The sequence below is a fragment of the Chiroxiphia lanceolata genome, chromosome 3 (genome assembly GCF_009829145.1).
Source record: "Chiroxiphia lanceolata isolate bChiLan1 chromosome 3, bChiLan1.pri, whole genome shotgun sequence".
Taxonomy (NCBI): domain Eukaryota; kingdom Metazoa; phylum Chordata; class Aves; order Passeriformes; family Pipridae; genus Chiroxiphia; species Chiroxiphia lanceolata.
The window spans coordinates 84,899,672-85,188,029 of record NC_045639.1 but is presented as its reverse complement, the minus strand read 5'-3'; the positions used below and the strand labels follow the sequence as shown (position 1 = coordinate 85,188,029).

General features: G+C 39.3%; 4 protein-coding genes and 1 long non-coding RNA gene across 11 annotated transcripts; 1 reads left to right on the top strand and 4 right to left on the bottom strand.

Moving 5' to 3' along the window:
• Positions 1–34,716: 34,716 nt before the first annotated feature.
• COL12A1 (collagen type XII alpha 1 chain) lies at positions 34,717–135,468 on the bottom strand. The gene is given in 68 exon segments (XM_032681271.1): positions 34,717–34,898; positions 37,293–37,463; positions 38,493–38,561; positions 39,625–39,813; positions 41,399–41,465; positions 41,576–41,611; positions 47,218–47,289; positions 48,390–48,443; positions 49,645–49,698; positions 50,477–50,530; positions 52,440–52,535; positions 53,045–53,098; positions 53,965–54,051; positions 54,689–54,766; positions 56,648–56,797; positions 62,689–62,798; positions 63,170–63,312; positions 65,437–65,575; positions 65,669–65,707; positions 67,602–67,766; positions 69,638–69,781; positions 69,972–70,102; positions 71,265–71,412; positions 71,966–72,040; positions 72,510–72,656; positions 73,101–73,217; positions 74,001–74,147; positions 74,763–74,882; positions 75,072–75,201; positions 76,687–76,829; positions 77,748–77,877; positions 78,814–78,956; positions 79,650–79,779; positions 80,872–81,011; positions 81,803–81,932; positions 84,351–84,493; positions 84,803–84,829; positions 84,930–85,062; positions 85,345–85,484; positions 87,681–87,810; positions 88,545–88,684; positions 89,466–89,595; positions 89,861–90,006; positions 90,902–91,031; positions 92,231–92,370; positions 92,983–93,129; positions 93,320–93,484; positions 94,028–94,147; positions 94,234–94,383; positions 96,954–97,075; positions 99,583–99,775; positions 101,612–101,765; positions 101,767–101,816; positions 101,819–101,878; positions 103,731–104,000; positions 114,942–115,214; positions 116,136–116,408; positions 118,640–118,912; positions 120,288–120,890; positions 121,114–121,404; positions 122,211–122,384; positions 122,834–122,998; positions 123,112–123,375; positions 124,063–124,119; positions 125,034–125,177; positions 125,826–125,942; positions 132,367–132,474; positions 135,050–135,468. Coding segments are annotated over 67 exon segments (9,381 nt in total). The 5' UTR covers positions 132,440–132,474; positions 135,050–135,468.
• On the top strand, positions 131,382–140,781 carry LOC116783618. Its single transcript, XR_004355769.1, has 4 exons — positions 131,382–131,729; positions 132,610–132,742; positions 139,070–139,179; positions 140,348–140,781. It is a non-coding gene; the product is annotated as an uncharacterized LOC116783618 (long non-coding RNA).
• Positions 140,782–150,248: 9,467 nt separating this feature from the next.
• LOC116783615 (cytochrome c oxidase subunit 7A2, mitochondrial) lies at positions 150,249–153,925 on the bottom strand. The gene is made up of 4 exons (XM_032681270.1): positions 153,796–153,925; positions 152,540–152,629; positions 151,057–151,141; positions 150,249–150,468 (listed from the first exon to the last, which is right to left on the bottom strand). The coding sequence occupies exons 1-4, from the start codon at positions 153,811–153,813 to the stop codon at positions 150,410–150,412; spliced, it is 252 nt and encodes an 83-aa protein (XP_032537161.1). The 5' UTR covers positions 153,814–153,925; the 3' UTR covers positions 150,249–150,409.
• Positions 153,926–158,946: 5,021 nt separating this feature from the next.
• TMEM30A (transmembrane protein 30A) lies at positions 158,947–171,194 on the bottom strand. Its single transcript, XM_032681269.1, is given in 13 exon segments — positions 158,947–160,328; positions 160,331–160,411; positions 160,414–160,465; positions 160,467–160,471; positions 161,379–161,582; positions 163,135–163,278; positions 163,738–163,825; positions 164,867–164,934; positions 164,937–164,973; positions 165,599–165,642; positions 165,645–165,714; positions 170,903–171,094; positions 171,096–171,194. Coding segments are annotated over 13 exon segments (1,119 nt in total). The 5' UTR covers positions 171,180–171,194; the 3' UTR covers positions 158,947–160,278.
• A 4,688-nt stretch (positions 171,195–175,882) lies between these two features.
• On the bottom strand, positions 175,883–279,582 carry FILIP1 (filamin A interacting protein 1). Of its 7 annotated transcripts, none has more exons than XM_032681260.1 (8): positions 279,197–279,582; positions 252,697–252,837; positions 239,118–239,396; positions 220,467–220,640; positions 218,244–218,422; positions 191,302–194,104; positions 184,222–184,445; positions 175,883–182,898 (listed from the first exon to the last, which is right to left on the bottom strand). In XM_032681260.1, the coding sequence occupies exons 3-7, from the start codon at positions 239,388–239,390 to the stop codon at positions 184,239–184,241; spliced, it is 3,636 nt and encodes a 1,211-aa protein (XP_032537151.1). In that variant the 5' UTR covers positions 239,391–239,396; positions 252,697–252,837; positions 279,197–279,582; the 3' UTR covers positions 175,883–182,898; positions 184,222–184,238. The 7 variants fall into 7 exon arrangements, with proteins under 7 accessions (XP_032537151.1, XP_032537150.1, XP_032537153.1 ...); XM_032681259.1 differs by having other exon boundaries at positions 175,883–176,657; XM_032681262.1 differs by having other exon boundaries at positions 175,883–176,657; positions 184,388–184,445; positions 279,197–279,580.
• Positions 279,583–288,358: the final 8,776 nt, after the last annotated feature.

The following is a 288,358-nucleotide window of genomic DNA, read 5'->3' as shown; positions in this document are numbered from 1 at the left end:
ATCATCTCTTGACGTATATCGAAGTTTTTATCTTTATTATTTCTGATAACCAGCTGTTGTTTTCCTTACAATTATCTATTTCAGTTTACTCTACATTTGTTATACGCTGTATCTGGTCATAAATCTAAAGACAGTATGGGCTTACAAAATTGACCTGTTCATACTTAAGGATTCAGTAGATTATTTATTTAAAATGTCATGACCAATTCAAAACACTAAAATAAACTTGGATACAGAACTGGACATCTCTTCAGTCTTATTTTCACCATCCCTCTCCAAATTCTGCAGCATACTGCAGTTATTGTTGGTCAGTACTATCTTTCTCCATTCTGTTCTGTTTCTTAAGGTGGAACTCACTTCTATGCTTAATTTTCCTTTTATAGTTATTAAATGTAAGTAGAAAGTTTTCTGTCTTATTTCCATTCAACTGACCCCTATAATCAAATGTAAATATTATTCCTTATATAAATTTATTCTAATTTATATTTCTTCCATACTTTAAATAATATATTATTACATAACATTAAGATTCTATATTAAAATATACAAATTTTATTCTTTTTGTTATATGTTAAAAAAAACCCCAAACAATCAGATCTCACTTTCTTTTAGACTGCCTTCCTGGTCAATGTGAAGTCTTTTTCTATCACCTGGCTATACAGCAAGTTCCAACAAGTCTAGACCCATGTAGAGTTTGATTCAATGGCTCACAAATCAGTGTCAAGTGACTTTTGAATGACCAGTACACATGACATCCAAAGGGGATAGGTAGATGTGTCACAAGTCCTGTGGAAGACTGCTCCCTCAGTAGCATCCAGAGGACAGGAAAGATTGCCTAAGACACCTCAAAATGTATTGCCTAAAAACCTCCCAGATTGCCTACATGTAGATGTTATAATCATAAACTGAATTCCACACCTTCGTTTCTGTTCAGTTGTTCAAGTTTTACTGAATACTGCTATTTCTGGCATTGTCTGGCCTTTGACTGTCACATCCAAAGAATGCCTTACCTAGCATATTTGCTTTATTTACTTATGTTGCAAAGTAGGTGCCCAGTGTTGTTTGCATAACTGTAGGGTATTTAAGACTTCTTCACAAGGCTAAATGTATAGCACAGCCCCCATGGGATGCTTCATTACCAAAATTTCATCATCTTCACAATCCTTTCACCCACACAGGATTTTTTTTAATCTTTACAGCTTAAAAAAATTTTCCAGTGGAAGCACCAGCAGAACAAAGTAAGCTAGTGTAAAAGCTAGAAAGTTTTCTTCTAATTCTCTACTAGAGATCACAGAATTCATTCTCAAAAAAATGAAGAGAAAGAATCTTTTCACAGTTGGATTAATGAACTCCCTCATTTGTGGTGATTCAGCTGATTTCTCTTTTATCAACTTAACACTGCTCTATTCTGTGTTCCCTGTTCCCACTGAAAGTGACCCAACACCAAATTAAAACAAATTCATAATTTTTTTTAGTAACACGAGATGTCATTGCTTCAAGATTACCACAGAGAGTAGATTTCCTCTTCTCAGACATCAGCAACAGTTTTTCCCACTGATTAGCTAATCCTTGCAAAGAATTAACAGAAAATACATACAACAGTACCCAACCTTTGGGTGAAATAAATACTTATCAGATATGTCTCTATATATTTATTGCTAATTTCCATAATTAGTCATAATGAGGGTGTTAGCGAGTAACAGTTTCACACACTCTTTCCACCTCTCCCCTGGAGAGTGTGCCTATCTACTTTTTTTGCTATGCAGTTCTTCCTGTCCTATTCCTGTCTTCTTTGACACAGGCATGAACCTTCCCTTGACCTGATTTAAGAAGCCAGGTTAGCAGTCATGTGACAAGAGTAATGTAGTATACAAGTCTTGCTGTAGTTGAAATGAAAACCTGTGCCTTCACTCACACTGATGCTTCTTGGCTGCCTATCTGTCACTGTTTCAGAGAGTTGTCTGGTGGGTTACATACAATCAAATAACATTTCAGTGTCTCTGAGGTGTCCTTCTCAGGAGACATCTTTCCTCTTCTGTGTCTCAGCTCTGTGCTCAGGAGCTATGTGGGCCATGGCACTATGCACTAACAAGTTCTCAAAAGTTTTTTATAATTCACTGCAAAGCTTGCACTGATGCACAGTTTATCACGACAACAAAACTGTATCTAGACCTGACCGATTACACACTCTATTCTGAATCCTTTTAGTCCCCGGGAGTGATGATCATCCCTGATACTAAAAGTTGTATGACTAATATGTCAATGGAAGTTAAGCACTCTTCAATTCATACTGTGATAGTCTGATTCATCTTTAATGTCTTGGGGGTCACTAATCATTTGCATAGAACTCATATTTCATCTCTATGAGACCTTGAGCATCTATGTTCTGTTGTTGAAGAAAATAAAACAATCCCACTCAGATGGAGAACAGGAACCTCAACTGCAAAGGAGACAAAGAAAAAATCCTTTTTGTATGGTTCAGATGACAGGAGTTTAGCTGGAGTATTTTGTTCAGCTTAAGGTGCTGCAATGTGATAAAACTATGGATCAATTAGGGACAGTCCAGATGAGAACAATGAGGAAGTCTAGAAAAGGATAACCTATGTGAATAAAGTTGAAAAATGCTGGTAAAATTATTACAGTGCAGAAGAGAAATAAGGCCTTTATTTGGGATAAATTCTGTTCATCTGCTCTGTCTTATCTATAAAATCCTAAGGTCACTCATTGCAGACCGCCTAGTGTTTCCACAATGGACTGAATTCCTAAATACCTCAGAACAAACTGAATATGAGTCAGCAGTGCCCTGGCAGCCAGGAGGGCCAACTGTGTCTGGGGGGGCATTGGGCAAAGTGTCACCAGCCGGGCGAGGTAGGCAATTGTCCCTCTCTGCCCTGCACTGGTGCGGCCTCACATTGATTATTGTGTGCAGTTTTGGGCACTGCAATATAAGAAAGATATTAAGCTACTAGAGAGTGTCCAAAGGAGGGCAAAGATGGTGAAGGGCCTTGAGGGGAAGCCATACGAGGAGCAGGTGAGGTCACTTGGTGTGTTCAGCCTGGAGGAGGCTGAGGGAAAACCTCATTGCAGTCTACAACTTCCTTGTGCGGGAAAGAGGAGGGGCAGGCACTGATCTCTCCTCTGAGGTGACCAGTGACAGGACTCAAGGGAATAGCCTGAAGTTGTGTCGCAGAAGTTTAGGTTGGGTATTAGAAAGAGGTTCTTCACCCAGAGAGCGATTGGGCACTGGAACAGGCTTCCCAGGGAAATGGTCAAGCACCAAACCTGCCAAAGTTGAAGAAGCATTTGGATGATACTCTCAGGCACATGGTGTGACTCTTGGGGACGGTCCTGTGCACTGCACAACATATTCTGTGATTCTGTGACAGGGTGTAGGAATCTAGCTTACTTCCTTACTTTATGTTATCCCTAGTAAGGGATCTAGTACTAGCTAGTAATACCTAATAACAGCTGACTTCAAAAAGGACACTATTCTTCAGCTTCTGCTCTGGATTAAAGGATGATGACTTCAACAAATAATCTTCCACTGCTGTTCTGTTTCTTTGTAAATAAAAAAATCTGCCTAGTGCTATATTTGCACTCCTTGACAAGTGACGATGTCACTCTTCAAATATATTGTTGAGTACTGCTTGGTTTTTTATGGCTTTATCTCTAGCCAGTTATTATGGGAGATTTTTCCAATTATGCTGTTTGCATCCAACCAGTAAGAAATAGCCATGCTGCCAGAATGCTGAGCTTATGGAAACATCAATAATGTAATTTTAACCCATGGAATCTTATTTATGGAGGATTTCTGGATACTTTTCAGTAGATCTGGGTCAATGAATGTCATTGATATCCAAAGGGAAGACAGAGTAATTTCTAAATGTGTTTTCCAAAAATGCCTTAGAGCTAGTAGGTGATCCAAGATTTCCAGACTCTAACAAACATGGAAGCTTTTAGAATAGTCTTTGAATACATTCTGTCATCATGACCCCACACAATGTATGGGCACTAAATAGATTTCAAATCAGGTGATTAATTTGGTCACAGGCATTTCTAAGATAGATAGACTTTTCACATGACTGAGACTGTGTACACTGTTTCACATCGAGTTCTCTCTGGAGCAGGCACCGTGTAGAACAGGCCCCACCTTACTGAGTCTTTGAGAGGTTATTATCCTGATTAATGCCATACATTAACTACCTCTCATATACTCACCTCCAGTACTGTTCGCATGTTCATAGAATCAACTGGGTTGGAAAAGACCTCCAAGATCATCAAGTCCAAACCTTGATCCAACATCACCGTGGTTACCGGACCATGGCACTCAGTGCCACATCCAGTCTCATCTTAAAAACCTCCAGGAATGGTGAATCCACCACTTCCCTAGGCAGCCCATTCCAATGTCTGATCACTCTCTCTGTAAAAAATTTTTTCCTAATATTCAACCTAAACCTGCCCTGGCACAGCTTAAGATTGTGCCCTCTTGTCCTACTGCTGGCTGCCTGGGAGAAGAGACCAACCCCCACCTGGCTACAACCTCCTTTCAGGGAGTTGTAGAGAGTGATGAGGTCTCCCCTGAGCCTCCTCTTCTCCAGACTAAACAACCCCAGCTCCCTCAGCTGCTCCTCATAGGACTTGTGCTCCAGTCCCTTCACCAGCCTTGTTACTCTTTTCTGGACCTGCTCCAGCACCTCAATATCCTTCCTGAACTGAGGGGCCCAGAACTGGACACAGCACTCCAGGTGTGGCCTCACCAGCACTGAGTAGGGAAGAATCACTTCCCTAGACCTGTTGGCTACACTGTTCCTGACACAGGCCAGGATGCCATTGGCCTTCTTGGCCACCTGGCCACACTGCTGGCTCATGTTCAGCTTCCCATCAATCCAAACTCCCAAGCCCCTTTCTGCCTGGCTGCTCTCCAGCCACTCTGTGCCCAGCCTGTAGGGCTGCAGGGGGCCATTGTGGCCAAAGTGGAGGACCCGGTACTTGGCCTTGTTGAACCTCATCCCGTTGGAATCAGCCCATCTCTCCAGCTTGTCCAGGTCCCTCTGCAGAGCCCTCCTGCCTTCCAGCAGATCAGCATTCCCCCCCAGCTTGATGTCATCTGCAAATTTGCTAATGGTACACTCTATCCCCTCATTCAGATCATCAGTAAAGATATTAAATACAACTGGGCCCAACACTGATCCCTGGGGGACACCACCAGTGACCGGCCGCCAACTGGATGCAGCACCGTTCACCACCACTCTCTGAGCCCGGCCCTCCAGCAAGATCTTAACCCAGCAGAGAGTTCCCCTGTCCAAGCCATGGGATGCAGCTTTTTCAGGAGTATACTGCGGGAGATGGTGTCAAAGGCTTTGCTGAAGTCCAGACAGACCACATCCACAGCCTTCCCTTCATCCACCAGGCCGGTCACCTGATCATAAAAGGAGATCAGGTTGGTCAGACAGGATCTGCCCTTCCTAAACCCATGCTGGCTGGGTCTGATCCCCTGTCCATCCTGTAGGTGCTGTGTGATGGCACTTAATGTGCTCCATAACCTTGCCAGGCACTGAGGTCAGGCTGACAGACCTGTAGTTTCCCGGGTCCTCTTTGCAGCCCTTTTTGTGTTTGGCATGCCATTTGCCAACTTCCAATCATCTGGGACCTCCCCAGTGAGCCCAGACTGTTGGTAAATTATGGAGAGTGGCTTGGGGAGCTCTTCCATCAGCTCCCTCATTACCCTGGGATGGATCCCATCTAGTCCCATAGACTTGTGAGGATCCGAGTGGCTCAGCAGGTCACTAACTGTTTCCTCCTGGAAACAGGGGGGCTATTCGGCTTCCTGTCTCTGTCTACCAGCTCTGGAAGTCAGTTTTCCTGAGGACAACCTGTTTTACTGTCGAACACTGAGGCAAAAAAGGTGTTAAGTACCTCAGCCTTTTCCGCATCTTTGGTGACTATGTTCCCCCCCACGTCCAACAAAGAATGGAGGTTTTCCTTGCCCCTCCTTTTGCTATTAATGTATTCGTAGAAGCACTTCTTGTTATCCCTAACAGAAATGGCTAGACTGAGTTCAAAGTGTGCCTTTGTCTCTCTAATTATCTTTCTACATGACCTAACTATATTCCTAGACTCTTCATGAGTAGCCAGCCCTTTTTTCCAGAGTTGGTAAGCTCTCTTTTTTCCCCTAATTTCCTTCAAAATCTCCCTGTTTGGCCCAAGCTGGATGTCTTCCCCGCCAGCTTGCCTTTCGGCACACTGGGACAGCCTGCTCCTGTGCATTCAAGACTTCCTTCTTGAAGTGTGTCCAGCCCTCTTGGACTCCTTTGTTTTCAAGGGCTGTTTCTCAAGGCACCCTCTGAACCAGTTTTCTGAGTAGGCCGAAATCTGCCCTGCGGAAGCCCAGGGTAGAAGTTTTATTGATGGCCTTCTTTGCATCCCTGAGTATTGAAAAATCTATTATTTCATGGTCACTGTGCCCCAGACAGCCTATGACTACCACATCTCCTACCAGGCCCTCTCTGTTTGTGAACAGCAGGTGTAGCAAGGCCCCACCCCTGGCAGGCTCATTTACCAACTGGAGCAGGAAATTATCCTTTATACGCTCTAGGAATCTCCTAGACTGCCTCTTCTCTGCTGTGTTGAGTTTCCAGCAGACATCCGGCAGGTTAAAGTCACCCACAAGGACAAGGGCTGGTGATTTTGAGACATCCACCAGCTGCTTGTAGAATAATTCATCACCCTCACCATCCTGGTTGGGTGGTCTATAGCAGACTCCTACCAGGATGTCAGCCTTGTTGGCCTTCCCCCTGATTCTGATCCTCAGGCATTCAACCTTATTGTTACTCACTTCAAGTTCTACAGCGTCAAGAGACTCTCTAACATATAGAGCCACTCCTCCACCTCTCCTACCTTGCCTGTCCCTTCTGAAGAGCTCGTAGCCATCCAGGGCAGCACTCCAGTCATGGGAGTCATCCCACCACATTTCTGTGATGGTGACTACATCACAGCTTTCCTGCTGCACGATGGCTTCCAGCTCCTCTTGTTTGTTACCCATACTGTGTGCATTGGTGTACATGCACTTCAGCTAGGCTAATGATTTCACTTCTACCTCTGGCTTTCCACCCTTAGGCTCATCTCTGGAGAGCCTGGTTTCAGCCTCTTCCCCCTTCAAACCTAGTTTAAAGCCCTCCTGATCAGCCCTGACAACTTATGGGCTAGAGTCCTTTTGCCCTTGCTGGATAGATGAAGCCCATCTGACTCTAGCAGGCTGGGTACCGTAGAATTTGCCCCATGGCCGAAAAAAAACAAAACAAACGTTGACCCATCCTACAGTCTCTTTCTCCCATTTCTTAAGTTTTAATGCTCCCTGTGTAAGAGTTATAAATATCATCTACATAAAGGGTTTCTATTAGGGCCTGAAGAATTAGGAAGAAAAATCTTTCCTCGAGAGCAGTGACTACTCAGAACATAGAGCAAATTTGAATATAAGCCTAAAGGTGTGTTAATGCTAGTTATTTGACTGAAATGTGTATAAAAATTTAGGGAGTTATTAAAAGAATGGAAATATCACAAGCTAACCACAATTAAAAAGAAAAAAACCACGACATATCTTCCTTCTAAGATATTTCCATTTCTCTTGTCAGCTAAACCAATAACAAAGTGTCTAAAGAGTGTGTCTTTTAACAATTCAGTTCCTAGAAAAAGCACAGTAACTTACATGTCCATAATGCAAAAAATTCAGAGTAGGGTTTACCCTAACCAAAGTGTTAATGTAGCTCTGGCTTTGTAGAATGTTTGTTTATATGTAGGAAGTAATACTGTAGTGGAGAGTAGTAGTTTTGGCAGTGTAAATGGCCACTAGGGAAATGATAAAAATTATTCCAAAAGCTAAACATTTTTAAATATGCTTCAGTTGCCATGTTGTTTTGATTACCTTTTTTTCCCCTTGAAATTTTTATTCAGCTCTTCCAGTCTCTGCCAAATCACTCAGCAATCTTTTTTGTTTTACACTCAGACAAGGATACTCCAAAATATCTCATGCTAAGACTATGTCTCTGAAAAAAAAAAAAAAAACAAACACAAAAGACACACAAAACCCCACAAACAAACAAAAAAACCCAAACCACCAAAAACCCCAAGAAAACCCAAACAAACAAACCCAAAACAAAACACCTTTTGTTTATCATCTTCCCTTGTGTTCGAGTACAGAAGTACATGCAATGGGCTGTGAAAAGAAAGACCAGATATGTATTATTACCTTGAATGGCACTGAACAGGGTCAAGAACTTAATTCAGGTTGCCACACATAACCATCTATGCCCTTTCAGGTGCTCTAGAGTACTCTATACAGCCTCTAGCAGCAGGTCTCAAAAGTCATGGTTCATATCTGTATCATATCTTCTGGCCCACTGAGGATGCCTCAGATTCATGAGCATAAATATCTAGGATCATTTTAGATAGCCAAAAGTAACTGAAACACTGCCAACAGCATGTTTACATTAGGGTGAAGTTGTTCTCTCTACTCAGAGCAATGATGAGACTCAGTTAGTTGGGTACACCTGAGACATCCTGAAAAAGGTAAGAGAAAAATAAATAGCATATGCAATAAAGAAAAAAGTTAGGATGTTATATTGAGCAACAGATCAAAAGCACAGCCTGAAAGTGATGGCTACCTAAAAAATAGGGCAGAGGAAGCACTGGGCAGGCACTGAGTGGTTGTCCTGATACAGCAGCATATCAGAGGCCTCCTGAAGGCCTTTAAAAAGCTCCAAACTAAAATTATTACTGTCAGAAAGCAGCAGGAGCAGAGCTGTTCCATGAGAGGATAAGCCAGGGGCCAAGTGTAAGCTCAGTACAAGCAGTGACCTCACACTTGGGCTCTGTATCCCAGTGCTTCAGTAACGCCAGGTGGGTGACTAAAAGGAGTGGCTTACATCACCCAGTGATCCCCAGGTAGGGTAGTCAGGTGCTGAGTCACATCCAGAGTCAATCCGGGGTCAAACCGGGATGCTCTGCAGAGAGAAACAGGAGATAAGAGTAGGAGTTTACCTACAGCATAGGTCCAATCATGAGACAGGTCTAGAGATAAGGCTATGCCAGCAACACAACAAAAACTCAGCCAGTAAGTCAGGGCAGTGAGGATAAAAGGCCAAGAACAAGATTACCTACAGTATAGCTCAGGGCCAGGCTGAAATGGAGCCCCTGGGCTCTCAGTTACAGGTGTGGATGTGGCCCCAGGTGAAGCTGCTCAGGGCAATTAAGGCTTATTGCTGCCCTCAGGCCCTGAAAATTACAGAAATTAGGTCACCACAGAACTGGAGTAAAAGTCCTATTCCGTAGGGATTGGGTTTTAGGCAGGATGCTGGATGAAGCATCCTGGGAAATGAAGTCCTGAAGTAATCTATCACATGGGCAGTGAGATACCATGGTGATTGGTTGATAAGGTCACATGGTGTGACATGTCACTATTGAATCCATATATAAGCTGTTGTCTCATTTGAATAAAGAGAATTTGGCAGTGAATCCCTGAGCTAACTGTGTCTGTATGATTTATTTACTTATTATATTAATAAGCTATACTATTCTGTAATTAAAATTGGTTAGAAGAGAGGAAGCATCATTTCAGTAGTGGTGTGCCTTGGCAGGTGCTCTTGGGACTAGTTTTAATTGACATCTTTATCTGTGATCTGCTGAGAGGAACATGATTATACCACAACATGGTGAAATCTCCAAGTCTGGCAATGACACTAAAACCTTTCAGCTAATAAAATGCTGAGTGAATGGGCAAAAAGAGACCAAGTGAGTTTCACTAGTACAAAAACAAAAGAGGACACATAGAAGTACAGGGCCACAAAGATGATTTGGGGGCTGTAGCACCTCATTTATGAGAAAAGGCTGAGGTAGCTGGGCCAGTTTAGCCTGGAGAAAACTGAGAGGGGGTCTTATCAATGCATATAACTGTCTGAAGGGAGGGTGTTCAAGAGGATGAAGCCAGGCTCTTCTCGATGGTATCAATCAACAGACAAGAGGCAATGGGCAAACACAGGAAGTTCCACCCAAATGTTAAGAAGAATTTCCTTACTGTGCAGGTGACTGAGCTCTGAAACAGGTTGCCCAGAGAGGTTATGGAGTCTCCTTCTCTGGAGATATTCAAAAGCCATCTGGACAGAATTCTGAGTAATGTTCTCTAGGGGATGTTACTTGAGCAGGGATGTTGCACTACGCTGACCTCCAGTTGCTTCCAACCTTATCCATTCTGTGATTCTGTAATTCTGTGAAGTAGAAATTATGTATATCATGTGTAAAGTTGCAGTTGTCAGGTCTACGTTCGGCAGCTCAATGTGCACTCAAACATTTGGAGTAATCTCAGCTCTCTGAAATTGGCTTAGTGTGCAGCAGCAACCTAAAGAGAAGCAGTGGAGTGCTCTATGTCCCCAGGAAGCATATGGAGAACAACATCATTGGAATTATTTTACCAGTGCTGAAGACTTTGTTGCACCTGCATTTGGCATACTGTGTGTAGTCCTAGTCTTCACATCTACAGGGTGCAGGAAATAAATAAAGTGCAGAGGAAGGCTCTTAAAATGATCAGGAGGATGGAGCAGCTACCATAAAATAAAAAATAAAAACTCTGGGACATTTAAATTTGGAAAGAAGGAGGTTGAATGGAATATTCATGAGGTTTGCAAAGTGGTTAAAAAGAACATGAAACTATTTTTCATCATAATCCACAAGACTGTAAATGCAGACACTCGCTGAATTTGCAGGAGACTAGTATGGAACAGCTAAAATTAAGAACCTTGTTTACACAAAGGTTGGTGAGCTTCTGGAACTTGTTGTCACAGGAGTTTGTGGAGGCAGGCAATATCAGCAGACTTAAAAGGGGATTCTGGCTTTTGTGAAGGAATTACACAGACTTCAAAGGGACCCCTGAGGCCCTGTGTGACATCTCTCTCTCTGACACAGGAATTCGAACTTTTTTCCCACTCACATCGTGCTCTCAATTCCACTATTCTTCTACAGATGTTTTTCAATACCCCCAGAATGATCTTCTCCATAACTTTACAAGGCACTGAGCTGAGACTGACAGACCTGTAGTTTCTGGGGTTCTCCTTCTTGGACTTCTTGAAAATTTGAATAACATTCACCAGCTTCCAGTCACCTGGGACCTCTCTAGACTCCCAAGACAGCTCAAAAAGCAATGACCTTGCATGGTTGCCATCTAGGCTTTCCCTTGCTCCTGTTGTAAAAGGATATCAGCCTAGACAGGCCCTTGGTCTGACACAGCATGGCTGTTGCTAATTTGACCAGTGCTCCTGACATATATTGACTACATCAACAGAACATGCTAATATTAACTTTGTAATGAAATTTGTTGAAGCCAGACAATGGCTGGTTTAATTCTTTTGCACCAGTCAACTCAACCATTTGTGGATGTGAAGAGTTTAACATTTGGAAGCAACATGTGGAAGAGGATGTTCATGTACAAACCTCATTGACAGTACATCATCAGATAAAATTTGGTCACTTTTTGGAAGTAATGTGAGATAATTTTAAACATTCCATGGTTATTCTGTCCCTTACTATTTTGATCCTCGAAGGATTACATTCCATGACTTGCTAATACATTGTTAATTTTAATATATTTTAAATTGACCATTTTTCATCTGAATGTCTTCGTGCTTATATAACATACTGAATATAACGTTTTGTAGCTGATTAAAATACATTCAAGTAAAATTTTCTTTTAAATCACACAGTTATATATCTTGCAGACATCTCTGTAATTCTGTGAGTTCACTTCAATCTTACATAAAGGCCCGTTACTTCAGGCACCAGATCTTGACAAAGTTTAAGACAGGAGAAGTGCTAAGTCAACATACAGTTGGAAAACCAAAGCCTGGAGATGCTACAAGACTTCTGTGAAGTAAGTCAGGGAGTAGCAGAGGAGCTAAATTAGTGTTACATCTCTTGGGTCCTGAACCACGACCACAACATTTCTTTCCCTCTTCTCACCACTTCTATTTAAGTCACAGTTTCCTATATTGATCTTCTGCAACTGCATTCCTAGGGAAACCCAAGGAAATCTAACTTTTTGGGCCTTCCTTCTGTGAGTAAGTATGCTGCAGATGGGTGGACGAATTGCAGATGCCAAACCTCTGACTGGGTGAAGCTGTGTGGTAGCCAGAGAGCAAGGCTGCCAAGCCACTCTCTACAGACAGGAATCAGAGCCTGCACATAGCCAGGAGTGTCCAGATGAGGGTGTTAACGGAGAAACGTCTGTAGCAAGAGGCATGCATTTTGGCTCCTCCTCTGCCTTAAGACACCATGATGACCCGTCATGGTGAACCAAACTTGGAACAAGGAAGAAACACTGGACGCGTATAAAAATGCAGTTTTATCCAAAAGACTGTTTTCCAGACTTCCTCTGAGGTCAATGCGATGTTCTCTTATTCTGAGTGATATTGCTCCCAATAATACAGATGTTTGAAAAATGCAGATGCAGACTGAACAATTGCTCTTAACAATGCAAGCCCTTAAACTCTTCAGATGGAGAGGCTAGCAGAGTTAATGAAACTGGAAAACTCTGCCATCTCAGGCTATTTGCTTAGAAGTGAAATGAGGTGCCAAAAGAAACATTCCCAAGAGCTAAATTTCATACATAGCCCCAGAACCCTTCTGTACAGAAGAGAAGGGGCTGAAAGCAATAACCTGAGATGCAACTAATAGTTTGCTGGAGGAGAATGACTCCCTTTCTTGCTTATAGAGGTGGCCATTTGGAGAAAGTAGCTTCCTATGCGTAACACAGGCCTTTGTACATAATCCCACGGATTCTGGCTTTTGTGAAGGATTTACACAGACTTCAGAGGGACCTCTGAGGCCCTGTGTGACATCTCTCTCTCTGACACAGGGATTTGAACTTTTTCCCCACTCACATGGTGCTCTCAATTCCACTATTCTTCTACATCAGGGCACTTTACACAGGATACATTAGATATTAAACTAACATTAGATATTAATTAACCGTACGTCACATATTTTTCTCGGTGCCCAATCTCTAGATTACAGGGTGATTGCAAATCCAGATATTATGTCATTAGGAACAAAACCAATACTCATAGCAACTGTTTTGCCAAGAAACATGGAAAACCTGAACCAGGATAGAAAGAACCATTCACCCCTTCTTGTCTTGTGACTATCTATTCTGCTCATGGATCTTCACTGGGTGATTCTCAGAACTAGATCATACATTTCCAAAGGGTACATAGCTTTTACTTAATAATTTAAATTATTTCAAATTACAGATCCTTAGTTACAGCATTTTAATGGTTACCTTCATAGTCAATAGTGTCACCTGGTTTTACTTGGGTTTGATTTCCAACTGCTAGACCTTTTGTTTTCTATTTTAAGATGCTTTATTTTTTAAACAAATGAAATTGATTTGTCCATGGAGAAGTCTAGGGAAGTATTTTAACAAATGATGGGACATGAACTTATGTTAGTTACCAGGTGATGTCCTTTAGCTTCTAGGATCTGAGCAGTAATACTGTGAGTTGCTCCTAGATTTCAAGCCACATAATTATACAAAACAGCAGTGCTAGGCAGTGATAATGTGACAGTTTATGCAGTTTTGTGTTGCTTTTGAGGTAAATGTTAGATCAGAAAATCAGGGAGACAAGATTTCTTTTTAAAAATAGAATGTAAAGTACCATGCAGGCAGTAAGCCATTACTCAGAATAGTCAAACCTTATCCCCGACTCCCTTGCAAAAACCACATCCTGTCACAGTTTTGTGTTTGAACAATAACAATGCTTTTATAAATATTCCTTAGCTCAGTAACTCAAAGTTTGAGTTGATTGTTGTTAGTCATAAAATAGAATTTACACATATCAGTGAGTATGTAGATTTGTATAAAAAATATGGTGTGCACGTCTCTACATGTTTACTTCTGTGTGGAGAGAAAGAGAACATGATTTTTGTAAGATGAATTTTGTCTTTTGTAAGACAGAGGAATGGAGATTTAATTTAAAAGATGACTATCCAATTCTATAAACTCCTCAGACATCTCAGGGGACCTGTTTGATATCCGTTTGCATTAAATAGAAATGCATTTCATCTGCTGGATTTGCACATCACTTCTATCTCTCCTTTTCTAAAGAACTTGTGCCCTATGCACCACAGCCTGATTAAATCCATGTTAAAAGTAGAGGTTGGATGCATCTCCCTTTTCTTCAGAAATGATAATTTTTCCTTTGTCTCCTGCACAGGGCCCAGGATGGATTACACACTTCATCCTCTGGCACTGGAGGACTGTCATGTCAATATTATACTACTGATCTTTACCGATTGTTTGCTTTTCAGTGATGCCTGTTTGTGTCAGCCATGATCCAGAACCCTTATGCACTGCACAGAAAATTTGTATAGAAGAGACAGTAGTTAGATCTACATAAATGGACAGTACTTAGTCTGATAGGCAATTGTCTCAACAAATCACCAACTGTTCTGAGTCTCTCACGTACTATAAAAAGGGCATATGCTAAAACATCCATGGTTATTGAATTAATACATATGAAGAGGTTCCTCTCTTATCAGAAGAGCAACTTGGGAAAATGCACAAAGATGCTTTCCATAAATATGTGATAGGAGGATGGTAATGACTTGTACTGTATTGTTTAGACCCGACAATTGGCAATAAATAGATGATATAACTGCTTCTTAATGCAGTTGGAGATGACAAGGAAAATAATACTTGCAGAAGCATTCAAAATTAGGAGCCAGAATATCTGGCATGCCAATTTTAGGTCAGGTGCTAAAATACTGTACTATGATAATGTGAAGACAAACTAAAATCACAAAGGAGGAAATCTAACCCTTTTATTTATCCCACCAGATATCCTGAATAATTGCTCTATATGGCTTAAATTCTATTAAGAAAAAGATTTAGTCAACGGATCCTTTATTCCAGCTTACACAACTTCCCAGCTACACATTCACCCCTCAGGAGCTGACAGACTCTGCTGGTGGGCAGATTAAAGACAAGGGGCAGCAGGAACTGAAAAGGGGGTGTCTGCTATGTGTTTCTACTTCCAAGGACACCACTACATCACTTAGTTGTACCTGAGGCAGCAATTCCTCAAAAACATTTCCCCAGCTGGAGAATTGGACGACTTCTGCAGCAGACTGGACTGACAAAGATTGCAGTGGAGAAAACAAAGTGAGCAGAGCTCAAGATGAGGGCTGAGCCCTGACTCATCTCCCTGCAGAGGCAGCCTTTTTGCAAGCTAAGAAGGAACATCTGATGAGATCCTACAAACCAGTGCAACAAGCTTCAAAGTAGAAATTATATCCTGCAGCTGTCAACAGAATTAACCATTATTTAAAAAGCACTAATGTACTAACCAAAGCAGAGTTTTGAATACATAAAACTAAGACTCAGAGTCGTTGCCTAGTGGCTCTGATTTCAGGCTTGTATTAAAAATGGGGAGTAAAAAACCCAGAACCCATCACAATGCTTTGTCTTCAGTCTTACAAGCTAAACGTAACTGTGAGGTTGTGTTTGATATGACCCAGGTTTGCCAAGAATAGCAGACCTATTTAATCTTTTGGGTTTAGGTAGCAAAGAAGTGCAGGAAACTATCAAATAGCAAGCACCTGCTCAGCATGCATTAGTGTTCACATGCACCAAAAAAAACCCCACAATGCAAAACCAGAGACATGCTAACCTTAGTATAGCTGAGTTTGGTACACGCATCCTAAGGCTCTTTATTACTGTGTGGTCCTGCCTATTCTTCTAGTTGCGGGTGGGAGAACAGGGCAGTGGAAATTTTCAAATTGCCTACATGACAGATTAAATAGTCTGGTCTCACAGTAGCACTAAGAAACTTGCTTACAGACCTTGAGATCACAAGCCTAAGTGGAAAAACAGGACTTTGCTTGCATCATATCATCATTAATATCTACAGTGTTATAGACAAAAGCCAGACATCCAAAGATTGCCTACATTTCCTTCAGGCAATCCACTTCAGATGCTGTCAAGTGACTTCTAGTGGTGCCCCGCTCGAAAAGAGGGATTAGGTGGACGATCCCTGCAAGGGCACTAAGTCACTCCAACATAAAAAATGTCACAAAGACAATATACAGTGATTATTTCCATTTCTAACATCTTAAACTACATGGTTTCAGACATTGAGAAATGTAGCTGGGAAAATGCAGCTAATGTGATTTATCAGAACACTAATATATTTTACAGCAGGAAGGAATTACTGAAAATGCTGCCATGCATACAAATCTTTGCATCTACTGACTAATAGCCTTTTTCTTGTTAGTATATCTCCAGAGAGCTTCCAAAAATAAATTCATTCAGCTTTAAAAAAATATACATTTTGGTTTATACTTCTGTAACTAAAAGATTGTGGAAGTGATATGTCTAGAACAGGCAATTCAAAATCTCTCTATTAAACAGGACAGTTTTTTCAAGGAACTTATAATCCAAATTGACTTAGATATAGATTTATGAACCAAATAGCACAATTTCAAAGTATCATTGTGCTTTTTGGCAATTCCAATTATAAAAAGATGTACAATTGCATACCTGGTCATAGTGAGAGAAAAACTCCCACAAGATTTGGAAGTGGTTGAAGATAATGTTTCAGATCTCCTTGTCTTCCTTCTGTTTTGATTTTCCCAGAGTTAGTGAGAAATTAGTGGCCTCAGGGTCATGGATATTTCAAAGGCAGGATAATGCTGCATATAATAAGGAAAAATATAATTGTTTTGCCCCAAATGGACATTTATTTGTCTGCTGTTCCTGTTCATGAGGAAGTGAAAATGCAGGTTATATGGCAAGAGGAGGTGCTGATACTTGGAGGTACCTCCAAAGAGGAGGAGGCAACCACTGGAAGGAATTAATCAGTATGTCTTTTCTCTGTCCCACTATCAGCTACATTGTTCTCCTCTACTTTGTCACAACATTCAACTCTGACTATACCAAACTCTTCTTTCACAACAGCTACTCAACAGGAGTGCTGGGATCACATAAATTAGAAACTTCCTCATGTCCCTAAAGCTGTGGACAAATTCAGATTTGATCCATAGAGAAAAAGGAAATTTGGGGAGGAGGGAAGAGGGAAGGGGGGAGGGAAGAGCAGAGAGGGTGGTGGGCGAGGTGGGGACAGAAAAGAGGAGAAATAGCCCAAAGAAAACCTGTGGTGGGGAATAGAATCAAGTCAGGAGGTGTCCCAAGAGATGTTCAAGAAAGGTAAAACAATACAGTCTTATCATGGGGCAGACATTTTCTATAGATCCAGTGGCAGGACACGCAGAGCACAGGATGGGAAAAGCAAGGAAAGCCAACATTTACCAGGCCTACCTGTACCATCTGCTCAACCAAGGTCACAAATACAAGGCTACATCCTGAGCATCCATGTCACAAGGCTACTCTGTTTCTAAAGGTTTGACAGGTACCTTCAGCTGTACCAAAGGAGGCAGCACCACCCAGAAATCACGATACTGCCCAAGCCATGTTACACCTGGAAGCAAAGCCCACATACTTGCCATGCTGCTCCCCCACCACCTTCTGCACACTGAGAGGCTTCCTGTCTGGCCACCACATCACAAGGTCTCAGTAATTATCAAGAAAGGAACATATAATAAACACACATTAAACTGTACTTTTTTAGTTGGTTGTATAGTTGATAGAGATGTGGAGGAGCAACACCACCAACAACCTCCTGATCTACATAGCAAAAAAGTTTCGTGAGAGCTGTACTGAAGAATATAGGATATTATAATCTGATGATTCTATATCTAGGCAGTCACCCTCCAGCAGGAAAAAAAGCTCTTAGTAAAAATGTAAAAGGCCTTGCCAAGGGACTGTAGCAGGCACCTGAGGAAGACCATGTTGGACTACAGAATGAAAAATGCCACCTAGCTGAACTCTGCATAGCTGCTTTGGCCACCTTGACTCCCAGGAAAATCTCTAAGGTTGCACATAGAGTTCAAATCAGTCAGTGTCCAGTGACACTCTTCTAACTCTGTATAACACATGGAAAGAAAATTCTCTCCCCAGGGGACTGCCTTGGCTGGAAGTCAAGGTTCAAAGCTAAGAACACAAGATTGGATTTGACTCCACATCATTGAAAACTATGCCACTCAGGCAACAATACTCAAAAGTACTCCCATTTTTCCAGACATTGTGTTCTACAGAGTCCATTTGCCTGGATTGTGCAATTGTGCCTACTGGGCTGGAGTATATGGGCACAACCTGACCGTGGGTGACAGCCTTTCTGATTAGGGAGAGGCAGCTGTTACTCTGCTTCCATTCTCTGAAGACTTATATTGTCCTAAACAAACTCTGAAAAGGGCACAGGCTCCTGGTTTCTGCTCTTTTTACACACTAAAAAGTACTCCCACAGCTCACCCCAGTGTGACTGGGCTTGTTTTGAACTATGGCTTTATGACTCCTTTAGATTCATGTGGTTAGGGTTTATGTGTGGGAAAAAAGCTGTTCCTCACCCCCACATTCATTCTATGTTCATATATACTCAAAACCATCCATAAAAGCTCTGATACATAGTCATTACACTGGTCAAATATGAAAGGCAGTCTTGCAAAATTTTACTCATTCATGTTGCCTGTATGAGTCATCTTTCATTTTAACCAGTAAGTTGTTGTCTGTTGTTACCACTGAAGAAAGCAGGGAGGAATAGATCTTCTGTGACTGTAAGGCATATCCTCCTTCAGTGCTTCTTTCCTCATGGCATTTTCGCAAGTCTGAAGTCAAAATGTTTCATTCTGATCCTATTTTATTGGGATTTCTCAATATCTGTGTGCTTCCAAGACATGAAGACCACCCAGTGTAAATACAAAACCTCATATTTTTAGTTTATCTGCAGTTTAGCTTTTCAGGATTTAATCAAATTATAATGATAGCCAGCTACACTTCTGGAGAATTCTCCATTACTTCTCTGAACAATGAATAATTGTCAAATCAGATGTTGCTCTCTGTTGTGTGTGTTCAATTACTGATGTCTGTCCCTCCTCTCAGCAGCAATGGACACACTGGTAATGACCCAAGCTTAAATATTTTTTGTCATATTTGGAAAGGTGAAGCAAAGGTGGAGATTGTTTCTATAGTCCTGAAACTACCAGGTCAGATTATAGGACTCCCTTGAAGAAAGTAGTCATTAACCTTTTTTGAGTCACTTGTAAGCAAGGAGCACAGCTTTCCAATCTTCTCATGATGTTCATTATATGCACTAGACCTCTTGGGAATATCTGAAGCATTGCCAGAAGTGGTTTTTATTTTCTTAGCTGACATGAGTAAAAGCTTACAGATGCTGGATACAGTTTACATTCTACTTAACTGTGCTATTATGCTCACTGGAGTTACAAACGAGTCCTCTTCAGGACTACTCACGGGGAACTAGTTTCAAGTACAACAAACTGCTGTCTTTTGGACCACCATTTCTCAAGAAAATATCAACAAATTCTTAATTCTTTTAGTTATTGTTTATGCAATTATTTCTGCAGTCTGTCCCATCTGTGCATGTAAAAGTTCCCTGCAAATAATTTACCAGTAGTCTAGTTTGTTTCAGTGAACAGAATTCTTCAGGTCATTAGTTTTTGGTATTTTTTTAATGGTAAGATGGGAAATTCAAGTTCAAAGCACTCATAGTCTCTTAAATATTGTACTTAAAATCAGTGTGAGACATAACTCTTAAATTGAGACCCATGACAGTGCTTCAGTACAGTATGACATTATGTTGCATTTGAATTGATTATTTAGGTAGCTGATGCACTTTCACAACTCACTCAGTACCTACATACTTTTGCAATCTTCAGTGTATTTATCATAGTATTTATATTCAGTGAGCCTAGTCCCCACAACGGCAGACACTGTACCATATAATTCCTTCCTAAAATACTCTCTGGTTACCAACTTTGCCAGGATCAGATTGTGCCCATAAAATTCCCCTCCCTGTACTTGCCAATCTTAATTTCGAAACTCAGTGCATTTGTGGCTTTACTTACATCAGAGGTCTGGTTCGGAAAGTCACTGTAGTCCTAATTTACAACCCAACTACACTTATGACCACTTTCAGAATCATTCTCCCTCTTTGCTGAGACCTGCTAGTTCCTGCCCCATATGTGTATAGCTAGCAAAGTTTTTATTTTTTTAATAGCTGACGACTTGGATCACAGGAAACTCAGCACTTGGACTGGAACAGGTTGGATAATGGCACTTTTTATCTGTGTGACTGGAACAGGTTGGATAATGGCACTTTTTATCTGTGTGACTTGGATTTGAAAAAGCTGAAGCTTTGAACTCTGCCCCGTTCCTTGCATTTCCTGGCAAATATAACAGACGTGGACCATTTGTGAACAGCTCAGATCTTTGGGCACCACTTATATACACAAGACTTGATCCAAGACCCAGTAGAGTTAATGGAAAGACTTTTGGTTGACTTCCATTCTCCCTGGACGAGGAATATTTCATAGGTCTAGAACATACATGTGTCTTTTGCTGCTTTTTCTCCACGTAGTAGCACATACATATTGCCTCTGCAAATATTTTCCAATTAATGGTCCAAAATAAAGCCCCAAGTGCTTTAGCACAAAGTTCCCTTCTTCACAGCAAATTTCCAAAGAGGCATAAACAGCAACTGTGAGTCACCACACCTAAAATGACAAACCAGTAAGTAGTAAATATTCAGTAAATATAATATACCACCTATAATGTGCAGAAAAACAAACAGAAAAGCTTCGAAATAAGATTCCCACTACAAAGATGTGAGTTTGTACAAATGCTGATCCACTTATGAAAAACTGCAGCAATCAGAATTGCTGGAGAAAATAGAAGAATTATGTGAGACTTTACCCCAGAAGTCACAGGAACAGTATTTTTGTTTGTATATAAAAAATAAATTATTTCTGCCAATTTGTAGCGGAAGTCACTGATTGTTTTCACTGACAAAAACTATTGTTAGATTGCCAAAATTGTAAAAGAATCATGAGATGTTTCATTAAATGTAACAGTTGAACTGAGCTCCTGTAAGAATGGGAAAACTTGCAGATTGCAAACTTTGCACAGCCTATGAACAAAAGGAAATTTTCCCTGCAAGCTGTTAAGAAAGGATCTCAATGTGTTTGAGATAGAAGAGAACAGGAGCTTCTGTGGGTGGGGCAGCTGGACTAGCAACTTTTGGAGAGTGGCAGTCCTGGAGCCTCCGGCCACAGATGGGCTAATTGCATTGGTACAGTTAGTTCTGTGAAGAGCAGCAGAGGCCCTTCTGAGCTTACATGCCATGGAATCATAGCAGTCTTGGTGAGATGGCATGAGTATCATTATGTACATCTATAGCCACCTCACAGCACAAGGAAAAATTAGGTTTTTAATAGTAATAGAACAACTTGCCCAGATGCAATCTCCAATAAGCGCCTCAGGGCACCAGGACCAGAGCAAGTGAGCCTCCTGTCCTGCAAGCCTAGCCATGTGGACACTTGGTAATCCTGGGAGCAGGCATCTGACATGCAGCCATTTGTACCACCTTGCCCCATTTACTGATCCCCACTGAGGAAGACTCGTCTCTCAGTGCCATGAGACAAAAATCAGGTTTTTTAATCACCCAAATTTGATTCGATGGTTGAAGTAATTGTTCATCATAAATCGGAACACATCAGACACCAAAGTTTCTGAGCTCTTTAAGTATGCAAAAATCAGAACAGGATAGGAAAATATAAGGATCAACCTGGTTTTCCATTTGCAGTCAAACACTGAAAAATCCAGAGCAGTGACTGTGCTGAGACCCAATGAGATGAGATGGGAATGGATTGGATTGGGACGGGAACCCGGGTCTGCAGTGGGTGCAGACGAGGTGACTTCATCTCTCGCCTACCCCAGAACAGACCCCAGTTAAGGGACACCAGTGTTTTTAAAAAGCCAAATGGATCTTTTGTTCCTCTTACAGGCTCCTCATGGAAGTGGTCACAGCACCAAGCCTGACAGTTCAAGGAGCATTTGGACAATGCTCTCAGGCACATGGTGTGATTCTTGGGGATTTTCCTACGCAGGGATAAGAGTTGAACTCGATGATCCTGATGGGTCCCTTCCAACTCAGAATATTTTGTGATTCTGTAATACTGGAATAGTTCCAAAGAGGATTAGGATAACACATCAGAAAAGTTAAGATGATAAATAAAAGATGGAAAGAGGATATGCCTATAGATATAAAAGATAATGTTTGTTTTTCTTTCCAAAAGCATGTCTTGAAAACCCAACATGCTGCAAGAACAGACTGTACTGGCATGGGCAGACAAAAAGTAATGGCAAAACCCAGTAAGTCGCCTTTCAACCACATAAACAAACTTGTCTCTAGGCATGACATCACAGCCCATAAAAGCCTTCAGTGCTAGGGTTTCATTCTGCTTTAAGAGTGTCATGAACATTAATTTTAGACTTGACTTGTTAAATAAACCCAGAGGGAAAACAAGTAATCAAGACTTTCCTCTATTCATCAAAGATCTGAAGGCAATGTTTCCCACCAGTTGCCACAGCGTATTTCAGCCTTTTTCCTGAAGAGCAGCATAGCTAGAAAGAGCTATGGGGCATGGATAGTCCTCCTGGCAGGGATGTGAACTGCTGGTTTATCTTCTGAAAGATTAGAACGGTTTTTTTTATTGACAGAACACTAACTGTAGCAAAACGAAGAGGGTCCTCTTAGACAAATATAGACATATAATCCATACCTTCCTGAAGATGTTTATGTTTGTGATAATGCCTGGCAATAAACCAAACTCCCACTGAAAGGCCTGAATCTACTTCTCCAGAAAGAACAATTTAGAAATAATATCAAAATAGTGTGTTATATCCAAACAATAATGTGACACAGAGTGACAAAACACTGAAAGACAGCTGTCAGTGATCTTCCCCAGATCACCACAGCAAGAGAATACTCCCCTAACAAACAACTCTTTTATTGGATAAGAAGGTTCTCTCTTGGATCAGTCACTGGTGTTCCAGTCAGTGCTGGGGTCCATGCCCCAGCACTTTCACTGAGTGGCAGCTAATGATTAATTTAAAAGCAGAGAATTCGAGTGAGGGTGAAGGTATGTCCTCCATTGCTTTCCCCTTCATTGCTTTTAGACCCTTATGAGGAAAGAGAACAAAATGGCACAAAAAGAGCTGAACTCATGATTGCCTCATGCATTTAGTCTAAAAGAAAGGTCTTGTAAAAATCTCACTTCTTGTGCTGACTACAATTATTTATTTTGCCAGGTGCTGGGGAAAGATTAAGAGCAGGAATTTGATGAGCACAGTCAGAAATCAGCTATTTTATGACCTTCATCAGTCTTTGGATGGCTCTTTTCCTAAAAGCTTTTCCATAGAATTAATTACTTTAATTTTCAATTCTGCACATGAACCAAAGCAGCAGAACCATGGTAGGAGTTGGTCTCTGAGACAAAGCACGTAGTTCTACTGCATGTGGCATCAGTGTTATGACACGCTGGATGACCTGGGGTGGGAAACTACGCAGTCACTGGAACACAACTAGGTCACGGAGCACCCAGCAGAGATGCTCATAAGCCATCTCTACACATATTGGGATCCCTTCCTCTACCAAAACTGCAGCCATTATTTAGTGATTTGTCATTTGTTTACATAAAAATGTTGTCCTCTCTAAGGGTTCACTTCTGAAAATAAGCCTCTGTTTTAAATGCCTTGATAGTGACTGCATAAATTTACATGACTCATTTCACAATCCCTGGAAAATTGCTTTGCTTATCATGGATACTCAACATTTCTTTGAGATAAGTTTGCAGTGGGAGCTGCGGGGGAAGGCTAGACTGGCAAGACCTCAAAATCTGAGGAAATCATAGAATGCTGCTAATAACATCTTTGTGCTTTACCTCAACAACTATTTTTACAACACAAGAAATTGTGCCAGAAATTCAAATTACATTCATTTTATTACAGTTCTCCAAGTTTTTTGAATGCAGGTATAATCCAGTTTGCATTGTGGGAGGAGCCAATCACAGAATGAGAGAACTGTGGAGCCTGGAAGGGACCTCTGGAGGTCATCTTGTCCGATCTACCTAAAGACAGTGGCCCAAGACTATGTCCAGAGAGAGCTTTTGAATGTCTGTCCAAGCATAGAGACTCCACAGCATCTCTGGACAACCTGTGCCAGTGCTCTGTCACTCTCAGAATGAAAAAGGTTTTCCTGATGCTCAGATGGAGCCTCCTGTGTTTCAGTTTGTGCCATTGCCTCTGGTCCTGTCACTGGACACCACTGGAAAGAGCGTGGCTCTGTCTTCTTTACTCCCTCCATCAGGTATTTATACACATGGACAAGATCCACCCTGAGCCTTCTCTTACCCACAATGAACAGGTTCTTCCATCCTTTGCTATTACATTTTCTTGAGTATAAATGTTCAGCTGGTAAATCTGACCTGTTGCTCATTTACCCTTGCCTAGTGCTCTTTGAAAAGTGTTTAGGTGATTTCCTGTTTAAGGCACATCACAACATGGGGCTCTCCTACATCGACTTTTACCCAAGTTAAGAATAGCAGCCAACCAGCCTCCTTTAAAAAGCTGGTTCACATCTGAACCAAGACTAGAACTAGTCCCTGTGCCAAACAGAAGCTGAACTTTTGGGGAGAAAAAAAACTAATTTAACTCAGGGTACTGGCCATAATTCATGAAATTCCATACTGATCCATTTCCAAAGATTTTATTAAAGGCAAAACCCAATTGGTTTGGAAAGAACTAGTTCTTCCTCCAGTGGAATTTCCACCACACTGAATGTGGCTTTTCCCATAGTGCAATGCACAATGCTACTAATGTTATAGGATAACCATAGGCCAGTGTGATGTGCCAAAAGACGGCATACTAAGAACATGAGAAATGTTCGTTGTAAACTTTGGCTTCCAAGGCTGAATTGACTCATGCAGCTTTAGAAACACTTGCAGCATTTTGTATAGGTGATGAATCTGGAGAAAGACTAGAAAAATTACAATCAGATATAGCATATAAAGCTAGGTGAACTTTAAACTGTAACAAAGTGTCATACAATATTGGTATCAAAGTAAGATATTCCCAGCTGTTGCAGCTGGAGCCATTCTTAAAACTGCAAAAGTCAAATCCATCCATACCTTGATCTGAAATGAAACTGTTCTTGCACATACCCATCCATGTTTTTTTCTCTCTAGTATCTCTAACTTCAGTTTGAACACAAACACAATTTAGAAGTACTTAGAACTATTTTTAGAAATGGATGGATAATATGGGTTTCTTTGAGACATCATGAACTCTTCAATTAGTGTAATATGCAAGATGGATCTATGCAGAAAATAAGAAAAACTGCTGTGATACCTAGTCATATATGGCTGTAATATTACCCATGCACTTTTGAATAAGAGGCATAAAATGACTCAGAAATGTGAAAAAAGATTTTTTTTATTGTTTAAGACAGGAATTTTAAATTATAAGTTACACATCTGAGTAATGCAGTTTGAAGTTGAGACATATCACAGATGGACTGAATCAGTCACAACACTGAATGAATTCTCCAATAGAGGATTGTTGAAGAAACCTTTATTTTAGGAAATCTATATTACTTCTTACATAGACAGTGCTTGAGTGAAAGGTTATTATCCCTGTCTCATTTTAATGTCTTTCCATCTAGAGCTAAATTTCAAAGAGAATTGCCTAAAATATCTAGCAATAAATAATTATATGTAGCTCTCATCCATTCTGCATTTCTAGTTAATATTTCTATATAAAGGTACATAAAGCAGGATACAGCAATCATTATTCACATCTCTGAACATAATTCCTTTTGAAAAAAATATCAATCACATCCTACTTCAAATTACTGTATTTTTAGAATATGCAGAAATTGTATCAATGTATCTTCTGCCAGAGAGGGATGGAGAGTACATTTATTTTAAAATGTAGGCCTCTTACTTTCTGGATTTATATTTCTGTAGATTGCTACAATCTTCATCTTTTTTTCCCAGTAAATCTCAATAAATCATAGCAAATAGAATTGCCTTAAATACAAACATGAAGATTTGTGAGCAAAACTGTGGGTTTTCCTAAATTTTACATCTATCTCAGTGTCTGTAGTCCAAGTATTACATGTGTAATATCTCAGTTTTTAATTTATTCCACTTCTCTGTTTTCAGAAGAGGCCTCGTTGTCATCTTCATTCAGTGACAACACTCACTCTCTTCCATCCCTTCAGCAAGACAGTGCTGCACTGAGTCATGTTCCAGTGTCAACAGCCGTTGTCCCTCGTAGCACACCTCTAGTCTCAGGAGGAATAGCCCTACATTTCACATAAGGGACATGTCCTGCACAATTTTACCATCTAGCCTGGTAAAGTAGTTCCAGTGATGACCATTTAAGGATTTCCCAAACTAAATATTGTAAAATACTGTATGAGCAGAAAATAGTATTTTCAGAGCCCAAAGGGCAGTGCCAAGCCTGATTGTCCCTTCCAAACATGCACAGGGACCTCCTCACCCTCCTAGGCACAGGAAGCCATTTCAGCCCAGACTGGGGGTCACCAGCCTCTGCCCCAGTGTTGCCACAGCAGGGCCAGTCTCCAGCTATTGAGGCAATTAGTTAGGCCACGATGTCTTTCTGGACAAAACAGAGTTCTTGCCCTTTTCGTCCTGATGGGCAACATGAGACAAGTTTGATTACTCTAATAAGCTGATTTTTCCACTCCTAGACATCACATCTGTATGCAGATCTCCAAGTTTAAGTTCTCTGATTGCACCAACTGGATGCACTGCTAGAGGTTTCCTAGGAGGGAACACAGAGCTTTCTATGATTTTACAGGAAACTGATACTTCTTTTAGAGTGACTAAAAAACTAAGATTTAATTTCATAGGCTAAAAGGTGAAGTGATAAATAAAATGGGCTGAGTCTCATTGAGATTTTCTGTCTGTTACTGTATCAACTAAAGGGATGAGCAACAGCACAACTTGTGCTCTATATGTGGAACAAAAGGAGCAGTCAGAAAACAGCCTCTCATAAAACATTCTTTTGGTCAAGAGTAAGGATTGTCCTTATGAAAATGGTGAAAGTAGCTTGATTTCTGGGATTACTACAAGTAGATGGAGTTTAAATGAGAACAGTTACCACCTACTGTGCAAGAGCTCCTTACATCATTCTCTATCCCACCTCAGCTGAAGAAAGAGCTTGTGTTTTAAAGGAATTCATTAAAGGCAACATACAGGTAAGAAGAATATGGCCTTTAGGGAGTCTCTTTTTCTTGAAATTTCTTATTGTCATGGCTCATTTATAAAGCACTCAGTGAACTGATGACAACTCAGTGTTTAGGCCAATACTCATTAATCTACTGCATCGAGAACTCATTAGTGCTGCTTTCACTTCTGGTCTTTCTAATCACCTCTCCCAGATGCTGGAAGAAATCTGAACAACCTGTAACCCTGTGATAATACACAGATCTTGTGCAAGATGGTCTCTCCACCTGGTTTCCTTGACCTACAGGTGGGAACTTATACTGTACCAGCACTGTTTTCAATCATGAAAACACTTTAATTTCATGCCACTCTTTAAAGTAAAGCTTCTAATCTTTACTATATATTTAAACATCTCTCCCTTCAAATTTCTGAAAGCTGCACCTATTTCACTAGCAAATTTCTTGCCTCATTTTTGGGGAAGCAAGGGCTGTAGAAGAAAAACACATTTTTCAGGCATGTATTTGAGAAATGGGACAGATATATGAAATGTTTGGTGCTGTTTTGACTTCTGTTGCTACTGAAAAGAGATCTGCTAGGGAGATTGAGAAATATAACTGCAGGATACTGCCTCAGAGGATGCACTGGCTTGGATTTTCAGGCTACAGACATTTTCTGTCAGATATACTGTACACAAGGGCATTGGCAAATAACAACAGAGTATTCACGGTATTCTGAGGAACTGCCAAAGAAAACAAGTCTGCAGATTATGCTTTATTTGATGTTAGGTTGACATTTCTCACATCAACAGAATTTCTGGAACTTGAAATTTAAGGATTAACATTAAGAATGGATTCTGAGACAGGATTCCAGATTTCTAGTCAAACCTCCTTTATGGTTTTATATCTTTGGTTGTTTACCCACAATGCAACATAACGTTAAAATTCAAAGCCGCTATAGTTAAAAGAGCATTGTTTTCACTGTCTTCCAGTGTACAAAAAAGTACTTTTGTTCCTTGGAATTACATAGAAGAAATAGATTTGGCTTAAAATCATCTCACTTCATAGTTGACAACAGTAACTACATATAAGAAGAAAATAATAAAATCCACCCAGAAGACTTCCTGCTTGTTAATCTATTGCAACAGTAGTATAAAAGCAGGAAGAGGACTAACAGTTCAAAAAGATACAGGGAGACTTGAAAAGGGCAATACTGCTACAAGTATTGACCATAAGGAACCCTAAAACTCTGTGCCCAAAACTCTATTTTACAGTTTTGGATGCAAAAGAGGTAATAGCTAAATGCAAGTTACAGGGACTGCATGATCCAGGAATCCTGGAAACTTTCTTAGTCTTTCATCCGTATACTTCCAGAAAAATAAAAACAAAACAAGTGCTTGAAATAGCAGGAAGTCAAAGAGAGTAGAAGATAGAGGACGGATCCCTGCTTGTCAGACTTTTCTTTGCCAGGTTAAACAAGCCCAACTCTTACAATCACCAGGTGCTCCAGCCCCTGGACCACCTTGGTGTTCCTCAGCTGAACTTGCTCCAACATGTCCTTGTCTTTCTTATTTCCTGGGAGCCCAGAGCTACACAAGCAGGAGGGCTGAATAGGGGGGAACAGCATATAAGCTTCAGGAAGAAAAGAGGGCATGGCAGAAGGGAAGAAACACTGTGCCAGGCATGACATGTTGACATAATTGATAAAGAGAAAACTGCTCCTGCACGGTGTACAGTAATTTTAGTCACTTTTTCTGTTCATTGTCATGAACAGAACCCAAGGTGCAAACACTAAATAAAGTGTTGCAATTTTCCAGTGGTGGTTGCTATGAGGCATAAACATCAGGGCACTAAAACAGATAAACGTCTCACATTTGTTTCAGTTTGGCAGCTGCAAAACCACTATTACTCCAGGTATTTATCAGTTTTATATACTTCTGCTTATCCCAGACAGGAACACTTTTTTTTTTTTTTTTGTTAACAATATTGGAGTTCTGAAACTTATAAATTACTTTATTTTGCTCAGAGACCAATAATTCTGGTGAAGTTCATGACAGTAATCCCTGGATAGATTCCCTCTCTAATGGAAAAAGATACAGCTTTTGTTTTCTTCTTTCTGGTATTTCCTGTGCATCTGAAGCCTTTCTACTTTCATTACAGCTGAAGAAAGAAAATACATTTCCTTCAGTATTTTTAACTCAAGAACTTTACAGGAATATCTTGCACTAAAAATGAGAGACAAAGTATTTTATTTCTTCTTTGTCTCATTTTCATTGATTTGTTCAATATTTAAAATTATACAAATAATCTTGGTAGTGACTTGAAAGATAATTCAAGGCTGGTTAAAAAGGTCGAGTTATTAGAGCCATATTGCATTCTGACACTAAGAGATCAATGGGTCTCTCAAAGCAACCACCCAGAAATGTCATGTTCTCAAAACTTTAGGAAACTTGAAAATCCAGTGAGTAGCTTGCATCACTGCAGGAAGTAACAAATATGAACTGCACAAAGAAAAGGTACAGTGGTAATGAATGAAACCTTCAAGACATCCCTGTCTGTAGAGGAATGAAAGACAGTGGGAGTCAAACCGGGCACAAAACTATTCTGTAAGAATAGTTCAGAAACAAACAGTGGTTTTCAAGGATGAAGAAATTCAGAGCCACAAAGCTGACACAGAAATTAAACTCAGGGCAGCGTTTGTGTGACAACACCAAACGGTCTTGCTGCATTTCCTCATCAAAAAGGGAAATATATGATTACTAAGGGCTTTCTAAGTCTCCAAGCTTACAGAACATTTTTGTGGAATCAAAGCAGGACTTTAAATTCAACATCACTAAATTTAGTGGAAAAACATAGCTGGTCATACAAGGCAATTTCAGAATCACTCTTGAGGGGTAATTTGTCCCAATTAGCTCATAAACAACACAAAAGAGTAAAAACAATGAGATGGAAACATATTAAGCGTAACTCAATGAAAATGAATTGAGCCTTTTTTTCCAGATGCCAATAGTGTATCAGCACTAAAATCAGTGTTAGACTCTGTTATTTTCAGCTGAATGTCACCTAAGAAATGTTCAGATGTGGAGAAGCATTCAAGAGAATTTTCTTTAATTCCCACCTCCTTTTCCAGAGCATGAAAGTTATGGCTATGCATCTTTTATCTAGCTGATTGAGACAAAACCTGGTGGTCTTCTGCAGGACACTGAAGGAAGTAAAGCCTTTATTAGAAGCTGTGTTTTCTTGACAGCTAAAAGCTGGTCTGATCTTTTTGACTTTGAAGACCAGAAGTACAACAACCTTCATAACAGTGTGTTCAACGGGACACCTAAAATAAAATTATACAAAAGGTATTAATTGTTATTTAAAAATCTGACATGAAAACAATTCTTGTTCTCACAGTGCAACATCTTCCCAGAATGTTTTCCCATTGATAGCTTTGGTCTGAGCTGCAGTCAAAAAATGCCAACACATTATTTCGCTTCATAACAACAGTGGACAACTTCAAGACCTATGTGACTCCTTTAATATGCTTTCCACAGAAGAATTTGTTTTGGAAACTTGCTAATAAGAATTATTTCCTTTAAGATCTGTAGAGATTGATCAAGTTATCACTAATATACTCTTTTTATTTTTTTTTAGTACAATGAGGGGCCTTCATGGGAACAAAGATCAACTGCTTATGTCGTTTTTCGAAACTCTTCACGTCTGGCCATATCAGTCACTGTCCCTTTATCTTCTTCTTTAATAAGCCTCTCTGTGCAGTCAGCTCTACGGCATTCAAGAGACTACTGCAAAACCACAATAAAAATAAAAATTAAGGCCAGCACTCTTACATGTCTTCTTTCACTGTATTTTTGCCTACTATTGCACAAAGATCTCAGCAGTGATGCATTACTACAATATTTAGTCTCTATAAATGAGTAACAGCATCTGGGTATTTTTGCAGTTTTGCTATCCATGCTATCAGAAATGCAAATAACTTGCTCTTTGATTGAACAGTTGTGGGACAAAGGCTCTCTTCATTAAGTTCCCCTCTGCAAACACAGAATCACAGAATGCACAAGTTTGGAAGGGACCACAATGGGTCATGTGGTCCAAATTCCCTGCTCAGGCAGGGCTATCCTACAGCACATTGCACAGGATTGTGTCCAGACAGTTCTTGAATATCTCCAGTAAAGGAGACTCCACATCCTCTCTCGGTAATCTGCTCCAGTGCATGGTCACCCGCACAATAAAGAAGTTCTTCCGAATATTCAGGTGGAATTTCCTGTTGCCTCTTGTCCTATTGCTGGGCACCACCAAAAAGAGCCTGGCTCCATCCTCTTTACATCCTCCCTTCAGATACTTATAGACATTGATGAGGTCCCCTCTCAGTTGTCTCTTCTCGAGGCTGAACAGGCCCAACTCTCTCGGCCTACCAAATGCTCCATACTAATTTCAAAGAAGCAGCAGCCCTTTCCCATCTGCTTGTTTCTACCCACAGTTTTTGCCAAAATGAGAAGAATTGTGTAGACAATTAAAATTTAGCTTTCAAAAAATTCCCTTCTTTAAAATTTCCAGACTACGTAAATGGCTCGGTTGTGTATGAGATATTCAGGAATTGAAACTTGTATGTGCATTGAATCTGTATTACTCTAGGATTCCTTTGGCTCAGCTTTGCAACAACTTTCCCAGAAGTGCCATCAGTAGCCCCACCACCCCCTGAGAGTCATTCCCCTGAGAATTCCTGGAAATAAGTTGTTCTTCCTTGTTGGCCTCAATTGGTAAACATTCATTTATAAGCTGTCCAAACATCTCCAGTATTTTCTCCATATTTTGGATGAACCAGTGAAAGTCTTTTTTACTTCAAAATGCACTGTCAGAAGTCTGACTCTGTCAAACTTGGTGGCACAGGTAAAAGAAGTGTTAAGAGGTTTGGGGATTGAGAGGATTTCTAAATTAAATATAAATGCTTACCAGCACTTGTTTCAAGTTCAGAAATGGTCATGACTTGTACTTTGTAATTCTGTGCCTGTAGGAAGCACACAAGCTAGAACTTGTGTCCATCCTGCAGATACATGAGCAAAATTTGTCATTAAAAATGTATTAACCATCAATAAGCTAAGGTTTTGTTAAATGTGTAAATATTTCAGGCCACCAGATAATAAAATAGTGGCATCTCTATTAAGATTGATATTAATACAGAACACAAAAAATACAAGACATCCTTGGTAGGCATTTGGTGTATTTTGTGAAGAAATACAAAATAATTTAAAATATATGCTTTAAATTACGTAAAAATTTCTGTTTGGAAGATACAAAGGAATCTTTTAGATGAAGAGATAGGCATTTAGTTAATCTTATCCTAGAGACACACTTCATGCCAGAAAAAAACAGATGGGAGATAATGTAAGATGTCATTATTTTCAAATATAAGAGAAACTTTTTAAACACTTCTCCAGATTTCTACCAGTATCTTTTTTTTTTTTCTTTTTGCAAGACTCATGCCTTTATTTATTGCACATGGAGCTGCAGGACATGTTTTTGATACTTAACTCCCCACAATTAGAAGAAAACACAAAGACTTAATAGCTTTGATTCTCCTTTAAACGTTCCTCAGTTCAAACCGGAATTATTCTCTTACAGTCTAAAAGGCATATGGCTATAATCAGGATCACTCTTTGAAATACCATTTGTTTGTATTTCCTTTCACTTATAATCAGTCAGGCAGTCTACGGAGGTATATAATTTCCATTAGTGGACACTAAAATTTGCCATACAGCTTCCAATGCAGACTAACATTCAGTGGTCAGGAAGCCAGCCTGCATGTTTAGCTTCACTTCTGTGACAGATGTCTTGCCCAATCTTAAGAAACAGAATTCCAGCTTTCCCAATTAAGTCAAAAGGGTTTGCTCCAGGTCCTATGGCAAAAGCCATTTCTGTTTCTAAGGCAAACCTTTATTAAGATACCATGGATAGGAAGGATCACCACCAGTCCATTCTCCTCCTCAGTTACCAAGCAATTCTTCTGGCCCACTGTTGTTCTTTTCCAAATTGTTCTTGTCACCCTCTCTACGTAAAGCTGTGATCAAAGTTGTGCCAACACAGATGAGCTCCCATGCAGGGAAGAGCCAGCACATGTACAGTCCAAGCAGAACAGAGCTCGGCAAACACCAGACACCCACTTCCTCAAGCAAGCTATTTGCTAATACTGGACTCAGTGCTGCCACAATGCTCACAGCTCATGAGGAATTAAAGGTTGTGTAGCTTTAGGTACTCTCTGCAGTTCAAATAGCTCCTCAGGTGGAAAGTCTCTCTCTGCAGCAGCCATCCACTAGAAATCCCAAAAAAGGCAGATCTGAGCGTCAGTTGCTACCTCATTTTCTTCACCAAATGCCTTGCAGATTGAATTTGTTTAAAGTCTTATTCATACCTCAGACAGAGGAAGCCTCTTCTGCTTTCATCCACCCACCTCTAGATACCACAGCCCAAATACCTATTTTAAGACTATTCCCATTCTAACTGATTTTTGGTACCCAGCATTTCCAAAAGATTGAGTAAATAACTCTAATACAATACACACATATCAGTGCCACAATGCCTTTCAAAAAATGAATAAACACATAAATTTTCAGTAGTTTTATTGAAAAATGCCTCTTTCATTTCAGAAATAAATAATATAAGGCAGTGAAATTCACAATGTGCAGTTAAAATATAAAAGCAGCAATTCTATATCCATAGTCTTGCAAACGATTTCCAACTGCTTTTGATAACTAAGAAACACTGTATTCTGAAAAAAAAATCCATACTAAATATACAGCATAAACATGCAATTCCATCTCTGCAGGATTGACTGCAATTTGGCATAAATGTAACTGTGTCTACAAACAAGGAGATTTCAGGCATTATTAAACTGTATCCAGTTGATACAATGATTTCAGCTACGTAATGTTTGTGGTGTTTAGAGGAGATGTATAAGAGCAGTATATGCTCTGCAGATTGCAATTCAGAATAGAAGAAAATGACAATGATATTGGAAGGAGAGGGAAATTATTGTTTCTTTTTTAACTAAATAATGCAAACCTGTGATCTGACTGAACTGAAAACATGCATTTGAAAAAGAAGAAAAATGCAGAGCTAAAGCAGACAGTCCTTAGAAAATTTGCAGCAGCTCTGTGGTTATTTTTGGTTTGGTTTTTTGGTTTTCATTTTTTTTTTATTTATTTGTTTTTACATTATTTTTATGAAAAGGCAGAACTGGTATAACTGAATGCACACATTAACCTGTATGCAGCCACTACAAGCAACAGTATTTTACAAGCATTTCCAGAGCAACATGAAGTCTCTAGGTACACACATTGCTATCACCACATAAGCAAGATACAAAACAGGGTTGCATCTGATATGAAAAGACCAGAAAGATATATTGCAAAAGGAATGACACACTCTCCCTGCATGTATCTGCAAATGCAAGTACAGCAAAAAAAAAACCCAAAAAACCACCAACCAAAAAAAGCCAAAACAAGACACAGATCTTTTATGGTTTTGTTTTTGCTTTTCCTGACAGTGATCTTTTCCAGCGCATGTGCTCAGGGTATTCTGGTGAATGCATTTCAACTCCATAGTCCTCATACTCGTCCTCTCTCCTTTCTGACTCCATAGGCACTATAAAGGGTTCACCTTCAGGTTGATAGGGTCCACTTTCAGGCACGTATGGTTCTGGTTGAAAATAGTTGTCCGATTGAACATAATAGTTATCGCATGTCTTTGAATCCACATATGCAATGAAAGTTAGTTTTTATACATAATGTTAGTTCAATCTTATTTTCATATAATAAATACATAAATTAGTAGTTCACTGGGGGTATTTTTCAGTTTTGCTGATGAATGCTTTTTGATAGTAAAATAATAAAAGGTTTAAAATTCAACTTGAAAGGCTTCATATTTATAATACATAAAACATTGCAGAAAGAGTCTTAAATTACGTAAGGGACAAATTATGGTAAAATTATTAAAAACAAAACAAAACAAAAGCAAATAAAATAAAATTATTATTTTACAGCTACTTTAGTAAATCCAAGCACTGGACTTCATTTTAAACTGCGTAATTAGTAGAAGACATGGAGCAGGTAAAATGAAGAGATGGGTTTGGCATATACTAATTTTCTCTGAGAATGGGAAAGTAATCGTAGACATAGCTATCACCAGCGGCAATATACAGTACATGTCATTTTCTCGTGCTGTTCCTCGTAACATACCGAGTTACAGCTGGTGCTTCAGGAACACCAAAAACTACAGCAAAACAGAAGAAAAATAATTATAAAACTTTGATATTTATAACTGCAGTTACAGATCCAACAAGATTACACATGAGAAAAGGCACATGCCCCGATTCAGACATGTTGGTAACAAGCAACAGACAGGTAGGTTTCATAAGTTGTCAAAGATGTTATTCCGGCCTATAGCAAGCAGCAGCAGGCTTTTATGCAAAAGTATCATGTAGAGTTGTTAACAGATTTTAGTGGATACAGTCCCATACAAATCATTTACAAGCCACAATTAGTTTACTATTTACATAAGTTATTTCTCATTTTCCAGGTTAAATCCGTTTCTCTACTAATGGCATTACCTTTACTTGTTAGTAGTTTTACAAGCCTCCTTCGCCACTGAGGCTTTTGATGGTCTAGGTCTTTTTTAAAAAAGAAAGACTGTCTGTTTTATCGTTGAAATGCAATAGGCTTAATGAATTGACATCACTGTCCTTTATCTCATTCACAAGTTGTGTTAGTAAAAGTATCTCCCCGTTCTATGAGGTCAACATGGTTCAAAAACCATATCCATGGTGAAATATCCATACAGACTCATTTTCTAATAAGCACGTGCGCAAACATCTCAGAAACAGGATTTTCATGTATTCAAACTGTAAGCAGCACTGGCGACTTAGAAAATGTGTTAGCCGAAACCTGAAACAGGTCAAAGATGATGTTAGTCTTTTAAAAAGTCCATCTGATGTGCAAAAAAATACTTTCATCCAACTAAATACATAACAGTTAAGTCATAAGCATATATTTATATATGTATACATAGCTGCTTACTAGAAAGGAAAACACTGCTGAATCACAGGCAGAATTTTCTTTATTTTTCATTTAAATAAGAATTTTGTGTGAGATCTGCAGAACCACTTGGTTCTTTAACCAGCAACACTGAGTCTGCAAGTGTGTACATATATATATATATCTTTTCTTTTTTTTTTTTATTTTTCATGGGTACATGCACAATATGCTAACAGCAAACCATATCAAATAGCAGTATCACATACATTAATTTTGAGATCTGGCAAGGCATACATATTAATTTGTTAACAATACTGTGGTCCTGCAGGATCCCTATGTTAAACTATATTAGAATCTTTCCACTCAGAAATTGTTGGCCGCTGTGACCCTTCATTTTGATTCCAGAAGCAGCCTACTGTTTTGAGCTACATCACAGAGTGGAAGGCTTATATGACCCAGGGCTAATCAGAGACTCCATGGTGTTTAATTTGGTAGATATTGTAGGACAGTGGTGCTTTTCAGTTGTCTGCATTGTTATCACCAAATGGATTTCCTTTGCGGAAAATTTTTATTTCAGGAATCAATTTTGTATAAATAATCCTGACATTGCTCAAAAAGAAACACATGGAAATTGCCAAACACCGCATTCCTTTTATTTTTCAAGAGAAACATGGAGAATTCAACCTTGTTCTGAAGACGATTGGGAGGGGTGGTGATAGAGGGAGGGAAAAAAGAAGAGAAGAAAATCACTTAAAATCAGTTAAATCCTATGAGCAACATTATTAACTATTTTTTTTAAAAAAGACTAAAATATTTGCTCACCACTTCCTTTTTAAAGGAAACCATACATAAATAACATCAAGTAAACCTGTATCAAAGTCTAAATGGCTGTTCATATGCCTGACATTGCAACAAGGCAGGCCTGCTACTGCAACCATCTCCTCCTGATTCAGTATGTTCAGGCTAGCAGGACAGCCTCATGTAAAGCAGCTCAATATGAACAGCCATGTCTTTGAAGGCTATCTAAGGCAAGGTTAAGGATAAGTTGTTCATAACTTACCTGGGAATCCTTGGCCATTGTAAGGAATGCTAGCACACTGGGATGAATCACAATATCCTGGTGGCCCTGGGGGACCTCGAATACCCGCATTTCCTGGACGACCTGGCGGCCCTGGTGGTCCTCGTGATCCTGTGGAGCCTGGTGGACCAGTTCTAGATTCTCCTTGTGGACCTAATTTTAGAACGGAGAGGTTGGGAGGTTGTTTTCTCTAAGAGTCAGCTGCATAAAACAGCTAACATTACTGGTGTCTAGACTACACAGCCTAGGCTATGTCTTTAGTGAGAAACATTTGCACTTTGTTGCTGTATGGTAGTCAACTGAAAGAAAAACAAAAGAACACTAGAAATGTGACTCATCATTAGTTGCTTCCTCGTGTGTGGCTTATTTAAGGATTTATTCATAGAATCTGATTTAGCAAGTTTGAGCCAAGTAAGAAACTTCAATGAATTCTCTGGTTTATTTCCTCTTTGTGTAAGATATGATGATCTCAAGGGAAACTACTAGATTAGACAAGCACACTGGATTTCAATTAAAATACAGGAGTATATTAATTCCACTACCCCGTAGCCCCAGGATAGATGAGGTAATGTTTTTTTTGGAACCAGTCTTATTATGGTTAGCAGAAAAGTAAAGTGTCAAGTAACTGTGGCTACAATTTACTGCAAGCATCTTATGGGTCCTGTAATGAAAAGTCATTTTAGCCTAGTAAACTACAAGCAGGAACAAATGATGCAGCTGATTTAAGGCAAGGCATCAATGAACAAAATTTCGTGATAAAAGACCAAAACCAATAGTCCAATCATCTGCCTCTATCATCTGGTAACTCTGCATGTAGGAGTATTTTGTAGTTCAGCAACCAACAACTAAAAAATGGAATTAGACACTGCAAAAGTATTATTTGATAACACTTATGAAAAATATCTGTCAAATATTTGGAAATGTGTTTTCATGAAAAATATTTTCACACAAGCAAGCATGCCAAATGAGGAAATTGCAAGACAAATATCTCTTAGTCACATCCAAAAATCTTCCTAAATTCCCAATTTTTTAGGCATTTCCAGTAAACTCTAATACTTGTCAAACACATGAAGTGGACAGAGTATAGCATGTTTATTTACCATATGTAGTCTGGCTCCCTATGAAGAAATGTTGCCCTTTTCTCCTAATTTTCTGTAATCTGATTAAACAAAAAATATTTACCAGGTGGTCCCGGCAAACCTCTTGGTCCTTGAGATCCAGTCCCTCTTTCACCTTTCTCTCCAGGCATTCCTACAGAATAATAAAAAGGCAGTAAAAACCAAAGAAAGGAAACCACATCAACAAATATTTCTTCATGCTCTCTTGTTGACATTAATATTTAGTTCCTATTATTTAATGTAACAAGACCGGTCAAACTCTATGTTCTGCAGATGTCCACATGTGTATCTGGGGAAAAAAAATTGGATATAAATACATTAACCTAAAAATAAAGTAAGATGAAGAGGTAATTTAGTATGAATAAACTTTTTTAAACATAGAAAAGAATATGATACTAAAAACACCACAGGACCTTATTATTTTAATCTACAAACAGGAAGGCACTTCAAGCTTGCATACTTCTGCTATAAAATATGCTAACGCTTTCTTAGGAACAGTTGTAATGAAATAAGTTTAAGAAATTCAGAAATTCATTCTTCCTTGATTTATTCCTAGTCTTTATTTTAAAATATACTAAAATATATGCTAGAAAACACAGCTCTGAGTCTATGCTACAGTAGAGTAGCTGGCATAAGCAAAGGCCACAACATAGTACAGTACAGATACTCCATATGATTGCAGTGATCCAGGACAGCCATAAAATAGGTTTACCCACATGCTCAAATTCAGTTCAGAGTTGCTTCCCTCCCTCAGATTACTGCAAAGAACCAAGGATGTAGAGCTAATTCTTTCAACTCTGACATTTTATTCTTCATAATGACTCATTCTCTCTCTTAATCAGTTATATTTTGCAGAGTTGTGTTACTCCAAACAGCCTTTCAAGATACAGCTGTTTAGTGCCAGAAGAGTTCTGAGAACTTTCATTTTCCTGGGATATTATATGGAAGCATCAGACAGCAGCCAAAATGTTAGACTAATTTGTGTTTCCTGAAATCGAAGCAAGAGAGACAGAGGAAAAGCACTGATGTAATTAACCTTGCCCTCTAGAACACCAGTGTCCCTCAGGCAATCCAACTGGCCTAACAGGCTGCTGCTTGGTATGGGCTTCCTCGTCTGTCGTGGTAAAGGAAGCAGACAGCTCTCCTGGCAGTCTCTGCGCTACGTCCACTGTACAGCTGCCTTGGAATTTACTCACCTCTTTCGCCGGGTGGACCTTGGACCCCAGGAGGTCCTGGGAATCCTGGTCTTCCTCCAGGTCCAGGCTCTCCTCTTGTCCCAGCAGCTCCTGGGGGACCAGGTGGACCTGGTGGCCCTGGCTGGTTACGGTTTGAATAATAATCGTTCGGAATTTGATTCAGCATTTGATTGAACCGGCTCATTTGACCTTCAAAAGAAAAAAAAAATGCGAAATGAGTGAAAATCTTTTATCAGAGTGGGAAGTAATAAAAAATCATCTCTCTTCGTTAAGTCCTATTCTTGCTCCCATTCAATAAATTAGTGATGAATTAGTTCAGATGAATTAGAAAGACTTAAGATGAATGTCTGATGAGAAGGCTGAACATAAACAGAGGAGGGATTGAGGGAGGAAAGGTAAGGGAGATTCTGGAAGCCAATAACATTAACAGAAATTTAACATGAAACTATTAAAAACACAAAATAAGCATTTTTTACAATACTCTTGTTCTCAGAGCTCTATTTAGAGTTGCTTTCACTCTGAAGAACAGAAAGGACTTGTTCCACTTCTAAAACTGGAGTATCACATTTCTACGTACTTTCAGAGCTCTAAAGCTACCACAAACAGTATAAATTATGCCTGTGTAGAGCTAGAAGCACACAGTCTGCAAAGTTGCTTTCTTAAGCCTGTAGGATGCAAAGGCTTGTACCTATATACCTTTTGCACATAGGCAAAAAAAAGGTGTGTGAATAAAAGCAACAGCATTGTGAAACTATGCAGGAAGGAACCCTTTAATGGGGGGACACATCTAGTCCTACCTGATTAGTGTAATGTGCCAATCCTAGCATAACCCTGAAGAGATGAGCTGAACATGAAAAAAATAAGGCAGGGATGCTCAAAGAAGGGATGTTAAAAGATCTCAGATAAGATACCCATATTCATAAGTCTAACACATTCATGAATGTAATTTCCTTCTTCTGTGATGGCTAACTAACAGACATGTTTTAAACAGCAGCCATCACAGACATTTTAAAGGACGTACTGTCCTCCTCCCTGTACACAAAGGTAATGATCCCAAAGGTATATCTATTTACTTCAGTCAGCACTTACCCTTATAATAGATATGATATTAAGAACAATTCACCGGTACATTTGCCTCTGCCCTCCTCAGCAAGCCTACTGATAGCAAAAGCACCGCTTCAGAGACAGAGAGAAAGCCTTTGTAGAGAACAATTTCCTGGGCTGCAGAGCTGCACTGTGTGGCAGTAGAGGACTGAAATTCAATTTGAAGTCCTTCTCCAAATAAATATTACTTTTACACTGCTGATTCTGTGCACAGTAGTTACCCAACGCTCATCTGTCTTTCCCTGCTAGTAAAATACCTGCAACCAAAATACCTGCAACAAACATTGTTTTTCTCACTGATTCCCTCCTCTTGAAGATGACATGCTTAAAGAGAAAATGTATACTGATTTTACTGCAAAGATGAAGTAAGTTTGGACCAGAATGACAAAAGTCAAGTCACACTCCTTGTACAGAGCGTTAGACCTGCGTGTGTGTTTCCAAAGGTCACAGACTAGTTCATGATCAAGCCAGCCTCTGGATCTGGCAAAAATTTGCTGCTATGTTTTTTTCTGCCTAATAATTGGCGTGTGACAGCTATAAGATCAGTCAAACTCTTGCTGTGCTCTCTAGCCAGTATCTGTCACCTCAAATTTAAACCATTGTTTTCTCTTTTTAAAACACAAAGTGGTAAATTACTAGTATGAGAAACAAAGCAAGCAACACAGTTTACCATTTATCAGTTGTTCACAGACTTGTCTTGCAACTGCTCGCATCATGTTCTGAGAAGCAATGTCACCCTAAATAATCAAATGCAAAACAAGTGTTTTGTTAGCAAGTGTCTGTGCTTTTAAAGACATAGCGTTTAATTTTAAAATTATAAGAAAAACTGACTTTCATTCAGACTTACTCTGTCACCTTTTTCTCCCTTCATTCCAGGTGCACCCTAAAATAAATAAGGAAAAATTAAGCAACTGAACGATTATGTTACTCCACCCCAACTACTGGTTTGAGACATGCAATTCTAGAAAAAAAATTGACTCTTTCAAGAAGACAGACCCAATCCTTCTTGAATTTTACATTTCAGAGATGCTAAAACAGGTGCCAGAAAAGACTGGAGAAACAATGATCTTTCGTCTGGGATCAAACACACTGACAGATGCTTAAGAAAAAGACCAGAGGGAAAAAATTCAAACTAGGGCCAAAAAACCTGATGTATTCTGACACTGGGACCTCACTCTCAATTTGGAAGTGGAATTTCTGGCATCACATTTCTGTAAATGGTCAATGGTCTTGTGTGAGTTATACAAGACTGTTTAATTTTAAGTCTTAAGACAACTCATCATTAAAGAAGGTAATCTAGGAAAAATAACACAAGTCTAGGAAGGGTAGCTGTCTCCTTGAACACATATGAAAAGGATTCTCTGTTAAGACAAAAATATTTATGCAGAGATGACACATAAGATGGAGAGAGATGCCAGTAAGCACTTATTCTATTTAAAATGACAGCTTCCCTCTTAATTCTCAACCATTTCTATGTCTTACAAAAGTCTCATAGAAGTCTTAGCTTGAGCTGCTTTATAATTATTCACATTTGCCAACTTTTTTCTAACAGCACTTTCCATTAGCCTTTGAATAGTTTAGTGGTTGTGGTTTTTTTGGTTTTCAAGAATACTACGTAAGAAGCAAACCAGAAGGCCTGATTCTAATTTTTATATATGTATGTGTATATGAAAAACATCAGGAATAATGATGGGTCTAGCATGAGTTCACATAGATTTTCACTTGTAGCCTAAATTACTATTTGAACATAAGGCATATTTCAAAGGTGAGATATCAGTTTGGTTATCTGATGCTCTACATGGCTCTCCACGTACTTAAACACACATCCTAAGTATTACTGCTTTGTACATTGTAGTATTTCTTTAAGGAGCCTGTTTATCACCATTAACAAAGCAAAGGCTAAGTGTGGGCTGCAGCTGTTTCTCATAACATTCCTACAGTACCCGCAATTAATTTCAGCAACATGAGACACCAAATCATTCCACTGAGGTCACAGCAGACACCACTCGAATGCAGTGGTACTGTTTCACAGACTTCCATCAAGGTTTTGGGCAAATAAATGCCTATGGGGTATGTTGGAGTATGAACTTAGTATGTTCTCTCAGCTTCTCTGCAGCAGAGTTGCACACATCTACCCCATGAGATGCCACAGAAAATATGAGACAGTTCATCCATCATTGAGTTAAGTAGTTGTCATATGGTACATTTGCATCATGAATGACAGATTGTTCAGGCAAAATTGATTGTACAGACTCAAATGACTGATTTAAAATGGCGACACCATAAATGTGCCACTGGAATAAATTATGCCACCAATAATTTATTTAGACAGTTACTAATAAGTACAAAATATACCCATCAAGCTGATGAATATTCTTTCCCTTCTATCCTTTACTCTTTCATCTGTATCTTTCTTACTCTGTGAAGTCCACAGGGAAACATCTGTCTTTCAGTTTTAGCTTATTACAGCCACATGCTGAAACAGCCTATGGACTTGTAAATGCCATAACAACATAAATAAATGGTAACAACTAAAATCATCAGGAAAATATGACCTTTCTGTCTGTCATTCTCTAATAATTAACATTGTGGTAAATGACAATGTACTGAAGCTCTAAAAGAGATGTAATTTGACTCCCAAATCAACAGACATCAACATCTCATTCATAAACTATTACATGTAGCTGAAATATCCATTGAACAGAATGGCAGGTTTTTACTTGCACTAGTCTATAAGATGAAAATCTAGGAGGGGGGGAATGTTAACAAACTATTTCATGCTTCTCTTTCTGTTTGAAACTTGCCAATTTTTTCTATTTTATGAAAGCATATTCCTTTGAAATTATATGCTGCATAAATATTTGTAATACTTGCTCATTGTATTCTCATTCTTTCTAAGGCTTTCATAGTACAACCTTGTGTTGTTTTGACCAGAAGCAAATCATACAGTACATAGTTGGTTTATTCACTAGGCAAGTGCAAGCATTAGAAATCAGATTTCTGATCTACTATCCTGACAATATTCTAATAATTGCTTAAAATTCCATGTTCCAAGTAATTCACTTGCTAGAATATTCACACACTAGAACTATACAAAGAGAAAAAAATTATACAAACTTAAAATGTTCAAATCCTATACACTGTTTCTGGAACTATTTTGGCTGATTGGTCAAGAAAAGTTCTTCAGGCTGTCTTCAACCACAAGCCATGTTGGTAAGACAGGAAGGTGCTCTGTTAACAAAAGCACAACATTGCTCCAAAGTATTGCCAACAAAGGTCCCCCAGCTAGGAAAATGATTATGTTATTCCTTAATTCTAGGTGATACATAGTCAATTTTGCAATTCATTGAAATAAAATGAGCCTCATTCTTCAATTTGTGACCTTGCAAACAAACACTGATTCAGCCTTATGATTGAAAGTCTATAGGCTATTTGGAACCAATTTTAAAATTTGAAGATTACAGGCTGATGGCTATGTTAACAATAAAGTACATTTTTCACCTGGATATTTTAGAAACATATTTTCCAAAAAAATAATTACAACTGCAATTACTGAGTTGCTATTTGCATCTTCCTCCCACTTGGTTATATGCCTCCTGAATTTCAGTTTATTTTCTTTTAATAGACAAAAAAGTGAAGTTTAGCCAACTGCTTGACAGCATTTTGAGAAGCAGCAGCTGTTGCTGGCATTCTGTTTTGTTGATATTCTGCAGTGAGGGAGTCACTTGGGGTCAGTGCAAGGAAAAGCTGGTTTATACTGCATGGGGGATTTTTTCTGAGCTGTGGGATGAAGGCTGGGCCTGTAGCATAGTTCTATGGCTGAAGGAGGACAAAACAAAGAAAGTTTTGCTATTTTTACTTTAAAAGATAATGTGCTCATTTGTTTTCCCCAGAAGAATGTTTGCTCAGCTCAAAAACCATCAGATTGTTCCTCCCAAAGCAGTGTCTTTTTGAAACTTCATCTAGGACATCTGCATAGATGCATGCAAGATCAGTGAACACATGGCAGCAGGAAATGCAAAATTCTCAAAGCCTGCATATAACTCACAACAAACTTGGGACTACCCTCAAAACATTTTCACAGTTTATTTGGTCCTGGAGGCATCAGTTTAATAGCACCTTATATATAAAACATAAAAGCCTTGCACTGTTTCCTGGGGACCTTCCTGATCAACCAAGTCAGACCTGTTGTCACAGAATCTGTAGCTCTACCCTAACACAACTGACTCTGCCTCCCCATCCATTACTGTTTTTACTCACACACCTATAAAACAACAAGTACTGGAACTTTTCCTCTCTTACAGTCTAATATCTTCTATTTCCCATTACATTTATTCACAGAAAACATATCAATTTATTCTTGAACCATTATCCTCTTCCAGTTTAACGAGTCCTTCTTACCCTTGGTGGTTGTTACCTTATTATACCTGTACAAACTCTTACCTTATGATATGTGTACAAACTCTTACCAAATTCTCACTCTCTGACCAGACAGATGGAGGACAGATACTTTAGCCTCATCTAGGATAGCTTGTGCACAATTCTCAATAGATTACCAATTCATTTGTGTACTTATTGTTCCTTTTTTACTCATTTTGTTACTACACTGGAAAAAAACACTTAAGTTTCTTTTGGAGGTACTTATAAGCGGATTAAAAAGTCAAATTTCCTATTTCCATAAAAGGTCAGTTAGCATAAGTACACAATGAGGTAGAGAAATGTTTTACAGTGCGCTCTGTCTCATCTTAGCACATTAGTAGTATTGAATACACCAGGAAGGAGCTCCAGTTGACTACATTCACTGGGAATTTCCTCATAACACCAAGGCTGCTCATAATTTGCAAGTAAATGTGTATCTTTTACCTGGAATGCAATGTTCCTTGGTTTATAGGGGGTCTTTTTCCTTACTTGCATTGCATAGTACCAGCAATACAGACAGTTCCGGTAGAAGAAAAAAAAAAATGACAGGATCTGGTCAAAAATTATTTGCTCCTTGCATTTACCAGAGGCAGTGTGAAGCCTCATTATCTTTCCCTTCAGGCGGAACTATGATTCATGACACTGCAAGTTGCATTTGGCTGTCAGACTGCAGCTTTGGCAATTGTAATGCTGCACACAAAGGAAGGCCTTGAAATTCTGTCCACCAGGAATCTGATAAAACATCTATGCAAGGTGCAAGCCAGAATTCCTGCTGGGATCTGTTCTAGAAACATTATAAATTGTAAATATGATGCACAGTGTCCCACTACAAGAAAGTGCAATAACTGGGGGGAAAAATACATTTCTAACTGAAAGGACCTCATAAGATTAGAGTGTAGGAGAACTTAGACATGGTTCTTGGACAGGACTTGACTGCTTTGCTTGCAAAAGCCCTGAAACTGGGTTAGTAGCCAGATTTCCTTCTAAGTACATTATTTACCTGCAGAAGGTTTTTGCTGCTGCACTGGCTCAGCTATCCAGTGTCCCAGGAGAAGGAGAAATCAGACACACCTGGCAATTTGAAGCTCCCTTGTGAACAAAGCACAGCATTTTGTGCTCTATCAAGCATCTGACCCAGCAGGAATATGAAATTAGCAATGTATATCTAAAGGCAGGAAAGCTTCAGTACTTTCCCAAGATACTCAGTGTCCTCTACTACAAGGGGAAATGGAATTTATAGTCCGGCAAACACAGACTGAATTCAATGTGTGTATGAAAAAATGACCCAGCTTCCAGGTGCACTTGGGAACTTCCAGTCCATGACCATCAAGCTTCCCAACCTACTATATATTCTTCCAAATTAGTCAGCTTTCATATACACAATTACACTGAAGCGGGATGGAAAATTCTAGATGACTGCCATACATTAAGCACAAGTAATGAATGACTTCTCATTTCACTTGCTGTCTCCACTCTTGATTCAAGCATAACTTTTCAGAGATCCTATAAATTAATCAAATCAAATTTTGCCTGAAACTGTAGGTGGGAGCCAGCACCTCCAGCTCCTTCTCCCTGTTCAGGAAGTGCATTGAAAGCCAGACTAGAAGCCACAGAAACCACCCCCAAATAATTTTGAAATAACATTGTAAAAAGCACAAAACATTTACAAAACAGTACTGATTATATAATATTATCAAAGATTGTCCACCTTCAGGAGTTTATCACATTTTTGCTACACACACACAAATGTAAAGACTTTCCAGTCATTTTGCTGACCTAGTTCTTCATGCTTATGCAGTGTAGGAATATATATCTTGGCACATAATATCTTACAATTTTTTTAGTGGAAACAAGAGACCACAATTTCCAGCCCCAACTATTAAACTCAGCAAAATGGCATACTGTAAAAATAAATTTATTTTTTAAAAAAAGACTTGTGGATTTAGGTCAGCCCCACCATACTAACCACCATCATAAGCGCAAGACAACTATTTAAAGCAAGCAGAATCCTCATATTCATCAACAGACTGTAAATTTAAATTTGATACTCTGAGTGTATCATTATCTTACTGGTGCTCCACGATCTCCTGGTTTCCCCGGTTTTCCACTTGGGCCAGCAACTCCTGGAACTCCTGGGGCACCCTGCAGCATAAGAGATGAAAAGTGAATTGTGGAAAACCACAACAACCTAAGTGCTAAAAAATGTGTTATTGTGTTGAGTCCAAAGCACTACTGAAAATGGTTCCTATCGGGGGTTTTTCTGTTAAGTACATATTAGGTTTGAAAACTGTCTTACAGAATAGTTTGTTTCTTCATGGAAATGTGTCCTTTTATATAACAGCACAGTTTAACAGGCATTTCTGAACCTAAAAATGCAGAGTGTGTCTATATGTTTTTGGTTTCAATCTTAATGACAGACTGCTAAAGAAGTACAAAACAGTTTGGCCTTCTAAGTTCATCTAGCAGGTCCGTGATCCCTGTAAAAGTCCAGATCAAGAAGACCATAAAGTCATTCTAGTGATACTAGATAAATATGAAAAAACAAAAGACCAGTATTAGATTATGTGATAAAAGCTCATCTGAACACTCACAAAGGGGCACAAGAAAAATAATCATGGGGGAGCAGGAGCTGCCCAAGTAATACCCTGCCCAGAGACTCCTGTCCCTATGTGTTGTAAATGTGTGATCTGTGTGTGTATACCTAATGGAAATACATCTTCTAACTTGCTTCTCGTTGGAATTGGTAACATTCAGCTCCAGCAACTTGCCTATCTCAGGCTGTCTGATCCAGCATGTTTTTCTCTAACAGCCAGTCTCCTTTCTAGCATGGTCCCACAAAGCACAATGAAGCAGCTTTTTAAGAAAAAACTAATCCTCAAATACTCTTGTCAAAAAACCCCCCTGTATTAAAAGCATTCGTTTCCACCAGTTTACAAGTAATAAGCTGATTGCTTTCAGAAGATCTAGCTATGCATTTAAAGATCATGACTAAAGAACCAGGTAAACTAATTCTTTCCTTATTTACACCGGCAGAAATTGGTTTCGAAACCACTGTTACAAACATTTGTGAATACATGCTTTACGTAGCTGTGCTCACCTTTTACTGAGAGTTTCCCAGACCCATTTAGGATATTAAACAAAGGATCACTGTCATATTTGACAGAAATTGAAAATGTCAATGTAGCTCTCTGTTGGCTCATGTCTCTTAATTCAGAGTATTTCAAAGACAAAATTATATTTACCGCTGGTCCTGGTGGGCCTCTTGGACCTGTGGGACCATCTTTTCCTGTGAAACCCTATTAAAAAAAAAAGCATAATTAGAGATTAATTTAAGATTGTAGCCTGATGAAAATGGCCTTTAAGATTGTATAATTACAATACTCCTGATTACTACTGCCATATATTTTAAAACCAATCCACAACGTAAGTTATAAAATAGTTATCACAACTAATGCTGGAGAAGGCTATGGAACAATGAGCTGTAGACAATTTAGAAGATGTTCAGCTGCTGTTGATTAACTGAGAATTAAATCAATCTTTCTCAACATTTCTAAGAAAAGGAATCATCGTTCTATCCCAGAAGAGCAAGATCTTCCTTTTCACTGTTCTCTCACTCATGGATTAGCTGGAAAATCAGAGGTTTCTGCTTAAATGAAGAGCCATCTCCCTCTCAGATATTTCCCCTGTAAGAAGAGATGCTGAGAAGTCCCATTTCAGTGATCTAACATAGCATTCATAAATTAATGTTGATGGTCCTTGACCCACCAATCCAACATTTGGCAACTGGCTATGACATGGTTGTCTATTTTCACTTCTGGCTATCAACTCCCACTAAAGGATAACTATATATGCATATATCAGCTATTAATTTTGACTGTAAAGGCTTGTAAGAGCCTTTGGCTAATTTTGAGCTAATCTGCACTATAAAGATGGTAAATTGCTTCAGTCATCTCAGAGATGATATTCCACTGTGACAACAAAAGAGATTTACTTAGTTGACTCCAATTAGAAGGAAGGAATTGCAACAACTCCACAACAAGCATGCACTTCACTATGAAGACATTTCAGAATCCTCCATCCAAAGAAAACTTCTTAGCTCCAAATAGTCAAAGGTTTAGGAGCAAACCTGACCTTCACAGTAAGATTGGCACAGACAGATTCTTTACCAATATGACATCTCCCAGGCATTGAGATAAGCAGAGATTCAAGGCAACAGCAACAGAGTGGGGAAGACAGCAGAGCCGAGTTCCTCAGCAGAGCCCCACTAAGCTGCTCTATGGGTGCAGGCATCTGAGAACCCAGTCAGGAAAGGGAGCAGTGCAATTTTTACAGAACCTACTGGCTACCTGTCTTGGGAGGCTACCTTGGGAGGATAAAAGAACTCCTTTTGAAAAAGCATTTGGAAATAGAAAGATATACAAAGAAGCAGGGGAAGGAAAGGGAGGACCACAGAAAACACATTACTTGGTCTTTTAACATAAACTGATGAAACCTTACCCTTTCTCCTGGAGGTCCCACTGGGCCAGGTGGACCAGGTAAACCTGGGGTTCCCTAGAGGGAAAAGGAATGAGAAATTGTATTACTCAGGGTTATAAGGACTAATAAAACAGGTAAGGAATACAAGGCCCTTGGCCCATGAATGACATTATCTGATATATAAATTTAAATCCACAACAACATTTAAAAATCCCCCATCTAGTCTATATATCTCCAGTAAAATTAAGGACAATACAGTAACCAAAGAATATTCATTATGTCACCACATGTGCAGTAAAATGACCTTAGATTACCTAAATTTTGCTGATTATCTAAAAATACCCTAAATTCTTCTCCTCAAAACCTAATCCTAGTTTACAATATAGAAACCTGAAAGTAACTGAAATTTAATATTGCTTTCTTCTTTCAGAACACAGACAGTTAATGTCCCAAGACCACTTGAATTCCAAAAGAAGGAAGTAATTAGGCAACATTGCTGAAGAGGGGTTCCGCAAAGGTTCTGCAACCTTTATTTCAGGAAGACGCTTAACTGCAAGTGGTCAGCAGTTGAGAGACCTTCTTGGGATGCTACCAGTGTACTCTTCACAACTGTCCAAATGGACATTTGGCTTGACTCAGTACAGCTGTTCTTTCACTCTTGCTGTTTTGAATGGTTTACTATTTCCTATATTTCAAATTCCTAAGTATAAGATAATTATGTTTCCAAAACTATTACTTAGGAAGGTATGAGAAGAGCCCATGACTCCTAGTGATGTCAAAGACAGCTGTCCAGCAGCAAACCTGTATCAGGAATAGCGTAAAATGACATTACCTTGTCTAAGCATCAACTTACCGATCGCCCTGGTAGTCCAGGTTGGCCAGCATCACCTTTTATTCCTTGACGACCCTATAATTTTCATAAATGATTGCAAGATATTCTGAATCACAGAATTAATTTGTGTAAAGGGACAGAAAATATTTCCCACAAGACATCTAAATTAAGGAATCCATAACCCAACTACATATTATGGAATAAATCAAGATACATATACCTATTAAATGAAGCAATACTGATCTTCTAACAAACATTTGCAAATGCAGGATGACTGGGTGATATTATATTAAAAACAAGGCAAGTAGACATTTGAAGGGGGCTTCAATTGATAAGAAAGTGAATGGACTTTTGAGTCCATGGCTTATATCACAGCTGATATCAGCTGATATCACATCAGGAAAGCTGTGAGGGGTTACATGTTTTCTTCCAATCTCCTTTATCTTTCTCAGCTGGGGAATGGAGCTGTCTAAACTCACGAAAGGTGAAATCTCGGTCTTTTTAAAGTATCACTAGTTTTCTCTAACCCATAGTCTAAAAGATATTACACACTTCCAGGACACAAGGTGTAGGAGCATGTAAAGAAGCAATGTATTGCCTTTCACAGCTAGCTTGCCTTTCATATACACTACAGCACTGTAGTATAAATGCACAGTCTAAACCCACATGAGCTAAACTTGACAATACAATAGTTATTTTTTACAGCGGCTTCATGGTAATCCAGCATTAAGAACTGTTAGTAACCAAACAATTTGTAAACATAGCCTGCCAATGTGAATCGCAATTGGTATGAAAACTAGGACTCAAAAGTGGTGCTCTAACTTCTTGTGAGCTATTGAGAAAGTCCATGAATGTTGGCATTTTCATTCTTCAGACTTTATCAACTGAATGTGACAAATAAATATATTATTTGTATTCCATGTGCAAAAGGAATGTGTTTGCCCTTTCTTGCTCTTTGGCACCTCTAGAACACCTTGATGAAGTTTTTCCTCCTGGTATACAAAAAAAAGCCTGAAAAGTACCTACACAGGTTAAGAAAATCTTTCTACTTTGTCCTTACAAAGCAGACATGTTGCTAATGTCTATCTTCAAGCACATTTTATTTTCCATTTCCCAAATTACATTACATTACAGACAGAGCAGGTAACCTATTATCAAATGTAAAATAAGACGGGATGCAATCACACACCAATTCTATTTTGTTTTCCATAAACTTTATATTTTGATAAAAGGCTTCACACAAAAAGCTCCCGAATGTATTAAAATTCAAGCTCATCCTAAATAGGAAACATCAGAATTATATTCCTACTTTTTGGGTGATTGCTTATTAAAATGTGGTAAAAGCAGTCTTAATACACACAATGTAAGCAAAGGGTTATGTATGCTATTACTATAAAAAAACAGAATATGGTGAAATTTCATCAGTGCTTTGAAGGCATGTGCATGAAATCGGAAGCAGTATCTTGCTAAAATATGCATGCTATTGCCAAGAAAACCTCCTAGGAATGAAGGGTTGTTCTGTATGACTGGATATAGGTACCCATTTCCTCTCTGAATCTTCAGCGACTGATTTAGGCCAAACAATAGATGTTAGACATGTAGGTCTATGAGAAAGTCTTCAAGTTAATATTTCATGCTTAATTTTCCTGCACCACAGTTTGATGGTTTTGAGTCCTAAAGCTGGAATGCCTAGCAACTCTACAGAAAAGCCATTAAGACTGAAAACAGAGTAGCACAACATACATTACAGTGCTTAGGATCTGTCTCTTCATTGGCATCCCATAAGCACATCTAACATTCAGGACACAAAATGCCGTTGTATTAAGAGACTTGTTTCAGAAATAGACTTGTTTCATAATACTACTGCCCTGCAGGGACCAATGAACATTCAGGCAAAACTGTCACCCTCTTCGCAGGACCATCATCCGCATGGACAGCTCTGGCTCCCCACACGTTCCCACCTGCACCCAAAATGGCCACTCACCGGTTCACCTGGGATTGACAGCCCATTGGGTCCCTGCGGACCTGGCGGACCTTGAGGGCCAGGAGGACCTGTCTCACCACGAGGACCAGGAGGGCCCTTAAAGCAGAAAATTAAAACAAAATTGTGAATGTCAATGCCTTCTGAGATCTGTAACTGCAAAATCCTTTGGGTTAGACACTTAAGGTAAGTCAGAAGCTTGGAGACACCTTTAATACATCAGAACAACTTTAGAAACAGTTATTCAAGTGGCATACTCTTTCATAAGCTATTCTCTGACTCATGTTGGCCAATACATTCCCTCTGGCAGCATGAATTAGAAGCATAGCCATCTCCTCTGTCCAGAGGAGAGAACAATAATGCTGCAGAGTGTGTATCAACACCCTGATGCATGTAATCCCAGTATCCTTATGTGCAGTCAATGCCTTTGACAGACTGTGTATATATAGTCTCAAATAGGTTGGCTGCACATAAATAACATAAAGGCATACTTTCAAGTAAATTTTTCATTTCCATTCTTATCTCAGCATAAAACTAAGCATATAAATTTTCATACAGGTAAACATGTAGTAACATTATTATAGATGCATTAGAGGAAAGATACTTACAGATGAGCCAGTCAAACCCCTTTCACCTCTGGGACCTTTAGCACCTGGACCACCCTAAATTGAATATTCAGAAAGAAAATTCATTTTATACACAGAAAGAAAAGGTACGTAAAACTGGTGTGCATTATGAATTCTCTTTAACAAACTCTTATATGAAATTCCAAAGTTTTGAAGTGTACAGATCACTGCTAAAAAGAGTGCTAGAATAAAAGATGCATGAGGAACTCAGATAAACCACATCAGCTTCAGACTTGCCAATTCAGCTGACAAAAATTATTGTGATTTTTGTCTCTGCAGATATAAACTTCTTCAATTTATATTCATCAAAATCTCTGGATATCTCTCTAGTAGACTACCAGACAATTTAACTGGGCTTCAGATTCCTCATGCAGCAGTTTGACAGCTTCAAAGTAGAAGGACTACTGGGCTGAGCATAACTCCCTTATATTCAAAGCAATTGATAGGAGCATATCCATTCTATAGACTACTATCTCTCCATACAAAAAATTTATTTCCCTTACAGAGTAAAGAATCTTTCCTTGGAGTGAAATCCTGATTTTTTATTTAGGAAAAATATTTGCACAGTCCATTAAAAGTATCTTGTACACGATGTGCAAGACAGCTGAGACTGGGCCAGAGTCTTTCAACCTATCAAACAATGAGGAGCTATTCACAGTGATGATCACATTGGAAATACAGCAAAAGATTATATAAATGTATAGAAGTGGTAGGAGCTGCCTAACTGTGTTTGGAATTAAGATGAAATGGGGACAGACTACTGTGATGTTATGGACATGTTGATAGAAACTATGTCTCTGACTGATCTTTTTTCACAAAACCACAGATCAACACAAAACTATTTCCATAAATCTAAAAATCAGAAACCTCTCTGTTGCAAATAGTTAGAGCTGGTAACTTACAGCTGGTCCAGGAGGTCCTGGAGGTCCCACACTGTCTTGAGTACAGGTACAAGCATTTGGAAGAGCTGGGCACTTTGCTTCATCTCTCTGAAAATTCAATCACAAAAATTACTGTCATTTTAAAGAAAAGTACTCACCGGCAGCATGCTTTTCTAAAACAATAGGAGGAAGATTCTCTATTATCCTGTTTTCAAGTAAAAATAAAACTTACATCTCAACAGTGGTTTCCAAATGTTTCTACAGCACCTTTTATATTTTTTTAGCAAATTTTCTTTGCAAGCTATGCAAGGCACTAATAACACAGGCACAAGTAAAATCAAATTCATACGTAATTTCTGTTGCTCTAATATTTATATGCATTGGACAATCAACTTGAACTGACAAAGAATATACTAGTTATTTTTTGAATGTTAACTCAAGAAGAAATTAAATAGAAAAAAATATATATAGCCATTCCATTCATAATACCTACAATCTGCAATATCACAGAAATTATATCATAATGGACATTTTTTGCACCACTCCTAAGGGGCTCAATTCTAGCATTACAACCTTTTACCCTCAAACACAAAACCTTGAAATGCAGTATTGTTCAGTGGCTGCTCTGACAACTGTGATTTAGGGGTGTTGTCAGTACAAGGTATAAGACCAGCCTAATCTTGGTATTGCTAAATTTCCTATTAATAACATTTTTCTGAATAGCCTCTCTTTCGCTTATACTTACCATTGAGGGAAGATCACAGCATCTGTCTCTGCTAGTCCATACTGGACTGCATACAATGTCAAAATTCTGGATTTCTAACTGTAAAAGAATGGAATACTCTTGAAAGATGAGAGATGTTAATTATGAAATCTATTGACATTATCGTTAAAAATTACTCCTCTATTTCTAAGGCATATAGTGCCTTTGGAAAACTCCACAAAAGAGTATGGCGTAATAAACACTTGAAGAAAAGCACCAAGATCGGTGTTTACAAAGCCATAGTGTTGTCTACTCTCCTATATGGTTCCAAATCATGGGTCATCTACCGGCACCACCTGCGTCTCCTAGAACGCTTCCATCAACGCTGTCTCCGTACAATCCTTAACATCCGCTGGTCTGATTATGTGACTAATACATCTGTACTAGAGCAAGCAGCTGTCACTAGTATTGAGGCCATGCTACTGAGAACGCAGCTGCGATGGGCAGGGCACGTCTCAAGAATGAAGGACCACCGCCTCCCTAAGATCTTGCTCTATGGTGAACTAGCCACTGGCTGCTGCATGAGAGGAGCCCCGAAGAAAAGATACAAGGACTCCCTGAAACAACATCTCAGCCTTGGCCATATTGATCACCATAACTGGTCTACTCTGGCCTCAAATCGGGAGGCCTGGAGACACACCATCTATAATGCAGCTGTCTCCTTCGAGAACACATGCAGGATCACTCTCGAGGAAAAAAGGCAACGCAGAAAGAACCGTATCTTGCAAAATACACCATCTAAGGAGTCTTTCTGCTGCGCCTTTTGCAATCGGACATGTCTGTCACGTATTGGCCTCATAAGCCACCAGCGTGCCTGTAGCAAAAGTGGATAGTGCCTTCCCAAATCTTCGTTCGCGAAGCCTAGCCATGAGATGAATGATGACTCCTCTATTTCTAACGAGGTTAACATCATTCATACTTTCACTTCTTCTTTTGACACTGACATAAAAAGGATTTAAAAATAATAAAAAATTTAAAACCAAACCTACATAAGGCTACAAGAACTTCAAATACTGATGCTTGCTCTTGTTCTGGGACAAAAGATAACCAAATAATGTGACTCAAGAAATATTTTGCAATGCTTAATGAATAATACCAATGAATTTCTACATCAGCTGAGTGCCTGTAGAGTTCAGCATGAAATCTGGCTGAAAAACTTCTGGACCAGCTCTGAAGACTGCAGTCCTTGGGTCATATATTAATTCAGATTCACGAACAGAACTTTTCACTCACATTAGCAGTAAAAGGTTTTTCAGAAAGGCTGAAATGGGGATCTTAGGTAGACTGTAAGATCCTCAGCTGGTAGGGTTTGCACACATGGGTCAGACTGCAGACTTAAGTCTTCTAAGCCCAGGTAATAGTATCAATTACATATTATTACACATTAAGTATATATTAGGATAACTGATGCAACCTTCATAGCAGCAGCCACTTTTTCATTACAGGCTTATAGATCATAAAGTCATTGGGGATTTCTCTGATCACACAGTAGAACACTCACCACAGGACATGTCAGAATTTAAACCTGTTCATTAGAGAATGTCTTTTAGGAATAAAAATTCTTCTATAAAAAATGTTCAGTGATAGAGAATCCACAGTAAATGCACTTCCTGATTAACTGCTCTCTCTATTGACAGACAAACATTCCTGCTCTTGTTTGAATTTACCTGACTGCTTTATACTTGACTGGTTGTTTGAATTTATCTGACTGCTTTTATACCTGAAATACTTTCAGCTATTTGATTTTTGTTCTTGCAATTCTGCTGGAACGAGAAGTTATCAAGACCAAACTTCTCAGTTAAGTATATTAGGTCTTACAGTACAGACACTTAGAAGCTTTGGGTGTAACACTCGTTTCTTAGCGATCCTTAATCTATAATCTCTTTCCTCAGAAAATTTCAAGGGTTCACATTAATGAATGGATTCATATTGATCGCTTACTGTTGCTGATCTTCGGTCGCCTTTTAGAAGTTTCCCAAGTATTTCATAGCCATCAGTTGTGATGTTCCCAGCCTCCTTAATTGGTTTTTCCAGTATTTCACTGCAGTCAATGTAAATCTTAACATTTGATGAAGTTACAACAACATGGACCTGAAAAAAGTTAAGCATAATAGTTAAAAAAGGGACATAAGCATAAGAGTATTTCACTGATTAGGTAGTAGTTTGAAAGTTTCTTCCTAGTAAACCTGCTTTAATTTCAACTGGTGGAAAAATTCAAACTCAAGGAAAGTCTATGGTATAAATACCTTCTTTAGAATGTGTTGAAGGTCAATAAGATGAATACACAAGCACAGTAAAGAAATAGTGTTTAATGTAATAGTTGAACTATAATTAGCTATTTAAAAAGCTTGCCTGAAAATTGCTTTAAGATGGCATAGAAGTAAAAAATAAAAGAATTTTTGAGAAGAATTGAATATAAGCATTTCTTGTCCTCCTCTGATGTCTGGGACCACACAAGAGGTTTATGAGTCTGTGATTGCCCACGGGCTAATAGACTCTGCCTGTAGCTCAGAGAGTAGATTGTTTCAGATCCAAAGATCCAGGGTTCAATTTCCACAGATGACTCAACCAGAGGCATTAGCTGCATTGAGATACAGGAAGTGACCAGAGAAGCCTGCCCAGAACAAGACAAAATAATGGAAGATGCAAGAGAGAAATTTCCATGAGAGAAATATGGCTACAAAAACATATGCTAAAATAAGGAGAAACAAGGAAGAAGAGGAAGAGATTAATTATAGGAAATAGGGGAAATTTAGGAGGGAGAAAAGAATGACTGCAATACAGAGAGTACGTTTACCAGGAGAAGAGAATGAAATGCTTATGGGAAACACAGCAAACCTTACAGAGAGGAGCAAACAAAATCTAAGCAAATATTATCTTTCCAAAAACGTATAGTATGTATGGCAAACATTAACATATGTGAATTTTCTACATTTCTGTGAAAACAGAAAACATTCAGGAGACTCAAGGAAACAAAAAAGGGTCTGGCATTTTAGCACATGCAGTTGATGGAAGGTCATCTTAAGGCAACAAAGTTTTCAGGGGCTTTATATACCTTAAATACTGCATATATTTTACATACATCATTATAACATCTACGTAATTGTTAAAATATCAATACATTAAGATCAGCAGTAAAGAATCCCTGACATAGGCATTTATGTTTTAATGCTTCTGTCATCTCAGTACATAATCCTTCAGAAACATACTGTTATTTGATTACTGCTTTAAAAATTGGCATAAAAGTGAAAGAGAGATTTCCTTAAATGTCCTGAGTCAACAAGTGCCTGAACATTCCCCTGAGAATTTGTTCTTCTTTTTCCCTATTAAATATTTTTCCATGCAGAGTTGCCTCCAAGGCATCAGCATAGCTTACCTAAAACTCTTTTAAAATTATGTGCTTATGTTTTATATACAAGTGAATTTTTTTTATTAGTATTCTCAACAATGTTCCTTGAGCAAATAATTAAAAAATAATGGAAAGATAACTGAGTATGTCCAAAGTATAATCTGGTATTACATGCCAAAATTTCCATAAAATAAAATAAGTGCTACGCCAAAAATTTAAATTCATTATAATTTATACATCATATACTCAGTCATGTGATTGTATGACTAAATTTTACAGGTTAATTAATGCATCATCCAGCTTAAACTCATCACAGATGTAATTTACTAGTTCTGAAAGGTACCTAACAGGCAAGGCCTTCTACTGGAGTGTTAAGCATTTGTCACAATTTCAATAAAGTAAAAGACATTGCATAGCAAAAGGATATTACTGTATTTTTATCTGCACGCAAAACTTAGAAGAGGTGAATCTATATCAGAATGCTGAATGAGACCATCAACTTGAAAATGTTCAAACAGGAATAACTGCTGAGCATTGCCCATCCATCCAAATAAGAACAGATACCAGCAATCAAAAATAAGCAGAGCTCTCCCAAGTCATTGACTCAGTCGGCTAACCACTGATTTAATGTCAGATTTGAATTCCAGCCTAAATCTCATGGCCCAGGCATAAATGTAATACAATGAGGCATCCCGTCATTACAGCAAATAAAACATCTCTATATTCAAGCCTGCTACATTTTGTCTTCAACATTTTCTAACACACCAACATACAGAATCAGTTCTGACCATTTCATTCATGAGATTTTAGGAAAGAAAACATACTTTAATCTTTCTCTCTGGACACCTTGTAAGCTAAAGTTTGATGGTGTTCTGATCTACTGCTAAGGGAATCATATCAGTAAGCTAAGCAAACTAATTTCCATATGTATATCAGCAGAAAGACATACACTCATTATCAAATTTTGTGTGACTACTGCAAAATGGTAAGTTAAAAGGAAGTCTAGCATGGTAAGAATAAGAAAGAAGAAGTTGTATGTCTGTCCAAAACATCAGTTATAAACTTAATGACTGTCTCAGGCAGTCAGATTTTTTCCTATGGGACTTGCCAGATTCAACAGCTTTCACCATAGCTGTGCTACAGAGAGTGTTCAAGTATGCCAAAGTAAATTTCCCTACAGTTAGGTTTAGTTAACTGCATTTCACCGAATAAGCCACTAAGTCATCAAAAGAAAACCACAAAAATGTTTGATATTTTGGAAAACAAACTTCTTGCATTGTAAAGGTTTGCTATTTCTTTGAAACTGGATGGTAGGAGAAATTGCAGAAGTACCTTCAGGAATGTGTTAGTCTTACTTTCCTTCCTTCATCCAGCTGAAACTACTGTGATCCGTTATTAGGAGCTAATCAACATGGCAGATACATAAGTCTTTCCCAGCACGTGAGCTGGGGAAGCCCATGATGCCATCATTTACAACCTGACTCAGATAGCAATGTCAGTAATCATCCTGGAGAGAATCCAGAGAAATAAGCTTAGCTACATGATGAAAACATCCCAAATACCAGTCCATTAGCAAATTTGCAGATGACACCAAGTTGGGGTTAGGGGAGTGTTGATCTGCTGGAAGGCAGGAAGGCTCTTCAGAGGGACCTGGACAAGCTGGAGAGATGGGCTGATTCCAATGGGATGAGGTTCAACAAGGCCAAGTGCCCGGTCCTCCACTTTGGCCACAATGGCCCCCTGCAGCCCTACAGGCTGGGCACAGAGTGGCTGGAGAGCAGCCAGGCAGAAAGGGACCTGGGAGTTTGGATTGACGGGAAGCTGAACACGAGCCAGCAGTGTGGCCAGGTGGCCAAGAAGGCCAATGGCATCCTGGCCTGTGTCAGGAACAGTGTAGCCAGCAGGTCTAGGGAAGTGATTCTTCCCCTGTACTCAGTGCTGGTGAGGCCACACCTGGAGTACTGTGCCCAGTTCTGGGCCCCTCAGTTTGGGAAGGATATTGAGGTGCTGGAGCAGGTCCAGAAAAGGGCAACAAGGCTGGTAAAGGGACTCGAGCACAAGCCCTATGAGGAGAGGCTGAGGGAGCTGCGGTTGTTTAGTCTGGAGAAGAGGAGGCTCAGGGGAGACCTCATCACTCTCTACAACTCCCTGAAAGGAGGTTGTAGCCAGGTGGGGGTTGGTCTCTTCTCCCAGGCAACCAGCAGTAGGACAAGAGGGCACAATCTTAAGTTGTGCCAGGGCAGGTTTAGGTTGAATATTAGGAAAAATTTTTTACAGAGAGAGTAATCAGACATTGGAATGGGCTGCCCAGGGAGATGGTGCACCATCCCTGGAGGTTTTTAAGATGAGACTGGATGTGGCACTGAGTGCCACGGTCCAGTAACCACGGTGATGTTGGATCAAGGGTTGGACTTGATGATCTTGGAGGTCTTTTCCAACCCGGTTGATTCTACGATTCTATCATTCTTTAAATCAAAGCTCCTCCAGCTACTTTAAATACTATCAAAATCTGAACTTTTAATTCCTTTCTGGGGAAAAAAGAAGGGGAATGGCTCACTAAATAAGTGAGACATTTTTGCTGAAGAAATAGTCCCATAAGCTAGAATTCATAGTTCCAGAGCTTTAAGATAATTTGCAAATGGATGTTATTCTCGTACATCGTTTGGCATCTTAAGCTAACTTTCTGTTCATATGTATTAGTGTATTTAATTACTAAAATAATAAAAAATTGTTCGCACACAGATCCGTTATTCTGGATTTTTACTTTCCCTGTAATTGTTTTTCATTAGCAAGTGTAACAAACAATTTTACATTACTGCTAGTATTTCTAGCATCTAACAGGGGTTACAGGTTATACCCTATTTGCTCTGATAAATGAGCAGAGCTTCACTGTAAGTGCTGCCAGACAATTCTGCTCAACTCTAGCACATTTAGAGAAACTACAAGGGAAAATGTGATTCTAAACATCAATAAAATTAGCAGCAGACACTTAAAACAGACTGCTGGCAGTATAGCACATAGAGAGCTCCACACCACTGACCTGAAGAAGGGGAGTATCAACTCTCACACTGATATGTAAAATGAGGCATGCTACATATTGCTCTGTGTCTAAACAGTACTTCTTGTTGATGACTCAAAAAACAATATATATCCTAGCCTATACTGACAGCTTTTCTCACGTCGATAGATTTATACATTTCCTTAAAATTCAGTTGTCCTACTAAAAAAAAAAAAAAAAAAAGACAAAATGCCAAATGTCAAGGACAAATTAAAGGCTGCTTAATGTAGTTGTGATCCAAAGCTAATTGTAACTATCAGTTACAAAATCAGTGACTTAAATAATTCTTCATATATGCAAAAATAATTAGGCATTAAATAAATTCTAAAGAATAGTTGGATATAACATAGAACCAGTCTGGGAAATTATCCTCTGTCAAATTCTGAGGAAATCACTAGCTTTTATAGTACTGTGTGATTTCCGTAATGCTCTGTGTTTTAAACAGATGAAGTCACAAAACATCATAATGCTGGCACCAGCTATCTTTCCCTGCTATCAGCCAAAGAGAGCTCAGTTGAAAATGTGGCCTCCAGTATCTGGAAGTTGACAGAGGCAACCCCTTATCAGTATCCTCAAAGGAATGCTGCAAGTCACTAGTCATAAAGAAAACAAATGCTATACTCCATCCATAATTAGTCATCCGATGAAAACTAAACTAAACAGAAGGGAGATAAATGAAAACATGAGAACGTGCATTTCAGCTGACCAAAAGTGTTGCAATTGCAACTCACTTTCTTGCCCTAAACATATATACTTAACAAGCAAGAAAATATTTTTAAATTATTTTTAGATATATGTGTAGCCTGACACCCAAACACTTGGGTTAGTAGAGGTAGGGAAGCAGGATCAAATTTTCATAATTCCATGCACAAGTTTAGAAAAGCAAGCACAAAACTATCACAATTGAAGGCAGATGCAGTAACATCCAAGGATTTCACTAGCCATTCTGACAATTCAAAAAAAACATAAGTTCCATTCTAATTCATAAACAGATCTCTTATGGGCTCTCTTTCATTATCATTGCTTCCTCAGTTAACATGACAACAGAATAGTTTAGGCCCAATGAATTTAAGCCAAAAACATATGAATTCACATTCATACATACAAAATACATGTATTATATTTGATAAACATAAGAATCTTCTTCAATATGTTATTCGCCTCCCAACATTGGTTCCTACTCACTTTCTTTGGCTACATCTTCCTCTTCTCTGAATGATTTCAAATCACAACACACACCCCCCAATCTTTTGTCACCAGAACTTCCTTTCCTTTTTTTGTTCAAGTTTATCTTTTATTCTCCCTCTTTCATGTGGCAGGAACCAGGATACGATTCCTTGTTCAGATGTATCCCTTCACTTACAAATTGAACAAATTCTTGACAAATTCTTGACAAATATCTTACATTGGTTCAAAGGAAAGCTATAACTTCAGAGATCTTGTTTTACATGTCCCTATGTCAACTTAAAGTACTATCCAAGGAATAGATATAACTGGCAGTAACTTCTGCTTAGTTGTCTTTTATTTCAAAGAACAGCACTTCAGAAAGAAACATTTGTAATTTCAATCCTTTACCTTATGGAAGCTTCCGTAAAAGATTTTCTTTACTTCTTCATTATCAAAAGTTACAGTTTGAACCTCTCCCCGTGTATCCTTGTTAAAGAATGACAGCACTTTGTTGCCAGCTGCAATAAATGAAAATAACATATTTCATTTCACATGTACTACTGAAACTACCCTCCTAAGATACACTTATAGATATCTAGTTTATCCCTCAGTTGGGTAAACACAGATCATAGGTGGTCTTAATGACCTGTAAGTACATAGATATACTTTCCTTTGATTTTACAGTTCATACCAAAATTGAAATGTAGCTTAGATTAATTATTCTTAGTTGAATAATAGATGCACAAAGTTTAAAAAAAACTCTTAAACCAAAAAATATATAATCCTTTTATCACATAGAAATGCTTTGGGGTTGGAAATATTTGGGAAGAATGCATACAAAGTAACATAACATATAACTTCTCTATGCAATAAATAGAATCATCCTTACGATCAAGTACAACTCCAACTTGAGGTTTGTAATCTCTGTCTGTAATCTGCCAAATTGAAAAAGGCTCATTGGGGGATTCAGGCAGGAGACGGAATAACAGAATGATAGTGTATGCCTGCGGCAATCCCTCTGGGTGAATCTCTCTGTTAAAAAAATATGAAGATATTTTTTCACTTGGAAGCACGTAAGGAAAATAAGATCTTCATAATCTGCTCTTTTTTCAAAGAAAAGACACAAGAGTAACAGGGAAACCACAGCGTTCAATGGAACAGAATATTTTAACTACACTTTCAAACAGAAAATACTGTTGTGATAGAAAAACATTATGTGATTTACTAAGATGAACTCACAGCCTGTCTTCTGTTGGTCCCGGCACCAATATAGAGGAAGCCGAAATATGACCAAGAACTCTTGATTCTTGTGGCAAGATTCTGTATAAACTGCACATGTTTTAAATTCCTCGATGATAAGTACAGAAAAAAAGACCACACTTTTTACATCTGGTCTGTTTCAGTCAGGCAACAGCACTTAACTACTGCTGCCTTTCAGGCATAGATACAGTAAAGGAGATATTCAATGTCTTCTCTGCAATTAGTGATGCATTTGGGCTCCAGCTCATTCTTTAGTGGTTCAGGTTTAAATTTGTGATATTTGAACTGTTAGACAATAAAGAAGCAAAGAGATAAAAGTAAATAAAACCATGCTTGAAATGATCTCCAGTATTTTCTAAAGGGGAAGGGAGGGAATGCAGTAAAGGATCTCTAAGAAAGGAGGTGGCTACTGCTTCTCCTTAACTATTATAATGGAGCTCAGGGTGCGATTTGGCTACATGAACATGAACTTAAAAATCTTAAAATGAAGAGAGGACCTCCTTTGTATATTAGGCAAAGCTTATGTACCCATACAACTATAGACACTGCAATAAAAATGTATCACTAAGTCAACAACACTACACAGCACAGTGCAAGAATGCAAGTATTAATGTAGATATAGCAACACAAGTTATAACCCAGATAACAAGTTCTTTCAGATATGGAAACAACTATGCCACTAGGATCAGTATGCTTTTATTGCTTTGCTGACTCAGTCTAAAGTGAGTTTTATTTTCTGGATTCTCATGAAAAATAAGTGCCCAGAATACTCTGGCAAGTCCTCCACCTCTTATAGCAGATATTAGACTATGTATCACATCATTCTAAAAAAAATGAAATAAAGAGGAAGTCTGTCTTTTTATTGTCTTTTCATGAGCTGATCCTGCTAAATGCAAGGTCTATCTTAACACATAATTGGGATTATCTGTACTTCCCTAGATTGTAAAAATCCAGTCTGTCAGAGAACTATCACCCCTATAGCTATTAACGCATGCCAATGAACTCAAAAGTCCTCAAGTCCTCCCCTTTTAAAGTTGTGATCTGAGAAGGCTGGCAAAAAGAAATTATTTCTTCATAAACCTCAGCTCCTGTGCTTGTGATCTGATCTTTACCCAATTCTGACAGAATTTCAGAAGGTTTCAAAGGTTTCTGTGAAAAGAAGACTAAATTTTCTTAAATTTAATAGGAACAATGGGCTATCTTTAGGCATCTCCTATGACTCAGAATAACCTTTTTTGAAAGTTACTTAAATAAATGGGAGAGAAACAAATGTAAAAAAAAAAAAAAAAAAAAAAGAAGAGAAGAGAGAGGTACTGTTCCCCTCTTAGTAAAACCAACTCCTAAGTTTTTTTGTTCTTTGTGAAAAAAATGTTGGCCAGACTGACCATATATTACCCACCCATAACCAAGCTCTAAAACCACAGGCTCTTGAAAACTCCACTTCATTTGCCAAATAAGGCAAGTCAAGTAGAGGAGAAACTACCCTAAATCAGTGGCATCAGCGTGCTGCCTACTGCAGCAGGAACAACGCTTCTGAAAAAAGTGATGCTTATCCCACCATACTGAAACCATTTCTCTCTGGCAATGGAGAGCTTCTTGTACTAAGAAGGCTGTTGTTCAACTGTCTAAGTATAAACTGTGGATTATATGCAACTCAAATGGTTAAGAAGCATAATCTCAAAGAACAATGAACAACCGGATTAATAATGAACTGTGACTGCAATGGAAGGAATAGATTAGCATTTAATGAGAACAATGATAGATATTCTTTGTCTTGGTGTTCAGTAAAAACATCAAATTAACACATCTTCCATAAAACACTAATGCTATTATCTAAAAACTGTTAATCCTTTCCCATCCACTCACCCTAATTATGAATCTTTCAAGTTTACTTACCGTATTGGCTGGCTGACAAAGGCATTTTTGTGGAGTCTATATGCTACATAGCTTGGGAAAGAGCCTGATTCCAGTGATACACCTTGTACGGAAGCAAAATGCTTCTCTGTTAGATTATATGATTCCAGCATCTTGAAACCTTTAAGTCCAGAGAGAAAATAAAAAACAGAAACATTGTAGAGCTGTACAAGATGCAAATGAACTTATGCCAAAATATTAGACAGTTGCTTACCAGGTGAAGTGTATCCCTCCAAGTAAATAAGGGGACAAGCTGAAAGACATGAAACAACACATAATTCAAAACTACAAAACCTAACATGATATGAACATACATATACTTCAGAAAGTTTTGTTACCGACAAGTCTATGCTATTGTTAATTATGAGTCAAATTTTGTTACATTTGTCATACTGTGTCCTGTGCTGTGGTAGATGCGCTGTCAAATTCTTTACTCATCATTTTTAGTAGATTATTTCTACTGTGAAAAATTGTATGGAACAAGAAATGAAACCACAAATATTTTAAGAGTATAATTCATAAGAAGAAAGGAGGACAATGACACAGTCTTTCCATGAATATTTAAGGCATGAGTCGAGCTGCATAATAGCTGTCAGATTCACAAGGAAAAACTGCATATTTATGTAGCTCCTCAGAAGCCAGCAGATGAGGCAGTTAGAGAGCACACAGTTGCACATGACAGGCCTGAGAATTTCTTATTTTTGCCATAGAAGGATTTCACTTGAGTAAACAACTCAACTGTAGATAGTTTTAAAACAGCATCACACAGTGTAGCTTTACTTCTTTAGCAACCTATCCCAGTAGTAAGTAAGAGATCTGTTGTGCCCTCCAGTTCACATCAGGCATCATTCTACTTCTTAAAGAGCAGAAGTTGTTAATCTCTTTTTGTTTACCAGTACTTTTGAAATACAAGGCAAGATTACATAAAATACAATACCTACTTCAAAATTTTAAAAAAGTAATTTGCTCCCTTAAACTATGTCCAATTATTATGAAATATAACTTTTTTATATGAACATTTCTTTTGATGTACCTTAAATGGGATGGCAACTTGTATTGGGTTTGCATGACAAGGTTTTGCTAGTGGGGGAACTACAGGGGTGATTTCTGTGAGAAGCTGCCAGAAGTTTACCCTGTGTCCCACAGAGACAGTTCCATCTGGCTCCAAGACGGACCTGCCACTGGCCAAGGCTGAGCCCATCAGCAGTGGTGGTAGCAACTGGGGAATAACAGACTTAACAAGGGGCAAGGGGGAGGGGGATGGGGCATGTATGTGTAGCAATGGCACAACAACCTGCAACCGGAGAGAGGAGTGAGAATACGTGAGAGAACCAACTCTGCCAGGCACTGGAGCAGAGATTCCCCTGCATTCCTGGTCTTCCCTGTGGTGAAGGCTATGGTGATGCAGACTGTCCTCCTGCAGCCCATGGAAGTCTACAGGGAGCAGATATCTACTTGCAGCCACTGGAGGAGCCCATGCTGGAGCAGGTTCCTGGAAGGACCTGTGGCCCCATCGAGAGAGGAGCCCACCTTGGAGCAGTTTTGCTGGTAGGACAGTTTTGCTGGTGTGCAATCATGAGGGACACACTGTGAAGAACTGCAGCTGAGGGGAAGGAGCCATGTTGACAAGTTCTTGGAGGACTATCTCCCATGGGAGGGACCCCACACTGGAACAGGGGAAGAATGCAAAGAGTTCTCCCCATGAGGAGGAAGGAGCAACAGGGAAATCATGCGATCAACTGACCGTAGCTTCCATTCTCTGTCCCCCTGGGCTGCTGGGGGTGAGGAGATAGAGAGAATTGGGAGTAAAGTTAACCCCAGAAAGAAGGGAGCAGTGGAGGGAATGTGTTTTAATACTTGATTTTATTTCTCATTATCCTACTCTGATTTCATTGGCAATAAATTAGTAACTTCCCCAAGTCGAGTTTGTTTTGCCCAATGACAGTAACGAGTGAGTGATTGCTCTCTGTCCTTATCTTGACCCAGTCTTTTGTTATATTTTCTCTCCCCTGTCCAGCTGAGGAGGGGAGTGACAGAGCAGCTTTGGTGGGCAACAGGTGTCCGCCCAAGGTCAACCTGCAACTCAATTGTAGCAGCACATAAGCAAAATTCATTTGGGAACAGGAAAACCAATGTCTTCTACTCACTTGAGGTAGCTGTCTCACACACAAAGGTGACAAGGTTATCTTGAATCTTTTCAAAGGCATCAAAGTCATCAACAATAAATACATGACGCTCACTGGGCTTGCTGGCAATCTTGGCCAGCTCATTGTAATCTACATCAGCCACACCAACCACAAAGACACTGAAGCCTGTAAAAATAACTCTTGTTACTTGAAATGTAGTAAATATACATTACCATTTTTCAGGTCAATATTTCACAAACCATCTCTATCACTGATTTCTCAGGATCTACCTATCAGCATACATTCTGGATATCCTTTCACCCCTGTCAAGCTCAGAAAGGCTTAGACTGGTTTTTGCATCTTTGTTTCAAAACTTTCTCCTCCTTTTTTGAGGGGGCATTATCCAATCTCATACAGCCTTGGCTACATAGTCTCCTCACTCTTTAATGCAATATGTACAGTTCTCTCAACCCTATATTATCTTAAATCTGCTCTGTGGCCAAAATCTCTGTAAAGACTATTAGTTATCCAGTTGTCTATCTGTTGCCATCTACTGCATTTCATGTTTCTTAGTTTCTCTTTCACTTTCTTGAGGTAGTATTCCCCTCACCAATTTTTACTTTCCAAGTTAACAAGTCTAGGCTACTTGTCTAGTCTTTATTTAGACAGACATGGGCAGATTCAGAATGCAATTCATCTCACCTCCCTATGATGCTGAATTCAAGACAGGAAAAGTCATTGTCTGCAGATGTCTATCTGTTGTTCTCTTCACTAACCATAAAAGGATCCTACATGATGACTTCAGACTAGACATTTAGCTTTTAGATATCTTAAGTCAAAGGAAGAGAATCCAGACCCTAGAATTCAATCATATCACCAAGTGTAAATTTCATTCATGAGAAACTGCACAGACAGTGGGCTGGTTGAAGGCTGAAAGAACTCACATTTATTCCAAATGATAAAGATATTTTTATTTGTATCTTTATTTTTTGAAAAATAAGATAATTATTCCTCTGTATCCAATTGTGGTGAAGCTTTGGCTGAAACACTCTGTCCAGCTTTAAGCACGACATTTAAGATGTGTAGAAACCAAAGTAGAGAGGAGAGTAAAAGTGATAAGAGGTTTGAAAAACTTGATCAAAAGGAGGTTGAAGGAAATGGGTTTGTTTAGGCTAGAAAAGAGAGTTCAGAAAGAGGAAATGACAACAGGTTTCAAATATGATGGCCTGTTACAGTGGACAGTGATCAACTGTTTCCTGGTTAACTAGGTAAATGAAGACAATAATTTCACTAGCCTGAAGAAAGACTTAGATGAAAGGCAAGGCAAAGCTCTCCTACTACTAGGGTAGTTAAGCATTGAAGCAGATTGTCCAGGGAGACTGTAGAAAACATCTAGACAGAGCTAATCCCTTCAGATCACAAAGACAGAGAAAATGATCACTTGTGGTTTACATGCATATTCCAATAAGGAAGTACATCTCCCTGCTCAGGGATCAGGACTCGACATGGTTCATGCACTGCAATGCAAAATGCTGGGTGCAGGGACAGGAACAGATGATTTCACTCACATAAGCCACATTCAGCAAATCTAAAGAGGAAGCACAATGCTTTTCAGCTCAAAAGGCAGTAAGCGAGTCCATTCAGACCCAGCTCCATCAAAAGCAGTTACTTTAACTGGAGATCTACTGGTTTATACCAGATAAAACATAAATCTTAAAAAAAACCACTAGGTCCATTAAATCGTAAACTCTAGAATGCAGTACAGTTCCCAATGATCCCTGGGGTTCACACACAAAGAAGAGAAAGAAGTAACTAAAAGCCACATCTTTGAAATGATATGCATGAGGAATTACTTTGGGAAGCCACATCCTCCCCCAGAAAGAAAGCTTTAGAAAGAAAAAGTAAGTCTGGTCAACAGCGTGCGAATTCTATTAATAGTTTTGAGTTTTTCACAAATATTCAGCATACATTTCTGAGTCCATAAAAGATGAGTGAATGATGACCAGATAATTGAAGCAATATGGAAATGAAATAGCCAGATACTGTGAATTGCTTACCAGAGTGCTGAATGACCGTCGCTGCTTTCCTCACCTCATCCTGAGACCGACCATCTGTGACAACAACCAGTACCTTGGGAACACCTCGCCTCATGCCACTCTCCCAAGTCAAAACCTTTTCTTTGATAAATGTTAGGGCTTTGCCTGCAAAGTGTACAATAAACAAGGAATCATCCATATTATCCACAAGAGAAGAAATCTCTACTTACTTTTTAAGGGCAATAGCTAAACCACAACAGAAAAACCTAATTCTTCAGCATGCCATATTAGGATTAATGAGGGCAGTTTCTGAAACATTTATCTTTAAGGAATATATAATTACAGCCCAAATTACCATGTCACTTGTGTTTCCCCTCTGGTATCTGAATATTTTTGAATGATAGGCTCCCAGGGCCTGGGCTCTTGTCATCAAATGTATTCAGTTTAAATTCAGATTTTGCCTCATCATGTATTGCACAATGAAACCTGAAAGGAATATATCACAGTGTTGAGTCTTGTACCTCCAAATCAGACCAAACTTCTACATTTAAATATTTACTCGTGGTATAGTACTAAGCATTAATAATTGAAAATCTCTTTTCAAATATGTATGTCTATACACACACATATTCATGTACACAGCACAGCAATGTGCACACAATCCTTTCTGCTCTCTTTCTTTCCTTCTCTCTTTCTCTTTCTCTCTTTCTCTCTTTTTTCTCTCTTTCTCTCTTTCTTCTCTTCTCTCTTTTTTCTCTTTCTCTCTTTCTCTCTTCTCTCTTCTCTCTTTCTCTCTTTCTTCTCTTCTCTCTTCTCTTTCTCTCTTTTTTCTCTTCTCTCTTTCTCTTTCTCTCTTTCTCTCTTTTTTCTCTCTTTCTCTCTTTCTTCTCTTCTCTCTTTCTCTTTCTCTCTTTCTTCTCTTCTCTCTTTCTCTTTCTCTCTTTTTTCTCTTCTCTCTTTCTCTTTCTCTCTTTTTTCTCTTCTCTCTTTCTCTTTCTCTCTTTTTTCTCTTCTCTCTTTCTCTTTCTCTCTTTCTCTCTTTTTTTCTTCTCTTTCTTTCTTTCTCTCTTTTCTCTTTCTCTTTCTTTCTCTGTCTTTCTTTCTTTCTCTCTCTCTTTCTATTTTTTTCTTTCTTTCTCTTTCATTCTCTCTTTCTTTCGTTCTCTCTCTCTTTCTTTCTTTCCTGGTCACCACAGAGAACAGATCAGTGCCTGCCCCTCCTCTTCTCCTCAAAAGGAAGTTGTAACTGCAATGAGATCTCCCCTCAGTCTCCTGCTCTCCAGGCTGGACAGACCAAGTGACCTCAGTCACTCCTTATACAGCTTCCCCTCAAGGCCTTTCACCGTCTTTGTTGCCCTTCTTTGGATGCTCTCTAAGAGCTTAATATCTTTCTTATATTGCAGCACCCAAAACTTTTGTATTTCAGAATATTAACCTTTCAAAATAGACTGGATTTCCTTTGTATTTACAAAACAACCAATATATTTAATAAATAATAGACATGCACACCCATATACATGTGCTGTACAACAATCTAATACAAAAAAAAAAAATGACACCATTCTGAAAGAAAGTAAAAATCAGATGTGACTGTAGTGATTCAGCTTCACATTCAATTTCCCTCCAAAATGTACCCAGTTGAAATAACAAACCTACCTGGATTCCAGCAGGATTAATCAAGTCAAAGGCTCCTACTGTATTAAAAACAAATTTCACTACTTTGTTGAAGTTATCATCACCAATACTCCAGGAAGCATCAGTCAAGAACACTATGTCTGCTTTGGCACCTCTGCATACTGAAAGATGAAAAAAGGAAGTCTTAAAACAAATCAACCATATCATCATAAAATAAAGATCATTACTTCAAAATCTGAAAATTCAAGAATGACCAATATTCACCAAATGCCTACCACCACACAGTCAACCTGGCAGATGACTAATGTTCAACTCAAAAACATTTATTAAAATATTTCAAAGCAAAGTTCAAGAAATGAGGAAGAGCTCAAGAATAAAATACAAATGTTTTCAATTACATTTTTTTTGAGCAGCTACTATAAAACATAAATTGTCTGCTGAGAGCAGCTAATCTCACAGACTTGCTGCAGAGCTATAGAATATAAATGATTTTTTTCCGCAAATCTTTGAACCTTGCTGTTCTAAACGAGGAAATGTTGAAGTCTAGTAAAGCTCTAGAACAAAGGGATGGCATTAGGAAAGGTTTCAAACTTCATTTTCCTAAAATGCTGTACTAGTTTTGAATCTATTTAAAGTTATGAAAAATGGAACTAAATTATGAAGTAGTGCAGCAACTATATAAAAAATATTGAATGATTCTAGGAATAAACATACCATCCCGAGCTGGAGGGATTGTGGGAGGTGGAGGAGGTGTAGGTGGTGGAGTTGGTGCCTCTGTAGGTTTGAGGACTGAAATGAAATAATAATTTTTTTACTTCATATAAATTATTCAAGGAAAAAACTCTAGATTATATATTATATTATATTATCCAACAGAAAGATTCTAATGTCTTCTCACTAATGTAAAAAAATTAAAATTGGCAAGAAAAACTTTCTTGTATTACAAGAATAATGAGATTACAGCTAAAAGTAAAAAGTAAAAGATTTAATTATAAAAGGAACATTTTTATATGAGCTCAGTAACACAGCATTCTGATAAAGGATCTGTTTTTCAACCAAGTGCTAGTAAATACTTGGTTTGAAGAAGAGCATAGAAATTTTTCTTTACCTCATAAATTCCATTTGACATATCACTGAAAGAGGAAAGAAAATCACTTAAAGAGGTATTGAAAGCCATTTAGGAGCAGAACAAGTTCTACAGCTGAAACAAGACAAGTTCTACAGCCAAAACTTAAGGTTCACAGTGTCTATTACCTACCTGTATGCTCCCTCATAGAGACTGGAGGTCCCTCAAGGTTAGGGGTCTGAACAAAGACAGTGGCATTGTATTCTGTGTCTGGTGAGAGGCCAGTAAAACAGTGGCTCGTTTCTGATCCACGTACTGTGATTTCCTTTCCTCTGGAACCTGTCGAAAAAAGCCCAAGGGAGAGACAGTTAGAACTCACTACTCCCCTTTCAATATGTGTACAAATAAGTGTAGAAATTAGAGACCTCTTGAGAAGAAGGTTGGAGCCAATGCAACAGCAGTCTTATTCTTGTCCCATAAAACCCTTTCTAGACCAAGACTGTGTGGTGATTATGAACCCTGGAGCATACTGGAGAGTGACACTGCAGTCTACATGTGAAAGCAGGTAACTAGTAGATTCCCACTAATGAAAGTTCACTTGACAATAGGCAACACTCCACCTTTGCAGCTTTTTCACCACTAGAGAAAAACAGGTTATGTACAGATCTTTAAAGCTTAACCAGATGTATCATGGCTTATGGTGAGTGACTGCCACAAAGTGTTGCTGTCACTGACATTAGACAATTAGGTTTCCAGAAAATGTAAAAAATAAAATGCACTTACCATCAGCTGGGTTTAGCTTCAGCCTGTAGGAAGTTGCTGACCGATGAGGTGACCATCGGATACAGAAAGTATCCCAACCCACTTTGTAACTTGTTAGGTCAGTGACATTCAAATATACTGTGAAAAGAGAAAGAGATAAACTGTTCTCTGGAAAATAGCATGTAATGGATAAAGAACACCAAAATGAAAATCATATTAGTAGTGCTGATCCAGAACTTGATTTTTAAAAATCCTCACAGAAAGAAAGAGCAGTTCCAGTTACAGTCTCTTTATATTATGCCCTAGAGATCCCTGCCTAGCCACTTACAAAGGCCCAAAATCTGATACCCTTCCCGTGTTGGGTAACAGCCCATTTGAGTTTTCACATGAAGTAAGTTGATTTCTTTATGAAATAAGAAACTTCCAAAAATAAAAATCTGGCAGTATGAAAAGAACGTACTAAGTCAACAAAACTCAGGATGATTGATCATTTTAACTGAAGAAATTTTTAGACGTTTGAGAAGCCATCATTACAATTATCTCATTTTGAAATGCTGATGATTCAATCACTGGACATTCCTGTGAGGTAAAAGCAGAGAAGCAAAAAGACTAGACCTGCTTAACATGGTTAGATTCTGTAGTACCCTGGAGACTTAAAATCTGACTTCAACTATAGCTTAATAAAATTTTAGGAAGTAGACTAGAAAATTTTATATCATCAAATCATTACTTAAAAATGTATCTTCCTTACTGTTCCCAAGCTTAGCATTTTTAAGATCTACATCATGGACAGATGGTAAGTATTCTCCATGAGAGGATACTCAGGCTTTCTAACAACCAGCCTTAAAAATCTTCTCTTAATCAATGTTATCTCAGATCATCTTATGTATCTAGCATGACCACAAAATTATTCTGACTTACATGTAGTGCCTTGATCTGTCAGAGGTATACTCATTCCAGAATCATACTGGGCATAAACATTCACATCATAAGTAGTACTAGGAGACAGATTATGCAAGGTGTAGGAAGTCACTTCTCCCACAAAAACCTCCATGGGCTCATTCGAACCTTGAATTGAAAGGAATCATTAAGTACAAAGAGAGAGAAAGAATCATGATTACATGAGCTACAAAACCATTCCCCATCTCTTACACCAGTAAATGTTAGTCTCATTTTATCTAAAACAAAGCATACTGACTTCTTATATTTTAGCATATTAGAATGTTGCAAACAGAACATAAACACAGCTTTACAGACTATTATGCAATTTTTGTGTTTAAGTTCTAGAAAGGTACGTATATTTCTTGACTGTCATATAAAACAAAGGTTCTGAAGGCCATAACACCTAAATACTTGTCCAGTACTCATCTCACACATACCAGTTCATACCCTTAGAAGGACAAGAGATATTAAAGAGATGAAAACCAAGTCAGGTCACTGTATCAAATTTTAACTATACAATTCAATCTCTGTAATTGAACATATGAAACTGTGTTTGAGAGTTTGCGTTTCTTACAAAACACTGATAATAAGACCTAAGCTTTCAGGAAAATCAGTAAACAAAGGAAATAAATAGATCATTTAGCACAAAAATTTCATGATACATATGATTTCTACTCTGATCTGCCATTAGCTACTCACTGTTCTGAAATTGGTATACTTAGAATGAATAGGTTTTCTTACCCACAGGTTTGTATACAATTTTATAGCCAAGAACAGGGGATGGTGAAGGATCCCAGGAAACTCTGAATCGTGTATACCATTCATCAGTTATATACATATTTTGAGGAGGAAGCAGACCAACTAAAAAGAAAGAAAACCACTCTGATTAGACTAGTGACTGTTTTTCAACCTCTAGAAATGCACATTGTTACTCTACAAGGTAACAACCACATCAAAAACCTAATTAACAATGAAACCTTAATAATGTTGGAGTGCTCAAGGAATACATCTTATATTTTAAAAAGAATATACAACATGAAAACTAGTTACCAGTTCTGCCATTTCCAGTCAGTTGTCCACCATCTCCATCTTCGTACACAGCAACAACAGTAATTTTGTATGGTGTATCTGACTGTAGTGGTTGTAGTATCACATTATTTCTTATCCCAGGAACTGTTGTCTAGAACACAAAAGAAACAGAGGTAAACACACTCACAGTCTTGTAACTGATCAGTAATGACAGTTACTAGAACCCAAAATTTGTTTTGACATTTGGCACAATTTTTTTTTATGTCCACTGTAAAAAAATTCATTCAGGATATATAACCTATAAACAATTATTAGTCTTTGTTATTTTAAATTATAAAACCCTGTGGTCAGCACAAAAAGATAAACCAAATTGACTCTTCAGTTCCAACCCTCACATCAGACTGAGGTGCTGCAGTTCTTCACCAAGATTTCAGTACTGTTCCCTCATAGAAAGGAAGAAGTCATGATGATGTGTTTGGAGACATAAAAAAGAGAGGGAAAAGCTCATAAAATGGGGGTGAAAGTCAAAGTTATTTCCACTAGTCCACAGTTTCATCTCTACTTTTTCATTACCTTCATCTTTGGATATCACTTTCTTGGCAGAAACAAGTTAGTCTGAGAAGGAAAGTCTAAATATTTTGATATATAAAAACGTCCCTATTATGCATCCCTCAATCTCAACTTCCTGGTGCAGCCATGCACTAATGAAAATGTAAGTATAATCCCAAAAGGAATATCGCTCCATAAAGCTCCATAAAATACTGAAACTATGGAAAGTAACTTGAGGAATCTATCTCAAAAGCATATCCCAGTCAGCATTTTCAGTTGTTTGAGATAGGTTTTTATGAATTTTCAAGTGTTTTCTGCAAAGAAGATATGTGTTGATAAAATATATGTGTCCTGATTAACAGGTCCAGTAGGGAATTTTCAAACAGTGAATTTTCAGCATGCACTATATAATAATATACAAGGAATAATAGCGTTTAAATAGCATTCTAGACATGTTACATTTTGGCTGGTGGCAGTCAGCAGGAATTCTGCCACTGACTTCTATGGGATCTGAGTTTAGCTTTGCTATAAATACTCTGTGAATTTTATAAGTTTCAGACTATAACTTGCACTATCATTAAGCTGCAGGAAATGAAACACAAATGCTTAAAATTCATACCTAAACTTACAACAGCAAGTTAGATGCTGAATCAAAGTTACCATTGTTTTCTTATTAGACTTTGCCAAGTCTCTTCAATTTATAAAATGCTGACTTATGTTTATTTTGTATCTTAGCACACTGATTTCATAATGAACAGAGTGTGAAGTAATAGATGGCTATTCATTGTATTGCACTTAAATTAAATGCCAGGAAGGAGGTTCTGCTTAGAATCTTCTGATTAATGCATGACTCACATATTTAAGATTATTTTACACACAAATTTGATCATTAAACTATATATGTTCTGCAAATTCATTAATATAAACCCATTTCATACAAACCATGGCTTCTCAGCACTGATAATGAACAAAGAAGCCATATAGCCTGCAAAATGTACTACATGTAGAACAAGTATCTTTGTTTTTCCGTAGCCTAAAGAATCAACTGAGAACATCTCAGTGCTTATTAAGGAATCACAGAACTTACATATTCATCAATAGGGTCTCCCACAGTGGGTGAATAAATGATTCTGTATTGCTGAACTGGCCCATCAGCATGATCCCACTGTACAGAAAGGCTGTTTGTAGTCTCATCGAACACTCTCACATTCCTTGGACCACTGCGAGGCACTAAAGAATGAACACACAGAAGGTTGTATGGAGCATGATGCTTCTAGTTCAGCGTCACCCTCATCAGTTCAAAAGCTGCCCTGAAGCCAAAGCCTAGGGCCCTTCCTGAAATCTTGAATAAATATACACAGGTAGATTAAGTCAATGATAATATAGCAGTGCCTGAAGGTCTTAAATGGAAATAGAGCCTAACTGGAGGAACTAGAGCAGTATGGAGGGGAGAGAACATCAAGGGAATGTGCAAAGTGAGCATCTACATACATTCTGCTTCTCAGACTCCTGCAGACAAGGGTAACTACAGCCTGTCACATCTGCAAGTTTTAGATGAATATGGGGATTTAACAGAGAAAGCATAGAAGCAGCAAAAAAGAGGTGACCTATTGACAGTTTCTATACATGTTATTTCCAGAACGAATTTTAAAGAAGCTAAATGTAAGCCAACCAAAGTCCCACAAGCTAAATTGTAACAAAGAGGTTTTGGTGTTTAAGTATCTCCAGCAAAAAAACAAACATCTGGGCAGACTGACACATACATTACCATGTCAGACACAGAACATAAGTACTCTTTTTTTTATTGATAACTAATTCTACCCATTTAATGTGCTTTTTTTTTTCAAAAGACAAATTGTTATTTATCTGTAACTGAATTTTTAAGGACAGTCTTTAAACTCCTAAACATTCAAATTAAGCTTATTTCACAAGTGAAAATTACATTGGGGATTATGCATGTACCACAACTGACAGACAACAAGTTCCCTCCCATGGAGGCCTGTAATTGCTTCAGTCATAATTTAGATGCATTAATCTCAGAGTTGCACTAAATGGCTTATATTATTTGTGACTGTAACCAACTTCATAAATTCTTCACATACCAATTTTGACATATATTTCACAACACAAGTACTGACTGCCTCTTACATGTTCTTCCCTGTGCTTGGCTTGGATTTCCCTCTCCGTCTGCATAAAGAGCTATAACATTTATTGAGTAAGCAGTGTCAGGAGTCAAGCGCTCCAGAATCACATCACGAGTGCTGCCCGGTACCACAATCTAAAATAGAAACAAAAGGAACCTATATAAATAGAGCTTGAGTTTATATCATGTCTTTTTGGAAAACAATTTGAATGAAATACAGAAAAATTGGGAACATGACCATGCTGCACACATCCAAGAAAAGTAATACAAATTTAAAGTAAACAAATAATATTGACAAAAATTCAATAGAGTGTGGAAAAAAAAGGACAAATACATAAGGAGCTCTCATTCTGCAAATAGAGTTGTTATTTTTTAAATTTTACATGAAAATAGTTCAGAAAAAAAAAAGAAAAACATGTAGGAAGGAAAAATAAAATGTAAAGTCTGTCACAGCCTATTAACATATAAAGGATATTAAAAATTCTCAACTTTCCTTACATAAAAACATATTCATCTGTACATGTACAATATAGGTGTACATTTTGTGTACATTCACAGTCAAAGTTTCAAAACTGCACTTATTTCTACACATCCAAGAAGTCTTCACATCTGAAGGATAAATTTTTACCCATATCCAGACTTCACTACTCACCAAGACCTACTTAAACACCAATGATTTAGGGTAAGGAAATGGTTTAGTGGTAAAATCACATAAACTTGGCATCTGGTTTCATAATTAAACATTTCCTAAGAAATAGTTGTTATTTCCTTCTCTCTTACAAGAAAAAAAAGGTTTTAATTTAGTCATCTTTACCTGCAATATGATAAAGGATACTCAATTTTCAATATGCAGTTTTAAATAGGAGAGTCTTATTTCTTATGTCTCTCATTTCACCAACTTAAGGCTTTATTTACAATGGACTAAACTCCTATAGACACTGTTTTCAGCAGAGACACTCCTGGGCAGATAGTTGGCCTCAGTTTATTATTTTATTTTTTTTTTACACTCATTGAAGGAAGCAATATTCTCCACACACTTTTGATAAATAGTATAAAAACTAAATTACTTACAGATTCTGATGGCCTTGGGCCAGTCAGTGGAGCGTAATTAATTCTATATTGCTGTACTGGACCTGGAGCAGGTTCCCAACGCACATTCATGCTGTTTGGTGTGGGATTGTAAACGTGAACATTTCTTGGTGTTCCTCTCTCCACTAGACCAAGGATAATTTAAATTGAGTTTTACAAAGTTGCTTATGTAAGTTATATTTCTACTTGAATTTACAACAGAGCTCAAAGGAAAATAAAAAACACAGCAGCCCAAGATAAACACATTACTTTTGTTAGCTCCTACAATTTAAGAATCTCAGTGATTAGTCTTCTCAAACATCCGTGCTAGGCAGTTAAGTACCTGTTTATACTGCAAATTGAAAGTATGATCATAACACTTTGTTATCCTGTTGTTGATCAGACATGTATGAAAAGTAGACACAAACTACACATTTTAGCTCATGTTGACATTAGGAGCTTAAACTTCCTGGGAAATTTTAAGTACATGGTATAGACATTGGCATGGATTAAAACCAATATTTGGTGTTTGTTCACCGGTATTGCTACTGGCACTACAATTGAAATTTTACTATTCTGTGAGGTAAACCGTAAATTCGCTTCACAACTTAGGAGCTGAGCTTGCTCGAGATAAATGGACTGAAAGCCTCCACACAAATAAGCAAAGAAAACTAAGTTACAGAGCTGAAACCATAACCCAGATGGTAAACAGTTTTTGCATTTGTGTTTTAGCTTTGGGGAAAATAAACTTCCACTTTTGATGTAAAATCAACTTCTAATGATCTGAGCCACTCACACAAAAAATCCTAACATTTCCTGAAAAGGGCTATTTTACTTACAAGTTCTTCCAGTGTCAGAGACACGTCCACCATCCCCCTCTGGGAAAACTGGAACCACAGTTACAGTGTAAGGTGTGTTGGGTTCAAGAGTCCTTAGGATGACATAGTTTGTGTTTCCTGGTACTGTAGTCTACAAATTTAAAAACAAAGGTAGGGGCATGACACATAAATATGTAAAAAAAGTCTAAGCTTTTTTGTTTCTCACTCCTCTACTACATTTCATTTCCAGACTGGATGTGATAATAACTAGAGAAGGTGAAGCTTAAAATAACAGAGTTCATGGTATCTACTGGAATTACTTTTCAAAAAGGTTCTGTCTCAGACTTAAGAAAAATTATTAAGTTCTATCCTCCATTATACAATTCCTTACAGCTATCTTCACTTAGGGTCCAGATCCTGTTCTGCTGATGGTAGTAGCAGAATCTGCAGTGATCTCTTTAATGACTACTATTTAGCATCTCAGAGGCACTAAGAGGTCACTTTCTAATTCAAAAAAAAAAAGAAAGAAAACTTTAAATAACATCACAACATGCTAGTGACAAGAAGTAATGAGCAGGTCATGTTAGAAGATAAAACTCCACTGCATTTAAGCATATTTGTCATCAGTAGCACTCTAGATGCTATTGAAACAGTGGCAATTCATGTACCTCTCATTTCATGGGCACATTAAATTGCACAGATGTAGAAAAAGAAACACAACTGGGAAATAATAATATTTCACAGTCTGGAGTAGGGTTCCTATTTTCATTATTTTTTTAGCTCTTTAGCAGTTAAGTAATTTCAGGAAATTAGAATGTGGATTTTTCTGCTTTCACAAATATCATTGCAGCTGACTGTCTACAGTCACATAACTTCTTAGCAGTAAAAATAGGTGGAAATAAGTTCTGCTAACTTTAGCACCTTTTGTACACCCTGAAGTCAGCTTTACGTTCACACCCACTGCCCTAAGAATAAACAAACAAAAAATTGTGTGCGGCATTAAATCCCTGTGCTAAGAACTAATCTCTAATGGTCTACTATATAAAATCAAACATCTGTAATACATATGAGAACAACTGAACTTCAAGGAGGTGCTGTGTGTTTTCTCCAGGGTAGTCATGAACGGAAAAAAAACCAGTGCATAGGCAAACAAGACCTACTTCACTCAGTAGCATTTCTCTGACCAGCACCATGAGCTGTAATTTATCTGAGGCAGCTAGAGAGATCCACATGAAGAATTTACCATTTCTTCTGCACCTCCAGCTGTAGGTCCATAAAACACTTTATACTGGCGAGGACTTCCTTCTGCATGATCCCATCGAACATTCAGAGTACTGGTGGTTGGGTCATAAACTAGCAAGTTCTTCACAGTAGTGAGAGGTTCTGAAACAGATCAATGAGCTGTCAGAAACATGGAACCATATTCTCTCACCTGTGCTGTCAGATCATGATTGTGTAAAGTTTCCTTAGGAAATTTAAAAACCAAGAGGTTTAGTAGTTCGTGTTAAATGTTATTTGTCTTCATTAATCAGAACGCATCAGCCTCATCAACCAGCATAAGCAATGCTAAATGTAGTAAAAGAAATTTATTTCTGGACACTATTTTAGAATTATCCAATGAGGCCATTAGGATTTTTGCTTCATTCCTCATCAAACACATTGCTGTGTCTGACTTTCCATTGCAAGTTCATTATTAAATTACGTATAAGTGGATTAATAAATTTATATTTGAACAATTAATTAAATATAGTGAAATGCCTGCAGTGTCTTTGATAGAAAATCATCCAGTTATTTCTATAGCAGGATCAAAACAATGCATCAGTCTCTGAACTGAAGGTGCTTAACAGCACCCATATGAGAGTTACATGTCTTCTGATGCTTTAAGGTGTTTACTAAATTATGGCATACAACAATTAAAAAATTTAAATGACGAAAAAGTTCCATAGGGACGTTAGGGTTTTTTCAGCCTTAAAAGCCAGGCATCCAGTCTGAGGTAGTGGTCCAGGGTTTCTCTACAGCCAGTAGACAGATCTTCTTACTTTAGATATTTGAAACCCACCAAAGGACAAATACAGATGGGATTAATTTCACCACAAGAAATTTTTCCATGCTAATTTGAAAAGCAATACATCAATGTTGTTTTGCACTTAATAAGATCCGAAGAAGTTACTTACTGGTTCTGCCTCGTCCCGTAATTCGTCCCCCTTCACCATCTGCATACATTGATGACACAGTAATAGCATATGGCGTGTCAGGCTGCAGCTTCTGTATCACTACACTGTTCTGCCGCCCTCCAATCATAGTCTTCAGCGAAACAACAGAAAAACATTAAAATACCCTTTATACTTCCTCTTTTGTGCTTAATGCTACAGTGCAGAATGTAAGCATTCGATGCAGAGTAGAAAACACTATGATGCATCATATGTTGAAATGCTCTTGTGACACTGAGAATAGACATTGAACAGCAATAACATTTAACACATATTCTTAGCAAGTTTAGACACAAAGCTACTATTCTTTAAAATCTCCAAACTTGCATATAACCACACCTATGTATCAACTGCCAGTTCTTTACCAGCACAAACTATATTGTAAATGACTATATCCTATTGAAATCAATCAGAGTCTTTTATTAATTACGATAAACTCTCATTTGGGCTCTTTACGCTCCACTCTCAGGTAGAATGCAAGCATGGAATAAATTCCAACACTCTGTAGATCTCTAACATACATTAGATACAATATCAATATTGTCTCTCCTTGATTTCAAAAATTTTACAGCATGACACTTCAGCTTCTGAAACATCTTTGTTAAGATTCTGTCTTCTTTTTATTTTTATTATCTAATTTTTATTTTACATATAATCCTGTGATCATAATCTTCACCAATTAAGTTAAAGATTTAAAGTACACTGAGAATAATACTTAGATCTTAAACATTTGATACTCATGAGTTTTTTGGCTTTTAATAGTGTGTAATTACACTTGCTCAAGAGCATCCTTTGTACTTTTAAGACTATCTGCACATTTTCAAAGCCAATTCAACTAATGTGTTTGTCATAACAAACTTTAAAAGCATCTGATTATGAAGAACTGACAACAAGCAAGCATTTATACATCTTCACATTTCGTAGAAGTAGAATATTTTAACTTACAAGCAAAGTACAAAGCTCTTTTCAAAGAATAAATATTTTTATCATCCCACCACCCTAAATGATCATTACGGTCTCTGCAGTTTGGTGTGCAGTTTTTGCAGAGCTGTCTTCAAACCATCCATGCTTCGTCTTGGTGCTGAGGCCATTAAATGTCAGACAGGGCAATAAAAACCTTCCAAAAATTCTATTTTAACTATTTTGGTAGGGACAGCTCTACTGCCTACTCAGCAGCTACATTTTAATCAAATATCGCACTAAAAAAAACAGTTAAGGCATTATGATCATATGACAAAGTTATTTGTAGACAGACATTAAATGCCATGAATAGAGGATGAGTGTTCTCTGGGCTCTCCTTAAAAAGACGTGTTTTCTCCAACTGCCACTGCTGAACTCTATCCAGCTCTGAGTAATTAAGTCTATTAACTATATTTTTGCACAAATTTCAACAGAATGATCATAATTTTCTTTTTACTCCAGTGCCAGCAATTAATTACAGTAATTAATTAACCTTACTGCTGTTCCTTTTTCTTCTAGTGATTTCTCCCTAAACTTGTATTAAACTGCTCAAATTCATTCAATACTTCAATTGCCTCAACTCAAATGCATGTTGTTCAGAAGAGAGTTAAAATGGATGTGTAAGTATCCAATTGATTCTAAAGTAAATATTCCTAGATACACTTCTGAACATGTGTGATCTCCAATTACAGGGGCAAATTAAATGAGCGTGTTTCTCATCTGAGACTGTTCCTCTGAGTCATTTGGCAGTAACCGCAACAGCCTCCCACTGCGGGGCATTTTTAAGTAGCGCACATTTCTGATAAACAGGTTGACCGAATTACCATTCCCAGGCTGTGCTGTGTAGGCTGCCAGTAGTCAACACAGCTCTTGCTGACGACACAGGGAAAGCTGGCTGACCATACAGTACTGGCTCTCCATATCATTACAGCTGCTCAATCCCATTAAAAGAGTCTAAAACACCTTAAACACTTCCCTAGCATATGTTTTGCGTGCATTTTTTTTTTTGCAACTGCTACTTCTGGGTGGTTTTTCTGACCCTAGAGCAGTGAGAGATAGTCTCAACTGTTCAACTGAACAGCATGTTCCATGGCAAAGTCCTCTGATAGCACATGAACCACACCATGAAAATAACTGAAAACTCTGGAAATGGAAAATAGCCAAGGTATCATTGATTGTTGTGACAACTATATCTGTGATTTGTAGTCTTACATGCTGCTTGACTTATTCCTCAACATATTTTAACTTTATTATAGTTATATCTATAGATATATATTGATGACCTTAAGGGTCTTTTCTAACCTAGACTGCGATTTTCAAGAAAACAGGATGCATCCAAAGTAATTTCTGCTCCATGAAGAGCATTCTAACTTGGATTTGAAAGGGGAGAAAGAAAAAGGTGGGAGTATATACTGTTTCACTATAAATAGAAATTTTCACCTAAAAAGTGATTAAAATATACAATGTTGTGCTTTGAAAAGAGATTATTCTAATGGATTTGCAGAAGGTTGTATTTAAGGTTGAAAAACTACAGCACTACAAAATTAGTTACCGACTGTTCAGGGCCATCCCCACTGATAGGCTGGTAAATGATCCTGTATCTCTGCACTCGACCACTGGCAGGATCCCACTTCACAGTCAAACTATGTGAAGTTGCATTGTACACCTGAAGGTTTCTTGGGCCACTCTTTGGGGCTAAGAAGTGCAATAAAAAAAGAATAAATATGTTATTCACCAAAAATCAGGGACAAATACTTCATTCATACTTTTAGGGCTGCATGACTGCCTGATCAAGAGCAGAATGTATGAAGTAAAAGAGAACATAAACTGTAATGTTTGTAAAATAATAAACATGTGGTAATCTAGTGTTTAGTATTCTTCCAAATACACAATAATATTTATTAAATGATCTCAGCTTTTTAATGTCAACATTTGTCACAGTTTAGAAAAAGATAGCTATGGGTTTTTCTTAATAGTACAATACCGGGAAATTCAGATCCTTACCTTGTGTTGTGATAGGTACCACGGGTACTAGAAAAAAGTAGAAAGAATTTTCAGAATTCTTGTATGTATATGCTTTCTGTTTTAATAATCATGAATAACAATATGCAGAATCCCTTTATTTACTCACATGTCCGTTCACTGCCAATGAGCTCATCACTTTCTGATTCATCAGGATAGATGGCAGTAACTGAGATATCATATAATGTGTCTGGATTCAAATTTTCAAAGACCAAACTATTGTCATCCCCATTTAAGATAGTCTTGTGGAGAAATTAAAAAAAAAAGGAAAAAAATAAATAAACAAAATCAAAACAAACAAAACAGACAAATAGAAAGTGGGATATAACTGAGGAACTTTTTACTCCGTAACATCACTGCAAGCAGCTGTAAGTATGTGTTCTACACCTTCTGACTGAATTTCCATTGCACACAACAGGAGGGCTTGCAATTTATAGGCCATTTATCAATTACATTTCTGATTTTAAAAATATACTCTCTGAGAAACTGCCCATGGAAGCTTATGGTGGCTGTCTAATTCTTACCTCCTGTTTTTCTGATCTTCCATAGGGTCCCCAGGTTATTCTATATAGAGAGACATCTGGAGCTCCATGATCCCAAGTACCTCTAAAACTATTTGTGGTTACATCTGTGATTCTGAGGTTGACTGGTGCTGGCACAGGCTCTATTATGAGAAAAGAAAAAGTATTCCACAAAATGTAACTACAAAATAAATACAGTTAAACAAAGCAATTACTCAGACAAAGAATTTAGAAAATTATGTAGGAGATTCACCTCTCAGTTACCATGCTTCTAATGAGTACATATAACCCATCCTACCTACACTAAGCAAATTGTCCTTCATCCTTCATAAGGTCACATCATTAGGTCACATCACCAGATAAAACAGACGCAGCTCTACTGACCTCAGCAGAGATCACAACTCACATGCCTACTCACAACAACTGAAGTCCTAGCTCTTACATTTTGGAGTTAGGAGTGATTATTAACTCCCATCAACAGAGCTCAATCTCCTGCATGAGTGTCTCCCAAATCTTAAAATTCTTATATAAGCTAAATAAGACATGACTGAATTACACCACTTGCTTAGAAAGAATTCACAGAGGTTAACTGTAGGTTAAGAAAGCTAAATATAATACAGCCACTGGGAAGAAATACACAAACAGGTAAAACCAGAGAATTAAACTAAAAATAATTTCTTTGGCAGAGTTTTCCTCTTCTTTCCTTATACACACATTCACACAAAACCACAGCTATAGAAAAAAGACTAGCCCAACAGCAAGCACAAAATCTCACAAATATTTTTAAATATATAAAGCTACAAAAAATTCAGAAGAAAAAAAGAGATCATAGGATCTGATTTTTCATATCAGATTGAGGGGCTGTGATAAGATAACATTGCTCATTTCTGTTGTAGCTCTTCTGGTTAACTACCTTCTTAAATCATAAGCCTAGATCAGGATGAGAGCTTCTTTGACACCCGCTTTCTCCTTTTAGTCTGTCACCTCTCTTGTATGGAAATCAGCTCTTACAGCTTGTGCAACTCCACTTCCTTGCCTCTATTTGTTGAGGTACTGTCCTAGTTACAGGGGCTGGGACCAGTTTATCACTATGCAGGTATAACCAAAACTGTGTATTCTACACCCTCTGTGTAATTTCTGATGGACTATTAATAAATAAATTGTTTGCAGCAGCTGCCCAGGGTACACCTGACATCTCGGGCTACAAGCTGGATGTTAAAAAAACCCTGCAAGGCAGGGGAGCATTTCTTTGTCTTCACACAAATGACTCAGCTGCGATAACTCCCCTTTGGAAAAGCATTAGCACCTTCACACCCAGCCTGAGGGATCATCTCTGCTAATAGTCCACAATGCCTGGCATAATAGGGAGCTGCAACACCTTGATCATCAAAGATTCCAAAAATATCCCATGATTCACAGAGTTAAATCACCCATTGTGAAACTCTCCATCCTGGGGGAGGTCCTGGGCATTCCCACCTGAGCTTGAGCACGTATAATTGTTTTGAGACTTCTAGTACCACTCGTCAGATACAGAGGAGGACCAAAACTTCAACGAGAGGACTGTGACTGCCACTCTCGACAAGTCTGCGATCATTACTTAACAGAACCGTGACCATCATCTGGACCAACAGGTTTTCCTTTCCTTTTAGTTTACACCCAGGAGGTCCCGTGGTGCTCAGCACAGGAGCTAAAAACACCATTCTGTTCTTGTTCAGGGTGCTGGGTTATACACCTGTCTTTGGGGGGTTAAAACCAATTTTTTTCTGTATAATTGTATTTATTGTAATCTTTAGTGAATTGTAATTCTGATGTGTAATCTCATTGAGATGGGTTCATTTGTCCCACCTGTTTACTTTTAAACCAGCACAGGTACTCAAATACTGCCTTGATGATTCTCTAGAAGTAGAGAAGGATTTTGTATTCCATGACGCAAAAACTCTCTTGGATCAGAAGCAAGATCATGTCTCTCTAATCCTCTAGCATATGGCCCAGCTTCCTACTCACTTTCCTAGATTCCTGCATAGATTTGCTAAACCTTTCCTCTGTCTTCATATTTTCTTGCCCATTCTACACTACACTTCTCCTTCAGCCTCTAAACAGAAATAGTTGTGCTTGAGTTGCTCTGTCACCTCTCTGCAGACTGCAGTCTCAGTGTTTACTGCAGTAAGACACTGGAATCTAAGATTCCCGGGGTTTGTTAAATTGAAAATAATGCTACAAATGCAAGTAAAATTTTTCTCAGATTAAATGACAGCTCCACATAACGTATTGCAACATGCACAACTTTAATAGAACATAAAGCAAAACCAACCACAATAATGATTACTAAGAATACTTACGAGTGACAGCTTCTGCTTTTGTTGGCAGGGATTCTCCTTCATCATATACAGCAACAACGTGTACATTGTACACTGTTTGGGAGGAAAGGTCAGAGAGAGTAGTGCTGGTTTTGAGTCTGTCAATTTCCACCTAAGAATAAAAACAGTGACTTAAGAATTGTAAATTGCTCTGACTCTGCATTTGATTTAATGGCAGAAATACCTGTACTGAAAAAGGACAAGTATTCTGCACTACGTTTTGCCATTTACCCCTAAATTTACATCTGAATATTGAGTGCTATCTACTAATTTCCTTGTAAAGCATATTATATCAGATACATGCAGTACTTGTGGATCATTCACGGCTTCATTCTTTTGGAAACAAGGATGCAGACTAAAACTTAAGAAAATTCTCATTTCCTTATAAAAACACATTTAATCCTCCAAGAGCTGATTCATGTCAAGCAGCACAGATAAGGAAAGCTTGTACCTAACTACAAGACATCTCTAACAATGCTCACACATGTTCTGACAGTTGGCAAAGGGGCTAACATACCTTTATTCCACAATCCTGTCCTCTTAATTGTAAGCTGTTCTTAGACCTTGGCAAGATGACACTTAACCAGACAGCAGAAATGGCTGTTTACCAAAGCACAGGAAAATTCTCCAGTCCTTCTCTCTGGAGGAGGAGGAAGAAGGGAGTACCCAAAGAAATCCATCTCGTGCTTATTCCATTTCCAAGAAATCAATACCCTTTCCTGACTGCAATCACCACGAACTGATGTTCTTTACTCTTGGTGGTGGGTTATAATACCACTCTTACTGTTATGTTAGTAACCTAGCTCCTTGAAATAAAACTCTTTCTTAGTACTTTCAAGAATTTACCTCCTTTACATCAGGGTCATCAGCTATTTTGTATCTTAGGATGTATTTTTGAACTTTCCCTGGGGCAGCATCCCAACGGACATTCATGCTGCTGTGAGTAACATCCTGAATTGTTAAGCCTCTGGGTCCAGGCAAAGGTACTGTAAAAATAATGGCAGTAGTAAGTGAAAATACTATTCATGGCAGAGGTATAGGTCTCTTACAGATGCAAGTAAATGCTTTTCATATCATTTATTGAAATGGAGGCATTCACTTTCTAAGAAGTTCATCGTCCTTGCCATTAGATGAGACAGTTTAGGAGCTTATTGTCCCAGTAATGAACAATATAGCTATAAAGTATGTAGCTTTACCTTGGTAAATTATGAGCACAATACTTTTAGAAGTATTAGTGTTTAAAATCATAACTTTTGGTGACAATAGCCACTTTTCACGTATGGTTAAGGGTTTAACATTTCTTAAGGACATACAAATAAGCATACTGCATGCATCTAGCCCAGAAACATGCCTTCACCAATAGGAAATATTTAAGGAAAGTTATAAAAAAGGAAGCCATATTTAGATCAATTTTTTTCTTGATATGGAATGTTTCTTTGTTATTTTCTACACTTCAGAGAATGTCTGAATTAGAATGTCTAAGTTAATGCAACCAAAATTGAGACCTTTTAAAACACTATGACCACAAGATTTTCAAGCCAACTTCCTTCATTATTCAACAAAAAATTGTCTTGTTCCTCTTTTGATAGTTGGACCCTTTGCATTGAAATTGCCTTGAGATCTTTGGGAAATGAATGAGTGTTAGCAAATGCATAAAACATGGTTAAGATGGTCTTCTAAACAAAACAGAATATATAAAAACTGTTACATGAAATAAAATTAAATGTTGCTGAAGCAATAACAAAGTAAAAATCAAGATGTCCATACACGTCACTTCCTGGGTGGTGAGTGGGTCACTGGTGATATCACCAAACAATACGTAAGCTATTAAAGTGTACTCAGTGTTGGGGATGAGATCTACCAGCTGCACCTCATTCACTGATGGTCCAACACGCATCTGCACATGAAAAGTAACACACCATGTTTTAAAACTGAAGAAAGCAATGGCAGAAAAGCAAGCAATGATTTAATTTCAAGGGAATTTTGTTTGTGAGATTCACAGTATATTTACAGCTTCCTGACTGATGTCATTGTATACAATATCTTTGTAAGTTCACTGCACTTCAAAAGTACATGCCAGTCTTTTGACTATTATGATAATCTAACAGTTTTTCTTAATTTATTTCTGGTAGAGCACAGGAAATGAAGACAAATTCTCTCACCTCTTTCTCTGTGGCTGGGACTGTGGCATTCACAGGTTCATATGTTAACAAATAACCAGTAGCTCCATTGAGAGGTTCCCACCTCACTCGCATGTAGGTTGATCCAATATCATAAACATTCAAGTTTCTAACTGAAGAGATTGGCACTGTCAAATAAAAAATATATATTAATTTATTTATTTCACCTTCTTCATATTTTATATCACAAGTGGTACCACTGAGAATATTGCACATGGCTATTAGTGTACATTATGGGTAGTAGAAAGGCGATCTGCAAGCACTGGTGTTTTAAGTGGTTCTTAGTTTAAGAATGAGATAATGGTCACTCCATTTTGAATGAGGCTACAGATTTGCTATATACACAGCTAAAACTCTTACAAGTTTACCCTCGGACACTTTAATATTCTAATCAGCAATATTAACTCACATGAATGCTCTAATATGAGACAACACAACTGGTTTGGGATCTTTACAAAAAGGATATTTTGTCCTTTCTTCAATGTTATTAAAGAGGTAGAAAAGTCACCCAATGTTGCATTCAACATAAATATATCTAAAATCAATCATGTAGACAACTCATAGTAGAAACATGGCTAAGTTATATCTCATAGAAGTGGCATAACTCTGTTGAATTGGCTTTTTGCTAATTAGAAATCATTTCTATGCTATTGTCTGATAGTAGCAGGAATTAATTACCTAGCATAAAAATACAGGAGTATACATTTGTATATGATCAGATTTCAGTAACTTTTAAACTCTATCTTATAATTCATGTCTATTGTTCTAGTTTTGTACAGCCATGCTTTATGAGTCTGGAAAGAAGACGAGACAAACATTTTCTACCACACTGCAGTTTCACTTTGCTGAAGTTTTCCAGACAAGATCTGACCAACCTGTGTAACACAACACAGTTTAGTCATTCAAATTAAAAATTTTGTTTCTGCTAAGAAGAAAGCCCATAGTGCTAAAAGTTCTACTGGATATTTCCCCAAGTGCCAAACTGGCTGTTAACATGTTATTCAAGATCCATTTCTAACTTACAAGTTGTTTCCCTGCCGATCAGAGGTTCACTGCTTTCATCTTCTACCACAGAGAACACATTAACAACATATTCTGTTTCAGGTTGCAGATCTTTCAGAACTGTTGTTGTTTCCATCCTACTCACATAAAACTACATAAAAGAGAAGCAATGTTAACAACTGTACAACAAATATATTTGCAATCTTATCTCTAAGAAAAACAATCATTCCTTGTGAAACTCTTCAGAAATCAATGGTAAGGAGCTAAATATAGTATGGTCTTAATCTTCTATGTATTTTTCCTGACCGTATAGCAATATTTTTGCAAACCAAGCTGTAGGTAAATCTCATACAGACACTTGTCTCAAATGGATCTGGATATATTTAGCATCACATACTGTGCATTCTACTTTCACGCATGGTTTACACTTCTATATTAGTAAACAGCATAAAGAAAGCGCCAGGGACATATGTTACCACTTTTGGAGAAAAGGTTTCAAACACCCAGGATAATCTAGATGGTTACAGCAATGGCAACACCATGAAGAACAGAAATGCCAAGAAGCAGTCAAGCTGTAAAGTCAGTGTACACTGTATTGACAGCTCCAACTTTAATCAAACGCCAAATCCTGAGGTCATGATTTACTAAGATTAAACTCTCCATGAGTAAAGAGTCCCCATGTATCTCCTGAGTTTAGATTTAAAAGCAACATTCAGAGATGAAAAGTTCAGAGTTAGGTACACAGAGGTGCCTAACTTCATTCTCTCAAATACTTCATTCTCCTAAATACTATTCTGTCTGGTTGAAGAGAGTGATGAGCAATTCAGATTGCCTACAATCAATGGTTGTGAGTCACTGACTCTTTGTGTAGAGAAGTAATAACCACAAGATAAGTCTGATCCTGTGCGTTAAACAGTTTAGAATACATACATAGGCACAGATTCAAAGTACCATCACACAGTGTTAATCTAAGCACACCTTTATCACCTACTGCCTTTTTTCTATTAACAAGAAAGTTTTTTGCATTATGGCCAGAAAATTGCTGGTATAGACATATTTAAACCAATATATGACAATGGAACAGGAACAGAAAGGAATTACTGAAATAGCAGTCAAGTGTTTTGAAGAGGTACATTTTATTCCTTGATTCATGGTATTAAAGCAACCAAAGTTATATTTATGCTCCTATTTTTTGTAATTTTTTGTATCATTTACCAAGGCATTATACTCTTGACCTTGGGAGCCTTTTTTTCATTTACTGTTATATTATACACAGCATAAATTACAGAATGATACTACCACGATGTGGAAGTCCAAGGTTATTATGGACAATGTCAAAGATGAACTAACCTGTTTAGGACTACCTCCAGAGGTAGGGTAATATTCAACTCTGTATCTATCAACACTCTCAGGAGGCGGACTCCATCTCAGTCTGAAAGAACGAGGCGTCACCTCCGAAATGGCTAGGTTAGAGGGAGGTGGCAAATCACCTACAAGCAGAAGTAAATTAAAAAAAATATTCTTTCATCTTATATCATCAGGAAGAAAGAAAAATCACTTTAAGTAGTTGCTTATGTTTCTGTTTTCTCAGGAATTACAACTTCATGAAGAGATAGCTCACCATCACACTCTCAAGACCAAACAAGCTGCCTGTAATTCCTATTCCACCTTCAACACCAGCGTTTCACTGGAGAACCATCAGCTAACATTACTGTTTTTCCACGCTCAACTTTGCTTTTGGGCTGTTAGACATAAATACTTGAAAAAAGCAGGGCTGCTGAAATTATCCTCATTGGAGGAGTATCATCAAGGAACCTGACACAATGTCAAAAAGCTGACACACTAAGAAACATGCTTCATAATTCTGGGAAAGAAAGAAGGCACATCCAGCCATGTCATGCTGTGTTAGGCATAACACAGTCATTGTTGAAAGGAAGGAAGAACCCTGCAGGGTAGTCCAGGTGGTCTGCACAACTTCCTCAGACCAGCAGCTGAAAAAACAGCCCAGGACTACATAGTGTTCCCAAGAAGTAATAAAAAGGAATTGGCAGTGCAAACATGTAAATGGAAAAAGGATGAAATAGACTGAAAATGTGATGTACCTGGACCTTTCACACTGTTACACAGATTCGTGGTTACATCATCAACAATGTTAGCCAGGAAGGAGAAATCTGCAACGTTGTAAGCATGGATGTCATCTGGATCCGTTGCAATCTGCTTCAGTTCATTTTCATCTGCATTTTTAATACCTTACAGATAAGACATGAAAACAAAGCTCATTAGAAATTATGGCCACGAGGCACAATACCATGAACTTAAGTCCCTAAACACATCCTTTGAATACCCTTTCAGGTACTTAAGTGTGTGATCACTTCTCTGTGAATTTAGCAGATGGGTAGGAGGAGGCTGCTGCAGGCCATTTCTTTATATAGTACTTACCAATTGCATACAGTTCCACTCCCTCATCTCTGAGTTTTCTTGAAGGGGTGACTACATCATCCTGTGATTTGCCATCAGTGATGAGAACACCAATTTTGCGAGCTCTGGGCCTTAAGCCTGCATTTTGCTTGAAGTTGTTTTTTAAGATGAAATCCAAGGCCATTCCTAGCATGATACAAAGAAAGTAACCATCACTATAACCTATTTCCATACAGTAGTTATGGTAAAAGAGATTATTTCATCCTAGTGATTTCACTCTGACAACATAATTCCACAATTTACTTCCTTCTCAAAGTATTTGTAATCTAATTGCAGCCCATCATCCAGATTTACCAGCAATTGATATTATTTAAGCCTTCTCAAAGTCTCTAACCTCTCAACTTTTATGCACCCTCCTATCTGATCTCTTCTAGCTTTCCTTCTGGGTCTTGGTTGTCTTCATCCAAACCCTGACATGATGACTTTTCATCTTCTCATATGCTCAATAGTAACATAAACTCTTCATCATCCAAGCTCTCTTTATCACATTTCTCCAGACTTCCTCTGAGTTTATAAGCCTATGCTACACCTGTTCTCTTCCAAACATACTGCATTGAACTGTAAGTCTCTTCCGTCCTGGACACACTGGAGTTCACTGAACAATATTGGGGTCAGCTACTAGAATCGTTTTTATTGGAGCTTAAGGAAAATCCTGGCAATGTGACATACCTGTTAGAGTATTGCCTCCTTTGTATGGTAAGTTGGCTACAGCCTCTAATAAAGACTGTTTGGTTCGGTAAGCATTGAGATTCCATTCTGTCCTGGGATCACCACTATACTGTGAAAGACCTGGAAAAAAAGCCATAATTTCCTCAGTTATTATGTGTCTGTGTAGCAGTTATGCTTCATTTTCACTCCAGCATATGAGAACTTACCAATCTGTACTTTGTCAGGACCAATATCAAAAACTTCAACAATTCGGGCAATGAAGTTCCTGATGGTTTTAAAATTTGGCCGCCCAATACTCCATGAGCCATCCACCAGCAGCACAATATCAGCTTCTGCTCTGGTTCTACATTCTAAACCTGCCATGTCAACCAGAAAAATACAGCCTTAGCATGATAGTTTTCTTTCCCCATCCTTTTAGATGACATATGTCATGAGTTAGCTTCCAAAATAGCTCTAGTTTTATTCACTGGCACTCTGTCAAGTATGACCTATTTGTGAACGTTATTCACACTAGTCACTGGTTCCATGGCAAAAACTGTCTAAATTTCTTCATGTATGTTTCCTTTTATAAATAAGCCTTTGCAAATGTCAAGGCCAGTGTTCTCTATTGTCATGTCATTATCTGTTTTGGTCTTTAAAGATGGTTGATAATCTGATTTCAGAAGTTTTGTACAAGACTACTAAACCAATCACTGACATGGCAGTGAGCATTATCAGATACAAATATACAAATTTATAGTATTTTAGTCTGTCACGCATAGCAAAACTACTTCTACTTAATTTTCAACTATGTAATAGTGGAGTTAATAGCATATATTACAACCACTTTCAAATAAATAGTATTTCTCAATTTGGGGATAAAAAGACATAGTAATACAGATGATATAAAAGTTTACATGTACAGGAAAGAAAGAGCTCAATTCAAAGAAGACACACAAACATAAACACAGGTCAAGAGATACAGAGGGAACAAAAACAAACATTAATATAAAGCTGCAATATTCTAGAAAGGTAGGAAGTTATTTCAAATATCTTCAGTTTACAAATTACAGAATAAAATATGCATAATATTGCTTTCATCACAAGAAAAATCACAAAATATTTATACAAAACAGAAAGACACAATAATTTTATCCACAGCCATTTGCAAAAAAAAAAATCTTTCTCTCTCTTTTCCTGTAGATTGTGTTACCAGCTGCAAATTTTCTGGCTTCCTGCCATCAGAGCTTCTCGTCTTTATATGGAAGAAATCCCATTGAGAAAAATCAGCCACACTCATCACAGTTGAAAGATATTGTGATTTCATATATGTTCCACAGAATTGATCCAACACTGTAGGCTCATGAATATAACTATTCCATGTACCTGGGGGTTAAAAGCATGATCCTCTTCTGCATAGAAAATATAGATCTAGTCTTAATCAGGACAATAAAATCAGTTGGGAGTAGGATTTAAGTAAAACCATGTTAGGTCAAAACATTGCATGCATAACTTTAATATGGAAGGTAAAGTTAGCTTCATGTACAATATAAGTGTTAAACTATTTTGACTTTTAGATTTCTTCCAACTACTACAGTTCCCCACATGGAAAATTCTAGCAATGGTACCACATCTAGGGTGATTTTTCTCCCCCTATTAATATATAATTTACTACTACATTTACAGTCCGAGATATAAATTTATTTTTCACATTAACCATGACTCAAATACATGCATTAGTAAAACTAATTAGCTTAAAGAATATAATACTGAAGACAGAAATGAGAGCTGCTATAATGAAAAATAATAAACCAGTGTTAGAGCAATTTTTTTTTCTGCCAGACTTATTAAAGCTTTAATGTAATTGATGGACTGTTTTGGAGTTTTTCTCAGTTTTACCCTCTAGTATTAGACTGAGTGGGACAGCAATTAATTAAGAATTTTCTAAAATTGCTGTCAATAAAGTTATACAAGATGAATATTTTTTACACAGCCCAGTGTGGAAACAAGGCTAAAAGAGGTTAAGCAAAAAGAATATTGTCAGCTGTCAGAAATCTTTTTTTCTTTATTTAACTCTGAAAGTACTTTGCAGTTAGGTTCTTTCTTGTCACCAATTTCTCTCTGATGGTTATGCAAGCTTTGAAATGGCAGAGGAGAAAAGTCTTTACTTATTCTTCTATACTTGGCTATTAAGAAGAAAAGACCTGCTTTTTTATGTTTTCCATAAAGGAGGACTGACCCCTGAAACTTTCCTCATCCAGTAGTATTAGCACGCAGAGGCCCACTAACCACACCAAAGGGAGCTTCTATCATAACATTCACAGAAACTTTAGCTACATTTAGCTACACGGGGAAAAACTCCCAAACTGATACTGGAGAGACTCTGCAATTGCCTTTCTGAACTAAGTCTATAGTGAAAAACAAAAGACTAAAGAATGGATATGTTGAATATAAACTTAAATAATACACAATAACACTGTGACATTCCCAACTACCAGATCTTTGTTCATTATATCATCTTAGTCTTGAAAGGAAAAGACACCATATAAGGACAAGCAAAGGGCTAACAATCTGCTTAAAATTCCTTGTTCTACTTCTGTGAACACCCCTGTATATGAGCCATGATCTCTACAATCACATTTGACCTTATGTGATTTGACACAGATGTGGATGGCTTGAAAATGCAATGCAGATGGCTTTGAATAATCAGCAAAACATGGGCTGCCTGCGTTATCATCTTTGTAAAATTATCTAAAGGGTGCGTGAACTGCAGTATGCTTAGTGGTCTTTTCAGACCAGGGCTTATGTCATCAGGGTAGGGAATATACTGAATCCTGTAAACAAATATGTATGTGCATTAGAAAAACAATAAGGAAACATAGTAAACTTTTGGTCTTTTTTAATCCAAAATTCAAGACTGCCTTTTCTTCAAATCAGTCATGTTTACCTCTAGATAAAAATGGCTCGGAAGTAGTATCCGAAAGAGTGGTCATCTCTTGTCCAATCAGGGGATTGCTCTCTCCTCCTTCAAACATCCCAAAAACATTTACCTTATATGTAGTTCCTGCCCTGCAATAGTTAAATAAGTATACTGTAAGTAAAGTCATTTGACTAGTTAAATGCTAAACATTTCACTTATTAAATTCTCACAGAAGAAAAATCCCTCATGGAAAAGAAGGTGCTAAAACATGAAGCCCAAACACTAGCTCTTCCACAAGAAAGTGAAGTTTCAAAATTTAAAAGCTGATTCTACTCTCTGTACTTAAATTTATAGCCTTCCTCATTCAAGTTATTTAATTCTGGGAAGAATACAGAGAAATTGTCCAGGCAGCCAGAGATCAGTTGACACCCTGATAGAATGAAATCTGGCCAGGACATCAAGGAAAACAAGAAAAGTTTCTACAGTACATCAGTGATAAAAGGAAGACTAGGGAAAACATGGGCCCTCTCCAGAAGAAAACAGGAGACATGTTCACCCAGAATAGGGAGACTGCTGAGGTACTGAATTACTTTTTTGACTCAGTCTTCACTGAAAAGTGCCCCAGCCACACCATCCAGGTCACACAAGGCAAAGTCAGAGATGGGGAGAAGGAAGAACCACCCACTGCAGGAGAAGATCAGGTTTGAGACCAGCTAAGGAATCCAAAGGTGCACAAATCTATGGGATCTGATGAGGTGCATCCACGGGTACTGAGGGAACTGATAGATGAGGTTGCTAAGCCACCAGCCATCATATTTGAGAAGTCATGGCAATTCAGTGAACCTCCCACTGACTGGAAAAGGGGGAACATAATCTCCATTCTTAAAAAGGGAGATAAGGAAGATGTGGGGAACTACAGACTACGGAGGTCAGTCTCACCTCGGTGCTCGGCAAGATCAAGGAGCAGATCCTCCTGGAAACTATGCTAAGGCATATGGAAAATAAAGAGATGACTGGTGAAAGCCAAGACAGCTTCATAAGGGCAAATCATGCCTAACAAATTTGGTAGCCTTCCACAACAGGCTTACAGCTTTGGTAGATAAGGGAAGAGCAACTGACATCATCTGCCTGGACATGTGCAAAGCATTCAACACTGTTCTGCCTGACAACCTTGCCTCTAAACTAGAGAGACATGAATTTACCTACTAGACCACTCTGTGGATAAGGAATTGGCTGGGTGGTCACACTCACAGAGTTGTGATCAAGGGCTCCACGTCCAAGGAGAGAGCAACAATGAGTGGCATTCCTCAGGAGTCACTATTGGGAATGGTGCTGTTTAATATTTTTGCTGGTAGCAGGGATGGTGGAATCAAATGCATCCCCAGCAAGTGCACTGTGTGGTGTGACCAACAAGCTGGAGGGAAGGGATGCCATCCAGAAAGACCTTTAAACGTTTGAGAGGTGGGACTGTGTGAACTGCATGAAGTTCAACAAGGCCAAGTGCAAGGTCCTGCACCTGGGAAATACCAAGCACAAGTAGGGGCTGGGTGATCCATGAATTGAGAGCAGCCCTGAGGAAAGAGACTTGAAGATACTGGTGGATGAAAAAAATGTCCTCCTGAAGACCCAAAAGCCAAACGTATCCTGGGCTGCATCACAAGAAGCATGATCAGCAGGTCAAGAGAGGTGGTTTTCATCCTCTATTTTGCTTATGTGTGATCCCACCTGGAGTACTGTGTCCAACTCTGGAGCCACCAGCATAAGGACTTGGACTTGCTGTAATGAGTCCAGAGGAGGGCCAAAAAAATATCAGATGGGTGGAGCATCTATCCCATGAAGACAGGCTGAGAGTTGGGGTTGTTCAGCCTGGAGAAGAGAAGGGTCCAGGGAGACCTTATGAAAGCCTTCCCGTACCTAAAAGAAATCTGGAAAGGGACATTTAAGCAGGGCAGATACTGATAGGACAACAGGTAATGGCTTTAAACTGAAAGAGAGTAGATTTAGATTAGATATTAGGAAGGTGTTCTTTACTGCAAGTGGTGAGGCACTGGAACAGATTGCCCAGAGAAGCTGTGGGTGTCCCATCCCTGGAGAAGGCATCCCTGCCCACAGCAACAAAGTTGGAAGCAGATGATCTTTCAGGTCCCTTTCAACTCAAATCATTCTGTGACTGTATGATTCTTTGACTTTTAATTATCCTATTTTTAATATATTTAGTATATTTGCATAACAGATTTTGACATGCTCTGAAGCTTTCTTTACAGATTCAAGCCTCTGAGAAAATTAATCAAGAACCAAACTCAGCTTTTTTCAAGAAACCTGAGGCAAGGAACTTTTGAGAGGAAACTTTAGAAATCCCAAGTATCCTCCAGTATCCTGTTATCTTTTTTATATTTGAAATGCAGAACACAGCTCCTGCCCATATCTTTGCCTCCTTCAGTTCCTGCGAGAATGATGGAAGTGGATAATCTCACAAAGAAACCTGACAGAGACTGCATAACAAGATCTTCATAGCTTATTGTCAAAATTACTTTCTTACTTGCAGTAGATTTTGCCAGGTATTTCAATACCAGATTCTGATTAAACAAAACCCTAAGCTAAAGTTATTTAAAAAAATAAAAAACAATCAAAACCAACCATGAGTTATTATCCATACCTAAGCTCCTCCAACACCACTGTGCTGTCGTATGGCCCCACTATTAATTCTCCAAGACTCCCATCATCTTCAGTAGGGTGGAAAGTTACTTTGTACCCCTTCACTCGCCCTGGTGCTGGCTCCCATGTTACTCGGAAACTTGACATAGTTGAATCAGAAGTTCTCAGATTTCGAGGTGGCTTAAAGGGAGAGGCTGCAAGAATGGGAAAAAAATGGTTTAGATCAGGTCTACACATGAGAAAAAAATCAACAAGCATGCTTTTATGTAAAAATACATATGCAAATCCAGTATTAGTGATAATCCTAAACTCTTTGTGCCTTTGACATAAATAGAAGTATTAAAAGATGAATGATGGTGATTTTCCTGTCACTAAATTTTAGCTATCTAACCAAGAGGTACGTTAAATTTATTCTCGAGGATCCCTCTACAGTCAACACACTGAGGGATAAATAGCCTGGCAGCTGAAGTAACTTCACCACCAGAGGTGTGGCAGTATGTCAAAAAATAATTCTTCAGAGGAGTGCCAGCCAACCAGCTTGAGGAGCAACTTCCTCTGAAGGTCAGTACTCACAGACAGAGCGGTTAACAAGCCTGCTGCTAGCTTCTGCATCACTTTTGCTTTTGTGTAACTCTGACGTGCAGCAAGGAAAATACTGCAGTAGTGTAATCTCAAAGTTGCAAAAAATGGGAGAGTGAACCGAAAGTCACCACTACAGCTTTGGAGTGAAAGATGGAGGGAAAAAAATAAAGAGTTTGCTTTATCCCTATGCCTGTGTAATTGTATAATTATAGCTTAAAGATCATATATGTCCCCAGATGGTGAATTCTGCTGAGAAATAGTAGATACAGTCTCACTCACAAGGAAAAATATAGCCTCTCTGCCTCATCTCCCATGATACTCCCTGAATTATGACAACAGCTCCAAATAACAAGATCACTCAGGCCTCACTTTCTTCCAAAGAGTGTTTACCACTACAACTATTTAGACTGAAAGCACAGAGGCATATCTGCATCAAGATGAAGAATTTAAAAATCAAAAGCAGCTGTATGATTTTCAACACTGGAAAACTAGATATTGGTCAAGATCTGATCAAGTTTTCATGACTCCTTTATATCAACCACATTTTAGGCTAAAAAGAAATCTTCAGTAACTGAGGTGCTGATATCTCCACTGATAAGAGACTTTCTTTTCTTACTTCCTGTCATTATTCAATATAACCTACATTCAGAGAACAGAGAATGGCATGAACTGCTTACAGAGTACCTCAGTGAATGGCACTAGTCTCACACAGGCAGAAACATCTTGAAAAAAATTCTCTTTTGGTAATGGCTTTCTATCTATTGAAGCAGGAAACTGACTCTAAATCTGGTTGATCTGGATATCAAGGAAAACATTTCCTTACAAAATGTAAGATCAGCATCAGATACATACTAAAGGTAGAGTAGAAAATTAGTTTTGCTTTTACCATAAAAATGCCCTCACTGGGACTATTAAGAGTTTCAGTTTCTGAGAGAGAAGACAGCTTGTCCAAAAAACCAGGAAGTCAGGCTTCCACAGATGAAACTTCATAATCATCTACTGCCCCTCTTTATTACCTCAGGTCTTCCCCAGAAAATACAGTGACCAAAGAAGACAAACCTAAATAACATGATGCTGGGTAGCTCTTTAATTAATATCCACAACCAAAAGGCAAATTATGAAACAGCTGACAACGCTTCATTAAGTAGTCTGTTGATATACTGTATTCCTCCCAAAACACCTTGTTTTGACTTCTGATGACAGTGTTTCAAAACAAGTCTAGTATTTTCAAGCATTTTACACCATATTTACACCCTCAATATCAACAGCAAAAAGCTGTGCTCAGGCTATGCCATAGTGAAGCTCACAACAAATCAAACTCTCTTCTCAGCCTCTAACATTTTCTTATGATCTTGGCAGACTCCACCACACTTTTCTATGTATCACTATTATTAATTTTAAGCACAAAACTTGCATTATGAAGTCCTGTACAAACTTGTGATACATACCTGTTGTTCCTTCTGCTTTCCTTGATTTTCCTTGTCCAAAATCATAAATTGGAACAACACTTAAGTCATATGTAGTTCGTGGCTTAAGCCGCTTTAACACTACGCTTGTAGCAGGAGCATTTACTCTTCCAAACATCTGTCTTCCTCCACTGCGTGGTCGGTAATACACACGATAAGACAAGACCTTGCCAGGTGAAGGCTGCCATGAAACTCTCATTGTATTTTCTGTCTCGTTGTCTACTGTCACAGTCCTGGCATCTGGTGACACTTTTCAGAGTAAAAATACAGATAAATGTTTACTTTATCACATACCGATATATTCAGTTGCATGACTACAAAATTAATTCTACTGTATTAAGGAATAAAATTGCCCTCTTTAAAATTACAGTATTTGATTGTGGGGAAGGCACAGCAGAACCTCACAGGTCATTGTTAATTATTTTTTAATTGTAATGGACTAAACAAACAGAAGTGTGCTTTTCACTACAGGGAGAAAAACAGGGAAGTATAAATCACATGATGACACAGCATAATTGGGAGGTTTTTTAGTCACACTTTCCAGCAATCCATTAAATAATGGATTCAGCAGTCTAAATTGAAAGTGATAAATTATAAAGTTATTTTTTCTTTAATACAATATCCTATAGTGTTCAGATTTTCAAAGTTTTGAGTTTACTGGTCTGATAAGATACTGGTAAATAACTAAACTGCTGGGTGTTGGAGCCCATACAAACTATCCTGCTGGAAAATCACTCATCACTATTTGCAACATAGTATATGTGCTGAAATAAGCCCGTGGACTAATAAATCATTTTCTCTACAAATTGCAGCATTCAGCTTCTAAGAAATATTTTCCAGACTGTATAAATGGTATAAATAATCCAAAGTGAACTGAAAGGTATGCAATGCTGGCTGTCAGCCGAAATAAGCCATCTAGGTTTTGGCAAACTGAACCTTCTTGGCATACTGGAATCGGTCAATATTTCATCACACGGTAAGGTAGGCTTTGCAGCTCCTGGGAAGTGACAATTTCTAATCATTGTTTGTACCAGAAAGATGCAATATTAGTCTCAGTTCTGGGGCTACTGATAGGCCTGATAGCAAGTTCCCTCAGTCAGCACATAGAGAGAAGCAACAAATTATATGACTAAGCTGCCTACTTAACTTGGAAAGGGCAGGATGGCTAATGCTGCTGTGCTTGAACAAAGAAGGAAGGCGTGGGACAGCAGTCTGCTTTGACTCTGGGGAGTCAGCTCTTAGGAACAGCAGCAATCACTACTCTTGCAAAACCTTAAGAAAAACTAAAATGGGTCAAGGACAAAGGTTAAGGTAGTTCAGCAGCCTCTCTCCAACAGCAGTCAAAACAGATGCTTGGGAAAGAGTACAAGAACATATAAACACACATGATGCTTCCCCAGACCTCTCCCTCAGCCTTTGTCTTCACATGGCCCCTTTAGACAAAAAACAGAAACATCAAGGCTGATTCAAGGCATCCCTTCATTCATTCATTCAGACTGCTGTACTTGCCAGTTCTGGCTATAAAGCAACAAGCCACCTCTGGCCTCTTGGTGTTTTTTCACTTTGCCTACACTGCAGGAGAGGCTTGAGCCTGCTTCCACAAATAACACATAATGTTTGGCAAATAAGAAAAAAAAACAAGAGCCCCAGAAAGGTAAATAACAAATATCAAAATCACCCAGTAAGCCTCAGTTTGAGGACTGTGAAGACTGGAAAGAGCAGTTAGCTTGGAAAGCATATTCATTGATTCTGTGGGAATTTACACCACCTTTCCTCCTTCATCTACCCATAACATTTCCTCCACCTTATTTCCAGCAGTCACACTAAGCCTATGGAAGGCTGACTTCAGAGTAATTTGCAGACAAAATCATATCTTAAATTGGAGGTAACTCTTGCTGAATCCCAACCTATATGACATAGAAGAGATTTTCGTGTTTTTTAATTGTCCTGCAAAATGTCAGAATTGACTGAGCTGAGGTGGCATTTTGGTTTGGGGTAACTTTTTTGGGGGACAAAAAAAGAAGAAAAATAAGGTACATTATCTTTTAAAAATGGTAATTTCATCAAGAACAGAATGTTACAAATGTTGTAATGCACTCACCATCAGTAAAAGCCTCTCCTTCAACTGGGTCTCCTTCTCCACTGCTGTAGGCTGCATATACTGAAATCCTGTATTTAGTCTCTGGCTCCAAGCCTTCTATCACAGCATCCACTGTATTTCCAGGAACTCTCTTCTCTGCCATTGTATCATCATAAAGTGATTTCCATACTATCCTATAATGGTTAACTGTTCCTGGAGCTGGTGTCCATGATAACCCAACTGTAGTGTCAGTTATGTCTGTGGTAACCAAATTACGTGGTGAACCGCGTTCTGCAAGAAAGAAAACAGCAAAATGTCTCTTAAAAACAAATAGCAAAGTACAAATGTAAAAGTCAAATGATCATAAGAGCGAAAACAAACTTTTCCCATCAATATTAGTTTCAATGTCATACATTTGTAGTTCCAAGAGAAAATTCATTAATGTTTCAACAAGATGCTTCAAGCTAGCCTTAGACTATGAATGATCCTGTGCCTTACCATGCAAGAAACTTGGCAGTCATGCTTTAGAATATGCAAAATAAAAATGGCAGTATTCAAAGACTTGGAATGAAGCCAGTGATTAAATGTGGTGCAGCTCACTTGGGTAATTTCTAACCCTCAAATAAATAACTTTATTTCATTCATTCATCTTCGTCCTTATGGGTGTAACTTTTTTCTGGGGGTTAAATAAAGGAGACTTTTACCTGGGTCAAACAGTCCATTCTCTGACAACTTTAACTTCTTGTTTAATGGTACTATTATCTTCCAGACTACCACTCACCAGATCTACCATCTATTTCATTTTATGTTTACAACTAATTTGCAGTTTACTTTACTTCATGCCAACCTTAGAGTAGAAAACACCCTCCATCTTTCCACTCAGAAGAACTGTATCTCTGTCCTCCCAGAGGAGGTTGTTTCAACCAGCTTGGAACAAAGGAAGCAGCTCATCAGTCTGGGAAACTCAATTGTCAGCTGGATGCATGAATCTCACCTAACACACCAGAGTAATTCCACAGCTTAAAAATGAAGCTCATTGGTTTGAAGTGGTGCAGTGAAAGGAGTGCCTCTGTTTAACATTTAATGTACATTTATAACATATGTTCAATTTTCCCATTGCACTGGCTTGTTTTTGATGGCAGGAAAGGAGCACTCACTGGTGAGTTTAGTGCAATGGCCTCATTAAAGCAAAATCTGCAAAAGGGATCTATGGAACCAGATCTACATGCACACAGAAACTTTTTGATTCTTTGCTGTTATTCTCTGTGGCATTTCAACTGTATAGGACATTCCTGAGAGACTGCTTAGCAAGAGGACTTAAACACTTGAGGTGGCCTCATGGCATCACAGTTAAGTTTTACCCTCACTGATAAAAACATATCCCTATACTATACCACAGCAGCCACAGGATTAGAATCAAAATTCTTTGAACACAAAGAAATTCAGTACCTATCCAATTTCCACCCCTTAGTCTTGTTGCAAGAACAGAGCTCACTACATTCAGAAGCCTGAAGCAGTTTCAGGCTAACAAGTTGCTCTAAGTCATATACTGTGTTTTCACTTTTCATATTCGTCTTTTACTTCCACCACAAACCTGCAACATTTCCAAACCCAATCCCACTGGAGCAAACAAGACTACTTATAGAAAGCTTCATTTTGAAAACATCTCAGTGCCAGCTTAACTTCATTAAAATTGAGCTAACAAATCCCACTTGGCTTAATGACAAATGGAAATTAATGTCAACCTATCTGAATTTAGTAAAGATTCATCAGCTACACAGATTACAGAACCAAAGGGTACCACAACAATCATGAAGATGACTCTCAAATATAGCTAACAGTGCATGTTGTGGGGGTTTCACAGTCTTAGAGACACCCCATTATGTTTTTCTGGAGACAATCCTTTTCCATCCTAACTCTGCATCAGTCCTTACAATTTTACTCTTCAAACCAATTTTTAGCCCTACAATATAAATCACCACGATTTATGTCATCTTCTCTTCAAAAAAAGGTTAAGTTTTAGTAAACACTTATCCTTTCATAACAGTGGTTGCATAGAGTGAAAAAAAGTTATAGTGAAAAGGCCTGATTCAGCTCATGCTTCATGAAGTCTCACCAAATTCAGTGACTGCATTAAATGAAAGCCAGGGCAGAATCTAAACTCCAAAGAACAATTTTCCTGGAAGCCTGAAAAAAAGATTTGCCTTCAAAAGTAAATTACACCAATTTTTCTGTCTGCTCTTAAGCTCCTACTCCCAAATCTTGGCTTTTTCATACAATAAAAAAAATATTAAGGCAATCCAAATGGAAAAAATATGGAAAACTTAACTTGATATAATGCACAGATGTCTCACAATAAAAACCTTTCTTTCCATATTTTAATGTAATATAAATATACAAGTCACTTTATTTTGGCTACTTTAAAACATGGCTCTGCCACAACATGATTTCAGTATTAAAGTATCTGCTACCACAGCACAATTTTTTGCAAGTCTGCTCTTGAACACCAGAGCTAATGATATATGTTGGAAATGCTGCAAAAATAACTGCTTATTTAAACCCCTTATTGATTAAGTAATTACTGAGGTCATTAAATAATGGAGGAAAATAATTTGTTTGGAATGGACTATAATGAACTGCAGTTACTGTAATATGTTGGTTCTGAAAGAAATATTCTTTGGAACTAAATGTCTTTTTTATAAGGCAAGGTAAGAGAGGGAAAAGGATCTGGGATTCCTACCAAACCACTAGAACTAAATGGAAAATTTTTACTTCAAATAGTTGGAAACTGCTGACAAGACAACTTACCTACTAAGGGAAATTAGACTTTTTATATGTTACACTGCAATTGAGAACACTTCTTTAACATAACACACTAACTTGATTTGCACCTCATGCATGAGGCGGAAGTTCACTCACAGATTTTTTTTTTTTTTTGCTTCACTGAATCTCCCAGAAGTGGTTGGGTTTTGGGTTTTGAGGGGTTTTTTTATTAAGGAAACAGCTGTGTTTAAGATATAGTCCAACTCTAAGTCTTAAATTCTTAGGATTCCATGAAATATTATCTAAGCTGCTACATTCAGAGTCAAGAAACATATTTATGCTCCACAATAACACAGGTATAACATGGTGACTAGCAAACATACAATTAGACCTTTGAAATACTTTTCCCTTGGATTAAAACAAAATACCTAGGTAACTTCCTTACATTCCATGCACACAGAAAAATCTACAACACTAACACCTGAACAGTAATTTTGTTCCTTGGTCCATGTGTTCAGAAATGCTTGTCTTACACCTGCTTCTTGCCTGCTTGTTCAAACAGGACAAATAAGGAGCATGGAAAGACAATGCACACTGTAAGAAAGAAAAGGGCTGGCTGGCTAGTTGGTAAGCAACTGTCAAAACACCCCTGCTTTTTCTTGACTTCAAGTGGAAGCCAATGTATGTTCATCACTTCATACAGCCCCCGAGACATCAGCAAGCAAGGAAGGACTTCCTTTTTAAAAATTATTCCCCAACAGGCATGAAGTCCTATGATGCTCTGGAGCAGCAAACCAGCTGGTGTAAGCACAGCTGTAAGGCATACTGAGTATGTATATAGTAAAACAAAGTGTTTGCATGCACAGGTCAAAACTCTGCCTGGGAAAGCGAACCAGTCACCAGCTTCAGGCCATCAGATTCACTTTGGCCGTTTTTAGCTCAGAGCACTTTTCACTGCCCACAGTCCCCTGCACACCTCTGCCATCGCTCAGTGCAGATACACTCTCAAAAATTCACTTGGTAACTTTCAGTCAGGTGTTTTTACACCCTGTTCTGGACTTCTGTAATGTCCAGTCTCCATATTAAGTTTTTCCACTGTAGTGTGCCAGAGACACAATATGATATTAAAGTAGTTTCCCTCTGTCCATTTGGCTTACCTCCCATAGCTCTCCAGCAAACACTGTTGTTATTGAACACAAAACTGAATCAGCTAAAATTAAAATGTTGACATTCATAAAAATTAAATGGGCTTATTCAAATGACCTTTCCCCTCAGAAACATTCACAGAACTCCAGCTGATATCAGTGGGATTTTTGCATGCAGTTTGGGCCCAAAGTTTAAACAGCTTTCTATATGGTGGTTTTTAAAACCAAGTTTCAAAATCAATCTGCAGTGGTAAATTTTATGCAGAGCCATGTTTCATTTAAGTTAAACATAGCATTTATCTAAGCCAGCATCCTAAAAGGTCATAATCAACTGAATAAATTAGCCTTCCTTTGCAGAGGTATATGTTATGGCCTGAGTCCTGCCTTGTTTACAGTAGGCATAAGTCAGGAGTATCCCATTGAATCAACAGGTTAAATTCCCACAGCCAAGGATTCAAGTGCACCCATCAGAGATGATAGCAGAATCACTTTCAGGCAGTCACTAGGGTTGGCTGATATCCTTCCCTCAAAGACATAAAGTAGTTGGAATGTCAGACTTCAGGCATGTCAAGAGGGGATGTGGGCATACTACAGGGGATAGTCAAGGACTTGCTACACAGAGAGATGCTCACATGGCCCTATTAGAGCAGGTTTCTTGATCTTCTGCAGAAAGGTAAGAAGATGCCAACCAGGAGAGCTCTGACCCAAAACAGGGACTTTGGCCAGAACACTCCTGAGTCTCTGATCTAGGATAACAACAAGTGTTCATATTCAGTCCTTTTAATATTTTATCTGTCTTTTCCAAAAGTTAATCAGTTAACACTGCTCTCAACTGTGTGGAAGTATCTTATTATTATTCCCTCAACCTTCCCCTGCGTTATTTTTTCCTGTTACATATTTTATTTCCTAGATATAACTAAGATAATTTTCCACAGATTATCAAAATGTCATACTCAAACATCTTGGAATGTCTAATTTTAAAAATGCATGAAACAGCATTAAATTGCTGAGGACACTAAGTCCTTGTTTCTGTCAGGACAGAAGCAGCACTACGCAGTCTGAACATTACGTAAAGTCCCTGTGATATGCTAAAAACCTCATTGTAAGAAAATGTCACTTGAATTTGCACTATTCTGCCTGTAGGAGGTCATTAATTTCTAAAGCATTCTTATGTTACCATAGAAACAGCAAAAAGAAATAATTTATTTACCAAAGAACTACCATCCATTTTCTGACCAAAAAAGAGAAATCCCCAAACCTAAGCTACAAGAAATGTATACAAGAGAATATAACTTAAAAATTAAAAGTGATTCAGCCATGACAACCTTTTTTCATACATTGCTTTAGTACAGACCAATGGTCACAGCACACATAGCTACTCATCAAACAGGATGGTAGCATTGGGCCCTATATCAAAGAAACAGATTCTGCTTCTAAAGGGGGAGAGACTACTACATAATTATCTCTCAAATTTATCTCCTGAATATAATACACTGTGCCTCTTTTTGTTTATTCTAAAACATGCAAAGGTAAGAAATAAAATGGGTGACATCTCTGCTAATGGAGACTAGCAATCTCATGTATGTCAAAAGAACTTTGTCCATTTTTACAAACAGTGGGCCTAGCCTAGGATCTTCACTGATATAAGTGAAGCCCTTTGAAATTTCGCAGTAAAAGCAAGATGGGAATCTGATCACTGAATATTTTTTCTGAAAAAAAAACCAAACACCTAGCTTTTTTTCTAAATTTCTCTGAAATTCGTATTTAAAAGTGCAATGACTTCCTGCTTACAGTCAGTTACTCAAATATTCTTAAAGTTGTTCTGAAAAATATATAACTGGCAGCAAAAGGGCACTCATAAAACAGATCCTCAGCTTTCAAACTTTTCAGACATTTCTTAGGATTAAGCATTTCTGTATAGATTGATTAATCTAGCAATGAATTTGTTACTCTTTAAAACAACTGCAAATTATGAAAGTTAATCTATTTAGCAGCTAATGTACAGTATGTTCTTTTCGTCTGACAGCATGAATTTGGGCAGAAAACCAAATTCTTACCAGACTTAAAACCACATCTCTTATTAAAAAACAGATTAGGAAAACAGTAGCACTCACAAACTGCTCACTGTCTGCTGCATTTCCACTCACTGCCCTTACCATGTTTCTCATTGTATTTTATTTCTGGTGTATGATGACTTGGGTAAGATCATATGATCCCAAAACACACTGAAAGCCAAATTATTTGTTTGGAGTGTTTGGGGATAACAGTGGGATTTTTCCCTAAGACATTCTGTGGGTGTTTTTTACTTGTTCTTCAATCTGTATTATGCATCATCAAATATACCATCAGTGCTAATTTGTTTAGTTCCTTCAGTTCTCACAAGCCTTGTTCCACGCCGGGGCAAATGGCAGTCTGCACAGATTTAATTTACTTTAGCAGTTTCAACAACTTTGTGTGAGCTGAGGGGAATCATAGCCAAAAAAGTATGTCTTTTTTCCATGACACCTTTTTAGAAGGACTCCAACCAAAGCTGCCTAGTGATGGATCACCATATATTTTGAAAGTGAGAGAATATGTATAAGTGGAGAGTTTTCTACAGCACATATTTTGCACATGCAATTATGCTTAAAGGAGTATGAAATATAAAGCTCTAGAACTTTCACCTCTGGACGGTACCTCATAACTAGACAAAATCAGCCTGTGACTGAAAGAGGCTGTATAAAAGATGAGAGCACTATAAATTTCCTGAAGTTTGGATTACTGAAGAAAGAAAGCACACTCCTTTAACAAAGGGGCAAAACACTGTTTCCCTTTTCCTGCTCCACAAACACACAAAAAAGAAACAAACCCATTCTCTCTGAATAACAATTACCTGGTAATGGAATGGCACTCTCAGAAATGAGTCATTTTCTGATTACTCATTTGCTAAAGTCTCTATACTGTGTTGTCTCTGAGCAGTTCATAAAATGATGATCCTCTGGCATGTGTTTATCTTTGGGCTGCACCAGAGAGCTATGCAAACAGTTTATAGAAGAGATTATCTGCAGTTACTTGGGGGAATATTTGCCCTCTCTGTTTTATGAAGAGAAACAATAAGGACAAGCATATACTTAGCAAAAATAAAAATACAAGGTGAAATTGAGATTACCCAGCTGGTAAATGATATCAAGTACACAGAATGATTTCTGGGTTTATGTGGATTGATTTTTCCCGTGAATCCTGAAACAAACAAGTCACTTCAAAACACTGAAAAACTTCCTTGCAGAGCAAAGCAGAGGAAGAGGAGGAACTTCCAAGAGCAATTTGTAACTGCTCCAAAATACTTTGGAGATAACAAACATAACTGAAGGGCCTTCAGTGAAAGCCTGGGCAGACATGTCCTTGCAGATCAGGTTAGAGCAGTCTAAAAACTTCTCAGTTTTTTGCTCTCTTGAAGGATACCCTTGTCTGGGATAGTGTAACTGCCCATACGAGTTCTCCTACTACATGCAGAGCAAAATAAATCATTACTGAAAGCCGTAAGAATGCTTGCCTACACCCTTAATTGCAGGAGACCATTTAGTAATTCAGTAAAATTCCATAAATATCTGAGAGTTTGGATTTTTCATTTCCTGCCACTTGACTATAAGATAGCTGGAGAAGCTACTGTATCAAGTTCCCCTTTTCTCACTTGCCTGTTAGGGCTGAAATGTTCACTACACTCAAACTGATTCCTCTTAGGCTACATATCAATACCATGAACTAGTAACTGTCCCAGTTTGAAAGGCAATCTCAAGCTTAGCTCTTGATATGATGAGGAGCTGAAGTGGCCAGCGGCTATGGCATCACTGAATAGGTTTGGTGAGAATTCATATGGTGAAGACATCAAGTAAGCCCCATAGGGATTCCTGATACAGGAAAACACTTTAGTGCTCCGTATTTCAGTGTTGTTGGCAATGCAAAACACACACCACACTGTTTTGTTTCTCAGACACCATGGCTCACGGAAAAACTAGCTGAAATACTAAACACTTTTTTATGCTTCCTTTCACAGCTTTTTTGTCATTACTGTTGATAAGTTTACTTCTCCAGAAGTTAAGATCTGTCCTGTTTCCAGCCTCAGTCAGACAAATTATTTCAGCTACTTGTTGGTCAAGTATTCACTTCACCGACCTGTGTAACATTTCATCCGGGTCCAACCATTTTTATTTTAGCTTCACAGCCAGCATGACTTCTCTTTTCATGTAAACTTCTATACTAAGCTTTGAAGTTTGAATGATACCTTTCAGTTCCAAAATTGCAAACCTTTTGCTCTTAATTGTCTGGTTTTCCTCAAAGGTTTTGTCATTTTATCCTTCAATGAGGTAAGATAATACCATACAGTGAAATATTGTCTTATATACTGCAACAAATATTCTGAGAATCTTTCATATCATTAGTCAAAGAGTGTTTTAAAATATCTACAGACCATGTTCAAAGAGTTCTGGCCTAATTCAAGCACTTTTATTGCCCCTCAAAACTGCAGATATGCTGATTGCTGAAATACAAGGTAGATATTCCACAAGGAAATTTGATTTAGGCCTTTGCTGTCATACAAACAGAAATTTGTATTCTGTTTGTTCCCTTTGATCACCCAGTAATGACTGACATCTCTACAATGCTCTTACTAACATTTTATCTAACCAAGAAAATTAAACAGACAGTTTTAATATGAAGAGTAATGTTTTTTGGAGTGCACACGATAGGATTTTCAAATCCAGCTGAATCTTCAAAGAATTTACATTTGAGTCACAAAGCTATATATGTCAAAATGGTACAAGTAATTTCTAATTTAGTTTTCTCCCAGCTGAAGAACTGAATAAAAAGTAATTCAGTTGAGTGATAGGATGCTCGGTTATTCATATTTATCCCAAGAAAAAATCTGTCACAGAATTTTTTATGTAATGTTTTAATTCAGTTGCTTAGAGTAAAATCTCTTACAGGAATGCCTCTGTAACCTTTTCAGTGCAACACCCATTTTAAATTTCATCTGAATTCATACGAATTCATTTCTGAGATATAGGCAACTATTCTTTTAAATTCTTTGACTCTTTAACCGATTTTGAAAATGTTTTTCTTCTTATTAACAATTTAGTAAGGCAGAAAGGCCAAATAGGAATCGGAGCCCTTGGGAGGTGGGATGGGGCAGGGAGCACTGAAAGGACAAGACAGTCTGTACCTGAGACTGAATTCTGGTTTTCCGATGACTTTGTTGTTTGGATTCTACTGTATGTCATTCACTGCTCTCTAGGATATGTTCTAACAGAAGCTCTAGGTAACGCCTTAAAAGACTTTTCTCTTGCTCAAGTTTTATGATAGGATAAAGTAAGCTTACTTTATGAATTTGAAACACACCTGATCTCGCCACATCTCCATGTTAATAAAGGATTTCTCATGAGTTTACTACAAATATACTAATGAAAATGTTGCCACCAAATGTAAATGGTTAACTTGGTCAATCCTTTACTAAAATTTGAGGCATCTCCCTAAGGATGTGGACAATTCAGTCTGTTTAACAGCGAGACAGAGGCCTCTCAAGATTCGCAAAGGAAGACAGGAATTCCTGTAACCACTGACAGCACAGAGGAAAAAGCAGGGATGTCAGCTCCTCTGTCTACCTGAGATCCAGTTTGCTTTTGTTCTGAGAGTGAAATTTACATTCCTGGATGTGCAGGGGCTCAGGTTCAATGGAAAGAGCAAAGAAGATTCTTGCCCAGCATACACTGCAGCTTTGTGAATCTGATGCAATGTAGAGATGGTGGAGATGTGAATTCAAATTCTCCCAGAATGTGTAAAGCATACATTTCCATCCTCCCTCTTCTCCCCAAAAAAGTGTTAGACCTCAAAAGGGTCAGCACCACCACCAACAGGGAAGTTCAATAGGTCCTGATCACCTCTGGCTTTTCTGGAGGATATGGGCAGCAGATCTCTCTTCTCATTTACTTGGATCTCAGTAGTGTTCTGGGCAGAAGACAAGCTCTTTTTCCCTCAAAAGAAGTATTCAGATCTTGCGTGGGTAGTGAAAGCAAGTGAGTTAGGGAACTTTCAGCGTGAATTGCAAGGTGCCTGATTCTCTAACGGCTACATCCTGTCTCAGCGTAAGTACATGGATTGGATCTTTGTCTTAGTGGGATGGGCAGGGTGTTGGTGCCTAGAGCTCTCATTTGCTCCTTCTGTAGTCAATAGACAAATAAATGTTCAGTTGAAGGAAAAATGAGATCTCAGATGGACTATCTGCCTTTCTTCATCAACCACAGAATTCTAGAGCATCCATGCTGCAAACTGCAGTGTTCAAGTAAGTGCCTAAACTTAAGTGGGAAGAATTCAGCACACTGGTATATCACTGGAAATTATTTTTTTAAATTATTTGATTTTATATTTTCCTTTTTAAAAAGGTTTTTCTTGTTTGGTTTCTAATCTATGTTGTAAACAAAAAGTGAGACTTATGCAGAAACCGGGAGTCAAGTATATTGCTAGTCTCTAACTCCATTAGCATCAATGGACAAGTCTTAATTCCACATAATTCATTTGCAAGATGTTTTCAAGTGTCATGCCTTCACAGCTGCAGTGCCAGCCTTCAGCAATACATACCTGGCCAGCACAGAGCAGTCACATTTCCTTTCAAGGCCTAGGATGCAGCTTTCCTTATCCTCTGACAATCTACAGATGACATTGAGAATGCTCACAGAGAACTAGTCTGGGAAATTCTCCACTCAAAGGCAGAGAAAGAGCAGTCTCCCCTCCTTATAAGAAAGTCTGTGGCTCTGACTTCATGCTTAGCCAGCAGTCTGTTTATGCTCAGCTCCAGGTTTTTAGTTAGAAGCAGGGTATTACTCATTATCTCTTTGCCTAGACTAGATGTTATTTCTCTAATACAAAAATGGCCCCTGAACATCTTTCAGTCTCAGTACAGTAGCGATGCTGCAAATTTTCAAATGGATGAGATACTTTAATTCCATTAATTAATCCCCTTACATTAAGAACAATCTGCCACTAAAACTGTTCAGAAGTTATAAGACAAAATATTTCACTGAGGCTAATGTAGAAGCACAGTCAGTTTTGGTTGGTGCTCCTGGGGAACACCTTTTTCAAGAGACCCAGAGTCGCCTCCACAACCAGTGATTTAACCCATTTTTTTTCTCTGAGGACAGTAGGTTTGGAAAATCCATGTAAAGTAGGAGAGTGTTTTTATGCCTATTTTTCATTCATATATTTGCTTCTATGGAAAACTTGAGAAGACACTTTAAGACACCATAAACATCAATCAAATAAATGAATGACCGTACAGAAAGCATTAAATAATTACCTTCAAGTGTTTCTCCCTCTCCAGAAAGGGCGTCTCCTGCTCCAGAGGCATACAAGGCGGACACAGTCAATGCATACCTAGTGGCTTGGTCCAAGCCTTTCAGCACTTTAGAGGTAGTGTCCCCTTTCACAGTCACTTCCTTGGTTTCACCTCCTGCAACTGGAGTGTAGGTTATAAAGTACTGCTGCACTTTGCCTGGAGCAGCACCCCAAGACAGCTTCATTGTTGATGTTGTAGCATCAGAAACTTTCAAATTTCTTGGATTTCCTCGGACTGCACATGTCAAAAGAGGTTGAAAACAAGATGAAACAAGCTTCATTTCTTGGTTGATTTTTTAGGTTACTACAACATAGGATTTTATGATAAAAAATAATTCCTGAATAGCCTGCACTAACACTGCTACAGTATACTTTTACCATAATCAGGATTTTAGAATTCCATCCCCACCCTCCTTAGGCAAAAATGCTCAATAAAGTCTTTTTATTTCCATTTTTTTTCTGTTAAAACAGGCTCAATTATTCTAGTACTTATATGTACTAGAAACTTAACATATGCTCAACTTCAACACACCAAGATCCATGTTGAAGTCACTATCTGCAGAATCAAGTCAAAGATGACCAATTAAATTAACACACCTACAGAGTTCTTTTGATTATAATTCTTCTTATAATATCTAAGACCTCAGTGAAATTTCAACAATGATTAGGACATTCATAAATGTCTCCATACTCTCTGGATTTTGTTTCATAAGGCATGATACATGTTAAAGGATCATGCATCTTCACACAAGTCTACAGTGATAACTTCCGTAAATTAAATGTTTCATTAATTCTTTGCTAAGCACTCAGAACAAAATACAAACAGGGTCTGAATTTGCTCAAAAGGTATATAATTTATATCACTGACAATATGAAGAATCATGAGGACAATTAATTAAATATACTGGTAGATTCTTCACCCAAGTTACCTTGCCATATCAGGTGTTAGAGGCTCAAGAGACTATATTTCAAATTGAAATATTGCAATTTTGATAAATTAAATTGCCTCTCCACTAGGCTTGGGCAATGTTATAATTCTTTGTTCATCTGGGATAATACATATGAATTATGAGATTTATTCTCTTTTCAGTATGAATATGTCAGCATCCAGGGAGTTCTTCTCAAGCTTACTACCTTCATAGCATTTGTCATGTACCTTCGTCAGTTTTTGCATATCCATTCAACGAATTCCCAGGCCCAGACTGATACTCGGGAATAACAGACACTTCATATCTTGTATCTTGGATCAAATTCTGCAGAATAGTTGATCTATCATTTGCTGATACAGTCACTTGTCTCCTTTCTCCTCCAGTAAGGGGTCTATAAACAAGCCTGTACCGTAGGACATTTCCTGGAGCTGGTGTCCAGCCAACTACAAAGCTATCAGTAGTTTCATCTGTTATCCTTAAGTTTCGAGGAGCACCTTTAACTACAAAAAATATACACATATAATTTGTAAATATTTGCCTTTGGTGAAGTAGTATCTGAAGTAAAACCATTCCATCCATTTTGTTAGCTCATCCAGTTTAGCAAAACAACAGCTTATAGTGCGCTCCCATTGTTTCAGGATACACACATCACTAGTAATTTCTGAAAATTTAGGGCCAGAGTTACATTCAACAGTGTAATAAAGTTGTCCCCAAAAGTATATTAATCCCAGTTTATATAATAGATTCTGAAAATTAAGACAGTCTGACTGTGTTTAGCAGTACCAGTAGAACTCAACTGTGTAAGGGACATAGTGGGGAAACTTCTCAACACGACAAATGGAATAGGTTTCCTTGCTGTAGCCATTTGCATCTGCACCACTTACATTTACAGACAGTTCTCAGATACACCTGATTACACACAGGCAGCTCTCCTATTTTAAAAAATGATCAAAGAAAATGCAACAGAAAAAAACCCACCAAAACAATTCTATTTCTCTAAGTAAAATTTTTGAAACAAAAAATGTATTCATTGCTATATGAGTTGAACCTAATGTTTAAAAAGGCTTCTGAATTTCATCTCTAACTCAAAGAAATAGCTTGTTATTCCAAAAACTAAAGAAAAACTGTAGTGAATCATTTAAGCTAGCCTGCTCCTTGACAAAAGACACAGCAGCTCAGATGAACTTGTGGGCACACCAAACAAGACTCAACTCTTCCAACAGACATTAAGATCTACTGTACTGCAAGTTGCCTAGAGTTGCATTGTCATTTAGGGGAAAAAAAACCTCTGTTCTTTTGTTCTTTACTACCTAAATGCTATAAGCATTGTTCTTTAATGTAAAAGTGAAGCAATTAATAATCTTAGTTTTAAAGAAACAAACTTGTTTCCTATTAATCAGAAATACAATACTCAACTTCAAATCCTTTAAAAGCCTGAAACCAAAGTTAATTGCCAAGAAAGCCATCTGGCCCAAACTGTTGGCTAGATCAGCATGGAGAGCTGCTGATGTTTACATGACTGCAGAAGGACTATCTTCTCAGACACGTTGGGATATCATCAGATCATGATGCTGACAGTTATTTAAGGCAGTATTAGTTACAACATGGGAGAATTGATTATTTTTATTAAAGTTTTTCCTTCCCCTGTCCCTTACACACAAAAGCTACATATTCTAATCAGCCAAGAGTTTGTCTGTTTTCCTAAGGGAAAATTATGTGTGTCCAAAATATTCTGACTGGTAATGTCATGGAAATGTGAATACTGACAGTGAAACCTGTATCTTCCAAACTTAACATCCAAAATAAGCTATTTTATAGGCATTTATTTCTATCAGTCCTAAGAGGAAACACCAATTAACAAAGCTCCATGCTGTTTCTTTTTCTCCCTGGGAACAATTTATGTCACCAAAGGTCACAAATGACAGCATGGAATAATTAAAAAGAGTGGATCAATATTTTTAAAAGCATGATTTAGAGTAGACCAAGTATTCAACTACTGGAATAGAAAATCAAATTTACTGTCATGTTGTTCCTTTCAACCGGCAGAAATGCATCATGGCAACTGTATCAAGAAAAAGTACAGTTACCATGCTTAAATTGACAGCCCTTGATCACATAAACTCACACTGACATGAGTGGAAGTTTTGCATCAGTTATTGGATCAGACCCATGAAGTTCTGACGAAAAAACAGGTGACCAAAACTCAACCCTCTTTAAGCCTATTGTATCTAAAACAGAATTTCTACTAATGTTAAGTTAGATGGCATAGCAAATTACATAGGCACACATTTCACTTTAAATGTATTGAAGTCAACATGCATTCTTGCATCAGAGTCATAACTATTCAAAAGAGCAGAACAGAATTGAATAGTTCAGTTGGAAGGGACCTACAATATTCATCTGCTCTAACTGGACTGTATATTAACATTAATTCATGCCACTGAATTTATTATTGAAAACTTACTACTTCCTTTGAAAAGAGACCAATGCAGAGAAGCACAGCATCCATCCAGCTTTCAGGGAAAATAAAATCCAATCTTAACAACTTAACGTTTGCATATCATTGGAATTCTGTATCTTTACTGAATGCATTGAGATACAATAACGTTTATTCTCATTCTGCATAGCTTCTCAGCCTCAGCTGATGCTCCTCATAGATCCACTGTTCAATTACGCAAATTCTTATTTGAACATATGACTCCTTTGCATCTGAGAATAATGGGAATCCTACCTTCTAAGGTGGTTTCTTCTCCATCCAAGGGAGGGCCATCACCATCTTCATATTCAGAAATCACACTGACTGCATAAGTAGTTTCAGGCAGTAAATTGGTGAGAACTGAGCTAGTACTTGAAGCTGGTACTGAAACAATGAATTCATCTCCACCAACTGCTTCTTTATATTTAATGAGATAGGACAAAACCTCAGATCCAGCTGGAGACCAGCTCACTTTGAAACTGTCAGATGTTATGTCAGAAAAGACCATGTTCTTTGCAGGCACATAAGCTATATAGAAATAAAAATGTGCATGTGAGGCATACCTCCTAGAATGTTTTAAACACAAAATCTCTAAAATAAATTAAAAAATTCCCTCAATAATTTCATTTATTCCAATTGAACAGATATTTCATTGCACGTGCTCAGTATTTGCTTATAGCTATCAAATTTGATGAAGTTCATATCTAGGTTGCCTAAAATCATTCAACAATGAGTAGAAGCATCAACTCAGTGATTTCTAAATCAAATTAAAACAGTCCATCTATACTCATGAAAACTTAAGTTAGAATCTGATGATCAAGTTAGGTTTCCTCTTTTATATGTCCCATTGACGGTAATAACATTATGTCCTCAATGGAAACTAAGAATTGTTGGGATTTATTTCAGATCTAGATTAGAAATAGGACAAAATAAATACCAGTATTTTTTCAGGAACAAAGTTGAAGGGGAAACAAGGAATTTGACATGAAGCACAAACACAGACCTGACACCCTGGGCTTGTTTTGGTTGGCCTAGTCAGCCTAACAGTGGGAATCTTAAGACTGCTTCAGCCCTCTAAACAAAGGCTGTGCTGCTGGTTTGTTCCTCAAAGCTATCCTGAAACAAAAGGCTTATTTTTAAAGAGAGTGGTGTTTTCAATATTGGGGACTATTCAATGTTTGTGTTCTACTAAACATAGGTAGGGGCACTGAGGGTGCAACTAATCATAAGTAATTTTAGCTGACCAAAAGCTGGTCATTTAGAAATCTTTTAAGTTTTTAACATCCAAGATGGCCAAATTTGGATGCATGTGAAGACTTCCATGTGCTACTTCAGTTCAGTCTTAGAAGTCTTCAGTCTTCGTACAGTTAGACTGAGATAATATCACCTAGCATCTGCTGTCTCAAGTTGTACTGTCTAAGCTCATACCAGAGGGTCATTAATTTTACTCTAAATATTAATCAAATCACCCCTAGAGTTGTTGGCATTGTTTCACTGCCTTTGGAAATCTAAAAGACAAGCCTATATTACCTACCTCATCTTAGACAGCTAAAAAAGAATGGGCATGGTAACTGTTCTACTCAAGACACTGAGTGTAAAAGCAGAGCACACCCACTAAGGTCATTCCAACAGACACACATTTAATAGCTTTTTAGATACTTAGCAGGGGAGGGGGGAAAAAATTTCTCCAATAATTTTTTCATCTCCATTTCACTATTCATTTCCCCCATTGCTTTTAATACGTTTGAAAATGAGAAGCAAATCCCCAGTTATTGAAATTATCATTTGTATGTGGACAATTTCACCAATGTACATTCTTTAGGTAACTACAAGCACAAAACATCGGTTCAGATCTTTTTTCACTGCATTTTCCACATTCCTCTAAGTAATAGTAGTTACTTACATTTTCGCCTTATAGCAGCCAGTTCCTGCTCAATTCGTAGGCAGACTGACTGTGTAAGCTCAAATGATATTCTTTGAAAAGCATCGAAATCTTCCACTGTGTAAACGTGGGTCTCAGCAGGAGGTGATGCAATTGCTTCCAACTCTGTACGCACTGCATCCTTCACACCAACTGCAAATATTTCTACATCTGCGTCCCTCAGCTTTATTGCAGGTTCTTTAAAAGCATCTGACGATTTTCCATCAGTAATAAGAATCATGACTCTCGGCACATTTGGTCTTGATCCTTTGCTGGTAACAAATACTTTCTCCCTCACATATGTCATTGCTTTGCCTGTGTTGGTAGATCCACCTCTGTAGGGGAAGGTGTTAATAGCCTGAATTATGTCTTCCACTTTGTTGTATCTGTTCAAAGAAAACTCCATATGGGGATCTCTGCTGTACTGGACAAGACTTATCTGTACTTTTCGAGGCGATATCTCAAAGCTTTTAACTAACACTTCCAAAAAGGCTCTTACTTTTACAAAATTGGCGATACCAATGCTGTAGGAACCATCCACTAAAAACACAACATCAGCTTTTACATCCACACCCCGTGAGCATTCTGCAAAGAGAAAGAATAACCATTGTAAGCAGATTTTCAATAGCCACTGCATTACAATTGCATCTGTAGTTCATGTATCACACCCAGTTGCTTATAAACAAAATAACTATGCTAAGCAAAGCTATTTCTCATAAATTATAAAGGTATGAGATTAAAACAAGCATCAGAGCTTTAATCAGTGAAAAGCTACCATGTGAAAATAATGCAGTGGCTCCTAACTCACCCACTTGAACTTTTACTTGTTGTGTTTTTTCCATTATCGTTATTGGCTCACTGGGGGTCAGTCCTTTCATTGCATAAACATTAATTTGATACTCTGTGTCTGGAGAGAGATCTTTAACATTGAGAGCAGTAGTCTGCGGACCCACACTCAGTACATGTTGTTTTCCACCAGCTATCATTGGAATGAACTGCAGCCGATAGCCAGTTATTTGGCTTGTGGATGGATCCCAAGTGATCCTAACAGATTTTGAGGAGATCTGAGTGGCCACCAGATTTGAAGGAGGCTCCACCACTGAAAGAAATGAAAAGCAAACCCAAAATATTAATTACAATAAAAGCATATCTTCTTCACGGTTTTTATTTCTGGAATAAACTTACTTATCTTTGCTTAATCTTTACTAAAAATCACTTCTAGAATAAATAAACAGAAGTGAATGACAGGACTGTCCAAAAGTGACATAGAAATATGAACAATGCATTCGTGGTCCCTCAAGCATAGAAGAAGTTCCAAGAGAAATTCTGCCTTGATTTAAACCCATTTCAACCAGAAGTGAAAGCTACACTCACAGAAACACAGTAGAAAGTGTGAACAAATGGAGACTTGAGCAGAGCACTATGACAGTGGAGTCATCTCTGCTGCCATTTTGGTCAAAGAATAACTAGTCACTCAAACCCTTACAGGGTCAGAAAGCTGCAGTGACACAGGTTGGTGTCCGTGTTTTCTCAGTATTCTCCAGTTTTCATTCCTTGGTTCTTAACCTATTACATATTCTGCCCCTTTACCAAGCAGGTTTTTTCCCTTTAATACATTTTTCCACAGAAGTGACGCCTGTGTCCAAACTGACTGTATGAGACTCTGATAACTGCACATCAATGTTGCCTTTGAAACTATGGAATAATGGAACTACTCCAAACCTAGTACATCACATGTTCTGTTCTTGTGCATTAAAAACACAAGACTGAGACCAGTTTTCCACACTTGCTAAATGAGGCAACAGATCAAACTCCAGAAATAAAGCAAAGGAAGTAGGGATAGCCTCTTAAATACGCATTGGAATAAACTGAGTTCTATAAATATGTGTATATAAAGTACCTCACCTTCTTCTCCACTAACCAGTTCACCCAGTTGTTCATCAACACCAGAGCACACTTGCAAGATAATTTCATTCTGTATATCCACAATTCCATCAAAATTAGCCACATTGAACACATGCTTCAGCGAAGGTTGAGATGCAATTAACTTGAGTTCTTTTGCATCTGCTGCTTTTATACCTAGAAGTTGCAATAGACAGGACTGCGTTAAGTAGCCATAAAATACAGACACCTGTGAATGTACTCATGAAATGTCAGAACATCCTGGGGTAAAGCTGAGTTTAATTTCTCTTCTGTCTTTTGTCATTATCAATAATCGAACTGCAAAAACATACAAAATAATGAGGTGACACACTCCATTTCCAATGCAAGAAAATAATGAGATATCCTCAGTGAGGCCAGGGTTGAAGCTATGCTAGTCAGTCATCCTAATCTCCATGTAGGAGCTACAGAATTACTATCAAATTAACACAAATGGTATTTTTCACTCTGGAGGTCGGAAATGACCCACTAACGCATACGGATTAAAAGAGAGGCATAATGAAATTCTTGAAACACGAATCTGTACAACATGTACATTACTTCTTTATCAATGTTAATCTCTCAATCATTAGAAAAACTCGACATACCCAAAGAAAAAACTTCAACTCCTATGTTGCGAAGCTCTCTTGCAGGAATTTCTACATCGTCCTGAGCTTTTCCATCAGTAATGACAATTGCTACTTTGGGAAAGCCTTTTCTTGCTCCAGCAGACTCAGTGAAGGTGTTTTGAACAAGGTAATCAATAGCTTCACCTAAAAACAACACCACAAATTGTATTTTACTAGACTTGTATGAACCAGGATTTAAAGCAAATTTGAATGATGAAACTAAATGCTGAATAAACATGTATGTGGAAAATCTGTACCTGTCATTGTGTTGCCGCCTTTGTAAGGTATCCTTTTAATTGCATCAATAAGATCGCTACTTCTGAAATACTGATTTAAATTGAACTCTGTTCTTGTATCTGAACTGTACTGAACAACTCCAACTCTTGTCTTTTCTTCCCCAATGTCAAAAGCTGATACAAGGGCAACCATGAAGTCCAGAATATATCCAAAGTTATTTCTCCCTACACTCCATGAGCCATCTACCAGGAAAACTAAGTCTGTCATTGCACTTATGGAGCATCCTGGAACATAACAGGAGAAAAAAAAGCAAAACTCTATTAGCAAATGAGCAATAGCATTCTTATAAATCATTGAGACATCTAATTGGGAACTCAGTAGGGAAAAGTCAAAATAAATGGATGTTTAATATATTGATCTTCTTATCTGGAATATTTTAGTTGTGGAAGCATTATTTACATAAGTGAATTTACCCATATGAGTTTTCTAGCCACCATTATTAAAAAGAAACTGTTTTGAAACACCTCTCATGCTAATCCACAAGATCTGTTATGCCTCATCAGATGAAAACACACATACAAAACTTTTTGCAGTGATTTGATGTTACGGAAAACCATAATTTTGTTACCACTTCTGCCTTGTATCTTTATCTCCCCATTACAGCTGCACTGGCTCTTCTGCAACGTCTTTTATCCACAGCACAGTGGTTGTTGTTAATAGGACCAAGACACTCATGGACTTGCTCAGGTTAGTTGCATGAAGTTCCTAGTTTCAGTACGAACTTTGCACCTTAATCTTTCAATCCAGCCACTAAATTCCTTCTATCCCAGTCCCTTCACAAGTTTTCTTAACTCTGGACAACTTTACAAGTGAATTTCATTGCTAGGTAACACAGTTTAACTTTACAGGGTACTAGAGCTAGACCTCAGATAAGATAAATCTCAGGTAAGTTGAAATATAAAACATCTTACTTTGTAATTGAGCCTCAACCTTCTTTTCCTCTGATATCCCTGGACCACCTGTCTGAACTGCAGAAAGCACACAGTAGACAGAATTAATGGAGGAAATCAGGTTAAATTTGTAAGCATCAAAGAAAAGCATTTAGGGAATTAGACACAAATCTGACAAGACTCAGAACATAAAAACATAAATATAGGTTGTGAATAATACATCACCTGTACTTACAGAGGTGACAACATAGTATTCAGGACAACATAAAATACAGACAATGCAAATAACTAAGGATACTATGTATTTGTATATCTTGTACAGTAATTTCCTGAAAATTAACTGCAACATCCCTGGATGAAATACCAGTATTTCCCATTTCTAAAAACTAGGGTAATTTATCATAAGCAATTTTCCCATGGTTGTTTGTGAAGCTTGATACATGAGACAAAATACATCATAAAAGAGAGCGTGCTGTGGATTTTTACTCAATTAAATTTATTTTATGCTTTAATTATTAATATAATTTATAAAAACTTAAATTCAATATTTTAGTATGCATTCAGATATATTGTGTCACATTTTGTTATTATTTGAAGACTGTAGTTAGTTTTTTCACACACACGCCCATATACACATACACACATGGGACATCTGTTGAATTTATTTGTTACTGAGGTCAATGATCATCTTTCCCTTGACTTCAGCAGATGCAACTACAGAAAGCTCAAAGGTTTAGCTCAAAAAAACCCCAGGTGTCTCCTGCCAAGAATTCTATAGGGGTTGTCAGACACTACATATCCATGTCAGTCTCCTTTGATCTCTTGCAAATTCTCTCTGCGTCTATTACGAATAATGGGAAAAGGATGTTCAGACAGCTCCATCTAATGAGAGTTTAGGTATGTGGCAATTTTGTTGAGGAACTGGATCAAAGTTTTATGAATGACCACTCAGTTATCCTACTTGGTTTTCTGATTGTATAACAGCTACTTACTTGTCAGCTGGCCAAAAACAGGTAGACTCTCCTCTCTGTCATCATATGAAGCTATCGATACAACATACTCTACATCAGGTATAAGATCTGATAAGACAGTTTGGGTAGTGCTAGGTGAAAGAGTAAATTCTTTAGTAGGTCCATCTGCAATAAATATATAAAACACTTAATGCAGTCTTTAAATCCAATAATATTGATAAGTTTATCATAAAACAAAATGCAACAGAGAATAATCTATCTAAAATCCAATTATAATTTTAGAACGATAGACTTTCGGTTTTCATGAAGTATGAATATTGAAACACGAAACTTCAAACTAACTTGCTTCAATAGTGAACAAATTACTAAATTCCAGGAAATTTGAATCTCAGAATGCACATACAAAATGTACTATCATCTAACAAATCATGGTCCAGGTCTGATTCAATATCACTTTTACACTAATTATTTCTCAAAGTGAAATAGAATAATGACTCTTACACAGCACAATAAAATTCTTAACCTTTACGGTAAAAGCGCAGAAGAGGAATAGAGTGATGATTCTACCTTCTTTTTGCTCCTTGCAAAGGAAAGGCATCCAAAACTTATTATTTGCAGTCCCAAAACAGTAAACACTATGGTAAAAAAAGCTCTAACTTGGTCCTTGTATACCCTTTGCTGCTGCCCAGTCTTGATCACAAACTTCAGAAATATTTTAACAGTTGTTACTCTCATACTTAAGTTAGATATAAGCAAAAATAAACCCAATGTTTCAAAAAATGTAATCTCATAACAAAATTTTACAGAACTCACCATTTGTTGGAACCACAGTTATTCTGTAACCCACTATTGCATCTGGTGGCCTTTTCCATGACATTTGAACATTATGTTCATCTATAATTGTAAAATTCAAGTCTGATGGTGGATTAACTGCAAAAGATTTATACCAGGTGGATGTTTAAAAAATTGGAAAAATAGTAAATGAATAAATAAAAGAATGTTGAGCAAAGCTTACTAAAATTGTCTTTGCATAAATTTGTTTCCAACAAATATAAAGATATGTTGTTGGAAAAAGAGTAAAATAAAAGCTGACAAAATGTGACAAAACATCAAAGAGTATATGCATTACAGAAGACAGCACAGAACATATGTTTCTTGAGTTGCCAAGACATTCAAGAATGGCCAGCAAAATCAAGCACAACAGAAAACACATTTGGATACATGTACAATGAGTTCACAGATAATAACCACATATGCAAACATTTCACATAACAATTAAAGGAAATTTTTTTACATGCTGGGTGCAATCCGTACAAGCATGCCAAATCACAACCTGCTTACAATATCATGAGATCATTTAGGATGTGGGAAACACAGTAGTCTTCTTAATTAGACATCAAAGAATTTATCAGCTTTTTAATATAGTCTCTGCATAGTAATATTCTCTATCAATTTCACTGAATCTAGAAACTTGGCAGAGAAAAGAAATAATTTAAAGAATACAGGAAAAGATGGGGCATTTAATGTTCAGCAAAACAATTTCTGTTGGGGTCTAGATATGAATATAGTTGCAAAATGTATATCTGTAATAATGATACACTGAGGTATCATTTTGGTATCATTTTATTCAAAATATGGAAAGCTTCACCCCTTTGTCCCTAGAAGTCACTAAAGTGACATATTATGCACATAGCAGCAAAGGATTCAGGAACTAAGGGGATAATAAATAGCATTAATAACGATGGCAATTTGCTAAAATATTTGAGCTAATGCTAAGTTCACAAAAATAAAATTCTACCTGTTTACACCAGATTTCTGTACAGTTTCAAAGGTGTAAACTATTGTTTTCATGTTCCCTTTGCAGCAGGTGTACCCATACTAATAGTGGCATTTTAACATAAAATGCCAGTATGGTTCCAAACAACACAATGGTTAATTATGAAAAGACAACATCAAGGTATATTTATGGACATTTATTTTGCAGAATTTATAGAAAACGGCAAAGAGAGCACCAGTGATCTGAACAAATGACTGCAAATAAAATTTGTAGGAGCTGATGACAGAAGTAACTGAACAGTACAGAAAGAAATAGTTTACATACGCTATTTTGCAGCATCATGCATATGTAAATGAAATGTTGATTATTATTTTTTTAGCTTCCCACAATGGACAAAAGCCTCCATGTACAAGGTTCATTACACAAAGACGTTTCATAAATATTTTATAATGATATTCTCTTCATAAAATTGTCATGCTTATTCATGCAGTATTTTACTGACTCACTGTCAGTGCATGGTAGGTGTTTAAATAGGTCTACAAAGTAAGATTAGATCCAGCCATACTTTCCTTAACTACTTGAGAGAGGATTTTGCAGGCATTTTTAATAGACAGATCTCTGTTTCGTGGAAGATCTCCATCATATGTCAGATTTCACTTCAGATTTGTATATCATTTTAAAAGCAGATAAAGAGGTAAATGCTAGAATGTTTAATTATGAAAAGTTACTGTTCAGTTGCAAAAAGTAAAATTTTTTGCTCAAAAAATCTGGCATTTTTCTCCTTTTAATTTTCTGTCATTTCAAACCATAGGATAATATGGCTTTGTAATCCTGATACGATAGATAACACTAGTACTGAAGTAAATGTTATTTTTCCTGTTGTCCATACACAGGCAGTGAGATTAGACCATTAACCTGCATGCACATTTTATTCGTCATTCAGTTTATGAGTATCACAATGCTAGAGACATCAGGGTAGTTACTTAGTATCAAAATCATGCAACATATGTTAATAGGAAAATACATTTAGGTGATAAGAATATCATTATAAAATATTGTTTCAGTAGCAATGGCTCAGGACAAATTTAATGCAAAGGCAGAGACAACTGACCTGAGCATGCTTTTAAAAAAAAATTCAGTACATGGAAAAAATAGCACTACCAACCTTGCAAGTAAATTGGCATGTTGCAGCAGAGACTTTAGGCTTTAACTGCTGAAGGACAGCAGCAGCCCAACTTGTTGATATCCAAATGACCGGATTCCAGATAAACTGAAAAAGCTGACTGTGAGGAAGTCTTTAACATCTTAAAGGATTTTAATCCATTTTATGAAAATTCAGATGTGGATCTTGGCAGGTAACAAGAATAGTACATCAATTCGCAAGTGACGTATCCGTTCATCCAGGTCATCACAGCACTTTAGAACAACGACATTGCAGGGGACCTTGAAAGTCTCCTCATCCATCCCATAGTCAAGACATGATGAGCCACCCCAAGTCATTCCTGACATGTTTGCTCAGATTATTCTTAAAGACCTCCACTATTGGCAAGACTGCCAGCTTCCCACAAAAATTACTCCAAAGGCCTCACTGCTTTTATCATTATAAAGTTATTCCCGACACCTAACCCCAGTCTTCATTGCTGCACTTTAAATCCATTCATTCTCAACCTATGGCTGGCTTATCAAACTCAAGCACTGAATACTACACCCATTCAAATCCAAAAAGGAACCTTGCCTGAGTGAAAAAAAGGAGCAGTTTGGATCCAATGTCATCAAAATATCTGCCAGATGGCCTGTAAGCTTTTGATACTCAAACAGAATCTCCAAAACATCCATGGACCTTCACATGGGTCAGATTTCACCCAAATGAAACCATATGTGGGGTGAAGATCAAACCATGGTCATATGACTGAGAGCAGTAAGCTGAGCCAAAGTACAGCAAAATGTTTAGATGATAAAAATCTTATTGTGATAATAAAATAGGGCAACTGTTACTCGACCTCATTAAAATTCTTCTTCCAGAAAGGAATTCACCAGTGGAAAAATAACACATCTGCAATACTGAATCAGACCAGAGTTCTAGGAACAAAATGACCTTGGTTGTGGTAGGAGATTGCCCCATTACTGGGACAAACCTTAAAACTTCACTTTACAAAATCTGACATGCAAGCACAGCTTTACTCAGGCAAGCAGTCCTGATGTCAGACTACTTGCAGAAGTGAAGTTGCACCTAATGTTCACAGTGTAGTGCCAATGTTCATCCTGTGTCCATCAAAATCCATGCCACACCTCTCAATGACTTGAGTCATGATCATAATATGTGATGGCATTATAGTATTGCCTTAATACAGTGATCCCAGTGTTGATGCACAGAAATGCATAGCTCCCTAAGAGTTTTCCAGAGTAGTAAAAAATATCCTGCTGCACAACAGTAATGTTTACACTGCATTAATTTTGACCACTCTCAGAACTGTGATATGATAATTTTCTTAATTGGATAGTCTACACTATGCACCACAGAAAAACCCAAAACAGAGCAAAAAACACAAACAAAACCCCAAACAAAAAATAAATGAACAAAAAAACAACCAGACATAATACACTTAATTCATAGCCACTTCTTGTGTTATTTACATGTGTAATAAGAGTATATTTTCTGAAACAAAAAAATATAGAGCAAAACATCTTTTTCATGCTATGCAGGACTTATACTAGCTTGTATTACTTTACAGGTAATACAAATCTAATATACAAAAGTCTACAGCTTTTTACAGGTAACACAGTGTGACTGATAGAGAATTCCAGTGAATATCTTAACAAGACAGAAATAAAATATAACCAGAAGCTCAAATAATTTATATTCAGAACCACACTTAAAAGTGATATATCTTGGAAGCAGCTGCCATCCACAATCCCTACGAGAAACAAAATTTGTAATTCCACTCACTGGAAAAGATGAACTAAGATTAGCATGTGAAATACCATGTTAACCCATGTTAAAATAACATGAAATCTATACAATCTACAGAAGCTGAAGAGTAAGCCCAGCCCTACTGTCACAGCGATAAGCCCTGCTGAGGCTGGAAGATGCCAAAACTTCTCATTTTGTATTTTTTCCAGAAATGGCATGGATTTGGCACAACTAACTAGATCATGACCCCAGTCAAACTCCTCTGAAGTCTGTGTGGCCAATGCACAGGGGGGATAGTTTTGCCACAAAGTGATCTGAAAATAGGAAAAAGACTAAAGGACAAATGTTCACAGGAGAAAGTCAGTTCAGCAGACAGGATTTAATTTGTAGTGATACCAGAACTAAAGCGAATAAGATCCAACATGCAATCTACAAAATGATGCAGAATTGAAGAACAAGATTAAAACAGTGCAGAAGGATGACTTTTTGTATAGGGCAAACAAAAAGCACTGCAAAAAGCTCTACAAAAGCAGTTCCTACCACAGCAAGTCCTAAAGTACTCCTAGTTTTGACCTTCCATTTTCAGCACCACAATTTTTTCACCACACATTTTCCTGCTCTTACCTCAAAACTCTGAAAGTAGAAGAATTCCCTCATAGAAACTTGATCACTGTAAACTAGGTGTTTTATTTAAGAAACATTTCTGTTTATGTAAGTCCTGGCCAGGATTGCTCTACTCTCAAGGCTTTGTCCACTCTTTTGCTTAGCAACAGTGCATCTTCCACACACGATCTAAACAAGCTTGGCCAGCTTGTCTCGCAGTGTGTCCAGTTTTACTGTTATAAAATAACTGTGTGCTGCTTCAAATACATTTTTGTAGCTTTTTTTAATGGTATTGAAGCTATGACTGGTTTAGTCTACACTACAGCTAAATAAAACACCTTCACTTACTTTCAGAAATAGCATACTCCCTATGTGTAATCAGTAGGGCAGGACAACAGCAACAGTACTCCAGCTCCAACCAAGTTCCCTCCTAAGATGGGGAAGAACACACAAACCATTACACTCCTTTCATCAAAACTGTACACTTTCTCTGCTTTCTCTGGCACGGCGGTCCTGCATTTCAGATGCAACTCTGAAATGACCTGAAATGACCTTTTTCGGTTCCTTAGCCAACAACAACGCAGCACAAGAGGAAGGCAGTGGGCTGTTTCTCTCCTAGGGTGACCAGATGTTGCACTACTGACAGAAATGCCATCTTTTTCCAGAAAGCCAGGGTACTTCCCATCTGTGTGCCCCAAGCAAGCACTGCTGCTGGGGCAGCAAACACTGCCAAGGATGTCTGGGACCCCATGCTTTTAGTAACCATCAGCCAAGGAGACCAGGTCTGGACACAGGAGCTTGTGGAAGGCAGGCCATGATCAGGGAATTTGTTTCAATTCAAGACAGAAGGAGAAGGAAGGGAGAAAAGAACGAATTGTCAGATGCTGGCTTCTGCTTTTTTTCCAGTAAATCCCAGGGAGTTCACACCCAGTGGTTTGGTTCACCCTATGATGGAGTCAGGTCTCAGAGGTCAGATCAAGTCATTTCAGTGCAGGACATTTGGCATCTGCTGCCCCTGGCAGCCACCACTGGCAGAAATGCCATGACTATGACCAAAGCCAAGCAGCTCACACTGAGGGCGCAGGGGAGGTTGTTCTCACAGCTGCTGCGGAGCAAATGTGCCACGGCCACGCCATTTCGAGCCACGCTACAGCAAGTGTGGTGGCCAAGACAGGTCTCCCCAGGTCTTCATCCCTTCAGCTGAAGGCAGGACACTGCCAAGGCCAACAGGGGCCTCAGCCTCCAGAGAGACTGGGTCAGGGCCGGAGGAGGAGGAGGAAAGCCTCTTTGCAGGTGACAAGGCCACATGCATGCCAGAGCCTTGGAGCCCCGGCTGCCCTACAAAGGTCTGGCCCAGCCTTCCCTTCGGAAGCACCCAGGACACATGACATGGCAATGGCAGCATCTCCCCAGGCATGTTCCCCAGGTCAGACCCTCCACAGAGGTCGAAGTGTCCCTGAGGGAAGGTCCGGCCACCCCAAGGCTCAGCCGGGGGTCGCCCGGCTGAGCAGGGGAGGCCGATGTACCAGCAGGCCGGCGGGGCAGAGGCGAGGGGTCCGGCTGGACAAAACACACAGGCGCAGAGAGCCAGACTCTGTTGGAGCACTTTATTTCAAAGCTGTGAGTTGTTGGGTGGTGGGTTTTCCGTTTCCTCTCTCAATATTACTAAACAAGCCCAGAGACCAGCCGTTCGTGGTCCGTCAGGGGGGCAGCGCCACAGCCCCAGCCGTGCTGGGCTGCCCGCCGGCAGCGGCAGTGGCAGTGGGCTCCTCGGGGCGCTGCGCCCAGCGGCCACATCGGCTGGCCTGTGTCCTGTCAGTGGGGTGGTGTGGACAGCACACCAGAGAGACAGAGAGAGGGAGTTACAGTACAGCTGACTAGCTGGGAGAAACAGAGCACAGAAGGAGCTGGGCAAGGAAGGAGAGGTGTTTCTATGGAGGAGAGAAAAAGTAAAGTAGTTACACTCAAAAGTGGAGAGGGAGAGAGCCGGTAGCTCAAGGCTGGCTGGGAGGTTTGCTGGTCAGCAGGGCACCGGGGAAAGGGAGCAGGGAGGGGAAGGTTACCTTCAGCCTCGATGGAGGAAAGGAGGGCTGCTGCACACAGAGCAGCGACTGCGGAGCACAGTGCTGTCTTCATTTCTGCTCTTTCAGATCACAACAACATGAATGAATCTGCAGTGATGGAGAAGGGGGGAAGGGGGAGAAAGGAGAAGGAAATGATACGTGTGGATTAAAGGACTGCGTGGGTGTATTCATGAAACATAAAAACCACGAACGACGGATTTCACTTTGTTCCCTTATCCCCAGCCCCCACCCACGGGACCAGGTTGAAAACTCTAGACTTGAAAGCTGTCCAAGACGACGAAAGATCTGTATGACTAACTAGAGAGTCTCATCTTGCAATAATGTGCCTTTTGTTGCTGAAGTCTTTCCAACCACAGTAAGTACTTGAAGCTTTAACTTAGTTAGGGTTAATTTGATCAGGGAAGCACAGTGAAGACCTGTGCCTCCGCACAGACAGGAGCCAAAAGGGAGCTCCATGACTTCATCGCTGAATGTGATGATAGCTAATTCAGAGGTCATTCCTGCCTTGGATCAACTAAATGTCTCTTTCAGCTGGGGATTTTATTCGGCTCCTTTTTCATAACTGTTGAACCACTTAGTTAGCTTTGTTTTAGTGGTCTCAAGGCAGTTTGGAAACTGTAATAAAATTTTTTTTTGAGGGGTTCTGCCTACAAATGTACTATTCTTCATTTCTTGAAGGTCTGAAATAGGTTATACAGAAGTGTGTGTGACACACAACTGAAATCCGACACGTCTGTCTAGCCATGATGTTTCAACATCTGATAATTCATTTACATGTCCTTAGAGAAAACAGATTTAAAATATACTATTAAAAGCCGACAGACAAAAGAGTCTCACGACAGCTATAGGTTGCCTGGCAAAAAAGGTGGGATTAGGCCAAGTTAGCGGTTCTTAATTGCAAGCAGCTTCATAACTATATGCTCTGTGCCATGTAAAATTACTCCCAATTACTCCAGCCAAACTTCCAAATTATTTCCTTGTCTCAGTAAAGCCTAATATGAACAGTCCACATCACTTACAAATATAAGTGTTTCTCAAGTTTGGGATTTTCTATCTTGGGAAGTAGGAGAGGGGCAATTTGTCTGAATAAAGTCATAAATGCATCATATATCATAATTAGGCTGGAGGAAAGAGAATTCCAAAAGCAATTAGGCAACAGATTTTCTCAGGAAGATGCCAAGAGCAAAACAAAAGAAAAATACATAAATCATTCATCCACAGAAACAACTGAAAGGGAAAATAATATTCTTCTACCATCTAGAGAACTACCCAGAAAGGCACACTTATCGGGTGGACGCTATGGAAATCCAGGAATTTCCTAGTTACTGACACTGAGCTTAACAGGCTTCTTTTGAGCAGCTGTATATACTTGCCTTAGCCAAATGTCTTTACTGCACATGAAAATATCAAGAGCTTGAAGAAAACCTAAGCAATGGTTTCAGTCCAATGGCAGTTCCAGAGGGTAACCAGAAGAGTAATATTACCATAATGACTCCCTAACACAAGAAAGGCGAGCGTCAGTGTTAAATTGCCCTGAAAGCTCCAAAATCATATCACAGCTCTGCATGGGAAACGGCTGTCCCTGGGAAGATCTACAGCATTCTGCAGTGAGTTTAATGATCGCCTAAACTTCACGCAAAAGGACGTTTTGTCCTGGAAATCTTGTGCAGGCTTTGAGTGCCATCTCTTGATCCTTCTGAAGAGCAACAGAAATTAATCATCTCACAAAGGCATCTAGGAGTTCACTACTGCTGCAGGTCTACTGTTTTTGTTTCATGAAATACATCATCTCAGCCAAAGCATTCATTTGTCCACCTAGGAACACTCTGTTTCCTTCTTGAGAATTTAGGAATGTGAAACAAAGCCTGGAGGTGGCAGAGGAAAGGTCCTCTCACTGGCTCAGTTGTGACACAACAGACTTTGTGTCAGAACTAAAGGTTTTCTCATTGACCTTTAGAGACCGCTTAAAAAAAAAAAAAAAAAAAAAACCAAAAAACCAGCCTTTCACAGTGCCAGTCCAATCTCACACTAACTCAAGCAATGAAAGTTTAGCCAAAGCTCTCCAAGACAGAGTGCATGACATTTACCACTTTAAAGAAGAAAAAAGTAACATAAACCAAAAAAAAAACCGCAAGAAAAACCCACTACCTATCAAAGGCATAAAAAACTGGAAGCAAGAGAAAGCATCACCGGCAGCTGTACACACAGGGGAGGGAAGCGAGAACTCCTGCCAAAGCCGCAGCGGTAGCACTGCCTGTAGGCGCGCTGGGCGCTGACAGCGGGCTCCGCCTGGAGCCTCCGGCCGCCGGGAGCCTCCGTCTGCGGAACACCGCCACCTCCCTATGTATTTCTGCCCAGGCGCCCGGCACCCCGCCGGGCTCCCCCGTGCCCTCCCTGGGGCTGACAGCCAGCAGCGCCGGGGCGCTCTGCTCTTCACCTCTCCTCCGCCCGGCCGCACGCCTGCAGCCGGCTCTGACATGCCCAAAGCGCACACAACACGCTCCTTCCCAATCCCGTGCCAGCCTCCAGCCCGGCGCTGCTAATCCCAGCCTAAGGTGCATCAGAGGGGGCTGCATGCGTGCTGCGTGCGGACAGGGCGGGCCGCGGGGGTCGACGGCGGGGAGGGCAGGGGACCCCCGCTCCTGCGCGGGCACACACAGACCTGCCGGGGTGGCCACGGGGTGCGGGATCGGTGACAGGACAGCTCCTCCGGCGATGACTCCGGCGGTGCCCGCAGCGGCAGCAGCCGGAGCAGTCGGACCTGGGTAAAGGGAGGAGGATAAAGATGAAGCTCCAGGGGCACCTTGTGGAGGGAGCAGCAAGTAGCAGCAGCGGCGAACGAGGAGCAGCAGCGGCGGCAATAGCTGAGCGCAGAGGAGGCGCCTCGATTACTGTAGCTCCCGATGCGAGGGGTCTGTTTGGGAAGACTTGCCTTCTCCAAGTGGGAAGAGCCTCTTCTCAATCTGCTACTTAATAGAGGGCTGTTCCCAACTCTCAATTTACCCTCGTAAGCGGTTACGAAACTGTAGGGAAGGTGGACTGCTGCCACCGGGTGATATATGCGCTGCTCTGCTCCAGCAAGGAAGGGGATCCACTTCTGGAAACTGGCGCATACCTCCGCGCATTCCTGCGGCATGAGACGGGCGGCCGCCGCGGCAGCGCGCCCGGAGGCAGGGGCCCGGCCCGCCGCCCCCTCCCTCCCCTAGGCTTCCCAAACGGGGGGGACACGGGAGAGCAGTGTAAGAACTGGGTCTCCGGGCACGGCTTCGAGGGACGGCGCCGCGGAAGGTGTCCCCGCGCAGTGGGTTCCACGCAGCCCCCGTCGCCCCTGCGGAGGGCCCGCTCGCCCTGCCGACCCGGCTGGTCTCCAGGGCAATCTTGCAGAAAAGCGCGGGTACTCCAGTGCCGCAGCCGGGAGCCTCGGGGGCAAAGGGGATTTAGTCATTTTGGCACAGTTCAGGTGTGTCTGGCCTCCACCCTAGGCAGCCGACATACATAAAACACACGCTCCCCCCGACACCCCTCCTCCACATGGGTGTTTTGGGACGAGCACAAAGCGCCGCCGGAGCCGGGAGCAGCTGCGGCGGGGCGCGCACGGCTCCCCGGGCAGAGGGACGGGGCGCACGGCCCCTCCGTCAGATCCTGCGGAAAACCCGCGCCCGTAGGCCCTGTCTGAAATTCTGTGCCTTCCAAAGGAACTGCACCTTCCAGTATCGGGCCAAGCCCGTTGGTGGACAGGGTCCGCGAGGGTCTCCCGTCTCTCGTTCCCAGGAGCCTGCCCGTGGCACCCGGTGCGTCCTGGCCTCTGCAGCGTGCCGTGGCAGAGGGTGACACGGCGAGACACCCTGTCCCTTCCCTGCCCGAGAGGACAGGTCGTCCAGCGGGGCTCAGCTAGGGCTTCCCCGGGGCCCGCCGTCAGCAGCGCGTCTGCTCCCACATCAGCGGGGAAGGGCATCCGCGGTAACGCTGTCGAAGAGGCTCGTCTGGGACCCTTTCGGGCTAAAATACGGGATGTCACCGTCCCCGCGGAGCAGGTCCGCAACTCGGGACGCAGAACAGAGCTGGGCGAGGAGCGGGTGCAAACAGGGAGAGAGAGACCCGCGGGCGCCTGAGAGGCGCAGCCCCGCTCCCCCCGCAGCCCGAGCGCCGCCGCACGGCGCATCCACGGTGCGGGAGCGCCCCCCGGTGGCGGCGGCGCGCGGGAGTGGCGGCCGACACACCGACCGTCCGTCCGTCCGTCTGTCCTCTGGGCCCTCGGGGCCACCGCCATGGGGACAAGATGGAAACCAGGGCCAGGAAGGGTGGCGAGAGGGAGAGAGGGAGCCAAGCCTCAGCGCGGAGCTGAGGACCCCGGCTCGGAGTGTTCGGTCAGTTTCCGGGGCTATGCTGGGTCCATGTCGGCTCCGTGCACGACGTGACTGGCAGAGCCATCAGGAGAGGTTCCAGCCGGGATGGAAGTGACCGATAGCAGAGATTAATATTTTAGCAAGGGACGGCTCCTTTTTCCGCAGGACTGGGAGATCAAGGCGCAGGCAGGAGGACGTGTGTGTCCTGAGTTTCATTTCTGTAACAGACCTGTCATCTCCATGGGAACCCAAACGCTGAAAAGAAAGTGATAACCAGAAGACATGCACTGACCTTTCCAAACACTTTGGAAGTGAGTCAGCTCCTCTTTGGGACACAGCACAGTTTCAGCTGTCTGGTATTGATATAATGCGCTTTCCAAAAGCAACATCTCCTCTGCTGATAAACTTTAAAATACTCTTGACCTATTAATCCCACTCGCCCAGTTGTTGAGTTGGATTTTCTCTTTCGGTGTTTTGGCATGGGGAATTGAGTTTCTTCTTATCCAGATCTGATATGCAATAGCAATATTTCTAAGAAATAATAAGTTAAGTTTTAAAAATTTTAATTTCCTGAATGAACTTACCAAGAACACCAATATAAATGAGGTGTCAACAATAGTTTCAGAAGAAGGAGCATCAGGGATTACGATGAAATATCCTTCCATGGGAAGTGGATTAAGGCAAATGAAGTATTTTTATCACTTGTGCACTGCAACAGTATTTTTTTACAGTTCACTGTGGACTTTTTCCATCATAGGATAGCCAAGATTTTATGTTAATAGTTAAAATCGCTTAATGCAAATAACGAAGATGGAAGAAAATATGCATTATTCTAGTAAAATTAAATCATTCAGACCAATTATTTAAAAATGTTTAAATAATTTGGTGTAAAGGTATGAATGAATTCATATGAGTGGAGACTTTGAAACTAATGGGTCTCTCAGAGTTGCAAGAATCTCACAGACTCTCCCTCACAGACCCTCGGATGCTGCTGAGGGTACAACTTCCTTTTCCTCTCAGCTGACCAGTTTTCTTTAATTTCTTGGCCTGAAATAAGATTCAGAGCTGGCAAAAGCAAACAAATGATTCTCGGGGCAGCAAGATTTTGTTCTTATCTTTAACTCTTTGTTCTAACCATTCTAATCATGCTTCTCCTAAGATCATTTACATGTAAAATACATTAACAAATTGCTTTTAGAATGTGTGCTCCCATACATCGCAGTAATTAAACGGGTTGTTTTTAATCAGCTCTGTTGCTATGTACGTTCATAGTCTGAGTACATAATATGTGATGCAGAAGGCATTTCTGAAATGCATAAACATTTACTAACACTCTCCTGACTGCTTGTTTCTCAGACAAGTGTTAAACACATTAAGACCCTTGCACTCCAGCTCTGTGTTTTCTTTGCTATCTAAGCTGAATACACTGAAACAGTGACAAATTTAAATACAAAAATTGACATTTAAATTCATATTTATGCTTTTAATAATATTGTCCATTTCTGGTGTAGGTATGTAATATTGCAGGTAACCAGGAATTTCTTAGAAATTTTTAACTGGTTTTGGGTCTAGAGTAATTCAAGTAACTCTGTTCTTCTGGCACCTTTTTTTTTCTTTTTAATTTTGTTACCTCAGATTGCATTGCCAGGGCAGAATAAAACAGTACATTCTACGTTTCAGCACTGTAAACCTTGAGTATTGTTTCCATGTGGATATCACACTAGATTTGGCCTCTGTGTCTTCTTGAAAGTTAGTTGCATCTGCTTTACATATGAATATGGTAAATGCATTATTCATATGAATATATGCACTTGAGTATATGTTTTCACAGAGGAAGAATAAAAAAAAAGTTTCAGCTCTTTGAACGTTAAACAATTTATAGATTAAGCATTAACTATTGTACAGGCAAAACTGTGCTGCTGCCAGTGACTTGCCTACATCTATTTGGGAAGTACTTTGCTGGTTGGTGTATCACTGCATCTCTCTCTACAGTACATCTAGATTAAACATTGTCTTAGTACAGTCACTTAAGAGGCCCATTAATTCCTTACTGCACAATGCACAGCCTTTCCACTGTATTTTTTATTCCCTATTAAGTCAGTCATAGAACTAATATTTCATGGTATTATATATCTGCACCTATAAAACTCAGAAGGATAAAACTGAGCAAACTGCTTCTTCCAGGCTCTGTCTTCTCTGAGAGATTTCCAGTCTATGGAATGAGAAGAGCTCAGTCGGGTGTTTATTTATTTAGATGATTTCATTTCAGAGCTGGTATTTAGAGATCAGTACTAGTCTGACCTCTTATAATGAGAACTGGCTTCTTGTATTAGCAGAGTTCAGAAAAGACTGTTTCTACCTGAAATCTACTCATTTAATGGAACAACTGTGGAAGCAGCATCCCTGGAGAGTGTGACAGCCACAAAATAATTATCTCCCTCACCAGGTATGTTTTCCTTAGCAACTGTTTATTTCTCTAATTTGTCTAACTGATTTTCCCCATCGTGTAATACTCTGAAAGTAGAAAATTATTGTGGCTCCAGATAAGTAGAACTGGAAAAGTAAATAAATCATTCAAAAACAGAGGTATAAATAGAAAGGAGCTGGTCTTTTAATGCAATTTGGGAGTCTTAAAAAAGCCAGTTAATTTGTAGGCAGTAATTCTAAAAAACTGTAGATCTTTAGTTCAAAAATTGGAAAAAATAGATGCAACCATCTTACAGTCCCTTCCATATATATACACCAGCACACTTTATATTAAAATGTTCCTAAGTAAAGATGCTTTCTTTCAAAGAAGCTGGTTCATTATTTCATGACAGAGTGCTGATCTATTCAGGAAGCACTCTGTAATAAAGCCAATACAAATCTTGTTCAAGTAAAGAGAGCAAGAAAATAAAGTCACTGAGGACAGTGACTCTGTATATTTTTCAGGTGTCACACTATCTTTTAACATGACCATTCCTGTGACAGCAATGGACTAGCCACAAAGAATTGTGAATGCAAATCTAAGCATCCCTCTTCTTCACGTAGCTGAGGGGTCCCCAGTGAAAGAATGATGATCCATTGAGATCATCATTCTGACACCACTGAGAAAACCCATAATTTTAAAAAATCGAAACATTTTTAAAAATCACTAGTCATTAGCTTCTACTTGCAGAACATTATATTGCAATGGTCATTGAGTACCTAATTGGATTCAGTATCTACTGAAATAGCCATGGGTTTCCCTACATTTGGTAACCCTTCAACTATTTCAGTGTAATTACACCCTACAAAGAAACTCACTATATTAATCAGCAACAAAGTCTGAAATGGTACAGTGCCAAGCTCTGAATAGGAACATTTTGCTAATTCTTCTTAATCCTTCTATATTAAAAAAAAAAAAAATCAATTTATATTGCGACAGCAGGGTCTGTGTAGGTAGTCTTATGGAGAAGATAAGCTTGTGTATGAATGAGCAAGGTGCTCAAAGGAATTGAAAGTTCAAGTTGTATTAGATGAGTGACTGGATCTTTTTGTTGCAGACAATGGAACAGTTAATGATGGGGGGGAATTTTAAGACAGAATCTTTGTCATTAGGTAAATGACTGATGCGGTCCTTAACTCCCCCACAGAGACTAAAGCCATTGAGGATGCAGAGATTCCCGACTGGGGTTGGAGGGAAGCTCTCAAGAGGGAGTAATCAGCTGCTGCTGCACTCTATCCAATGCACATCTTTCCATGGACGTTTAGAGGATTTAAAGGTCACCCCCAAACTGTCAGTTCAGCGGGACAAACATTCAAAACCTTAAGCACTCTAACAAGTGAATCTGATGCAAATGGACAGAACCATAGTAAAGGAGGCTGGAAAAGATCCTGAGAGGTCATTTAGTTTATCCGCTGTTATTTCAAGTACCCTGGACTTCAAAGAGAAATCCTCCATACCATACCTAGGACTAACAGCATACTTTGGGGAGCTGTTTTGTAGTGGCTGACAATAGATAATAACTTGTTTTAGGTGAGTTGCAAGTTGTCTGTAGTGTGACTATGAGCACAGCAGTCAGAAATAAGTTGGATTGACAGAGTAAGAGTCTACTCTGAAGAAAAGGGAAAATTATTTAAGGGGGAAAAAAAGTCCTGTACCGGAGAAACCTGTATCTTTGGATCATAGAATCACAGAATGGCCTGGATTGGAAGGGACCTTAAAGATCATCTAGTTAAAACTCCCCTGATTCCACAAAAGTAGTCTCATTTAAGTGTGAAAAATTGTTTGCTTAACTGGTATCTCTGCAAACTCTCAGCCTGAGAGCAAAAAACTCGGATTGGGAGATTCCTTCCTGCCTGTGACTGTCAGAGGTACAGACCCCACCAGTTTTGCTAAAACCCCTTTTGCTTTCAGAATATGTCTGCATTTGGCAGTCATGTAGTTTTTTGACCATTTCTAAACTTTAGGGGGGATGGACTCTGTGATTATCACCATCCCTGCTCCGCACTCCTCAATTTTCAATCTCAGCATCTTGATATCCAGACTGGCAGGTTGTGGCATTCATCACAGGTTTTTCCTTTCCAAAAGAAAGAGCACAAGAGGCAAAACTTGGGCTAGGACACAGCCAGGGAATGCACCAGACCCATGGATTTGGATAGCCCAGATTATATGTATTTCCCTGGGACCTATAGGACTCTTATCTGCATGTCATCTATAACAGATGTGGATGGACACATGGAAATTTTGAGGGTTGTGGAAAAAAGAGTCGGGCAAGAGCTTAGCTTGCAGGCATTAGAAGCATTGCCTAGATATCACGTGTCAGGACATTTATGAACTCCACATGAGCCACCTTTAAAAAGGAAATCTGTTTCTTTCACACAAGTTGTAATTGGCTAGTGACTAAGGAGTAAAATACACAAAACAAAACAATGCAGATTTAACTCAGCATTTCTTAATGCAGCCTTGTGGCTGCTGCGTCCCAAGATGTTGAATGCTAACAGTTCCAAATACCAGAACATAAGATTTATTTGGATTATAAATAGATGTTGCCCTGTATCAGAACTACTCTGTTGTGTAAACAGAAAACTATTGGCTTTTGTTTCTACTTTTAAAGGTTACTTGAAAGCTCCCACCTACTCTTTGCTGACAGCCTTTTTCACCTGTTGGAATTGTGGCGCTCTCTCATTTATCAACACCTCTACAGCTTGCTGAGAAGTTTCACTTGAAGCTGTTAAAATATCTCCTCTCATATGCCCTTTCCTCCAGTCTTTTGGATGCTCTCCAGCTGGCCTGGAGACTCTGTTAGTCTTTAGCCACCCCAGTTTAATGAACATGTCTTGCTTCTGGCATTGTCCTAATTTCTGCATATATTTCTTATCTGGAGAAATGTTTTTGCTGCAGTGTCTCTTATTTGTTTTTTAAAAAAAAAAAAATTCATCTGCTCAGGATTTTTTAAAAAATAAGATTTTTAGCACAAATTACGCTCTGAAACACTACCCAGGTTGTTTCATCCTTTGCTATTACATTTTCTTGAGTGTAAATGTTCAGCTGGTAAATCTGACCTGTTGCTCCTTTACCCTCTGCCCAGTGCCCTTTGAAATGTGTTTAAGGGATTTCCTGCTTAAGGCACATCACAACATGGGGCTTTACTACATCATGCTCTTCTTCCCTGCTAGGAAGAGCAGCAGCTGCAAAATGAGGTCCCCTTATGCTAGGAGCAGCTGCTGGGACCTTATTTTTGATAAAAAATTCAGAATATGTTTCTCTAACCTCCAGAGAAGCTGAAAAGGCAGACAGGGCATGTGCTCCTTGACACACGCCCCTCCATCGCAAGCTTTGCTACTTGAGAACATTGACTGCACCTTTGGTCTGTCCTGCATTCTCACCTCAGTTGGTATTTGGTTCTGGGTTATTATACATTTAGGTGCCTGCACGTGAGCCCAGCATCTAAACTTCTGCAGTGGCTGATGAAGACCTAGTTAATGAACTCAGGAGTGCCTGAGCAGTTTGGCCACCCACTATCCATGGGGCTTGGCTCAGCTGCTTTCACACTGGCCTCTAGAGCCATTTGAATTTCCTGCAGCATCTGAGATCTCTTGTGGAGCTGCCAGATACAGACCAGGACCCACATACGCTGACACATCTCAAACTGTTCTAGACCACTTAGGAGGCAGAGGCAGGCTCTCAGTGCTGTTATGGGTGTCACAGGCATCCTATTAGTTCCCCGTTGCTATAACACAAATGTATGAGTCTCCTGCAGGTCCTCTGTTCTATTTGCCAGCCCAAAGCAAATGTCCCAAATATAGCCTGAGATGGTGCTAGGCACCCAAGTTCAGGCACTGAATTGAGCACTTTCACTTTCATCTCTGGTACCTTTGTCAGACAAATCTTCTACTGGTGCCAAGCTGGTGCTAGTCTGCTCAGGTAAATACATACTTACCAGGAAGCAGAACAAGACCAGCAAATGGGCCTGATGCTGATCAAAAGATGTTTAGATGGTAGGGATTTCCAGGTTCTACCCACCTGCTTTTCTGCTTTTAGATCTCAGACCCAAACAAAGAGGCACAGACTGTGACAGAGGTTCCTGCCTAACTCTGTAAAATACATCATAGGCAGCCCAGCCATAGAGTTGATGTCTCTCCTGCACCATTCCCCAGTTTTGTAACTTTCTTTCAGAAACTGCATTTACATTCCATAATTAATTATGGTCATACATATTATTTCCAAAAATAATAAAATCCTTTCCTGCTGCTATAAGATTTTTTCTATTTTATTATTTTAATAGAAGATAATTTCTTCATTTGCTCTTCTGAAATATCAGCCTATTTATGCAAATGTCAGAGTATGGATTTAGCAACCTACCTTAGGCACTTCTTTTTGAAAATCTCAGCCAAAGGGTGAGAAGGTATGCTAACCTCCTTGTGCACTGCTTTACAGCTCTGTGGCACAGTGGTCCCAGTGCAATGTTCCACACATGGCACATATTAGCACACCACACTATATTTAGCAATATGTGCCCTACTGCTCCTAAGAGATGACTGAATAAACCTTGATAACACAGTTGGCCTGGCTCCTTTGGGACTTGTAACTTCCCACTGAGCAATAGAGATCATTAAAATGTTTTAATTATATAATTCCCTTTTGCATAGTGCTGTGATAGATAAGATTGCATGTGTGTGTCAGCCTTTCCATTATAAACTTCAGGTCCCAGAGCATTAGTCATCCAGAATAAGCGCTCTTGCTGAGATGAAACAATGTGGAACTATTTTGATATTATATAAACATATATAACTCAATTATTATTAAGAACACATTAGTAACTTAAAAGTTCTGATGAAATCACAAGCTCTTCCTTGGAACCCTGTAGGAACAGAAGCTGCTCACAGTTATTAGGAACAAACAACAAACTGTCTCAACCAAATCTCACTGAATCTCCCTCTCTCGCTTTTATTCCAAAAGGCACCTCTGAGTATCTGGGAATCATATTACAGTCACATTGATGAGGATGATACCAGGAGATTTGCATAGAAACTCAGAGAAATTTTAATCTCTAAATAGGAACATTTTAGACAGATCACATACCTCAGATCCTGCACAGGCCAGATTTCTTGGCTAAAGGGAAAACTTATGTGGAAAACAGCCATCTACAAGTTTTTGGGGTTTTTTTGTTTTTGTTTTTGTTTTTTTGCTCTTTCAGATATTGTTAGAACTGACTATGTCTCTTTGGCCCTGGGAAGTCCTCTATAAAATTTTAACCCAACTAGCACATTTAAATTATCTCATTTAAACACCTTACTGTACTTTTCAAGGGAAACATTCTGCTGCTGCTCCTGGTGAAATGACAGGGAACTGCCTCTAGGTGAGCTTCACAGGCAGCCTCAAGAAGAGAGTTATTCCTCAATACACCTTTAACAGCAAGGATACCTTCTTATTAGATTGACATATCACTCTACTCTCTCAGTTTATGACTCTGTTAGCAGTCGAACGCGTGTTGTTCATAGAGGAAAGAGAGCACTTACGCTGCAATATGCTTTTAAAGCAATACCGTGACCTTGTTCATTTCATCCTTAGTTTGCAACAATTCTATTTAGGAAACCTTAACTTAGATAACTTTAAAACTCAAAGTCTCCTGTGGTATTTTCTGTTATACCTCCTTTCATTTTCTGGTACGTGTAAAGCTTAAATATTACCAGATATAACCCTGACCATCACTTTCCAATTTATTTCCATGCCTACCAGACAGCATCTTGCCTTTTCTGCAGACAGAGACCCAACAAGGAAACGGACAGACACTTTCAGGAGTGAAAATACCAAAGTGGGTTAACATTACAATAAAAGAATAAAATACCGTGAAGGGAGAGGGAAGATGGTTAGATGCCCCTGATAAACCAGACAGAAGAGAGGAAAGATACCTACATTTCAAAGAGTTCAGATTGGTGGATTGGAACTCTAAGAAAGAAACACATAAATAAAGGACAAATTCATCCCTCTTTGGCAGTTTTCTCTAGGACACAGCAGGCTATATGCAACAGGAGTGAATGCTTTGTGAACTGAGTGAAGTGTATACAGGTACTGGTATTCTTCAAGGATGTAAAACCAGGACTGCCTGACTGAGGACTCAGTGAAATAACCCCTTTCCTCAAGTACCTCCCCAGCCCCTGAGAATTAATTTGTTTTTTCACAACATTTATGAACAGGAATCACAGTCAATTACCTCTTTTTGTTGAGGACATATCTTTTTGAGAAAATAGGTACAATTGTGCTTTAGCTTTAGATGTGTTTTGGGGAAGGCTGTGATCAGTTAGTCTAATAGAAAACCTGTGAGTAATAACAGTAACTCTTGAAAAATATTGAGGCAAGACCAAAACATATATCACAGACTGTATGTACTGCCCACTGAGTTTGAAGACTTGAATACTTACATTCAGAAAAAGTACAGTCCAGCCAAGAGATTCTCCTCAGATTATGTTTCTGGACAAGCCATTATTTTTACAGCAGAATTAAATGTCTGCTGAAAAAATAAGTGGAAAGGCTCAGGCAAGTTAGATTAAAGAAGGTGGTGTTATTGTTAAAAGGAACTTCTTTAAAAAAAATAATCACACAAGCATGCACATGAAAAGATACATTGGTTCTGACTTACTCACTGCCTAAATACCTTCTTTAGGGTCAAGTCAGGTTGATCGGATTGATTTTGCCTCTGAAAGTCTGATTCATCCTACCAACTATGAAGGTTAATCTCCAGTTCTAATATGTAACAGAATGGGAGAGTAAGGAAGGACATGAAAAATGCCCCAGAAAATTCATCATGCTTTCCTCATAGTTCAGAGCATTGATAGCCAAGGTAAGCAACATTAGGAAAGTGATATTTGTACTCTGGGATCTGGAAACAGAAAAGTACAAATAAGAACATAGACTTAAGAGATCTCTTCGGTGTTTTTACTTCTAAGAGTTTCTGAACTTTTTCATAGTGTCTTTTACAAAGTCAGTGCTGTGTTACTGTGTAGTGTTAGTCCTAAGACTTTTACTGGGGAAATTTTTTTGTGTGTCAGGCTAGTTGAATCTATACGCATATTCAAGCCAAGAAAATGTAGCCCAGGGCACCATTCTAAGAGTTGATATTCTGAGCTACCTTCCAAATGCAGAAAGTAAAACGTGGTCTGTACATCTGGAGTCTCAGAAAGGATTGTGGAACCTAGAACTGCAGCACTGAGGATTTAATTTTCTTCTCTTTCATCTGTCTGATTATTATTTGAATAGTCACTTCTCTTAAAGTACCATGAACAATTTTTTTTCATTCTAACAAAGCTGGGACACTACTAAGCTTTCACAGAATCACAGAATGGGTCAGACTGTAAGAGACCATAATGAGTCATCTAGTCCAACCTCCCTAAGCTTTCTTTGTTAACCTTAAAAACACAGACGTTTAAAAGCTTAAGTAATGCAAATTAGGGCGACAAGGAAGGTTGAAGAGATGAAGTACTCTTGCCTATCTAATGGAAAACGTCCCCCAAGTGTTTGGGATGATAAGCAGAACAATTCAGCTCAGTGGAAGCCAGGACAGCGTTCCCACATCCTCAAATCCAGGAGGCTTTCCCATCCTTTAAAACAAAATATTAAATAATGATAGCTCGCATTTCTAATAACAGTAACTGAAAAATAAATTTTACATTAACTTGAAATAGCAAATAAAGTTTACATAAAATTTTTAGAGGGGAGAGATACTGTGTGTATTGCCTAAACACAAATTAAAAGTAGGACTGCAGTAAGGTATAGCACCTAATTCCAGAAAATTATTTAAAGATGGCAGTAATTAAGCACTGCAGTAGAAGAATAAGAAAAGTACACAGTTTAAGCATGTTAACTGCTAGAAGTCCATGACTTCATATTACTTACTATTTTATTCTTTTAATTTATTTTTTTTTGCACATTAGCAAGGGGTAATGCATGTCGCTTATTTTATTTTCTGCTACTCATAGAATACCTACAGCAAGATTGGAGGTAAGATCTTCAGATAATTTCAACTCTAGAGAAGATACAGCTCTCTTTTTGCATTTTTCCTAGAGACAGTGTAGGCAGTATAGGCAGCCAGTTTACATCTTCTGGCAACTTGTGGACATGCCTGCAACAAAATAAATCTATCTATAGAATACACAGTAGATGGGAATTTCCCTGTTAGCTTTGTAATGCAGTCCAGTAAAATGGTGCTGAGCAGCTGACCGTGGGTCTTGTTTGGTTTCCTCCTCCTACTGCTCCTGCAGCTGAACAAACCCCGAGGTGCTGGCAGCCCCATGGAGTTCGAACGCCTCCCCGCGAGAGCTCGGCAGCTGCTCAGCATGGCCCTGGCAGTGCCACCCGGTCTCCACCCCCTCTCCCGCTGGCCTCCAGCTGCTGACTCCAGGGACACATTTCAGGGTTACCAGATCCAACTCTGCCAGAACAAGTTTTTGCCATTTAATATTCATTGAAGTAACATTTCAAGGCTCTGTCTATAAATAGCGATTCCTTTGTAGTATGAAGTTCTTTTTCCCGGCTTGCATGAGCCCCCCCACGCCATCCCACCAGGGCTGCTCCCTGCAGCACAGCTCACAGGCTGCCACTGATCCCCACACAGTGGACTCAGACATGGTTCACTGCAAGAACAGCAACAGTGGCACATTCTGCTTCAGTTGCACACACACACACATACTTGCTGCCTAGCTCATCACCGGATTTTTATAATTTAGACTATTTAAACAATTGCCCTTCTTTCAATATTCTCAATAATTCCTGTGGTTAGGAAAGGATGTGGGCTTTTAAAATATTTTGATCTTTCTTTATGCTGCCTTCCAGATGCCCCTCACTTGGTCCACATCTTGATAGTAACCCCAGGCACACGGTAGCAGCAGAAGCCTTACCAGTGTCACAGAGAGCAGGCTGATTGCTTCAGATTCTGTGAAGTATAGTTCATTGTGCTGTGAGGTTTCTCTTCCTTGTAGGCATCAATGTTCATCTCAAAATAAGCCATACCCCACTTCCCAAACCACCTTCTAACACATCCATCCAGGCATTTCTTACTCTTTTAGTCAAACAGTTGGCCAAAGCCACCTGCGCAGAGAGGCTACCATTGAGGGATATTCTCCCACTCACCTTGTCTTTTAAGATTTTTGGTTCTACTACAGAGTTCTGAGTACACTGGCCCTTCTCTTCCACTTTGCCTTAAGTTTAACAAGCATACTCTGGTTCTCCAGGATAGCAAAAAAAAATTCCAAACAAACTGAATCCACAAGAGGCTTAAAATAGCACTGTAGTGGGAGGCCAGATTTTTGAGCTCATTTCATATTTGAAAATCCCAGTGTTCCCTTGAGAAGAGAAATAAAAGGATTACTTTGATGAAATTATATGGGTTTTTTTTAGAAGCTCTGTTTCTTACAGACTTCAGGCATAATAATCCACAAGTAGCAATTCGACAGGAAGGCTACAAAGGTACAAATTCTGCTAGAAACATAAAACCTATCTAGGGATGCACAGCTACGATTGGTTTCCATGACGATTTTCCCCGGTAATTGCAGTCATCAACCTAGGAAGAAGCATTGGGGTACCTTACAAGTGATTCTCATACTTGCCAACTTAAAGATGCTTCCTAGAACATTTTTCATGGAGCAGGAATTTTCACTGACAGGGCTAGCTACCTCAGATATAAGGTTTTTCCTAAATACGTGTCAGCAACTAGTAGTTATTGCTGGCTATCTCTGCCCAATTCTAAACCACAAATTTTTCTCCCCCAAGACAATGACAGATCTTCAGTTGCATTTGTGATTGTCACTATCACAGCAAGCTGGTAACCGCATCAGCCAGTGAATGAGGAGGACTTCAGAAAGGATCCTGATCAAACCATTGCCTTTATCAGCCATTTGTTCTGTCTCTACATATGCTGTCATACAGTTCTGCTGGCAAATAGAGCAGGTGAACACTACTCAACAATGTTATTGCTAAGGCACATAACCTGCCTTAAGGCATATAGTTGATGCCCCATTCAGCTGTAACAGAGAAAAGCCACTGAAAAAAAAAAAATCTAGAAGATGAAGGTGGTCAGTTCAACTGAGATGACTTCTATCCATCTGGAGCTGCAGAGGGCACTGTTATCAACTCTACACAGTAAAAACTGTCACCTTTGAATGATCAGGAATCAAATCCCTCTATTTCTGGTTTCACCATCAGCCCCTTCTTGTCAGTGAGAACAAGGTCCAGCATAGCACCTGTCCCCATTGGCTCCTCTATCACTTAGAGAAGGAAGTTACCATCAATGCATCCCAAGAACCTCCTGGATTGCTTATGCCCTGCTGTGTTGTCCCTCCAGCAGGTATCAGGGTGGTTGAATTCCCCTCTGAGGACCAGGGCTTGTGAATGTGAAGCTGCTCCTGTCTGTCTATAGAGAGACTGATCCAGTCTTCCTGGTCAGGTGGCCTGTAGCAGACCTCCACTACTGTTACCTGCCCCTGCCCTCCCTTTAATCCTGACCCATAAGCTCTTGGTTGGCTCCTCATCCATCCCCAGGCAGAGCTCCATGTGCTCCAGCTGGTCACTGACATAGAGGGCAATACCACCTTGTCCCCCTGCCCATCCTTCCTACAGAGCCTTTGTCCTTCTTAGAGAGCCTTTGTCCTTCCACCCCAGCACTCCAGTTGTAGGAGACATCCCTCAATGCTGCCACTGAGATGACAGCCCTGCAGGTCAGAGCACATCTCTAACTCCTCCTGTTCACTCCCCAGGCTGTGTGCATTTGCATAGAGGCACTGAAGTTGTGTCCCTGGAGAATCTGACTTACTGACTGGAGCGTCTGGGAGTCCTTTTGCTGCTCTTCAGGTGCTCCTGCTGACCTGCGATCCCACTCCAGGCTCAGGGCATCTATGGCTGGCTCTGGCATCAAACTGAGACGAGGATTGGGGATGGACTGAGGTTCTCTTCCCTGGCAAACTTAGTAATAATGCTTTAGTTTCTCTTCACCAGCTCGGCAAGCCTATGACTGAAGATGCTCACACACAGGAACACATGATACAGTCCAGACCACCACACCACCACGTATAAACTGCTTTATTGATTGCAGTTAACATGTTACAATTAATTTATGATTCCAAGCATTCAGCCAGCTGCTTATAATAAGTATAAGCTGCCACCATAGTCACATGGAACTGGATAAAGAGATGTTTAGTCACTGAGGCATCCTGAACTGGAATCATTTCTGCTTCTTGGGCATTGAAGAGACAACCAGATGATACATACAATAGACTGTTCCTGAATTAAGAGACAGAAAAGATATTTTCAGACTGGCAAACAGAATTCCTTTCAAGTCAGCTTTGCAGTTTGTTCAGAAGAAATACTGACAACAAGCAGCTGCAATTCAGACAAACACATTCCCATAGCCATGTCTCAATTATTTTTTTGGTGATTCATATTATCAAGAAAAAAAATCCTTAATTACCTCTCCACAGGCTGCACAAAAATAAAGAAACAAGGAAAAAAAAAAGAGTGGGGAGAGGCATGTTGTGGGACCTACACAGACAATCATAAAGTAATTGTTACTCATTCTTAAAGCAACTTACGGAAAATCCATTATATCAACATATTTAAGTTAGAGGCTACTACAAATTATGTAACAAGCAACAAAAAGGTTAAATATATGCAGTATTATGAAACTTGGATATAATTCTGCTAGTTTTCACACCACAATGAAAACTCAGTACGCGGAGTATCACCAAGCACTAAGAAGAGTCGCTAGTGAGAAAAATGGTTTACTTCATGCTAGAGAAAGTATGTTAATAATATTAAAAACTGGCACATTGGAAATTATACCAAAGCATAAGATTTTAGTATTAGCCTTACCAAACACCGTTAGAACCACGGTGGTTCTATACAACAGAGCATCCTTTGCACCACCCTTAAGATGCACTGGGAGGCCATTATCCTCCTAATGGAAACAGTGACAAAAATAAACTATTTAAATGCAATTCTTGCACTATTTTGTTGATATAACTACAATTACCCAGAAGAGGAATTACTCCCCACTTATCCTTCCAACCCCCCAAAGACAATGAACCTTATTTAGGTCCCCTTTGTCTTTAAGCTTTCACTCTGCTAGCAGGTGACAACTCACTAGGGGAGTACTATAAAGGATGATTCATTTCTATAGCAGTGACTGGCAGATGCCTAAACACTTCTGACACCATTGGCAGCCCCTCAGGTCATAGGATGTGATTACCATCCCTACAAGCCTCCCATCCATCTCCAGAATAGTTAATCCCTGCTATAGGGAGTAACAAGGGGAGGAGTCTGTACTATCACCTGGTGTCACACAGGAAACTGTTTTGCTCCACTCAAACTCCTATGCACCAGATCCCATGATCTTTACCCTTGTCACAAGTTCACACTGCTCTAAAATTCAAGCCAGGCTCCCGTGCTAGTGACCTGCAACCCAGCCCAGCTTAACTTGCTGTCCCACAAGAAAGGAATGGGAGGAGGAAGAGATATGCCTAGAGATCTCTGCCAGCAGAAACAGAACCTCTGACCTCACCCATCACCAACATCCTGCTTCCCCCCTTGGCCCACAATGAACACTGTGCTCCTCACACAGTGTCTCAGAAGACTGGCTTTCTCTTTCGGGGAAAGGAAAGCAAGAAGATAAAAAAAACTATTAAAGTGAGACTTCTAATATACTTGTCCCTTTCACATTGCTGAAGCCCTGTCCATCCTCAGTATGAAGCTACATCTCCAGGTTATGGCTCACAGTTTGGGGGTATGTTCTTAAATTGTTCCCTGCTTTCACTAGTTCTCACTTGGTGGCCTTATCAATCAGGAACAGAGTAATTCAGAAGCTGTTTTTAAAGGTTCAGTAATTTTCTAGGAATGAATCCAATCATTTAAGACTTTTACAGTTTGCATAACTGAACGACACAATACTACATCCTCATTAAGAATTATGGGGCTCGCCTATGAACTGTAGATACAGCTGTAAGATTTCAGGCTTAACTTTTCATTGTATTTCTGTCCTCTCACTTGCTATTTTTCTCTATTTGTTCCTAGGACATATTCCCCCATCTCAACTCCTTTGAGAGTACTTCATCTTTGCACAGTGCCTCATACTTACAAGAAACTCAGGTACAAATCATTTCATAGTCAACTGCACATGTACAAATACTCTTAGTGTCTGTAGAAAATATCTGCTGATTACAAGTACTATAATCATACAGCTGATTTCAAAAGCTCTCTTCATGTGTAAAGAAGAGTCTGACCAGTTCTTTAGAAACAAAATGTATGCAATTGATCTATTAATACCTTGTTAATCTACTAAAATTGTTCAACTCAATACCTGAAAAAGTTTCTGATGCTCAGGAACTCTGTTTTCAATCTGCCTGCGTGAAGCAGTGCTTATGGTTCTCTGGGAAATTTGGCGAAGAGCCTGAAATAAAAGATAAACAGTGTTTTTAAAACAGTGATATTTTCAGCTCTGTTCCACTGGGTAATTCTTTTAAAAGCATGATATAAGTGGAACAGACAGAAAAAAAAAAAGGGAAAGCCTTTTACAAACAAACAAACAAAACTTCACCAAAACCCCCTGGTTTTGAGTTCAGTAAGTCTTTCAACAGATGCTGTGAAGACTGCTTGACTGATTACCTAAAAAGGAAAAACTCAGGAAAATTACTTTTAGTAAGATACAACAGATTTATGGATCTGCAGCATAATCTTGACAGTTAGCACCCTTTTGGGGAAATCTCAGCCTCTGCCCCTTAGACAGAAGTTTTAAGCACCATGTTCTGTGTCTGACTAACAAAAGGGACAATAACATTCACATGAAACATTTTTGAGAAGGCAAGGATATTCTGTCACGGCTGCAGTTCACCTGTGAGCCCCCAGCGCAGGCAGTAACCTTCACAGAGCTAGGAAGGCACTTCCACCTCACCACACACACAGCTTAAGAACACTCTGGCCATGTCCTGAGCTGGAATCAGTTTCCACAGTCTGATCACACAGTTAGGCGACCAAAAGCAATGATCTACATATAATTTCTCTGCTGGCCCAGTCTGCCTTCGACACGTCAAGTATCAAAGCCGAAGAGCTGGCTGTAGCTCCAAGCTGCTGTAGGAAAACTGAAACGTTAAAGGTTAATGCCTCAAACAATCAGCCATTTGCAAAAGCAGCGAGGTGCCAGCGGTCTCCTTCAACCAACATTGACAACGCTCACCGCTCCCCCCAAAAGTATCACCACTAAAAAACGCGGGCACAGAGAGGGCAAACATCCAGGTGATGCTGGCTGCAAGTAATGGGACAACAATCCTCCCCTCGCCCATTCCAATAAACACTATAAATATATCTCCTTGGAGACGGCTAAAGCATACCGAGAGCCCCTGACTCAACACCATCCCTCAAGTCCCTAAAGCTCAGGACTACAAGGAGCGAAGGGGCCGCGACCTGGAGGGCAACACCTTCCCCCGGACCCCCGCAGGTCCCTCCGCAGGGGCCCGGCGCGGGTGGAGTCACCACGGCCGAGTCCCGCCGCCATGGGGGGGCACCGCGAGGGAGCCCCACCGCCCCCGGCGGCAGCGGTCTGCTGTCCCCGGGCCTCACCAGCACGTTCCGCCACATCGCGGCTGTTGGTCCTGTCACCTCCCGCCGGCAACAAGGGCAGCGGAAGGGGAAGCGGCTCTCCCGCCCACGCCGGTGGCACCACAGAGGGAGCCGCCCGGAGCGCCGCCGCAGCGCCCACAGCGCCGCCCCGCCAGTCCGCCCGGCTCGGCGGCAGCGCCTGTTGGTCGGATGGGATGTGTGTCCGGGTTCGTGTCTCAGGAACCAGAGCTGAGCCCTGCAACACCGGGAGGAAGGAGCGGTGACCTCTCCGAAGACGCGGCGCCGGGAAGGGGCTGAGGCGCCCGGGCGGGCACGCGGCAGGAGCGTTTCCTCACTGAACACGGCGAGAGCACTTCGGGAAGTCTATGGAATGTCCCCCAGAGCCGCTACATACAGCATTTAAAACCAACTTTGATTGAAAAGTTTAATATTCGCAGAGGGCTGGATGCGTGTCCTGTGAGAACACCACCATGGGCTGCACCAGTTCATATGGACTCGCCCGACATCCCCTTTGGCCGCCACTAGAGGCAGGACACTGAGCTAAGCACAGCCTGGGGCCGACCCGGGTGAGCGGGTCTTACACCCGTGGGATCGATGTGGCATCCCCTTGCTGAGCCATTACCCACAGAAAACCCCAAACTAAGCCATGTACCTGCCCACGGCCTGAAACTCCGTTCATGGCAGCGATACCGAGTACTCTGCATGTGGAAAAAAACCCCAAAACAACACAAAAACAACTTCAGTTTCATGTTTCACAGTATATAATTACATAGAGTGAAGTAATACCAGACTTGTAAATGTAACGTATTTGATTCTAAAGGAAGAATCTATTGCCCTTCAAGAAACTGATCTGAGAAGCTTGTGTTTTTCTGCATTGCAGATCCAACACCACAGTTGCATCTTCTTATGCTTCAGCCTTATGCTGAAATATGATGCTGTTGGGAACACTATTTTGTGGCTTTGCTGCAGTTGCAGTGCACTTAGTTTTTAGCATTACACTGCTTTTGCACTGATGCCAAACCTCATGATGAATAACGTGTATCAAACACAGCAAAGTAGTGTTCAATCTAGTATGGAAATGACAAGGATCGTATCTGAAAAGCACAGCTGTCCCAGAAAGAAACTAAAAATGCAAAGATGAAGTAGTATTTCTAGGTATAGTTTTAGCTGCGCAGAATGTTAAAAAATGCATTTAGAAAGCACTGTCATGGAGAAATACATGTTGTAACAGAGGAGGAAATTGGATGCATTATTTAACAAATAGTTTTCAACACTCAAGCAGTGCTATCACAGAATAACACTTAAAAATACATTAAACACTGCAAGACAGATTTCCATTCATTTCTCCCTGCAACCTTTCTTCTTATGAGTGTATACAATGTTATTGTTCTGATCTTCATACACTTAGTTGTATTTAGATACTGGCAAAAGGATCGTATCCACAGAGAAATTATTATTCTTCAATTCTGCTGTGTGGACCATTTTCTGATTTGTCGAACCTCAGGGATACTGTCTGTCAAACAAATCTTACAACCAAAAGACCCGATAAAAGCTTGGCATGTGGGTTACGTACCAATCAAAGCTACATGATGACTGGTCACAGCAAGCACAAGCTGGTGTCTTCAGTATGACTGATTTATGAAAAAATGAAAACTTGAGGGAAAGAGAAATTGCAACTTGCTGCCTCAGGGTGAGGGATATTTCACTAGAAACCAACTCAGACTGCTTTTTCCTAACTGAATGTATTGCACTGAAGAATAACAAAATTGTTTATGAAACTCATTGTTAAACAGTTTTGCTTAAACCAGAAAGAAAACAGGGCTGTTAATCTAGCTGTTAAAAAGCATTCATCATAAAAAAAATGTTTAACCCCTTAAACCAATGACAGAAGGATATGTAAACCCTGCTAAACTGAGGGTTTTTTTCCTGCAAAGCAAGTAATTAATTGACTAACCCACTTAAAAGCTACATTGTGTACCAAGAGAGAAAACATGCTGTATTCTACCTTAATACAGCCAAGTTACTTTGAGTTGTACAGTACACTGAAACTGCATTAAAAAAACTTGCTGACAGAAAGAACAAAGATTTGTTCTGAAGTTTACAAACATCGTTGTAAAGCATACACTAACTTCAACCACGTAATGCCAGGCCTCAGCAGGCAAGCCTTGAGGCAATCACATTTTCATTTCTTCCAAGATTATTACACTCCAGTCTTACCCATTTTCATAATAGAATTAATGAGGTCATTAATTCCCTTCCTGGCCCTCTAACAGTACTTAAATCATCTCACCATTTTATTTTGCAAAATTTAGGCACAATCCTTAGGTAAAAATTCAATTAAACTTGCACCTAACTCTGGTATTCCGTTTGCTCAAATTGTTTATTTTATGTGATCTTTATCTGGAATCAGGGTCCAGTGCGATACAGCTCCACCTATTTTCTTTGAATTTATTTATTTTTAAAAAAAAACTTCCATAATGATTGACTTATGCTTTTATTCCTCTTTATTCATCCCCAACAGGAAATGAGAAAGATAATCTTCCAACTTCAGAGTTTGTAGCAGGAGTTGGTATAATGCAAATGGCCAGTATTACTTTATATTAAACACAGGGTGAGGATGTTTCTTATTTGAGACTCAGGTCATGTAAGGACGCTAATTCTTATCAGGCTATTTCATAATGGACTTTAGGTCTTAATTAAACTGTGAAGTAAAATTAGACTTCACATTTAGGCACAGAAAGAAATATGGTGACCAGAACAGATTCTGTGAGCTAGAACACAGGGTATTTTTACATTGAAATACTTCTGCTGATCTGAGGAAAATTTACTACTCGTACAATAAAAGAACTTCTTGCAATTGGGCTTGCTTTCTACCTCAGAGTCCATTTTCACACTGTCAGAAGCAGTCTTTTCCATAAATCGGCCACATTGCTAAGCAAGAATAAAATTGTCTTAGACTTTCAGTTTTTCTTCTTACTTTGAAAGAGAGAATTTTGGCAGGTTGTTCAATACAGACAAGTATTCAGTATGTGGAACATTTGAGGGTGTTCGAGGTTTTTTATGTTGGGTTTGCTATTGAACTGTTACCAAAACAAACTGATGTAGTACCAAGGATAGATCATGTTTTCTGGCAAAGTCAGAAAGCATAGTCTTTCACAGGAACTTTGAAGATCAGATTACTCTGTGGTTATGCACTGTTCTTTGTCTTCAGCAGTTGCATTCCAGTAACTTCTCTTTTTAAGTAACGTTAACAGTAAGTACATTCTGCTTTAGACACAAGTCACATTTTTCCACCAGGCACTCACTTCAAGTCAAGCTCTTTTTCCCACTGCAAGTAAGGCATCTGAGAGAAGGATGCAGTCAATAGCACTTCTTGTGACTCCAATCCAACCAGCCCAGTTCATTGCTCTATTTGATGGATTCGAGGCAGATAATGTGTTGCAGATGTTATTTGACCTGACTGTCATGACCCTTTCTCCCTCAGAGACTTCTATTAAAAAAGACAAGACTTACATCCTTCAAGATTTAATATTCATAATTAAAGAAAAACCATGCTGCTGGGAACCTAGTACTGACTTGGAACTAGGTGCTGAACCTAGTTTCAGTACCAGTGTACTGAAGCGAGGCAAATGCTGTGAAGGATCCTTCACAATTCAATTATAAAAAAGGGAACTCTTCCCTCTGACTGAGCAAAACACAGCTGTCAGCTCCCCAATAGTTTGATGCAGTTAAAGAAACATCTTGAGGTGGACAATCTGCTTTGTTACAGGGGATGTAGATTTTTACAAGAAAACAGAAGGAAGTGCTCTCACACAAGGGAATTGGTCTGGAGAGCTGTTGTGTACATTGAGGACAAATCCTACTTCCCCAAAATACTGTCTCCAGGAAAGGCTCATTTTATAAGCAAGACGCTCGTAACAGCAGCAGCCTCCAGAAAGTTTATCATCTCTCACGCTGTGGGCACTGCCTCAGCTGGGTAAGGCTCAGAAAGCACTCAGTGTGGGCACTCTGAAAGCAGAGGTATTGCTCTTGGTACTTCTGAAGCTTGGTAGTGAATACTTGTGAAGGATGCCAGTGAAGAAACCAGGTCACTGGTGGTCAAATCCAGATTCGACACATGACACTGAACATTAGGACAGTGACCACCGCCCTGAGAAGCATCAGACAGAGATGTTGTGGTTTCACCTTTGAACATGTGACATATGTGCAACTTGTAAGAAACACAAATTCCAAGGATCTCCATAGTTATCAACATGACACCAATACAATGGCCATGACTGAAGGAAGAGTTTACAAATTTGAATTACATTAAGCATTTTAAGCTCTGTGGGCACACTGTCCCATGTATTTGCTGCTACAGGCTCTCAGAGAACCCACTTAATTGCAACAAAAACCAGACAGCAATTCTCACCCTGGTGCATTTAACTGAGAAGATCAAAGATGCACTGACAGCTGTAGTCAGTAAAAAAATGTAAGGCATTGAAAAATATTATAAGGTGAAGACAGAAAAAAAACTTTGATTTTAGTTTTAAGCACAAAAGCAGCCTTTCCCACTTGGAAAAAATAGGAATTATGAATGAAGCAGAACATAGTTGCACATCAAGTGACAAACACAAAATATTCTAATAACTAGTAATTGTGAGACATCCCCTACTGACTGTATTTGGACTAGCAGCTTTAATCAAAAGATGGAAGCCAGCTTAACATGTTCTGCGAATCTTCTGCCTTATAACATACAAAGTTCCATTACCTGTATTCTGTAACTCCAGCAACAGAGGTACAGCACTGTAAATAGACCTTAAAAGCTTCTGACTATTTGAAAGCCCTGTGCTGCCAGACTGTACTGTGCAAACAAATTATTATATGGAGCTACAGTGAGCTAGCACACTGGAAATGCTGCCCCATTCCACAGTTAATCCAGATTTACACATGTAAACTGTTAGGCTACACAAGTAATTAAGTAAAACCAGTCATGTGTTTATGTGGTAAATTATTAAGTTTTGTTTAAACCTGCCCATAGATTAGGATATTAGACCATAAATTTTTGTAACAAATACACAATCCCAGAAATACAACTCACTTAAAACTGCATTTACACTTAATGATGTCTTCTCATCCAAATGAAAATAAATGTTCAAAAATAACACCAAATCTTTTATTAAATGGTTTGCAGAATTTATTAGTCTCTTTTAATATACTCAATATTTTATCAAGCTAGTTGCATATAAAGTGATCTCCACCATATACATTACAGTTTCTGTGCATCATCTAAAAAAAAAAAAGTCACCAAAAATTAATATTTTACAGGTTGCAGTTAACTTTTAATTAACCTAAAGGTGAATCCATCTGTTATTTCATTTAAGACACTAAGCTGCACGTTGCTTCTTACTGCAATATTTAAATTACATTTCACAGCAAGCTAAACCTGCATTTCAGGTAAAACAGGTCACCGCCATCTCAACTTTTGAATTTCTATAGTTTACTTCCTTAACACCGCAAAAAATTAATGTGGTGTTCACTCCAAATAAGGAAAAAGTATACAATTCCCTTGCAACAAAGCCTGCTCAGAATATATGCCTTAAGAAAATTAGGAAACTCCTCCAGTAAAAGGAATTCACCCCAGTACAAGGAATTCACCCAAATTTGTGAACAGAAAAAAACCTTTTAGGTTCTTCTTGATTAATGCTTGGCTGCTCATAAAAAGCAAAACCAGCAAGCACAAAAAGTAAACTATTATGGGATATGACTTAAAGAAAAGAAAATTAGAAAAAGCAGATTATACCTGCAACAAACGTCCCAATTTAGAACAATCTTTTTAAGAGACTCGCGCGGATAATTAACAAATAGGTTTTCTGGTATCTTCAGAGGATGCTTGTTTACTGGCCAGGCACATATATAGTAAATATACAAAGAATCCAGAGTGGTGAATTTTACACAGCACTTAAAGTGGGCAGGACACAGGAAAAATATTTAACAACTTGTATAAATATATTAAAATCTCAGCAAGAAATGTAAGAGCCCATGCACACAAGACAGTAAATTGAACAAAAAACATTTAAAGACTTGACTTTCCTTTCAACAGCACTGACACCTGAACTCTGGAAAGTTAACAATATACAGGATCTTTTAACAGTCTTCTCCATACAATCTAAATGTACTGAATCATAACAACATTACACAGCATGTGAACAAGCAGCAGATGCATCAAGGGAACAGGAGCTATATGCATCGTGTGGCCTGCCCAGTTAGAGGCTAAACATCAGAAAAACTTTCTGACACAGGCAGAGATACAATCAATAGAGCTAATTGTATACCCGTCATTTTCAAGAGTTAATCCACAGTATGGGAAAGGGGACCTTTAGATAAAAATTATGCACCCCGGTCCTGAGAAGTGACAGAGGCAGAGATTCTCTGTCAAAAATTGGATCCATTCTGGACTGGCCTTGATGCACCATGCAGTACATTTATGTTCAGAATGCAAGATTAATTGGGAATGTCTGCACTAGTGTTTCGATTGCCATATTTGTGATGATGATCAGCAATACCACTCCTAAGAAGAAGCATATGGACCCAACAGTGATGTAAGCAATTCCCAGAAAGGGATTTTTGCCTCCATCCATGAGATGGTGCTTAGGATCATCCTTTTTCGTCCATCAAAACTGTGTACAGGAATAATCTGAAAAACATTTAGGAAAACAAGAAGCAAGTTTCCAAACCTAGCTTGATGTGGTCAGGCATATGAAAATTCAGGGTCATTTCATTCATGTTCCAAATACAGACTGCTGCCTTTGAATACTGGAACTGCAAATATGGAACATTTAGCTGTTCATTTTAGACTAAGACTAAACTGGGTGCTGTCAGCTACTTCAAGAGAACTGCCACGCTAGAAGATGTTAACTCCTTTTTAAGGGAAGAATAAATGTAGGACTTTGTGGGCTTTTGAAAAGAGCTTCAATAAAGTGAGGAAAATGTAAACCTTGATTCTTGAATATATTTTAGTACAAAATTTTTCTTTATGTTCATTCAGTTTTATATGTAGTCCCCACAGTTTTACAGCAAAGGAAAATACTGCAGTAGTTATATAAAAATGATCATTAAGTGCTTTTGAATTTGAAGAATTTGGTAACTATGACAACCCTCCTCCTCTAGTCTCCTGCACTTCTACCTAGTCTTTAGTTTGTCCAAAACAAAGTGACAGACCTCCACCTGATCCACATCTCTGGCATTTTTCCAACCTCCAAAGTCAGTCTGCCCTGCATTATATTGTCATTCATTCCCTGAAGTTACAGTTCTCAAATTTCTAGGCTACCAGCTCTCTCTGCTTTTCCTTTTTTTTCTATGCTTCTCCTCATTTCCTTTACAGTACCCAAGCAATTTGATTTCCTTCTCACTACAAAGCTACACTTTCCATAAAACCAGAACAGAAGTAAAAGATGGTAACATTCTACCATCTCTCAATACCAGTTTTCAACCACAGCTCAATACCATCTTTTTTTTAGAGATGGTAATAAGAAACTGAACTTGCAAATATATGCCTGTGTACAAGGCCCTTAGCTTGCTTTCAAAGGCTTTTCAAAGGATACTGTATGCAATCTCCAAAGAGTAGTTTCCAGCCTGTAAGGTAGGCTGTATTGTCTTCCTTTCAATGAGACGATACAGCTTGCGGAACGTTGGCAGAGCAGCAGTACGCATCCACACGATGAAGTCCTCGTTGATAAAGCCATTGTTGTCAGGCTCTGAGTCCAGCATATACACTGGCTTGGGCCAGTTCACAGGTTTTGTTGTGCCTAGGATTAAAAAAAAAAACACCAAACCAAAGTATTTCAAATACAGGAGTAAGTAACACACTTGCTCATCAAAATTCATTCTATTATTACAAAAAGCCATATTAACTTCTAAATACTATTTACAGATAGGCTGACACTATCTGTATTGCAACACACTGGGCTGTTTAGGAACTTTTTAATTTGCAGTTTAAATAGTGCAATTTCTATAAATAAATAGCTTAATTAATGACAGCACTGTCCATTTGTTTAAACAATTCTGCCTCCCCTACAGATTCATACTGCTAGGAAGTCTTATCTCAAAGCACTACTTTGTGAGGGAGTTCTCCATTATGACAACAGCTTCTCTGCTCATATGGTAGAGTTTGAGCACCCTTTCTTGAACCACGAGCAAGTAAAATTGTGTACAGTACTTTAGAATATGTACAAATGCTTTTGCTAATGTTATTGAAAATACAATTCCACAGTGCATTAGGATAAGGTATCTGCTTTTCCAAGGGTAGCCATCACACTTACAAGATGTAATTTGGCTGTGACTAGAGCAAAAAACCCACATCAGGTTAAACCTGAAGTCATTGTATACCTTGCATAAACACACATGCTCTTAGAGCCCTAAGACTATTTTCAGATGTTGTAGCCAAAGGAAACTTTGATTTGCCAAATCATATATAACCTAACAAATGAGAGACACCAGTCCTTCTAATCACAAAAAAAGAATCAGTTTTTTAGAAAACTTAGCACAATTTAGCAGTAGAAACATTTAAATGAATACTCCATATGAAGAGTTCCATTTAACAACTGCAGGATTTCTTTACAAGTTAAATCCAAGCATTATAGCAGTTGTACTGGTCTTGACTGCAATAAAGTGAAATTTCTTCACAGTAGCTGGTATGGAAGACTATTTGGATTTGTGCTGGGAACAAGTGTTGATAACACAGGGATGTTTCCACATTGCTGAGCAGTATTTGCACAGCATCAAAGCCTGTTCTGCTTCTCACCCCACCCCACCAGCAAGGAAGCTGGGGGCCCATGAGAGATCAGGAGGGGGCACAGACCAGAGAGCAGATCCCAACTAACCAAAGGGATATTCCATACCATGTGGCATCAGGCTCAGCAATACAAATGGGTGGGTACAGGGGCTGCCTTTGCTCGGGAACTCAGATGGTTATCTCCTCTCTCTTTCTTGTGTTTTCTGGGGGTTGTTTGATTATTTTTTTAGTTAGTTTGATGCTTAGTTGCCACCGGGGTTAAACTCCAGCAGTGCACATATTACAGTTTTTTTTAGTATTCAAGGTATTCAGAAATTTAAAAAAAATAATTAATGATTACAGTAAAGATTAAAACCAAACACTTTCACAGAAAACCAAAACTTGCACTTTTTGTTACTTAAAGACAACTTTTCTAAATAGCAGAGCAGTCATTTTTATTTCTTCAGAGAAGCACATTTAATTAGCACCTTCAGTAAAATGTCAGTGAGGCAATACTCACTGGAATCAAAATGTGTATTGAAGCGTTTTGTTATTCTTAAAATTTAACTTTTTTTTTTTTTTGTTACCTTGGAACAGTGCAGTTAAGTTGTTTCCATCTCCTGTAGGATTCCTGAACTTTACATTTTTATCTGTCCACCATGCAATGCCTTTTTTAATCAAAGTAATTGGAGTCCTCGTGTCATTATCAATGCGGTATAACTCCAATGTATCTAAAGACAAAATCAAATCAGAAAACCAGCTGAAGAAACTTTCATTAGACAGATGATCTTGACAGGCAGTGAAACAATTACCCGAGGAGAAAACAAAACAAAAAAAACTGGACAAGGCATTTACTACCTGCCTGCTACAACCACAAACTGTTCTATAAGAATCAGTGTGTATCAGATAGCAGCCTATTATCCACATCTATGTTTCTACTCCATAGCAGTAGCAGCTTCTCACAACAGCTATTTCCATTCCTTGTGTGCTATGAGATACAATTAATTCTCATAGCAATTTGAAAAAAGCAACAGCAGTAAAAGATACTTATTTTATTCTGAACATGAAAATGTGTTAATTGAAAACAAAAGAAACCCTGATGTCTTTACTCAGAATAATTTGCAACACAACACAAAACATACACTAGATCAGAGAACCATCTATATGATAACTTAACAGTGTTACCATACCATTAAACATACTGTTGGCAATAGCTCCACAAGGAGCAATGGGTTTGTCCTCATTTGTGCGGTAAGGCTCACATTCCTTACTTGGATTCTGATAGAAAGAAAAAAGGCAGATGAGTCTGCGCTGGTTTATCCAACTAACCTGGTTGCTACTACAGTACCTCTAATGTGCACATCTTAAAACGTACCACAAAATAATCTTTTCACAAGTCAGGTTATTTACAAATATTTCAGCATTCAAGGCTAGTTAGCATGATTGATTTTTCTCTTACAAGTAGGAATAAAATCTAAGAAAAACATGAATAAAGTCAGAATGCCATCGTGGTCACAGTAAAAATAAGGCTTTTCTTGGAAGCTACTAGGACTTTATATTTCAATAAAAACAGCTGTCCAACATGAAGCACTCTTTATTAAAGGGTTTTATTTGAATATGCATCAGTGTTATACAAAGTAAGACCATACCAAGAAACCAAGCATAACATAAAACACAAGAGTTGCAAGACTCCAACAGCATGCCAAAATGGAAGAAGAAAAAGCCCCCACAAAACTCTGTTAGTCATCTAATACCGTCTCTTGAAACTCTCCCCTTTTTAAAGTTTACTGGTAAAAGAAGAGAATCATTCTTGCTGGAGCAACAACTCGACTACTATTTCCACTCCTGATAAAAATTAGGAAAAGGAGAGGTCTAGCCCTAAACATTATAGTGCCTTGAACAGAATACCTGTAGTGATATTTTCCAATATTGCTGATGTTCAGTATTGAACCAGAGTCCATAAAAATTATATTTAGTTGTAATACCCAACCAAATGCTAGGTAACTCAATGTTATTTTTATGTTGAAATGAAAGCTTCAAACAGAATGGGTACAGACAGGTAACAAGATAACAAGAAGACAACAAGAGAGTTTAAAACTATTCAAATTTGAGAAGTGATTGCAAGTACTGCACTGGTGTCTGTTTAATAAAGAAATTTTCTAATATTTTCAGTTATTTCAGTAAACCGAATTCCTTATGGTTGCCTTCTGTCATGCAAAAATTTTAGTACCTCATTATCATTAAACTAAATACTGTGTTGTGATTTATGCAGTGGTCAGAAGTTAGTTGCTTATTGCATATGCAAGCATGAATACCTACAAGTAATGAACTGTTGTCTCCATTTAGCTGGCTGTCATCTCGAGATTTCACGTAACGACGGTGGTTTTGTAGAAGTTGGAAAGTCCATAATACATGAATACGTTGCTCTACAAAAAGCAAGATGGGGAAAGAAGGGCTTTCATTCACACAAACCTTCAGTTTTAAGCTCTTAAAACTCTGTGTTTACAGCAACATTCATGAAGTAAGACCTCAACCTTTTCTTCACAATGAGTACATGAGAGTACTATCCTAACATAATCTGGCAGCCTGAAATCAAAGGGTATAAACGTCCCACAAACTATCTGGATGATATTCACCAGCACTAATCCCAACAGCTGTCTTGTCCAGTGTAGAACCCATAAACCTCCTTTGCCTCCAATTTGTAGAAGCACTTATCTGGTATTTCCAATTCTTGTTGAACAGGGTTTTTGTAAATCATGCAGGAATAGCTCATCTACTCTCCAGCTATATGGACACATATGGTAACTCTGAACATATAAACACAAGCATTCCATTTAATGTTTTTACATTTCCAGATAAACAGAGGCATTAAGAAACACCTCACACCTTCTAATGAAAAAGGGGACACAAAAATCAGATCCAAGTTCATAGGAGAACTAGAAATAATCCTTTAAAATAGGAAAAAAAATACTTAAGTGATAAAACTTCCTTCTGACAGGAAATAGATAATATAAATCATTCTAATTTCACTCTGCATACAGGGCAGCACACCTCAAATGAATGTTCCAGTGTGAAGTGGATGGTGCAAGTACAGGTGGTGTGCTGTCCCAGGACACATTTAAGCATTTGTTGCAGGGACTAGAAGGCTCCGTTCCTGTATAGTCAATCTGTAACAGAAAAAAAAGTCATTAATTTACAATGGGAGAGTAAAGAAAAATTATAATAAGCCAGAGAGTTTTTGTGGCATTTATTTTGAAATCATATTACACCTCAACACCAGGTGTAAAAGCCCAGGGCTTTTGTCAGGGCTATCTGACAATCTCAAGAAGTGTCTTCAACCTTAACCATTCCGTGATTTTGTAAACCACTTTGTGATTCTGACTATATCCTTGATTTCAGATTCAAATAAATTTAACACTCAGGTGAGATTACTGCTGGGGCAAAATCAAACAAAAACACAAAAAAAGAACCCACAAACCGAACAAAAACCAACCAAACAACCCACACCAAAACACAAACAGCAGACACTCCAGACACATGATGTTTCCAAACACACACACTACATGATATGCAGATCTCAGCTTTTACAGGCTTTCCAGAGAGCTTAAGCTTTTAAAAGTCTAAGTATTTAATAAGAAAAGATCTGTGTTAGAAAACTTGCTTTGCTGACCATTTTTAGCCACCTAATTAGTCAGAAGGTTAAAAACAAATTAAAAAAATCACTTAATGCCCCAAAATTATCCTAAAATAGGGGAGATTAAGACACCAATACTGTTTTGGCAGGAATGGTAAAATAACCAGTAAATGGACAGGAAAGATGATCAGTATTAATCTGGCTTATACAATATTATCTGATTTTAACAGTGTAGCCCAAAAAGTAAGCCATTATTTGAAATCTGTACAGTTAGGCTATGTGGACAGTATTCATAAAATACCCTCAGTAGCCAAGAGCTCACCCTACAGTCCAAGCTAACTCAAGTGGTTTCACCACATTAGCTCTCTCTCATGTGTAGCTCCAGCAAGTGTAGCAGGAGAAAGCTTCCATCTGCCCATAAACAATCTATTTTTATACTTAGTATGAACGTCCTATTTTAGAATTTAAGACACAGACTGGTGCAATATATAACAAATTATGACAGAAAAATGTTTAATGGCAGTAGCACCTGCAGAGTTTTATGAAAGGCTGGTGCAAATGATTTGTCCTGATTTATGTTTGTAGTGAAAGGCATTACCAAGAGTCCTAATACCCGTATTAAGGTTAGCTAAAACAAGCACGCAGTTTCAAGGTTCAGGAAACACATGAAGTTATTTTCCTCTGGATCTTCCTCAGGTTTCTCTTCCTGTGATTCTTCAGTATCTATCTATCTTCCATCAGCACTTTTATTGGAATCTGCTCTGCTGCCAGATTTCTGACAGACCAGACTACACCCTAATGAGCCTAGCTGAAACGAGATAGCTTCAAAAGCTATTAGCTGGCAGAGAGAGAGATCACATAATCCTTGTTCCTCAGCTGAACAAGATTCTGAGTTTATGCTGATCTAGAAATAGCACTGCTGCAGAGCCCTCAACAGCTCTGTTTGGCTACAGCAGACAGACAGACCACTGCTTGCAATGAACAACGCACCTCATTTGTTCAAGGCTAACTCGGAGGCGGGTGTGTTCTGCTAAAGTAAGCTGAAGCAAGTATTTCCTTTAGAGAGAAATTAAATCCCTGTATCTTGAGCCAGTTCTCCAATGTGTGGAGAAGTTTTAGATCAAGAACAAACTCCAAGGCTGCAAAAGACCTAATATTTCACTTCTAAAACCATAATTTACTAAATTCTGTGGAGCATGAACTGATGTATATTGAAGCAGACCATGACGTTCTGAGGACTGCTGCCAGCTTCCATGTCATCCAAAAGAGCTTTACTATACAGTAACTGCCAACACAAGTATTTTTTTCTTGCAATATACATTTACAGGTTACATTCAACAGAGAGCTTATTTAAAGGGATAAAGGTATCCATCTTCACCTCTTGACAAATAACAAAATCTCTTTGACAACTGAAGGAGTGACTATAGGAGTCCACAGCAGGAACCCACCTGACCCCACCTTTCTGCTCTCTGGGATCAGCCAACAGCTAAGTATGACAACTCCACACCATGAGCCCTTCCCAACAACCTCTGATTTAATGACATTGGGTTTATCAAGTTATCCCACACCATGGCTTTCAGGCTGTAATATCTTTGTCAGTGGATTTACACATTTGCAGTATAGAAATAATGTAACTACCGCATACACATATTCTCCAAACCATTAGTGATTTTGTAGACTTCATATGCTATCACATATTTATCTTGCTCTGCTTAACCACTTCTTGTATAAAAGGCATCCCATAACTCTGGTCCTCTTTGCTATTCCTCTCTGTAGGTTTTATTAAGTTGTGTATCATTTTTGAGAAGAGGTTACCAGAACTGCACACAAGGCTGAAGATGCGCACAACAGTAATCCGCTTACTTCCAGTTCTCCATTCGTAGCCATGCCTTCAGTAAATCCAGCTTTTTAACTACCATAATGCATTTCACAGCAGCAGTTACAGCACAAAGATCTCTTTTCTAAATGGGTAATGTTTTGGATATTTCTCAACTTTTATCACACATTACTATGCCATAATTCTAGTACACCTAAGCTGTTGGAAATCTTCCACATTTGAATTCAAGAACATTTACATAGGAAATCAATGGAAGAGGTACATTTTGCTGGTCAGTCCTTGTACCTGTATGAGAACAGCACAGTTCACAGAGATGGAGATGCCTGCAATATCTTGTTCCAGGAAAGGGTGACTTGAATTTCAATAGGTATAGCAGGGTTATAAATTACACATTCTATTCAATTCCAATACTCCAATTTTACAGACATAAATATGTGCGCACACACACTTCAGAAGTATGGTATTGCCTAGGAGGTAGGTGTAAATAACTACCTCTGCTTCCTCCCCTGATTACATTTTTAAAAAAGCTTAGTCACTGCTTTTAGCTTCTAAATGTGTTGTCTCCTACAGCTAAATTTACAGCTATTTGTGAATAACATTTGGAGGTTATAACAAAAGCCAGCATTCTAAGAAGGGACATATGTCAGCTATGCATATAGGTGATAGCGCTGTCTTAAACCGCATCCCTCATTCATGTTCAGAGCAGAAATGCTGGCCTGTAAAATGCTTTATGTTTTGTTGCTGCAACTGTAAAGCCTTTTTTGATTTAAACCTTTTTCTTCCAAAATTCAGCTGCCTTTAGATTGATAATCTCACTCGATAAGCACTTGGTAAACACATATGAGGATCAGAGAACAGAACTCAACGTGTCCCCATTCTAACTAACCACACTCCCAGAAGGCAGGGGACTCTGTCCCTCCTGTCCTCATGAAAGCCTAGTAATTGGACTTTGAGAACTTCACATGAGGGGAACGATAGAAGAGTGAACCCACACAGCAAACAAACACATGAAACCCCTTCCAGTCTTGAACCTGAAATTTGAGAGGATTGAAGCCAGCACCTGCCAACTGGTTCCCCTACAATTGGTTACTACTGCTGTATATGTGCAACTTGATTGCGTAGGGGAGCCTCAGTCATGCTCCCAACTCTCCTATGATTTCTGTGCTGAACATTAGGTGGGAACAGCTAGTTTTTGGCTTCTACTGGACCCTACCAGGAGTACATGACTGAGCTGCTAAGCAACAACAGTCAATAAAAATTTGTATATGCATATAGCAGCAATATAGGCACAAGAAGTCATTTACATGTTTGGACTCACAAAACTCTGATGCATTTCTTGTCCCTACAGATCAATGCAAATTCAGTCATGATGAAAAACAAGATATATTTTTCCAATTATATTTACCTTACAATCATTATGATCTAAGATTATTGCTTTACTATAGAAATGACTATGTTAAATGCACTTGTCAAAAAATTAATGAGGATATTTTTTTACTTCTCTCCAATGAGTGTCATGCTGAAAACATGAGACTGTATTTACCTTAAATATGGCTAGAACATGACAATTTAAAAGTCTACATGCCCAGGACAACTTGGCCATGTTCTCTAAGCACTTGTGTCAATTTTCAGATGTTCATCATACCCCCAAAACTTGACACAAGAACCAACTTCTTTTCAAAAAGTATGCTTAAATACCAATTTAGATGCTGTAAAATACACTTCAGCTTTATTTTTTTTCCTCTTATATTTTTCTCCTTGACTGGAATTTTAACTCTTAACATAAAAGGAAAATTAAAGTTCAACCAGTTTTATTCGAATATTTGCATTTTAACAGAAATATGAAAATACCATTTGTTGCCTACCTCAAGATTTCTTTAGTTAACTGAGCTTCACTGCCACATTGTTGCCACTAATTAAGCCACTCTCTTGAACAGTCCTTATTTGAAAGTGGCAGCATACCTCCAGTAACTCGGAGGTCTTTTCCAACCCACTTAATTCTATGATTCCATGATTCTAACTGCAATGATTTGATCCACAAAAATTCATACTCTTCAACATAATAATCCAACAAACAACTACACACTTTATTCTCTACAGTCAGTCTTGGTCGTGTTACCTCACTGAAACTAATCGCAGCCTTCCATTTGCTTCTCAAGGCTGTTCCTAAGCCCTGCAAGTTGTTTCCTTCCTTACAACACAAAGTGATTCTGTTATCAAATGGATCAATCTGTGATATACAGTTCCACTTCCAGCAAACGTTCAGCAACTTTTCACAGCAGTAGCCTAATTATCATATCTAAACAACTCAGCTTTTGTAAGTGTAATTAGAAAAAGCCACTGTCTTCTATCCAGGTTTACTCTAGACAGCCTAGTCTTCCACAGAGCATCTGAAACGTTGTTCACCAGTGCACGTAAGAATTACAGCAATACACTCAACACAGAGCTTTGTCCTGAGGATACAATTACTTTGGAACACTTGAAGATATATAATCTACGGCCACAAGCTACCCCAATGATGACATACTAAGGACAAAAAAACTTGCTAGGCTGTATTGATTAAATGCTGGCAGTAACTTCCCCGGAAGCTCACTCGGGAGCACTGGCAAGGCTGACGGGAAGGACACCGTCTATGCGGAGGTGACTCCGTAAGCTCGGTGTCTGCTGAGGACAACTAATATTGACAACCACGAACGTGACCCCGGATCGGAACTGCCCGGGCGCCCTGTGGGCTCCGCACAGAACTGGGTCCCGCCCGTCCCGGCCGGGGCCGGATTTCCCGGGAGACGCAGACGGCCTGGGGCAGGCGATCCCAGAGCACTGCCCGCCCGGCCCCGCACCGAGGGCCCCCGGCCCCCCGCCCGGGCACCCCCGCCCCACGCACCTCGTACTCGCGGATGTTGTTGGAGGTGACGAAGATGCCGATGCCTATGGGGATGAAGATGAGGCCGATGATGAAGAAGGCCGGCAGCACCGTGCCCGCCGTCAGGATGGGCTGCCAGGCCGGCAGCCGCTGCTGCTTGAACGCCGTGTTGTCGGGCTTGCGAGTCTTCACGGCCCCCCCCCCCGCCGCCGCTGCCCACGGCACCGCCGCCCGGGACGCCGACGCCGCCCGAAGGATGCCCGTCCGCCTCCTCCTTGGCGCTGTAGTTCACCGCCATGGCGCCCGCACCACCGGCACCGCCGCACACGTGACCGGGCACCGCGCCTGCGCACTCGGCAGCGGCCGGCGCGCGGCTGGTGACGCACACGGGCCGCACCCTTCCTTAAAGCGCGGGATTAGGGAGTTGTGGGATCATAGAGACTGGGAGAGACTTGGGAGGTAATGCTGTACTACCACCAACGTGCGGTGCTACCACTGTAACCCCCGAGCCTCTAAAGCGCAGCACCCTGCGCCAGATCCAGACGCCTCTTAAACACGTCCAGGGATGGTGACTCCAACACCTCCCTAGGCAGCCCATTCCAATGCCTCAGCACACTAACAGTGAAAATTTTTTTCTGATAATTTATCTGAATTTTCCCTGTCTCAGTTTCAGGCCATTTCCTCTTGTTCTCTCACTGCAGGAACGGCAGAAGAGATCGACCTCCACCCCACTACAGCCTCCTTTCAGGGAGTTGTAGAGAGCGATGAGGTCCCCCAGGAGCCTCCTTTTCTCCAGGCTAAACGACCCCAGCTCCCTCAGTCGCTCCTCAAATGTTTTGTGCGCTGCTGAGCTGGGCAGGGCTCTGGGCAGGGATCTCCTGTATTACACATAGGGCGAAGTTAAATCCAGCTGTTTTGTGCCCCATGGTCCGGGCGAGGCCTGGGCCCGCAGCCTCCTCACCCCGCCCAGCGCTCCAGGAGGGCCCCCTCCCACCCCTTGTCCTCCCATTGCCATGGGGAGGGGTGCTGGTAAAAGGCAGCATCCAATGGGTCGAAAATGGAGAAGTCGGTTTCAGCTTCAGTTTCAGCTTCTTGCTCTCATAACTAGGATTAGTGCAACTATAGAGATGTAATAGTGCAGGAGAGTTATCTTAATGGAGCCGTGCGTGCTAACCACCACTTTTGGTCAGCTGTCAGGAACTGTGTGACTGAATCAGTGCAGTAAATTGAATTGATCAGGTTGGAAGGGACCACAGAGGGTCATCTAGTCCAACTTCCGTGGTCAAGCAGGGTCATCCTACCAGGCACATCACACCAGACTGCATCCGAAAGGTGCCTGAATGTCTTCAGTGAGGGAGACTCCACAACCTCTCTGGGCAATCTGTTCCAGTGAATGGTCATTTGCACAGTAAAGAAGTTCTTCTTCATATTCAAGTGGAACTAACTGTGCATCAGTTTCTGCCCGTTGCTTCTTGTCCTATTGGTTGGCACCACTGAGAAGAGCCTGGCTCCATCCTCTTGACACCCTCTCTTCAGATACTTAAACATATGGATGTTCCTGTCGGAGTTGTTGCATTGCCCTTAGGAGTTAATCTGATTGCATTACATAGAATCACAGAATCACGGAATCAATTAGGTTGGAAAAGACCTCTGAGATCATCAAGTCCAACCTATGACCAAACACCACCATGTCAACAAGACCATGGCACTAAGTGCCAAGTTCCAGTCTTTTCTTAAACATCTCCAGGGATGGTGACTCCATCACCTCCCAGGGCAGCCCACTCCAATGCTTAACACCCTTCCTGTGAAGAAACAGTCATCTTGTGGAATGCAGTGCGGGAGTTTGTATTTGTATCCCAGAATACCTGCCTTACCAGGCTTTCCTCACCCTAATGCAACATTGAAAGTCCGTGTTTCTCACTTTATTGGCACTTCTGCATTACTCTTTGTGAGGACTCTGTAGTCCTTCCTCTGTAGTCTCTAGAGTGTAACCAAAATCCACTTTCAGCAAGTATTTATGTATTTACTTGACTTTAGGGGAAAATAATTAGAATTATTTAATAACTTTATAAGCATGTAGTTCCAGTCTTAAGACTTTTTAGCTGCCTGTAGAACAGTTTCCCTAAAATAAATGCCTTTTAGTTCTCTGGAACAGCAAGAGTATCAGCCAAGACCACTGGGGGGAGCAACTGACTTGTGCAAATGAGCCTCTGCGGAGGCTCAAAAGGCCTCTTGTCATAGACAGCATAGGGAATTTAGACATATAAGCATCTAAAATTTAAGAATTAATTTGGTGACAAAAAAACTGTATAGGGTAGAAAAGTTAATCGTATTCCTTGTGTCATCTGTGGTAAAACTACATCTCATTTTTAGTTTATCTTTTCCATTATCTTGTGGGCCCCACCTTTTGCTTCCATTCCCCATAGCTAAGCTGTTTGTCCCTAATATCACCCTTTTCTTTATTATATTCTGTTTTCCATTACCACCTTCAGCTATAGCAACATTTAGTCCCACAGCCTTACAGCGAATCAGGGAAGCACAACCTGGGATCCCAAAGGAATAAGACTGCTTGTAAATCTGTGCTGAGAGATGGCAAGAAATTTCTCTGGCAGCAGGATAACTGAGAGGTGATATTGGGAAGCTGGGACCTGATGCTGCCAGGTGCGAGAGGACTGGCAAGAAAGGACATGTTAAAATTGTCCAATTATATTTCACAGCAAGGAAAACTCACAGGCTGCATAATTTCTCCCTAGAAATCAAAGTATTTGAGATTTTTTAATAGATTGAAACATTGTATTTTATCACCTATAACTATACCCACAGAGGTCTTTCAATCCTCTTTAGACAGGAAGAGATCTTTAAGAGAAAAGTAGATCTTTCACTGGTTTTCTATTGCTTAAAAGCTACTGATATCTTTAGCCCAAGGTAGCCTCTACATTGTCTTAGTCTGAAAGCACTTCCTGATTACCTCCTTTAGGATGACAATACTTGCAGCAATTAATCATCTTTAGTCTATATTAATAGATTTCTTCCTGAGTGTCTCTGAAATACAGGCTAATTATGTGGCTAATGCACTTTTATTACTTATTTGTCTTAGATTCATATCCAAATAAGGTAATGTAAAAAATTGACCAGGAACATAAATGCATTGAAGATGAAATCACCAGCCTCCTACTCCAAAGTGCTGCAGCTCATCAAAATTATTTTAAAATCTAAATTATTTCAAATATATCTTGAAGTATTTATGCTTTAAACAAACCTTTATTTTGTGAAGCTTAAAAACTTAAAACAATGTATTTGCAATTTGTTTAGGTATCATAAACTTACACTCATACTGAAGTGGCTTTATATTAAAATCTAGACAAGGAAAAATATTTTCTACTTTGATTTGGACCTTTTAAATGTAGACTCAATTTCAGAATATGATTTTACTTATGGCTTACTCATATTTAAAAGCTGAAGTTTATTTCAGACGTGTCACCATCACTTTCAAATAGCCAGGATTTTAATTCCAGATGAGCTCAGTGTAGATCTTAACATATGTAAGTTTTGATTCCAAAGTGATGTTTTGAAAATAGAAGATCTGGGTCACTACAATATTCATTCTACTGAGCAGTAAACACTATGTGGCACACTCTAAACTTTATTCACTTCAGCTGTATTGCTCTCTGAAAGCTGGAATTGTTCTCGGGTTGCTCTAAAATATGATCTACAGACACAGCTATGTTATTGGCATACACTGTCTGCTGTACAAAAAAATCCACTCCTTAAAAAACATGGTGTACTAGCTAAGCATAAGCTATACCAACAAAATGACTCTTTTGCCAGGATAAGCAGCGCTTATTTTGATTCCTCAGTATAGCTGTATTAGCAAACTCTTTACAATGGAGATCAACTCCAAGGCAGATCCCAGAATATCCTGCTTCTCTACAATGTCAGCATTTGCTGCAGAACTCCTTCTACAGAAGGAAAAACAGCTCCCATGGCTCCAATGAAGATCAAATTGAATACACAGCAGTGCAATATTCCAGCTTCGAAGATGGACTGAACTAGTCATCCCAGTGGGATGCTGAGTTAATGCACTCTTTCTGGCGTCTCACAGCACATCTTCTTCAAGCATCACCATTTTCCCTTCCAAAAAAGTAGTTTCTCCCAGTAGCTTCTGCAGTTAAAAAATCTGCAGTATTTTAAATATGTGCCAGTGACTTATATTAAAAATAATTTATTATGAAATGTATAAGAAAAAAAAAGACTCTGCCTGGGTTGTATGTAGTTTTAGATATAATTAATTCAAAAATCATCTTAAGTATAGCTGCCACAGAACTCTCTGGATTCTACTTGAGAAGCTACAGCTACCAGTGTAAAAGGGGCCCTTCAGCATGTGCAGAGTGCATGGTGTCTAAGTTTTACAGTCCTGCTAGTCCGGGACTAAAGATTCTGACTGTACCAGTCAAACATCTCTGCCAGTGCTGTGATGCACAAGATTAGAAACAATCAAGTCATTAACAGCTTAGTGATTGATCCCTCTCCTTAATTTCTGAGCCTACAAGAAAGATGGAGAGAGACTATTTAGAAGAGCATGTAGTGACAGAATAAGGAGGAACAGTTTCAAACTGAAAGACAGTTTAGATTAGGTATTAGGAGGAAATTCTTTAGTGTGAGGGTGGTGAGGCACTGGAACAGGTTGCCCAGAGAAGTTGTGGATGCCCCAACCCTCGAAGTGTTCAAGGCCAGGGTGGATGGGGCTCTGAGCAACCCAGTCTAGTGGAAGGTGTCCCTGCCCACAGCAGGGAGTTAGGAACTAAATGATCTTTAAGGTCCTTCCAACCCAAACCATCCTAGGATTCCATGAATCAGTTTTACTCTGTACATCACTGTGACACCATATGAGACACAAGTCAGAAAAAGGAACTTCCAAACCCATAATTCTGTCCCCATAAACAAATACACAGATGAGCACTGCCAGCCTTAAGCAACTGGATTTAAAATGCAAACACTTGATTATATTTGCATAGTTGTGAAAATTTATTAGTTACAGTGTAATGAAAATCAACCTTTTTTTGGTACAGGCAGAAGTAAAAACATACTTTACATTAAAAAAAATCACAGCTTTAAAAACTGGCTTACACTGTTTAAAATGAGCAAATCTGGTTGTATTTCAAGGCATTGGACTTTAATACCTAATTTTATGCCAAACCATCACACAGTGCAAGAAATATTCTGCAATAGTACAAATTCCATACAGCAGTGCTGAATACTTTTCCATTTAAACTCAAAACATTGCTGTAGTTACATTTTTCTTTACATACTCTCTATTACAAAAATATCAAATTGCAAATTTAACAGTGTATTCTACAAATAAATGCGCCATGAGCAACAGGAATTGCAACTTTGGGACAGTTACTTTACAAAGTGTATTATAAAAATAAATTATATGGCAAATATCAAACAAAATCAAGCACATGCCTTAGGCTTTGCAAATAAAAGTGAAATTCTGCTGGCAGAAAGACTGCTTCTCTCTCTCTGACTAGGTACTTTCAAAATGCCAGCAAGGCCCTTCATTTTTAAAGCCCTACCAAGAGAAAAAAATATATAAACTCTAATGGAAGCACTAATACTTCCACGAATAGTCAGTAGCACAAGTGACCCTGGTGTTGATGGCAGGGAGCTTTACAGTGATCCGTCCCACGGGCGCGGAGGGTAGTGCACACAGGGAGCTCTAGCGGGGCCGTAACTCATCTAGAGTTCATGCGTAACTGGTGAATGATGACACTCTCTAAAAGAGAAGAGAGCAAAACATTTGGGTTTATGAAACTGCAAATGCATTCATTGCAAGTTACTTTAAAGAAGAACAATTACAGTGGCAGTGCTAGGCATTTTTCTAGAAACGTCTCACAGACTTACCCTCACATCACTGCTTGATAAAACTGTCTTGGTTAATGCTACAGAGGGAAACTAAATTAGTTCCTTTTTAGGGCCCAGAGCCCCCTGGCTTCCACTTCAATGTCAAGACTATCATTTGGTCATCCATAGGGAAAAGAGAAATAAGTTGAACAGATTAAACCACAGGGACACTAAAGTTCCAGTTCCACAAGGAAGACTTGGAGTTGGATGTCTTGTACCCTGTCTAAGCAAATCCATTATAAATCTGATGGCAATTCTGAAATGGAGATGAGGAAGATGTATGGGGCCATTTCTCACTTTTTTTTTTTAAACTTGGCTTACAAACCTATGCTGGATTTATTCAGCAAGTCTTCTTGAATTTGCTACTGACTTTAATGGGGATAAATTTCAGCCACAGTATGCAAAACTAAGTGTTGGCCTTTTCTTTGAAAGGCTGGATTTAACTTATATTATATATATAATATATATATTATATATATAATATAGGAGGTCCCTGATCCTGATTAATCCCTAGCTCTGCTGAAGTACTAATGACCTGGTCTGTTCTTCTATTCTATATACATGGCTCTTACAATTTTTTAATATAAGAATTTAGCTATCAATGACATTTTTCTCTGAAAAATTGTGTTTTATGCAGGAAATTATTTTTCTGAAGATTTCTTCCCTTTTTAACAGTCTTAAGATTTTTCAAGATTTACACGACCCAAGAAATGACACTAATCAAATCATTATTGCCTTTGACATTTTTATTGACTTCTGCTTTAGTTTGCTTCCTAACTAATATTTGCAAGATGTTTAAGTTACATTATAAGAAGAAAGAAAAATGAAAATATTTTCCATGTACTCTTAGTGCCAGAACTTTGCCACTAGATGGCAGATCACAGTGCTGATGGTGATTCCTGAATCAGAAAAGCAGTGCTTAGGCAACATCAAAGAAAATACGTTAAGGCAAATGAAATAATAGAATTTCCCAGAGTGAAAGGATTTATTTTCCTACAATTTATCATTAACAAATGATTTTCAACATCTTAGATATGTATACCGGTTCTACCACATTTAAGCAGTGAATGTGAAAGAATCACAGACTACTGTATGAATTTACCTTACAACCACTGCTGTTCTAGCTTGAAGCTCTTGTGAAATATTATGTTAAAATCTGAATTTATATAATATCAGACTGTAACCTCAGGCAAACTCTCCCCTAATTTCAGTGGGAGTCATGTGAACTCTATATGAAACAATTATTTTCTTAATATTCACTATGCACATTATATATTAATATGGAGTTTAGACACAAAATTCTAAAAACTAAATGGGTAGCAGAAAAATATCACACTCCTTGTTAAGGCTTAGTCACTGAATGAACAGCAAAACTACAGCAGGTTTCTCAATCAGTCTTCCTCCTACAGGCCCAATATAGCAATTTTGCATAAGAGTAAGAGAAACAATTTTAAAAAAATCAAATAATTGTCTATCAGTTGTTTGTATTTGAAATGCTTACATATATATAAACATATATATTATACACACACACATACTGTAGTTATTAAAAGAGGTGTCTGAGCAGCTATTAAGCTAAAATTAGAGTAGGGCACATTTTGTAAGAGTTCTTTTGGACTAGCCTCTGTAGGAATATGATTATATCAGAACGATATGATTACATAAATTTTTTTAGCATTATAGATGTGAATAGTTCCAGGAGCTATGAATTAACTTAAACAATTGATTTTCATGACAGTTAACGTGAAACAGCTAATTCTGCTTTCAGTCCCACTGATGTAAATCAGAACTTCTCCAGGAAACACATCAGGATACCAGTTCATATAATGAAGCACATAAACTGACATTTTAACATACAAAGTTTAATTTCTTCTTACAATATATACAAACAAGTAACACCAGATAATACAAAAATCTATGTGCAACAGACAGCACACGCCCAAGCAACAGAAGAGTACATACATCAGTAATTCTATTTTTAAAATCCCAATGAGAGTTTTTTTGTTTGGAGAACAATTCACACCTGAGTGTTTCACACCTGACTCCCAGAGCTGATAGTTCTGAACCTCACAGTAGTTAACCCTGGTGGCATTTTCAAAAAAAAGCCAGGTTAAGAGCAGCATGTAGCGAGTAAGATTCAAAGTGAAGTTAACATCTGTAATGAGAAATGTTGCACATAAATTTGCCTGAGGGAGCTCAGGCAAAATTATGGGAATAAGGATAACTCACACTGATGTTAGGGGAAAAAGCCATTCCCCTAAATGAAAACAAGTTTGAAAGATGAGCTCACAGAAACTCCTGCCAGCAAACTACGTATTTCAAAGCAACTCAGTGAAATTGGCCACTGATGTGTGATGGGAACATATAATTGGTCTTAAAATTGTCCTGACTGTTGCGGTTTATGCCAAGTACCTGAAACCCAGCAGGACAGTAGCTTACTCTCTTTAAAGACATGCTCTTCCACATCTGATCAGAATTACTGAATATTCACGTAAATATTGAGCATGTTTTTGAACATGAGTAGTGTATTTCAGGCAGTGACCTATGACTTGGCATCCAGTTGGCATGAATCAATATATTAATGTGGCTTTAGAGATTACTCACATGATGCTAATTACTATTAGCCGTAAGTGGTTTGCGGTTTAAATACAGTAACATGCATATTCCGTGGACATAATCAGAAGAACCACAAAGTGTTGTTTGATTTTTCAAAATTCACACTAATGGGTGTCAAAAGGAAAAATGGTGCACAAAATAAATGAAAATCTGTTTTTCCTCTACCATTAACTTAGCATGTTTACCAATCTTCAGAGAAATCCCACAGGCATGAGGGTTGAAGCTCTGTGCTCCTTCATTTTTAGTCACACTTACTCAAATGTGTTGATCTGCTAATGACAACATTAGCAATACTCACATGTAGCAGTAATTCTGGTGATGGGATCCAGTGTAGGAAACACAGTAGAAAACTTATTAGGAACTAAATTTAAAATCAGAGAGATCACCTGGAGACCTGAGGGTGCACCTTCTCGGTCCATGTGTGCTGCTCATGAAGGAGTTGGCATTTTCCCTGCTCTTCCCCCTCTCCACCTTACTGTTGTCCTATGTTCCCATTGCTTGGCTTATCACAACTGCTTATATGGCCCTGCCATCAGCCAAAACAGGATATCTCTCCAGCTGATGTTGAAAACGACTAAAAATGCCACCTTAGTTTCCTGACGAACCATTTTAACTATCATTATGACTCTGAGTGTGTTTTGCTATTGAAATTGTTCCACTTCATTAAAAAAATAAAAACCAAACAAAATGACAGAGAAAAAGGTAAGAGAGAGAAAATAGGAGGATGAGTGATTCCAGATGATCACTTAGGAAAGCTTGTTTTCTGCATTATAATCCACTAATGCAGAATACAAAAAAGCCCTGTAAATAAAGGCCCTAGTATTTTCCTAAGGATTGGTGTATCAGAGTTGGATTCTTTGTTGCCTTGTCAAATCTGAGGTTTGAACAAAGCTTGTCCTTGTGGTACTTCTGACATCACTCTCTTGTGTTCATTCTTTGATGCTGTATGAAGGTGAGCTCATGCTCTACTCTTCCACGCAGTGGGGCACTGCTAAGATCTTGCTCCTCTTCTCTGCCACCCTTTTCATTAAACTAGAAAAACTTCTTATTCTGAAGACCCCTATTGCTTTGTTAGGTTTGGTTGAAATTGGTTGATCTGTTCAGTGTTATTCATCAGGGAAGGACAGATGGAACGATGGACGAACACAGACACTTCATCTTATAAGCTTTTTTTTCCACAAAAGGCTGGGCTCAAAGGCAGCCTTTGGAACAGGGACATGAAAACAGGGGGGCTCCCTCCTCCTAGTTCAATATCCTGACCACTCAACCACTCACTTTTTTCTGCTCAGTGAATACTGAAGCACTTCATGCAGAACAGCACAGCCTTCAAAGGAGGGAATAAGAATGCCACCTTCTTCCCCCCTCAGTCAGTGCCATTGGTGAACCTGCCTGCAGCTGATGTGAGTTTGAGTCTCCTCAGGTATTGCTGGGAAGGAGGATCTGCCTCCTACATTTGAAAAAAGGTTTCAATTAAAAACTTTTTGAAATAAGCAGCACTACCCCTGCATTTCTGCGGTATTTATCTACTAGGAAGCATTCATGATTCCAGTCACTTTAAAACAGCCCCTGGTTTCCTGTGCCTTCCTTCTTGTTCTGGCCTGAGAGCCTGGAACTAAGGTATATTGAAGCTAGCCTTTCTTTGTTTTGCCAGATTCCTTTTAATTCAGATCAGTTGCCCAGTTAGGTTCAAACACTTGTGCCAGCTCAAGGGACAACCACATGTTGAGTGACTAAGTGAGCACTTTCTTGGCTGGAGATGACAAAGACAGGACTACAGCTTTTCACTACAGTGTGGGATTACATCCTGACTTCAAGTGACCATGAAATTGTGGCTTGACATAGAAGCTCTTAGAAGAAATACAGGAATACCTGGATTACGGATCTTGGTGAGGTTCAGAGGCTGCAGTGCTAGAGTTAACTCACAACAGAAACACTGACTAGACAAAGGCAGTGGAAGAATATCTGGAAGATCTTCAGGATGCCTCTGGGGCTTAGACAGTCTTTAGACTTGGTTGTTTAAACTGCCTTCTGGACCTGACCTATTGAATGGAGAATCTTACTGTAGTCACTAAACATAATTGCCTACAGACTTAGAGGAAATTCCAATATAATACAGAGAGTTACACTTCAAATTTTAAGACTTCTGAACTATAGGCTTTCTTTTTTCTTCATCTTAACCTTCTTCTACCTTTAAGAAACAAGGATAAGTTCAATTAAAACAGATGTTAAAATTTATAACTAAATATCTATTTTTAGCTAACAGTTAAACCAGCTGCCTGATTCCAACCCTTTAGGTTTCTGCTGTGGAGCGAAAGTTCCTTTTTGTTGTGCTCCCCCTGGGAAAAATAACAGGATCCTCAGTCTGACCTGTCTGGAATTTCTCAAATCTGTCTCATCAAATCCTACTGACGCCACAGGAGCAATCCCCAGATTGTGCCTGCAGTTCTGGCTCTAGTTGAACCAGTTTGTGTGCCCTGGACTTCAGGTACTGTGCGGCTGTCTTGTTTCTTCAGGTGAATTAGTTTCTTAGACCTCAAACAAAAACAAATTTTTCAACCACAGGCACGCACAGAACATTGCCTTGAGTGCAGTGACAGTTAACTAAGGAACTAAGTTTCTTTGACATAAGGAAGGCTTAAAAGGCAGCTGTAGTTCATCACTGTATCAAGCCACATTAGCTCGGGGCTCATGTTCACAATATTATTTAAATGACTGTTTTGACCTTAAGACTTGTTTCAGTGCCAGTATTTAGAGTGAATATCCAGCAAAAAGCTCTTAAAAATGTGTTTTCTTCAAACATCTGTTAAAAAATCCGTGTTACAACAAGAACAGTAAGATCTCAGCAACAATTTATTGACATACTGAGGCTTTCAAGTGATAAGAATTGAGAGCATCTGATGTATTTCTGAAACAGTAACTCATACTGCTTGATAATTCCAGTTTCCAAGTTTTATCTCAAATACTGAATAGGGTGTTAGGAAAAATGCTACAAATATTAATCTGATTTTTGGATGTCATAGGAACCAGAACCTTGGAATTAACAGGTACTGTAGGTGCTACATATGTAAAAAACCCAAAACCTACTTCTTTTTTGATGTGGCAAATTAAAAAATACCCTTCATGCGAATAATAAAATACCAGCTTTATGGTCAGCTAATTGCTATATCTGGATCTTAAACTGGAGAGCAGTGCAAAGCACAGACTGAAAACTAAACACTGCTTGGATGAATATAATTTTGTTGACCTTCTGTGACAGATTCTTCCATCAAATCTCTTCTCCTAGACAGAAAGCCATTTCATATTTCACCCACTGGTGCATTTTCCTTTCTGTATATTGTATTTATTATTTATGGGTGGTCTTCCCGCCTTGCTTTCTGAAAGCTGTTTCAACCACTGGGTCCTTCGCAGCTTGCTGAGATGGTTGAAGCATTATACAAACTTTAAACCCATCACTTATTGGTCTGCTTGGCTCCATTTCTTTTGGCTGAGACTTTCTTCTGTGGAAAGTGATCGCTTAATGGAAATGTCCTTTAATAACTTTACTGTTATTAAATAAAAAATCATAACAATCATGGGCATCCACACTATTTCCATGCTGGAACAATTCCTTAAAACATGCTTAAAAAATGCAAGCATATAAATGAGGAAATTACAAAGAGGGAAGGAAAAACAATTAATCACCATGGTATTGTGAGGCAGTCTGTATTTATGACAACATATTATACAGAACTGAAAAATGAGACTAACTTCCTTATCAAACCCTCTCTCTTTCACTGTCTGTGCCTGAGCTGTGCCTTTAGATAGCAATTCCTGCCACCAGCAGTCTGTATTGACTTCCCCTCTAAGACATACAGATGCTTGACAACTAAGGTTTAAATATAAGATCCCAACAAAGAAAACAACAACTGAAAACCTAGTCAAGTCAACAGAGTGACTTGCTTCATAGTGTTAGTGATCTTTGGAGCAGCCATAAATGGACATATTGATTTTAGCCAGATCAGTGTTTCTTCAGCTTTGCTAAAGACTAAACACTTTTTGGCTCACGTAGCTTCATCTGAGCACTGAGCTGGCAGTACCCAGTGTGTGTAAGTCAGGGACCTGGTTTTGCGTACTGTCTACAAATGTTAATCCCCTCTGGAAGAATTAAATTGGTGCTTAACACTGCTGCTGCCAAACATTGTGCTACATCCCTATGCCCCTGAATTCTGTAACTATCTTGAGAAAGCACCTCACCACTGAGAAAAACTGACTCGGATGGGAGGCTCCTCAAGAGAAGGCGGGTCACACAGTGCCCATCTTTTCTCTCTTCCCCTCCCTCCCATAGCTGAGGTACTAGCTTTCAGTAAAACAGGACCTCAAGTGCACTGTCTCCTGGCATTGCTTCCCCCTAGGCCAAGTGGCATTTCAATAATGTGATCACAGGCAGGAAGGAAAGTGTCCCATGCAGTAGCAAAGGTGGAAAGTGATCTGCTAAGGTGAAAGACAACCAGTAAAAGTGACTGAACTTCCTTCAAATGACCAAGTCCATCATTAAGAATTCCTGAACTAGATTAATAACCTAGTTTAGCTGCACCATTCTCATTTCCTAGACTGAAAATCTTCCCGGCGTACAAGAACTGCCTTTATGATGGCTTTTTTTCCCTTTTTTAAACTTGAGTTGAAGAAAACAAAAGGATATTGTTACTTAAGTAGTCAGTGCACACACTTATTAGTTTTTTGTAAGTGACAGCTGCGGGACTTCATTAGTACAGGCAAACGTGAGCAACTACACAGACGGGGGGGCTGACTTCCATGGGAGCAGTAAAACCTGCAGAACGTACCCCCTGAGCCACTGCCATCAGCCCTGACCCCCACCCAGGGAGGCAGAGCTGCTGGCTGAAGATTTCTTCAGTTCTATTTTCATAGACTGAGTCTCGGCACGAGGCTCGAATTTTGTCATATTTCCTGCTCCCGGGGCTGCCACTACTGGCTTTCCTGCTTTCATACCTTTTGACACAGGAATGCGGGTGGGTGTAGGTCTCGAGGATGACCCATCCTGGCCTGTCTGCAAAAGAGAGAGACAGAGAAAAATGCCATGCATGGAGGACTTTTTCTTCTCATATATTCTTACCTTACACTTTTCATTGGTTCTTCATTTATCTCTTAAACAACACTATTCCAAATCAAGTAATGTTCACATTTGGAATCTGGCTAGAATATGGCTGAAGGTACAGTCGAGATCAAATGAGTTTCCCAAATCTGAGGTCCAGTGTTTTGGATCAAGATGGGATCAGGATGGGAATCGTTGCAAAACTCCCATTCCACAGCACAACACAGTGCAGGCTGACCTTAGAGGATACCAGAACACTGGCTTAGTTGTCAGACAGGTAAAATATCAGCATTGTGTACAGAGACTAACAAGGGTCCTCAAAACAGTATAGCCATGTGAGGCTAACACTGAACCCAGGGTAACTGCCATATTTTCAGAGCTGGGGCATGATAGCTCAGCATTATAGATAAAATTGAATTTTACTTCACAAAGTATGCTGGGGTCATGGCTGGGCCCACTTATTTCTGCACTGGAAGAGCAGGGGGGTTGAGAGAAAGAGACAGAGCAAAGACTGGGATTTCCTTTTCCTGTGACTGTGGTAGGAACTATGTAGGAAAAGGCTCTCCCCCTCTAGTCCTACTCACAACTTGATGAACTCTCGTGAAGGCGAAGCAGCCAACCCAGATTTCCAGGGATACTTCATGGCAGTGTGGACATGGTCATTTTACTGTTTCTGCCAATCTGCTGCCCTGGCCAACAGCCTACCAAGGAGACTTATCCTCAAGTGTGAGTACTTCAGAATTAAAAAAAAAATATATAAAAATGGCCTAAGTGGTTGGTCTGGGGCTGGCAGACCCAACATGGCTCATGTGCCCTTCTGGAGTCTGAGACAGAGGCCAGGCCAGAGCTATCCCATAGCTTTGAAATTGCAATCAGTTCATATGCTTAGGCAACTGAATCCCACCCTGTAAACGCACAAGGAGTACTTGGATAGGATAAAAAGATTCAAAAGGGCCAATTGCATTTTCTGTCTCTGTTGGCGAGATAATGATGCACGTACTCTGCAAGGTCAAAACTGGAAGCTACTCCCTATGAACCATGACCTAAAGAGAATACTTCTAAACATGACAATTCTGAAAGGAAAATGGGCTTTATCTCCTGCAGTGTGCAATACAGACACAAATGTTCATGGTGACAACTTCAGTGTCTCGGCTGACTTTCATATGTGACTGTTTTCTGTTCAGATAATGGATGAAGACTTTGATCTAATGAAAGAGAACAATTCTCATAAGATCCTGGAATTCTAGCTAGGCCCATCTGCTAAATTACTAAACCCTGTAACCTATGACACTTAAGTAAAATAAAACTAAACTACTGAAATAGATTCGATTAAGGGATCATGTCAGCTGCAACATGTATTTGCATATTTACTAAAAAATGCTCGTAAAAATGCTCAACAAAGGAGCACTTTTCTCTCTCCAACATTTTTCAGTCAGTAGCATCAGAGCTTTCGGTCTGCATCCTGAGTATGCAAAGGAAAACCATTCCTTAATCTTCTAAGGACAGTTCAAAACCCCATGTGTACACTCAAAAAAAATCACAACTGGAAAACTTGAATGCAGTCTGCTTGACAGGAAGGAAGCCATTTTCAATAACTAAGAGCAACATTTACAATAGCAGTGTAAAGGCTAATATGGAACTCACATGTAGATGTCAAAACAAGTTAGGCCCATACAATTGTGTAGGGCAAAACATGCAAATGCATTCCATCAGCCTTGGAAAATATGTCAACATCCCAGGGAACCCAAATGACAAACATCTTGTGCTCCCTGAAAGAGTTCCACAGTGTGTAAACATGAGGCAATCAAATGGAGTAGCTGGAATCTCAGGCATTTCTTCAGCTTTATTCACATGTAAATTATTAACTGAGGATTTGGTCGCTTTCAAGTTACTCATTTCAAGCCTAAATCACTCAAAAGCACTTTGAAAAGAACTCTAACTTGGTTTAAATTTCTTAGTTGCCTTCCTTACAGCATACTAACATGTTCATCCTATGGAAGCTAATGCCTGCTTCACACGCAGCTGCTAAAGTATTTTGTGTTTGCCAAGTGAAATGGCACAAAGGTGTCTCTCCAGCTGGCAGTCCCCTCTGGTGCGTGACGGGGCAGGCAAGCAGAGGACACTCTCCCCTGTGTCTGTCCTGTCTGACAGAAAACCCACACGGCTGTCTGTCTCTTCATCATTCCTTCCAAGAAACAAACTCTAGGCCATTCCTTCCAGCCCTGTTTGTCTGTAGGCTGCTGCCTTTTGCTTGATCCAGGAATGTGGGTCCAAACAGAAAGGAACTCTTACACAGCTGGCATGGAGCACACGAGATGAGACCCCATGGGACGCTGGGTGATGTGGGCTGGCTCTGATCTAGTGAGGCATTATGTGGTGTTGGAACACCATGGGGACTCGAGTGAGGTTACTAAAGACATTACTGAGTGTGGGATGAACACACACAACTGCTGAGCTGGTTTAGTCAATCATCAGCCCTCACCGAGGACACTGGCTGGTTTTATTAACCTGTGAAGTTGCAGTAAGGCTGAACAGTCCCATTAAAGGAAGAAAAGCAATCTGAATGTACAAAACATTTAGCATGTTTTAGTAGTTTGTAACAGATCTTGCTTGGTGCATTTTACTGACACACACCAGTGCTTTCATGCACACATTGACTTCTGGAATATTTTAAGAACAAAGGTGATTTTCAGCTTTTGTTCCTGATCTGATCAGGGCCCAGCTTGCCCTGGGCAGAAATGGTTCAGTTCAGTGACTAACAGTCACCTAGTGTAATTTGAGATGCCCTGGGCTACTCAACCTAGAGCTGCCAGATAAGGACCCAAGGAGACATGCAATCTCTAATAAAGCAGCTGGAAGTTACGTAGGCACTTAAAATGACACTAAAAAAGTATGTTTAGGCAATTGCATCCTGAAAGAGTGGGACTGGAGTAGCCAATACAGGCAGTGGACCCCAGTGGGCAATTCACCTCACACTCAAGCTAGCCATGTCCCAGCTGAAATCACGCTCCAGTCTCCGCGGAGCCAGCACACAGGCCTCAGTGATGACAAGGGGACTGATGACAACAGGCTGACTCAGGTGCCCACACTGAGGCATCCTGTGCCATCTGAGGTGTCCCATCAGCTGCCATAGCAGAAAGGCACAGGTCTGTGCTATGCCTCCCAGCCTCATGTATGTGTCTCAGCTGCCACAGGACACACAGCCACCACCACACACCTCTGCACGGGCAAATGAGCTGATCCCTGGATCTCCAGCAGCTCTAGCAGATGCTTAGAGCATATCTGGGTCACCTACAAAGAGCTACATTTAGATGCCGACCTCAAACTAAATGCTTCCCAAGTGAAAGTAGCCTTATAGCTGCATAAATGTGTGTCTAGTTCGCTCTGGCACCCAACAGCCTCTCAGCTGTGCCTTCCTGCTCTGGTCACAGGATGCTCTGCATGGTTGGTGCTGTGCCACTACGCTGGCTCTGCTGCAGCCAAGATTCCTTCTGCTTCCTGCAGATTTGCATGGCACTGAAGTCACTGTGGAGCCTAAAAGCATAAACAGCTGGCACTGATGTCAGGTTTGTAGGAGGTGGGGAGCACAGGGATTATGCGATTATAAGACGGACACCTATCCTGGTAGCCAAAGAAGATCCAAATTCACCAGCAATCCTACAACCAAATATAAGGCTTGAATCAAAAAACAGGATATAGGCACCACAGTTTGTTTGGGGTTTTGTCCACAAAGAATATTTGTTTTTATTCTGTGGGATTTTTACTGTAAACTGTATGAACTGTCCTGGGAACAGGAATTCGGGCCAATGTGCTAAGGCAAGACTAACAACCAGGCTACAGTTTCAGGCTCATTTTGGTCTCCATATACTCTGTGGTCCACCTGTAATAAAAAAATAATCTCCTAGGTCTGCTAGGGTAGTTCAAGTATCTCCCTAGGAGTGGGTTTGACTCTAATCAAGCTAAGGAGAACCAACCCCCGTTTTCTACTTCTGTGGGAACTGTCTAAATCCATAGGCTGCCATAGAAAAGGCAATTATCATTTTAGGGTTTGGTTCCTTTTCTTTTTTTTTCATCAAAGTGGTGATGGTTCTGTTAAACGCAGAACTCAATCCAACTGATCAAATAGGCTCCATCACATCAGCTCCTACCATGGAGACCCCTGTGGGACTGTTGTGATGAGACCTGCTGCTCAGCTGGCCAGCCCTGGGCTTGTCCAGCAGGCACAACATGAAGCACTTCCAAAACATTTGAGTCCAGTGAGTCCAGGTACCAGTGGAGATATTGTCACTGAGGGGTGCCTTTTTTGATTCTTCTTGATTAAATGCTCAAAAATTTCTCATGTCCTCCTTCAGATGCCTGTGTCTTTTTGGACAGGGTCTCATTTTATATAATAAAATATAAATCTCTAGGTAGGCTATAGAGTATGTCAGTGTAAATCAATGCAACCAGAACCCCTCTTAATCCATGGGATTCATGGGATTCAAAAATCATGAGGGTCCACAATGAAATTACAGACTCTGGTTTTGGACTCACATATGCAGAGAGACACCACAGTTCAGGCTGAACATTTAAAAGTACTGTGTGTGCACACTGAAGATAACTCTATAAATTCAAATGGGGAAAACTAAATGTTTTCAAACAGGAATACAGTAACTGCAAATCTGTTATAGGAACAGATGAGAGCTAGGAATTTCAGACTTCCCCTTTGTAGCTTGGCACTGCATTAGCACATTGTACAAAGCATCTTGTATGAGGAACATTAAGACAAAACTTAAACCCAGTGAGCTAAAGAAAGCAGCTGTGTATCAATTTGTCTTGTTTGATTTTATTAACTTAAACCCTCAAAATTGTATCAATGTTGGTTTCTGCTAGGGTTACTGGGTAAATGATCAGATACTTGTTTTTTCTGTTGTCATTTGCAAAACAAATAGAGAATATGCAACTTGTTTTCTTTTTTGTTTTTTTTTTGCAGGAGGCTGGGGAGGAAAAGGCACATTTGGGCTTGTTCAAAGTTGCCTGCTCATCTAACTAGGGACATTAAAAAGCAGAGGGAAGCATAAGATAAAGTAAATCCTATGGTTGAACTATTTTCCTTACATTCCAAATCAGAAAGGATGAAGAAAGAAGCCAGTTTTTAGCCAGAAAAAAAACAAAACAAAAAAGTTTTGTCTGCCATGGTTCAGTGCATCATCACAGTAGAGACAGACATCTAGTTAAAAAGAAAAGTTTTAAAACAAGTTTTCCAAGCTTCTGAGAGACAAAGGAGTTTGTAAATTAATTAATTCAAGACTTTTTAAAAAATGAACAGTTGCCTCTAATATGTAGGAAAGCGCTGTACAGTAAATGTACAACAATACATTATATATGTGGGGAGAGAGACAGCACATGTGCAACCCCAAACAAATCTGTATGATGAATGCAAGTTTTCTTAATGTCAGAAGGCTTAAATGGGAATGGCAGCCTCTCTGCAAAGGTGTGGAAGTGTATCTTAAATACACTTCGATATTTCAGCTTGGAAAGAGATGGCTGAAGAGGCGTGTTGTAGGGGTCTGCAGACTCCTGAGCTGCATGGACAAATGAACAGGGGATGACTATTCAGTATTTTTCAAGATACAAGAAAGAGGCTGTAAACAATGAAGGTATTGCATAAAAGGTATTGAACAAAAGAGCATTTTTTCCAAAGCCCACAACTGAATTCACTGCCCCCTGATGTTGTGGAAACAGCAGTATAAAAGAGTTCAGAAAGTAATTTAAAGAATAAATAGAAGAATACTCAGCCACGGTGTATTAAAGACAAAGATGTTGGTACAGGCCCTGGTTCAGAAAGAAATAACCACCTATTGCCAAAAACTGGGAACAGACGCTGAGGGAAACATTACTGTGTGTTTACCTACTCAAAATAATCTTCCCCTAAGCATCTGTTGCAGACTCTGTCTAGCTAAGTAACAGTAAGTTTTTGGACTAATACAGTACTGATGGTTTTCTATTTCGGTTAAATTCTTCTTTCCCAGGGTATTTCCAACTAAAGCAACACAATAATAAACTGGGGGAAGGATTATCAATAAATACTGTCCACTGTGGTTAAAGACAGAGGTGAGAAACTGATTGAAGTAGGAAAAGCAAGCTGGGGTATAACCACAGAAGCCCAGAGAGAAAGCAGAAAAAAATACGTTAAAGGAAGCACTATTGTAATACAGCACTTGCAGAAGTTCAGAGGAACAAAAAGAGCTTTACTGTTCGCTGGCTGAAGGAGGCTTGGAGCTGTAAGCAATGATAATATGTCTGCTTACTTATTCCTTTGGAGTTCAGTATTAGAGCAGACATTAACTGAATTATAACTATAATGGGATTATACTAAAGAAACACCAGCCTGCATGATCAGTCTAAAGACTCGCCAGCCAAGCTAAAAAACATGAGGAGTATTTTCAAAAGTCAGGAATTGCACTCACAGAAAATAAAAATACAATTTCCGACTCTGTCATCTCCATCATTCTTTGTCCGTCTGTCTCTCACTTGCAATTTTACTGGATTGCCATTATGAAAATAACTTGAAAGTAACTTTGAAGGGACTTCCTCTGAAAATTACTGCTTTAGGAGATAATACCAAAAGTATATCAGCATCCAATAGTGGTACAAAAATATATGAATCAGGCAAATTCTGCTTTTATAATTAAGCTCGTATCTGAAACAAATGTAGGGAAGTCAAGAGTTTCTCCTCACCTCACCCATTTTCCTTCTGGTGTCTCAAACCCAAACCAGAGTTGCCCTTCTCCTTACCATGAAGACTACATCATGAGACTAGGCTGCTTACCACTGATTGTGTTCCTCGGGTGGAAGACGTTGTAACAGGTGTTATAGTGATGGTACTTGTCACCTTGCTCGCTGCAGGTCGCGAGGACAGGTTGTTTCGAGGTGATCGAAGGACGGTACCAGTCACAACTTCTTTCTCTGCTGCTATGTTCACTGGTCTCACTGTTATCACAGGACTTGCACCATCAGGTACAGCACTGGGAGAACGTTTAAACTGGGAACCTAAGTGGATGTGGATTTTGTTGTCTTCTGTTGTAATAATGTTGGCATTGGCATTGTACTTGCGGATTGGAGTTGGGACGGTTTGCTTTTCTGGTGTTACTTTGAAGACAGCTCTTCCCATGGTCATATCTTGTGACTGTGGAGAGACAGAGATTTCTGCTGGTGCTGCAGATGTTGATACTGTCATAATCTGAATTGGCGATGCAGGTCTGTCGGCAAAGGGTGCTCTCCCTCCCTCTGGGGACTTTTCCCTGGAGAACGTTGTTATAGTGACTGGAGACATAGAACGATCTGGGCCCATTGGACTTTCACCGCCTTTTCCTTTTTGTGGCATAACGTTTGGAGAGGGAATGATGGTTATTCGTGGCTTCTGATTTCCCAAAGTAGGAATGACAGTGGTACTTGAAAAAAATTCCTCTGCAGTTGGACTGGTTATCTCCAAAGTTGCTGTGCTGTTCTCATGGTCTGGTGTCACCCGAATATGAAGAGGTTGACCCTGTTTTGGTGAAAGGACAACCTCTCCAGGATGTGCTGGACTACTGTGGGTCCGGGCTCCTTTATCAGTTGCCTGAGCCCCAGTTTCCCTCTTTTTCATCCACGGTATCCAAGATTTCCTCATAGCAAGCTCATTTGCTGCTGGAGGATATCTCTCGAGCACTGAAGAACGCTCCATGGGTTTTTTCAGACCTACCTGTCGCAGATTGCTCATGATATGATTCTCCTCCTGGAAGGATTTTCTTATAAACACTGCTGGAGTTTCTTCTTCTGCTGCTTCATTGCTTACGGCATCTGTCTGCACACCAGTGGATGTCACAGGGACATCGACCATTCTTCGTCCATTTATGCTGGGTCTCAGAGCACGGCTATAACGCTTGGAAAGCTCCAGCTCTCTTGTTAGGTTCAGAACTTCCTGCCCCATACTCTTGTTTTTGTTTTCTTCTTCCATAAACCTTTGCTGCAGAACTGAATAATCAACTTGGAGCTGAGAAAGCTGGTCTTCTTTGTTCATCAGCTCATGGATTTTTTCCTTAAGAGCTTGAACTTCTGCTTTCAAATCTCTGCTTTTGGCCTCTTCCAGACGAAACCTGTGCCTCAGTTCTGCCTCCTGGCTCACCACTTCACCTTTTTCTATTGCTTTGGTTTTGGCAATCTGGAGTTTCATTTCCTCCAACTGTTGAGAAAGAAAGTTAGCTTTATCCTGCTCAGTCCTAAATTTCTGCTCTAGCTGATCATATTCATCTTCTGTCTTCATCAAATCTCCTTCAACCACTTCCAATTGTTTAAGGCGTTTTTTCAGTCTTTCAATTTCAACGGTGAGTTCCTTAATCTTGTTGTCCTCATGACAACCATGCTCTGGTCCTTTCCTGGTTCGACCTCTTGTAATTTCTCTTTCTACTTCCTCCACACCATCAATTCTTTTCTTTAACAAGTCAACTCTACAGCTTAGTTGAGAGGATTTTTCTTCCTCGCTTCTCAGTTTGCCAATTAACTCATCTCTTTCCTTTGTCAAACTAGACACTTTTTCCTCCATTTCGGATTTCAGTTTCAAAAATTTCTTACTTTCTTCTATCAATTTCTCTGTTACATCCATAACTTTCCCTTGTTCAACTTTAAAATTCTTGTTTAGACCCTCAACCTTTTTTTCCTCTTGTTTTATTTTTTCCATCATATTTTTTCGTTCATCAACCAACATTACAGTAAACGACTTCAGCTTTGTAAGGTCATCTTTTAAGCTTATTTCAGCCTTTTCCAACTTGCTTTCTGATGTCTCAAGGTCCTTTACTCGAGTCTTCACCACTTCCAACTCATTTATCAAATCTTTAGTCAAATTCTTTTCTTTCTCCAAGTTTAAGTGTAGCTGAGTGCATTCAGACTTACTTTTACTGAAAGCCTCTTCCAGCTTCTCTAGTTCTGACATTCTTTTCTGCAGTTTTTCCACTTCAAGTTTCAACTCTTTGCTATGGTGCTCCTCCTCTTGCAGTTTATTTTTCAGTTCTTTGCACTGGGATTCGGTTTTTGTGATCTCTTCATCTTTGCCCTCCATTTCAAGCACACGCTTGCGGAGGTTTTCCACTTCTGCCATTAAGCTAGAGTTCCCACATTCCCCTTTTGCTATTTTATCTCTTAGCTCCTGAAGTTCCTCCTCAGCTTTTTGAAGATTTTTGTTAGTTTCTTCCAGCTCCTCTATTCTGCGAGTCAACCCCACTAGCTTAAGCCTTAGCTGTCTATTATGTGACTCTTGATTACCCAGTTTAGCAGTCATCTCCTCATGTTCTTGAGTAAATGATGAAGTTTTGTGTTCAAGTTCTGCCTCTAACTTCATCAGTTTTTGTCCATCTTCTTTAGTTTTTGCACTAATAATTTTAAGCTTTTCTTCTTCTTCTTTTAGTTTTTGGGTTAAGTCCTGTATTTTCTGGCTTTGTTGACCAAGTTGTTCAATATGCATTTGTCTTTCATCCACCAGCATGAGTGCAAATGATTTGAGCTTGACTAGTTCTTCTCTTAGTTTATTGATTCTCTTTGTATGTTCCTTCTCCTTCCGGGCTTGATAGACCTTCTCCTGCTCAAGAAGTTTCTTCAACCTGAAACAAGTTAGAAGACATGCGTTAAACTAATATATGTATGTGTGAGTGTATTTCCCCATTTTAAAAATCACCTTTGTTTTAGCTTCTTTTTTTATTTCAAGTAGTCTTGCAAGAAATAACAGAATAACTACCTACTGCAGTTACATTCCCAAACCCAATATTTTAAATTACAAAAGTTAAACGAAAATTGTATAAAATCATCTAGAAATCTGAAACAGAGTGAAATTTTATACATATATAGATAAAAAATACATCCGGTTTTAATTTCTTTCTATTTATTTCTCTGTTAGAATGATGTTGGCAAAAGTACATAGTATTCCAACAGAATAGGTATTATTTACTCACCGATCCATTTATATCAAACTTGTTTTACAAGGTGGATTCCTCCTTATGTCTTGCATATAGAAAAATGTGTAAAGTAAGATAAAAAGTGAAAACTAATTGCCATACGCAGTCACACATAAACGGACCAATCCTGGTTTATAAATAAACCAGCAGGACAGAAGATTACATTAGCACGCAACTGATAACTATCTGGGCATCACAGGCATACAAAATTAGCAGAAAGAAATTTGCCAGCACAATGACTGTTATAAAAGTTTCTTCTTCCAAACACATTTCCATTTAGTAGATTTTGTGAACCACAAGGATGAGACTAATCAAACCTTTGGCTACAGCTAACCTCATCTGGAAAATGCTCTTCTCTATATGGTCTGTAAAGGTGTATTTTCAGACACTATAAAAGCTCACAATACACAAATTAGATGTATCCTCAGAAGGATGATAGAGACCTACATTTTCCAGCCTTACCCATGCAACATGGAGATATTATTAGTAATGTAAGCATTTTATACCTGTGATTTATATTCAGGATACACTGACATCAGCAGAGGAAGTTCCTGAACATGTTAAGGGTTGGACTTGATGATCTCGGAGGTCTTGTCCAACCCAGTTGATTCTATGATTCTGTGTTGTAAGCATAGATTTCTGAGGATGGTGATCCTCAACTGACAGAGGTACAGATAACACAGGGATGTATGCCCTAACAATCCAAGAGCTTTATTGTAAAAGCAGCACTCCAACTTAGAAAGACAGAGGTACACACGCTGAATTTACTGTGAAATGGTGTTTTTCAAACCACTGTCATAGTACCTACAACTCCCATATACCCTATCAAGACGTGATAATTCAAATCCACCTGCTTTGTTTACCCTGTTGTCTGAAGCTTTTCAGCTTCTTTTTTATAAATGAGACACATATCAAAGTGATAATAGTAGAGCAATTCATGCCTGTTAACTGACTTGCAATAAATGGAACATCCATATCTTAGCAAAGATAGACTTTGATCAGTATTTTTATCTTAAATGCCAGACTGTAGATCATAGCGGGTGAAGCACAGCTATAACATTCCTCTCTGCTACCCCAGCAATGAAGCAGTGCAAAGGACTCTGGGGCACAATGTCATACACACAGGATGTCTCCCAAAGCCCTCACCTGAACTCTAAACTCATAACAGCCATACTAACTCGGTACTCCAGCAACTGTTAATGTTTCACTCTTTGCTCCTTGGGGACCAGAACAAAGAGGAACTAGAAAGAAAAGCTATAAGAAAAGAGAAGGAAGTCAGAAAGCAGAACACAGGATGCAGTAGGTAGGGAAGGAGAAGGCTAAAGAATACATTTGAAAACAAGAGTCGGATAGAATGTGGGAGTAAGAATAGTAGGAACCAGGGGGAGAGAGAAAAACAAACAAACCTTACAGCCAACCTTGCTGCATCACAGATTACTCTCAAAAAAAAAAAATTCTCTTTAGCTTTGGCATCTCTTTGGAAAGGACTGAAAAGGCATGCTGGTGGATGGGTCAAGTTAAAATATCAAAAGGTAAACAAAGACCCACTGTCACTCACAAAGCATGCACTTTTCACACTGAAGAAGGGACTTTATTGGCATGCAATATATTCCCTGGCTGCTCTATCACACTGCTTCACATAAATGTTTCTGCCAAGAACTCTTCCTCCTCTCCCCCAGGCTATATTTTTAAAGAAATAGTACGTACCCTTCGACAAAATATTTGCCAAGACAGAACAATGTACCCTAACCTAGTGGTGCTCTAAATGACCCATCTCCCAAAGTAATGAAAATAATAGAAAGTTTCCAGCCTCCCTTGTCCCACACTCAAAAGCCTATCTAGAGATGCTTAGAAAACTGCCTATGATTTTTAATTCCTAGGCATGCATGTGTGATTTTCACCCAGCAGTTGCTCCAGGTGGTATACACCAGCCAGGCTGCTAAGCAGAGTGCAAAATAATTCACTGGCAACACATGGCCCCATGTGATTACCTGAGAGTCTACTGGGGAATAATGCCAAGAAAGCCAACAAATATCTGTTAAACTAAGACAAAAAAAAAATGCCAGTCATGAGACTGAGTAACAGGAGAAGAAAGCACGTTAGCCCTCTCACTGCCTTGCTGGAGAGCTAACTGGCCTGGCCCCTCTGGGAAAACAAAGCACTGTAACTGTGCCAATGCATGGAGGTGAATTTGCTACCATATCTCTGCTGAGCAAGGTAGGAAGCAACATGCAGCATTTTATCCTGCCTCAGCTTTAACATGGTGAAACTACACTATCTTAGATTTGACAAGTGAACTTTCAGAGAAGACACTTGACAATACTTCTGTTTTCCATGTCTAGGGAAATGGTTTCTAAAATCTGTTTCTGTGGGGGGTGAATGGGAAAGCAGCATACAAATCTGTGTGCTAATTACCAAAGTAATTAACAAACTCTACACCTTTTTGGGGCAACTTCTAAACACCAAAATAAAGCTGAGTTTAAGCTTGCTCTCGCTTTCCGCTTTTCCATTCTTGTACAACTTTCATACCTCAGTGGTTAAACTGGAATTTCAGCAGACTGCAAGGTGAGGTTGTTCCTTCTTGACCCTCACAACAGATTTACTACCAGGCTTCTCATCTGACTGCTGCTGCTAATGTTTGCTAAGTAACGCAGAACCGCATGGGCTCCAATGCAACACTAAAAGCCTCTCAGACTCCCTGCATGTGCGTCTTCAATGTGTTATCCAGAGCAACTACATTCTGGATTGTCAAAAGGTTGAAAACACCTGCCTTCAGGGTCAAAATCAAAACAAAACAAAACCTTTTTAATAATGAAACATGAGGCTACATACAGCGAAAACACTGACAGCCAACCATTTGGTACCCCCAGCCCAGTCCCTGTATTTGCTGTCTTGGTTTGTGGTTTGGATACAAACAGGGGTTTAGCATCTAGACCCCAACATGTAGATATGCTCCAGTTCCCCATGGAGAGAGTGATCACATTGCCTGCTCCTCTATGGACAGCACTGCTAAGTCTGTGTGTTTCTCAATGGGTTACCACAAGTATCATGTCAAAGCATGCAGCCCAGGTCATTCCCCAAATACATGATCTTTTGTTGCCATGAGAGTCCTGCTGGTCTCTCCCTCTCCTTACTATCTGTCCTCCCCACAGAATCTGAAGAACAGGTGCCCTACAAGTGTCCAATACTCAAGATGATCACATTACCCCTCGCAGTGCACTGGATAAATAAAGTAGCGAACCCTTAGGTATGACTGTGTGCAAACTATTAACTGCCTCAGCTAAAAACAAACACTCCAGGACATTGCTGGTCCCTGATCTTGAACCATAAAGAAAGATGCTTGGCTGGCATGGCACAGGATGCTGGACTACAGAAGCTACCGATGCAATCTCATGCGGTCCATGCTGGATAGGGAGATGCATCTCCTGCATCCCTCCACAGCCTTAGCTGTTCAAGACAAGGGTAGCAGGAGGGAGGTCTGTGGGCAGCCATGCTGGGGAAGTAGGAGACTGAGGACTTTCAACAATGAATCTCAGCTTGCAGAGAAAGCAGACACCAGGGTGGAGGAAGACCAACTATGGAATAAGTTTTAACATCTTTCATGAATGGTGTGTTGGAAGCAGTCAGCAAGGAGGAAGGCAGAGTGGATGGGCAGTAAGCAGGCCCTCCCTCTCCTCCGTCCTTTAGGTTTCATTGCACAAGGTCTTTCTGCTTCCCCTTTCCTCCTACAAGCTACAAATTGATCAACAGAGGCACGATAGGATGCTGATAGCTACAACCCTACTCCTCCAGAGATGTGCCTTCATTTCTTTTACTATAGTTATATTCCTGTGCTTCATCCTACCAGTTCTGACTGCCTTACTCAGGCTGGGGCTCATCACTCCTTCAGGTTTGGATGGTAAACCTGGTCAACACTATACCTTTTTTCCCACCACACCCTCAGCTGCCAGAAAGTCTAGTTATCCTGTCAATGTATTTGTACAAGACACTCCTGAGTTACAGCATAGAGGCAGTTTGTAAAACAGCACATTAGGTATGTCGGGAAGTGGTGTCCAACCCAGGCAGGGCTTTGGTCTGCTGCAAGCGAGTCCCTGAGTCTGCCGTGAAGGACAGGAGGCATGGATGGCTGTATCTCCTCCTTCAAGTGAGAAATGCAGAGTGACTGAAGGGCTTCTTGCTGGAGTGGTCTGGGTGGCCATAAGGGTAGTTTAACATTCTCTTTAAGACCAATCAGTTCATTGTATCAATAAAGCTACAGACTTCACTTATTGTTTTTTCTGTTTTAAGTCTACATGTCAAGTGTAATCACTGAGATGCACAGGAGAAACCCCACAGTACCATTTTTACAGTGTCTCTACTCAGACTAGAGCAAGACTTTATAATATTTTCATGTTTTTGAAAGACACTGCAATAGTTTCCCAACAGGAAAGCTCCAATGGGCACTACTGGATTTTAGACAGGATTTATTTTATTTGTAAAAGGTAAAAGTAGTAGCAGCAGCAAGACCTTAGCTAAAATCAAGCATGTTCTTGTTCACATTTGCAAAAGAAATTACAAATAGTGGTCAGTAAACAATTTCTTCCTTTCTGAAGGATAATAAACTTCATTATTACATTTGAAATGTAATAAATAGAGCAAATTGAGAACTGTAAAACTCCTGCGTAGCAGTAATGATAGTTGATACGAGAAGCCGTTCTCTGAAGTGGGAATATTTTAAAAAAATGCAAAGACGTTTCAGTTATCAGGGGAAAGATGCTCAGTGATTTCCAAAAAAACACCACTCCCCTCAAAAAAACATTCACTTTAAAGTATTTAAAACAGAGTATGCCTCCCAAACATTTATTGAAAATTATACCAGTGTGTGCACCTCTCTTTCCATTTGTACTTCCACCAAGATGAGAAAACATCACAAATACTCACACAACCTTTACCATCTCTAGCATAGAAATGTGCACTTACTTATACACAGAAACCCTGGGAAGGCAGGGCAAGGCAGAGGATGTCCTGAAAGGTCACGAGCTGCCTCTGTGGTTTGCGTACATGTGAACATTTTGGCACCACATTTCAGCTGTGTTGTCCTGGTTTAGCCTCTTGCTTTGCAAACAGAGGAAGCCAAGCTTTCCAAGGTGTCCCCCAGCGTTTAATGAAGCACTTGCAGGAGGGGCCAATGAGGAGGGAAATCTAGAGCTATTTCCCCTGCTATCAAAACCGGCAGCAGAAGCAACAGCAGTTAGAAAAAAGAGAATGGGAAGGAGGGAAACAGGTAAGGTCTCTGCAGGACCTTTTAATTGAGTTCATAGACAGTCTGAAGATCCACAGAGCTCCTCATTGCTGCTCTAGCACAAAGCCATTTGTTGTACTGCTCCTAGAGTACCTATTTTGCCATTTACATTCCAAAAGGTTTGTGGTGATGGAATGTAATCACTTCTAACCTATCCTTTCGAAAGCCTGTAAGAGGAGATTAAGGAAAAGTACCTTAATGAGGACTTGGTCATTCTAAGGATGAGTTGACTGATGGCTCATGAAGGCTGCTTCCTCCTGAGGGGCCAACAGCATTTCTATGCTGTTCACACAGCAATCCCAAGGGAATTTTCACTGGGAAAGCAAATGCCTTCGCAAGCTCATCTTTCCACTTCAAACCTAGAGAGTTTGCTACTGTATCTGCAAAGTCAGAGAGACTGGACAACTTCCTAGTGGTAGCTAGAAAGCTGCTGCCCATTAAGGGATGTCAGACAATGTAAACCAGCAAGAGGTGGTTTAACTTAATAAAGGAGTTCCCTTCCGCCCCCGTTCAGTGTACAACAGCTGATTTCGAAGATTGTTTCTACAGCCACTGGGAAATCCTCCACATGTCAGGATTATTTCTGAGTGCTTCCATGTTTGGGCCACGCTGAGATACCCAAAGGCTGAATTTTGCTAGTTCTGAGTACTTGCAATTTCATCTAAAATCAAAGAGAGACAAAAGGTGCTCAGGCTCTCCAGGAAGCAAAACAATCCAGCCTGTCACTTAAATCGAGCAATTCAAAATTAGGTAACACTTTCAAATCCTCAGCTTTACTACTTCCCACATATCAATCTCGGCTGGGAGAAGAAATATGTAAATGAGTTCAGATCCCATGGCAAGCAAAAGAATAAAGCACATCTGTATTACTTTCTCCTTTCTATCCATTAAACTTTAAAGGTAAGCAATGAGAAAAATATTTGAATGACCTTACTATAGAACCTGCCAAGCTGCTGTTGAGTTTTATCACAGAACAAACTTTTAAAAAAAAGTTATCGGTTCTAGTCAATCTAAAGACAATTTTCTGTGGCAACATATTATACAAACTCAAAGTGCAAAAAAGTGCATATTCTTCATTGCTGAATTAACTTTTGAGAAGTGATTGTATCAAACTATATCACAAGCAAATTAATATTCTTGCTAATTCTAAACTACGTGAGAGTTCCCAAAATATACTGAAAGTAAAGGAAGTCTTTTCTTCCTTAGGAGGACACATTGCTTACCATCTACAACAGTTGTTTTTTCCTCCTTCTGTTTCTAACACGGATTTTGTAAAAACTAAAATCCAGTTTGCTGAAATAGTTCATTTGTTTAGAAAGTGTCTTACTCCAAGTGAACAGTGACTAAAGGCAGTGTTTTTGAATAAGAACACTCATTAAATTCAGTGTCCCACCACCTTTCCAGCACCTTGTATTAACAAGCACCAAAGGTCTTCAAGAACAAAACCCGACTGACACCCGTTCGGACTACGAAACGGTATCCCGAGCGGACAGGCAGCTTTTCCAAGCTCCCCAGTCGAGGTACCCACATTAATTTCGGCGATCAGAGAACGGGAAGGGGGATGCACAGAAAGCATGCAAACAGCAGCTGGGAGCAAAGGCACAGCAGCGCTCAACTGAGAGATTAAAACTGCCAAACCTGTCTCCGGGCTGCGGTTCTCCTCCCCTGACCTCCGTGTGCGCTGCTCGGGAGGGGCAGCCCCGCGGCACAGCCCCACCAGGTGCACCTTCCAGAGCTCCAGCCCAACGCTACGGTCAGCTCGGGGCCGGCCCGGCTCCTCAGCACTGTCCTGGCCTGTCCAGCCAGGCTGGATCCGGAGCCGCGGCGGCGGGAGCGGAGCCGCCGAGCATCCCGGCCCCTCCGCTCCGCGCAGACCTCACTCCAGCCTCCTTCCCTCCCTCCCGCGGGCGCCTACGCTAATGCCCAGTGCGCTCAGTGAACCAGCGCAGTGCGCATGTACACAGCAATTAGCAGCGCTCAAATTAAAATTACGTTAAAAAAATCTGAATTTCTCTTACCTTATAACTAGATTTTTTTTTTTAAAGCCACCAAAACAAGAATAAAAGAGGGAGATTCTGGGGCACGACTTAGTCCCCACGCTGCTAGGTGCTGGCTGCGCCTTGCATTGTAACTCCCCTCGGGGCAGGCGAGGGGTGGAGCCGGGAATGACCGGGGAAAGGCTCCGGCTGAGCCGGCGGCTCGCGTCTGCCAGCGCTTCACTTTGGGACCGCTCTCCAGGAGTTTGTTATTGACAACCACTCCGGGCTGTTTATAGGTACAGTTTAGAAGTGAACGATTAAAAACTAATAATTTGATCGCAGAGAACCCTTGTGAGTTACTTTTGTTTAAATTGAACTGGGATGCATGAAGCGATGCTTCCCAGTCCCAGCTGCCGATTCGTTCCTCTGGCTCAATAAAAGTTCTGTTGCTTTCCTGTTGTCTTCCCGCTGTTTGAAGTGGCAGTACTACTGCTGGTGCGCGCTGGCTGATCTTAACATGAGTTGCTAAAGGCATGAATACATGAAGAAAATCCCCTGTGGATTTAATATATGCACGTGTTTGTTTTTGAAAATCCATGCATAGTAGCAATGCTCAGTCTGGTGAGGTCTGAAAAGCATCATTCTGCTCGTACCCTGCATTAAAGAAGTCCTAAACCAAGCTATTTCGTTCCTAAAACAACGTAAAAGAATTTGGGGATTTGTTCTATTTGCCTAATGATTCCCTAGATTGCTCACAGTCACCTTTTCAGTCTTTTCAAGGGGAACTAGAAACCACTCTTCCCTTTCCCTTCTCCTTCTCTTTCCCCTCCTTCACTCTTGCTTTCCTCTTTTCCTTCCTGTTCACCTTCCACTTTTCTTAAGAAACTTTTAATAGCCAAAACACTGAAAGCATATAATGTCAAATATTATTATCCATTAAAAACGGACCAATGTATGTTTACATTTTTGAGAAACTATCTAATTTCATGTTCTTTCATTATTTTTTCCTTAGGACCCTTACCTCATTCAGCACACAGGCTGAACAGAGCACATTTGAAAAGCAGGTGCTTAGTGATTGATTTTATGCTCTTTATTCAAGGCCCTGTTTACCACACCCTCTTCAGACTCTGCTGGGAACAGAATTATTAATTTTTGGGTGTGAAAAAGAAGCACAAAGGGACTAAGGTTTTGGTTGGAACACCTGCTCCAGGGTACGCGGGATGTGGGTTTCAGAGTGCTGCAGGGTGGGTGCTGCATGTGTTCGGATCACAACCCCATTTGCCTCCACCCAGGATTGGATGCTCCTGCACATCAGAACCCAGATCCAGCAAGCTCCCCAAAATGAGAACCATTCTTAGAGTGAAAAGCATTCACAATACATGTAAATTAGCTTCACATGACTTAACTAGCACCATGTAGGAAATCTGTCACACAAACGCAGCAGTACAGTCACATTTTCCAGGGAAACATATACTAACCTTAATCATTCACTCCCATTTTGTAATCCTCTGCCTCATTTACTAAACACTTTCCAAAAGATGAAGTTGGGGGTCCTACAGAGAGGCTGTTTCTTCCTGTGTGCAAAGTTGATGCATCTCGCTATGTTTCTATTTTTCCAGTGTCAGAAGAAAGGTTTCTGTACAAAACGTGTTTGAGTTTGCAAACACAAATGATCACATGCGTTGAGCAGACAAATGTTCTGCTTACTCTACTTACTGTGTCCTTTGCAATCCTAACAATTGTTTGGTAGAGCTAAATATTCTTTAAAAAGAGGAAATTGCATGCACAATGGCAAACACTAAAATAGATATTGACCATTGAAATTTTATGATGTGGCATTATATGGGCACTTCAGGAGATGTCAGAAGAGTTTAGATCCTTTATATTGCTGGCATAAAAGTCTGCGTTCTAAGTTAAAATAATGGATAGCAGTAGCAGGGTGTCAGCCTGGAGGCAGTTTGATACTAGAAAGGTATAGAGCACTTCACAAGCAAGTTTCAAAACTGTCTGAGTTTGTCTGTGATCAGCAGCTGAGAGCAAGGCTCTGTTCCACCAGTGCTGTTGGCTCGCCAGGAGGCTATCTGGGCACACACACCATCCCAGCTGGCTCTGGGCTTTGAGCTCATTGCACAGCTTGTCCCAGTCCTGCTGCTCCCCCTGTTCAGTCCCAGGTTCTCCTCACCTCTGCACTCCATTTCTAACACCCACCTCTCCCAAATCAACAACCCTCCTAGGTATCATCTCATATCTACTTTGGCCCTTCTTTTGTCCATGTTGCTACACTTGGGCCAGGCTGGAACTGCAAGCAACATATCTTCCATCATTTGTGTTTTCATGGTCTCATCTCAGAGCAGAAAGTTGTTCTGGGACATCAAGAGGATCCTAATAATTATATTAGGAAAGCAGCCATGAGTTTATAGCAGTCAGCTTTGTACAGATGTGACATGAAGAAGGGAGCTTCAGGCTAAAAGAGATCACCTATCTCATGAAGTCCAACAACTCAGAATCCCAACATTAGAGACCTCAAGGGATTGTCTCTACCTATCACAATTTTTGTAGCAAAAAACCAGCAGCCAGAACTATAATGTGCCACAAGAAGAAGAGAAGGTGACCAGGGGCATTGCAAGTTGTCTGTACCTGGCAAGAGATGTGCTAAAGGGAATACTCAGAGGATGCTACAGAGCCCATCCCAGTCTAAGATGGGTGCAAGCAGAGTCATCAGAAAATGCATGTCCTCCAGAGAGTACCACATCATAAAACCATGGAATGGTTGAGGTTGGAAAGGACCTTGGATATGTCTAGTCCAACCTCTTGGAGGTCCAGTTAGAGCAGGTTGCACAAGGCCTGCTCTACTTCAGTCTTAGACACCTCCAAGGATGGAGACATCACAACCTCTCCAGGCAGCCTTTTTAGGGCCTGGGCAACCTCATCTTGAGAAAAATCTAAATCGGGCTGGGTCCCTAAGAAAAGGTGATGTACACCACATACAATGCCTCATGACAGTCACCGGTGGCACCTGTGACCACCAGTGACCCCGAGAGGGGACTTATGCCAGACTGCCAGCTCCCTCGGCTTACTCTGCAACTTAGAAATAAAAGAAGAGGGAACGTGATCTAGAGTTGCCAAAGTGGCCTGGATGTGAGCCAGCAGACAACTGGCCACAAGACTTGTCAGACAAAGTGCAGTGTGGTAGTGGTGAGCCTACACACCTGCACTAGTTGAGATATGTCTGTACCACTATGAGACTTTACAATTACAGTATTCTCCATCCGCATTTCAACTACACCGGGTACCCACCACTATGCCAGTACCAGAGCTATAGGAGAGATCATGTAGGATGTCACAGCTAAAGTCAAACAGGCCTTTAACATTTACAGCTTTTCTTTTACTGCAGAGAAATCACATTATGTATCTATATAAATATATAAAGGTGCTCCATATGTTGTTATTTCTCAAGAGTACCTTCAACTTTAAGTCACATCAAAGGCTGGGAAAATCTAACTTGCTCATGAATCTTTTTGTTCATGCTTTCATTGGGATGAAGTAGTCCAAGAAACACATTCCTGAGTAAAGCAGCTCTTTCAACATTGTGAGACGAGGTAAAAAAAACAAACAAGAAATAAAAGCATTGGAGGGAATGGGGAGGGAATAGATAGGAATCCTAAATTCCAACTCACCTCCGAAAGTCAGAAATTATTCTGTGCACCTGGTGCAGTTGTCTGCTATAGGGGAGAGTAACTGGGAAGCAAAAGATGGAATTGGTTTAACAATTTAATGATGTGCTAATAGACTACACATTTCTTTGATAAGTTGCTCTCTTTAAAAATTCCCTAAGCTTTTCACAGCAATAGATTCCTCTCCTGGATCTTAGAGACTTGTAACAAATGGTTGCCTGATTATAAAATTATCTGTAAATACGGTTTTGTAACATTTCCAGCAGACTTCTCTGCTCTCTGTTGGCTCTTCATCTTCAGTGCAGAAACACATGTAACATTTATAGTGAAGGCAGAGGTCTTGCAACTCTCTCCAAGTTCTCTAATATGTTACAAAAAGCCCAAATATTTCTGTTTGTGCTAAGCAAAGCTTTTCCTAAAATTGTGTTCACTTACATACATGAAAAGGTACTCTCTGTGCTTGTCAAAGGGTTTTTTTGTTCATAAAACCTTCAAAGCAGTGAAAAATCTTCCATCATTATTTTGTTTTTGTTTTCTTGCCTTCTTTTGGTAAGTCAAACTCATTTGGTAAGTCAGACCTGATCTCCACTTTCTGTTTAGTCAGTTGCCTACTCTGAGTGCAACAGATACAAATTGATTCAGTGGCATCTTGTTAGAACATGAAAATTTTGAATACTGAGAGAGAGAAGAGGCTGATTTTAATTTGCTGCTGAAGATATAGTGAACAAGGTGATCCATTGGGCCTTTTGGAGAGAAACAAATAATGAAGATAAATGCAATAAATATTTGAAACATGACTTTGTAGGAAAATCCTGAGAAAAAGATTTCGAGCTGGACTCTGTGCTGTTATATCTCAGGCAATACATTTTATATGGCATACGTAATGCACATTAAAAGACTTCATTTGGTGAGTTGCACTGACAACTGGCTTTGTTCACCTTTGTGCTTATTTAAAACAGGTTGTTCCATGCAGCTGTTAAAGAAACTGTGCATGCACACACACACACACATACACACATTTGCACATAGGCTTTTTTATTACTTCTCAGATCTTTCTAAGTAAGTCATGCTGCCTAGGTTTTAAATTATTTTTCTCTTTGCAGCATGAAAATCGCCCTACATTAGAATCTCCTGCCTTTTATGGAAGCAGGATTTAAAACTTTAACAAAAGCATTTCTGACTTTTTTTTTTTCCTATTGCACATCCCCACCCCCTTCCTTTTAGTCTTCTGCTTTCTTAACACTTGTGTATATCTTTCTGATAGCTGGGAAAGCTCAACATCTCCCATACTGGTGCAATTCCCTTAAGTAAAAGTGATTACAGCTGAAGCAGGACCCATCAAGGTTACTGTTTTGTAGTATGATTTGATCACTATTTTGTTAATAAGCACCAGTAGTCTCATAGAAGCCTGCTGTGACCCTTTGACCAACGCATCTCTGGAGCCAGGGGAATAGCTGTCCAGGACCTCAGGGAAGTGCACGTGGTTCCTTGCTGCACTCTGTGGACCTGCCATTATTAGTGCTGGCTGCTTCATCTACATGTGCTCCATCGGAGCACCCTGCTAATGCTGTCTTTACCTGCTCTGGGCTCGACCCTTGTTTTTCTGAATTACTCACATTTGATGTTCTAGGTGTTCTTGTGGAAAAAATAGGTGGAGGACTGAGCTCAAGGCCTTGAAAGCAGGGAGAACCATGCCTGTTCTCAGTTTATGCAGAGAGAATTAGTCTTTTGGGAGTGTCTTGGCCTCTTTTGCTCAAGGTGGGTCTGGGACATGAAATTAAGCCTGATTGATTTTCACTTTTGTGTTGGCCTAAACCTGTCTCCCTGCTATTCCTCATCCCTTACCTTTTAGGTCCCTCAGTTCAGTTCTTGCCCTGTTGCTCTAACTCCTGCTGACCTTTTCCAGACTTGCTTTTCTTTTGTGCTTCTTCTCACTGACCCCTCCTCAAAGCAAGGTAATACAGCAACTGATTGGGGTCGAAAGGCACCTGAGTCCTACACCTAAAACTAAAGGTTGCCCACTTCACTTCTTCCTATTTGACACATCACTGAAATAACGTATTTGATAGAGTGAATAAAAAACTGGGCAGGAAAAATGAGAGAAAACAGGCTCCAAAGAATTGCTGCTTCATTTTAGCATCAAACAACACAAGTGACGGTGTCTGGAGTCACCATGAGAGGGTCTCAAACATGGGAAAGTGTACCAAAAAAAAGAGTGAAGAGGTTTAAAATCTGGATTTAGGAAATAGCATCATTCATATCATTGCACACATTGGGATAGTCAAGCATGAAAAAGCTCACACAGCTGTACAACAGCAATGGAGCTTGAGAGCAAGACTGCTCAGGTGTAGTCAATATAAAAACTCATCTCTGTCAATGCAGGGTCTCAGACACTTCTAGAAATACAAGGTATGTGTGCACTTGTTTATATCATACTTGGCCACCTCAGTCACAACTTGACATAAGAATAAAACAATCACACCTACAAAAGCGGACAAAAATAAATAATCTCATGAAGATTCCTTCACGATTTTTAAACATGGCTTCCTGTGAGTACCATATTCAGTGACTTAGCAATAATGAATCCTTAGTAAATTTTTCAAATGCTGTGGAAGAGCACTCAGCGGCTGCATTTATGAACTGAAGAGGGACTGATAGATTTTAACAACATCAGCACTGAGTAATCCCTGGTTGTCACACCACATGCTAATATGTCATATCTCAAATCTCAGTCTGAAAGGCTATGAAGGTATTTCCATCAATTTTTAAGACACAGCCCTGAACACAAAAGAGGGCACACTGGCTTACCACATCCACCTCACAACCCCACCTTTGCTAGTGCTTTTTGCCCATGTATTCTGGAGGTGCAGCATAAATGAGCACCTCTCCCCCCCCTCAGAAAAAGAAACAAAAAAACCAAACCCATCACAACTGTGAAAAAACCACCAAATTAAAGCCCCCTACACCTACACAGAGCTTTTTGACTACCACATAGCTACTTACAACAGCTCATGCAATTCTTAGGTTTGCTGATTGTATTAGATTTGTGTCTATTGAGAGGCATTATAGAATAGTCTGTCCCCGCTGCGCCTCTCCCCAGCCCTCACACAGGGGCTAGACTTGCTCAAGGTTTGAGCCTGCTATTTTAACCTTCTACTTCTAGTTGCTTAGAGCAGGATCCAAAAAAGACTCCCATAGGTATCTGGAGTGCAATCAATGAAGAATTTTAAAAGGAGAGGATAAAACAAACAATACAACCCAAACTAAAACTAAAAACAACAAATGCACATATAAATTTGAATATTCACAGGCACCTGATTTTTGAGCAGATCTGTATTTGGCTTGCCCAAATGTGCTGTTGCACATCCTTGGTAGTCCCATCATCTTGTCTGAGCTGAACATCATTTTTCACCTGAGGTTATTTGGGCCTTATGACATATTTGTCTTTTGTTCTGAGGACCAGAGGTATGGGCTGACCACAGCCATCACACAAGGATGGGAGTCATAGGTGTTTCCATTCAAGGAAACACTTACAAGCAGCATGACTCTTGCACCAGCATCCCTGTGTTACTTGCTCCGGGAGTGGCATATCTGGTTTTATTTCTCTCCTCAGCCTGAAATAATTCTAGCTTGCACTACCCCTTTCCAAGATGATGTCCTGACCTGTTGAGTGTTTGAATGGTGAAAAAAAGGACAGGGAAAAGTCAGGTTGCAAGATGGAGAGCAAGCAAGGAGAAACTGGCCCAGTTTCATACAGTGAGTGCAAATTAGAAGGTACTGTGCTTACCTTTGCCTTAAAATTTCTTTCTACTATATCTGTGTTGCTCTCGGAATAACTGCAGAGCTTGACTTCCACTGAGCATACAAATCACTATTATTTTTAAAAATCTTATGGTGACATAAGTGCAAATGATGCCTCAAGCAAAAGAGGCAAAAGTTTACAGCCTTGTTGGTAGTATCAATAAGCAATACTGACTAAAAATAATTCAAAATACAAGGGCATAATTAATCTGTAGAAATTATGAACAAAAAAGTTGCTGTTATTGTTAATATTATTATTATTACTATCAGGAACCAAAATGCATATAGAAGTTATATAAAAATATAATCTTACAGGAAATATGTATAAGTTAATTTTCTGGAGAGAAAACTCTCATGCAGAAGCTATAACTCCACTCAAGAAACTGCTGTATGTAATACCTTTATATATGCATGTATAAACTTCTACAGGTATATGCATATACACTATTCAGAATTCCTGCTCTGATTCTCATTAATCCCATTAATCAAGAAGAGCTCTACTGACTTCAGAGGAATTGCAACAATGCCAGCTTTGTGCTCATAAAATCCAGCATCAGGATGGCATGTTTACAGATTAATTATTTCCTAAGACCTGAAGAAGCTGGATGTAGAGAGCTTGGTGTGCTAATGATGGGCACAAGGCAATGGTGCTTGCCACCGAAAGCAAGTTGGACCAACAGCACTTGGTCTCTCAGGCCACTCAAACCAGGACAGACTCTTCTCTATTGTAGATTAGCCATGCCCACATCACATGAGCTGTGTAACAACTGCAAGAGGCAATACCCCGTTCTCCACACCACCCGCCTGCCTTCCACCAGTACAGACACTGTTCTTCCCCTACTGTTTTTGGAAACCAGGGTTGTATCCCAGTCAGTAATTTTCAAAATGAAAAAATGTTGAAAGCAATGCATCATTTTAAAACAAGTTAAGTCATCTAGGAAAAGACTGACATTTAAATGATGAAAAAGAATACATCTATCCCTTTCCAGTTCCTCTGAAAATAAACATTTTAAATGGAACTGTACAGGAACTTTCATTCTGTGATATATATACTTGTCACCAAGAGATACTTTTTCATCTATGACATAATTGCTATCATCAGAAAAGCATTGCTGTCATTCTGCTATAATTTAGCCTCATTTTCTGCTCATTTCTTTATCTTTTCTCATTAGGGCATTACATACTCAGCTATGTTACTATTAATCATTCCCTAACATAAGCAGCTGAATAACAGAGCTGTGTGAGTAATTGATTTTTCAGTTTCAGAGCTGAATCAAAAATTCAGTAAGTATCAAGAAAAAAAAAGTCTTTATTTTTCTCTCTCATTCAGGTGAAAAAGGTGTTTCATGTGGATTTCAGTGAAATATTTGTTTTTCTCAAATCAGTAATTTCATTTCCATCTTTGTCATTTTAAGAAAAGCAACAGATAGAGAGGACCACATCTTGGTCCTCTCTATCCATCACCAAACTAACAAGTGAAAAATCCTCGCTTTTTCAGAAGGTGACCAGTGAATTCCTGTGTCTGGGGTAATTTGAATACCTAGACACTGACCTACAAGAAGATTTTCACCTCTTTGGTGAAAAGAACTTGAAATTATGTGACTTGCAAAAGTAGAACAATTTTGCCCCGGAAGAATGGGAACAGACACTCCAAGGGACCGGTGATGTGACCAGGAGGGCCTCCTCACAGAGGTGGATTCAGGTCCCAACAGGTTAACTGAAGGATTGAAGGTCTCCCATGGTGCAGGTGAATCATAATCACAGGGTCATTCAATATGGTTCTTTGACTGGCTGGTCTTGTGAATTAAGCCACCAGATTTTTTTTTTTTGTTGACATTTATAATAATCTTATACCCTAAATGGCGCGTTTTAATGAGTTTTTAAAAAGTTTGTTGAAACACTAACTATGGCAACACAATATTATAATCAGGCACCTAGTCAGGTACTTTACAAATATGTGGTGAATTATACATTTTGCATTTCTCTCCCCTCAGATTTGCACAGGCCTTGGCAAATTTCAAAAGAACACTTTGTTTGGATATGTGCACCCCCTGGATTTTTTATTTCTGTCTTATGATTTTTCCACATATAAGCTCTCAAAAGAAATGAAAACTGAAATGATGCAAATATAAAACTAATTATTCTCCATTGCTGCTGGAGATACTGCGGGAATGAGAAGGGAATGCACAACTTAGCACTCTCTTGGGGAAAGAAGATGGAAAAAGTATTACATCTGTTTAGGGTTAGGAAAGCTTCTATATAACCTCACTGAGTCATAATAACCCCCCTCAAGATGACATCTTGAGGTTGTTCACACAATTTAGTGGAAATTATTGGATCATATAGAACAGGTCTTGAATATTAGTAGGGCATTAATGTAAGTAGTAGGTCATGTACTTCACTAATTACTCTGTGCATCTCTGCACAGATAAACTTTCATTTAACCATAAAGCAAATATCCAATGTGTCCAAACTTGAGTGCCTATTATCATATATTTATACTTGTAAATAATTGGCATCTATCTAAAATTTTTAGGAATTCACTGAAACCTGGCACTTCAACTGAAACCTGTTTCTAATCTTTCTGAATGAGGAAGCAATTTTCCCTACATGACCCTGATTCAATTCTTGTTTTCTTTGCCTAAAAAAATGACAACTTAAAACGATGGCCTCTGTAGAGCTGTGAACTGATATATAATAACTCTGAAACATGCCAAAGACCCTTTAAATGTTAAAATTGTTACCTATTGCACCCTGGACAGAGTTTGAGTTCATGAGCAGATTTTGAATGAAGTCATTTTTTCCCCCGTCTGACCCTGGGAGCATTTGAATTGATGATTTTAGCAAGCAAAGTTTCAGGAATAATGAACTACATATAGTTTTGTGTAGTAATTCTCTCTCAAGGGCTGTGAAGCTGATGCCTACTTAGAAAAAATTTTGGAAGAATAGCTGAAACAACACATGATACCATTTTATATAATCCCAGAAGTGACTGAAAGACCGGGCAGTTTTGAGGACTATCCAAGTGTAAAGAGATGGATTTGGATTAGTCCCAGTTCACATTGTGTAACACTTGCAATACTTTCATATTGTTTCTCCACAGTCAGATGTGGCTGTTTGTTCCCTCATTTTTAAATTACCTTTGGAGCCATTTTGTTGGAACTTGGGACCAGATTCATTAGTTAAAACATGAACTTTGAACTGTCGCTGCCTTACAGTCAGATAGGGCTGTAAAACAGGACATGCAAAATGGATGACCTTCAGATTTACTTAACTGTGCAGAAATTGTATTTGTCATTGCCAGGTTTTTAAAATTATTTATTTTAATAGACTACCACAGTATTTGTGATCTGTGATCCTGTGAATATATTACATTTACAGAAAACAGCCAACATTTCCAAACCATACAGATAGCATGACAGCCTAAAAGAAAAGAATAAAAACTGTACTACTGTCCTTGTATTCCAAATTATAAGATTAAAAGTTCAGAGATGCACTTACTGAAAAGTAGACAGAGAGTGTCTCAGTACTCTGCTACAGCCAGTAACGTGCAGTCAGATGAGTAACTACTGTAAGCAATGGTGAATTCCCACAGTCCCACTGGGCTGGCTTTTCCTCTTTTTGGGTCACAATTTGGACACTAGGACACAGAAACAATCACCATATGAGAAAAAAGCCTGAGTACCAATATGGCTAAGAACTCTTGGAGAAAAAAAAGACTGCAAAACAATTTCTGTAAAGTAATTTAATTTCCAGGCTTTAAAGGAATCGCCAACAGATTACACAGTTATGGGCCAAGTGTAAGTATGGGATCTTACACCTCACCCCATACAATATCTCTGTATGGGGCTATTCTTACCACAAAATTTGGTCTTACAGTGGTAAATCACAGAGATGTATTAGTCTGAACACTTTATATTTTTGGCTTGATTGTTCTCTAAACGAGTAATTGACTGATGGATACTCTGCCCTGCTGTCTTCCTGCTAGCTTCTTTATTTTACAGGCTTCATAAAAATAATGAGAAAATACAAATTGGAAAGGTAACACACACAAAATCTCCAAGCTGTATTACACTCCAGCCTTTGCAGTTGCTTAGGTCCATGATATAGAGGGAAACAAGAAGGGAAGCACTTCCCAATGAAAGACTTGGTGCTGCTGTCTTGTGGGAAAAGGAAGAAGGGGAAGTTTGTTAATAAAAGCAGAAAGACATAAAAGGAAAAAAGTGTTTTAAAAACTTGTTAACATCAACACTCTCATTTTTATTTCAAGATGGCTATATGCTTTATTGCTCACAGATCAGTTTCCTTTGCAGGTGATCCAGGCCTAGAATTACATCAGCAGCAGAGCAGCCAAGAGCATCTTTGTGCCAGGATGACCGAAGCCAAGAGGAATGTATTATCACAGACCTCCGAGGGACTTGCCAGTGCATTCCTTGCTGGGGGTGCTGCAATGGGGGAGGCAAAGAGGAGACAATTTTACGTGAAGACTGACAGGAAACTTTTGGGAGGAAAGATCTGGGGTCACAGTCTTGCTGTCTCCTCTAAGCAGATCTAATTATGGCCATGTACTTCAAAAAGAAGGTTTAACTAAAACCAGATTTAGCAGGGCAATGCTTAGGAACTACAGACTGAATCCTCAGCCTTGCCTTGAGGAAAACATGAAATGCTTCATTGCACTGGGAACACTGTCGCTGTGGTTGTAAAGAATAATTTGAAGCAGCAGGGAAAGCAAGAACCAATTAAAAATCTTCATCACTTCAATTAAATCTTACAATGAAACATGGCTAAGCATAATATCAATGCTTTAGGACAGACAACACTTTGACACTGGGTGTATATTTACTGACACCTTGTGTGGTGGGGTGACAGAGTCTCAGCAGTCTCACGGGTCTTGGTGGAAATGATCAAACTGCTCACCAAGCAGTCACACAGATCCCCCATAACAGAGCTTCAACAAAGCCTTTTTGCCATATTGCACCCTCTATTCTGCAACCCACTTCCCGTGCTTATAAAAGAAACTTCCTACTCCCCTTTTGCCCCATTTTTGAAGTCTTTCAGGCTATTTCTTCAATCGGTCCTGGATGGCAGTGGTCATCACAGCAAGCCTGTTTCTGAACCGTTAAAATCAATGGGAGCTTTCCAGTGCTTTTAATAGCAGCAAAATGTGCTGTCAACAAATGGGATTAAAAGGAGGGTACAAGACAAATTGTTCAGAGATTAGCACCTCTAAAAATGTCAGCATCTTAAAGCTCATCTCCTAGGTCAATCGAGAAGTCAAAGTGTTAAGGTTACACAGAACTCTACCCTTTTCCACCAGAACAAAAAGCCCTGCTGATCAAATGAAAAAGTTTATAATTGATCCTAAAGATTCCCCCCACCCATCCCATCCCAATTCCCTAAAGGGGAAGGCAAGAGGGCTGGGACTAGGCAGAACAGAGAACAATCAAGTACCATTCCATGCTAAGCCTGCTTTACACATGAATTTTTGGAGTGGGGAAGTACCAATAGCTGGTTTAGCTGCAGTCAGCTCAGCCCAAACTCAGACCACCAGCTCTCTGCACTAGGAAGACTAATTTTATCCCTGAGGCTGCTGCTGCTGCCTACTCTTCTGCTCTCCGGGTGTCCACTGCAAGCCACATTGTCAGTGCAGTTCTGACCAGACCCCTCATTCTCCATCTGTCAGACCAGAGACTCCTTACCCCACCATCTGCCACCCAAGGTCTCTGAGAGGGCCCAGGGACCTCCAGCTCTTCTCTGTATTTTTCAGCCTCCTCAGGAGGCTCCAGGAAGATGTCTGCTTTTGCAATCCTGGGGATAGGAGATGACTGAGGACAACTGGATGTTACAGAAACAGCAGCTGAGGTGGGCAAGCATTGAAAAGGGAAATTTAGTTGCATAGAAAAATAGAAAATACTGTCTGTAACTTTCAAACATCATTAGATATTATTATAGCATACTATAGGGAAATTTGCAAAACACTTCAGCCACCATGTCTGCAGAAGCACCTTCCACTAAAAGTACCAGATTTCTTTCATCTCTATCTGGCAAAGGGTTGTCACTACTCTTTTCCTGTAACATGCCAACTTTTTCCACAATCTTTCTTCAGGTCAGTTGCACTTGGTTTTGCAGAGCCAATACCAACAGCGAGGCCCTCCAGCTTTCTCCCTTTACCCTCCCAGCTGTCTACATTTTGAATATCCCAATGTACAATGCCCACTTTCTTATACTTTTCATGCATAATTATTCTTGACAAATCATGTTTTCGTGTTACTTCCTTCCTGTGTGAGGCTGACCTAACAATTAGTCCCTTCGTAGGAACAGTTTGCTTTCATATCATGTTGTTGTAGGTGGATTAGAGATAATGTATGAAAGTGTATGTAAAAAAATATTCCAAAGTAAATACATTAAGAGTGTGCTAGACATACATTAGAACTGAGGCATATTTCTGCTCTTAGAGAATTCCCCTTTTTCCTTTGTTCAGACTTTCACAAGACAGCAAAAGCAGATGTGGCCTGCAAAAGTTGATGAGGACAATGGTTGGGAAAGGTTGATAAAATATTGTGAGGAAAGAAATCACTCAAATTACTTAGATCCAGGACAGGAATTATTACTGCTCTCATTGTAGCAGACTGCTGTGAGATGGCCATCCCACAGCACTGTTCTTCTTCTGGCTCACCCTGTCTCATTAACATTATAACTGTGAGTGCAGCAGAGTGGCTGACGGGCAAAGTTCACCTCTGTGTCCCTTTTCGTTTTCATGGAGACTACAAGTCTGTTCAGTTCTTAATAAAATAACCCTCAAAGCACCACAGTAAAGTGAATTATATACATAGTGGTACTTATAAAACTAGGATGCCTGTGCAGGACCTTGAAAAATACCTTTGAGCAGGTCAGTTCTTTGTCCCAATATGCAGATTAGGTGAGTATGAGTTTTTTGTGTGTTTTATCGACTGCAACTTAATCTTTACACTTCAAACTCTTTCTTTTTGACAAAATCTATTGTCACTTTGGGGCTTTCTTAAGAAGTCACCCCATTGCTTTTTCTTTCTTTGTGAATATAGCCCTCAAAAAAATACTACTTCTAGTTTTTAATACTTACAAAGATGTGGGTGCAGCCTCAGTTTCATATGCACTCAGCAAGCAAAGGTGAGGAGTTGGGATCGTTTAAGACTATATGCTAATAAGTGGTTTACAGCCCATCCTGATTTTGCTAATCTGCTCTGTGAGAGATCTGGGAGGAGGACTCCCAGAAGAGGGAGGGAGGTGCATCTTGGTTTTCTGTGTTTAGCTAAATACCATATCCTCTGTGCTTGGTGGCTGCTGACTTGAAGCGAATTTTCTCACTAGTGCCATAGACAAACAAAGTGGATTAAATAGCAAACATTAGGTTTCTGGTTTACTTAACATAAATCAACAGGGCTTTAGCTCTGCAATTATTCCCCTGCAGCCACCAGTACAGAGGCATTGGTGACTGAAGCCAGTGGGCTTAGTTGCTCTTAAAGATCTGCTTTCAGGAGAAATTCAAGCTCAAATTCTCCTTTTTTTCTTGCTGTTTTTTCGAAAATGATAAAATGTAGAAAACCTGAAGTTTGAAAGAGCAGAAAGGGTAAGAGAAAAAGCCCACAGAGATGAGACTTGATATCTTGATAGCAGTAGTAATGTAAGGCGAAAATCCTTGTAATCACTTCATTGAAGGAAGTCAGTTCAAACCACGTCATAAGTTTAGACTATTTAGTGGCCTTCACAAATTGAGAGGGAATAATAAGAGGGCAACAACTGTCAAATTAATGTGAATATAAAATGTAAAGACAAATGTAAATGGTATTTTAATACCACTTTTACTTTGGTAGCATTTTAGTGGCTGCATGTCCACACATACGTAGATATTCAGCATAGAGAAAAAAAGGTAGCTATGAGAATCAGATGTGCAATTGCTCTTTACTTGGAAATACAACACATTTTTTATTTTCTACTATGAGAATCAAATTGCTAGGATACAGAAGCATTTTTTTCCTTTAACGTTTGCCAATCAATGCAGGAAAATAGAGACAGAAAAATAACAGCTGTTAAACCAAGAAATATGGTCACTGTAGCTCATGTGCCACCTACTCAAAGCTGGCGCTGAACTGAGCTCAAGAAATACACCAAACAATTTCACTCCTAGCTTTTTGCAAATGTCTGCCACAAGCCTGTGGTTTTCTCAACAGCATTTCTTCTTTGAACTTGCCTTAAGTGTTTTTCTCAGAGCTTGTTTTTTTTTAAAAAAAAAAAAGAAACACAACATCATGTATTGATTTCAAGCAATTTGGTATGAGCATGAAAATTTCACATTGAAAAACTGAGTGCTCAATCTTCACCTAAGGTAGTTATCTTTCTTTTCTTAGAGACACAGAGACTCTTCCCTCAAGCAGGATAAACACTTGGAAAAAACAATCTTGAGTGTATAGACTGTGAGATAAACACTGCAGATACCACAGGCTAGGCACGTTTTGTAAAACATGAAAATATTTTCTTCCACGGGAACAGAGAACTTGCCTGAGGCGTGTGTCTTCAAAGATATTAAAAAGAATGCAAATGGTTTGTGACTTTTCAAGCCTAAATGTGAAGGGCATGACAAAGTCCCACACCACTTGTGTGCTAGTATCCTAATATGTGTTGTGGTTTTCCTTACCCTGTCCTCCTGCTGTGACAACAGTGCTCTGGCCTTCATGAAATGTAGCACTTAGCTAAGCAAGCCAGTCCCAAACTTAGCCAACATAAATAACATCTGATCAAAAGCTACCTGGAGGTGAACCCAAAACGGGCATGACTAATTCAAAACAAATCCATTTCTTAATTCAAGTGCACACTACAGGAACGTTCAATGGTATTCCTCCAGCTCTAGACTTGCACAGTAATGTACTTGCTAATAACATGAGTGGACTGACATTTTCAAATGGTTTACCACGTGAGTTTAGTGTCATTTGAACACAGAAAATACCACAACAAATCACTGCTGAACTGACAAACACTGGGACACTGGGTATGGTCTTTGCACTGTCTCAGGTACTCACCTCTCCCGCTCCTGTTCCAGGAGATTAGTAAAGTCATCACTCTTGTTCATGTAATCTGTATGTTTATGTTTCTCATTTTCTAGCTCATATACTGTGCGACGATGGCACTTTTCTGCCAACAGGAGCTGTTCCAGCATGCGCCGATACGTCTCTTTCTGCTTTTCTTCAAGTCTGTCTAGCTGGATTGTAGGAGATGAGAACAGACTGTTTTAAAGGTCTCCTTGATTACTTCATCTGATTTATTAACATATAGTGTTCTGTTTGGTAAATGTGAGTCCCATAGTTTTACATCTTGGGCTATATGTAAAGCAGTAACTAGAAATAAGAATAACTGTCCTGTGAAAGTAATGATTTATCTGGATGACATATTAGCAATAAACATTTGCACAGTTTTCACATACACAAAGGGCAGAACTTCACGTAGTTTTAGGGTAACAAATTTGTTGCAGTGCAGAATGTCCCCTGTGGTGAGGTGCTGTGCACACTTTTTTCATTTCACACAGGAAAAGCTGTAGCTGAGACCTCTGACCCTGGGAGCCTGAGTTCACACACCTATACAGGGACTAGACACCTACATGTGGAGCGTAAAGTGTAATCTGAAGGCTGAAATTTGAGTTATGCATCTTCAACACACCTGTACAACTGCTGAGATAATCTATTTAGATTCAGTACAGATTCAGTTTTACATTACCAAATACAATTCATTATAAGCCTTAGGGTTTTCCCCTCAGCCTTCTGATAATTTTTTGACAGAAATTATCTTCCTTTATTTGCAACACTTTACCTTTTTTGCCTTCTGTAATTTTTTTTATTAATTTAATTTGCCAGTTGTTATTCAAACAAACACTAAGACCAGTAAAGTGTGTCTAAAAAGATGCTAGGGCACTCCAAACACACCATGGCTATTCATGTTGCTCCTTTTGCTGGTTCTTGGGTGCAGATAAAAATCTCCATCCTCCTCCTTGCCAAAGCAGCCCACAGCCCTGGTACTTCTCTGCTTGCCTGCCCCTGGCAGAGTGTCTGGCTGAGCCTGGTCCATGCACCTCCAGCCCTTACCATCTTCCTTAGCCCCAGCTGCACTGGGCAGTTGTTTCACAGGGTGCCTCAGCAAACTAAGGGAAGTAGGAAAGCTGGAGGACTTCGGCAATTTGATCTCCAGAAACTGACCATAGCAGTCAAACAGTCATTGCATTTTATAGAGGAGACAGGTTTGGCTGACCTTTTGAGAGTAGATCTTTTGCACTTAATTTTGTCACCATTCTGTTTTAGTTTCAACGTAACCCTTGTGAACCTACACGTGACAAAATTTTACTTTTCTCACTGAGGTCCCTGTCAAATTATCAGCTTCTTTAGAAAAAGGCCTTGCTAAGCCCTTCTAATCTTGTTTGACAGTATTTTTTGCATGCTCCCACATGCTAAGGTTGGTTTGTTTTCCTTATTTACTGACATCCCCAAGATTCCAGGAGATGCTTCAATGAGAATAAACAGTATAAAGATATCTCATGGTAGACATAATTCCTGGTAAACAAATTAAATGTTCTAATAGGAGGAACTGTGAAGATTTGGGCGACCACTACAGTATGTTGTTGCATGCTCTTTCTCCATGCCCTGGACTGTTATGAAACCATAAACATGAGCAGTGGCTATTTATTTTGGCGTTCACACTGGCCTTAGACATTCCCAGGTCTATTCCACATTCACTTATTGCTTATATTTTAAAGCAAGGGATCAAGTCCTATAAGTCTCTTTTAGGGGCTGAACTGACTTTGGAGTTCTAGACTTTAAGTGATGTAAAGTGAATACAGATTTATGATCCCATAAATATTGTCAATCTCCAAAGGTCTTCTTTGCTTAACTACCCGCATGATAGTGGTCTTGTATGCCAAGAAAATCAAAGAGTTCGTACCAGTGCTGTGAGCAATAGAGGTTGAAGCCTATAATTGAAAGGAATTTAAAAACCAGAAGGTAACACCCAAAGATTTTGGCCTTGCTTAACAGCACCAGCCCTAAGAATCATACAACCTCTTTATGGTTTGTGTTCAAATCCAATGACTTCACTTACAAATTATTCTGCATTTGAGTGAACAAGACTTCCTTTGATTTCTTGTCATTGTACAAATTCTGTTTTATCCTCTTGAGTGCTTTGCACTCGTTCAAAATATGTGGAGTCTCACTTCTAGTTAGGATTCCCCCTGCACAGACATAATGTTGTAAATCAGTTACCTCTGAAATTGGTTTTTCATAGACATCTTCCCCTATAGACTTTTCTTGGGCAAGGATGGCATCCCTGTGTAGCACTCGGAGCACATTCTCTGGAGCTGCAGACCCATAATGAGCTTCTAAAACTTCAGGTTTGGTTTTCTCTGTCTTCAGCATGTGGATCACATCCTCTCTTGCCTGTAATATTGCAAATCACTAGCATAAGCCAACCTATTAACCAACAGGGGAAACAGGGAAAATAGGTGCATTTCATACGTACAGGCTGCATACACAAAAATAAAATAAATTAGAAAAATGTCGGGTTGCCAATGCAAATATAAAACCTTTGGGAGTTATCAGAGTAAACATGATCTGTGCAATACAAATGTTGTCCTTAAAAGTATTAAATATTCTATTCCTACCTGCCATTACATTTCAACGATATGAATTTTTATCTGGGTTGCAACTATAGCCAGGGAACATCATTATTTCATCTTATTTGTTGCCCATGCTGTTCCCTGAGCAGGATAAGGAAATGAGTAGAAGAAGCAGCACAAGTGAGCTAATATTTGCGTGACAGCTTTAAATCAAGTACTTCCGAGACACTCCTACCCGAATCTGTGACTAAATACTCTCTTCAAGTAACTTTTGAAATAAAATTTTTGCAGCTTTTCGTTTCTTTAAAGAAAACCCTAGAAATGTTGCAGACCCTGGCTAACCAGCACAACTGGCATCAGACATGGAAAGGCTGAGCAAACCCTCCTGGCAGTGGAGGAGGGCTGCTGACCCTGGAGGCAGGGCTTGGAGCCAGAGTGCACCTGTGGCAAAGGGGAGCAAAGGTCCCAGCTCCTGCTCCCTGCTCCCTGCCCCAGGTGGGAGCCTCCAGTTTCAAGCAACAGGAGCAGAAATCTGGGTGTGATGAGACTGTTCTGCAAGGCCACCTGGTTTTTAGGGCTATGCTGTGGACATACACTTAATCCCGAGCTCTTTTTCTAATGATACTTGCCAACATCTGTTAAACCATCTGTAAAATGGGGGCAGGGCACCTGCTTGTCTTTCAAGGTGTGTTTATAAGGCCAAGGTCCAGGGAAGGGCTGTAAAACCTACAAGCTTTTGGTGGGCATAAGGGAGCTCCTGATTTCCCTGGAGAACATCTTTCCCACAAGCTCAAATGGATGGGGAAACAGAACAGTATGGGCATCAATTTTTCTCTCGCCTGCCTTTCTGACAATGTGTGCAAGCTTGGGAAGTAAATTAAGGACTACAGAAAGGTTCAGACATTTTAAGAAAAAATCCTTTACAAATCCTACCCCTATGTAAGCAACGACTGTTTAAGATTCATGAACTAACCAGTGCTCCAGGCTTTTTCACAGTGTTCATAATAGCACTCAATATTATCCCTGTAGGAAATCTGAACTCTTTACCCAGTACCACAGAGGCATCACAGCTCTACAAAACCACCTGCTTTTAAAATAAGCAAGAAAATAATTTCAGGAAATGGCAAAGACCCTTTAATTCTTTTTTTTTTCTTTAAAATAAAGTAGTCTAACATGACAATAAAACAAAAAATGAACTTGAGGCAAAGGTTATGCCACCCAATTGAGAACTAGCCCAATTACACAGGGCTAGTGTATATTACAAAATATAACATTTTGTAACCTTAAGTAAAAGCTATGCACATGTCTGTAAAATACAAAATACAGATTGGAGTGTTATTTGTGTTATTCCAAAATGAAAGTAGGAAAGGTACATCACTCACAGATATCACAACTAAGTGAATTATGTGAGCTAGTCTCAAAGAAAGTCAGAAGAGTATGTACATGTCAGTACATCACATCCCGAGACTATGCCACTCTTAGTACGTGAAAAATATCATTTTATGAAAGTTTTAGACAGATTTGAGAATGTACAGTTTTTTCTATCCCTGTAAAAATAACAGATACGTTAATGTCTTCATCATCATGAGGCCAATGCTTCTAAATTGAAGAAAAAGCTCTTAAAAAGTCTAGTAGGACAGCATGGGAGTATGGGGGGATTTCTAAATATCCAGATTTTATGATGTGTTGTCTTAAGTCCTTAGGAAGGGACAGTTTTGAGGCCATACTTGCCTCCTGTCCCAGTGAATGAATTTGGTATCCCACTCTGGGCCTCGCAGTGGAGGCCCTGTGCCACAGGCATGGTCAGGAAGAGCACTGTGCAAAGGAAGCACTGAAAACAGCAGGATGAGGGGCCAGCCCCCTTCTGCCCTATGCACAAGGACCACAGCCAATCATATTGAAACCCCATTTTGTTTTGATTCTGAGCACACAAAGCTTCAAGCCTCACACACCCCATTCCTCAGGGACAGGCACACCTCAGACCCTAGGCTTTTTAGGAGGGGAGGGGGATGAGTTCATTCTCTCCCATTGAAGCTGTTGGGCCCCGGATGGCATAATTAAACACTGACAGGGCTGGGCAGAGCAGACAGAGACAACTCAGGCTTGGTGATTTAGCACTATGAATAGGGAGAGCAAGAGCTGGTCTCCAGTCCCTGCAATGGTTATTTGATACAGAAGTAGCTGGCAGAGGCAGCTGCTCTGCCCAGTTGTGCCCCAGCCCTTGCTCAGTTGTGCACTGCCATGCGTACTTTCCTTTAGGCCTCCTTAGTCTGTCATCACTCTCAATTAAAATGGAGCAACTTCAGCAGGAGGGAATAAGAGTCCCTGAAACAACTTATAACTTGCTAGCTAAGAAAGGCTTCTGGAAGCTGCAGGTTTGGGTCCCCCAAGAACCAAAGGAGCCAAGCCAGGAGAGTGGGTGATGCTGAATGAAAGAACTGACATCCCAAGAAGGAAGAAAGGTGCCCCAAATCAGTTCAGAGCTTTGAAGGAAAACACTTTTCCTTGCTTCATTTTTAAAGAGAAGCAGTGACACACTTAGCTCCAAGGGGACAGGTGATAGGACTGTCAGCACTGAACACCCCTTGCTGCAGCCCAAGAGGAGGGTACCAAGGCCAGATACAGGCTGGGTGGCACCATCCCAGTCAGTTCCCCTCTCATGTACCCTTTCTTGGTTACCCCACACTCTCCTGGAACTCTGGATTTGGATCACATTAATATGGCAAAGTGCCTTCTGCCTTTCATTGGCTTGGCCATTTCTCCTATCATTATCTTTTCAAGGATATCGGTTAATTCACCAAGTACTCTGTTTCCGCAGACTTATGAGAAGCAAACTGACTGACAGGCACTCAGGTTGCTAGGAAGCATTGTACCAAAAGGGGAATGTCATGCTAATAATAAACTGGAGACAAATTTACTTTTATTTGATCAGAAACAAGCCCCATCATAGGGAGATTCTGAAGTGCAGCTGACCTACGTGAGAGAGAGACCCAGGCAACGCCCTAACCTTCCATCGGCCTTGGGGTTTGTGAACTCCAATTAATCTCTCCAAAACTCCTCAGGATAATGTAGAGACAAGGAGCTGAAACAGCACGCCTGTCTTTCTCCTTGATTTCATATTTCCTCCAAATGACTTAATTTTCCACTGAAGCGACGAGAAGAGGGCTCAGATAGAGATATTTTCTTTCAATGTATAGCAATCTGCAGAAAACAGACTATTTTCAGAAAACAAATGAGAATAATCCTGCAGAGGAACACTTGGGCTACTTCAACACACATACCTGGAAAGAGGCATGAGAGGCTCAAAGTGTAGGGTCCTAGTGAAGAAGAGGAAACCTTGCTGGCAAGCTATTTCTACTAATGGACATTTGCTGTTGGTGCCTCCCTTGTCTCAAAGCACAATGCTGTTTTGCATAAATCATAGGGTAGGAGACAATCTTCCTCTGAAAGGAAGATATTTCAAATCGGAAGTAAATTTATATATGAATCCCAGAAGAAAGTTGTTAGCTGTTTTGATAGAAGGAACATGGTGTTTGGCACAGGAAAACCATCTCTCAAGTCCTTTTTTTGTTTTGTTTTGTTGATGCTGTGATGAGAAAGAGCATCCAGGATTGAGAAGACCACATATTGCAACAGCTTGTAACACAATGAAACTTATTTGTAAAAGTCCAGAAGACTGCAATTAGTCAGAGAAGCTCTTTAAAGTCAAAATATGGAATTTAAAAAATTTACTTTTATTAGTTTTTCATTACTTCAATTGTCCCACAGAAAACTCCAAGCTAACTTTCTGTTTACACTGTTCGTATCGTGGGTTCTTGAAAATAAAGAGACTTTTCCATTCATAAAGTGTCCTCAAGTACCTGATTCTCTAAGCTGTAGGATCAATGAAGACAGATTAAAGAAGAGACCACTTTTATCTATTTGCAATGCTCTCAAGGCAAGAAACACAGAAGGCCAGATATATTAAGAGGTATTGTTCCACACTCATTTTCCTCGGGAGCAAAGCCTGCTTAGAGACTCCCTGTTCATCAAACTCATAGAACCATGAGTTCAATGAAAGAACAGCCCATGTTGGAAGAGACCTCAGAAGATCATCTGGTCCAACCTTCCATGGGAAAGGAAGTCTAGATGAGATCATCTACCCCCATGTCCAATTGCATCTTGAAAACTTCCAGTCACAGGGAGTCATCCATGGGATTTTGTTCCAGTGATGTATTGTTTCTTATGTCGAGATGAAACCTCTCCCAGTGCAACTTGTGCCTGTTGCACCTTGTCTTTTCCATGAGACTCCTTGTGGAGAGAGACCCTCCATCTTCTTTGCAGCTACCCTTTAAGTACTGGAATACGTTAATGAGTTCTTCCTGAGCCTTCTCTGCTCCAGGGAGAGCAGACATAATTCCTTCAGTCTGTCCTCATAAGGCAGGTTCTCCAGTCCTTTGATCATCGTTGTGGCCTCCCTTTGGACCTTCTCTCCAGCTTGCCTGCATCTTTTTTGAACTGTGACGACCAGAACTGGACACTGTACTCAGTTAACTCCTTCAGCTGTTCCTGCTGATAGAGGAGCTGCAAAGCTGAACTGGATCTAAGGCTTGTTTCATGCTTACTGGGGGTGACGAAATCTAAAGTCTGATGACCTCACTTCTTCAGTACCTCCATGGAGGGGCTGAAGTGCTGTGGAGCACTGCTGTCCCACAAACCTTTGCCTGCTTTCTTTTCCTTCCTCTCTACTACCCACTGAAGAGTGCGCTTACCTAAGATGCGGGGTCTGTGTTACTACCTGGGAAATCAAAAACAATGCTCCCCTCCCCTCATGAGCCCGCTCTTTGCAGGCTACCCTGAAACACTCACTTTTTGACAGAATAAAGTAGAAGGAGTTTCTTTTGCTCACCAACTTGATCAGAGCAAGGGGCTGTGTTCCAAACTTAGTTTTACTACGTGCCTAGTAAAATATTTAAAACATATAGAAAGGATGTAAAGAGGTTCCTGCATAAAATTGAAACCATTTAGGAAACAATAGCATGACTCTGCTGCTTGTAAAAGGGGTCCAGCAGCCTAGCAACCAGATTCTCCATCAATGGAAAGACTGTTACACGAGCCGGGCGTTCAGACGTGCTTCCTCCTCATGCCCTGCCCTGACAATTTAATACAGCCCTCTCTCCCCATTCCCACAGTCTTTGGCCTCTCCCATGAGACTGCTGACAAAACTCAGCACCCACTAACTGAGGAATTTTTGCCACAGGCCATTTGTCACCTGGGAAATGGGACTGAACTGATCAAACTCGTTTCATGTAAGGCATCTAGTAAATCGGAAAAAATTTCAGTTGCATTCAAGATGGGCTGAATGGAGTCAAAGTAATCACTGTCAGCTGAGACTGAAACCCAACTCACAGTGATTTCCCAGTACATCTCCTAAACTCTTCTCCTGAATTTTATTTGTAAGTAGCCTTCCTGCAAGTTCACAGTGTGTCTCTCTCAAAATCAGTTACCAGTAACTATTTCTTTCATAACTTCATGTTTGTAGGCATCTAAAATACATCTAACTACTTTACAGCAAGCTAAATATTTCAATAACATGATAACTATCCTGTCAATTAGATGAAAGAAGTTTTGAAAATTCAGGAGCAGGAGTAGCATTTACAAGAAATGCAACTATGTAATATTTGAACAATTGATATTTACAGCTTTTGACTATTTCTTTTCTAGTTATGAAGACATTTCATTATACCTACACAAGTCAAAGTACTAAGTAATAGATATTTAATATTTATAAAGTCATACTTTCTTGCCAGTGATTAATGACAAAAAAAACTATGAAGCCACAGATAGGAACCATCACTTCTACTTTTGTTGTTGTAACTTGCACTGCACACAGTTCAGGTTATTTATAGTGCAACAGCTATTCTGTACCGCATCAGAAACTAGATAAGGTCACAGGTTCTCAGTGTAATGTTGGAGTCTTACCAGTGACTGATTTCCTAAATTCCAGTAGGCTTTACAAATGTTTCACCTAAGAGCTAATAAACATCACACTCAAGGCATCCTGAGGGATATCAGGAGAATGTTCTCACACTGCTTTCTATGCTATCCAGGACATGCTGTTCTTCCGTCAGAGCAGGAATAGCCTTAATTCTGAAAAGGCAGAGACCTCAGAAAGTGAATATCGCAAGTTTCCATAGTTGCCTTTAATGAAAGAAAGCATCTTCAGGCAGGTATACTCATCTGTATCTGCAAAACTTTCCTAATGCTAGTCCCTGTTTAAAATCAGCAACTTCCCTTTTTTTCTTACCTTAGGAGGAAATTAAAATAATCAAAACAAAAGCGGACTTTCTTATTTTTGTGTCATGATACTATAAATATGAATACAGAAAGTAATAAAAACTAACCCTGCCTGTTGGAATGACACTATTGTTGAAGGCCTGACTCCTCAAACTGCTACAAGGACTCGGTAGCGTAGCGGTTTGTCTTCCAGGACACATGTACTTAGTGTACAAGGCATGTTTCAAAGCTGGGAAGTTAGATGCTGTACTGCAATATTGGATAATACAAAGGGTTTTTTAATAAAAATTCAATAAATATTTTCTCTCCTATATCAGGTATCTGAAGTAGCCTTGTTTGTATCACTCACTCAGGGATGCTAGCCATGCAAAATGCTGACTAATGACATAGAATCACAGAATCATAGAATTCTCGAGTTAGAAGGGACACACAGGGATCATCAAGTCCAGCTCCTGGCCCTGCACAGGACAGCCCCAAGAATGATGCCATGTGCCTGAGAGCTCTGTCCAAATGCTTCTTGAACTCTGTCAGACTTGGTGCTGTGACCACTTCCCTGGGGAGCCTGTTACAGTGCCCAACCACGCTCTGGGTGAAGACCCTTTTTCTAATATCCAACCTAAACCTTTCCTGACACAGCTTCATGCCCTTTCCTTGGGTCATGCTGGCTACCAGAGAGAAGAGATCAGTACCTGCCTCTCCGTTTCCCTCCGTGAGGAACTTGTAGAATGCAATGAGGTCTCTCCTCAGTTTCCTCTTCTCCAAGCTGAACCATCCAAGGGACCTCAGCCACTATATGGCTTCCCCTCAAGGCCCTTCACCATCTTCATAGCCCTCCTTTGGACACTCTCCAACAGCTTTATATCTTTCTTATATTGTGGTACCAAAACCACACACACAGGACTCAAAGTGAAGCTGTACCAGCAACATGTGTACATAGTTTTTCTTGCAAGTATAACAAAGTTTTTTTCTTGCCTTTCATCTTAGTTTAATTTCCTAATACTTGAAACTGTGGAGTTCACTTGCTTGAATTTCTTTTAACATTTCTATACTCAAGTCTATGTACATGATGTACTCTGAAGGTAAAGAGATTACTTCAGTGATGAAAAGTGATCACTGTTGATTCATTGATTTTGTAGAAAAGTTAAGTGAAATATATCCAGAAATACAAGCGATCCATCATGACCCTGAGGAAATGAAACAGAACTGTCCTGTCTTCTCCACACTGTGCAGAACTTTCTGGCTTCTTCAAGGCTTCTTGTATGAAGCCTTTGGAGCTATACAGCGTATTTCATTTTATTGTGTGTTATTTTACAGTGATAACACAGAAAGTCCTTCTAAAATCAATACTGGAGAAGAGGCACATGATAAAGCAGTTCATCTAGTGCACAAATATTCTGAAGTGGCTCCAGAAGAATTACATCAGAAAATAATTTGGCCTCTTATATTTAAAAAAGTCCCTATTAAAGATTGCAGAGCTGAGGAGAAGCAGCACTGAGCAATGTATTACTTCTTACAGCAAGCTTTGAAACAGATCAAATGAGCACTAGAAGACATCTGCCTGTTATTTCCTGCCCACACAGCTTTGTTCTACTCTATTGCCAGAGCGCTCCATGGATGATGTCACTTTTTTTCTGAAGAAAACAGGCCACCAGAGCCTTTCACTGACATAATTAATTATCTGTAGTCTGGGCCACAGCCAGCAAAATTCCCATAGCAAGGCCCCGAGAAGTATTAACTCCACACTGCATGATGTTTTCAGAATTATTAGGTTCTGGGATACCCTGTCTTGTCTTTTCACACTGAAAGAGTGCTTTGCTTGATATTATCAAACCATGGGACAATTACTGCAGCATATAGAATTACAGTGTCGTGATCCAGTCAGCACAGAGAGACCACTACCAGGGGTCTCTGTCAGTTATGTGCACAAGTCTGCATGTTGGGATATACTCTACGTGCCTCAGCAATGCATCATAATGGCAAACCCACTGTTTTGGGTTTGCTGTATCCAGTCATGTAGTTTTCATCTCAGCCAACACTAACTGTATAATAACATTTTTCACATGACCTGAAGCCTAAGCAGCAAGCAGAATCCACAGATTGATCCAACTAGCCATCAAGGAGAGGAAGGAACATCTGTTAAAACACTTTTTGAGATACCTGAGCAGGAAGAATAATTGACAACAGCACATGACTTACTATGTTTGAGTTCAGGACTGGTATGTGGCTGTGTGATACAGTGTGCATCCCAACAAGTGAAGTGGTTAAAAAAAGCAATCTTAGGTGTTTCCTCTGACCAGCACTAGTCACCACAATGCTTGCGGAGGCAGAGGAGAGCTCCCTAGTTCATGTGCTCCAAATCACACATGACAGTCCCTATTCTGATTTATTCATGCTATGAAATGATCTGAAGCTTTCCATATCCCAGACAAATGGCCCATCACAAGCTACTGTAGCAGTATAAGGAATTGATTAAAACTGCAGCACGGTTCCCACACATTGAGGTGGTTTTATATAGTTGGAGTCATGTAGTAAGTTGCCATGTTCCTTTTGTAACCACAACTTTTTTGTGATCAGTTGGTATCTCTTAAAGAAAAAAAAAAGGTGATTAATGAAAGGCTAACAACAGAAAAAGCATTTCTCCTCTTATCACCTGGCCCTTAGTTTTATGTTAGCCAGTCTGGACCAAGACACAAGAGATCCATGGATCATGAACCTCTTTCTCACGCTTCACATATAAAAGTAACCTCACCATGGGCCAAGTTCCATTCCATACAGGAAATAATACTTTTCAGGAATGCTGTAAGGTTTAATTCATAAGTATATAGAAGATCTAGGTACCCTATGAGTGCTACCAAAAATATGGCACTCTGATATCAATATAGTTTTTCTCCTATTAATTTTCCCCATTCGTTATATTCTTTAATTTCCTCCACGTTTATGTACTTCTGTGTGTCATCCAAGTTGTTGAAATCCATTGGAAACTAAAAAAATAAAAAGTGTAAAGAAACTAAAAAATTAAAAAGGATCTTCATTAGACATGTAACTAACTTGTCTAAATTGCTCTTTGAAGTGCTACATTGACTGTATAAGGAACTGAAGCATCTGAAATTAGGTGCTCTGACCTGAATTTCAGCGATGCACTTGAAGCTGCTGGCACGAGTACCCCCTGCCCAAGAGAAACAAATCTGCCCAGGCATTTTTTTTCTTCCCTGATCTTACTGCCTTCTGGCAGGAATGAGCACATGAAGAGCAGGATGGAGCAAGACAAGCTGGTGCCAGCAAGGCTGTAGCCACCAGGATGATGAAGTTCAGAAGCAATCTCTCTGCCTCCTCTGTGTAGACAGAAGCATGTGGGATACTAGCAGATGTAACTGTGTGTACATGTGTAATAAATTCTATACACAACTTTCTCTTGTCCAAGCATTTTGTTGGCTTCAACGAGCTGTTTTTCAGTACTCTGGGCTAGACAATGTGCATTCAAATTATTGATGACTGATGAACGGGCAAGAAGAGTAGAACTGCTCTACAGCAAGCCCTCACCAGCACAGCCGATAATTTCAACAGAGGAGTTGCCAGAGGAAATGAGGAAAGTGGCACAAACTCTCAGGGTGAAGTGACTAGAGAGGACAGGCAATGAAAGGTTCAGAGCAAGAGCTCCCAGCCATGCCCACAATGCCCTCACAGCCTCCTGTCATCTCCAAAATCCCCCTGATCCTCCCCAATGCCTGTCTCCTCCCCTTTGCCCCCCCACCCCAGGCCCCACTCGGACTTCCTTTCCCCTCTCCATCCTCCCATTGCATTACCAAGAATGACTCTGAAGCCCTTCAAAATGCCATTTTCCTGAACTGCTGAGACTGCCTGAGCCAATACTGGGAAAATGGGCTTCCATTACGAAGCTGATCACATCAACATTTCTGTTTCTGATTTGTTTAAACTTGAAGGTAACAAATGCCTGGAAATTACCATGCAACTGTATTTGAGTTAGTCAGTTCCATTCATTTTGCTGGCATGGAAGACTTAATGATAATTTTTTTTTGCAAAGAAAACTAATAATTTCCAGGATAAAAAAGACGTCACTTGCAAAATCCAAACTCTTCCTGTCTTAGGAAAAGGACTTCCCTTCATAGTGTCTCAGCAGTGCATCATTTTTCCTACCACATCTGCACCGAAATAAGTCACTAAGTTCACTTTATTTTGAATATCATGCAAAATTCTATGCTGAAGCCAGAAATTTTTTAAGCTGTGGCAAGACACAGGATGTTCAGTAGGACCAGCAGTTTTCTAATGTTACATTTCTCTCATTTTAGTCAACCAATAGGTGGAGCCTTTAACCCTAGAAACAAGACACTTTCTCAGATAGCCATATTCTCATAATTATTATGTAAAGATTTGTATTTGCTTTTATTAAAGCTTATTTTGGATGAAAAACAATTTGTTTTGCTCTCAAGAGCTTATCTGATCCTCATCTGCAGAACAGGAGACAAAAACTTAATAAATACACAAATGGAGCAGCAAAGTTAATAAAAACAGACTCATCTACAACTACAATGTTAAATTAACAACTGGTGAGTCACAGTACTGGACAGTATTATGATACATAAGACACATGCTCATTGCAAGATCTCCCAAGAATCCCAGATATTTTAAAGCCAGAGTCCACACATTTAACACTGATTGCAAAAGTGTTGGCCATTTCCTCTCCCACAGAGTGAACCTTCTCTCAAGAAAAATGAGAAAAGATACAAGCTTCCTCATTACTGTTGCATTGAGTATACAACTTCTATTAAGTGGAAAAAAAAATGTCAAATGACATCCGTTATATAAAATTATTTTTAAGAGATTGCAAAATAGGATCAGTTACAGACACTGATCCCAATGGGAATAAGACCAAAACTTAAAACCTGATATGAGGCAGTCCTTACTGTTCTGTTTTGAACAGAAGACCAAGAATTTTTGGAAAAAAACCCCCAGGCTGCTCATGCTATTCCTTTCACTCTAGATGAGATGTTCAACAGATCAGAGACACTTGCCAATTATTCCTCTCTCTTCTGACCCTTCAAGCCTAACTAACATGAAGGATGTAGCTCTTTTAAGTACAGCTCAGGCATTAATAGAAAAAGATGTTAAAATGTCTTTGTAAAAGACATTTTCAGCCTACAGCTTTCCAGTGACGGTGACATTTTATTGAGAATTCTCACTTTGAAAAACATGTCATTCTAAAGCACTTTTAGTACCAAAGAGAAATATGGCTATTATCATTATTGATGATAGGTTGACATTACCTCAACCCTTAATATCAGAGGGAAAAGGAAATTGCCTAAATAGCACAATTTAATTATATTTCAGTATACTGTCTTATCTTTTTTTTTCTTCTCTCAGAAAACAGACAGGTTCTATTTTAAAATTCATGATTCTGGGACTTGCTAGACAAGTTCTGCTTACCTCCCATGATATGTCCTGCACTTTGCACAGCAGTGATTGCAAGCTACAGAAAAAAACCCCATACTACTCTTGACAAAATTAATCTCTGGTTATAAATTGTTCAGTAAAAATAGAAGAGAGCATTTGTGGTCTGAAGTTTATCCTAATTTAATTTTTTTGTACTGCAAAAGCATGCTTCACCAGGAAAACACAAACAAACAAACCAGGGGTCAGTAAGAGGGAAGAGAATTTTTTAACTCATTGTACTGATATGCCAGACATTTTTAGGGCTTGTTTTTAGGCTCCTATTTTGCTACACTGTGCATACTATCTTTCTTTTCATTGTCTTGCCTTTTTTATGTCCCCTTTCCATGTCTCTAGATTGGCTCTATTTATCTCTGTTGTATTCTTACACTCTTTTTCTTCTATTGCCCGGCCTCTTTCCCCTCATTCCATTCTCCTTAAGTCACCTCTCCCTCCTCACATTAACCCTATCTTCTCTTTTTCCCTGTAGCTCTGTACATGCTAAGGTTTTTCTCTCAGGGAATTTATATTTCATCTGTATGATATGCTCAGAACTCCTAAACTGTTTCAATTCAAAAAAAATTTTGCAGTTATAAATACCTGAAAAGATACCCTACATGCACTTTTCTCTGACTTTACCTACTCTTTCCACCCTGGCTCCTGTTCAGTTTGTTAATTTGTGATATTTTGCTAATGACCATCTGAAAGCCTCTTCATTCTGTTATGCACTCCTTTCTCTGGTGCCAAGGCAACTTGTCCCAACTTTCTCTTCTGATTTCAGTACTGTGCAAAAGAAACACATCTGGTTTCTATATCATATACATTGCTTGAGCTTTCAGGTAGCTCAATATTTAATAATGTTAATGCAAGAGTATCAAATAAAGGCAATGAAGAAAAAATATAGAGGTTTGTACAGTGGTTTTACCTAAGCAACAGCTAGGTGTCTCTCACAATGTCTTTAAGACATCATGGGAAAGTCAAGTTTGATACAAAAGCAGTTTGAGGCATTACATGAAAGTATACACATTGCAGAAAGAGGAAAAAGAGACAGGAAAACATCACAATTACAGCTACAGAGTCAAACTCTCTTGCTTGTATTACTCAGGCTGACGGGTGATGAGAAGGCCAAGTAATGCCGTCAGCAGAGAAAGTGAAATATTAAACCCAATGTACAAGGCACCAGTGAGCTCTCTCCTACAGCACCATGTGCAGTTCCAGCTACAGATATTAAGAAAGATGAACCCAGGGTGCTGATCAAAGGGAGACGGAAATTGTGGAAAGACTGTTTTGCTAGAGGAAACTAAAAGGATGTGGCAAGGTAGCAGAGCAAAAAGAAAGGCTCAGAGGATGGGAGACTGCTGTCCAAAAACACATCAGGCACTAAATAGTAGGGAGGTAGGCTTTTCAAAGCAGGATCAGTATATAGCGCAATTTCATAAAGGTTTCACTAGAACTTAATTAAAATTGCATTAGAAATTAAAAGAGGGAAATTAGCTCTGAACATTAAAGCTTTTCAGTTCTGGGACTATTTTCCAATAGGAGTAGTCAAGGTGAACAATCTACCTAACCTAAAAACACAGCTTAATAAATTAATGACAGGGGTTAAATGAAGTTGTTGCCTTAAAAAATTAGCTGCTGGAACTTGATTTACAGTAGATCTTCCACAGTTTTATCTCCAGGATTCTCAGGTCAGTCAATGCATCTGCAGTATGAGGATGAGGAAAGCCTGAGTTGGGAAGTGACAAAAAGGTAGAATAAGGAAAAAGGTAACAACTAGAGAGATAAAGAAAGGGAAAAAAAGTGAAGAGGGAAAGTTAGATCTTAGGAAAGCGAACAGAACAGAATGATTATAGAATAAAATATATTAATAAAATATGTAGCTATACAAACAGGAAAGAAAGTAAAAAGCAGAAAGATGGAAACAGTAAAGATTTTTCCTTTCCTTTACATTTACAAAGCTTAGTTTTCTGATAGAAAGACAGATGGTAAAATACTAAAATACCTTTTAAAAATATTAGAATGCAACAGGTAGTCATAGATATATCACCTATACCCATGTGAGTACCTGTTAACTAACTTTGTTAAGAGAGGAGATTTCCCTCATGGCAGGATGTGCAACCACTGATCTAAGTGTTTCATAACGACCTTGCCAGAGAGAACAAAACACACATTCCTTGCAAACCTCTGCCAACCATTCCATGAAACACCCAGGTCAAAAAGAAGGTCTTGCAGCCCTGAAGGTGAGCTCCTCCTGGCTCTGTTGGATGAGACACTCCTTCCCCCCACAGCTATCCTGTTTCAACCACAAGCAACCTGCCCTAGAACAACCTGTTGTACTCTCTCTTGTTTGAGCACTCAAATTAACCATTAAATGCGGTCTTAAATAAATATAGATTAATGGAAAAGGCTTCTTTGACAACAGAGTCTTTTGGTCTCTCTCTCTCTCCCTCTGGAGGAGGGATGCTATACAAATAGGTTTACCTCTGAGTATCTGCTACAAAGTGTTTCCCTTCAAATGTCAAACCAAATCCAGTGCTACATTAAACCGTTTCAAAGTCTGAAGACTTCTCAGGAACTGTGTCTTGTGATTAATCTGTATATCACTGATATATTACTGGTACTGTTCCTCAAGACATCATATTTCACGTATTGCCTATCTGCATCCTCAGGTCAGCAACAGAGGAAACGTACAGCTGACAACTTAACATGCACTTCCTTTATGCCCCATGGCTGCCTAGCTCTGTGGAGCTCCGCTCCTCCCCAGTGCCAGGCTCTCAGGAAACATTTCCCTCAGCCCTAAAGCATGCAAGGGTCCTCCACAGGAATGGGTGGCTGAGCTGAAAGGGATGAATGCCGTGTTTGCACTGGGGAAACACAGTAAAACACTGACTGTAATGAAGGCTTCAAGCGGAAAGGTTGGTCCTATTTAAATTGGTGTGAAATATAGCAAGCTGTCTCCCAAGCTTAAATTGTCAGCAATAGGCACAGAACGTGGCTAAGAAATTATTTTTCTTGAAAAACTTAAAGATTTGTAGTGGGATACTGTCTTCATAAACATAGTTGTATTATTCTGGAGGGTTTTTTCCAAACACGCAATAGAAGAGTGAATGATAAACATGTTTGTATACTGCTCCTCATTTCCTTTTGGGCCCCCAGCCAGGAAATGTTGAAAATCAGTGTTAGTATTGCTGGAGATTAATGGCTGCTGCTCAGAAAGCATACAGAAAGGGAATATATTCCTGCCAGGACAAATACATAGGCCATTGGACAAAAATCTGTGAACCACAGATAGGACTATACTATCATTGTAAAGATCCACTGCCTGTGTTGCTCTGTAATTAATAATATTCACATGTGGGTTTGACTGAAATCACTGTAACAACCAGGCAAATTGATGCCATACCTTCATGGTCTAACTTATTCTAAGGTATTTGAAGTTTTCTTTTCAAATCAGCTTTGCAGCATTTAAAAATTAGATTTTTCTTCCAGGTATAGGCAGAATTCCTTCATGGATTTTTTTGCCCCTATATATTCAATATGGGTTTAAAGACCATGTAATCATTGCTTTTTTATACGAGCAGTTGGATCTCGAAAGAGAAAATACACTCCACTGAGATATAAGGCCTTTAAAATCAATCCCTGTCATCAGTTCATTTGTTTCCCACTCTCCTTCAGAGAGGTTGTACTTAAGAGCTCTCTGGGTCCATGTATATTGGGACACATCACTGCAGCTTCTGTATACTTTTTCTCCCCTTTTGTTTTCATACAAAATAAGGAATAGGCTATAGTGACCTCTGACATTTATGAAAAGCTTTCCTTCTCTATATTCAGTAAATTCACAGGGTCTAGCCAGGGAACCTGAAGACAAGAAGAGTCCAACTTCGTCCTAGAAGCTAAAGCACAGGCAAGCTATCTGAGGTCATTATAATTTAAAAAAATAATAAAGTTAAAAATGATGACATAAAACATCACTGCCAGGGCATGTCCCCACGGTCTTCTGGCATGTTCGCCTTCAAAATGAAGAGCGGGGGGGTCAAGTCCTAAAGTAAGGACTCAAAATTGATACCAACAGCAATGTGGCATGGATCTGTGTTTGCTTTGTTGTTATATGATGTGAATAGTGAACTAAGCTCATGATACACATGAGTACATTACCAGTTTACCCTGCTAACCCCATGGTTGTCATGACCAGATTACTTCCCATGGCTGAGCTCACTGTTTGGGGGTTACTGTTTGATGGTACAGGCATAAAATGCCCCCTGCTCATGGCTGCTCAGTAAACAGTCATGGTATTTTATCCCATTTTTTAATTCAAAAAATAATGGATCTCCCTACAGATACAGCCTGATGGCATTCTCAAACTAAAGTCTTATTCCATATGCCTATGCAATGTTTGTTTTGCCAGCGTTGAAATGGCTTCAAAATAAACCCACAGTCTGATTTGTCAGTCTAACAAAACGCTAGCCAGCCACCAGAGATGTCCAAACAGATATGAAAATCAAAAGCCATGAAATGACTCAGTGCCTTAAGTCACTGTGACAGCCAGGAGGTAATACCAGACTATCTACTTTGGCTGGAGTCTTCCTTGGCTCATCTTCGTTTGCAGTGTTAAAACCAGGCTCTCATCTCAAGCCAAAGTGTTGTAGCTTGCCCACTTCAGAAGTGGGACAACACAGGTATCAGGAAAATAACTAAAATGGGGGGTGAAATTAAATTAAAAACACCTATGGCCACAAGGAGCAGAAGAACAGTTGCATTCTATGGCTACCAGTGAGGTTCTTCTCACAATCCTCCTGTCACGTCAGGAAGCTTTAGCAGTGCCTCTAGTCTCTGTGGGGTCTGTATGTACGAATATACATAAAAGTATTGTCCAGGACAATGGAAGTATCAACTTGTTGAGGATGTTCAGCCCATATTGCACAGCACAGATTGCAGCTATCCCTACCATCTACATAGGGATTATGAGAACATGGGCAGTTCTTTGAAGGTTCTGTAGCTACCTCTTGAAGTAAAAGCTTATGGTGAAGAACAGGGGAATTACTCAAATAATAAAGATCACATTTATTGCCACACCGGAAACTTTTTTTAAGCTCCCCTTTCCAGATGACAAAGGTGACTACAAGGTAAATCTTTCTGAACAACACAAACATGGTACATTTCTCTTGAGGTTTGACTCTATTCACCACAGAAGCTACATGCTAGCTCCATCTTTAAAAAAGAAGCTATATATACAAGTTTTTGTACGAAGTAAGATGAAGGACTGTTCTGTGATGACAATTTCATTTTTTCCTTTGCAAAATTGCAATTTCAACTGATTTTATTCCCTTTTTTTTTCTTCAACTTTTCATTGTAAAATGACCATAATCTGGTTTTGACAAAATTATTTATTTTGAATGCATCCTTCCTGTAACTTGAAAGTACTTTCTGACAAACTAGAGGTGAAATATGTACAGAAAAAGTGATACCTAATGACATTTAATGAGATGGAATCTGAGAGTTGTGGTAATGGTGCAACTCAGGTGACTCATGTATCAAAGAAATTAACAGTACACTTTTTGTAATCAGCTAAGATGGTAACAAGTCCAAAATTAAAGTAAAAATGTTATGAACGAGGGTTTCAGGAGAAAATTAAGACCTTATATGAAATGCTAAATAATAATGGTTAACTAGAATAAAGAGATTAAGGCAAAATGTTTTCACACAGGTTGGGGAGCCTGTCCATAGGATCAGAGAAAAAGATCACTAAAGCACAACCAAAAGAATGTATAGATTTGGTAAGCAGTCCTAGCACAGTAGGGGTAAGTCTCAAAAAGTCAGAAGTCTTCATATGGACTATTTGAAATATCACGTTTAAGCTCCTTATTTTGAAATTTCCTGAAGGCTGACACTACTGGGAGTTCAATGACTTATTAGCATCAAAGAGAATCTCAAAACTGGACAGACATTTGGGGGACAAGTTGAGCACTGGCTGCCATCAATTCTGCCCACTTACTACTGGGCAGAATTAACATGCAAACCAGGACAACTGAGAAAGCTTTCAAGCAAGCACTACTCCAAGAAATAAACCTAATGGATCTTTGAAAGGCAAAGAATGTGCAGAGCGCTGGACACCAGATGGGACAGGCAGAGGTTTGGCTGAGCCCTCAGCAACATCTGAATATGCAGAAGGTCCAGGGGACATCTCAAGTTCATTTTCAGTATTTCTGACTTGCAGATTGTCTCTTGAATATTTTCATTAATGATGGTAATTACATTCACTATATTTGCTTGTCTTGCCCCTCCCTTTTTTCCCCGCCCTCTGCAACTGATTCCCCTGTGGTTGTTTTCTGCCTCACCTGCAGAACCCCATTTCCTTGTCAATTCTGACAGGTGTTCATAATTGATTTTGCTTTGGTAGCTGCAGACAGAGATGGTAAATAAAGCAGTACTTAAAACTGTTAAACACCGACCACAGCTCTCTCCTTGTGATCCTTAGCCTTTAATTTGCATGTCTCTGTCCGTTGAGCCCCGTGCTCTTTGGACAACCTAAAAATAAACAGCTACATAGAAAACATAGTTTAAAAAATATTTAATTTACCTGCAATTCTCCTTCCATTATACTAAGTAGTTTTATCAAGTCCTCTTTAGAAAGCTCTATGGACTTCTTGTTCTTTCGTTCAGAAGGTCCGGGTGATTTTGAGTGCCGTTTGACAGTTGCTGAAGCCATGACCTCATCTTCCTTCCGATGAGGTTTGTTCTTTTTCTTGGCATCCTCCTGAAGTTTTTCATTCTCTGCATGGCTGATGACAGGCTTGGAACTGGAGAAGTGCCCGTTAGATGAGCTTTCTCCACCTTGGTTTCGGGATCTCATCCCTGCCTAGAAAGAAACAAACATAAAGATGCATTTATAAACAAAATTATTTACAAAAAAAACCACAGTGGAAATACTGCCTTTGGAAAGAACAACAATCTACTATAAACTGAAAATACTGTGATGCTCAAGAGACTGTGGTAGAAAGCTCAACCATTTTAACAAATCTGTGTGTGGCAGAAGCAAAGTCCTAAAGTAAGGGTAACCACCATTTTCAGCAAGCCAAGATGCTAATATGAATTTAAATCTATGGAACTTAAAAGTGATGCAGGAAAATGGCAAATAACATGTTCCAGTGTTTTCTTTCCTTCAGTTGACATTTTGATCATTTACAACTCAACACTGCAAAACAAAGCAGGTTGTTAAGTAGCTCTTATTTTAACATGTGGTTTACTTGAGAAACAGAAATGCAATTAAATTTTAGAAAAGCATATTCCTTGAGTAAAAATTCTCCACAAGAGTGGAATGACAATGCCTGACAAAGGTTGCTCTGTAGTTTCTCTAAATGAAGCAATGATTTTATTCCAGGTAACGAAGAAAAATGGGGAATGCAGAGTAAATCAGTTGGCAAATAATGCACAAAATCATTAGTAAGTCCCATAACGGAAAGTTGAAAAGAAGTTTGAAAAAAGAGCACAGAAAGCATGAAATCACTAAGAGGTAAACAAGCAAGATCAATGCAGTCTTTCCAGAAGATTTCTCTGAAATGTCCTGGTTATGGAATGCTCATATCTGTCCTCTTAAGCACCTACACTGCAGTCTTAGACTATGACAACCAATGTTCCTCAGGTCTATCGCTTGACCTACTGTATTCCTAAATTTTTATTTCAATAGATCTAATGAATAATATTCCACTGTTTCCAAGTATTTCCTCTCACTTAAATTTATCTCTGGATTTAGTCTGCAGCTTGTTCATTAGTCAAACAGAAGCTTCTCAACATCAATAACATCTCACACTTTTCTGATAAGGATTTCAGAGCAGCAGGTCACTAGTGATGGGGCAAAATGTAAAATACATTGACTAATCAGCTTGGCTAAATTATACTGGGTCTGCTACGGCTTGCTACTTACTTGACTCAGATCAGTGTTATAAATCTCTTGCTCACGTTAGCCTTGTGCTTCTGTAGTTTCACACAGCAGGAAGATTGTCTTTTTATTATCACTTGATACTCATGTTTTCATTAATTCAGTGGAATTTGTCCGGCATAAATGGAGAGAAAATTAGACCCAATGTTTTCAAGCAAGAGAGTTTCACAGAAATTCCTTGCATTGTAGGTCTGCTCCTACCCAAACAATATGTGATACAGGTATACAATGGCCTTTAGCTTCCTGAATGTTTATGCAGTGTGTTTTTCATCAAACAGTTTGGATTAAACACATGAATTACACTTTCTAAAAACAGATCTCCATTATAAGTATGAACAATACCTGAGAACCTCAGGAAATCTTTTAGGTTTTGGGTTGGTAATGGAAAAATAAACACTGTACTATGTTTCCTCTCAGATAGGGCTTCTCAATTTGTTTAACTTTAATGGGTTTTAAACTTTCCAACCATGCTTCCTCTTGGGAGAAAGCACTTGGGATTCAATCTGTCTCTATTTTCTAAGTGTTTCCTTCTGAGTCCCTGTGGATCACAGCCGCCAGCCACTTTCATCTCTAAACCAAACCTATTTTTTATGGCTTACAGTGAATGGTTTCATAGCTCTAGGACATCCTACATGTTTTAAGAATAAATATTTAAAGACTGATGTTTTCCAGTGGAAAACAGCTTATTATATTACAGTATTCTGCTTAGTAACATGCCATGTTAGGGATTTCTCTATAGTAAGATGACTCAACTGTTAGACCTGAAGGCACACAATTAATTTTAAATTGAACACATGACTAGTTGAGACACATCATCCACCTGAAGCACTGCATAATCACCCAGATGCAATTAGCTGAATGTTAGACTTCACAAAAAGTGGTGCATCACCCTACCAAATCATAATTCAAGACAGCCATTTTGATCCATCTGCCCCAGTGGGAGCTGAAATAACAACTCATGAAATGTTGAAATTTAATGTAAATCAATACAGGCCCACAAAGGACAGATGCAAATTTATGGGGTTTTTTCAAAATTCATTAAAACAGCGACAGATCAGTTTAACAAATTGACCTGGTATTTTGTATCATCTGGCTAATTAGAATATGATTGTCGTTAAAGGAGATAAAACTTGGCCTCTTTTGAAATTTCTTTTAAACTTGTAGATTTATTTTGCAGCAAGTCTTACAGGGCAGTGACAGTGGCAGACAATCTGTCATTCTTGGGGGAAATGCCCTTAAAAGCCTTTCTTTTTGTAAAAGCCTACCAAAATCAATGTAACACTAATACTTACTCTGTCTTCTCTTATAATGTTGATACTTTTCCAACATGTTATCCAATGTAAAGGTGTCCTGTGCTGAAGCCAGAGATGTAGGTGACAGAAGCTTAAATAGTGACAGAAAGGACCAAAGGTTTGATATTCACATAGTAATTTCCAAGGAGATTAAAGGCCAAAATCAACGGCATGATTCAGCTGCTGTGCAGCGCTCTAGGAATACAAAGCAGCTGTAAGGATGACTGAGTTTTAATTAGAGTAGCATGAAGTAGCCAGAACGTACCAGTGATCTTGGCTGAAATACTGTGTGCTGGAAAGGAGTGCTTAGTATTGTCATTTTGGACATCCGTCTGTATTTCTGATGGCATCATGATAAAGAAGAAAAGTTTCTGAGCAGTTGCATGACATTATTTTGATATGCAAATATCGAAATCCCAAAACTTTGCTGATCTGTTTTTTCACCCAGGTTCCAAAATTGATTCTGGGGACGCTGCCACTCCAACACTGGTAACAAATGACCTCCTGCTGTCAGCCCTGACCTCATCTCTATATCTTACAGCATTCCTGATCTGCTGAAGGCATTGTGTTCCCTGAAGAAATAGTTGGTATGATTTATAATGACTTCAGCATTTAACTCTACTTTTTTTTCCCCCCAACCCTTATCATATTGCCTATTAAACTGGAAACTGTTCCTAACAGTTTCCAGTCAAACAAGAAGACTTTATATGATCAGTCACTTTGATTTTGACATTTATTGGCTACTCATTTCAATATGTGCTCACAGTATCGGTACTTGGCATGGGAATTCTTCAGCCCCTCCTCTGTTTCAGTCATTTGTTAAGCTTTAAGCACAAAGGACAAATGCTATGATTATTTATTTGAGTCTGTACTGTTGTTCTGGGCATGGGTCCTTCAGTTTTCACAAGTTAGCAATCCACACAAGATTTTATGAAATAACCTTTATGTTAGTTTTACTGACATCAGGAGGAAATCTGTGAGGAATTTGCTGAGTAGGATGTCAGGAGAGGACAGGCTGCGTGCTGTTCCAGATCCTTCCACCATTGATAGCAATTTGTTCTCCTTATAGCTGTTGAAATGACAGGTTAGATTAGGCTCTGTTACTAGTGCTATTAGAATCAGATAACGTAAAAGGGTTCTTTGAATTTAATATGTAGTCCCTCTTGCTAATTGGACATGCTGATTTTGGCTCCATAATGCTTTCCCTTAAAATAATAATAATAATAATGTTATAATACACACAAAAAAAAGTTGATTTAAAGCCATGATATGGTTGTTGCCATTGGCTATAAATTTGTAGTCTGGAGTTCAGTTGCAGATCTAACTGATTAGGATATCACATGAAAGTGCTGCGTTTCTGACAGGCTAACAATGTATTGTATGGTCAGTGCAATTGGGTTATTAGTAAGCCAAAACTGGAATTGTTTGCTGTGGCTCTGGGAACTGTGTCTTTCAGAGGCTATGCTGTGCAGGCTTTTGGAGTGGAGCAAAGAGTTGTGCAGAAGCACCTGGTACACAGGGTTGTTTGGGGAGAACTTGGGCACTGCACAAGGCAAATCTCTGCCCAGTGATTACCAATCAATGTGTAGCACCAGGAGTGAAAAATAATTTAAATATACTCGAGATGGAGACCATATCATATAAAACCTCCATCACATCTGAAACAGCCCATAAACAAGGAGGAGAGCCGGAAAAAAATTTTAAATAGTATCAGCCTATATCTGTAAGTAGCAGATACCAAGAAAAAAACCACCAAATAAAAACACACACAAAAAAGAAGATACTTTCTGAAACGTCAGGAGGAGGGGAAGATAGATCAAATTGACCTTGTTGGTTTAGAAGTCTCAAGCAAGGACCACTCCCAGATGGGAATGGATAGCTTCAGCCCCAGGGGATCTAGATAGCCACAACTAAGGTTGCTTGGCCTCAGTGGTGAGCTTTTCACAGGACAAACATGTAGAGATACAACTGTTCACACCACCTCAGAGACTAGCTAAAATTATTAGTTTTCTTATTAATTACTCAAGGTTGTTCTCCTGGACTCTACAGATGTTCATTATTATTGTTTTGTCGGACTAGAAGAAATTAAAAGGAATCAAATTACCAAGAGGTTGTGATAGGACCAGGTAGGAGCTGCTGGCTGCATTGTTGGAGGAACGTGCTAAGCAATGCTGCACAGCTGGACTTGAATGCTGCATGAAGCAAACGTGAGTCAGACCCCAGATTGTGAACGACACCAGGCCAAGGGAATGCAGACCTTATTCTTGGTTTGCTTTTTCAGATGAGTCCAGTGTTTGTTTCAGTTATGCTGGTCAGAGGAGAGTGATAAACCAGATGACTAATACAATGAAGCATGGAACAAATACCTACCCTTAGCAATTCTGGAGTTTCCTGAATTTCTAAATATTCACGTCTAGAGTACTAATCTATTGTGCTGTCTAACCCTCCCCCAGTCTCTTGTCCCGTAAGCATCATGACTTGATTTGAGCAAACAACAAAAGCTCTTTGTTACTTCTGACAGTATTACATGTTGCCAGTGTGCTTTTGTGAGAGCACGTGTTCTCTGCTCACCCTTGTTGGACTATTGGCAGGGAGGGATAGATACTTTTTGAATCAGGACAATTCTCTACTCAGTAAACAGCTTGAATGGCTGAGCCATAGGGCTGTAACTCCTATGCAGACTGGTAGAGGACTTGTCTAGCTACGTAACACCACTGCTGCTTTCATCCTTTTACCTGGTCTGTTTGCTGCCCATGGAAGCATTTGTCATACAGGTGTTAGGAGGAGCAACACCCCAGCACATGTGCTGAGCCTCATGCACTGAAGAAGAAATGTTTGTTTCATTCTGTTGACACTGCTGCAATAGCGAGGTTTGCTATTTGCAGGTAGTGTAGAAAAGCAGCAGTTATAGCAGACATACTTTTTGAGGTACAGCATGAGAATCAGCAAAGCCTTTTTGCTTTATCAAATATTTACTTTATAGCTTCTAAAATTGATTCTTATAACAGTGGAACATAGTAGCACATGGTCTATATTCACCAAAGACTATATCAACAACAGTTCCTTCGCTTGAAAAAAGAAATGAGAGGAATATGCATAAATATAACCTCAAGAAGAAAAGAAATAGATTTGTGAAAATTCCATATCCAGGTGTCTTTCTGAATAAGTATAATCTGCGTAAAAGCAGAAAAGGATTTCACAAAACTTAAAGAGGAAACCCATTCATAACTAAAGCAGATTTATACCATTTTAACACCATCTTCTCAATTCCAAGATAAATTCTCTGGCTAAATTATGGCACAGATTTACAAAGAACAGAGTTTATGCTGGTATAATTCCATTAATTTTGTCATTTTCAGGAAAACGTGTGGTTTCATCTGGAATACTTTTTTTTGAGTAATGCAGGCTGACCAACTAAGGAGTAACATAGAGTTGTTTCACAAAGATTCATGTTTCCCAGGCTTCATCTGGAAAAACATCTTGCATGCATGAGGCATGAGGAATGATAAGCTATTAGATCATCATTGAGTCAAAAAAATAAACTTTTATGTATGACTCTACCCATGCTTTGATTACTGTGCTTCCCAGCTGCCAGAAAGTACAAATAGGAGTCATAGAGAAGAGACAGATCAAGTAGCTGACACCACTAGACAAACATGCCACTAGGTCTGATGAGGGCTTGCAGATTTATTCTCTAGAGTGTCTCTGGGGGGACAAGGACTAGCCAGGAGCAAGGTAGGTGGCAACAGTGCTAACTGCCCACAGTGCAGCCTTTCTAGTGTTTCAGCAGAGCTGGGAGACATGGACTACCCATCCCTCTTCCCAGCCCACTGGGAGTAAATATTCCTGTGCCCAAGACTACTTCTGATTTGAAGGAAGAGCATGACTCTTTGGAGGAAAGAAATGTCCCTGCTTTCTCGGGCCTTGCACCTGGCTGATGGAGCCTGTCTTGAGACACAGACACTCTTTGAGGGCTGGATTGAGCACCGTACCTTATCATGAGTCTTCTCATATTGTTTTACAGCTTTCTGTCTTTTGAGTTATCCCATTTCAAATCAAACTTCACATGAAGATAACGCTAGCAATTTCACCATTAGTTTCAGTCCAAACCCACTAAACATTTGTTTTATCACCTGACAGCCAGAATGTGCCTGGTAAGAGATGTGATGCAGATTAGCTAGCCTACCAAAGATTTTTCATTCCTGCAGATGGGAAATCTTTGGTGTTAGGTAAACGTTAGTAATTTCTTTTTGCTGACACCATAGAACCAAGCTGATAACCTGCAAGATCAGATATCCTGTGGACATAGGAACCACACTATGTCTCTGGTAAGTAGTTCCTAAAGACCACTGCTCCTATAACAATGCACTGTCTCCTGCCAAGATGGTAGGAAACTGCTGAAAGCAGCAATAGACAGGAACAGGTTGATAATCATCACAGGTCTTGACTCCCAATCCCTCATGCTTATCCTAACTATGACCAATCCAAATACCTAAAACTGATATATCACTTAGGGAACACTGTATGGAAACTAAAGTTATTCCATGGTCCATGCCAGCCTTCTTTAACCTAGGAATAAACCATGGGGCAAATAGGGAATACAATTAGGAAATGAGGAAATCCTTAGCTTTTTACAAAGTAAGTTTCAACTTTTCATTTTAAAATTAATTTTTATTTCAAAATTAACTTGGATTTTAACAAGTGTGAGATAAGACAAAAAGATGAATGTCCCAAAGGCAAACTTCAAGCTTTGGGTCGAGGTAAGCATTTTGGTGTCTCCTGATGGGGATTGTGAATCCCCTATTTTTTTCAGTAACCATGATATGCACAGCTGATTTTGCTGAAACCGGTCAACAACTATAGCTACATTTTACATGTGGCTAATTTATCTTTCTTTTGTTTTATAAAAATGCAAAAAATAATCACAATGTAGATATCCTTACAGATTTTAAAGCAAAAGGAAAAAAATAAAATCAACAGAGGACCTGTATCTTCTACAAATGTTGTCTCCAAGAGACAACAGTGTAAAAAAACCATCTGCAGCATCTCAAATTTCAGCTGAAAACCAAAGCAGGGAGCAAGTTCCAAATCTCTCTCAGTGACCTCTTTGTAGGAAGTTTCAGTTGTTGATAGACAGAGAGTACCAGCTTGCACATGAATGCCTAGTCATCTGGTGAGACATGAATTTAACCCCCTTCATTTGACCGGGCTGCCTTCCACCTCCCAGAAGGTTCCTCCTCTGTGAAGCTTAACTGGCTTCAGAACAAGGAGATAAAAATAGTTTCTGATCCCAAGCCTGCCCTTGAGTTTCACTATCAATTTTGGTGGGTTTACCATAGTATTTTTCCCATTAGGAAAAAAAAATAGAATTATTTGGCTACATGTATACTGGAGATTAACCATGTCCAGGACTGGTCTCTGACTGTGAAGCCAGCTGTCCTGGAAAATCCTTCAAGCTCTTAAGCCCTCTTAGCATCCATAACATGCTGGCTGCATCCACACTACCCACTGGGAATTGCTCCTAGCCCATGTTAACTCCTGAAATGTGCTCTTAAATGGTTCAGGAGGGTGTTAAATAGTCTGGCCAAAAGTGTGCCAGAGACCACTTGAACAGTTTAGTATGAGTAGAGATGTTCCCCTTCCAGTATCTGTGCTCATGCCCATCATTGTTTAATTTGCAGCCTTTCCTTTCCACAGACTGCTCCTTTACAAACAAAGGAAATGGAAAACTAATCAGCCATGTAAAGGGAAAGTGCAGCTCATCATAAATACACAATCTGGAGAGAGAAAATAAGCGGAGGGCGGTGGGAAAGCAGAAAAGGATCCGAATTTTTCAAGTAAGTTAGGTCAAGGCACGCAGAAGTATTACTTATTCTAGAGGCATACTTTTAAGTTGCTGCTGAAGCATGGTTTGAGATAGAGCAGTTCAGCAGGAGTCAGGAAGGGACAGGGCAGCTGAAGCAGAGAGGTAGCACAGCATCCCTACTTCACACCGGTCTTATCCTGACTTTTGCTGGGCTTGGTGGAACAAACTTTGAGCTCTTGTGCTTCATGTCACTGATAAGAAGACTAGCACTGTGAAGTTCCAGAGTGGTCTTTGCCTTTTTCAAAGCTTTGGCCTTCACTTGTCATTCCTATTTGCAAAGAGGTTAAAGGAGAGTCTTACTTCATTTCTGGCAGTGCCAGCCCAATGACTGTCATTATTTCCCAATAATCCTGCAGGCTTTCCACTGACTTCAGAACTTGTGGCAAAGAAAGTAAAGAAATAAATGTCAGCCTAGCTGATTTAAGTAATACCAATGCCTTCATGCTGACAGGGAGCAGCACAAAAACATGCAGATACCTCACCTGGGCATTGAAAATGGCCTCAGCCACTTTAATAGCTTTCATTTATACAAACCATATTTACGTACCTCTTCTAATGTCATGGTTTCAAAATTCACTTGAAAAGAATGAAGTTAAAGAGTTATTCTGCAGGTACAGGTTGAGCTGGTTTTGATCTTTTTTTGAACAGCCTGTCACTGTTAATCTGCTCAAATCTTCACCTGGCTTTTTAATTCAGAGCAAAAATTCAGGCTAAGCTGAAAATATGGCATAGTTGATTTGAGGAGGGAAGGAAGAGAGAAGGAAGAAGCAAATAAATATCTCTGCATGGGCTTGGTCTTCCATTAACATTATTAAAATTACCTGCTGCCAGATTCAAGTTTCTTTAATGTCTGTGACTTCTTAAAATCCAGTGTCAAGAGGGATAAATTCTAAGTGAATTGTGTTTGTCTTGTTGCAACTAGCCAAACACCCTACCTTTCTTAACTTTAAAGAAAGGGTTGAAGTTTCTCTGTTTTCCACTAGGATAGAGTAAAACTTCCTTAGCTGCTTTTCTTAGAAAGTAATTTTTGTCCAGAGCCATGGAAAGATACTAAAAGAGCTCCTACAAGTCTAGTGGGTGTTTTACAAGCCTACATGAAGTTAAAATCATCTGCACTGGCATAAGTTCACACTGTTCAGCTTTAAGTATTTCACTTGTGTTACTAAGAGTTTAGGTTTCACCTATAATGTGCAGTGTCTTTGAAATGGAGCCTGAGCTCTCTGAGGCTATGTTAAGGCTTCAGGCCTGTCCTCATCCTCAGTTATGCAGCTCCAGTGACCACTGCTAAAGCCAACCATGGCTCCTGTCTATCAGGGAAAGCATCCCCTGATTTTCTTTCCATAGAAAAAGATGCTGGGTAGAGGGTGGTGTTGCTCCAGCCTCCCTGTGAGAGGATACCACTGCATTCTGACTCTGGGATGTGCTGGGAGGTCTCAGTTTTGCCCCTCTGAGCCACCGCTGCCCTTTCTAGAGAGGCTGTACACTTAATTTAGGCACATCAGTGCCCTTCATGAGCTGACTGATAAACTGGCCTGGATCCAGAAATGCATCCAGATATGGGAGACAATAGCAGGTATTTAGCACCTCGTTATCAGCATCTGCCACAGTGAAACACTTGATGGCAAATGTTAAGACATGACAGAGGCTGTGGGACTGTGTCCACCCCTCACAGTCCCTGCTATAACTCACTCTGCCAACTTTGTGTTAATGAAGTCACAAACTCAAATGGCTTGGGATGGATTTTCTACAAAGCATCAGTACACAGACCTCTGCTTGCAGGCACACTTCTGGCTGAGAGGAGCAGAGAACCCAGTATTTCTAAAAAGTACTGAAGAGTCAAAACCTCACCCTCACTGAGCTCCCTAAACGGGAAATGAGCTCATTTGACTCTCGAGTCACAACTCCTCATCCCAAACTCTGTTTCTTGGAAGGAAGAGGGGGAGGAATCTGGTCATAATTGTACAAAACAAGTAATTTAAGAAACAACACTAAGAAATGGATCTGTGTTAGCTTTCTTTTAGTTGGAACAAGTGAAACTAGAAAATAATTTTTAATAATTAAGGTAAATCTGAAAAAAAAATCATAAAATTTTCAAGTTTCTATTTTGTATGTGGAGGTGTATGACAGAAAAGCAATATGGATGTCAGTGTTGCTGAAGGGAATTGGTGGATGTCTCTAAATATTAAGGCATCATTGTGTCTTGGAATACAAATTCAAAAGATAGACTGTATATGATTGGTAAATCAGTTAAGAAAGCAGGTAAGAAAGCAGCATATAAATAAAGACATTACTGTTTTTCTTTATTTAGTTAAAAACAGTCTGACCCAGCAGTTATGTAATGTCTCGGCATTCCTTATTTATTTCCTTAAATATTTTTCATCTGCCTTCAAGGAAGTTTGGGTGACTGAGAAATTACTTTGGGCTGCTTCTCCTGTGCACGTGTGGTGGACTCAGGCCTTGGCAAGGACCTGGTGCGGTTGCTGCTGGCAGCCCAGTCACATCTTTGCTCCACTGGTACCAACCTGGACCAAGTTGTGGTTTGGGAAAAGGAAGACTAGCCAGTTTTCCTCTTATGAGGAAGCAAATTCACCTCTCGTTACAGATATATATATATATACACTTAGTTATCTTAAGAAATAAGATGTAACAGAGAGTATTCTCACGTGTTCATTTCAATCCTAGAGAGAATAAACCTCACTCGGGTTTCTACCCCTAGTGAAAGTGTTTAAGTGAGCTTTCAGTACCACTGATTTCTTAGTAGCCACTGCACAGCACACAGATTAGAGATTTTCCTTATTTGCATTTGTCCACGTGCAGACTGCAGGAATTTCAGAGGTAAAAGAGTTTTTTTCAGACCTGCCCAGCTGAAAGTTAGAGGGTGGCTCTCCAGTGCACCCAGTAGCCAATTTGTAAGCACAGCTGCCCTGAAAAAGCAAGCCCAAACTAAACGGCTGAGCCTCCACTATATACATACTGAAAATACTTCCCAAGGCTTTCAGAAAAATTAGAACAAAGTCCTCATGTTGAATAAATATTTCCTTATTTTTATTAATTAAGAATGTAATTTGAACAATCTATACATCCTATGCCTCCATAATAAGTTGTGTAACTCGTTTAATCAAAGTAAATTCCAAAATCTGGTATTCTACTAAATCTTTTCAATTCATCCCACACAACATCATTGACTGCATGCCAAAAAAGTCTACATAAATTAAAAAAAAAAAAAAGTCCGTCAACAGTTTGTGAGTCCATTCTAGGACTGCAAAACCACCCTGCTATGAAATGGCCATATTTAGAGAAACTCTCTGCAGCTGGGGGGATGCCACATACTCGACCTAAGATAGCTGTCATGTTTGCAAAAAAATAAAATAAATCTTTATTCTAATTTTACTTACTGATTCTGTTATTAATTTTTACCATCAAGAAAAACCAAAATCTTGAATGGAAAAATCTTTGGCAGCACATGCTATTGTTGTAGGATGGCTTGGCTGTAGCACTGGACTTTCAGGCACTAGAATTCACCCTGTGGAAGCAACAAACACCAAGGAATCTACAAACCTTGGACTTGTTGAAATAAGCATATGTGTCAAAGACAAGGGATTATAATTAAAGGGATAGGAAAGCCTAGAAAATAAGAATATTGTCAACAACACTTATCATTATAGTACGAAAGTCATGAACTGGTGTGTCAGCAGCAGGTTTAGGTCCCCTGCCCTCTGCTCAGCCAGGAAATGACACAATGTTGTGCAAACCATTTCTGCAGGTAGCCAAATACATGACATTATCTCTATTTAAGTAAGCAAGAAGAAGGCTGGACAGTTCTATGCAAATACTTGTTACTGACTGATCTCTTATACCTTGAAGATGCATTTATAGAGAGGAAAAAACCCAGAATTGTTCTTCTCATTCTATCTTCAAAAAAGCTGAAAAGTACAATTTTATTAGAGTTTCTCAAACCTCAGAGAAATTTTCCAAATATCTATAAAGGCAAATATTAAATAAATGATTTGCTGAAGTAATGGAACAGTTATTGGAGTTCATAACACATGCATATTTTTAAAAGAAAAAAAGAAATTACTGTGGAGATTTTAAATATTTTTTTAAAGTTCATAAGTAGAAAAACATCATCAGTAGTTTGTACTCACATCAACTTTGTATCAGAGAAAAATACAGTTTTGTCTATGTAATATTGTTAGGTGAAAGAGTAACTATTTAAGAAATAATTTATGCCAAGTTAATGGCAATTAGCATTATGAATGACAATTTAAGGAGGATTATATGATGTATTGCAGGTTTCAACCAACTAAAAATAGAAAAGCCATACAAGCCATAAAAATTGCACAACGTACAACTTTCAGTTCCAGGAAGACTGTGTTTGCAATCCTTGACTACAAATGGAGTTACTTTCTGACTGTTGAGATAGATCTTCTGGAGCCATAATTAATAGAGAGAATGCTGAGCTTTCCAAATGAGTCAGACATTTTAAAATACTGGGCTTAAAGTTGTGAATTTTTTATAAAATCAGTTAGTGTTTGCTTTCCAGTTTTTGAGCTGGGTTCACAATTTCAAAATATGTTCCAGCACTGTGAGGCATTTTAAAACTGGAAATAAAGTATAATCAATGTGATACTAGCAATGGAGCTTTTAAAAGACAGGTAAAATCTAATACGAATATTGTGAGACACCCAGTATGGTCATAAAAGTCCAAAATGCCTGCTGAAGAGTTCCTCGTTACACTAAGTTGTTAACTCAGGATGCTTATTTTTAACTCATTATGCTAAAAAATTTCAGTGAAAATAATGTGCATTGAGGATGTCCTTGGGAAAACTCAACAGTCCTCGAGGACTTTGACAGCTCAGCAATTTGGATGAGCCTTTGAAAGACAAGAGATGATGCAAGTCATTTTGGTCCCCTCCTGGAGCTGACATCTGCAGGAAGCTTAAGTGTTGCTTTCCAGCCATGCTATTGCAACAACACCTCCTTAATGTTAGTTATTCAGGAGCCTGGCTCCACCTGGAAGCTCCTGTGTGTCAGCGGAACAGCTCATGGTGTGCAGTAATACCTGTATGGAGGGATGCTCCCAGGGCAGGGGCTTCGCTAGAATCTAGGTCCGGAGGGGGGAGGAGGGAGTCGAGGGTAGAGGTGTCCCTGTGCCATCGCTCTGCTGCTCCCACCTGAGGCTGACTGGGGTCCCTGCTGCTCCCTAGAGAAAAGATAAGGCTCAGGGGCTGCATGCCAGGAACAAAGAGAGAAGCAGCATGTTCTGCTTGCTCTGCCAGCCAGACAGCAGGCCAGCTAGAAAACACAGTCTTCTAGACTTAAAGTGACTTCAAAATATTTATATTTTTTAATTTAGAAACTCCCATTGACTTTATCCATGTGTTTCCAAAGCCATGACAGAGCAGAGTGACCTGAAGAATCCAGAATACACTAGGCAATGTGTTTGCAGGTATGATACCAACCCAGCTGGTAAAACTTTGCACTCCCATTGTCTCCAAAGAGCTGGTACCACAAGTCTCAGCTTTCTGCTTAAATCTAGCAATCAACACCAAGTAACCTCCTCCATCCCGAGAAAAGGAGCTGTAATGAGGGAAGCAAAAAGCTTGTACGTACTGTGCTGGGTTCCTCATTGAGAGCAGTTCTGCAGAATACGTGCAATGCAGTGCAATGACATGGCAAAATGACAGCAGAGAAGAAATGTGTCCAGCTTGGCCCATGTATCAGTGACCCTGCAGGCAGTCTGTAGAGTTATACCTGCTCAGGGGGAATGTGTGACTCCCTTGGCTGGCCAAGCTGGAAAACCTGCAGCACAGCAAGAGCTACAGGCCAGTTGCTTTCACAGCCCAGAAAGCAAAGGAAGGCTGGGGACATGGTGACAACTCCAAATCCCATGGAGGTATGGCAGACATGCAGGGAGCTAGGAGCTTTGTTCCTGGAAAGCTGGGGATGTTGCAGGGCATACGGGGAACAGAGCCATAACACTGGAGGGAGGCAGGTTCTCGTGTTGATTAAAGCTCATTCATGCATTTGATTAGTTTGCATAAACAGACAGAATTTGATTCCACATTGTGGATCCCCTGAACTCTGCCCTGACCTTCTTGACACAGCAGGATGGTTATGGTATAAAACAAGGTTCTGTAGGTCAAGTGCATTGCAGAGACAGCTGGTATGGAAACGTGTCCAGGCAGGCTCAGTGGCAGGACTGGTGGTGCCACAGAGATTCTGAGGGCTGTGAGACCATGGAGGTCTTTCCTTGGCAAGGAGAACATAGTGTTCTGGGAAGCTGTGATCTTTTTAAAGGAAACAGTAACAATTCTGTTCAACTCTACAAACTGACCATTATTTAAATAATTCATATAGTTCTCCTAATAACAATACAGTCATACAAGGAACACTACCATTTAGGGAATAAAGTAGGACTACTACAGTGTCAGTTAATACCAGTCAGAACAGCGTATGACACGTTCATCCATTATTTTTTAACAAACTGTATGTGAAATCTCACAAAATAGTAAATGTCAACTTCGTATTTGTATATTTTTTTTTCCTTGCTCTGAATTGAGAGAACAAGATTTATTGGATTATGAGCAACATAAGGATAGAAACAGTAATGAAGTCTTAACCAGCTGTAATCACAGCTAAATTGGTGCAGACACATTAAGGAAAACTTAGCTTTATAGGAAAGTTATTTTATTGGTAAATAATTTTCTAGAAAATTTATTTAGGGAACTTCAGTCTTGAGCAGCTAGTTCTTGGAGAATATTGAGCAATTATCCATCTATTTATTTATTTATGAATAGCAGAAAGCATTTCCTATGTGTGTGAGAATCAGGTTATCACATTGTTATACCCATAAGCTCTGAAACACATCTGGCATAACAATTTACAAGAAGCAAGGTAGAGATATTTGTACGAGGTACATGGGATTTACAGAAATTAATTCTTTGCCCTACAAAATGTCTGTTCTTTAAAACAATTCAGTGAAATTTTTCTCATTAATTTGAACGGAGGAAGGATCAAGACTATTGTCTTTAAAAGACAATATGCAACTATCTAGACCTAATTAAAGAAAATTAATCATGTTTTCTCAATGAAAAGCTGAATTTTCAGCGCAATTCACAAAATACAAGAAACAAAGAAGAGTTTTCTGTCAATCAGCGCAAAAAGGGTGGACCAAGGCATAGTGGGTCAAATTCAGACCTCGTTTGCCTTTACTCTTCAGAGTTTATAGATGCTACTCTGAATTTGCATCAGTCTAAATGAGATTAAAATCTGATGGTCTGAATGCAAAAAAGTGGCATTACTCATGATTTTCACATACCTTGTTCACAGGAGACATGGTTTAAAAATAGGCCCTTAAAGGTATTTTCTCTCCACTATGTATTATTTTGGAGTCATTTTACAGGTGTAGCAACTACACTGAAACCCTCCCAAGAAGACACATCCTGGAACACAGATAGGTCTTGAGTAATTTCAATCCTCTGAAGTTTTACCAAGTAGCAGGATAATGTAGATGCTTTACACTCCGTGGAAGAGCTTTTTTTATTTCATTAAACTTTAAAATATCTCGAGGTAATATTTATGCCTGTACATGTCTTCTCCATTTTAGTTAAGTGATGCCACAGTAAATATGGTGAGCAATAGAAACATTCAGGATGAACATCACTGTATTAATTAAAATACTCTCCATTATACAGCATTCTGTTGTTCTGAAAAGCCCATGGGATTTTGCTGCTGAGTTGAATAAAAGTGTTATTTCACTCACAGACATCACACAGCAGCACCAAAATGCTCCTAACCACCTGTTAGGCTAACAAAAGAAGCAGCTTTGGTTGCAGACTTTGCCACACTAGCAACTTAACCTAACAGAGCTACAATAACATCGCAGGCCTTTGCACAGCAAGATGCCTCGGGCTGTTTTTTCCATGCCAGTTGTTGAGAGTCTTATTACATGCGCTAAATAGAATAATTTTTGTTACTCTCAGCACAGTAATATGAAGCTATTGATTCTATCTAGATTTGTTTTGGAGAAAGCCTCTCATCTTTCCTCATTCCCATACACACGACCCCTCTACCCCAAGGCACCACCGATCAGGAAACCAAACTTAGCAGAAGGAAAGCTGAAGTTTTCTTTGGCAGGTTTGCCAAGATACCCTAACTAAAGGGGTCAGTGAAAGTCCCTATATTCCCATTGATCTACAAGCCACAGTTCCCAGGATCCTTGAAGGAACATCCAGGGAAAGCAAAGAGCTCTTCAAGCTGCTTTTCATACCCTTGCAACTTCAAGTCCAGGCTGCCACACTGGGGAAGCGTGGCAAGTCCTTCTGGGCAGACAGTCTGATTGTGCACTGCGAAGATCTGGCTGTGCACAAGTAGTCAGGATAGGACAAAATGTGAAACTGATTTTGTCAATCATCATGCATGGGATGCATGAAGGAGCACCTATTTCCCATGACCCGCAGGCCACCATGGGGGCAGACAGCGTGTGACAGCTTCCACTATCAAATCAACTATTTGACTATGACTGTTATCATCAGAAATCTTTGTTAGAATTACAGTTCCATTTAATTTATTATCAGTGCCCCCAGGACCACATGTCAGCCCCCCTGGGGCCATCAGCCCCTGTCTCAGGATTGCCACAGCAGGGCTGGCCTCCAACTCCACACAACCCTGCCATGCCGTGCCCATGGGACCCACCAAGCTGGGCCCACAGCCCATCCCAGGCTCATCTCATCTCCAAGGAGGTGCCTGATGCTCAGGTCTGGGACTGCCCTCAGCCCTCTAGTCTCCATGGGGATTCCTCCTGCTCCCAATCTCCAGGAAGCAGCCATCCATGCGGTGCCTTGATATGTATTTCCTTAATTGTCTACTTAACTGCTTGTAATCATGGTTGGGATTCCCCTTTGCTCTTGCTTAAGAAATTGCTTATATTTTAAAAACTTTTAATTTTCATCGATCTTCCTTGTGCATGTAGTAACTTAAAATTGTGCTTCCCTTTTCCTACAGCATATTGCAAAAGCTCTTTTACCTTATGCTACAAGGCAGAGAAAAGATAAAAAAGAAATCAGTGTGTTTATTGTTGAGAAAAGAAGGTTTGTAGAAAAACAAATGCTCCTCTAATGTCTCTCCTTCACAATTAAGAGAGGCATCATACTCTCCAGTGATCCTGACACCAAGCACTGGGATGTCAGGCTCAGCATGACTGGAAAAAAGTTTTTGTCTGAAGCTCCCCTAGAAACTTGATTAAACTATCAACTCAGTAAGGACTAGAAGTAAAGCAGCCAGAAAAAGACTGCTCTCACAGTCTTAACAGCTGGCAGTCAGGAGTGTCCTGAAGTTTTCCAAGAAGCTATGGCAAAAGAGACCAGGGGATGTTGGATTTGGCCAAACATCCTTTCTTTCTGTGATACTAGGAGGTGGTGGGATAAGTTGTACCCACACTGTCTTTAGTATTCTATTGGTTTACACCAAGAGGAACACTCTCCAGAGCTAACTCCAGGGAACCAGCCCCCCAAACCCTGTAATTGAAATTTCTTAAGGGCAATGCGTGAAAGCAATTGTGGCTTCTCCAGGAAAGGTTCATTATATACTGTACAGTGTTCACAGAAATTTTCTCTGTCGTAATTGTCAAACAAACTTCCAGTATGGCAGACCCATTTCTTCAATGATCACAAATCTAATCAACTGCTTGCTATATTGGCTGAAGGTCTCAACCAAAAAACAGTTTTCATTGATTTTCCAGCTTTTTATTAAAACAAAAACTTTTCATACTGCAATTTTAATCAACAACTTTGGGGGGAAAAGGCCACATTATTTCTAATAAAGGTCCCCTTAGAAGATTTCAAAACCTTTACTCAACCTCTTAGATATTTGGCACAGCACAACTTTGCAAGCATGAAATTATTACTCTGCTTACTGTGGTTTCTTTTATTATGCTGTTATACAAGACTGTTGTACTTTGTCATTCGTAGCACATTACCTCAGACTCGTTCAGGTACAAAGATGGACTTCTGGGATGATCAGGGGAAAGGAGAGACTATCATATGAAGAGACAGAATGAAGAGCTTGGCTTGTTTAGCTTGGCAAAATAAAGGCTGTTAAGGGGTCCAGTTGCTGTGTATAAATATATCATAGAGGCAAACAACAGGAAGATGAGAGAGCCATTTAAATTAAATGACAATGTTGGCAAGGGAACCCAACAGCACAGATTGGCCAGAATTTAATCTATGCTCACTTGGAGCAATGAGATTTGGGAACAATTTTCCCATTGGAGTAACAGCAGTAAAAATCCTAACTGCACTCATAGTGGAATTTGATAAGTTTATGAAGGGGATTATAAAACCTGATTCCTGCAATATTACGACAATAGATTTGATGACCCATTAGGTCCTTTCCAGTCCTGTGTTCCCATATAAAGCTATAGTATATCATGCAGATTCTATAACCTTCAACCATGCATGCTTCAAAACAAGATATGCCAGCATACTTTATCTACTTCAAACTATTTAAAAACTAAACAAATCAAAATCCCCAACCAAACAGTTCAATTTAGTAAATGTATTTTTTCAGAGTAAGGATAAAACTTCAGTATTTTCTCACCCATAATGGCAGTAAATTCGATAGAAACCAAATATATTACAAAATAAACATATTTTACATTCAGTTGTCCATCACTGAAATGCCTACATTTATTGATAATTAATTCTACTTGTCATCCAGCACTGTTTAGCTTTATTACAATTTTTATAAAATATTTTACCCATGGCTTCAAAACCTCTGCAGCTGAAGTTCAACTGTTATTTATGGTATTCTGCTCTAAGCTATAAATTAATTAAGGACAAGAACATTTTTGTGCTAATGCATTTTATGTTGGAGGGTATCCAAAAGTTATAGCCAAAGGAACAGAATTATGATTGTTTCTAATTTATATTGGTCATATCATGAGTTGTACATGTGAAAGGAAAGACATTTTTTTAAAAACAGAGCCATCTGATTTTGGAGATACTTAATTGTTTTCATGTTTAAAAGATTACTTATGGTGAGCTTGAAGTAAAAACCCATTAACATTTACAAAACATAAAATTTCTTGAGTTAAAAAAAAAGAGTTTGGAAAAATCTACTTTCACCAAAAGCAGCAAAATGTTTACATAAAAAATAATGATTTACAAAAAATATTTCTTTCTAAATGCATAACCATACACATACACACAAATAGAGCCCCCTCAAAATGGGACCGAAGTATAGCCATGGTGGTATTACACATATTTTCACTTTTCTGTATCACCTATTTGAAATTTTTACAGAAATGCCAGCATGCTATCTTCATATAAAGTGTACTAGCACATTGAAGGCAAATTTTACTATGAAGATACCCCCAAAATTACTATAATGTTATATCTCAGGGTAATTAATAGTGTCATAATCTGATTACTCTCACCTAATGTGGCTTCATAAACCTAGCACCAGTTTGGCTGGTTGTATTAGCAGTTCACTGTCTTAGCCAGTCAAAAGTGTCTCATCACTTTCTTGTGAATAATGCTATTTTCAGCTCTTAAGATTCAGCATTAGATGATCAGGAAGAAAGGATCCAACAGAATGGAAAACATCTCTCCATTGTCATCACTTAATGGATGGCTTAGGACCTGAATTATTGACTTCTAATATCTTATATAAAAATTCTTTTGAAAGCATTCTAAGTTTCTGTCTTTAATCAAAGGTGGTGAAAATCAAGAGCCCATTTACATGTGTTTGCCTACATAACTTTGCATGCATTTCTTAATTTTTTTTTTTATTTTTACCATATGCACAATCGCTCATGTATTGTGAAGAAGCATTCACCCATCCATCTTCTCTAGCCTCTTCTTATTCAATATCTTTCCTTGATGCCTCTTTACACTTTTTTCTCTCAACTAAGCAATCACAGTTTCACTTTTGACTCTGACAGTGCTAGTGATTTGCATCATAGCCTCTGTTTCTATTCCCATTTGTGCTGGTTTTGGCTGAGGTAGAGTTACTTTTCTTCACAGTGGCTAGTGTGGGACTGTGTTTTGGATTTGTGCTGGAAACAGCTTTGATAACACAGGGATTCATTATTGCTGAGTAGGGCCTACATAGAGCCAAGGCCTTTTCTGCTCCTCCCGCCACCCCAGCAGCAAGGAGGCTGGAGGTGTACAAGGAGTTGGGAGGGGACACACCTGGGACAGCTGATCCCAGCTACCAAAGAGTAATACACACATACAGTGTCATGCTCAGTAGATAAAGCTGGGAAAGGAAGAAGGAAAGGGGACACATTTGGAGTGATGACGTTTGTCTTCTCAAGTAACTATTACCTGTGGTGGAGCCCTGCTTTCCTGAGAATTAGCTGAGGACTGGCCTTCTGATGGGAAGGGAATTGAATGAATTCCTGGTTTTGCTTTCCTTGCATGTGTGGCTTATGCTTTACCCTGTTTTTATCTCAACTCACAAGTTTTCTCACTTTTACGCTTCTGATTCTCTGCCATCCCACCCGTGGGGAGTGAGTGAGTGGCTTTGTAGGGCTGAATTTCTACCTAGGGTTAAACCATGACACCATGATATATGATTAAGGATTCAATCAGAAGAATATGCATTTTTCATGTTCCTGATTTGTCTCAGCAGTCCCCGTGACACATAGAAATCAAAACAGTCTTGTTTTCTCCTTAAACTGATACTTTTGTCTCATGCAAAATTAGTTCTTCATTTGAACAGAAACTGTTCACATGCTTTGAACTCTTTCAGAAACAAATCGATCATGAATAAAAGGAGCCTGATGACTTTTCAGAAGGCTGATGTTCTGATTTTCTCTTACATGAGGGAAATGTCCTTGCTATTTTTAAGAGAAAACTTGATCCATATTCAAAAGAAAAGTTACATACTTTCTGACACTAGATTCTGAATTTACAAATCATTAATCCTGAGAAATTCTGAGGCAAATCGTAATGGGCCATATTATTTTGTTCATGATTGCTTATCTGATTCAAGAGATATCTTCACCAAGGAATCTCCAGCACCGTAGGTTTTAAGTCCTCATTACAAGCGGTCTAAGCATAGTAGAGCTTCCCTAAGGACCACTAGTTTCTGTGCTCCTCTGAAATATTAGTAAGAAACAGTATAAGGAAGGTTAAAAACTTTATGGTACTAATTCTAGATTTAGAGCCCAAGGCAAAAATTTCATGTACAGTTTTTTAATTCACTTCCTGTGAAAGGCATATATGTTCTCAAGGATCTCCCAGAGTTATCAGATCATTTCTGTGCATCACAATAGCCAGGGAGTATCTGCCTTTATCTCTCCTTGCTCATATGCAGCTCAAGGATCTGGGCTCCACAGGGCTCCAGTACTGACTGTCTTCCATCCTGGCTGTGTCTGGGAAGGAAACCAGGAAGGTGGGTGACGTTGACATCTTTCAAACGCATAGAGTTCTAGTAGAAAACTAGTCTATGCTCCTGTCATGTGGCACCTGCTCTCTTTTGGTTGTTATTTCTGCTTTACACAGGCTTTGAGGCAATCTCCACCGACAGACAGAATGAGACAGTTCTTCACACACTGAGGAGCAGATCTGCAGAATGCCTTGTCCATGGATGCAGAAGTTAACATGACTTGGAAGGAGACATCAGAAATCCTTAGAAGAAATACTCACTTATGGTTGCTAACCAGATAAATCACATTGGGTTCGGGCAATCTCTTAAACTGAAAATTGACAGAGGCAGGAAGAGTGCTCAGGGGAAGTTTCAAATCCTTGCCATGCATTTGCTCTCCCCTGCTAGCAGCTTTCATCCACTGGTTTTCGTGTTAGTTGGTTTGTTTTCTTGTCCACAACACAGCACAAATGCGGTCCCCAGCTGATGCTAATTATGCTGTGGAGCTCCCTGTAGTTGACTGAATTGCAGGGGTTGGCAGAGAAAAGTTGCAAGGCTTAAATCTCACCTTGGGAAAACCAGTCAGTGGCTTACTACTAATTTAGTAAACTTCTCTCTCTTCATCTGATTGCTTATGACAGGACATGGAACTCAAACTGAAGGACTTGATGCTCAGCTATTTTAAATAGCTTGGTTTGGCTGGGACCTTTGAAAGAAGGCTACTTTATCCTGTCGCAGTTCATGGGCAGATTTACTGCCACATTATCCCACCGTAATTTTGACACGAAAAGTGTATTGTTATCTCACCCCAGATGATTTATTGAACTGTTTCGTTCAAATGCAAAAGACTTCTATCTTTAGAAGCAAAACTGTAATTCATACCCTACAGCAACAAAAGCTAATTGTATCCTCAGCAGAAGTACACAAAAAATTATAGTATCTCCCAGCAGGTGCTCTGGAACTGACTTATGTTAGTCTTAAACCACAAGAAAATTGTTGTCATTACTAAGCAGTTCAAGTGCAAAAGCTGTTCTTGCAAAATAATAACTAATTGGCCTAAAAATAAGAACAGAACAGCAGGGAACTGCAAAACGTTATCTCAGAAGTACTTGCCTCACCCTCAAATTAAGTCCAAAATCAGCTCTTCTCATGAACTGAAAGAAGAGCAAAGCATGTTGCTTATCATTGAGCATGTGAACAAATTGCATGCCACGGCTCAGATGTCACAGCACTCTTTTCAATAACATTTTTAAGCTTTCAGTAATGCCTCAAGCACCTAAAATTAAACGTATCTTGAACAGTGAGAATCTTAATCTTACATATATTTAGAGATTTATATTTTTCGATGTAACAGTTATTTTCTCAGAAACTTTTCAGCTGACCTAGTGCTGGAGTTGAAAGTTTTTGAACGTTCCGTATCCAAATTTTTATAAAGCCAAAAAGACTATTTAAGATAAAAGTACTGGAAACATGAATTATGTTTTCAGAGCTAGAATTTAAAAGTGTATTGAGTTGCTTCTCAATTGCAGAATAATCTTATATCTGAAATCATTAGCAATGTTCAGGGTGCATTTCATAACTAAAATTCCACATAAGCATATTTTAAAAATTATCTCTTCTTTCACTTAGGCATTTTGTTCAAGAATCCTTTTCTCATGGATGAGCTGGTAAAATATGCATCACTCAAAGCTCTGTAAAGAATGCAGCCTCTGTTCTGCTTTATGTTAGGTGATTTCATCAGCTCTTGGAGAAGGATTTGAACAGGCATGTTGGCAGATAAACGTCCTCTGGTGTGCTTTAAAATTGTGATACATTAATTCCAAATTTTAACAAAACACACATTGCACACGGAGCATTGGAAAGTTATGTAAGAGGAGTGTTCTTAGTACTCCATGCTATCACTTCAGGATGGAGTTGCCTTTGAGTTTCTGCTTCATGAACAACAGGAACAACTCCTGGAGCTCTAAGGCACCACCAGTGAGTGTCCTTTCACAGGAGAGGAACGTCAAGGAGTTCAGCCAGTATCAAATCCTCATGAGCTGCTGCAAATCTCAATGCTCTGCTTCTGCATGGAACAGTGTAGAAAGCCCTACAAGGCCTAGTGTCCTCACAACATAAAAGTTATGTGCCCCATTCTGCTGAAGCCAAGGGTTCAAAGTGGTTATTTGAGTTTCTGGTTGGTTTGTTGCCTGTTTATAGTTTACTTGTTGATGCATCAAGAATTATATTTTTCTGACAGGGTTCAGAATTGCCTGTATGAATTTTTTATGTTACTCACTGAACTGCTGTTCAATAAAAGATAGTCCTCAAAAAACACATACCGTTAAAATAAACTTTGCTGGCATTTTTTTCTTGCTCACATGTTACCTTCTGAAAAAGAGATAGTTTTGTGAAATCCTGTGCATGCTTGTGCCTGTAGCTCTAAGCATTCCTTGTCTATGAGGAACTAGGAAGACCCAATGAAGTCTTATTAGCTTTGGAACATCTGACCAAAGTATCATCTGCTGTGCTCATTAATTACAACAGTTCAGGTGGAAACATTGGTCCCCGAGCTTTCTTATAATTGTTGGGGTTTTCCTCTTTTTTTTCTTCTTTTTTTTTTTTTTACTCATCTAATGAAAGGAGAACAAGGAAACAGACATTTGCAGAAGAACAGTAGAAAGCAAAAGAGGTGCATGCAGAGGAGATATACTAAAATAATGCCTAAGCAGCTAACTCAAAAAATCAGTTTAAACATGTGCCACAAAACTTTTTCCAATGCTAGAATTTTGCAGTGTTGGAAGTTCAAAATATGCTTGGAAAGCAGTCACACTAGCTGTAATCTTAGAGAAGTCTGATCCAACAACAATAAAATATATCTTTATAACACAGAAACGTTTTATGTGATTGTTCAGATGATCCCAGGCATTTGATGTATTCAGACGAGTATGACATGATGATTGTGTCTAAACTGGGAGATTAAACAGTGCCAGGCCTTGGTCAAAATTTTGGCATGGGCTAACCAGTGGTCTTCCTAGAATGGTCCCTGGTTGGGAACCAGCTTAGCCAGGGCTTGGCAGCCTGCACACAGTTAACCTATTTTGAAGGCTTCAGTTTAATAATGTAGGTATGAGCAGCTGGTGACAACTGGACTGAGGGTCAGAGAACCAGCACTAGCATTGTCTAATTTTCTGAAAATAGACATAGCCAAAGTGTCGCCCACACATTTTTGACTGTTTTCCACATGGCTGTTACCACATTGCTTTCAAACAAGGAGAAAACTGTGAGAAGTGGAAACTTGTATTGTTGCTTTACAAAACCACAGCAGAACTGCAAAGCCCTGACTTTTGAGAGGAGGGCAAGCAAGTGAGAAGCACTCAGACAGATGGCACAGTCAGATGGAATGAATTCCTGAGGGGGAGTGCAGCAGGGAGAAAATGAACAGTGAGCATAGTCAAAATATGGGAACGGCAGCTGCCATAGCTGTTTCTATGAGAGTAAAGCAGGTTGAGCAAATTGCCTTAGGAGCCTGTCCTGTTTCCAAATCCAAATGGTAGAACTAAGAAGGCAGCTTTGAAGGGAAGTACGGTGCCATGTAGATAGATGAGGTTGGATAGTTGCAGCTATTAGAGAGGGATTGGAGATGAACACTTCCAAAGCTCACAGCTCAAAGATCAGCTGAGGTGGACACTGGGACCCAGAGAGAAGTCCAGCTTGCCTACCAGGCAATGGTGAATGCCAAACAGTGCAATGACACATCTCAGACCACAGAGAGACATCTCAGACCACTGAGATAATTCTGGTTCCAAATGTGAGTCAGCTGAAGATCCAGATAAATTCCTAATAAAAGCATACTTACACTGGCAAAGTGTCAGTGTGATTACTGATTATTCGCTGACTTCCCGCAGGCAGCATTCTCATTCCATAGCAAAGGTGATGGACAATACCTATTACTGGCAAAGAAATCCTGACAAAAATATAAAAGGGCTAGTGTTCCTCCCTGGCAGCAAGAGTAATCATGCTATCCATACATCTTTTCCCACTGTGGCATAGGCTCTGCTGAGAAAAATATTGTTGAAACAGAAAAAAACAAGATCTTTCCTCTCATTTCTTTTTGTGCTGTAGGCTGTAGCATCAGATGAAGAAGTAGCTGTGGGAAAAGTATTACTTAGCCCTGTGATTGTGACATGGAGGTGCTCTCTGGAAATGGCATATGCCTAAGCCAGCCACAACAAGTGAGATGTGAGGAACTGCAACAGCATACATAGGCTATTCTGAAAAGTTACCTACAAATCTCTACCAGGTATCCTTGGTGAAATTCTTTCCAGTGGCTCTTAGCCTGGTATAATTTCCACAGGGATGGCAAAAGTCAATTCGCCACGGAGTGGTTTCCTGGCTGAAATATGATAGATCACTCTGGAACGTGGAGACATTAAAGCTCTTCATTAAAATGGTTATGGGATTGTTTTCACATGGGCAAACAAGACTTTTCTCTCAACTAATTCTTGGAAATGCTCAAAGCATTCTAGTTGAAACTTCCAAAAACAATTCAAACTCAGCCAGACATCCAGCCTGAACAACTGAAGTTTGGCAAAGCTGTAAACAACTGGGCTACAAGACCAGATTTTTAATGAAAAATGTCAGACTTATATAGGGTTTTTTGTATCAGCTTGTTCTGGAGTATGTCTTCTCTTATATACCCCAACCTAACACTGCATTCGTAAATCAGTTGATTAATATTATAGTGTTTTAATATAGCATTTAGTATCTGCTCACATTTATACATCACATTTTCATCTATTGCTAATTCCCAGTTGATTGATTAGCTATATGTTGCCAAAAATACAAAAAAACTTGAGACTACGTTGACTTAGATCTCTTTCTAGAATTAAACCAATGAGACTCAAAATGTACCTAATGTTGATACAACTGTTTATCCAGAAATCCATTCCCTTCCTTCTGTGTTTTAAAAGAAGCATTTTTAAAAATGCTAAAAATAAAAACAGAGGTTTTGTCAAATAAATTGATATACTTTTGTTTGTAACTGAAACATCAGAAATAGTGTCTGTTTTGACTTTCACTATCTTATTCTTGGTGGATATCACAGTTTCTCAGACAGCACACGAAAAAAGGACATGATCATGATCAACGAGCCGACATACACAGCACATTCTCAGAGATGCCCCAAGAAATTTCTAAATATTCTTTATAATTATTTCAGCCAAACTTGTTAAGTCTTTTTCTTTATTTGATCTGGAAATGACCTATTTTGGCAGCACTCAAAAATATGTAAAAATAACATAACATCTGCAATTTGTGTTTTCCTGCCTGCAATGCACTATGACAGCATTTTTAAGATGAACCAATCTGACACTGCCAGACTTTTCTGCAATGATGTTCTTGGGAATTTTGACCCACTAGCTACAATGGAGTTTTAATGCAAGCTGTTTAAGGCAGACTTGTTTCCATAAAGAAAGTGTTTGGAGGGGTTGCACAGATGAAATCCTACTCCTCAGAATTAGAATCCAGATTCCACTGGACTGCAGGACAGAATTGCAAAGTTTGTGCCATCTTTGAAAAACCTGTGGAAGGAGAATTGTACCAAAGAAGGCAAAATAAACCAGTTATAATACAATAGTACCTACATCGGGTGTTTCTTGAAATGTCAAAAGCTACATAATCTAGTACCGTCACTTTACTCACAGAAAACCTGAGTTCACTGCTTTCTTCTTAGTATAGTGACACCATATTATTTATCTGTACTGGTAGATATTTTTTTCAGTGATGGCTTTGTGCTTGCTTAGGTTCTCTCTATGCAGAGAAGTGGGAATATGAGATTAATACCAATGTTCTCCAGCACTAAATCAGTTCCCATGGGCTCTAGAGGAAGACACCTGCACACTATCTCTAAAGGCTCAAGGATGTGCTTTTCTCACTTAGCCCTTGGTGTTGCAGCTACACAACCATCCTGCTGCCAAGGCTTTGCCCCTTTGGGAATCCCACCACATGGGGACTGGAAGCAGAACAGTCTGATTAGAGCCTGCAGCTGAAATTATGCTGGGCAATTTAATCTAGTAAAGAATTCATACTGTCTAAAAGCATGGGTTTGAGTACTCTGAAGCAGGTGTGGGTCAAATTTGGTATAAAGTTTCAGAGAAACAAGAAATGAAAATGGAATCTATGAACTCCAGAAACAGTTCCTTTTGCTGTTTCTGATCTTTTTTCCTCACAATAAGATCACAAGAAGTCAGAGGTACTATCTGAGTGAAGTAGAAAAATTATGACAAAATGGTTTCTCTGCCTTTTTTCCCCACATATCCTAATTCCCTGTCAAAGCCCAGTAGTGTTTTAAATTCTTACTACAGAGAAATAAACTTTCAAATTATATGCATGATTCAAAATGGGTATTTGAATAAAAATAAGTGAATTTCAGATCACAGGGAATAAGAACAACTCTATGACTTTGCATGGAGCTTTGGGTCTTCCTAAGTGTCAGCTTTTAAGCCAATGAATATTTAAATATTTCATACGAATTCAACTTTTTTTCTGCAAAGAGTGAAACAGCCAAAGTACTTTCCTGGGAGGTGGATGACTGTGTTTTAATGCCTATACTGTAGCAATAAAGTATACTAACCTTTTCCTTTCTGGGTTGTTTTGGTTGGTTTTTGTCATATTTCCAAACTCCCGCTTGTCTTCCTGTTCCTTAAATTTTGATGGAAGACCCCCATAATAAAATCAGTATTTTGCAATCTAGGAAAATATTTAATCCAAATGAAAACTAATGAGCCACACTGCAAATCCAGGAAAAACATAGCAAAGCATTTATCTGTTTGTTTGTTTGTTTTTAAATTCAGCCATCAATCAAAAAAATACAGATATATCATAATTAATTTTCCTGAGAATTTCTTTAAAGGACTAATTGAGCAATACCTCCTTTTCACTTTTCTCTTTGTGTCTCTCTCTTACTGTTGGCTACTTTTGCAACCAATTCTCCAGTTTCTTCTTCTTTCTAACAGATTGAGATGCTCAGGGACAGAACTGGAAGTATTGTAACTGGTCTTATTTTCTCTGGGAGGAAAACAGTCCTGTGTTTGTGAAAAGTTCCTTTTGTGGGTGAATCACCACAGTATTACCAAGCGATTGATTATTACATGAAAACTTTTGTGAACCAAGAAATCTAAGTCTGTTTCCTAGGGGATTATACACTGAGATAGATAAAATATTTTTTAAATTGACCATGGTAACAAATACACTAAAACAAATATATAAGGTGACAACTAACATAAAATGTAAAATATCAGTTGACATACTGCAGGGTTATATATACAAAAAATACTTTTATATGCAGACTCAGTTGCCTGTTTTATTATGCATGGGAGAAGAGATGAAGGAAAAGAACAGGAGCTGTTGCTGTGCCCTTTGCAACCATGAAATGGCTGATGTGCTCCCCAGCACATGACCTTACTGCAGCCCTCTTTCTGCTGCTCCGTCACAAGTGACCAGTAGGAATAATTGTATAACTACACAGTTGCACTGTGATGCAGGTAAAGCCACAAGGAAGGTAACATTTTCAATCTAAGTAAGGGAGCCTTGAGACACAGTTGATGTTGGGGTGAACCGAAATGTTATCCGTCAGCTGTAGCTGTCAGCAAAAAATATTAAAGAAAGAGCAGCTGCATCATGCCACAAGCATGGGAGTGGAGCAGTCGTAGCTCCAAAATAGATTTTAGAGTCAGACAGATTTTTCTTTGGAAGAACCCCAGTAATAGTCAAGGACCATTTATTTTCTGAGCTGCTTGGAGCCAGTTGACAATGCTACTGCTTTTAAAATGTTTTAAATAAAGGTTTGAGATGAAAGTAAAGGACAGCTATTTAGAATAGGATGTACTAAAAGGTATGTAACTACCTCTATAAAATGTAATTTTTCCTACTAATTATTTTCCACTTCTGTAGCTTTTAATTTGCCCTCACCATTTTTTTGTGTAAATTCTGATATAAAAATAAAATTGATGACAATAAAAAATCATAACCAAGTTTCTCAGCTGGAAGAAAAAATATTGGCTTATTGTAGCCTCTGTAGCATCTATTCTTCCTTTTTAGAATTATTTCCTTTTAAGATACTAAGTTATCCTGAAAATATTTATTCAAGAATAGCATCTTACATTCTTTTTGGATTGTCATTAAAGAAAACAATAATAAGCAGCAGTTTCTTCAGGATCTTGAATTCCAAGATAAATGTAATAAAGTTTGTGGCAGTGTTTTATTGTTTATTGCTTGGAAAAACTTATGCAACAGCAGAATACTGCTCTGATTTTTGAGCTGCTGCTAATGAAGTACAACTAGACAGGGTACGGTTGCCATGAGTCAGGAAATGTGAATGTTCCTGGACAGAGGCCAAGGGAGCTTATGCACATCAGAGATGAGATGTATATGTATCCTCTGGAGAAGATACACTAAGTTGTTTTGAAGCATCTCAAGCTGCCTGATCCAAGAAGCAACCAAATGACCACCCTGAAACAAGGTTACTAGCTCTCTGTTACTCAGTCCCTCATTTTTACACCAGGAAAACAAGAATGAAGTAGGCTGTCCAAGGCAACTTAGAGATTAGATATTAGGTTCAGCCATGACGCAGTAGGCCCAAAACCCTGAGGGCTTAACTTTGTTCTTTCACTGTAAAAAGAAGAAAACTCCTAAGTTAAAAAAAAAAAACAACCCAAACACAACCCAAAACCAACAATAAACCAAAACAAAAACAAACAAACAAACAAAACAAAAATACCCCAAACCCACTTAACAACCAAAAACCAAAAACGTCCCCTCTGATAAGTGAGACTTTAAATAAACCTTTTGAACTCATAGTCTGCTTAAGTAAGCATGAGTTTTTTGTAAGAGAATGGGTGCTACCATTGTACACATGGGGAGAAGCTCCACTCTCCACAATGTCAAATCATTTGCTGAAATGCTGCTACACTTCAGTACTGCACCATATGCAACTCCCTAGCATTCTCTGAGCCTTTGAAATGTTGTTCCTGTGGGTCCCTATTTTTTGAGTGAAATTTACTGGTTTCCTAAAGCTAGTTTAGATTATTTAAAAGGGTACCACTGGTTTCTTTTCCTTTCTACACCTCTTTCTTGCAGCTGAACATAACCACCCCTGGAGACTTTGAGTTTTCACTCTCCCATACCCTTTTTTGGTAGGTGTATTGTCCTTATCTTCCCACAACCCTTTCCTGTGTCATGGCCCAAGGCAGGACTACAGCTTTCAGTCCTCTCCCAGCAGTGCAGGACATGCAGATCAGTTTGCTGTGCTGCTCCACCCAAGTATGTGGGTGGCTGCTTGGACTTCCATATTTCACATCTTTTTTTTCAGGAGAACTCTCGCAACCAAGACGTGAGCTCCCTTTCATGAAATCCAGTGAAGGGTCATTTATTACCCCATTTTTTCCTGCACCAGGAAAGGCCCACAAGCAAACTAAGAAATAATTTCCAGACCTCCTACTTTGATCTGGGATAGTTTTGAGGCCTCCTTTGCAGTTGTCGCTGCCATTGTACCATGGCAGGGCACAGTGTGCCTGACCCATGTTGCCTTTGAAGGTGTTTCAGCAGCTGCGGCCTATTCTGTGCAGTGGTATATACGTAAGAGTGGGACTCTGTCCTGCTCCCAAACTCACTGTCCCTTCTGTCTACTGGTATTGCCAATCATGGTGTTCAGAATCCTGAGAAAATCCTCCAAAGTTGTTTTTCAGGAGATTTTAAGGAAATACATCATGGTAGCAGATCATCCTCAGGTCAGAGACTTCAACTTGCTTGAAGACATCAGGACAGTATTTTTTCTAATTTTCTTTGGTTTCAATTAAAGCTAAGAGTCATGTAAGACATTACTAATTCCTAGGGTAAATCCTTATCAAAAATCTCAGTTGCTAAGAGAGTCATTTGAGCTGCCACTGTTGCTTTAACAAAGCAGGCATGACTGGAGAACCTGGCTACCCACTGAGCCTGCAGGAGACAGCAAGAAACGACATTTCTGTTTTCTGAGTGCTTTCTCTTCCTCCAGACAGTACGTGAGGTTTGTGCAGTCTCCCTTCAGTCCCCGGAGCTGCCCCACCACCAGCTAATTTGGGCAGTCACCTCTTGCCCACCCCTTCTCTCAAAGGTCCTTTTTCCTCCAAGATTTTTTCTTCCTCAGCAGCCTCCTTCTTGTACTAGGAAGCTTGTTCTAAGCACTCCCAAAATAACAACAAGCCCACAAGCTGACAGCACCCTCTTTGCCCTGTGAATTACTTCTGGTACAACTGAACCTGAGGGAATGGTTTTGTTTTCCTAAAACATCTTAATATTGACACTAGTTTGGTTTCTATTCTGGTTCTCTTCTTGAAGCTTCCTGGTCACATCCCTGGTCCTTTTCCTTCCTTTTTCTGCTGTGTTTTACCAGTATGGCTGACTTCTTTCGACCCATAGCTAAGCTTTCTCTGGGGAGCTCCTCTAAAAATACATATTCTTGTCAGTCAGACTAATTCAATTTCTATTGCTACTTCTCCCAGCAGAATCTGGTTTCCAAGGAGGGCTATTTAAATCCCCTTATTCAAAGCTATTGACATGATGTTCAACACTGCAACATCTCAGAGTGTGAAAGTCACTACTATGTTTATTCTTGTAACATTCCAGGTTGTTATTAAAAGTCTGGAAGTAAATAACTTGCTGAGAGTCATACAGGGAGTCCCTGATGTGAAAGCCAGCAATTTAACCAGATTCCTCTTCCCTGGTGACAACTACCACCTCACATTTTAAGGTAACATTATTTCAAAGGGATAAACAACAAAATTCAAATATTACATGAATATTTTGGAGAGAGAACCTGAATTTAGCAAAGTGCCTCTCATGAATAAGGAATCTATCAGATGTCCAGTCACTCTTACAGCCTGTTTCCTGCAATGTGATTTAGTCTTTGTACAACTAATGCTGGAGTGCAAACTAATCTCAGGTTAACCAGAACTCCATCTAGGAATCCTGTTTGCCATATGTGCATCATGCTCTGTTCCTGATTATGATACAATTGGAAAGAGATGTTCAGTGAGAAAAGTGAACTCAGCAGTGGAAGCAGTCTCCAGTTTCCTTCCTCAAAGTAGCATCTGGTTTTCCTTCCTTATTTGCATATTACTTACAATCTCAGTACTAGGTTTTCAGCTTATTGGACTACCTGGAAAGATTAAGACAGAATATATTTAACCTTTTTATTAACAGAATTGTTTTTGCACAGAGATGGCACCTTGATGGGTACCTGATTCTAAATGTTTTGCTTTCAAATAGTATGTGGCTGGGAGGAGAAGGAAGATGGTGTGCATTCTGAAAGCTGGAGCAAGCTAGGATAAAAAGTTACATACAAGATTTTTGGTCTTTATTATTCCCATTTTAGGACATAACTCATTGAATATAAGAAAATCAAACCAAAAAACCACTACAAATATTGCTTCTTTTTCAATTTTGAAAGTGCCAAATACCTATGATTTGTGTTAGTATCAATCATCTCTCCAGTCATTTTTATTCAGTGTATGTATTTTGATACACTGATTATCATCTCTGGCAAAATATTCTTTGGCCAGTCATGTCCAAAACTTTGTAATCCAAAGATCACAAAGATGTGAGACAGTAGAATAATTATAAATTAAAAATTCTCAAGATGTATGAACATAATCAAAGCCCCAAGCAATCTGATCAGAATCCGGAGTTAGTCCCATTTTGAGTGAGACTAGATGACTTCTTTTCATCTGAATTCTGGTTCTGTAAATAAGTGGCACCTCTCCTTCAGAGGATATGCCACTGTGACCCTGCCTTTTACTATCTGCAGCGTGATGCCTTTGGTGACTCAGATTCTCACTTCTGTCTCATGCCTCGGAAGCAGCAGTGGTTCCATAGCCAGCTGCCTCATAACACATGGTTGCCCTGGCACTCAGGAGCTCTGCTGCCATGTATGTCCTTCTGTGCATAAGGGACATCTTGTTCTGCGCTATGTCTAACATGCTTGAGGACATCTAGCATGGCATCGTTCCCTTCTTTCTGTCTCCCGCCCAGAGTCAAAAAGTGGAATGTTTATTTTTCTCTAAAGACTGAGGAACTGAAACCCTTATCTACTGCAATATAATTTATGTTTCTTTTCATTACAGAAGTCCTTGTTGAAGCATAAAAGGAGAAGAAATAACACACTATAGAAGAACTACTGTAACCTGTACCTCAAAAGTTGGACCCAAGAGGTTTTGCGATTACAGAGGGTGAGACAAGTGAGACCTTGGGGATAATTAGGAATGACAGACACAGGAATTGAATAACTTTAGCATGAGAAATATATGCTTAATTATATTTTAGTATTTTAGACCAAACTAGTTATCATTACCTACATGTGTTTTCCCACCCTTTCATTTATGTCCTTGCATATGGTTATTTCTATGGTCATTTTTTCAATAAAAGTAAGAATGGTCTTTAAGGCATATAACTACATAGTGTGAGGTTTTATGAATACCCTCTCTACTATGTTCACAAATTTGAATTTGAGGATAACTTGTGTATGTTTTTCTTCAGTGTATATTTGTTGTCACAGTAACAGCAGTTTTCCCAATAAATGGAAATTGCATCGTTTCCTTAGCATTCAGGTTATTGCACTGAAATAGCACCATGAACTCACCATTACTTCTCCCTTCCTGTTGTCAAGATCTCATTCAGTTACAGAAACAGGCACTAAAACAGGTTAGTTAAGATATGTGTGGATTAGAAAGCTGAAGTAAATCTGCTTAGTCCCATTACATGACTCATGCCTGTGTGGGAAAGACCTTATTTTCACAGAGATCTCTTAGATAAACAAGGCAAGTTGGCAGCAATTCGATTACACTGATGCGAGCAGTCTCCTGCTTTCTGTTGCATTCATTTATTTTGTATTTTCTGAAAAATGCAAGCAGGCTGATAAACTCCAGTGAGAATTCTTTTACCAAGGACACATGAGTTTTCATTTTCAACTGCTTTTTTTATAATAGGGCCAGCCTTGAAAACAGTTTCTAAAAAAATCCTTTTCTGTTACTCCAGTAGAATCCTTTTTTTTTAATCAGGTTTTTTTTTTTGAAAGTTTGTTAGTGGAGCTGTAGGTCTTGCTATCCACAGCCATAACACACTAGTTAGTTAGATGCAAACACACGAGCCTCTAAACCCTGTGGACTTCAGAAAATGGATTTAGCTTCCAAAATATCACTTTTACATATGCGCTGGAACAGACTTTTGAACAGCACAAATCACAAAACACTATACTCTTTGACACCACTTCCCCAAAAAGGAAAAGCAATGAAAGCAGCCTTTATTGTACTAAAGAGATCTAAAAGCGTATAAATCAAACTGGAAAAGTTCTTTGCAAATTGATTGAGGTCTTTGCTCTTGTTCTGAAACCCCACCTGTTTAAATCTGAATTACTCTGGCCACATCTTAGACAATTAATATTTTAATTGTTATTTTATCAGCTTTGAAATGAGACTCATTCGGACAAAGTACAGCAGTCTGTTAGATTCACACACCCCTTTGCTTCTGTCAGCACACAGCAACCAGACGGGTTGTCCATTTAAGGGAAAAAGTACAAGCTCCAGCCTATTTCCCTGTACTTTGGATGTGTTTGTCCCACTCCTTCAGCAATGCATTCTGTAATGCCAAAAAACATTTCCTTTCTTACAGCAGTCATACACACATGCACACACATATATACATTTCTCATTAAGTTTTAATTAAGCTTTTAATTGTAGGAATTGTCTCTTTCTCTGTATTTCTGAGTGTGTAAAACATTGGGGAGGAGGCCACAATCTATGTAATCTTATATATCATCTTCAGAGCTACAACTTGTACGCTTTACTTGTGGGTTTAGATTTAGAGATATAGTCCAACCAAAGCAGAATGAGAATGAGAGGGCAAAGCCATCTTGAATTAAAAAAAGCACAGCTGTCCCAACACAGGCAGACTTTCTGTTTGCACTGATATTAGTACTTATTTTACTATGATGCTAAGAATAAAAAGTAATATAGAAAGTACAGATTATCTGCAGAATCAGGAAGAGTAGGTGAAAAGACCCGAAATAAAAGGAAAAATCTAATCAAGTACTCTGAAAGGCATGCTTTTCAGAAATACATTAGTTGTCACACAATTTTCAACATGATCAGAGACTCCCACTATTTCTTCTCATCAGGACATAGGCACGACTGTTTCTGTCCTTTGGACATCTAACCTCAAAGCATAACTACAGGACTGTTACAAGTTCTACTAGCACTAACATGGTACAAATACTAGCTACTAAATAGAAAAAGAGAGGTTAAGAAATCTTAATATTTTATTGTTTCCTCAATTATCCAATATCCTCCAAAGCCAAGAAAAGCCTGTATTCCCCAAATAATTACCAGTATACTGTATAAAATTAGGAAACAACTTTCAGTAGGAAACACTAAGAGAAATGAAAAGAGAAAAAGATAGAAATTAAAAGAACCACAATAAGATGGTGAAGCTGAAAAGTTTAGGTGTTTGGGCTTCTTGTAAAGAAATACTGAAACTATTCTATAGAACAGAATATCTTTATTTTATCACATACACTATTTTATCTTCCCAGCTTTCAGTTCTTATTCTAGGTTTTATAAACTAAATATTTTTGGTGAAATAGGAAGTATGAATAGATTGAGTTCCCTTTGCTTTGTATTGTTGTTTCATCTGGCTTCTTCACAAATATTCACTCTATTTCTCCAAATAGCATTTTAGATATGTATAAGGACAAAATCCCCACTCCAAATTCAATTTATATATTCAAATTGCATGGCAATCTGCAATGACAGACCTTGAGAAAGGAAGGGAAGAAACAAGAAATTGGAGGAAAAGTAAAATGTCTCTTAGGAAAAAAAATGTTTGGACAGGAATATAGATGATCCATTTTGTTAAATGCTCTTGAGGGAAATTTATCTGTTAATTACTGAACACTAAAACCTGATCCTACTAAATTCAAAGGAAATCTCACTCTGAGTTCAGTGGCATAAACTGACCTCTGACTGGCACAGCTCTGAGGCACATTCTTAATTTCTGCCTGAGGGTACATCAGCTGAATTAGATAAGATTAGCAAAAGCCTTAAATAAGGCATGTGTGGAATCTGCGCCAGCAGAAAGATCCTGTATCAGGAGGAGTTTTACTGACACAGCTTTTAGTATGGAAATGGCTACAGTGGTGAAATTGTGAGCCAATAGAGCAAAACAGGGCATACTAGCAAAATAGAGATTTCCTAATTTACTAATGCTTACTTCACAAGTTGCTTCCAGGCAGCACATCTGTATCTTCAGGAATCCTGCCTTGGTCGACATAGCTCTGTTAATATTAAAGTTCAGTCTTTTCATGATAGAAGTGTCAGGTGCTACAGTGAGTGTCACTATAGAAAACTCTTGTGTTCTTATGACAATTTCTAGCTTACTAAAGCCAGTAGCATAGAAGGTGGGCCAGTTAACACCAGAGCTGAAGGTTAATAGTCTATCAGATATGAGAAGGAGAGGTACAGGAAAATCAAGGCATATCTAAGCAGGGACCAAACAGTGCTCAGACTTGAAGATGAATTTCAAGTCTTTGAATTTGATGTTAAAAACAAGCAGACACTCTATAAAGAGATTGAAAGACTGAGGTGATGAAAAAAACACTCAGTTAAGATGATGAATTAGCTGTGGCTAGATTGGCTAAAATTATAACAAAATAAATATAATAATTAAATAATAGTTCATAATAAATAAACATTACCATAAAATAAATTACAATATTGCTTCAATGAAGGTAAATGAAGAAGCCAGAGAGGCTGGAAAGTGGATTCGTATTGGGAGGAATACACAGTCTTTAGCACCATTAAAGGCCTCATTCATTCCACAGTTATTCTAATATAAACCAAATAAAAATAATGTTAAATGGGTAAAATAAATGGATATGCTACATCTACTCATCTTCCACAAAAATCTCTACAATGGAGTGTATCACCAAACATAAACTACTTTTTGATTTGATATAAAATTGACCTTGGCTTCACTGTAGTCAGTAGGAGAATTGGCTATTTTTCAAATATGAAACCATCTGTTGAATAGCCACATTACATATTCCACAGATTTGATTGGAAAATCCCAGAGCCTCTTTGTGAACACCTGTTGAGAAAAGTAATTTTAGCCTCCTCCTCCATTTTGAAGTGGAAAGGAAGACAGATGTATGTAAAATCACAATGTGTTAGAGTTGGAAATTGCTATTAGACTGTTCAAATGTCACTTCATTTGATAGTTATCAGGCTAATAAACATGCTTTTTGATGTTAAAAACTTTGCTAAAAGTAAACTGTGCAAGACAACCAAAGTTGTAAAACCACACATTATGCTGAGCAACAACTAAACTGAAAAAGCTGTCAATATCAGCATATCATTTTCCCAGATTTTGCCATCCTTATATATTCAGAAGGCCATTTCTCCACAGTTTAATTTGCCAAAAGTTTCACTAAAGAGAAGAAACAGTAATTTTCACTTAAATGTCAAGATGACAAAAACTATACAAATCATATTGTCTCAGTTTTAATCCTCACTGTATAGACTTCTTATGAAAAAATATCTTTCTCAAGGTATGTCCCTATTAAAAAGTAATTCCAAAGTTTCCTTTCGAGATTTAGATTTAGGATACTATAGTGCTCTAGTAATTCCACACTAATGATTGTCACATTAAATCATGGCCACCAAAAAGTGTTTCTATTTAGTGCTTTAGTGTGCCCCTTGCTATGAAATAAAATGTAAACTTATTATTTTTTGCTTTTAAGAATTTTCTTCCATCCTAATACTTCATTTATTTTGTTGTTTCACAGGCAGTTACATTCTCAGTCACCAAGTCAAAGTTGCTTCAAAGTATTTTAATTCCATCCAATCCATCTACTGCTAAGATGTGGTATTGATGTAATTTATGTAGTATGCAGGGATGCAACTAGAATTATTTAGTGAAAGCAAGACATTCTCATCTCCCTGAGGCAGTCCCAGAGTCCACAGACTAAGTGTCAAACACCACAGACAGTCAGCATAGACTCAGTTAGTTCATTCCTTCTTTAGAACAAATATTTTTCATCTGAGACAATTCTATACAAATCTGTGGTTTTGCCTGGGTTAAGTGCATTCCTTAAATCTTTGCTTTCACAACTGAATTCATATTGCATATGGACTCATAATCAGTATGTCTTTTAAAGATTCATGCATACTCAATTCCTTTCTTTGGAGAAAACGGCTTTAAAATATGTGGTGGGGAGGGCGGGAGGAATTCATTCTTCAATTGATCAAACAGCTTTTATCAGTTTAGACAAAGTAAATCATATTAAGCAATTCCTCCCTTAAATTACATGACCCTTATGGGGTCATAGGACACGCATTTCCAACAGACAATCAGGCTTCCATCCTACTGTCAGGGTAAAACATCTGAGAACTGGTTTCTCATTTATTTTGCCAGAAGAAACATACACTTTAACAACAATGACCCAGCTCAAGCACACTTAGGTACAATAAACATAAGGTCAGTCTTTTTGACACTTGAATTATACAGCTAATCAAATGAGCAGAGATTAATATTCATTATATGTAAATAAGTACAAGAGAAAGAACCAAGAGCTGTTGCCACAAAGGTAGTATGAAAGGCATCAATCAGGTGTGTCTGTGTGAGTTAATAAGGAAACAAAAAGTACAAATGCGCTGGGTCACAAAGTTAATTCTGTTACTGAATGGCTATTTCCTCTTATTTATCACACAGGCTGCCACTGTTTTTAATAGCTGCTAGACTATCATTGGTAAGGGATGATATGTATTCTATTATTAAATGTTGGTTTGTCTTCTGTCAGCATGTAAGCAGATATAAGCAAGATACATGTCAAAATCTCTGCACACTTTTTCATATTACTACTAGCTACTTGATTGTGCTTGTTCTCAGAACTGCAAAAGTTATTTAAACAATGCTTTTCTATGGTGGAAGTGTAAAAAGACCCCCAAAATCTAAAACTTTTATTCCAGCTTTCATCTACTGACAATATTTTCAAGCCATTCAGAAGATTGTTCAAAGAAGGAAAAAGACAACATATATTAGAAAAGAAAATTCTTGTAAAAAGGACACTGGAAAACAAAAGTTCTTGTAAAAAAAAAAAAAGCTTTGGACCTCGGTCTTACCTGTCAGCAACACGAACCCAGGAATATGTCCTTTAACACTGCAAGATTGCAGTAGCTTGTCCCACAGCACTACCACAGCAGTAGACTGCTCTAGCTCAGGAGAACACAAAGATAGAAACTTTTCCCACGTTCCTAGGTCTACCAGCCGCTGAAGTAATGAAGAAAAGAAGGTGGAAAAGAAGACCGGAGCTGCTTCTCGCAGAAATCTCAGGCAGGAGGAGTAGGAGTACTCTGTCTGTGTCTCACCCAGACTTTTGTTTAAAAGTTTTTTCAACTGTTGCTAGGTGGTGTTAGGCTTTGGCAGTTTAGTTCTCAGATTGTATTTCCCCTCTTCTGGTCTCTTCACACAATGTTACAGCAATGACTTCGTTGAGCTCAGCTCGCTTGTGCTATATTTAACCAGTGTTCTCAGCAAGTCAAGCCTGTCAACAGCTGAGAAGTTTGGAGCAGGCTTTGCTGAGTTCCTCAGCTGCTGAATTATCAGTGGATGTAGCACTGCACAGCCCAGCTACTACATTCACTGAAAGATTGTGGGGAAACTGTCAAATCCTTTTAAGGGCTTCCAGTGACTTCACAGGAGTAATTACTATTTAAAGCACTAAGTACAAAATGTGTATTTAGGCATATATTTTAGACTGCTAGAGAAAGAATACTTGTGTTCACAGCAGATGAGTTCAATTATTTATACAGTGAGAATTTTCCTAGGACAAGTAGGAAGTTTATAATTTGAAAGGTATGCACTTCAATTGAGGAAAAAGTACATGTGGGGAGAACTTTTTGCAGCATAATTTCTTACAGAGTTTAAATATATTAAGATGACACAGAGAAATTAATGAAAGGCTTAGGCTGGAAAGTTTTCACTGTGCTATTTATTCCAAAGACAACCTTTTTCTCCCAGAACAAGAGCTTCCTACAGTAATTTCTACACTGTTTCTAACTCTCACTGAAGAAGAAAAGAAAAGCCACACAAATCACTACTTGTTTGATATGAGTATTAGGAGCATATTACTGCAGGGCTGTACACATTCTGATGTATACACACTTGCTTCTGGACCTAATTGCTGTTCTTAATTTTAAGCCATAAGTCTCTTAATGCACAGATCAGTAGTAACATTGGACTGCTTTCAGCTGACAAACCATTATGATATCAGGGCTCTACAAAGATGTTGCAGATCTCAGACTCCAGAACAAGGTTCTACCATCTTGTGGCAGAACAGTCTCTGAAAATATCTCTGGGAAAGAAAATTCCCTACCCTGACAACTCAGCTTTTCTCTAGTGTTGATCTCTGGTATTGATCCAGGATTTGATGAAGAAGAAAGAAAGAAAGAATAAAAGGAAGAAAAAAGTAAAGAGATGCTAAGAGATTTGATGGTTGATATTTATACATGAAGACATATCAACCTTTCAGAGCAAAAAAAGAAAGATTCAAGCAAGCCATAACAGCATCCTGTAGTGATGCTGGGTTGCTGTGCAAGGAGCAGGATGAGTAGTGAAAATGTATCATGCTCTGTGATTTCAACATGCAGGAACACATTTGGCCACAACTACATGAGATACCAGGGGGTGAGTGCAAGCCCTTATGAGAAGCAGCTGCAGAATTAGCTGTAGCCTGGTGCTCTAACCCTGTCTCTGGAATTACTTCTGCTTGATATGTGTTATTGTCTAAACAAGCAAGGAACAATGAAAAAATACTTTCATTCCCAAGTTGCTCATAAGGAGAAAATGAAGTAAATATTAGGTATTATGTCAAGTGACTGATATTTAGACATTGATGACACATTTATGAAAGCCCTAAACACTTGATCATGTCAAATATATTTTATTTTGGAGACCAAGTAATAGTCACTAATTTCCATTTCCATTTCAATATTTGACTTGGACAGAATAGCTAAAATGTATAAAAAATAGGAACACTTCTGTTTTTCAGAAACAGCTATTTGGAAGACTATTGTAGAGACAGATAATATATGGGCATAAAGTTTGCTGTTACATGCTTCCACTTTGAACTGAAGCAAGTTACAGATATCCACATTCTAAAAAGAATATCTAATTTTGTTCCCTCATATAAAATTGAGGTACTCCAACCAGATGAGTAACGTTTTGACTATTCTGGCCTTAACTTCTTGCTCAAAGTGCAATATTAATAGCACTTTATCCATTCAAGTATAATAAATCAGACAAACAAAACAATTAACTTGGCTCATAGATCTCAACAAAAAACAAATGATTCTCAACATTTCTCTCCCATTAGTTAGTGCCATATTCACTGAGTGGAAAAGAATAAAACTTCTTAGGAGGCATTCTCTGCTGCCAGCCCTTCTGGGTGGATTTCAGTAGTGACCTGCTGGTACAAGTCTGCTCATTCTTGTACACTTACAAACTCACTCCCCAGCTGTGCACCATTGATATTAATCCTCTATAACAAGGTGAATTTCAGCAAAAAAAACTTTGGGAAAACAGAATTGATTAGGTTTTGCAAGTGGAATAAAAGGAAAAACAGAACCATGAAAGAAACTTTTTAGTTTGGCATCCTACATGGTCCAGTATCATCTGAAGTCCTAGTGACATCCTACAATTAAGTTTAAAAAGTGACTTCCGTATAATTTCTGATAATTTTGTTATCTCTTAGTCAAGCAACCAAGATACTAGAGTCCAAAGCAAATAATTCTAACAAAATTTGTCTGTGGAAGCCAAAGCTCTCAGCATTATTTCAATCAAAGCACTAAAGGCCAGAGCAATGCAAAGCAAAGGGAACAAAATGTGGCTCTAGGGAGTGAAGAAGAGCAGCAGCAGGACCCGCTGACATTTTTGAAGATAATGCTAGTCACAAATACATAAGAGGGACTGTCATTGTCAACACTATCATATTTCTTTGTACTTACTTCGCTGGAAAATGCAAGAAAAATTTTTATTACCTGATCTCTTCTAGAGAAATTCCAGGCTTGAGGCAGAAATTGCTGGCAGAAAATCCATGGTTTTTACAGAGAAGTTCAAAAAAGATGTCTTCTTCTGACCTTACTGGTTGCTCTTGACCTTAAAATGTGTGCCCATAAAAAAGATTTTTCTGGAACACATACAATAGTATTACTATTTAATTTTGATATCAACAATCCATCACTTTGGTATACGAGTATATCTCACTCTCTTAAGTCATAGAGGCACCCAGAAATACAGCCTACTACCTTTGTCCTTTTCAAATATTTTACATCATAATTAGCTTTCTCTTGGCTTTACAGTATAAATGTGCTGCCTCACATTGTCTTAGAAGGGAGGGTGTTCAATCATGTTCTGATTAATATGATCTTGGCTGAACTCCCTCAAAACTGTATTTTGGGAGGGCTAGGTATTTATTTTTTTCATTTTTTCCAGACAATATTGCTACCTTATAAAAGCTGATAGTGCTTTTTAGATCTTAGGTCTGCTATATTTTCAGCTCGAGTACCTGCTTTTTTATAACCAAAGGGAAAAAACCCCACATTTCTGCCATTTAGTTCATAGATTTAGTTTAATTTAGTTTATAATTTTACCAAAAGATCCCTGTCACAGTCACAAACCTCCAGGAACACTTACTGGAGTTTTAAAGTCTTTTCAGTAAAAGTTTTGCATGCTTTATCACTGAAATAAAACCAGGGTACCTTTCATTTTGGTTCTTCATATGCTGCCTTGATCTATATGTTGTCTTCAAAAGGTATTTCTGGCTTTTTTTTTAATTGTCATTTTAATGAAAGAAACATATTAAAAGATACATCCATCTCAGTTATTTTATATCTCTTATTTCTCCATTGTGCAAAGAAAAATATTGACATCTCATAAATTTTCTCCAAATGAAGTGAGGTGCAAATCAAAGATGGGACAATTAGATACACAGCCACATCCAGAACATGAGATGGCCCATTGGACTTAGAGGGGAACAACCCTGTCTACAAAAAATGACAGGGGAAAACAGTGATAACTTCAGAATGACATTTGGATGCTTTTGACTCCGAAGACCCAGAACCTGGGTCAAATGAAGACAGTTTGAAGCACAAGTCTGTAGGAAAGTGCCAAATCAGACCTCTGGAAATGGAGTAAATCACCTTACTAGCTTCACTGCTGCACCCCAGGAGTGGTATGCAACTTGCTCCAAGACTAAGATAAAAATGAGCTGAACATGGATTAATTGCTTTTAAGGCCAGAATAAACTTCTTTTATAATCTAATATAGCCTCTTACACAGAAAAGGCTTGGAATTTGCCTCATGCAAAACAGCAAGTTGCAGTGAATTAAAGCACACCTTTTAGAAAGATTATATAAAACAAATATGGATAATTTCCTGCAGCAATGTATAATGCAGTTCAACAGTAAATTACACTTACTGTTTCAAGGTAACCCAACCTTTGGAATTTATTTCCAGTTTGATGTTGACTGACTTTAGCTCACCGCCCATGAGATGTCTAGTCAGTGACCTTCGATGTCTCTCAATTTGCTCAATTCTAAATAAGTTCCCGTGGCTATTAACAACCCTGCAGAGAAAATCTCTCTACCAAGTCTCCTTCCCCCACACCCTACAAATTAAACACGGTAGTCTTCATAAACTAGGAATATTACACAGTAAATACGTAAACCAGAAGTAACAGAATATTTTCTCCAAACAAAACAGATCATCTGAACTTTTATTAAAGCTGCAACATCTAAGGACTAGATGACCAAGAAAGGCACCTCTGGTCGTCGCAAAGAGAGACACATATTATTGGATGTCCCGAGGAGGTGAAGCTCTGGTTTGACATCTCCAAGAACACAGTGCCACCTATCTTTGCGTTTGGGTTAGCTCATGGCAGGCAGCGGGAGAGGATGGAGAGAGGGCGAGGTATTCTTTGCACCCAATTCTGCACCATCCTTTGCTTCCTTGCTTGGTTTCCAGCGGACTAGGTGGAGGCTTCCTCCACTGCAAATCCCCAGATTGCAGCTGTGTTTCCTCTAAGACACTGGCTTCTGTCATCCACTCGTTGCCATTTACATGGTTCACTTCAGGCTGGTTACACCTTACTTCACTTAAGACATGGTAAGCTGACACTCTTATCATTAGTGCTTTTGCAGATTTTACTGACAGAAGCTTAAATTCATTATTACGTTATCTGTGCACCCGCAGAGCTTGAACTGCTGAGGAGAAAGAAATAGCTAAAACATATATAAGTATCCTGATAACTTCAAAAGAGGTACCTGCCCGGAGTCCTCCATCTAGGAAAGAAAGGGTAGGCTAGCAGGAAGCAGTCTTTCCTAATTTTGTCTCCCAGGAAGCCTCAGGACAAGATGCCCCAGAGATAAACCACAGATGTACTCCAGATGTAAATAACAGTCCAACTAATTTTTTCATGAAGAGCTGTTTCCAGTCCTATGACCAAACTGTACACATACACCTCTCAGAGACGGTCATACGATCGGTAATAATTTGTGTGCACTGAGCAGGAGAACAAGAGGGAAGGGATAAGGTATTTAGATTCAGGCATAAATCCATGCTTGAGGAACATCTCTGCAAGGGGTCAGTGGCAGAGTTTTGAAATTCAAGATCTTAATCTCCATGAAGTATCAAAGGCATGACATTTTAAATATCAAGGAAAAGAGGATATATACAAGATAGCTTACTTCTGTCAAACTGGTAAGCAAAGAATGGGCCCTATTTTCCAGATATTTCTGAACATTTGACATAATTTACACTTCGTGGTTTTACTTTCATAGATGTGGGAAAGAGGAATCTGCTGAAGCACTTCTTTCTACTTTGTATTATTTAAGATTTGGTGAACAATAATGAAGAGGGCTCAGTTAAATCGGTGTTCCATTAACTTGCATATGAAGAGACATTGTTTGCCAGTGATAGACAAAAGTATTTAAAAATGCCTTGTTTTAAAGTAGTGATGTTTAGAATAGTTCTCTAAACACATATTTTACTGGGGAGTGCTTTTTTTATTGACTGTGGAAAGGGCAGGATAACATAGATAACAAAATTTCAATAGTAACAAGTGCAGGTGGAAACAGGAAATTTGGGAAAAAAAAGATTCTATTGCTTTGGAGTCACTTTTCCCCACATTAACATACAAACTTTCTGTATATTTTGGCACTAAAACTAGAAAAATACTTTTGTTTTGTTTCTGGAAACAGCAGGAGGATTTGTATTTTTAAAACATATCTGTTGGAAAACCTCCTCTGTGAAAAAACCCCCAAATGCTACTCCTGTTATTACCAGTAAGTCAGCAGTTGGAATGACATAAAAAGTTTAAACTATAACATGTTTGGACTGAATATAAAATCTGCCACCTTTAGTCTGACTACAAAGCACTATGCCAGAACATCACCCCTTGGTACGTGACTGACTTAAACCATATGCTCATAGTGCTGAAGAGCAAACTGACAAATCTAACCCCTTTTCTTCCATGCATAAAGACTAAGCAATTGCTTAGGAAATCCATCTGAACCAAAACCTAAAATGTATGTCTGATAATCTCACTACAGACTGGTGTCCAATACCTGTCTATTAACACCAATAACTGAGACAAAAAGCCCTCTAAGTTAGAAGAAACTACCTGAGATTCCTCTCAGTTCTCGTAATAAGAATGCAGTTTTTTAGAGAAACAAAAACAGTGATGGGAGATGAGATGAAGAATCCACAGGCAACAGGGAAATGTGCTTTTGCACAGTGCAGAAATCAGGAGAGGGAATGGAGGCAGAGAGGAAACTGAACTGCAGTAGCAAGAGCACTGCAGAAGGCTTCCTCACAGGGCACCTCTTCCTAGAAAAGGAAAGGAAGACAAATCGAGAAAGTACCTTGAACACTCTGCATCCACTAAAGTATTGGCTTTCAGGGTATAAGCAACCTGAACAGAACAAGGTACATAGTAAGGAAAAGGTAGGCATCAATCACCACTGATGGCCATGTAGCTAATTTAAGCAGACCTATATTCAGTCAATTCCAGAGTATCCCCTCTTTCAGTAAACAAAAATGTAACAGCATAAAAACTGCTTAACAGAGAAGCCAGAGCTAGTACTGGATAAAGAAATTTGTGAGAAAACTATATAGTACTGTTTATTTTATTAGGTCACTTTTCTTTTTACAAATTAACAATATTACTACTTTCTACTTAAAATGTCATTTGTTTCTTAAAGATGTCACAGAATCAGACAACAGCTGAAATTCAGAGAAACCTCTGGAGGTCATCATCCAATCCTTCTGCTCAAGCAAAGTGACCTAGAGCAGGCTGCCCAGTACCATGTTTAGACATTTTCTGAGTATCTCCAAAGATGGAGTCAGTACACAAAATTAACAGGTCTATCTCACCTAAATCAGTCATGAAGTTAGGTACACAGTCTGAGCTGGTTGATTTTGCTTCCTCTATAGTCAGTCAAAGTGAATCATTGAGAGGAGATGATTAAACACTCATTTTAGGATAGTGTGAGTAATGTGAGAAAAATCTAGTCTGCAGCACAATTCCATATCTTATATTTATATTTTTTCCAGAGTAATTATTCGTTTTATTTTCATAAGTATTAGTAGTATTTTTCATGTGATATTTTATGTAATATACTTTTAAGTAGTAAATAAAGTTTAAGCTTGACAGGAAAGTAAAAAAAAATAGATAATTCTTTGGTTTTTTCCCAGAAATTTCTGAAGTTCTGGGAGTTTTTATGTTTTCAAGACTCTAGATGTTAAGACTCAAGTCTTTATAGTTAGCTAAATAAAACCGGGCCAGGTAGCAAGTTGCACTGCTGGTAGTTCAAAATTATAGTGCTCTCCTGAACATTTAAGTGCTACAGGTCTTCCAGTGCTGAAGAGCTCAGTATCTAATTATCTTTAAAAGCCAGAGTTTAACTACCTAAGAAAAGTCCAAAGAATCTCTTGAACTACGCATTTGAGTGATACTGAGGAAACGTACAATTTAATTAATATTCAGAGCTGATCACTTGATGTTACTTCTGTTGTTTTATCCCTAGAATATATATTAAGCCTAAGATTCCCTTAAACAGAAACAGATCTCTTTTTGGCAAATATTACCCTCACATTTCTCCTCTACTGAATGTGGGAGGCCAAGATTTTTAAGTATTTTGTGCTTCCCTCCCTCTAAAAATTGAGGCTTACTTTATTTTGTCATGTTTTTCCCACAACTCTTTCATATTAAGCAGATTTTTTTTCTCCCTGAGGTCTAAATAAATCCTTCTAGAAACTCAAAAAGACATTTATGCATCTCAAACTATTCTTCTGTATTTCTGTGAAAAGGATGCCCTCCAGATTGTCCACTAAGTACTTCTTCATTACTTGCTTTTTATTAGTTCTGCATGTAAGATAGGTTTTTCTAGCAATCACAAATTTCCAGGGCATCATCACTAAGATTCGTCAAGGGGCAGTTTACCATTTAGAAAACAACTAATAGATAAAAAAGCTGTTAGTCTCCAGACCATAGTGACATAGCTCAGAACAGAACAACATGACCATTTGAAGGTAAAACCAAGACAAATCAGTAAAACACTGCACAACAAGTAAAATAAATCATTCTCAACAGAGGGTAAAAAGTACTGAAGAAGAACCTGAGCACCTGAAGAAAAGATTAATTCTGCTGTAGCTGAAAGATATGGCTGGTTTGTCACATACAGCTCTAGTGCTCTGTAAGACAAAAAAAGCCCAGAAGAACTGCTTACTAATCAAAGAAGGAGCAAAATTTGATGCAGAAGAGATCTGTATCCTTCACTGTAAATACTAGTAGGATTAACAATTTCTTTATTAAGCAATAAGCTGACAAATATGAGAGAAAAAGCTCTTTAGATACAGCCAAATAAATAATCTAACTGAGAAAGGGAAGAAAACAGAAAAATGCCCTGATGCAGACAAGAAAAGAAACCAGTGAAGAAGTGGGCTAAGCAATCAGTGCACCCAATACATTTTAGCAGGAGTGAAGAATTTTCAGTGATGAGGGCAGTCTTAAGAGACTAAGTAGACATAAATGACTGTTTTGTACCATCAGTTTGGTTTACACTATCAGCTGACAGACATTGTTAAATGCAAATCTCTCTAAATCCAAGATTAACAAACACTCTTTGCAGGCATGTGTTTCAAGCCTTTACCTGCACTAAGGTTTATTTCTACCATTCATAACAAAAACAGGGGCTGTCACACAGAGCAAGAGATGGCCACCAAGA

What these genes read in the sequence shown, in the direction of transcription:
- LOC116783615 (XM_032681270.1), bottom strand. An exon ending in AGCATCAGAAACTTTTTCAG is followed by an intron (nt 151,142 to 152,539) that starts GTATTGAGTTGA and finishes TGTTTCCATTAG; the next exon opens with GAGGATAATGGCCTCCCAGT. An exon ending in CGTGGTTCTAACGGTGTTTG is followed by an intron (nt 150,469 to 151,056) that starts GTAAGGCTAATA and finishes CTCTTAATTCAG; the next exon opens with GAACAGTCTATTGTATGTAT.
- FILIP1 (XM_032681260.1), bottom strand. Translation starts at nt 239,390, where the DNA reads ATGAGATCCCGAAACCAAGGTGGAGAAAGCTCATCTAACGGGCACTTC. An exon ending in TAATGGAAGGAGAATTGCAG is followed by an intron (nt 220,641 to 239,117) that starts GTAAATTAAATA and finishes GCAATATTACAG; the next exon opens with GCAAGAGAGGATGTGATCCA. An exon ending in CCCGAGGAACACAATCAGTG is followed by an intron (nt 184,446 to 191,301) that starts GTAAGCAGCCTA and finishes TCTCTTTTGCAG; the next exon opens with ACAGGCCAGGATGGGTCATC.